This window comes from Diadema setosum, chromosome 7, assembly GCF_964275005.1.
Source record: "Diadema setosum chromosome 7, eeDiaSeto1, whole genome shotgun sequence".
NCBI classification, from domain to species: Eukaryota; Metazoa; Echinodermata; class Echinoidea; order Diadematoida; family Diadematidae; genus Diadema; species Diadema setosum.
This window is the reverse complement of record NC_092691.1, coordinates 20719599-21007956: the sequence shown is the minus strand read 5'-3', so window position 1 is coordinate 21007956 and position 288358 is coordinate 20719599. Positions and strand designations below refer to the sequence as shown.

Here is a 288358-nt window from a genome sequence, read left to right as displayed (position 1 = left end):
TGTACATGTCATTTCATGGGATGGCGATGCTGAAGAAATGATTAAAAGATATCACATTTCTTGATAAAATAAAGAGAGTTAATTCTCAAAATGACGTCATCAAATTTCAAGGTCACTCGAGCGTATTTCACTAGTCCTTTGCCAATTTTGACTCAAATTTCAGTATGTTGTAGCTTATTAAATGCTCTTTCCAAATTATATTTACAAAATTTTGATTAGATGATGGCATCACATTGTAAAAATGAATTCAGTGTAACGTTGTCAAATCTGGCCAGTTTACGTGTTATCTCTATGGGAGTGCAGTTTTTCTGGAAATGAAAATTGACATGACTATCTTTATCGAGCACTAGCTCACTTACCCTTTGGTGAATTTCTCCCAGATTTTAACATGTTGTAGCTGAGACTTTGCGCTATCGTAAGTATGCCCTTTGTTTCTTCATACGGTTTCGGGATCACGTCAAAAAACTTGGTTGAAATTAAAGCTTATCTTCGATGTATTGAGATATTTCTTTCTTTCTGCAACTTTCTTTGCAATAACTCAAGAAAAACAGACCCAATCACCCACATATTTTGCACATGTTTAGATCATGTCACATACATTATTTCATAAAATAACAACTACTTGATTAGACGCCATCTTGGGTATATAAATTAGGGTCAAAGCTCATAAATGTTTTATCCTGTATCTTGGTGAATACATGTCCTATCTTTCCCATATTTTGCACACGTAAAGACCATATTACAGGGATCATTTCACAAAATAACCACGTTTTGCTCAGATGCCATCTTGTCTGTGCAAAGTGGGGTCAAAGATCAAATATACTTCATTCTGTATCTTAGTGTATACGGAATTGTGTACCATAGATGGCAGGTCTGACTCCCTTTTCTAAATGAGAATCTAAACATCACACGGTCAATGTCCTTATTAACACAGATGAAACCTGTTTGATCATACCTATTGGGATCGGGACTAAAATTATTGATTTCCGAAGAGATCGGATCACCTAATTTGTCAGTCTTGACAAATTCCAAGTCTAGTTGTTATTGCTATTGTTATTATTATTATTACCTCCGCCAAGGGGGGAGGTTATGTTTTCGTTACCATTGGTTTGTTTGTTAGTTAGTTAGTTCGTTTGTTAGTTTGTCTGTGTGTAAAATAACTCAAAAAGTAGTTAACGGATTGGGATGAAACTTGCAGGAAAGGTTGAGAATGACACAAGTAACAAACGATTAACTTTTGGTAGTGATCCGAGAATTTTGGGGGAATTAATGAAGGATTTTTGATAGTTTGGCAGGTAGGGTCAATGAACTTGGGAGTTCAGGCTGCGCGTATTTGAGGTTTGCATGCGCGCACTAAAGTGCGTGCTCTAGTTTCTGCTAGGGCGAGGCGCGCCGTGCAGCTGAGGGTTTATGACGTAACAAAGGCTTCTACTGTATACGCTATATATTTCGCGTGGGTTTTATTTTCGCGAATTTCGCGAGTCGGGAGCTATTCGCGAAATTAACAACACGTGAAAATATTACCTTCCAAAATGAATCCCTTGCCTTGACGATACAAACATTTTACGGCTTACCGAACAGACCATACTGGCTAACGCTAAGCTTGTTTACATACATAATAGCATATCCACGTTTAACTACTAGTATACACAGCCCAGTCGCTGTGGTAGCATTCGATGCTAGTAAGTTGAAAATTCACACTTTCTTTGCCACTTCATATTTTCTCTGGTCCCCCAATCGCGAATTTAACCACTCGCGAAAATGTGTGACATCGGCAATTCGCGAAAATTTATGTACGCGAAAATTATAGCGTATACAGTATATTGGGAAATCGGCGACTTTCAGCACACAATGCTATACGTATGGGTGGAAATCACTGATATCTCTATGGAAGAACAAGATCAGTGGTGGAAATGAGCTGCATGCTTGGCAGAGGTCTGCGCTCTCAGAGTGCTTCTCTAGGTATTATCATTATTATTATTATTATTATTATTATTATTATTATTATTATTATTATTATTATTATTATTATTATTATTATGAATATTAATGATAGTAATAATGAACTTAGAATGAATGCTCAATAAGCTCTAAATTCTGATATTGTTATTTTAGATAGTCCAAGACGGACATGCTTATGTAACTCCTGTGTATGACATTTTTCAGGTCAGTTAGCCGACAATCGGAGACACTCGGAGGCGGCTGTAGTCCTGATGGAGTATGCAGATGACCTAGAAGAGGCCATCACCACACTGGTAGCTGGTGGACAGTGGGACGAAGCTCTGCGATTGGTGAGAATTTACCATTATCGTCACAATCAGTGTGCTTGCAACAGTATTTTGACCTTGTTAGAGTGTGCTACCAAACTTACGTTAAGTATTCAGTAGTCTATAGTGGCAACCTGCTTTACAGTTTGTAGCAAAACAAATTACAGAGGGCAAGACGAAAAAACTCTGTTGTTTTTTTTATTCATTTTTTTATAAGGCAGTTAAGTATTGAAACCTTTTGCAGTGTGTGCTGTGATATAGGTGTTGTGATAAAGTCATGTCGGCTCTCAGCCTATGATGACCATGTGTCTGAAAGGTCCTCTTGTTACTGTATGCTTCCATTGATTGACTGTTACATGCAGATTTGACTGTAGTAGATTTTATTTCAGCCAACCATGGCAGAAACCTACAAGACTTGCCCATTTCCATTAACTCCTTGAGCAATTGCTAAATGCAGCAGTCAATAGAACATCTGCAGAGACCCGAATTTGATACTTTGTGTTTGAGATTTTTGCATGATATTGTGTTTGAAAAGGAAGTTAATTCACCCAGTGCTAAAGAGCATGTTTATTTAAGTTTGACCTGTTGGTGTGGATATCGTGCTGATTTTTATTCACAGTGAATAGCATTAATTTCTCAGTGACCATTTTCCACCGCGGTCATAATGAAAACAAACAAATCCTATGCATGAAATAAGTAGGTAAACCATAGTGTGACCAACATCTGGTACATGTACTTAAATTGAGCACTTCTGTTGTGATTTTGTTGTTTTGGTAGCAGTGCTAATAAGCTCTTGACTGTGAGTTCGGTTTGATATGATGGTGAAGAAGAGAAAAAACATTCTCCTTTTCAATCTGATGTGTTGATTTTGTCGGCAGATGTACAAGCACAACAGAACTGACTTCATTGAGACAACTTTGAAACCTGCACTTGCTGATGGTGAGGGTTTTTCCATTATCTTTATCACCAATCTTGTGGCCATAAAGATCTGTAGAGGGATGCTCCATAACAACATTAAAGGGACTGTACAGTACTGGTTGAGGTGGGGATTCGTGTTGTGAACATTTCTAAGTGAGATAATGGGAACCTTCTTATGAAATATGAAAGAGCATGTAATTTTAAGAAGGATTCAACGTTTATTTGATGAAAATTGGTTTTCAAATGGCTGAGATATCAACAAAAAAAAAAGTGATAATAAAAGGCGACAGGCCACGCCTTTTATTAGGAACTCTATGTTTCACCTTGTTTTCGGATATCTCGGCCATTTCAAAACCGATTTTCATCAAATAAACTTTTGATACCCCTTAGAATTGCATGCTCTTTGACATATCATAGAGTGGTTTCTGAATATCTCACAAAACGTTAAAAGCTAAATCCTCACCTCACCCAGAACTGTACACACCCTTTAAAAGGGAAATCCCATCCCATGTTTAAATTGATGGTATGGAATAGGAATAGAGTCAAACAAACTAGACTGTGAAATGTTTCAGTATTATTGAGCACAAATATTGAGTCACAGAATGTAGCCGTCTCTCATGTTTTCGTGACACAGTGATAGTGGTGACATTCACGTATATGTGCTGTGGGTTACAGTAATGTAGACTTGAGTGATGATATTCTCATTAATAACTACTGACCATCAGCCTGTATTAACCCGTCGAAGACTAGTTCCGAGTATACTCGGGCAGGTGTCTTTTATGGGAAATATGTGTTATAGATGATCAGTCCATCCTCAACAGGTTCATATCAGGAGTCTGCATGCAAATTAATGATCATTCATTGAATTAGTATTTTGATTATGGACCGTAAACCAACAATGTGATGATCGTGCAATAGGAAGAAATCATGAAGTAATACAGGGGAAACTCGGTATGACGAACACTGCTATAACAAGATATCGGTTATTACGAGGAAACTTTCCCGGTCCCGAATTTCCTTTCTCACAAGTCTATGTAAAATGCTACTCTTATAGCGAGATCGGCTGTAACGAAATAACTGCTATAACGAGATAAATTTTGTGATTTCCAAACAAAGAAAAACATAGCTAATCAAACCTGTTATAGCGAGGTAAAGCAAAATGTCTTCTGGTAAAGCTTTACTTCGCCTGTGCTATCATGTTCCGAGATTGTAAAGCTCGATGCGCCAAAAACTGTGTCTTGTACACACATATTTTCTTCAGTGCACTCCAGCTAGCACCGCATGTTGTATGTGTATGTGTGTGTGTGCGTGCACTGATACATGCAGAAAATGTGGTGGGACGGCCGTATGCATACATGACATCATCATGACGTTTAGCAGGTGTAAGACAATCTGATGCTGTGATTGGCTTTTTACGTAGGGAATTTCCCATCTTCACACATGCAGTCATAATGTACATAAATACAGAATGTGTCACATACACACACAGCATTGTGCAGACCATATTCAAGCTTTCCACTCACAACACACGCTTGTCATAACCGCATACCAATCCGCAGACGATCTTTACACAATTGCAAGCTATATGAATTTACAAATTCAAACATCTACAATTAATAAGAAACACATTCTTGATATTGGATTTCATTGGCAAAAAACATCTTCTTACCCACAAAGGTGAGTAATTCCCTCACACACTTTACCAAGTTATCAGTATTGATTGAAAGATGATGGGTAGTCCCACATGTGCAAATTAAGGTCTTTATGGTATGCTTTCTTTTATGCCTACTGATATAACGAGATATCGGCTATAACGAGGAAAACGACTCGGTCCCGACCATCTCGTTATATCGAGTTTCCCCTGTAGTAACAATTATATATTCAAATACAGTTCGACCTCGATTATCCGGCCTCCTTTTATCCGGAAATCTCTATCATCCGGACACGTTCACGCAGTGAAGGACTTTTTTTCATCCAAAAATTGAGAAAAAAACAATGACTTGAAACTCAATTAAAATTTCTACAAAACTCACACGATTTACCTACAATATTCCCGACAGAACTAACATAAATTCACACCACATTATCATCGTGAAAGTAAGCAGTTTTGTGAAGAAGGGACTACAATTTTGCGCAGGCTAGCATAACGCCACCGTTGCGGGGTACGCTATACCTGCATACAGCTGCCAGTGCACTGGGACAGCAGCTTGGACGGCAGCTATATACATTAACATTGTGTCTCCCATATCCGGCCAATTCGCTTATCCGGATGAGCGCCGGTCCCGACATGGCCGGATAATCGAGGTCGAACTGTAGGCAGTTTGGTTGTTTATACACATCGTTGTCAAATATGATATATGATTCCTTTGTTTTGTATGTTTGTTTTTGTGTTTTTTTCCTTCAGACTTTGAGAACAAGATAGCTAGTCTTGGCACATTCCGATCAAACTTCCAGCGCTACAAGTCTCGCCTGGCTGTCGTGCGGGAAACCAAACTCAAGCAGCTGCAGGAATTGGCCGAGGGAGATGGAGACTTTGGCCACGACCCCGATGCTGACCTCTACTCGGACACCAGCAGCATGACAGGCAGTGTCGCCGGCCGTAGCACCTCGGGCAGTGTCCAGAGTGCGGGATCCTCCCTTAGTGCCTACACAGCATACTCTGAAGGGAGGCCCAAGAGACAGGGGTGAGTGATGAGAGTCTTCTTTGTGTTGGCACAAATGTGCCTTGTTGATATAATTTGCTGACTTACTAGTCATCTTGGACAAACCATCAGGGGTTGGCGTCATTCGCCCCTTTTCTGGTGTGGGTATTGTATGTAGGCGGACCAATTCACCAGCTTAGCACCCCACTCTTTGTGATGAAAGAATGAAGTGGGATCTTTTACATCTGTGAGTTGTGACTCCCTCTCACACAAGACCTTCATGTAATGTCCAGTCTGAGAGACAGAGTGTTTCTGCCACTTACTGGAGAGGACATTACGACTACACACACAAGAGTGCTCATCTAGACTCGATTGGAATAGAATGCAAACCATTTAATTTGCGAGGAATTCATGCTACCTATTGAGCCACATCACTGCTCTTGTGATGATGGCAATAATGAGGATGATGATGGTGATGATGATGATGATGATGATAATAATTGTAATGCTGACAGAGATGATAATTATGATAAATATAATTGTCATCAATTACACTGCCAGTAGTTATCAATATTATAACCATATTTCAAGGGACCGGTAATAATACTGGAAACAAGAGTTGAAATCAAAATGTTTCTTGTGTCTTGCGCCGCCAATACTTTTGAGCACTCATCATATTTACTCCATAATCATCCCCAGGTGTACTTCTTGTCTTGTTGTGTGTTTGATCTTCTATACCAGTTCCTAATTCAGTTTAGTATGCCGAGTAAGTATTGGCCGTGTTGTTTTTGAAATGTTGTGGTTAGACCAGATTGTGAAATTCATGGTGACTTAACTTCAACAGTGACTGCCAATGATTTGTGATATGATTTCCATGCTGCACTTGATGGAAGCATCATTTTCTTAATTCAACTTTGTATAAAGTGAAGCAAATATGACAGTGTTGTTTTTGAAAAACTGTGATCAGGGCCCCGTTTCATAAAACTTGTTATCAATAACAAGTTACGACAGTTGTTCTAAGCTACAGAAATCCTTGCATCTGATTTTCTGAGAGCAAATTTGTCATAGAAATGTAGCAGTTGTTCCTGATAACAAGATTTGTGAAATGGGACCCAGGTGGTGAAATTTTTAGCGAATAAACTTCACTGGTGATTGCTAACAACTTGTGAGGTAGTATGTGCTCTATGCTTGATGGGGGCATCATTTTGTTTCTTACACAGTCGTTCTGGCAAGAACAGGAGGAAAGGTGAGAGGAAGAAGAACAGTCTGAGAGAAGGGAGTCGTAACGAGGACCTGGCCTTGATGGAAGCCCTGGCACTGATCGTTAAAAATGTGGACAGCTTGAGAGGTAGGACATCACTCACTTCAAAATCAAAATGGAAGTTAGATACATGGATTGACAGCATGCAGTGTGACCATTATTTTTCTATTCACATACTCTTCAAGGAAATGGATAAAAGACTATCTAGTGTCAAAGGTGGACATCTGAAATTTGTGTATGTGTGTGCATCTGCAGTCATGTGGTCACAATGTATTCCAAACACTAAAATAAGAGTCATCTATGCCATTTATTTATGCGTCCCATTATGTTTGTGCCACCTCTTAATGTGTTTTACTAAGAAGAGAAAATTCACAATGTTACTTGTCAGAAATCCTTTCAATTCCCTCCCCCCACCCCCCATCCTCCAAAAATGAATAATTTCAGCATTTCATTTATTTGCTCCTGCACCTGCCATAAGTTTCTCCCATATATGTACTGTAAATGCTGGTTGTATATTTTTCTCGATGGAAAGAGGGAAGATAGACGTTGAAATTAATGAACTGTGGTTATCATAGTAAAAGCATGTTTCCCAAGGTATCTAGGGGTGCGTTTGAGCGCTCTCCTAAAGCGATCTGTACCGTACTGTACTGAACCGAGCCAAAAGTGGATCACTTCCCGATGTGCTCCAAAAGGGTACCAAAAGTGTGCCCAAACTGGAATTGACATGAGAGTTCAAACGCGTGTTGCGGATAACACACTATATTATGCATTGGTTTCATGCCACCGATGGATATGTTGGATGCAACAGCAGTGAGGCACCAACATGTAAGTATAAAATTGAAATGTATGACCAAAATGCCACAGATATAACTATCGTAATAATTTACACAAAACGGCTTTGTGAAGTTGACATTATTTCACTCACAATGTTTTACGAAAGAAACTGATGTACACTGCCCTGACGACAGTGGAATGCATTGCGTCAATGCCCCACATGTTGCTAGATCAACTTCTGTTTTTTTCTTGGCTAGCTATACCCCCCCCCCCCCCCCACTAGAAGAAGTTCTTTCTTGTTGATTGTGTGTAGTGTCATGATTTTAAGCAAAGTGTCCGTTTAGACGTTGCATCCCCTCAATGAGTTCTACGATAGATTGTAGTTTGCTTCGTGTAGCAAATGACAGTGGCAGCCCTGATCAGTACGTGATGGGCGAATTGGGAATTGTAAAGTTTGTTGAGCCGAGCCACAAAGTGTTACTGTTAGTGTTATCGTCGCGTTGTATGACCTATCCTGATACAGAAACTTTAAGCAAATCTGTAGTGTAGCCATAGAGGTACAGTCTAAATTTACTAAATCTACTGCTAGCTCACAATTTCATGGGTTGTGCTATTACTTAGACCTATTACAGCCTAGAGAATCTAGATAGTCTAGACTTACATCTGAATTTCCTGAGCCTTGATGCATGAATTAGACAATTTGTACAGTATGTCCCAAAAAAAAATTACAACGGAATCCTCCGCAATGATATCTTTAAAAATAGTGAATCAATCTAAATACAAATGTAGGGTATGAAACTATAACTCATTGCCCACATCTTACAGAAAACCTCATTCGATTTTCTTCAGTGGTCAAAGAGAAATGAGGAATTTTGTAGTGGATGTCGCGAATCTCTTCCCTCCAAGTTCTGTCTATTGTATTCACACACAAGAGCATTAAATTGCTAAAATTGGAAGAATCAGACTCATGACATGCTTTACAACAGTCTACTTTTCTCTGTGACCGCTTAACCAAATTGAATGGGGTTTTCTGCAAAATAGAGCTAAGATGTTGTATTTTAAGACCCTGAAGTAGCATTCAAAAAATGTAATCATATTGGGTGTTGTTCAGCGGGCACTGGAGAATGTGCTAACAAAATATACTTTCACTGAAAACACAAGTATTGAGTTCTTTTTGTTTGTCTCGGGCATCTATTACAAAATGCTCTACGAACTGTCGAACAGTAGAGGAACAAAAGAGTGCTTGGTGTTACAAGAAATACTGGAGAAATTAGAATATAATCACGATCATTTTATTCCATAATCACCCACACTTTCATCTCAGCCCATATAAAGGTAAAGTATGAGATATGATATAGTAATAAGCTACAATACTATAAGATATAAAGATACAATGGCAATGAATACATAGTGAATATTATATGACATAACAGAGTTGAAGTTAAAAAAATGCAATGTCAAATAAATGTTTGTAAATGTACAGTGAAGCCTTCATTTCAAACCAAAAGGACATCTAACAATCTGTTATATACCTCCAATCAAACAGCACTTGTAATGTCTGAAATGCTTTATAATACTTCTATCAAATGTACTATATACACATAGATGACTTTCTGGAATATTATTTATTTGTATTTTAATTAGTTATATTTCCCTCAAAATTATATTGCGTATGTATACATAATTATATATACTTATTTATTCATATGGCTGCGTTTACAAGCATAGCAAATATAATAAAAGAAATGAAGTATATAGATTCACATAAAGATTGTGTTTTTCATCATTATTTTGTTGTCTGTCATCCAGTCATCAACTCTCCTTTACTTTCATCCGCAACATCGAACTACCATGCAACCTGGATAACGTGTTCGGTACACCAGAATAGCTACTTTGTCTACGTCGGGTTCGTAGAAGAAGAAATTTTCATGTTTTCAGAATAGAGCCAGAGAATATATTTCCTTAACAAGAATTAAAAGCATTTACCAGAAATTAATTATAAACCTTACTTTAAAAAATGAAAGATTGATATTAACGGTTAATTTGAGTGAAGAAAGAAAACAAAATATCATTAAATAAATAAATTTATCAAATATTTTTCTACAGCTTCACAGAACAAAATGCCGTGGACAAAGGAGAACCTGCAGGCCGCTCTGCGTAGGGTAAGACTGGGAGAACTGTCTTGTGGCATCAAAGGCATATGGTGTACCGAACACAACCCTTCGCGATAAATTTCACGGCCAATGCAAGCTTGATGCAAGACATGGTCCGAAGCCCTTCCTGACTCCTGCTGAAGAAGCCAAATTTGTAAATGATGCTAAGGATATGGCAAGGATTGATTTTGGCAAGACCCAAACAAGATTTACAAGATGTAGGTTACAGAAAATTAAGTTCTCATTATTCCATATTCATGATAGTTTCATAATTATGAGTGATATACTTTCTATTTGAATGAAGAAAATAATCAAATCTTACAGCGTAGAAACATGATATAATACTCAACAAGATAACTGATATGTGCAGATGATAATATGGACACAGAGGGCACATGTAAGTGGTCGTATCCGGACAGTTACCCCCTGCCAACTACCACCCGGACAACTACCACCTGGATAACCACCCTCTCGGACTACTACCCCCAAGCTAATTACCCTCTAGGATGACTACCCCCAGCTAACTACCCCCCAGTCAACTACCCCAAACCAACTACCCCCAATCAATTAACCCCCAACCAGCCAATATGGTTATCTCATGAAATGATGTACATGTATGTGACATGGACAGTGTAAAAGCCATGCCGCAGGTTGAAACTGGATGGTGTGTAGGTCTACATTTCAGAGACCATGAACAAAGACTGCACATTTCCCCATGTACATGTATTTGGCATGGACAATCAGGGTCATCTCACAAGACCGATACCCATGAGTCATACAGCCCACTAGTCCCACAGCCCACAAGTTTGACACTAGGCAAATAAAGCTTGTGAGACTGAAACTAGCTAAAAACAGCCCATGAGTTCGACAGATACAATACAGGGTTTAATGTGTCGGTCTCATGGGCCTTGTTTGCTTAGTTTCAAACTCATGGGCTGTATGACTTGTGGGCTGTATAACTTGTAGGCTGTATATGACTCGTGGGTGTCGGTCTTGTGACATGCACCTGGACAATCTTGACTGGAAGAAAAAGACTTTAGAGGGTGGGAGTTTCAATGCCACTACTGCTATTGTCACTGAATGTCCATGACAATGCTGATGATTTTATATATAAATAAGATGTTGAATAGAATTGGGCTGATTGAAAGAAAAGAATGTATTCTAATGTTGACACTTTAATACATTTTTAGTATCAGTGTCAATATGTTGATAGATTGTGGGTTGAAGTAAGAGAAGGGATTAATATCAGTGCTGGTCAGAAGTAATATTTACGACGGAAAATCAGTTATTTGTTGTTTTTTTTTGGTATTAACAATTTGGCATTGCATTGTATTACTATGCTTGTGAAATTTGAAATCTATATAAAAGGAGTAATTCCTCATTTTAATTTATGTAAATAAAGCGTAAGGGAATATTATAAGGAAAAATTTATTGCAAGAAATAATCATAAGCTGCAAGTTTTCAGGAAAAAAAGAGTGCCTGCTTAGACACCTGTTTTCTTGATATGTATGATACAGTGCACTCCCATTGTAACGAACACAGTTATAATGAAATTCCGGTTACAAGTAAAAATTCAGGCTGCAATATTATCCACTTTATGTATATTTATTGTTTATTTCAGATATTGATTTTTTTTTAACATGCATGGTCATAATTGTTTTAGTTTGTTAAGTTTGATTCATTCATAAGTATAAGTCTTGTTACATTTATGTTGAAAGTGAGTGCTACACTTAATGAAATAGAACAAATGGGAGAAGGTAATGATTATATTCTATTCAAGTGTAATGTCCTGAAATAAGCAATTTTGTGTTCATAATTGGCTAGTTTTTTTCAGCAACAAATTTATTCTTTAATGTTAATTACATGTATATGCAAGTGAGATAATCAGCATTGAGTAAAAGGCAGTAAGTAAAGTGTCTACAGTTAGCTTGTCTTTTTCTCTCATGTTTCATTTACAGTACAGGGAAAAATTGAAGAAATGGAAGAAAACATGCTTTGAAATGTCTATTAGTGCAATCTCAGCTGAGCTGAGAGAGAGTGAACAAAGGCTTATGGCAGAATTTCATGAAGAGGAAGAAAAAAACAGGGAATGGGCCAAGACTCTCCTGGAGCTGTCTGAAGACAAGGAATGTAAACAAAGGGAAGAACTTGCTACCAGAGAAGAGAGACAAAGAAGAGGAGCTGATGAAAGCGAGGCAAAGAGAGAGGACAATAATTTCCAAGAAATAAAAGTTATTGATAGTATAATGTTTGGTCTGAGCAACAATGCAAAGGAGCTAAAGCAAAGTGCTCCCCAACCTGAGGACTGAAGGGTTAATTCCCCATCCTCCTCTTACCATAAGTACCTATGATTTCTAACAAACAGGGAGCATGTTTGAAAGAAAATAGAAACATTGCTTCTTTTCTAGAGTCATTCCAGAGGATATATTGCCTTCAATATTCATGGACAGTGATTTTGTAATGTCTTATTGACATCTGCATTGCTGTACAGCATTAAAACAAAGGTACTGTCATCCCACAATCTATGCTAGGTAGTTATATGGTGAGGAAGCTAAGTTGAAATCGTACTTGGAATTAATTCATACATTGTACCTGCAGTGGTAAAGTGCATGTACATAATTATGCATTTACTTCATACTTAGTAATGGTTAGTGAGAAAGTCAGGTGAGGTGGGTATTGAAAACATTACAAATTCATTTAATTACCCGGTAAGAAGTTGTATACATTTTCAACAATGCAACATACTACATGTATAGGATTGAACAAATACTGATCATCTTTCATAGTTGTGCAAAATTATATATGAGTGTCCCTGGTGTGACATTACTGTGGGGGAAAGAACATTTTTATTGCAGTAAGTGAAATCATTTAAAAGAAATAATCTCTTTTCATGATTTCTTTAAATCATTTGTGAAATCACTTCGAGAAAGAATATTATGTCACAACATTGCCATACTTTTAGATCTTCTGAGAAATTTTGAACTGTATTTATATGTTCTTATTATCTGTAGTGTATTCCTAAGGTGATTTAAGCATGCATGTTTTCCCTACCTTCATTAATTTCATTAATGATCTGAAGCTATAGTGTGCTCATCTTAGTTATGTAAGCATGCATGTTATACCACAAATGAGAACAGGTAGGAAAAGTGGGAAAAGGTAATGATTGTATTCTAGTTAAGTGTAATGCCTTGAAATAGGCTTTTTCATGCTCATAATTGGTTTCATTTAGAAAACAATTTATTCTTTAATGTTTTTTATGTAGTATATTGGATTGTGACATAATGCGCCTGTTTTATATTGTGACGTATTAAAGCTTTGTGAAAGTTACCATGAGTTGCTATGTTGCGCGAAATTGTTATGTGTTATGTTGCGTTGTTAGCAAGACGCAACAACAATAAAAGATAATATAAGCTTGGTTTGAACAGAAAGAGAAGAGAGTTCAAGTGAGAACCACCTAGGTGACAAGACTGTAGTAACCTGTCTGAAATACATCTGGATTTAGCTGCAATTAAACAACCGCATCCATCAAAGAAGCTGTGTGCATGTGTAATATGTGTAGCATGACCCTCCCATCATCGGTTTACAACAAATGGTGTCGGGAGTGGGATGAAGCGTCAGCTACACTATTTCTTATGGGATGTGGACGGCAGTGGACAGAACTCTAATCCCAGATCCAGAGCAACCAGTGAATTCAGAGAGTTACTCGATATGTTGCGCCTGAACATTTGGTGACTGGAACATTTTTAAGACTTTGCACGTTATATTGCGATAACCTGGTGCGAAACATGGAGGGTAACATGCTACCTGATGTGTGGATACATTAGCGAGAGCATTTCAGAAAGCGATGGGATTCGGCAGTGTAATTCCACCCAGACGTCTGTCGAAATTTAGGGGTAACCCAAAGAGAAGCAGTGATCTATCTCTCAGTGAATGGTTGGAGGAATTTGATGATGCAATAAGTCGTCTGGATTTAAGTGAGTCTGAGAAATCAAAGGTATTCATCGATCACTTGACGGGAGCAGCAAAAGCAGAAATCGCATGTCTGCCAGAAAGGACCAAAAAAAATCAAAGAGATGAAAGAGGCTCTGCAGTTGTGTTTTGGCCATCAGGAAAGTTTGCACTCCCTCAGTACCATCTTTCATAGTCGCACCCAACAAGAAGCTGAGACGTTGGCAGAGTTCAGTCGCGCTCTCAAGAAACTGTACTCAAGGATGGAGAACGCAGCGGTAACACAAGAGGAATCATTGGTGTTCAAACAGTTAAGAGATAAATCCCTCTGTGAACAATTTTGTCCAAGGAGCAAAGGAAGTATGGGTCAGGTGAGAACTCCGACGAATCTATCTTTCGAACGAGAGAGCGATCTTTGATGAAATGAGGAGAGAAGCACTACTCCTCTTCCAAGAAAGACTGGAACGGGAAGCCAGACAAGTTTGTGTTAGACAGTCTGAGAATGTGCCGTTTCGTCACTTCCAAAGTTGCCTGACGTGCTTGAACAGCAGCGTCATCTAATCCAGGAGATTGCACTGATGCGTGACGATCGAGTTATTGTGTCTTTGTTTGGAGGTGCAAGAGCTGAAATCGTCACAGAGACACCGAAAACCGCTGTCTGAAGTCATGTGTCACAATTGCAAACAAACAGGATACTTTAAGAGTCCATGCACACAAATGTTGACCTCGTCACTGACATCGAGTGGTGACTCGTGTCAGACGTCAACCACCACTCCGGAAAACTAGCTTGCTCTATTGTTGAAGGCGAAACAGTAGAGAATGCGAGTGAAATGCCCATGGCAGAGAAGCAGATACAAGTCGAAGTGGGGAACACAGAAATAGGGTGTCGAGAAAGTAAGCCAGAATCTTTATGAGATGTGTTGATATCGCCGAGCCTGAAAGTGGTGGCCGATGTGGAGAATGTAAAGATTGGCTGTGTGCTTGACACTGGAGCTGAGGCTTCCCTGATTCCTGAACACGTAAACTATATCATTCCTAGTTAGAAGCACGTAATCCCATGAGTGAACTGGAAACGTCAATCAAAATTTTGGGCATCGATGGATGGTGAGTTCCAGTTCAAGGATGTGTCAAGGCTTCTGTTCAGATTGGAAAACACAAAGCCACGGTTGGGTTCCTTATCGTAGAACAGTCTATTATTCCCGGATCGAGAAGAGAGACAAAGAAGAGATGCTGAGGAATGGGAGGCAAAGAGGGAGGACAATAATTTCCAAAGAAACATAGTTATTGTTAATAGTATTATGCTGGGTCTGAGCAACATTGCAAAGAAGCTTAGGCAAAGCGCTCCACAAGCTGAGGACTGAAGGGCTAGTTCCCCATCCTCTTCTTATCACAATAACCTATGATTGTGGACATTTAGCTATCTTTTTTTTTAATCATCTCTCATTTATGTCTTGAAATACTATCCAAAGAGGAAGAAAAAGACAGGGAATGGGCCAAGACTCTCCTTGAGCTGTCAGAAGACAAGGAACGTAAACAAAGGGAAGAACTTGCTACCAGAGAAGAGAGACGAAGAAGAGAAGCTGAAGAACGCGAGGCAAAGAGAGAGGACAATAATTTCCAAAGAAATGTAGTTATTGTTAGTACAGTAGTATTATGTTGGGTCTGAGCAACATTGCAAAGGAACTAAAGCAAAGCACTCCAAAATCTGAGGACTGAAGGGCTAGTTCCCCAACCTCTTCTTACCGTAATTACCTATGATTGTGGACATTAAGCTGTCTTAGTTTCATATTTTAATTATCTCTCATTTATATCTTGAAATACCACACCAATTACAAGAGACCGATGAGAGTATTCCTAGCAAACAAGAAGCACGTTTAAAAGCAAATGGAAACTTCTTTCTCTTCTATAGTCATCATTCCAGAGAATATATATTGCTTGCACATACATACTGCTGTATAGCATTGAAACAAACTAAGGTACTGTCATCCCATAATCTATGCTAGGTAGTTATACGATGAGGAAGCTAAGTTGCAATTGTACTTGGATTTATATATGTATGTATATATATATATATATATATATACCTGGTAAAGTGCATGTACATATGTTATGCATTTACTTCTTTGTAATGGTTAATGAGAACGTCTGATGAGGAGGGTATTGAAAATATCATGAAATTCATTCAATTTAGAAGTATACATTTTTAACAATACAATATACTGTAGGATCACACAAATACTGTTTAATCATCTTTCATAGTTGTGCAAAATTAATTTGAGTGTCCTTGGTGTGACATTACTGTAGGAGAAAGAACATTTAATATTTTAGTACGTGAATCTTTGAAAAAAAGAAATATGTCACAACATTGCCACATTTTCAGATATTTTTTTAATAGAGATTTTGAATTGCATTTTTCTGTTTTATTGTAGCATCTGGTAGTATATTCCTAAGCTGATACAAGCATGTATATACCAGAAAATAATTTTATGATGGCAGATCTATCAGTGTTCTTAATATTCATTGTAATACACATTGTACAATATGAAATGTAACATAGGTATAGCAAAGTAATTGTGATCCCAGAAATGTGTTTGAATTAGCAGATACTGTATCTTGTTATATGTTTATCACCAGCAAAAACAAACAATACAAAATAGATAAATTGCTTCCAATTGGACTTCAGGTGATAATGTCAGATTTCTTTACATTTTTGAATGATTTTTGAATGATTTCCACACATAACATAGTTATTTTAAAAAGCAAATCAAAAGCTTCTTGCTTCTGAAATGTATATAGGAATAAATTCAACATCAGATGTGACAGGTGTAATGGTATTTCTTCTGAAAATGGTATAAGAAATCAAAAAGTTAATTATTTTCAGAAATAGTATAACATACTGTTATACACGTTTTTATCTCTTCTTTTTATTGGAGAGCATTGATAAGTGCACAGACTCAATATGAGACAGTGTATATTAAATACATCAGTGCTTTTTCCTTAAATGATAACAGGTGTTTTAATATGTGTTTATCTTTACTGTTATTTGCATTCAGGAGCCTGTACAGAAAATGAGCATTTAACATGATAAATCAGATGTAGTGTTGAAATTTTTCTCATTGACAACATAAAGAAAGTTGCACAGCATTTTAGCAGTAAAAGTTAGCCAAGAGATCTTACCACAGGCATTTAAGATTACATTCTAATTATTTTGTTTGTTCATACATGTGTTGTTCCAAGCTATGTTCATACATGTATTCTAACTTTTGTCATGTAGACAAGCAAACATCCATTGTTCATATGGGCCATTGTTATTGTGGTCAGAGTGCTTTTGTTCAATTAAAACTTAATCTGAAATAAAAAAAAAAATGGTGCATTCTCTGCTGCTATTGTGGATAGATGTGTACTAGTACGGTATGCTCAAATGTTACATGTTGAGTGGGGTTACAAAAGCATCACAGATATCATGCAGTTGTCACATCCTGCTGCTCATGGCCATTCTTTGGTAGATGTTCTCATGTCAAACTAGGTCAATCCATTCTCCCAGTGGCGCATCTTGCATGGTCTCACAAATGTTACGCGAAATGCAACATGTGAGGACAATGTTCGAAAGCTTTGGCAGACTTGTGTCTTTCCTCTTCAGCAGGCACCTCCAGCTTCCCTTTAGCCGACTGAAAGCGCCTTCGATGACCATTTGTGCGCTGCTTAGTGGCATGTTGAACCTTGTTTGCTGCTACTGTGTTAGTTGCCCATTGTTTGGGTACCCCTTCAGTTGCCATGACAGGAGTGGGTAAGCTGGATCTCCCAGAATCATGATTGATACATCCATCCCAGCCAGCATCCTTGTAGTCTACACATAAATAAGATGGGGAAAAAAAAAAATCTTTTAAGAGTGTACTCCCACTCTTAAAAGTTTGTTTTCCGTGGATGCGTATTTGAACAATGACAACAAATTTTAAGAATTATTACAAATTGTTCCTGAGCAGTCTGTAAGTATGGGTCTACTAAAGTCAACATTGAATTTCTAATTATGATCACTGATAGTTTAAGTCAGTGTACTGATGTAAACACAACATTAAAAAAATATCAGTTTCATTTTGATATACAAGTATTCAGTAAAAAAAAAAAAAAGACATCTAAAAAAAGAAATAAGTTATGATTGCCAAATGAAGCACATTGTGTATTTACACAAACTCACATGGGGAAAAAGCCTCCCTCTTTGTCCAAGATGAAAGATGGCAGAATCCACCAAAATCCTGGCATCATGTACCTTCCCAGGCCATCTGAATTTCAGGTCTGTAAATCTGAAGAATGCACAAATTTTCATGTAAGAAAATAATAAGTCTGTATTTCATTCCAGTATAAAGTGCTCAGTACAGAATCAGATAGGAAGATAAGAGTGTTTTTTGGGGTAGGCAGTGAAAACGTATACCCAGAGAAATACATCTACTACAGTACACGTACTACTAGCACACATATACAGTATGTCTATAGAGAGGGGAAGAGGAAAGAGTATATGGAGAGGAAGGGAAAGATTGAACATTACCGATTATGGGATTAGTAGAGACAGATAAATCGAGAGAAATATAAGCATTCTACTACCTACCAGACATATACATGTAGGTCTAGAGAGGGAGAGTGGAAACAAGTATATGGAGAGGAAAAGTGAGATTGAACATTTATAGTAGAAATGGTAGTCATTCATTGGATGATTGGGAAATTGAAAATAAAAAATGTTAACGTAAAATTGTATGCAAGAACAGACACACCTGTAAAGAATCGTCGCAAATGGCCTGTAGCATAACACTGCATGTGCCACCCTTTCCTGTAGCATAACACTGCATGTGCCAACCTTTCCTATTGTGATAGTCGGATGGATATTCCAGCGGGGCGAATATTAGGATGTGTGTCCCATTGATGGCACCTCCACATTGGGAGAAACCTGTGCTTTCGCTCAAAATCATTGACAACTTCACGCAGATGCTTGTTTTTTGGAAATGTCAACCATAATGTTGCACATTTTGTGAGTGACTTCAAACACAGATGTATCAAATCCAAAAAGATGCCTACTCATGCGGAACTCAGTATTTGCAGTAAGCCCCCACAACGTTATTGCTAGCCATTTTTCAACAGAATGCGTTCTCCCGATTTCTGCTGGCTCTTTTTTCTTCCGCGAGAGCCTGCCGCAGTTGATTACTAATGTATGTGAAGGTACCTGTGTCCATTCAGAAATTAATTTTCCAGTTTTCATCAGAAAATGAATGGTGGACAATGTCCCAGAAACCCCCTATCCACAGTGTTGGACACAATGTCCGCTCTCGAAATGTAAGTCCACACCAAAGGCAAAGAAGTCGTCGAAGCTGCATCAATTTTCGTAGAAATTTGTGCCATCTTCAAGCTTGCAGCTTGATGAACTTATTGAGATGGTGATGGAGAGAGCTTTGATCCATCTCTGTCTGAAAGCTATGAAATGACTTCAGAACTTGTAATGAAATTAATTGGTTGTAAATCTATTTTGATGTTTCCCTGTAATTGTTTGATGTTCAGTGAAAGTGATGACGCGTTTGTATAGTTCACACTTGTTTACACTGTTTTCATAATACAGTGCGCAGATCATTGACCCTGTTGCTACACAGCTTGTGGCCCCCTCTGGCTTGAGGCTAAAAATAACTCATGAGGTACACTTTCTCCACAGAGCGCTTGAAAGCTCCAAATCTGGCACGGTTCAATATGGTACACTTTGGCTCAGTTCACTTTGGTTCGCTTTAGAGGGCTCAAATGCACCCTAGTATTCATCTCACCCATCGTTAAACACAAAGGGCTTACAATGATCCAAGTCAAAATTAGAAAGCAGGCCAGCAGACCAGAGCCCCAATTCATATTAGATGTTAGGATGACAGCTGTTGCTGGAATGGCAACTTCCCATAGCAACAGCCCATCAGGAAGCTGGATTTTTGTCATTACCATGACAATTGTCATTCCACCAAGAGTTGCCAGATTAATGTCATCATCCAGATCAGCTCCTGAAGAAGTCAGTTCTTTGTGACTCAATGTATGTCTTCCTCATTTCCAGTTGATAACTTTTCTGGATGTTGATCATGTAATTTCTCTGTTCTGGCAGATGAAATAAGCCTCCTCTTGAAGATGTTGGTACGCTTCGACTCCGAGGCTGAGGCGAGGGTTCTACAGGATGACTTCCAGAGTCTGCTCGGTCTGTTCATGTCCTCCCTGGAAGAGATCTGGCCAACCAAGCCGCTGAATGACCAAGCCTCATCACAGGTGGGCAGAAGGAACCATACGTGACCACCCAGCTCAAAACCCACAAAAAGTCGCAGATTAGAATTCAGAGCTATTTTAAACAATGTAAAAAGTGGAAATTCATTTTGGCCTACTTTTTGTGGGCTTTGAGCTGGGCGGTCACATTTGTGAAACAAAAAACGTAGTGCAGATATTGTTGCAGCCTGAATTTTTCAAACTCTGCATATAATAAAAAAAAAACTAGCCATTTAGAACCCCCCCCCCCTCTAAAAAAAGTCTGATTTCAATGAAACTTTCTTAGTTTTGGCAACTCTATTCATTAAAGTGAGAAGATATGTGGAGCTGAGTTCCCCCTTTAATTCTAAATGTTTAAAACCCAAGTTGTCACCAGTTGTAATCACTGATCATTCATCACTCTACAGATGTTTGGGCCCCATGCCACTACCAACAGCATTGTGGCGAGTATGGCAAACCTAGGCGGTCCACAGAGAACCTTCAGCAAGGAAGAGCTGGCTGTCTTGGTACCACCTAAGCTGACAGAAGACCAAAAGTGGAAGCTGCATCATTTGGAGTCTAGGTGATGATAGAGCATGGAGCCCACCCGATAGAAAGTTCTCATCCAGATATTTTTTTTTTTTAACTTTGACATTATGACTGATAAACAAACTCATGGTATCACCGTAGTTATGGGTAAACTCGGCCCCTTAAGATAAAATATGTAGCTATGCTACTGATTTACAAAATTGTTGATCGTTATACCTCTCGTGAACTAGGGAAAACTGTGGCAATTGTGATAGGCCAGGTGTGTACTGTGGCGAAGCGATCATCCCGCTGCTATACGCGTTGTGCCGAAAGCGTGCCGTAGAAAGGAATAAGAAGCTCATACGGCTAAACTCGGCCACAAGCTGGCGCTATGCAATTTGTATGTTGTGATCATGGTTTGTTCTTTGTGTTTGGGCATACAACATGAGATTAAAGCGAAGCGTGCATCAATGTGAGATTTTTGTCTGCTTGTTCTACTGTAATATATATTTTTGTTATCATTATTACTATGGTCATTATTATCAACAATATCGATTTTTTCATGAATAGAAAGGTTACTATTGCTAATGCTGTTGTTTATTCTGATTTTCATCAATTTTTAGCACTATTTTGAGGTTTACCTATGTATGAAAATGGTTGTGTCACTTGACCGTTTCTCAACATTTTCCCCAACATATATTTCAAAATGTTCTCTTGATCCTTATTCTGGTGCTAGTTGAGTAAAATAATGGGCCTGTGTTTCATTCCAGTATAATGAAGTGTTCTGTACAAACAGATAGGTATATTTCCATAGGCAATCAGATAGGAAGATAAGAGTGTTTCTTCGGGTAGGCAGTGAAAACGTATACCCAGAGAAATATAAGAATTCTACTACAGTACAGAAGTACAGTATGTGTACTACTAGCACACATATATGTCTAGAGAGAGAAATAGATGGGGAGAGGAAAGAGTATATGGAGAGGAAGGGAAAGATTGAACATTACTGACCATGGGATTACAGTGTGCTCCCATTATAACAGACACGGTTATAACGAAATTCCGGTTACAATGAAGTAAAAATTCAGGCTGCAACATTGTCCACTCTATGTATTTTTATTGTTTATTTGTTCGGTTATAACTAAATTTCAATATAACGAAAGAAAACTGCGGGTTCCAAGGACTTTGTTATAACGGGAGTCCACTGTAGTAGAGAGAATTAAATCGAGAAAAATACAATCATTCTAATACCACACATATAGCTCTACAGAGGGAGAGAGAGGGAGGATACAGTACATGGAAAGTAAAAGAGAGATTAAACATTTATAGTATAAATGGTAGAATACATTTAACACAATATAATGAAGACACTGATGATGGATGTAAATGATAGTCCTTCATTTATGATTGGGTAATTGAAAATAAAAAATGTTTACGCAAAATTGTATGCAAGAACAAACACACCTGTAAGAATTGTTGCAAATGGCCTGTAGCACAACACTGTGCCAACCTTTCCTGTTGTAATAGTTGGATGGAATTCCGGCGGGGCGATTATTGGGATGTGTGTCCCATTGATGGCACCTCCACACTGGGGGAACCTGTACTTTTGCTCAAAACCATCGACAACCTCACGAAGATGCTCGTTTTTCGGAAACATCAATGATAATGCTACTCATTTTGTGAGTGACTTCACACGCAGATTTACTGAATCCAAAAAGATGCCTAATCATGCAGAATTCGGTATTTATAGTAAGCCCCCACAACGTTATTGCTAGCTGTTTTTCAACAGAATGCGTTCTCCCGATTTCTGCTGGCTCTTTTTTCTTCCTCCGCGAAAGCCTGCCGCAGTTGATTACTAATGTATGTGAAGGTACCTGTGTCCATTCAGAAATTAATTTTCCAGTTTTCATCAGAAACTGAATGTTGGACATGTTGCTCATTTTTTTTATATTAAACCTTGTTTTTAAAATGATCATTCAATACTGTGTATGCAAAGTCTCACATGAAAACAACATGTTGATTTTCATGCCTCATAATGCAGCCCAAGTTCAATATTCATCAACAAACATGCACTCCTCCAGGAGTACATTCATGCACTCCTCACCTGTATATGTATTTCAAAGCAAAACAAATTACACATATAATTTACTTGACATGTATTCATATCTCTGAGTGCTTTGAATGCACTTTTATTATATTCATCTTCTTTTTAGCAATATCTTGACATAACATTTCAGATTTAAATGTTACACTTGAATCTACATCATGATTATTACGTTAAGCTGTCTGACTTGTTGCATGTAAAACATGAGCTAGTATTTCAAATTCATTTTATAATCATACATTCAGTACATCACTGATGAGGCATTAAGTGTCGGCTTTAATGCTTTGCAGAAGGTAGCTAGATAATGAATAATCCTAAATATTCATGGATAATTCGGTGGATTCCATATACGGTGCGCCACCTATCAGTTGTAGCGGACAGGCCGAGATCCGCAATGCCTTATGGGAAAAAGTCGACATCAAAATTACTCGCATTATATGCACATGCAGCAGCGCAGCTCAGCTCAGCCGGCCGCGTTGGGCGGGCGGGCGCCCGGGCTGGGCCGGCCGGATATCGATTGCAAGATCGAGAGATAGATAGTTAGGCCCTAACATGAGTAACAGATGACAAAATCAACAAATCACAGAAAAAGCAAACTTACGCTGCAACACATCCACAGCCAGCAGAATGGACTAAAGCGTCTGTTGCGAGTAGTACCCATGTAGCGTACCGTTCTGCCATTTGACGCTGCTCAGGCTTCACAGTTGCCTTGATGTAAATGTGGTCTGGGTGGTTCTGGATGTGTCCCATATGGACATCTTCAACGTGATTGTCCTTAAACATAAGGTAGCCATCATCTTTTTTGAAGCTTGCTAGCCTTTCTGGGGTCCAATCACACTGTTTGATAAGGTAGGCAAACACATATCCAAGCGACAGATCAGGCATAGTACTCAGATCCCTAGTCCATCTTACTGGCCTATCGTACAAGTTCACTTCAGTCCCATCCGCTGATGGTACACACCTTCGTTTCTTTTCCAATTCTGCGTGGTCCACACGGTTCAAGAACATATTTATCCCCACATTTCTCCGACAGCTGAACAAGTTTGTCCTTTGTTTTTCCTCGGGTTGGTATGCCACGATCATTCAGGTATTTCTTCAGTTCGTCGACTGGCATTTGCCCGAAGACAGCTAGGTCTTCGGGGGTCTGCCATTTTCGCCTTGGGCCTTGGGTTTGGAGGGTCTGCCATTTTTTTGTCCGCTGTGCTTTGTGGCGACGCAACCGTAACGCCGTAGACGTCTACCTCTAGTTACCGCGTATACCGATCGCCAGGCGCTAGGCCAGTACAGTTATTGTACAGTAAACAGTGCATTGCGCATGCAGCTACTGTCTGCTGCGCTGCAGCGTAGCTTTAGCTGCATAGCGCGATGTCGACCCCAAAGTTGAAAATCGGCCTGTCCGCTACAACCGATAGGTGGCGCACCGTATTTGGAATCCACCGAATTATATGCAATCATGATTCTCATTTTACCTCATTTGAGATGCATGGAGAACATCACGTCTGTTTTTTTCTTTCAACAATATTCAAATGTACATGTAGTTCAAGACTGGCTTCCACGCATGTAACCTATTAGAGCTAAAACGCATGTCGTCTAACTAAAAGGCATAATTTACCATTTGCAGATGAAACAAAAACCCAGCATTAGTGCTTCCAAATAGTCCTAAAATGTGAGTTAGCGCAGACCAAAATATTCACTTATGGCTGTTTCAACATGTGAACGGCATGTCCTTCACCTGGTCTAGAGAGAAATTACACAAGTACGTGCAAGCTTGATGCCACCACCTTTCATATTCATCACACCTTACCCAGTCTACATGGTCAAGGGGGTCAGAGGTGCAATTGGGGCACTCAGAGTCGGCGTCCTTTCTACTCTTGGATTTTTCTCTTTCCTCCGATACTGTCCTTCCTCTTCCCTTCCTCCTTATTTCACTTGTTCTTTCAGTCTTCTCTTTTCCTCCCTGTCTTCTTTCCTCTTGTTTTCTCCTGGTTTCCTCTTCTTTTTTTTGTTTCTTTTCTGTCACAAATCGAAGGAACTCCTCTCCAGAAATTACCTCTGGAAGCTGTTCACTTTTGTGCTTCCTTCTTACCTCAACCCTGGGAAAAGAGATGTACTCGTCAATGGAGGATGGAATGAAGGGAATCTCTAGGGGAGTCTCCATCGACGGTCCATCACTGTGCTGTCCAGAAGAATGAGGAGAAGGTGGACGAAGATGAGATGAAGTATACGTCGCAGATACGGAAGGGCCATCTTCACAAGTTTGGGTTGTCGGGGCCCAAAGTGATAGATAGAAGACGGCTAGACATGGGCTGTGTTGAAGGTCTTAGAGAAGGGATAGATGCCGTCTGCCCTAAACCTGTTTCTCGGAATCGCCGTCTTCTTCACCGACGCAAACGTCTTTGTGACGGAGTACTGGATGTTCGAACCTGTATTGCCGCTCGGCATCACACCACACACACTTCAGGGCACGGAAGACTGACACGTCGCATGGCTGCAAGATTTGTGTGGCATGCGGAGGGAGATGGGCAGTGGCACTCTTCTTTGTACCACGAATGGGTGGAAGACGGCAATGTAGCTGAAAAAGGCAGCAGAGTCGATCCATCCACTCTTGGTACGGGCAAAGAATGCTCCTTCTGGTGCTCCTGCCATTGGATTTCCATCTCTCCCTGCTCGCTGGCCTGGCAAGACAATCATCAGAGGTGATGATGATGTTCGTCCTTCGCTGGCGAAGACGACCACAACTTCTAGTAACACTACATTCCATGAGTGAAATGAGGGAAGTTGTGACCTGCACGTGAATTGGATTAAAGTGAGGAAGAGTTGCGCAGGGTCATCAGCCTCACTCTCTCGTCCTGGCCCATCTATATCCAGTGGCAAGACTTAATCAAGACGGCTGGAGATAAGTCAGGATGCAGTGGATGGCCATCGGTGTCTTACGTGTCTTACTATGCCCTCCACAACGCTTTGCTGTATCCACCTTCCCGCCCGTTGAACCAATGTGGTGGTTTCCTCCACGTGGTTCGCCGGATCCAGTCTTTGCATGCTTAGGTAGACAAACCCTATTTCATGCAAGAGTTTGAGACTCATCGGTATCTCTCACATGGTTACTCTTGCATGCAAACAGCTATTCGTAGGGACCACATGTGAGAGTCGGGTGTAGGTGCCATGTATAGAGCTTCAACCTGCATGTGATGATGAATTGCTTGATGACGTCATAAAGACAGTGCGTAGATCATATGAGTAAGTTCCGCTAGCGTGTTATACTGAAAGCTGCATTGACTGTAAGTGGTGACGTCACAATGAATTTTGTTGACTGGTTATGCACTGGTTGCGAGTGTTTCTAACATATACGCCTGTTACTATCGTAAGGTTATAAAAAGCAGCGTCATGGTGTTGTCCTTTCCAAAGTTCAAAGTTCTTTAACCCAGATGACGTCACAATGGTGGTTTGCGTTGCAGCTGGATGGATAAGTGCGCGTTGTGCAAGTTTCCAGAGCGCAGTCGCCTGTTGCCAGGACTTGATAAAAACAAGTTGCTATGGCATGAAAGGAATCTTTCCAGAGTCCAACGATCACAACCCAAACAAAAGTATGATAAAAGTGATAACTTACTCAATGTTGTTCTGAAATGAAAAGTGACACCTCCAGAGGATTCCAAGCTCCAAACTCTTGTAGGTTGTGTATTTTCTTTATCAGCTGATTCCAGGAAAGTTGTTTGTTGACCAGATTAACAAGAGCGCTACCAGCACACGTCCTGCACCACTGACTAGCTCCACATGTTAATCGGGGGTAGGAACTCGCCAGTGGCGGATACTGTTGCCATTACAGTTATCCGAGTCTTGTCAGAATTTTTTCAGTTCATGCACCACCTTCTGCCCCTTCCCAGCCAGAACTCTGTAACCCACTCTTCCTCGCAAACCCTCAGCACTGACACGGAGACCCAAGTACACTACTTCCGGGCACATAAATGAGCATTTCGTATGTTTCAGCTTGATGTTATGCTCATCCAGTCTCTTCAGCACCACACTAAGCACCTCCTTGTGCTCCTCTGGTGTCGCCGTGGCAATCAAGACGTCATCCTGATTGCACAAACAATGAGAAATGCCCTGCAGTATCTTGTCCATTGTTGCTTGGAAAATCTTAGGCGATGACTTTACACCATACGGGAGCTTGGTGTACGAGTATAGCCCCATATGCGTGTTAATCATGAGATATTTCTGACTTTCACGACTGACATTTAGCTGAGCGTACGCGTGTGACAAAACCAATTTTGAAAAGACTGTACATCCCGCTAGCTGAGCATACAAGTCTTGTGACGTGGGAAGTGGATTTTGCTCATCGTCCACCGCTTGATTGATTGTCACTTTATAGTCACCACACAGTCGCACAGAACCATCTGCTTTGGGCACAACAACTGGAGTCGCCCAGTCACTGTGATCAGTTTTCACAAGAACACCGTTTTCCTCCAGTTTCTTGATTTCTGCTTCAACCTTGCTTCTAAGTGCATACGGAACTGGTCTGGCCTTGCAGTACACAGGTTGCGCATCTTGGCGGACACGAATATGTGCCTCCTCACCGACGATGCCCTCATAGCTGTCCTCAAATAAAGCACTGAATCGCTGCAGCACATCGTTTGATGGAGATGTGGTGTGAAACACGCTGTTCCAATCCAGCTGTAGCTCAGCAAGCCAATCACGACCCATCAGTGTCGGCATGTTTGTGTAGTTCACGATAATTGGCAGATTGATGGATGACCCCTTGTACTGAACATGACATTTCATTTGCCCACAAATCTCGAGGAGTTCACCAGAGTATGTCCATAACTCAGTTACACACGTTGTGAGAGGAACATGACTGAACTGCGCTTGGTACAGTTCTACACTCATAATGGACCGGTCAGCGGCAGTGTCGATCTGCATTTCAATCGGTTTACCATTCAACGACATGGTAGTATGAAATCGAGGTGTTTCAGTCGCAGCATAAACACAGTACATACCCGACTCGGCACTTAGGCTGGCATTGCTGGCTTCAAGACCATGCACAGCACCTTTACGCTGTTGCTTACCAGGCTTTTGCTGTTTCGGCTGTCGACACGCTGATGCAATGTGTCCAACTTTCTGGCAGTTGTAACACTTAGCAGTCTTAAAAGAACACATACTCGCTGGATGATTTCCCTTACACCTGTAACAACTCTGTTCAGTCTTGACGCTTCCCTTGTTGCTAGCTTTCTTCAGTTTGAAACTGGAATGTGAAGATTGAGCATGATGTACAGCTGCAACTGGATGCAGCTCCTTTGTCTGGATCGATTCCATCTCCATCGATAAAGCTACCTTACACGCCTCCCCAAACGATAGCTTAGGCGTGCTGAGAAGCCTTGACTGAATACATTCATCCAAGAGTCCACAAACAAAACGATCCCGAAGCGCTCGCTCGAGAAACTCTCCGAAGTTACAGTGCAGTGACAAATTCTTCAATGCAACTATGAAATCTGACACAGTCTCACCTTGTTTTTGTTTGCGGGTGCCAAACTTGAAACTTCCTGCAATTTCCAGTGGCTTGGGGTTAAAATGTTCTTGGAGTCGGGAGATGATCGTCTCAAATGGCGCATCTTTAGGCTTAACTGGCGCCAAAAGATTGGTGAGGGTACCATAATGCTCCGGTCCAATTTCTGTTAGCAGGATCGCCTTTTTCCTGTTTGAAACTGCCGGATCTGTAGTAGGACTACCGGTTTCTACTCTGTTGTTGGCGATGAAGAACATGTCCATCCGCTCAATGTAGGATGTGAACGGCTTCTTGCCCTGTCAAACTGGCCTAGTCTGCCGATAATGGGGGGTCACCATTTTGCTACTCAATGCTGGTGCGTGGTGCGGTAAGCAGGATCAGGATTCAGTCACACACAGCACATGCAACCATGCTGAATCAGCTGAATGGGATCGATGTTGCACAGGTAACTACACACATTGTTACTGCAAAGCTGTATGCCACCAGTTCTAAAAGATCCCCTTCTGCAGGCACTTTTGTTCCATTGTTTCCAGTTTTCAGCTTATCTGGAACTTCTAAAGTCCCCTGAAGTTCTGGCACTTTTCTCAACAGACGGCGATCCCATCCTCGTCGCCAATTTGTAATGTCTATAGGGTAGACATTAAAGAAGACATGACACATGTTGTCTGCAGTTCACATGTGTGTGTCTGGTTTATTTGCACACTAGTCTTGTAACCAGTCGTTTTGACATGACATGAATATACACCATTGTGTTACATGTAATTGTGATGTATACACAACATGCGTGTAAAAAGTTATGCAACAATTTCATTTAAAATTTGTACAGTCTGATAACTATAATAATTAGAGGTGTCAGATAATTAGATTTAGGCATTCCAAGAATCTTTTGCTTTCTTTATGTGGTGAATGATTAAAACTTATATGGAATTAGAGGTACTGTAATATTTCATTTACGTTTTGAAACAGCAACCATCACTATTTATAATCTGCTTATTGTGAACTGACTTTTCTTGGTAGACTTATATGTTTCCAAACTTACACATTGTATATGGCATCAAAAGGCAGGTATTTCACATATCATATACGTTACGAAGTTCATAAGGGATCAGGTGTGGTTACAGGCAAACACCTGATATCGAGATAGTGTTGCTTTTGCGAGCGAGTGGGAAAAATATGATTTTTTTCATAAATTGTGTTGGTTTATTTTGTCGGTACTTTTGACCACTTGACGATGCTTAAGTGTACCGACAAAAGTTTCGGGAAAAAAAAAATCATGTCCCCACCCCCTTTGAATACACTAAAATTGATAACTATGTATGGATTTCTTGATTATTATTCGTTACTCCTTACTCAGGCTTGCTTATTGAGTTATACCACAGAGATTATTAGAAAAGGAAAATGTCCAGTTTGAAACGGGATTTGTGATTCAAATTAGTAGGCCTATGCATGTTTTCATTTTCATTTTTCATTTATTTCCACTTTCATAATTGATTTACAAACATTGCATTAAAAACAAACAGACAAACAAACAAACAAAAATACATGGTGTCAAATAATGATAGTGGCGGAATCATCGAGAAGCGGCATATTGAAAATGATCCCTTAAGAAATATCATGATGTAAATATGTGTAATCATTTGTAATCATGTATAATTGAGTTGAAACAAACATAAATACAAAATGCGATAAGATTCACAATTTGAAATCAATAAGAAAAAAACCCGGATGCATGTACGTGTAGATATGATAGAAAAGAAGAAAACTCCATATTTAACTATTCATTAACTTGTAGCTTGATTGCATCAAAAAGATGTTGTTTATATAATCTTTTAAATTGTCTTACAGTCTTACTGATCCTGAAAACTATATTCAAATTATTCCATAAAATAGTACCTTTATAAAATATTGATGACTGCGTACATGATGTGCGATGTAATGGGAGATGGATATTCTGAGCATTTCTGGTATTATAATCATGAATTGAACTATTCAGGGTAAAATAATCATGGAATACATCAGGAAGAAGGCTATTATTAAGTTTATACATGAATATTGCAGACTCTAATGAAATCAAATCTCGAATAGGTAATATCTGTGTTTCTAAAAACAGAGGTAAACTGGGAAAAGCATAAGTTAATTTGGTTATTAAACATATTCCCCGTTTTTGTAATTTATGTATGCGATCAATATTCTTATTAAAAGTGAAACCCCATACAATATTGCAGTAATTAATATGTGGTGAAATCAAAGCATGATATAACATTTTAAGGCCATTCCTAGGAAGATACTGTAATTTATACAAAACCCCTATGTTTCTTGATATAATACTAGCTATATAATCAATATGATAATTCCAAGATAATCTTTCATCTATAATTACTCCTAAAAACTTTATACTTACAACTCTATCTATTTTCATATTCTTAAAATACAATTGCAAATTGTGGTCTGTTATAATTCGCATACCAAATAAAATATAATGTGTTTTAGCTATATTCAAAATCAACTTATTGGCTTCCATCCAATCACTAATATTATGCAATTGTCTATTAACAATATCAACAGTTTACTTAGATCTGAGCCTTTACAAAATACACTGGTATCATCAGCAAATAAAACATAACTTAAATGTTGAGTTGACAAAGGTAAATCATTTATATATATTAGAAAAAGAAGAGGGCCTAAAAGCGATCCTTGTGGCACACCACAATTAATTGTTCTGATATCAGATTCATTTCCATTAAGCACAGTTAACTGTTGACGATCTTTAAGATAACTACTTAAAAATTTTAGTGGGGGGGGGGGGCCACGTATACCATAATATAATTTTTGTAATAAAATAAAATGATCTATGTTTTAATGTATGTCCTTTGTTTGTTTGCTTTATTTGCTTTTTAATAAAAACAAATACAACAAACCTCGGTCTATCTTACATCCAAGACATTCTTCTTGTCCTGACATAGCCCTACTCTTGCCATCTTGATAATCCACTTTACTAGGTTATATTCTCCTCTTCTGTAGTGAGTATTGGGCTCGGTCCTGTTTGCTGTAGACAGGAGTCTGTCCATGGTATTTATCCTGCAAGGTGGATTGGGGGAGGTCATAATCCTTGCTGCAACTCTCAGACTTAGTTCCCCCAGTCGAATCCTGCAGAGCACTGCATCTGCATCCGTGGATTCCCGACTCCAGGATTTGAAGTTCCGCCTCGACCTTGCAGCAAAACTATGAAAGTAATTCAAATAATAACAGTAATAATAGTAATGATATAATAATAGTAAAGCAAAAATAACATTAGGCCTGCTACTACTACTACTGCAACTGCTACTATTAACAGATGATAAACCTCTCTTTAAAAAATTTCAAAAAAGAAGTCTAATGAAGTTAGTACCGGTAAGTCTGCATACAAGTTAAACAAAGGAACTGGCATGTAATTTTAAACAAAGGAATTACTCAAATGGTTTTGCGCCACGTTAGAACCTGAAATCATGAAAAAGGGATGTATTTGACTTCTCACTGGGATAGTTTGTTTTTTATAATGTGGCGTATGCATTTTCTCTCTTTGGGCTCCTGGGATAGTTCATAATGTAAGATTTCTCTCAGTACTTCATACATAATGAATTAAAATGAAATGACAGGATTTTTTTTTTTTTTTTTTTTTTTTTTGGGGGGGGGGAGGAATTCCTGTTCGTCCTGAAAGCTCATTCAGGATTAGAATTGTGCTATTCTTACGGCTTATCATCAAGAAGCATTATAATGTCTAGAGAACTTTTCCTTTTCGCTTCCTATTTCATGATGTACTGCATTAACTGATTTCTGAGATTTCATGCTAAACACACACACCCACACACAGACACACACACAAATCTCTCATTTAAAGTACATTGTATTGTAATTCAGATTAGGAGGCGGGTTGTGTCTGTGCTGAGATCACATGAGAAGGGATATAATTATAGTCTTGACATCCGGGTGGGGAAAGGGGTGCTTTAAAGGGAAAGAGCAGGCATAAACACCCACTTACACACACACACCCTATACTGATTCGGGGGTTCAACGTTAGCCAGTTTTCACATAACGTTCTTTTAGTCAAGTATTGTATGGCTGATGTGATAGACGTGGTAGGAGTGTAGAAAGAGGTTCACAATGTTGTTTGCTATCATGGAAGAAATAAGGCGCCTGCATGTTTGAGTGTGTGTCGGGGGGGGGGGGGGTCTGAAATATATTTAGACAGGAAAAGACAATACACAAACTCAGTGGAGAATAAAAACTTTGATAATTAAAAATTAGGCCTAGGCCTAATCCCGGTGGCATCTAGATTCAAATGCAAGTCACAAAATAAGACAGTAATTTCTAAATGCCTGATTCCGATTGGTTTGTAATTAAGTTGTGATTGAATTTTTAAAGAAATGCGTTCAAACTTAACTTTAATGTAATGGGGCCATAGTCCAACCCTACCCTAATTAACTAATGAGCTAGTTGATCTAATGTATCATCGGTTATTCCATTCGAAATTATAAAAACACAGTTAGAAAGTACTGACCATTAATAACAAAAAATTGCACTCATGAAAATGGAAGGGGCACCTACCCCCAGTAGAGATACAGTGCACTCCCGTTACAACGAACACGGTTATAACGAAATTTCGTTATAACGAAGTAAATCTTCTGGTCCCAAAATTATCACCATTAAAGTCTATGGTACAAAATTCGCTTATAACGAACACGGTTATAGCGAAATTTCCATTATAATGAAGTCTTTTCCGAGCGCCACAGACAAAGAAAAGCAAAACTAGAGATGTGCTCCGTTATAACGAAATGCGGATCGCTTTCGAAAATACGTAGCGGAACAAGCATTTATAGCGTCTCTGCATGGGTGAACGCTTCACAACACTGTGTGTTCACTCCTTGTGTCACGCACAGTTTCTGAGGGGAACTTGCGTTTATTATTGTAATACAGTTATCCCATCACATTTCACATAGCTTTGCAGTGTATGACGAGTATTCAGCAAACATAATACGATATATATACTTGGTTCCTTGTTTTCGTTATATATTGTATTTGTTCGGTTATAACGAAATTTCATTATAACGAAAAAAACTGCCGGTCCCAAGCATTTCGTTATAACGGGAGTGCACTGTAGTATTAAAGTCTCTCATTATGATACATGACGAAGATTGGAAACTTCTTATTATTTTATCTGTCTTTCTCTCCATATTACTATGTGTCCTGTATTATACTGTAAACACAGCAACAGCTGATCTATTAACACTCTTCAATATTTTGCTTTACTACACCATGAGCACCATTTGTACAAATCAACTCATTGCATGCACAGCATTCACGCATACATTGAAAGTCACACTCGCACACTCAACCTCTGGGGGGCTGAGTTTACCAACAGCGCCATCTCATAGGCGAGCATCAGCAAATGCGCAGTGAAATCGCCCAAAACTCGCCATTTTGAAGCAAGCTTCTGTCGAGGATGGACGGAAGGGCTGTGCGGTCCCACTCATATACAAATTGCATGGTTTCAGAAACGTTTAACGGAATACCAGCAAGATTAAAAGAAGTTAGTGAGTTAACTTACCATCAACGAAGGCAATGTACAGGCAACTGCGGAAAATGGCGTCAGTGACAATGACATAGATACCATGACAACAAGCAGGATACCAGCGATCATGAGCGCGCAGCTGACAAGCTTATGTGGTAATGAATTATCGAAGTTGGTTACGACGTTTAAGCATGATGCATTTGAACATCAATTCCAGCTCCATTTCAATGGGTCCTATAGGGGCCGAGTTTACTGGCTAGGCCGAGTTTACCTGTAACTACGGTACTCCTGTTCAGTTATATGTATTATGAAAAGGCTGTGCTTTGGATCGCACAACTAGGAAAGAATTAGGTGGGAAGATGAAGACATCTGTTGTGTATTTAGTGGTAGAAGCAATTATTTGTCAAACCACTCCATTAATAACCTATATTTATATACATAATGTATTTTGCCTCAGCCAGTGGACTCGATCTGGACATGTCATTTCCCTGTTATATGCATGAATTGGGCTTTACAGAGGGGAATTTCATCAAATCCAAATCTGGTTGGTCATGTATGTTTGTGCCTGAATCAATGCATCTAGTCTAATCCCAGTCCAGTTTCAAGAGGGACATTTTTCTGAAAGAACAATAATTTCATATTGTGATACAAACGAAGCTGAGGTATGACTATACGGTTTTGCCACATGTGAAATTTTACTGAATTTTGAGGGCCAATAGAAGAGTATCATACCTTATCATGGAAATCATGAGTGGTTACGAGGCATGAGAACAATAATCAATCAGGCAGCAGGAAACTAAAACGTTTTATTTACCGGTTGATTTAGAGGCCCTCTTGTTTTCTCTGTTTAAATATATTAATTTAATGTTTCTATAAAGCACGAGTAAGAAAATGACAAAGTATGACAAAGAATAAAGATGAAATATAAAGTATCATAGGTTTGTGAATAACAGAATAGGAATCAGTTGGGAAAGATTGATGGTGGCAATTTTATTGAATGGGTGATTACATGTAATTTTATTGAATTATGTGACATATTATACTTGAGAGAAATTTGAAAAATGCATCCTTGCTCACTCTTGTAAAATGTTCTTGCATGTAAGTAATCAAGAGTACCAGCTTAATACAGGTATTTTGATATCACATCATCTGATTAAATGCTTATTGTGTAAAACTTTATCAAAGGCACTAAGTCTTCTTTTTAGATTGCTGTAATCTGGGGGAAAAAAATGTTACTATTGCGACTGGTATGCCCCCGCCATATCGCATAATTCTCCCAATAGGTCTGTAGTACATCTTGACAGAGTTAGACAACAGTTTCAGATGAAACTCTTAAAAAAAAAAAACCCCCAAAAAACCCTGAAATGACTTGTTCGAAAGTTTGATGGTGCAACCGAAAATGTGTTGAGTATTTATACATTCCTTGAACTGGATTTTACTTGGATGGCTAAATAGTTTCAGAGAGCAAGGATTTACGAATTTCAGCATTTTCCCTTAACCTCTGACCCTTGCCCTTTGACCCCATGGCCCCACAACTGTCTTCAAATAATTACTAACTGGTAATAGCTAATTTTTATGACAGTACTTTGAGCTATTTTCAAATATGGGGAAAATAGTGACAATTTTAACATTATCGCTAAACCTTTGACCCCATGGCCCAAATCTTTCCATACAGAATCAGTGTGCACGATTAATGCATGTAAATACCTATTTTAAGTGTATACATGCATTGAGTAATTTTCAAGGTATTGAGAAAATAGTGTTATTCAGCATTAGCAAAATGTTAGCATTTTTACCTGACCTTTGACCAGTGACCTTTGACCTCCAGACTCTCTAGAGAATCCATGTCAAACTGTACATGCATATATACTAAGTTTCAAGAAATAACTTGAGCCTTCTCTGAGATATGAAGAAAATAATGAAATTTTAGCATTTTCATTCGATGTTTGACCCCGAAGTCCAAAACTTTCTTTCCAGAATTTTTACCTGGTAATTCATGTATACACCAGTTCTTTAAGAATACTTCTGCAGTTGCAGAGATTTGAGGAGAATAGTGACATTTTATGAATTTGACCTTGACCTTTCACCTTGAACGCGTGCACCCAAAAGCTGATAGGCACAGCTTCATCTACTCATACATACATATGCCAAGTTTCATTTGGATACCTCAAACAGTTCTTAAATTGCACTGTACACAAAATCAATTGCCGATTGAAGGATGGTACGACGGACAGGCGGATGGATGGACAACCTAAAAACATACAATGTAATGCCTCTGGTGACTCTTTGTGGCAGAGGTATAAAAAAAAGAAAGAAAAAAAAATCAATGTTGAACATAAATCTGTGGAATTACTTTCATATGTAATTGTAAGGGAATCATTATGGGAGTTGGCTGCAAGCTTTCTACTTAAAGAAAAATATGAGTAACATGAATACTTTCGTACCAGAGATACAGTATAAGGTTGCAGTTACAAGCTTCCTCTTTTTATTATCCAAACTTAGGAAGCATGTGATACGATTAATACAGAACTTAAATTAACTGCCAAATTTGGATGTCATTTGTTGTTTTACTGTAGTAGCATATGTTAAGATGGATTCTTGTTACTTGTGCAGACCTAAACATGTGTTACAGCTTTCTTTCTTTAGAAACTGAAGTAACAAACATGTATTATTCCAATTTATTAATGCTTTAACATGACAAGATGGGTTCTTTCTCTCTTATGAACTGAGCAGCAAGTCTTAAGTAAATAAATTTATGACTAAAATGCATTATGAAGCATTATGTGCTCTAGACTTGTGTCATTTATCATGTTGATATTATCATACCATTGTCATGATATGAAATGTTGCCCACTTTGATGTTTATGTCATTAAATATGGATTTACTGAAATCAAGTGCCCATTCATTTTCAAGGATAAATTTTGTACTTTCCCTTTAAAATGAAACACACAGTCATATTCACACATGATCACACATTATGAAACAATGAAAGAACATCACATGTAACATAAAGAATAGTTGTATTTAAGTAATGGAAAATCATTGGAGAGCAAAATTGATTGAAGCAGTGTTCACTGAACATACTGATACTGCCATCTCTTGTTACAACTGTGCGGACAGTGTTTACATTATCAGCACCAAACCATACCAATATTATTATACTTGTGTCTCAAGTCAAGGAGACGATCTATCACTCAAACTTATGTTATTGTCACAAGTTGCAGCAGTATTGAATTCAAGTAAATGTATAAGTTCAAGATTAAGATATAATTTCTGTTGGATAGTAATCTGCAGTCATGTGGCATTAAAGGACCACTCTGTTAAAAAAAAAAAAATGATTATTTGAAAACTTCAGCTCATTGGTATTAAGTCACAGTAACAGTGTAACATGTAATTATTTTATCTGAATTGAAGTGAATTGAATGAAATTGAATTGGATTATTGTGCATTACATTAATAACAGCAAATTTTCAAACACCATTTCACATTACCATTCATATACATTGGACATAGGGAAAGACCTATGCTCAGCTGAGTTGAACAAACAACATTTAGATAACTACACTACATGTATACAAATAAGTTAGAAACAGATGGAGATGAGAATGTGAGAGAACCAACAAATAATCACCTTGTGACCTGATATGACATTGGAGTGCAGAGCCATCCTACAAGACTGCTACATTTTTGCTGCTTGCTGGGTCTGTGTATTGGAGATCGTTTGCGTGGTAATGTGCACACACATTATGACTCATTGGGCAACCATCATATGTGCTAATGTGTGGCACACTGTTCATGGTATTTGATGGATCTACATCAATTTCACCATTCTGTCCTTGGAATTTGTAAAGCTAGAGATTCACCATGAACACATTCTAAAGCTGTAGTACTGGCAGTGGAAATGAGATCCAAGATTTCAGGCTCCATGAAAGGCAGTGGTGCCTTAGAATGTCAATTCTATACACAGATTTATTGGTGATAAGCATACTTGTTTAATTAAAGATAAACATTAATGACCACCGAGGCACACATAACTTTTTGCATGCCGAGGTCAGAATGCAGAGGATATAAAAGAAAATACTAAGTAGTTTGCAATGGTTAATTTAGAAGAAAAATGTAATATCAGTGGAATGATTAAGAGTAGGTTGTGAAAATTAGTACAATGTATGACAAATGAATTACATGTATATGCACGGCCACAGTCATAACATTACCTCTGTAATGTGCCTTTGATACTGAAGTGTCTACAGGACACTAAAACCTTATTTCTGCCATGGGTAGGCCTCACCTCCAGCCCCTGATTGGAGTCCCTTGGCAGGAATGTAAATTGGTCATTTATCTGGCATGACTTGAAGTGGGGCTAAGCCTTCAGGGACACAGAAAAGCCATTGACTCCTGGGATGAAATCACAAATTTCACCTTTGCATTTTGGCAAGGAGTCGACATGTGGTATGCTGTCGAAGTCATCTATGGTGAAATTGATATCTGTCAGTGCAAGAACACAGAGATATAAAAAAAAAAAAAGATATATTATATGCCTGAACACAAAGATCCCTGATGTAATACATTCTTTTTGATAGAAAATCCCTGTGTTGGTGTAAAGTGGTCTGTTGGAGTTAGAAATTGGGTTCATTCCAGCAGAAGGCATTGAACTTATTCACATATAATTTACATACATTGTGTATTAGATGACAGTACATAAACGAATGTGCAATAATATCCCAATACAAACTAGAGAAGCACTCTGAGAGCACAGACCTCCGCCAAGCATGCAGCTCATTTCCACTGCTGATCTTGGTGTCCCATAGAGATATCAGTGATTTCCACCCATACATACTTGTAGCATGCGTGCTGAAAGTCGCCCGATTTTCAAATATAGAAGCCTTTTGTTACGTCATAAACTTCCAGCTGCACAGCGCACCTCACCTTGGCAGAAACTAGAACACGTTCTTTAGTGCGCGCATGCAAACCTCAAATACGTGCAGCCTTAACTCCCAAGTTCATTGACCCTATCTGCCAAAATATCTCAAATCCTTCATAAATTCCCCCAAAATTCTCGCATCACTACCAAAATTTAATCATCTGTTACTTGTGTCATTCTCAACCTTTCCTGTAAGTTTCATCCAAACCCATTAACAACTTTCTGAGTTATTTTGCACACAGACAAACAAACAAACCAACAAACCAACGGTAATGAAAACATAATCTCCTCCCTTGGCGGAGGTAACAAACTTAGGTGTACAACATTCTTGCATCATCTCAGGAATTTCAAGGCAGAAGAACAGGAGTGCTGTATGCTGCATTTTGCACCTTACCAAAATTACTATCAGTACTCATAAGTTTGTATGGAAGGTCAAACATTTTCTGCCATTCTTTCAATATTGTAATGAAGAGAGCACGTAGAGAAAATAGTAACCGTTTTCCAGTAAAATCATTTCAAAATTAAGTCATGTTATGTTTTGGACAGTAGCTGGCTAAATGTACATTGAGAGATATGTATTATAGACATGTGTTCAAAAATTCATTCCAAAAAATCTATGGCGAGATCTCATTTTATCCTTGGTTGCTTCCTGGGGTATGCCTGCCTAATTCTGACGCTGTAACTCACAGATAACTTAAAAATCCACAAAGGTGCAATATATCCTATTCAGCCTCTGACACGTTCAACCAGCACTCTTGCAATCATCTTACACTGACAACTAAATTGAAGTTTGAGGAAGCTGAATGAATGCTGATGATGATCAGACCTGACTGCCGCACTTCCAGTCCACCGACAAAAGCTTCACTGTGACCGCAAGAATGATCTTTATCTGTGGCTGACCTAGTGATGAAAAAATATTATCATATATTTGGCATTTAAAATGTACATGGAGTATACATTTTCACATTTCTATGTCATCTTCAATCATCACAGCAAAGCTTTGCAATGGACTCTGCTTTAGATGCATCAGCACTTACTTCGCAAAACTCAGTGTGGACCCTATTTACCCTATCTATTAACTGTTCAAGGATATTTTTGTTATTACATAATCAGGGTTCCCACAGAAATTTGAAAACAGAATTCCATGACTTTTCCATGACATTTCCATGACTAAATTGCTGCTTTCCATGACTTCCTTTCTGGCATGGTTTCCAAAATCAGACACGTTATGATGGCCTCCACCTCCCCCCACAGCCATCCGTTCCACCTATTATCTTACTCCTGACATGTACATCTATTATCATTAGTATATGTCCCGGGAGTTATGTAGAATTTGGGATGTCACAAAACTGGGAAAAATGGAAATCATGAAAACCAATTATAATAGCAGAGTATGATCACAGAGTATGAGAGTTGCGAGACACGACAAACTGGAAAGCTGCCATAGCCAAGAGGTAAATGCAATTCCATGACTTTTCCATGACTTTTCACAAATTTTCCAAATTCCCTGACTTTTCCCCGACTTTCCATGACCACAAATTTTTCCAGGATTTTCCAGGATTTTCCATGACTGTGGGAACCCTGGTAATAATCCTATACTGACCAGTTTTCAAATGCCTGTAAATGCCTGACCTATTTTCTCATCATACATACTGCACAACAGAAGGTGAATGAATGGATATCATTTCACAGTCAATTTCAGTGATAGGCCCCCTTTCTCTTTAATCTGTCAATTTAAATGCAAGTTAATGTGTTACACAAGACTGAGTTGAATGCACTGTAAAGCTGTCAGTTGTTACATCACTATTTGATGATTTGTTGCAATACCTAATATAAAATGAACCGGAAAACAAATAAGCATTTATGAGAAAAATTATGCTTTATCAGATTGGAAATGGAAAAGGTAAAAATGTATTGTTGTTTTTGTTTTGTTGTTGGTCGGTTCTTTTTTCTATCAGAGGGTGATTCTAACATAAATTCCCATATGGATACAGATCACATGGATACAGATGTGTTATACTAGCCACTAGTTGTGTGCAAATATGGGCATTAACCACAAGTTACCTCAAGGGATAATAAAAGCTTGAGGTAATACCATTTAACATTTCAGACTGAAGGAACATGTTTTGGCCACTGACAAAAAGACGGCAATATGCCTTTCCTTTAAAGTACAGTGTATGATCTGACAACTGACCTTGTACTTGCCATCAGTTGCATTTGTTCAGAGATAACAAACTCTAATCATGCTGAATGTTCACATATGATGACGTAAATGGTATCCCAGGATACCAAATAGAAATCAGCCATTTTGTTGAATAATTTTTTTTTTTTTTTTTAAGGATGTACCCTGGGTCCCAAAAAGTGGGAAATTATTTTGGTGGTGGAGCTAGCACGTGCTAGCCACTGCACTGCACTGCACTGAAGCACACGCTATATTGCTAGCACAGCATACCATGCATGCATAGTATCACATGCAGTGGCATGGGAATGACTGTAGACGTACATACAGTGCATGCATTTCTCTGCGGCTGTCCTCAAGTGGACGTGAGGTGGCGCTACGCGTGATGCATCATATATAGGTATATGAATAGAATGTGGCAGTCACATTCTAGAGGAAATAGGATATGATACCTTTTTCCCAGCTGACAGCCCTGTACTGCATTGTCAGTAGTTCTCATTTGATCTTTGCATGTTGGTAGCCCTGAATTGACAGACTGTGTCTTTGACTCCACAAATGCAAGTCTTTGTATGTCTAAAGTAAGCAAAATGGAACATGAAACAAAGTGTGATCTCTATCATGTGCATAGTGCTCATAAAGACTTGGATAAAGGGGATTGTATCATTCCTGATACAGCATGGTAATCACACATCAAAATACACACATGCACACACACACACACACACACACACACACACAAACAAACACAAGAATTTGCAAAATGATAGAGGAAAAATGTTCTGACATCAAAATCCGCTGCTCATTACCACAGGGAAGGGGTGTAGGATTGCAGATTTCAAGTACACACTTTTTGTACATACATGGGGTGAACATTCACATCTGCAGTAGATAACAGCATCGCACAGAATCACCTAAATGCTTTATTACAGTGTATGTGGAGGGTCCAGAACAATAACACTCTAGCTATAGATCATCAGACAGTCATGAATATGAGAGCAATTGAAGGGGGTGGGTTAATTGTGCTGTGACATTATAATTGAGACATGGCAATCACTGCTTTTTATATTGCAGTGCACTCTGCTGTTCAGTAGGGAACATAATTATTTACAAATTCTGGTTACAAAGAAGTAAAGATTCAGGCTGCAACATTGTCCACTCTGTTTTTATTGTTTATTTGTTTGTTGACTTGGCTATAATGGGAGTCCACTGTACCAGCAGCAGCTATCATTCCAAACTCCTTCCCCTCAGGGGAAAAAAAGAAAGAAAAAGAAAAATATGTGTCCACAGAAATCACAGAAACCTGTGAACACACTTTTTTTTCATATTTACAGTCCTAAATTTAGAGTCTCTATTGTGTTGCCACAGCCTTCCTGTTGGACTGAGGCATATTGCTACACTTGAGTGGGTTTGCTACATACCAGTACATTTACTGCTAGGTCAAGTTTGGAGGGATTACTGAATATTGATGAAAAAAGTTTTGCAGTCAATTACGCTACACATTGTAAGTGCCCGGGCATACTGTATAAAGCCTAAAAGGTTAAATCAGAAAGTTGATGTCACATCTCACCCGCAGACATATCAGGAGGCAGCACTATGAATTTCGCTGCAGCTACTTCATGGGCAGTTTGCATTTCCAGGCAAGCATCAATGTAGCTCACATGGAAGATGCTCAAAAACCCAAGCAGAAAGTCCTCACTTTCAAATATCCTGTAAATTGCGCAGTGGAAAGAAAAAAAAAAATTACTGTCAGCATTATGGAGATAATTCTCACATATCACTCTGAAATATTTATTACTTTCTCTTAAATCTTGATATCTTCACAGAAGACCTATTTTTTGTTTTGGTAAAATGCAAAATTTTGTCTTTGGTTCAAATGGGATAACTAGACTGTATCAATGGATACAGAAAAACAAAAATTCTCCAACCTTGGCACTTGCGTTTGACTGTTAATTTTTATTTTACATAAAGCAACCCACATACAAACTGTAACTTGTCATGCATAATTTGAACTCCCTTTAAAAAAAGGGAAAAAAAATGGATGCTCAATGATACAGCCTTTTTTTTTTTTTCATTCAGACACAGAGAGCGAGAGAGAGAGAGAAAAGAAGCAATTATGTTTACCCTCATCAACTGGGTACAGATATAATGTCAATAAGGGAAAAAAACAGTACTGGTTAAAAACAGTCACTTGGCAGCTTGAATGTAAATTGGCATATGAGGAGAAATTCTGATGCAATTTACTTTATACCTCAAAGTATCATGGCAGTTGGCATTGGCTGTGAAAACAAAGTTTGCATCTTTGATAGTAGACACCTCTCTGCCTCCATGTTTAACTGTAATATTGGGAGAGAGAAAACCAAATTGGAAGTGTGTAACAGAGAAAATGAGTATTGGAAGTTGAAAAAAGTCTGTAGACAATCTAGTTACTATACATATCACATTCTTTTTTGCAACATCCTTGCATGCACAAAAAAAAGTGTAGGTTGCCTACCCACCCATGAAGAAACCCTCCATATTAGCACATCATGTCTACCATATTTATGGAAATCTCGATACATAAAAATTATGTGAAATACACATGTAGGCCCTGTGGTATGTGTGCACCCCTCTATATTCATAGCATTGCGCATAAAGAACAAAAATGCACGCATGAGACTATGCACAGTGTTCAGTGGGGATTTAAATATCCAATTACTGGGGGAAAAAACATGATAATAAACAATAGCAACAGCAAAACAATGATACCATATGGATCTAGAACCTAGGCCTACACATTACGTAATAAAATCATAATGCAATTCTTTTGTATTGGCAATGGAGGGTAGGGGTGTCGATTTCACAAAGTACAGCGCCATCGAGTGCAGAGAAAACAACATCCCACGTGTTTGAAGCAGTTAATCTAAAAAGCGTGTAGATCTATTTCAAATCACATTTTTCCAATAGATAGACAGATCTATAAGTTTGTGTGACTGTGAGTACAACTACAATTTCAGGCAAATTGTGTGATATTTTAATTTATAGAAAAATGTTAGGGTGTCGATCTAGACACTCAACCTGTATGAACCATAGACACTGTACTCCCCTGTAGATCTGTTCTATGTTAGTGATATAAGTCTATAAACATTAGAATATAGAGTCTAATCCTAAATTGTCAAGTTACCTGCAGTGTTAGGGCCCTCTGTGTATTTTACACATTTACAGATATTACAGGGAAAGTAACAATGCGGAAACTTCACCTTTTGCTTTGAAGTTGTATGTAAGCAAAAGCCATTTTTATTCATAAATTTACAATTTTTGATGAGAACTTCATCTGCACAAATGGGCATTCCACAACCATATAAATAGATCCTTCTATTCCTAGAACCTAGTCCAGATTGGCATTATATTATAACAAAATAAAATGTGCAAAATTATAGGATTCCAATTCTGGCTTGTAAACTCACTCCATGATATCTTTGTGTCTTGTGAGACGCTGCTTGAGAACCACGCTTTCAAATGTTGGAACACCTGCTCAACATCTGCTGATGTCATGTTGTCTTCTGTTTTGCGAACAAAACGTTAGGTAGACTATATTTCAGTCCTAGAAGTAAAATCATATTGAAAATATTGAAACCCGAAATATGCCGTTAGTATTGTTGTGTAACGAACATTATGGGCTTATTATTTGTTTCACTGTTAAGAACTAACCGTTACATGCCTATCTGGGTTCGCAATAACAAAACTTTAGTCTAACAACGTCAACGGTTAGGTCTGTCAACTGTCGACATGCATAATGTATAGAAAAGGTCTTAATACGACATCACAAAGGAATTCAATTTCAAGAATTAGCCTAACGTTTAGGGGAAGTATCCAATGAAGATTTTTCTTTCAAAGTTCAGTCTCCTGCTCGTCGAAAAACTAACCTCAAATCCAAAGCCTTTGGAAAGAATATGTTCTAGCACTAACCTCAACAGGTTTCATACTTGATGCTTACAATTTCCTTTCCTCTAAAATATCGATACGCTGCAGCTGCTCTCGCCCTGTTGGTGATGCCATACAGCAGCTCCGGCATACAGCCGACACAAAGTACAAAATCAAATGGGCAGTACTTCCACTGCACTTTTTGCATGCATATTTCACTCGGTGGTTATGGTGTATCTGACTACTAGTACGTGCGTGCGCGCGCCAGACTACTACACCATACCATACCACGACACACGGCTCCTACATACAATTGTACAACACACTAAACTGTTACTACTACTACTAGTATTGACCGATTCTGTGACGCGCTATGTGTATTTTTGGCATGGGCAGCGGGAGCGCCATTAATACTGCGGTGTCTCAGCCGACCCCCCCTTCCCACTCCCCACCCCTCTCACGCGCGCTTAATGAGAAACTGATACATGGTTGTTTTAGCCAATGGGCGTCTCGTACTGAGTGCGCGAATGCTTGCTTGGTGCGCGAACCTTTGTTACAAGTGCGCGATAAACATGTTGCCCTTGGGGTGGGGGAGAGCAGGGGGGGGGGGGGTCGGCTGAGACACCGCAATTTGAGCTACCGGCTGGCTGCGCCCAGTGCCATAAAATGTCTGCTGCCCTCAACGAACCCGAATCGGTCAATAGTAGGTGTACGATAGTTCGCGAACGTGGTTCGCTTTTTACATAACTTCCTGACGAACCGATCAATTCAAGTGCTGATCCAAAACACAAATTCTAGTCCCCAAACCATCAGTAATGGCCTTCCACAAGGAAGTATACTCAGTCCCCTTCTTTTCAACCTCATGATGTATGATATACCCACTGATCCCGCTGTAAATATGTCAATGTACGCTGATGACTGCGTACTCTGGAAATCAGGGAAAAATGTAAAGTTCATTGGCAAAAAAATCAATGAATATCTTGGAAAATTGAACTCCTGGTTCAACGAATGGGGCTTCAGATTATCCGACAGAAAGACAACCCCAGTAATTTTCACAAACTCTATTAAACTTGAAAAACCGGAGATAAAAATAAATGATAATGTAGTGAAATATCAACAAAGTCAGAAATTTTTAGGTCTCACTTTTGATCAAAAATTAACATGGAATACACACATAAATGATGTTGTTGATCGTTGTAAACCCAAAATAAATATTTTAAAGAGTCTGGCGGGTACCACATGGGGTAACTTTTCTAAAACCCTTCTTATGGTGTACAGAGCACTGATCAGGTCTCTTCTCGACTATGGATGTGAAGCTTATGAGTCCGCCTCAGAAAGCTCAAAAAAACCACTGGATTCCATCCAATATCAGGCTCTTCGAGTATGTGCTGGTGCAGCTCCCGCCACATCTCTAGAATCCCTTCAAGTAGAAATGGGAGAACTCCCCTTAGGCATCAGAAGAAAGATGCTGACTACAAAATACCATGCGTCTTTGACGAGAATCGCAAACCATCCGGTATCACAAAGCACAAAAAACTGCTGGCAATACGAGTATATGAAAGAGAAAAAATCACGTAAACCTTTCGGACTTAGAATTCAAAGCGCAAATATCACAACAAAACTCGAACCTCTCACTCCCCCAGAAATTCCCTTCTGGCACTTAAGCGAAATCAAAATCTCCTTAGAGCTAACTGAGTGGCTCAATAAAGACGACAACCCCTTAATTCAAAAACAATGGGGCCTAGAACTGATCAATTCCAAATGGAAACATCAACTTCACATATTTACTGATGGATCCAAATTGCCAAATGAAGGCAATTCAGCTGCCGCCTTTTACGTGCCATCACTTCGTTATTCCCAATGCAAAAGATTACGTGATCACACATCTTCATATCGAGCAGAACTATCTGCAATCATCCTCGCCCTAAACTGGCTTGAGCAATTAGACCTCCACACAGGAGCTGTCATATTCAGCGATTCGCTGAGCTCACTTAAAGCCATCAAATCACAACCGTACGACGACAACTTCATCACTGAAATCAGGACAATTGTCACTCATCTAGAATATAAAGGCACGGATATCTCACTCGAATGGATTCCGTCACACTGTGGAATTCACGGCAATGAAGCCGCTGATTCCCGAGCTAAAGAAGCCTTGACGAAACCTATCGAAATCTACAATGACCTTAGTTTTTCAGAGATAAAGTCAGTCCTCGTAACTAAGTATAAAACAGAATGGCAAAGTAAGTGGAACAACTCAACCTCCTTTCTAAAAACCATCCAATCATCTGTAAATTTTCAGCCGTTCACATGTCATCTTTCCAGACAACATGAAATGATTATACACAGGTTGAGAATGGGCTGTCTCGGCCTTAACTATGATTTAGCAAAAATAGCAAAACACCCCACAGGAAACTGCCCCTATTGCCCCACTCCTGAAACAGTTAAACATTTTCTAATAGAATGCCCGAAATATACAATAGAAAGAGCCATGTTAATGGCAGAAACCAACACAAATCGTGACTCTGATATCATTAAACTTTTAGCGTCTCAAAATCGAAATATTCAAAATTCCATAATCACATTTGTGTACAGGACAAATCGTTTGAGTCAAGGATAAGTTTGACGAACCTTAAAGATTATAATGTAGTATTTTTATAACGAAGTGTAAAGTAGAAAATTTATTTTGTAAAATTTGTAAAACAGTGAATTATTGATATTATGTGAATGTGTATTTGTATGATCTCAGATGTATACATGAGTAGGTACGTATGTGTATATAGGCATATACACACGTGCATATTATATTATATGCCGCAGTATGTTAAGTATTACTGTATCAGTATTTGGAAGATTAGTGTAGATGTTTTATTATATACATTAAAATATGTTGAAGGTATAGGCCTACCACCAGTGCACCTATCTTCATCATTTGCACCCTTGATTCTGCCCACAAATGTTCGCTACATATTTACTTTAAAAAAAAAAGATAAATAAAATGAATATATTTGGATTTGGATTATATCGGAATATTGCTCTCCACACGCTCAGGCATGACGGTCGCCACCATCTTTCTCGAGTTACCTAGGGCGCACGCCTGAGAAGCCTGCGAAACGCACTTCGCCGGGTTGGTAAGACAGAACCGAGGGTGGCAACGTGGCCGTCTTGACTGAGCGAGGATAACAATAAAATTTTTATAATTAAAACAAAAATATGGTTGGAAATAAAACAAATATATTATGAAAGAATTTGAATTTGTTAAGAAATATTGATAATTAATCTATAGGGAAATATATATATTATATAGTCTGGCAAAAATAGTCAAAATTATGACTGATTGCCATTAAACCTAAAACAACAACAACAACAACAACGCGATCAACACACGTACCTGTCGTCTGCTCAACAACCAATTCTCACAAATGTCTCACGAAAAACGTTTAACCATAAGAGTTCCGTAAGATCTGTAATATTAGTTTTCACCAAATAGAACTCTGACGATCAATTTCTAAAGATTGAAACCGGAAATAGCAATCTAGGTTAAGCATTTCGCGGATATATCGAAGCACCATTTCGGCTGTTAGCTTTTATCCAAAGAGATTTTACAAGTCCTACATTTTGAAGAGAGCGCGCGCTCGACACACAAGTGCGTTCATTGGTGGACGGAACTTCTTGCTAGTGAGTTCCAGTGGCACTGCCACTGGTGAGTTCGAGTGAGAAGGAATCCCTCGTCTGGCTTGCAGTGCCTCGATCTTCTTCGGCGCGGCCCGGCCCCACACATTCAAATACGTGTATGCCCGAGGCTGGCCGTTTCACAGTAAGTTGACAGCTCTGCGGTAGTGTCTTAAATATCATTATTAGCAAAAAGAACTAGAATAACGAGCCCATCGGGCCATGGTTGGTACAGCCTAGTATTCTTTGATACACTGAAACTGATAAATGATTCATAACCTTGTAGACTCTATGTTTCTATCATGTTTACGTTTGAAAGATAATTTACTGTGAACGTTTATACTGTGTTAAAAATAAGATAAATTTAGGGTGCATAAGTGTTAAATTTACCTCTTCTTAAAATTCACAGTAAACAGGGCGCTAAGACCAGTAAAGATTCACAAAAAGTTTCTGATCTTCATGACCTCTTGCCAAACTAGATTTCAAGCTGGAAATTAGCAGGCGAGTTATAAGACGCGGTCCTTATTTTGGACCACTGTTTACCAGTTGTTGCACACTGAATCATTCATAGTGAATGGTGAACATGGCATGGTGAATAGCCAAGGCTGAGGGTCTGTAGGACTCTAGACTCAGTGAGTCAGTCTAACAAGGACTGCTAGATCTAGTCATTTTTTTTTTGTGCAAGTGAAGTTGATCGTGATGTTCGATCAGTCAACAGCAGCCAGATTAGTAGTGATGAGCTCACAGAGATATTTACATACCGGTAATAAATACTGTCAGCCTTGCTGCCAGACAGCGCTAGCCTAACTATACACAGCCCAGTCGCCGCTGTACATACGTAGCGCGACAGGGCTGTACCAACGAAGCTCCAAACACGAAGAGGGTCCAACGATAGCATGCGATCGGATTGAATTTTGATACTTTAGATCATTTTTTTGTCACTTCAAACTCATCTGACGAACAAAATGATAATGAGACTTCATATCTATGCTATGAATATTGAAATTTAGATTTGATAACTTACCTAAAATGATGGTTATATGCAGCATGTGTGAACGGTTCACGAACGGTACATCGTCTTTCACGCCAGGCCATTTCCAATATCCGGGAGGTCACATGATCTGAATGCCCTTTCAAAAGGTCGCGCTGTCGACCGTGCTGCTACACCAACACTCAAGCAGCGCATCGCACGCACGCAAAAGATTTCCGCCGCAGAGATCAAGGCGCCATTTTGAATTCTGCAACGATGAACCCGGACGGTGTTAGGGAATCCGCCAGAAAGTATCATTTTTTTGGTTCCACGGACTTATCACGAGGGCTCTCAATGGACTTACGAACCTTCTGTAATACAAGCATGCACTTAAGGTGAGTAACGTTTGGTAACATGTACATTGTTTATAAAGAACGTATAAATTTTCATAAGTTTTGTAGTTGTGTTGTGGTTCCCCACTTTGTAGGTGCCCGCTCGTTGGTCAGACGCTGTATTCGCGTAGCGTATTAACAGCGTCTGGTCGGGCTAGCGCTAGCCATGATTGGTACAGCTATGAATGATTTTTATGCATGATAATGTTGATGCGTGCAAATGAATGGAGTATTAATACAGCGCATACAAATCGTGTGTGTACCGATCAAGGACATGCTGTACCAAACATGGCACCAAAGAAGGTGACATAAAAACCCATTGTTTTTTTGCAAAATGTTTATATAATTTTTATATCTTAGAGGGATATCTGTGCATTTAGAATGTCATTATATTGATACACAGTGTTCAAAAAGATACACTCTTAAAAGTCTTCTATTTTGGAACTATAGCACGAAAACCGTTAAGTGTACCAAACTTGGGCACGTTACTCTAATTTATTTTATGTACAATAGTCTCTGTTGGTTGGTATGGTTGGGGCACCACCTATCGACAGGGCACCTGCCCATCGGCACCCTGCGTATCATGGCTGTTTGCGTATAGAACGAAAAAGTACGTGCGGGATTAAGTGTCATTAGCTATAAAAACAATAAAAACGAAGAAACGAAAATCAAACTCAAACAAACCAAGCTAAAAATTACACATCCGCTCAGTAACGACGCATGGCTGTGAAATTCACGTGTATTACCTATGGCCTGTGAAATTCACGTGTATTACCTATGCTGTGAAATTCACGTGTTTACCTATGGAGGGGAGGGGGTGCCGATCGCAAGGTTCCCTTTTTAGCTGCGCGAAGAAAACGGAACGCACGCACTAAAATTGCGCTATTTTAAAACGGAGATTCATAATCAACGAGACGGTCACGATATTCAAAACTGCAGTATTTATGGCATATTTGAGGTAAGAATTAGGCGGATTTGTATCATATTTTTCGAATAAACAAGCTACAGATCCTTAGGGTGACGATACGTGGTACCCCCAACCCTACAATGTACAGGGCTGCCAACCTTGAGTGAGAGTTTGGCGTGAGACACTGCGAGGGAGCGGAGCGACCTCCTGGCTAGCGCCTGGCGGCCTGCTGTGCGGCCGTACATACTACGTACACAGTCAGTTTATGTAAAGCGATGTAAAGCACACGTCATAGCCATACATGTACTGTAATTTGCCAAAAGTACAAGCTACGCTCACGTGGTATAGGTAGAAACCAATCGTAATCCAATAGCTCGTCTTAGCGAACCGAAAACGATTATTATTGGTTAAGCTTTACACCCGCGCAGGAAAGTCTCGAAATTTTGGGCTTGGGCATATCGATATTCGGAATATCAGAGAATTTAGAGATATATTTATTTTTGTAGTCATGTACATTACATTTTGGGGGTTTAGCGTGAGATTTCGTTTATCAGAGTGAGACAGTCAAAATTGGTTGAATTGCGCGAGTCTCATGCTCAATGCGTGAGAGTTGGCAGCCCTGCAATGTAACATGTACATTGTACATGACATCGAAAAGTTGGTCAGCGACTTGAAAGAAGGTTGTTGTTACCGGTAATTCGTGCTGTAGGCCTTGATATAAAACGAGCATTGAATTAAGTTTGTTTGCTACCTACAAGGTAAGTCCTAAGAAACCAAGCATTGTAGACTGTAATTTGTATTTGTTAAATCAAGACAAGTTATGAACAGACAATTCTTAATTTTTCTAAATTGACTCATTTCTTCCACATCTGCCCATGAACCAATACTGTGTAATTGTATCATTTAAATATCATTATGTATCACTACTATTCTATATTGATAGAGACTATCTAGGTCTAGAAAAAAAAATTTACTGAAAAAGATCGGTCTGTATCTGGTCGTCGGCGATATGTTCCACGGAGACTGCATCTGGCTTCACGGATCCCCTCCTATATCTCTGGAGGAGAGTGATAAAATTTTTTTTAAAAAGATAAAAGACTCCTCCAGACAGACGGGTCTTTCTGTCTAGAAAAGAAAAAGATTTTAAAAAAATGATTTCCTGGCATAGTTGTCTACTTCTCACACACACACACACACTGTTGATTTCAAAGGCTAAGTTACAGTGTACATTCTAAGAAATCTGCTTGGAATGGGTACAATATAAATCTTACATACTGGAGCTAGCAAGGTAAATTGAGAAATATAGCCGTAATGTGTGATGATGTGTAATTCATCCCCGTCCTTTATTTAACATAATGGATCTAGTGAGTGAGGTACATGTAATGAGAATTGTAGTGTGCTTGCATGGGAATTTTTGTATCGGCCTTCTTTCCCTGTGCTTGTATTACTTGTCTGTCTAACTTTGTTCTGTTTCATCATTGTCTCTTTCTATCTTAGGTAACAATAACATGGCAGACAGAGGAAGAAATAAGTCAAGGAGAGTCAAGAAGGAAATATGTGTAGGAGAGGAATTCAAAATTTCTGTGGACATTGCCATACAGGAATTTAGGTATAATGAGGCCGAAACAGGTATGCTCTTATCAGATTTTTCTGTGATGTTTCATGTCTTGGGAGAATAATGTCCATGTTGCCATTCAGAATTGTTTATGTACCGGGTATTTACAGTGATATGCGAATTGTACAGTTTTATGTGTTCGTGGGCTCTTGATTTTGTGTAGTGATGAGATCCGTCAGACTTTGCACTTTGCAGAATTAATACTGTACCTTTAGTTATCATATCAAATGATATCTGTGTGAATGTGTTCAACAAAACAGGTGCAGTCAGAGTTTATCTATTTGAAACATGACAGGAAACATGTTAAAAATGTTAATTTGCAGTAATTTCATCATATTACCCTGCTTGCATTGGCATTAAGTACCATCTCATCCTTGTATATTATCATATATTGTTTGTTGCTTTTGCACAAGGAGGAAACATAGCTTATCAGTAATGAGACACAAGTATTCAAAGTTTACCTTGCATTGTGGTGGACAGGATATCCTGAGTAGTGGATGTGTTTGCTTTTGTGTAGTATTGGAATTTCCAGCATCGTTCAGCAACACAGAGAGAGCGTACATACACCGTTTGGCAACCACAGCTGGGCTGAAGTCGAAAAGCAAGGGGTGAGTGTTATCATCCTGTGCAGTAAGTACAAAACTCATTTGTCAGCAGTTTACTAATTCAAGGTAAAGTTCTTCACCTTTGTGGATCGTATCTGAAGTAGCAGAATATTATCGTGTTAACAGCAGTAGAAATTGTCTTCAAACGTTCTTCTTGATATCTTCATGGAACACATTTTAACTTGGGACACACACTGAGTCGCAGTTTACTTTTCAACAAATCAAAGAAAAAGTCTTGTTATATTTCTTTTTATCTAAACAAGGTATATGAATAAAGAAGTCTCTCATCACTTTTATGATATCTGCGGTTTCCAAACCTAGTGCGTCTACTTGATTCTGGTTTGACATTTGGCAGTTTCCTTCAGAGACAATAAAAATTTTTTAGTTGATGTCAGCCTTTCTGTTCACATGCGCTTTATGTGAGTGAAAATTTTCTGTTTATACCAAGATAACATACCCTTACAGTTACAATATATGTTTGATTCACTATCATGTGGTATTTCAGACATGTATGTGCTTGAGCAATAACTCGCAATCCCCTTTCCCAGTCTGCTGTGCAAACATACAGCCTGCAGGAACTCACTAGTAGGACATGGAAATGACTTGCTGGCTTTCATGGCACTGTGAGATCCACATAACCAACAGCTACAGGAAGTGTTTGATGTCATGTAAACCCAACCTTACAAGATTTCATGCTGTCAAATTCATGCATTGAATGCTTTCAATAAGTAACATATCCACAAGGAATGAAAAGTCAAATGATATTTAAGGAGTTTTCAGCTGTAGTATTGTGTGTATGTTTTAGTGTCCACAGTGGAAATAATACATCTTCAAAACAACTGGAGATTGAAATCTCTCAGAATTTCATGTAGGTTTGAACAGCCTGTCTTTCTTAATTTACCTTCATGTGCTGCAGCAAGGGATCAAATCGCTACTTGACCCTCACCAAGAAAGCAATCAACAAGATTGATGGGGATGGGGATGATGATGGCTCTTCCACGTTCCAGATGGCTCCCACAACCTGCAATGAGTTGCAGGGATTGCTGCAACAATTTCCAGTCACTGCCAAGGAACGGCAGGAGTTGCAACCCAAGACAGAACGTAGGAGGTTTGGGCCAAGTGATGGTGAGTAAGCTACAATTAGTGTAAAAGCTGGCTAAGTGTTTGCAAGAATAACACAGACCTCTCTAGTTTTGTGCACAAGTAACGCAAATGGCTAAATCTTATGGTTTGTGAATGAATACATTACAGTGGCTGTACACATCATTATTGGCTACACCAGCACTTATGAATGAGCAATGAAATATCATCTCCCCTCCCTTAAAGTTACATGAAATTTGATTAAGTTCTTTTGCCACTTTACTTTTTGCCACAAGGAACTTTCTCTGACCATGATTTCTTTATTGTTGTCTGTCCTCATGATCTCTAAAATGTAAAGTTAAAATGATTAAGTCTATTATATTCTGGTGAATAGGTAATAGGGGTAAAGGAGAGATAACTAATACATACTAAAGTTGCAATTTTTACTATTTACTATTTACCTGAATGTTCCACCCCATTGAAAAATTTCTCCCTCTGTTATATGTGTTATTGTTATTAAACGTAAGTGAAATCTGGATATTCCCAATCCCATATTGAAATTCTCCTCTCTCAGTCGAAGCCATCACTTCACTAAAATTGATTTTGTAAATGACAACCAGTTCTTTGTCTTGAAAAGAAAATGTTGACAGAATTGTTAAAAATGCATAGGTTTTATGACATGTAAATGCAAATTAATTGCAGCATAGAGATAAAATTGCACTTTGATGTCATCATTAACTTTGAAGTCAATCCAGCCCGTGAGATGAACAAGGCAACCGGGCGACTAAACAGCAGTCTTCCTCAAGTCCCGGGGAGAAGGAATCGTTCGGACCTGGACAGTTTCCGCCAGACACTGCCAGTCTCTGCGATGCGAAATGAGGTGTTGACTGCAGTGAATAACAACCGTGTGGTGCTGATTGCTGGGGACACTGGCTCTGGGAAAACTACCCAGGTAAATTTAGCATAGCATCAGTAAACAGTGAACCAATGAGAAACTATGGTGGTGTGTTTCATTGCCTGCCCAACGAGAAAGAAGGAATTATAAAAGGACAGAATATCTTGCAAAGGATATAGAATATTTTGACATGCACAAATATGGCAGCATCATTTGTTTAGAACCCTATTTCCTAGCATACAGTTGAGATGATGAACATGCTTGAAATTAAGCTTCAAGAGAGTGAAGTCATGAACTTCTTACATTCAGGTGACTCATGAAATCTAGCACAAGGAACCATTGTCTATTCAGATATGCAATATAGTGATTTTCCCTTTAGGCTAGGGGCAATCCTTCAATGTAGGACAATCAGACATTTTCATGTTTCAGAGTAAAATTTGATTTCTGTTCGTCCACAATCCCAAACAAGTCAAGTAAAGTAAGAATCTTTTTACTACAAAATACCAGCATTCCATATGAAGGGTATCAGCTACTGAATAGCAATGGTTCATCAATTCGTACAGTGAATACTTTTAGATCCAGATAGAAGCATCATGAATTTTTCTCTATTGTGCACACAACATCATTGTCATCACTCAACTGTGCCATGTTGTCCACTCTGCTGTATGACAGTGTTGTAAAATGGCCGATATTGCCTACTCACCTATGGTATGGGCCGGTCTGGTGTCAGCCTGGAGGTGAGTTGGCGGTCAGTAGTTAGCTGGGGGTTGTCTCTCTATCTTGCGGTTGTCCGTCGGTCTGCTCGGGAATACCGTCCGGGCGTCCCTTGACACCTCGGCGGGGTCATTCATCCGTGGCCAATAGTCTGCTAATACTCAGTATACGGGCACGTACGCGCGCCCGCGCGTGGGGGTACATTAACTTGTATATCTCCCTACTACATTATTATATCTCACTTCACACCCCCCGGCCAACAAAGCTACAACCCACTTTTTCCAGCTCTAAAAAAAAGATCCCTCCAATGTATTTGATATAATCTCCCGAATTTTCGGAAAGATCCTTCCATTCTAACCTCCAATATCTCAACATTACAGCATTTTATATCCTTTACTCAAAAACCTTTCGATATATAACTGCAGTATCGTCCGATTTCTTTATAAAGAGACCCATATAAACATACATGTATATCCACCTGAGTTCAATAATACTCGTTACAAATTGCAATTTCCGCATTGGTATATTTAAACTATACCCCAACCTAACCTGCATTTACATGCAGTATAATTCTCAAATTCAAATTGCCGGGGTTATATAATATATATTCCCCGCGGCGTTCATCCGGAGCCCATAACTTATCAACAGTTATGGCAACATCCCAAACTGTCACCAGTGACTTTCACTAATACTGTAACCAAATTTGTAATTCAATATCCCCACCGTAAAGGCTGACAATTTCCATATCTGCCCTTAGTCGTCTAGGGGGGCGTCCGCAGGACCGACCGTGAAGTGACCTTCCACTTTGGAATGTATTCTCTGGACAATCCGGCTCAGTACGTCGAGCAGACTTCTCAGCCTGAAAACAGACCTAGTCCCCTCAAATACATGAAAGGGCTTCCGGCTAAGCCCACACGAAGCCCACAACCCAGAGACCCTTGGGAGATATGTTCCGAAAATGATATATGGTGTCAGCCTACGCCTCCAACCGACCATGACGGGTGCCCGTGAAAATATGCATCCCACTCCCAACAAAAATCTATAATTTACTTATTATTATCCCTTCGCTGCAACAACACAGCAGATGATTATCATTGTTTCTAAAACTAACCCTTCCCTTTCTTAACCTTAACATAAAAAAGGGTAACTTTCCCTTTCTCTTATAACATTATAATTTCATTTTACAATTTTCACGGGTGACTTTCCCTTAAAATACATTACAGATCATTAAACTAATACTACTAGTACCCATACAAACGCTGGGCATTGGCAGTTGTCACTGCCATCAGCCGGGCCAGAGGGAGACCCCGGATGTCGGCCACCAGCCTGCCCACATCACCCAGGAAGCGTGGCATATTGTAACGCATACCTGGGTGAGGGGCGAGGTGGGGCGCATCAGTTTCCAGAAGGAGACGATCTAGGGGGATCTCCCTCACTGCCGTCCGCTGGGGATCTGCCAGGGACCGGACAAGCGCCGACACCCCAAAATAGCAGTGGGGGAATCGGGCCGTCCAGGCCCTGACCTGGAGGCTATCTCCACTAAAAGAGTGGAGGTGGATCCGTTGATCCCCAGGGCAGCTCCGCTGGATAAGGCGCCGGCTGATGGCATGGACGCCCGTCTGGTCACCTACACCCCGGAGGTGGAGGATCAGAATCCTGCCCCTCGTACCTAGATCAAGGAGGGCCCTAAGCAGGTTCTCCTGCTCTGGCCACTGCCGGGGGGGCACGGTGAAGTCTAGCCCGACTTCACTAAGCCCGATTACCTGGGGGTGACTTAGATGGTGCAGGAGTGCCCGCCAATGTTGGTCGGTGAATGTGGAGGCCTTTTTGGGGTGGATCCCCAAGGCGAGCTTCCAGGCATTGCCCCCGTCCTGGGCCGCCACCACCCGGTCCACGAAGTCGGGGTCGAGGTAAGTCTCGGGGTCGCAGTAATTGAGTACCCCCCCGACCAAGTGCACCGGGTGGACGGGGTCCCTGCCGGGGTTCGGTTGACTCCACATGTGGTTGCATAACCTATCCGGATGGAAATGAGAGTCGAAACCCGGCAGGGGCTCAGGAGCGGGGACCAGCCTCAGCAGGCCCCGGCCCCGACCCATGGCTGGAGCTGGCGTCATCCTGATGACTGCTTCCAGCCCTTGGGCGGAGCCTCTACCCCGGGCCATCCCCGCCCATGCCCGAGCCACAGCTTGGGAGGGCTGGGGGGCCGGGGCTTGGGGCCCACTGGACCTCGCCTTGAGGCGTCGTGCTCTCCTCCTGTGTGTTCGCCTCCTCGCCCCCGTGGGAGGTACCGCCAGGGGTGGAGGTGAAGGAGGAAGGGGTGGAGGGGGTGGAGGAGGTGGAGGAGGTGGAGGAGGTCCTGCCTCTACGAGTCCCCCTGTGTCCTGCGGCTCCCCTCCCGGCTCTTCCGCGTCAAACACACGTAAGTCTTCCATGACTTCAAGTAGATCGTCCATGGTGATGACCTGCAAGATGAAATGGTACATAAGCATAGCCTACATTCGTATAAAAGCGCTATTTCTTCTGCTTACAGAAGGGGCAAAAATACTTGTCTATGTTCATGCTGTCTGCCTCCGTGATACGGACGCAGGCACCATGGAACCATTCATCGCAGCCGTCACACTGGATCATAAGGGAACCATCATCCGGCTTCCTGCAGAAGCAGTACAGGTCTTTCCCAAAGTTACTTTTGGGGATCTCACTGAGATCTGTACACCCCTTGAGTCTATCGTGGTTCACAGTAAACACCTTGTTCCTGTATATGACTCGATATAAATAGGGAGTGTACCTTTTGTGGATTACGGCAGGACCCTTCCATGGGGATAGTAACTTCTTGCACTTTCCCTTGGGGGTACCTGAATCCAACAAGTAGACCCTGTCTCCCTCCCGAAACTGGCGTAGATGTGTTTTTACATCATAGTCCCTCTTCATCCGTCTCTGTGTCGACTGGAGTGTAGTTCGGGCAGTGTCATGTGCCCGACGAATATTCTCCGCCAGTGTAGATGAATATTCGTCCAGTGATCCGACTGGGACGGATGGGGGAAGGGGGAAGACTAGTTCTGCGGGCTGGTTGGTTTCCCGACCTAGCATCAGCTGGTTTGGTGTGAATCCGGTGCTGCGATTCACAGTGGAACGGATGGCCCCTGCTATTTGAGCAAGATACTGGTCCCACTGGCGTTGGGACTTATCAATATAGCAGCGTACTGCATCCATCAAGGTTCGGTTGAATCTTTCAACCTGCCCGTTGGCTGATGGCCTGTAGGGAGTTGTCCTTGCCTTGTGGATGTGTAACAGCTTGCACATATTGGTGAACAGCTTGCTCTCGAAGTTTCTGCCCTGGTCAGTGAAGATCTGGAAGGGGTACTCAAACCGACAGAAAAATTCATTGACTGCGGCCTGGGCTGTGACTTCAGCTGTCTGCGAGGGCAGGGGGACGCATTCTACCCATTTGGTGAACTGGTCCACCATCATGAGAATGTACTCATTGCCCTGTGTGGTTTTGGGCAGTGGGCCAATAAAGTCCAGGTGTACTAGCTCCATGGGGGCTCCCGCATGATAGTTTATCAAGGGGTGCCTCCCATACCTGACCGTTTTCTTGTTCCGGTTACAGGTGGTACACCTCTTGATATACTCCTGAATGTCACGTGACATGCCATACCAGAAGTATTTGGACTTTAGTTTGCTTTTTGTTCGAGTCACGCCTGCATGTGCTGCGGAGGGCAGGTCGTGATTTACTTTCATCACCTCCTGCTGCAATGATTTTGGCACCACTAGCACAGACTCGTCATCGTCCTGTTTTTGAATGATGCCGTCCTTTAAGAAAAACATGTCTCGGTTGATCCAAAGGAATTTGCTGGCGGGCTCCAACAAGAGAATTGTGCCCTCGTCCGGCTCTTCCTTACTGACTAACCACCTACGTAGAAGGGACAGTTGGGCGTCTGCCTCCTGCTCTTTTTGTAGGGAGTCTGTTGAGTCTAAGTCGACTGGGCGACTGGGGGTGGTTTCGTCAGCTGCCACTCCATTAATGGACAGAGAGGGGGAACCTTCCTGACAATCTATGTCTAAATGGGTGATTAAGAGGTTCCCTTCTACACTCTGATCCACTGTGATCTCCGAGATGTTATTTCTTTGTGCTAGTGGAACAGCGTCATCTATGACATCGGCAAAAAGGGACCAGTTGTTATGTGCCTTTCTGCAATATGAACATCCACCACAGGGTAGATCATCGGGCTCCATGCCTAGGCGATAATTCTCACAGAGAAAATCACCCTGGGGCATGCGCGATAATGCGTCTGCATTCTGATGCTTCGTACCGGGTCGATGTTCAACCTTCATGTCATATTGGCTAAGTTCTTCAAGCCAACGGGCCAATTGACCTTGTGGCTCCTTGAAGTTCATCAACCATGTCAAGCTCCCATGGTCAGTGCGGATTGTGAAGTGTTTACCCAACAAGTAGTGTCTGTACTGACGTGTAAACCTCACGACCGCGAGCAGTTCACGCCTAGTGACGCAGTAGCGTCGCTGCTCCGGGGACAGGGAGCAACTGCCATAAGCAATCACTCTCTCTTGTCCCTCCTGGACCTGAATGAGTTCAGCACCTATAGCTGTACCAGATGCATCGGTATCCAGGATGAAGGGGTCTACAGAGTTGGGCAGTGCAAGGACAGGGGCAGTGGTCAGTAGTTCTTTTACCTGATCAAAGGCGGCGTGGTGGTCAGCTTCCCAGCGAAACTCCCGTTTGCCGGTGAGGCCATACAGCGGCCCTACTACCTCGGCATAGTTTTTCAGGAAGACGCGGTGATAGTTGACCAAACCGAGGAACTGTTCCACCTCTTTACTGCATTTAGGTGTTGGCCAGTCCAAGACGGTCTTGATATGCTCGTCTTTTAGGTACAGGCCGTTAGCGTCCACCTCCCTGCCAAGAAACTCCACACGACGTTGGAAAAAGGAACACTTCTTGGGCTTTAGTTTGAGCTTAAAGTCCCTGAATCGTTCAAGGACCAATCGGAGATTGTTGACATGGTTCTCCAAAGAGTTACCGAGCACCACTACGTCGTCCAGAAATGCCAAAGCAATGTCCCAATTCAGCCCTCTGAGGACGAGGTTCATTGCCCTGGAGAAGGTCGCGGGAGCATTGCATAGGCCAAAGCCCATGCGCACAAACTCGTATAGCCCATGCTTTGTGAGAAAGGCTGTTTTCTCCTGGTCTTGTTTTCGGACATTTACCTGCCAATACGCAGAGTTGGCGTCGAGTTTGGAGAACCAAGAGTTTTCAGCCAGAGTGTCCAAACACTCATCAATGCAAGGAAGGGGGTATACGTCCTTTTTTGTGACTTTGTTTAGTCTACGGTAGTCGATACACCATCGGACGCCACCATCTCGCTTCCTTATCAGCACTGGGGGGGATGCCCATTCGGACACTGAGGGCTTGATCACTCCGGCCGACAACATCTTGTTTAGAAGTGCTCGTTCCTCTTGAATGAAATTCATGGGTGTGCGCCTCATCTTATGCTTGATGGGGGTTGCACTACCCGTATCAATGGAGTGGGTAACCTCAGTGAAGTTCCCTAGGTCAAATTCGTCTTTGGCGAAGACGCATTCAAATTCAATAAGTAAGTCCCTAAGTACCTTTTGTTCTTCAGGTTCAAGTTGTACCGAGGATCTTTCCCACAAACCTTGTAAATGAGGGGGGATTTTGTCCTCGGTAACGTTAACTTGATGGACCTGCATATTGTCTGACATATCACTATTGGGGGGCTGGATAACTAAGGCTTCCTGCGCTTGCCCAATTACCTGGTCCCTTCGCCAACGTATGTGACTGTCTGTTGGATTCAGAGAATAGATCTCTATATGATCTCTTTCCTCATGCAGCGTCCTAGGGATTAAACCGACTAAGCTCCGCTCCGGTTCCACCACAAACTGTTTCCAGGGTACGCAAGTTTTAATCTTGCATTTCACCCTTTTCACAGATCGAGGGGGGATTGTGACTGGGTCGGAAATGAACACTTGTGCTACTGCACCTCCTTCGCCAAAGGTCATAGGTAAAGCTTCTCCCTGAAAGCAAAGTATGGAACTTGGTATATCAATGCATGCATGATGTTTACGGAGCAGATCTGCTCCCAAAAGCATGTCATCTTCGATTGGAGCCACATATATATGCTCATTCAGAACATGTGTCCCCAATGTCATTTGCACCGGTCCCACTACCAGGCCTTTCATTTTCATGTCCCTCCCAGCTGCATTCAAAGTTACTTCTCTGATGAGGGGAGGGGTGGGTTGAAGCATCTGGTATGTCTTATCCGAAAGGATGGTCACTTCGGCTGCTGTATCTACCACCGCACGAACAGGCCTCTGTCCAACGGTGATATCAATTCTGAAAAGTGATGACGATTTGACTCGGCACACCACTATTTCATCCGTGTCTTTCAGGGTGTTCACAATACTATTACAAGGTGGGGGCCATGGGGGTGTTACCCAGGGACTCGGTGGAATAGGAGGATGCCCGGCACTAGTAGCGTAGGAAGTTTTCACTTCCTCTTGCTCCCTGGGGGCATCCTTTCTTGCTCCTCTTGATGAGGTGTCCCTGTCAGCGTTGCCCTGGCCGCCTCCCTTGGAGAGTTCCTTCCTCCCCGGAGAGGCTGATGTTTGAGGGCGCTGGTCTACTCGGATCGGGTTGGGCCCTCCTCCCTTCCCGATCCCCAGTCGTTTCCCTCTTCTTCACCCATGAAGGACACGGACTTGTCACTATTCACTTCGGGGCATTCCCTAGCAAAATGGCCAGGCTTCCCACACCGGTAACACAAATTGCTCCTACCGGGAGAGGGCCTTGGTCTTGCCGGAGAGCCCCTTGGTCTGGCTGGTGAGGCTCGAGTCTTTGCCATCATCTCACTCAGGCCCTGGATGGATCCTTTTAATCCCTGCATGTTGGTTTGTAGGGACTCCATCTTGGCGCAAGTTGCTGTCAGCCCTTGAACTGTGGCTCTTAGAGAGTCAAGTTGATCGAGGACTAGATTCATCTTGCCCTCGAGGGCTGACACCCTTTTTTCAAGTGGCCCTTGCTCCTTTCCCTGTTTGGGCAGGGGCGCACTTACCATCTGAACAGTGGGCTCTCGGGTGTCCTCCTCAGAGAAGGCGACCTGCCTCACCTCTTTCCGGAGCTTCCCAAAGATGGCCCGATGCGTGTGTTGATACCATTTGAGGACATCAACTGCTTCATCAAGATTTCGTGGGCGGGAGTTGAGGGCATGTTGCCCCGCCTCTTTGTCTGAAGAACCCTGACAGAAACGCATAACAATCTGCCTCTGCACGTAGCCCTCCGGCAATCCGGGGAAAGCCTGCGAGGCCAAGGTCAGGAGGCGATCCGCCCACTGCGTGGTAGTTTCCTCGGGGGCTTGCCGTGCATATGTGAAGTGCATTTGCGACACTTCTGGTAGCTCCCGCCGTGTGAAACGGTTCTCGAGCTTCTTGACCAGAACACGATAATATATGTCTGGTTCTCGCTCTAAGATTGTCGCAATGTAGTTGCTGGCCTCACCCTCCAACGTCCAGCATAACTGGTTCTTTCTCTGTGTTGAGTCCCACTGACTTTCATCAGCGAATAACTGGAATTTGGCAAAGAAGGCCTTCCAACTCCCAGTACCGTCGAATGTAATCGTCCTGGGAAGGGTGACTGGCCTGTAGTTTGACCCTCCACTCCGTGTTGATGAATAGGAGGGGGGTGCTGTTTGTGTAGGCCTGGCCCTATAGTCTACCGAGTACCGGGGGGCTTCCACCTCGGAGGCCGCGGCATGCCTTATTGGCGGCGAGGTTCTCCTTACTGGTGGGGGCGATGCAAACGCGACTGATCGTGAAAACTCACGGCCGTCTCGTGCATATGACGCACAGCCCCACCTGTAACCCCCGTGACGCCCCGGTGAAGGGGCTCTTGCCTCGCGCCTCTGATATCCATTGTCTAACCGCGGAGGTGGAGACCCGCGACGCTGGTATTCCACATTTTCGTGACGAGGGGGGGACTCGTAGTAGGGGTCTCTCGGTCGTGGGGGAGAGGACGGCTCCCATTCACTCTCGTGGTAGCGTCGAGGGGGAGTTTCATATCGTCTCTCTTGCCTCGACCGAGGCGGTGACTCGTAAAGTCTGTCCTCCCTCTGCCGTCTTACCTCGTATTGGGGTCCCCATGCCTCATAATCGTGGCTACGCGCGGTCCGAGATGAACTTCGTTCGCGCCGCCGCGACCCACGCGAGGGGGAGTCCGGATATCGTTCTCTCACCTGGCGCTGGTAATACCTATACCGCCCTCCCCCTTCCGTCCTGCGTGGTGAACCTGTGTTATAGCACTGGTCGTACCCAGCATGTCGGGAAGGGGGGCGGTCATTTACGGGGGGAGAGCTTAATTTCTTACCCTGTAAGGATCGCTGGGGAGACTGGTCCGGCCTTACCTGTGCATTGCTTCCGTTGCTAAGGTTATTTTGGCGTTTCCCTTCCGAGTTATCACCGGTGGGTTTGGTCTGAGTTTTTTCCCTCGCGCCCGTCTTGCTAGCCGGAGGGGGGTATTTTTCGTACGGATACGGCACGATCTTTTCCGAGCTAGAGCTTTCCTCGGATTTCATGCCACCGTTCGTTATACCCTCAGCCTCCTCGGCCGATGCGGACTTTGACTCATTCCCTGTGGCCCGAGGTGGGGTACCCTCCGACTTAGATCCTGCCGAGGCTTTCGCGTCAGAAAAAGTTACTTCAGACGTGAATGGGGTGAAGTCAAAGTACTTGACCAACTCCGGGACGTTTCTGATACCAGAAATGGTAGCCAGCCTCTCCGGAGTCAAGTCTTCCCCATCACGAATATAAACTATACGCTCAGCCAGGGTTGATCCAATGCCTGGTACCCGTCTAAGTTCCTCAATATCACAGAAGTTGATTGCCACTTTCTCCATTATAAATTAAGACAATCAGCCTATTAAATTCACAATTTGGATACTCGAATTTATTCCTAGGTATACCTATGTCCCTTGAAAAATCACGGAATATAGATGTTCTTAAATCACGTTAACCGAATAGAACAAAACTATCCAATAACTTCCATGGACTCTGGTAAATTGCCACTACGGCCACTCTACTAATCGCCTGATATGATATACCCAAAACCATATACAACACAAGTATAGTTTTAACTGTAAGCTAACTTAAGAGGGGTTGTTTGCACTCTCTGCTAGCTCATATACTAATACCCCGACGTCAATTCGCTGTCGTTGGTCCAGCGTAAATAGTCAAGTCCGACCGAGAAACGCCAAAAAACTCAACGACAACAACAACTACGCTGTCGGATGGGTCTGTATATATACGCGCATCGGTATCAATCACGAACTATATCTAATGTGATCAGCAATCATAAGGTAATACTTATTTCAATATACACATCTCAACTCATTCAAAATTAATCGAAACGCTCCAGATTCATAACAGGAAACAAGGGAACAGCAACAAGTAAGGGAATGACAAATAATCGAATATATTCAAACACTTCCCTTGTCACCGAAAAAACGAGAGATTAATATATACTCACTGTGAATTGCAAAGTGTGCAGTCCTATATGCACTGATGGCAATTCCTCGGCTGTCCTTGGAATACGAATATACGAACGTCACTCTCAATTTGCACTTCACGTAAGATGTCACATAAATATGCATATGTTTTCATCACAGTGAGTGTGCATATGTGGTATATTTATATGCGTATTCCGCGGTGATGACAAAGCACGATACAACACGAACCAAAATCGTAAAATGATATATTACTTACTGTGTTCTGCAGCTGTATCCAAAGTGCTTAACTTGAAACACGACAGTGCCCGTGCAGTTATATAAATAAGTATATCTATATCCTATATATACACTACAAATATGACTTACCTAAACACTCCCGTCACCACTAACTTTGATGTAGCGGCTTAGCGTGCGTAAAAATACTACAGATATAATTCCTATTGCAGCTGTGCACCACAATTTACAGTATACTTACCACGTATAAATCGCCAGTAATGCCGCAATAAATCACGGAAACCGCAAAATACGCACTGTATATAGCATACCCAATAAACTTTCATATGTTTGAAACAACCATATGAGTATGCCTATTGGTCTAGTGACCGAGTCGTATACTTACCCGCTTTGTAGCGAACGCGTGCGAACCGAACTAAGTCCGGTCAGCAGTGCTTATCTGCACGGCCTATATATATCTATACGGCAGCCTATTTAAAAACAGGTGCCGAACCGATCACGCGAGTATAATTCGTAATACGGAATTTTTATTTAACCCCGCAATAATTAATCGAAGAACAAAGTAAAATAAAACTCAATGTTTTTCGTTCACCACCAGGTGCGAAAACAGATGAGCTCATATGAAAAGGAACGATGCGAAAACTGCGCGATTTTCCCGACAAAGGGCTAACTTACGCAAAAGATGCGGAGAATAATTTCCCAGCGTAAGCCAGCATGTAATATAATAGGCCTACAATGGGAAAAGACCGCACATCGATGGAATTAAGGGCAAAAGCAAGAAGACAAAAAAGAGAAATACGAATATGATCTACTGAAATTGTCCTGTCTCCTCCAATATTCGGATCATTCCTTTCTGTGAAGTTTTCTTCACTTCAAGAACGTCCAAATTGTGGAGAGAACTGACTGATTTACGTGCGAACACACCCAATAAGAATTGCGCATTCAAAATACAAACATTAATAATCACAAGATAGCGTGAACAAAATAGCATAGCAATCAAAATAGAAATTGCGTTAACAAGAAACAAGCGTACACAATTATGAACATCAAAAGTAAAAACAGATGAATGGACCGTATCACCAGCACTAACATGCATCCAATCATCAATCATCAAACAAACTCATTGAATAGCAATGCAATATGCAACTGCAATTCTTATTATGACATACCCTAATGAAAAATAAATGCAATTATTTTCGGGGATGCTGCGATTATCTGTTCCGCAACGCGATCTGTTTCACGCGAAGTTATATGAAGACGCCGACCACCACGAAAATCCAAGTTGGGTATTCGTAAAGTCGTCGAAAATAAAGAGGCGAAGAAAAAAAAATACAAGTATCAACTTGAAAAAGAGGAAGAAAAGACAAGCATGTAAACAAGTGTGGGCAGCAATCCAATATATATGCTGCTAATTCTCAAGTGAAGCCGTATCGATCGTCTTCAAACCCGAGAGAAAAGAAAGAGCAAAGAAAAATATTACGTATCAATAGACTTATACTTCAAATAGACACAATATGATTCGAAATACTCTGCCAAACGCGTCAGAACTACAAGAATTGATACTAAAAATCGTCTCTAATATATACGAGTTGATACTAGGCCTAATTCCGCAAAGAGGGAATGGAAGAAGAAACCGAGAACAAAAACGCAAGGTATTCTACCTAAGGCATATACGGTACCAGATAATCTAGTCACGCCTGTTAGCCCTGATGAAACAGAAGCAACTACCCGAAAAAGAAAAAAAAATCTAAGTTTGTACATACACCCTTTCTCATATGCACGTGTACAGTGTAGCGAGGAAGAAAGAAAATAGTGCGAATCAACGAGAGAAGGGGCAAAAGAGTATAACCTTTTCAAATCTCACAAGTTGTTTCGTCACGTATAGAGCCACACACATCACTTTACAATCATGTATACAAGTACAAAATATATGCGGAACTTTTTAGAACGAACCAAGTGCGGAGAAAGTACAAGTAGCAAAAAGAAAGAAAGCCGTGACAAAATACCAAAAAGGAATTCTACTTACGTGCATGCGGTATCCACCACCCTGGTGCGACGGGAGATGGGGTTTTGTTCTATCCCCAAGGAAACAGGTGGATGCTCACAAGTCGCGAAAAATAATGAAGCTTAAGGAAAACGCGCGAATCGGTGATCACGAGATGCAACAGGCGCGCTTCCCGACAATGGCAGCATCCGCACGTGTAACCGATTTAATGTATAGTTTAGACAAAATTCCAAAAATGCGAATTTTAGACTTATTGTTCGCCTGATCTAGCCCTTCTCTATCTCTGACAGGGGGCAATGATAACAGAAAAATCACAAGAATGTCGCTCAAAATAAAATATTCGAAAGAGACTATGAACCAGCACACCCAAACAACACACAAATCGATTGAAAACGTGCACTTACCGAGCTCCCGTTCCTCTCGAATCCGGTTAAGGTTCTCGGCGGAAAGGTTCACAGAATCCTCCTCGGAAAATGCCGTTGTTATATAAGGTTCCCAAAATTCGGGACACTTAAATAACTTACAAAATAAGGAAAACGAGCTAATCCTAACCTAATGCTCTAACGGAACAATATTAAACTAATTCCCGTATCCACGTAATATCTTCAAAAAAAAAAAATCCGGTTATATACCACATTTATACGCAGAAAAGAAGAAAAAATCTATATATAAATATCTACTAAATAGCTATTAAATCCAAATCTATTGTCACAGTAATCGAAAATCGACTCGGAAACTCCGTACTAGAAAAGGGTAGGTGGCAGGAGTCCTAAACTCCCGCCAAAACGCAACCCTGGAATTCTCGGCACGCCGTGAGACAATGAAATGGTAAACGGACGAAAACTCCTACTTTGCTTATAAATAGCCTGCGCGGGAACCGATTCTATGCCTTAGTGTCCCACTCAAATACCCAGATATCCCCTTAATTGTTTAAATCTGCTATATTTCTACGGAAAAATCTTCCCCAAGAATGATATCAAGTGCCCGGGGACCTAAGAAATCCTAAAATATTCACACTAGTCGTAAGCGGTACTTACAAAAAACGCGTAAACTTTATAAAACGAATATATAGAGAGAGAGACCGAAAAGAAACTCTTGCCGGTATCTTTTACCGAAAAGACACACAAAAACGCAGTTTCTTTTTGCTCGCAGCGCCACTGTTGTAAAATGGCCGATATTGCCTACTCACCTATGGTATGGGCCGGTCTGGTGTCAGCCTGGAGGTGAGTTGGCGGTCAGTAGTTAGCTGGGGGTTGTCTCTCTATCTTGCGGTTGTCCGTCGGTCTGCTCGGGAATACCGTCCGGGCGTCCCTTGACACCTCGGCGGGGTCATTCATCCGTGGCCAATGGTCTGCTAATACTCAGTATACGGGCACGTACGCGCGCCCGCGCGTGGGGGTACATTAACTTGTATATCTCCCTACTACATTATTATATCTCACTTCAACAGCATTTGTACTCTGATTTTAGAGTGCAGCATCAGGGATCATTGTCAAGTGCCTCTTTCAGTTCACTACCATTGCATATTGCATGTCTTTATTCGACCAATCTAGATCCCGCAGTTCATTTTGGATCATTGCTGTGAGTCCAGACAGCCTTGCCGCATCATCTGCACCCAGCCGCGGCGGATCTCAGCCCTGTCCGTGTCGGAGAGGGTGGCGGCAGAGAGAGGGGAGGCCATAGGGCAGACAGTGGGCTATCAGATCAGGCTGGAAAGCAGGTATACTCTCTAAGACAGATTTGTTTTCTGATGGAAAATGTCATCCTGATTTTGTGTTGCTTTGTATGAGTGAACAGAAAAATCAGAGAAGTAATTTAGTGATTTTTTTTTTTTTTGGGGGGGGGGATTGGACACATAAAAAGTTGTAACAGTATAGAGTAAGACAAATTGCCAACTCTGTGTAATCTAGGTTTTCTGCAACTCAGTATAAGTTTCATACATAAATTTCACCAATTTTGATTTTGAACAAATATTTGGGCACTGACAAAACTTACCTGCTGCGGAGAACATGCAAAAACATATTTCTCTTAGTACATACCAAAAATCATTTACAAATATGACATGTTCATTTTAGCAGCAGATAGAATATTACATTTCAGTAGAATTTTAGTATTCTACTATATGGTAAAATGCTTTCTGCTTATATATTTCTTCCAACAAATGACTTGCAACCTATACATTTGTAAACACATTGTAAGTTTTGTTTCTTCCATTCAATTCATGTATCAGGGTATCTCCCAAGACCCTTCTCACATTCTGCACAAATGGTGTCTTGCTGCGGACACTGATGACGGGCGACACTGCTCTGGACGTTATCACACATGTCATTGTGGTAAGTCACATACGCAAATGTTTAAGAGCGGTAATTGACTTGATCAATGTACAGTTTCACAAAAATTTATATTCCATTGATATTGAGGTTTGGAAAAATTTTCCAGTGAATGGGTTCACAAAAGAGGGGTCTAGGGCAATTACTCCCTGGGCAATTACCCCGGTCTCTTCCCCTGGCCCTAATCCTAATCCTAATCTTGAAGCTAATCCTAACCCTTACCCAAGCTCTAAACCCTAAACCTAACCCTAATCTTTACTCTACTTTACTCTTATTGCAAAAATTTTAGATGATAAAGGATGTTTTGTGGTACAACAGACCTACACATATGCATTAGATGTCATATCTTGACAATCCTTAAATTCACTGTTCCCAAAAGTAAACAGGACCTTTAATGTAGTATAAAAATGAAAAGAAGCAGTATTGTGATGCTATCTAGTGCTGTATGCTTTTCATTGACCATATCATTTATGCCATGTGTACTGGTACTCTGTAGTTGTGTTTGTGTATGTGTGTATGTGTCTTTTCCATTGCCCATTTCTGAACACATGGACATGAAAACTATGTTTTTCAGCAAAATAGGGACACAGCACAAATTGTATTCAATTCCCTGTCTTTGTTCTTGGTCTTTGTTTGTCAGATTGTGTCCCGAGTCCCGAGTATACTCGGGCAGGTGATTATACGATATGCATGTTACAGCAAAATCAGCCCCTCTAACCATAAATTTGACTTGAATCCAAATCTTTGAATGTCCCAATGCCCTTTTCCCAGTTTCTATATAGTTCTGAAAAGAAATAGAAGTAGACAACCCGTTTTGTTTGTTATTTTTGCTCATTCTTCATTCAGGTATGAAGGCTTTTGTTTCAATAAGCCACCCACATTCTTTTTGTACTTAAGAAATTACCAAATGGATACTGGCCAGAGGAAATCCCATCCACTTTGCTTCTCTTTGTCCCTGCAGGATGAGATCCATGAAAGAGATAGGTTTAGTGACTTCCTTCTCACACAGCTGAGGGACTTGATGTCAAAGAAGAGGCACATTAAGCTGGTCCTCATGAGCGCTGCCCTCGATGTTCAGCTCTTTGTGCGCTATTTTGGCAATTGTCCGCTTGTGTCAGGTAGGTAGTCATTGCTTTTAGTCCAGAGATTTTATAGGTTTTAATAGGGAATACTAATTTTCTATGCAAAGTAGTTACATACATGTGCCAGCCATACCATGCCCTGAGAATGCATCTATTTACCAAAGGACATCAAATGAAAATTGATGTTCAGATTAAATTGATGGAACATTATGTTTACAGTTGCTATATCACACCAGTTTGAAGCACTGTTCAAAAGATAGTATTATAGTCTTTGTTAATGAATAAAAGCAAATAAAGAATAATTATATACAAGATCAACGAGGAAGCAAACTTATCATGAAGAGAATGCATATGGGTAATATTCATTCAGTTTGTGAATTCTATTAAACTTCAAGATAATACTTGACAGCTTCTTTGAAATGAGGTATAAATTAATGAACACCACTTTAATTGATGTCAAATCAGTTGGATTGTTCATTTTATAACAGTAGTTAAAATTCTACTGTTTTACATTGATCATGCATTTTAAATAGTTGGTTTAAACGACACACTCATCCAAAAACTTTGATCGTGCATTGTTTATCCATACTTTTGCAGTTCCTGGTAACATGTATGATGTTGATGAGTTGTTCCTGGAGGATGCATTAAAGTGGTAAGCTTTTTGTTTTGAGATGCTAATACATTCTTCTAATGGGATGCTGATGTATTCTTCTATCTAAAGAGCAAAAGGTGTTTATCTTGGTACAGTTGCGAGAAATGTGTTTACTGTTGCAAAACCAGTGATAAGTGATGTCCTGTGGTGACCATACCTTCCAATGTGTGACTGAAGTTAGTGAAGCACTTGATACAATCTCTGTAGTCATGGCATTGAAACATGTTGAACTTATGCCTCTAGAGCTTTGATGTTACAATTCATTTTCTGAACAAATTATATAATTTGCAGAAAATAGATCTGTGTATTTGTACTTTTGTAGTATTCTGTATTGTGTCCAATGAATAGACCATGTCAGCAGCAACGTGAGAGGCTCAAATGCTCTGTTTTCTTGTCATTTACAATGAACAGACATGGTTAAACTTGTATTGTTTACTTTGAGCAGATAGAGTGACAAAATATCTGTAACTACAATTTGCAACATGGCAGCAATAGATGTAAGTGTATCAAGTTCTCAAGCTCATTCCCCTTTTTATCTCCAATTTGTGCACAGTACTGGCTACACAAATGCAAAGATGCTGGAATATCAGAAAGAGAAATCAAAGGGTATGTATGCAAAAACTTGTAGTCAGTGTAAAGATACAAGCCCATGGATTGCTTGTTCAATTTTCCCAATTTCAGCTGAAACAAGTAACTGGTTACCTGTGCAAAATAAATTTGCCATAGGTTTTCTTGTATGCTCTTCAAATTCTTCCGGCATCCTCCTGCCACTGAATTTGCAAGAAACCATCTAACCTTTATGATTAATTGCAACAATCTAACCTTTAGTATAATGTTGTAAGGTGTCAATTATGCAAGTCTTTTTTTTTTTTAAGTTCAAGATCCTTCAGAATGCCTAGTCCTTTAAGACTTCACCTCAAACAGAATGAAAATAAGTTTCTTAGCTGATATATGTTCTTTTGTTTTTGGTCAGAATTGAGTATTGTTATACACCCTTTATTTATCATTATCAGTTTCATTTTTGTCAAGCCTCAATTACTCTGCTTTTCAAACTGTCATAGTGGTGATCCACTACACACCAAGGAGTGACATGTTAAAGTCAAGAACAGGCTTGATCTTAAGAGCTCTGAAAATTGGTAGATGATATAAAGTACGGCTTCTAACAAAATTTGTAGATGATATAAAGAATGGCTTCTATTAAATCTTGAAGAGAATATTTCCATTGTGATATTCCTTTTAAAAAGATATTCTTTGATTTCTCACACATCACTGGATGATTCAGTTGCTAAGCAACAAGTACAACTCAACAAGTGGTATAAGGACGAAGCTGCAGCCTCTGGAGGAGCTGCTACAAACCAACCTGTACCAGTCAATCCTGCCACTGCCACACTCACACAGAATTTCCAGGCAGTCACCTTGGGACCATCTGCTGATGTAAGCAAAAAGCTGAACAGAAGTTGCTTCAGAGATAAAACATTTATTTACTGTATTGCACTGAAATCTGTATTGAACATTAAACAAAGTTTTCAAATGTTTCTAGATTGGTTACCCATGAAGATGGGTATTGTAATCTTGTTTTTCTTTCTTTTTTTCATCTTCTCTTTCTTCTTCATCCTCCTCTCTTAAAGGAAACCAAAACCCAAAGAGAAATGTGGATTGAGTAAAATCAGCAACATTAGTAGAACACATCAGTGAAAGTTTGAGGAAAATCAGATAGTCAATGCAAAAGTTATGAGTTCTTATTAAAGTATTGGTGTTGGAACTGCTGGATGAGGCGACTACTAGAGGTTATGATGTCATGTGTGGACAACAATATAAAGAAAATGTAAAGGGAATTCCACAAAAATTCATTTTTCATGAAAATTACACATTCCATCAATTTGATACTGACATATGTTAAGGGTAGCAATTATTACCCCTACTTTCTGAAAGCGGTTAATCAAGTGCTCTATCATTATGCTAGAAAAGTGAATTTTTGTGGAATTCCCTTTATATTTTCTTTATATTGTTGTCCACACAGACGTCATAACCTCCAGTAGTCTCCTCACCCAGCGGTTCCAATACCAAAATCTTAAAAATTCATAACTTTTTGCATCGATTGTCCAATTTTCCTCAAACTTTCACTGATGTGTTCTACTAATGTTGCTGCTTTCACGCAATCCACATTTCTCTTGGGGTTTTGGTTTCCTTTAACCTTCCTTTGTCTTTCTCAATTCTTGCTTTCTTTCTCTGTGTTTAGTCCTGTATTCATCTAACAGTCTAGCTTTCTGTCTATGTATCCAACTATCCATCTATATATCTAAATATATATATATATATACCTAACTATATATTCATCTGCATTATCTATCTATAGACTTTTATAAGTATCCATTAAATCTGTTCGTCTATTTATCTATATATCTACCTATCTATGTCTACATGTGTATATCAATCTTCATATCTATATAGATTTGTGTATCCTTCTATCCATATATATTTTTTCACATATCTATCTTTACGTTTAGTAATCTATCTACATTATGTCTGTAAATTTTGTTAAGGTGTGTGCTCTCTCATATTACATTCTGTCACCTGGAGGGGATTTCTGTCACATGTGTCTTTTATATCTCACAAATCTCAATTCACCCCCTTAGAACTGAACCCAAGCCTTTTGATTGCACGGCAAATGCATTACTGACTTAGCCACATCACTGTCCTTGTAAAGTTAGTCAAGATTTAAATATGGGGGGAAAAACCTCTGGGTGCTGATCAAAAGGTTAATACGTCTCCCTGATCTCCCATTAATCTAGACCTCCATTGATGCTGATGACATGCCAGAGTGGTTGGTCCATGACATGGACAATGCCCTCGCCGACTGCTGGAAGACGGGCAGTGAAAATGCCTTTGCGCAACTCATGTACATCATTCTCAATGAGAATGTCAGTGGTAAGTGGCAATCTGGTCTGTATCTATCAGCTTTCAAGTTATGTCATTTATCATAGAGAGAAAATGGTAGATACTGTGTATGCCATATATTCAGCAAGTCTAATTTTTTGCGAATTGAGACTTCACAACAATTTTGCAAGTAGTTAAATGCAAGTGGTTAAATTCACAATTCTGGAGAACAGTAGTGAATGGAGAAACATACATGTACACGTTGAATTCGTGTCAGGATCAGAGTTGATATTTTGCCTGTTGTTCAGTTTGTGCAAAGCACCTGATTCACAAAATGTTTTAGTATACCATCCCCGCAAAATGAATGGGGTCTGCAGTAATATTGTCGGTGTAAGGTAGCAGTATTTGCATGCATATCAATGTACCTTTCAAATACTCGTGCCTAATCTGATTATGAAAGTAGTATTTTTTTTAAATTAATTGAACTTAAATATTAGACAAGACTTCAGTTGCATGTCTTCAGGTGCATAATTTTCTTAGCTGATTAATTGGTAATGTTAGCCTACACGCTATCAGCATTACCTTTGAAAAAAGACTTAATAGATAAGTTCTTACAGATTTAATGTGTTGTTTGCTAGATTAGAATTACTTTTCATTTCTGCAACCCAAATACAACAGTAATTTATCCTGGCTCTTATTTGGTGAATGATCTTTACTTTCTTTCATGCATGATCCTTTACATAGTTGACTATGCCAACTCTGAGTCCAGTGTGACAGCGCTGATGGTTGCAGCTGGCAGGGGAAATGGAGAGATGGTGGAACAGCTGTTGAGCCTCGGAGCAAATCCCTCTCTGAAAGCCTCAGATGGAAAGTGAGTCAGTGGTTTCTTTTGCTAATTTTATTTGTGTTATTGTTTGTTTTGCTAATGGAATTGCTTTTCTTTCTCCATTGATCTCAAAATATGCAGTGAGATGCTCTTAGTAAATCTTGCAGTGTTAAAGATTCATTTTATGCTGGCTTGTATTTAGAAGAAATATTTCCTTCCGCAGTAGGAGTCCAGGGCCCCTTCTCATAAAAAACTGGTATGATAGCAACTCTTGCTGGAATGACAATTGTCATGGTAATGACAAGAATCCGGCTTCCGGATTGGCTGTTGCTATGGGAAGTTGCCATTCCAGCAAGAGTTGCTATCCTAACATCTTTTATGAAATGTGGCCCAGAAGTAACCTATGCTTTTGCATGTACTTCTTTTCTGTATGCATAACTGTACTGGAGCATTTTAACATACCAATCACTTTTGCTTACGTTGTCATACACTTGCCAGAGAGATTTGTACAAGGAGCTATTATTTGCCTTTTCTTTCTTTCTCTCTCATCCTCCCAGGACAGCATCAGACTTCGCACAGATGTTCAACCAGACTCAGATCATGGAATTACTCGCAGCATTTGTGTGAGTTGGGATAACTGTAGCAAAAATATCATATTGATATGCATTTATGCAGTGGCAGAGTACCTTTTTTTTTTTGCAATAATTTGTGCTGTTTTGGATTTTTGGATTTTTTTTTTTTTTTTTTTTGGGGGGGGGGGGAAACAAATATAGAGCAGGTTTCATGAAAATTTGTTTTGTGGTTCTGTGACACTTTTGTCATGACATGTTGGCACTCTAACATCAAGACGGACTTGCTTCACCAATCTAGCTTTTTTACGAATCATATCAAATCATGGCTAAATATGGTGAGTTGTTTGTATAATGTAAATTGGACTTTTTATTCACCCTTCATGCAACTATAAAGAGATAATGTGCCTCTCATGTTTTTCTGTGACAAATGTCTTTCATAAACCTCATCAAAAGTTTGCTGAAAACAATCAGTGGATAGCTTTCCTGTAACTCGTCATGCAGTATTTGCAATATTTCGACACTGAACCATTTCAGTGTTTCCAGAATGGGGAAAAAAAAAACTAATCATACAAAAGGCAGCAAGTATCCATTATTTGTTTTATGAAAATTACTTTGTTGTTTAACTTGTTAATGTGTGCCTATGTTGTAGTGAGACTGCACAGACAGGGATTAAAGATGAGGAAGAGCTACTCAAGAGCCACAGTGAGATCAGTGCAGAGGACCGGGAACTCCTCCAGGCCTACCACCACAGCTTTGATGATGAGAAGGTAGACCTGAACCTGATTCTAGCTCTGCTCAACTACATCTGTAGCCATTCTCAGGAAGGTGAGCTCACTATCCCACAAACACACACACATTGACATGAAACAGAACTTACTGAAGTACTCCTTGATACATAAAGATAGTAGTAAAGATATATTAACCAGTTGAGGATGGGCTAATGTTGCTACAACATGCATTTCCCATTGACCCTTTCCCGAGTATACTCGGGACTCATCCTCAACGGGTTAAGTATGGTCTAGGGAATGTCATTATCTTTGTACTCGTACTTGTATGTGTTGTGTGCTTTTGTGGTCAATTAAAGATCAGATGCTGATTTTCTTGTGTGGATCAACCCATCACTGCGCTGTATGATTACACATAGCTTGAAGGGGGCATTTATCATTCCCAGTGAAAAGGAAAATTTCTATTTATGCATTACTGTAAAAGTGGAAATTTTGTGCAGTGTGCACAACCAGAAAGTAGCACAAAAATAAAAGCACACAAATATTTTTGCTTGCCATATGTTCCAGTAGTTGATGTCTTGATTCCACGGAATCAAAAACGTGCAAAACTCTTTGTACCCTGTCAACCACAAAAAATTAGTTGCGCAAAAATATCCACTTTTACAGTAAGTAATCCTTGAGTACACATGAAAAAGGGCACCATCATTTCAACTTGAATAATCTTGCGGATAGCTCACTTTCCATACCACTTCATCCCATCAGGTGCTATTCTTGTGTTCCTGCCTGGTTACGATGACATTGTCACCCTGCGTGACATGCTCCTCAGTGACGAAGCGTTCAATGACTGCAATTCCTTCCAGGTCTACATGCTTCACTCCAACCTGCAGAGCCATGATCAGAAGAAAGTCTTCCGCACCACGGGGCCAGGAATAAGGAAGATAGTCAGTATTTTGATACCTCATATCTCAAATCTCCTATGCCTCAGCTGGCTAAGCTCTGACTATTGCCTCATGATGCCACAGATGTTTAACTGTTTCATAAGCTTAATCTGCAGAGCTAAAGATGATTCAAATAATTTGATATGCATATTAAATGTAAGCATTATTTATGTTTGTATGGTGAGAAGAAATGTTTTGGCTATCTATAAACAATAAGCACATCACTCATTAGTCCTTGAGATGATGCTTAAAATGGAATAATGGAAGATTGTACGAGATTCAATATCACAAAGCCATGGAAGTTGGTCAGGACCATATATAAGTCATAATGACATGGCTATTGCATAAGGTACACATGTAGAGGAAGCTTTTAAAGTGTATTCCAGCTGTCAACTCCAGTTTGCCTGTCACTGATAAGCTTGTCATTACAGTAAAATCATGCCAGGAAACATTTAAGCACAAGATACTTTTTGTCCCCGCCGAACAAGTTCAAGCAGGGGACTATGAAATGGGTTCCGTACGTGTGTGTGTCCGTGTGTGTGTCCGTCCGTGTGTGCGTCCGTGTGTGATCAAAATGTTCAATTTGCTACTTCTCTGTCATTTATGAGCCAATTTTGATTCTGTTTGCTTTATATGATAGCACTACATGGGAGCTTTGAAACTTCTACACAGAATTTCAGTTGTGACCTTTGACCTTGACCTTTGACCTATTTTGTACATTTTGCTACAAAATGCTACTCCTTCGCCATTTCTAACCCGATTTCGATTCCGTTTGCTTTATGTGATGGCACTAGGTGAGGGCTTCAAAACTTCTACACAGAATTTTGACCTTTGACTTCTTTGACCTTTGACCTTGATTTTTGACCTGTATTGTACATTTTGCTGCAAAATGCTACTCCTTCGCCATTTCTAACCCGATTTCGATTCCGTTTGCTTTATGTGATGGCACTAGGTGAGGGCTTCAAAACTAGTACACAGAATTTTGACCTTTGACTTCTTTGACCTTTGACCTATATTGTGCATTGGCTACAAAATGCTACTCCTTCCCCATTTCTAACCCGATTTCAATTTCGTTTGCTTTATGTGATGGCACTAGGTGAGGGCTTCAAAACTTCTACACAGAATGTTGACCTTTGACCTTGATTTTTTACCTGTATTGTACATTTTGCTACAAAATGCTACTCCGCCATTTCTAACCCGATTTCGATTCCGTTTGCTTTATGTGATGGCACTAGGTGAGGGCTTCAAAACTAGTACACAGAATTTTGACCTTTGACCTTGATTTTTGACCTATATTGTACATTTTGCTACAAAATGCTACTTCCGGTGGAGACATATATTACGCACCGCGTAATTTCTACTTTTCCTTGTTCTGAGAATTCATCTGTTCTAAAATAGACTGGTTTAGATTCTCTGTGACTGTGAAGAAAAAGAGAAGACATAGCAAATCTCATTTTTATTTGGTTTTTGAAGGCAAAAGATATTTTCAGTAATTAAGACTGTAATTTCATCCTCTCCACAGGTTTTGTCCACAAATATTGCTGAAACAAGTGTCACCATCAATGATGTTGTGTTTGTTGTGGATTCAGGCAAAGTAAAGGAGGTGAGTTGGTTTTGTTTTGCTTTCTTTATTTCTGTAAAAACTAGTGATGTATTCATATCTCATGAAGAGATAGAGCTGAATGTGTCTTATACTACAAACATCCTTGCAAACTATGAAGATATGCATATTTGCATTCATGTGCATGGTTATGACTAATTTCATTTACAAGTTCGCCATCTGTTATTGGTTGGCTGTGCGGTATTGAAAAATGTACTCAGTCAGGATGAGTTTAATGTCTTGTATCTTTGAGAGAAATCATAAACAATATCTCCATATTAGCCACTTTCATTAGATACTCAGAGTTCCATGTGGAAAAAAAAGAATTAGCCTGATAATTTCAAAAATTTTTGTTTGATTTATCAAGGTTATATTTTCATTAATTGCTCTGGGATTGTGGATGTTGAGAAGAGCTGTAGGAAACAAATATTAAACTCATCTGATGTATTTATTCAATATATTCTCTTTCTATCAGAAATCTTTTGATGCAATAGCCAACGTTTCCTCACTGAAGTCCAACTGGATCTCAAAGGCTAGTGCCAAACAGAGGAGAGGAAGGTCAGTATAAGTGCAGTTTTCTTTTCCACACACGTGTACTTTGCTTACCTCAGAGCGTACATATTCATTTATGTATGTAAGTATGTGAGTACATACATCTTTTCAAATTTCTTGTTCTGTCTTTCCCATATGAGATCTTCATGCCTATATTGTCTTTCTTCTCATCCACCAAGTTTTCTGATTGTTCTTGAGCATATTGCTGTCCATCAAGGGATAGGAGCAGGTAGATGGTGGGACAGAATGCACATGCCATGACAATCCTTGCAAGCACAAAATAGGTCAACATATTTGAAATATTTTGATTTTTCTAACATAATGAAAGAGCACCTGACTATTGCCTGTTTCAGAAAACAGGGGGAATAATATTACCCTGTACTTATGTCAGTAACATGTTTAGAGAATGTGCACTATTCATAAACATTAAATTTTGTGGAATTCTCTTTGTATTTTCCTAGTGTATAGTTGTACTGCAGTGACATCATGTAGTCTTCTCATCCAGCAGTGGCAGCACAGAAATTGTAAAAATTCATAACTTTTGAACTGATTGTCTGATTTTCCTCAAACTCCACTAATGTGTTCAACTAATATTGCTGCTTTCACTCAGTCCACATTATGTATTTGAGTGTCATTACCCTTTAAGTTTTCTTTATTGTATTTTTCCCCCTGTTCCTACATCATGAATCACCATGATTACTTATCCTCACTCTTAAGGATGTTTGTTCTCCCCTGCCTGCTGCAGAGCCGGTAGATGTCGCCCTGGAATGTGCTTCCATCTCATCAGCAGAGTACGGTTCCAGGCCCTGCCAGAGTTCCAGACCCCAGAGATCCTCAGGACTCAGCTTCATGTGAGTAGACCCAGTCTTTCAAGGGGCTTTCATGAGAAAGTGTTCCACCAGTAATATCCACCTTATGTTGGGCCATGCAGTGCTGTATACACCATATATTTTGTGAGTCTAATTTCCGCAAATTGGGACTTCCAAATGATTTCACGAGTGGTTAAATTTGCAATCGTGGAGTACAGTGCTGAGTGGAGGAATGTATGCATGCACGTCACATTCATGTCAGGATGAGAGTCAATATTTTTTTATTGTTGTTAAATTTGAGAATAGCATGTAACTTGCAGTATTATAAAAACCTCACAAAATATTTGGCATAAACAATATTTATCATCAGGTGGAAATGAATGTAATATAATTTAACTGTTACATAATTTTAACAAGTGTGTCACCCCATTCATTGAGGTTTTGATGGATAGTTGTATCCCACAATGCACTGCAATAGTTCAGCCTGTTTTGATATCGCTGCTTGCATTGTTCAGAATTGTTAAACTCACCAAACTTGCCTGACTTTATCACATTGTAGGAGTTGTGTCTACACACCAAGCTGCTGGCCCCCAACGAGACATCGGTGGCTGACTTCTTGAGGAGAGCCCCAGAGCCTCCAGCTGCTCCAGCCATTAGGAATGCCATCCAGCTCCTAAAGGTGAGTTAATCCTACGTCACAGTTTGACCCTCTGGGTTTTATTATCACTCAAAAATGCCATCCATACCTTGTTTAATTCAGTTGCCAGTGATAACATCAGAGTTGAAGTGTTGAAATGTTGAGAATTACCAGCAACTTTTGGAGTCAGATACAAGGATTACATAATTATAGTGATTGGTATGTATAACAGGGTACAGGAAAGACTGCTGATAGTTTGCTATCTCGAATAGAGAATATTGATTGTTTTTATGTATGAATGGCAGAGAATAAAGCACAGCATCATTGGCAACATGTTTACTTAAACAATGATTATTCAAATCTTGGTGGAGATATTATGTATCCCTCTTTTCCAATTTTTGTTTAAAAACAAAAAACAAAATAAGTCCCAAATATCTTAGCAATCTTAGGTCAAAGACTTGCAAGTTTTGATAATTATGATGTATGACATATGTTCTTATGAAACAATTAATTGGTGCAAACGTTTTTTTTTTTTTTCTGCACAAAATTTGAGTTGGGTATTGATGGGGGGTTGGGGGGAGCAAGGAGGTGGGGAGGAGTTGGGTTACCAGAGTAGCAGTACATTCAGTACATACCACAAGATATAGTCCAGCATCACTGTGTGTTGATGAGCTAGTGATTTCTCTGTTGATTACTGTCACCACAACCTTTGTGTCCACTGCGTCTTAGTCCATTGATGCCATGGACAAGTGGGAGGACCTAACTGAGCTGGGCTGCCACCTTGCTGACCTCCCAGTTGACCCCCGGCTAGGGAAGATGGTCCTCTATGCCATTGTCCTAAAGTGCCTTGACCCCGTCCTGACCATCGTGTGTGCCCTCGCCTACAAGGACCCATGTAAGCTTGACGTTTGTATTCCCAGAATTACAATGGACTTCTGTTATAACAAAGTCCTTCGGACCGGCAGTTTTCTTTCATTATATCGAATTTCATTCTATTCATTCTAACCGATCAAATAACCAATAGAAATGCATAGAGTGGAGAATGTTGCTGCCTGAATTTTTACTTTGTTGTAACCGGAATTTCGTTATAACCATGTTTGTTATAACGGGAGTGCACTGTACTATATTAACTTTTTGTTTCATTGAAAATTTTGATGCATCAGATTTGTTATTATAAACATCTTTACTGGGTGCTAGGGAGTGGCACATGAGGGCTCACATGCCTGCGGGTAGTAGTAAAGAGTTTTATTTTTGGTAACCCTGGCCCATGTGTCTCTCCCTTACATTTTATACATGAACTTTTGTATGTATGTGATACTGCAATTATAAAGCCACATAATAAATGAATAAATAAATTAATAAATAAAGAGATAAATAAATAAATCAATTAAATAATTAATTAATTAATTGATTAATAAAAGAATGAATGAATGAATGAATAGATAGATAAATGAGTAAATAAATGAATAGATAAACAGATAAGTAAGTAAATAAATAAATAAATACATAAATACATAAATAAATGTGCATACATACAGGGTTCCCATCCCATCAAATCAGGGAAAATATTTTACTTCCCAAAATTATTTTACAGTGACAGTGTAGCTGGGTGATCAAATCACGATCCGCATGTACAATACATATATAGTAGGCCCTGTGAAATTTGACGGCAAACACACTTCGCCATTCACCATACATATCATCTACAACATTAACAACACGAAGTCCATGAACTGCAGAGGAGAGCAGCAAACACATTCTTTTCCACGGTTACTGGCACCTTCATTACACACACCAGGCATCCGGATGAATTGCATTATGCTAAACAACAACAACATCCCCCCCCCCCCCACATGCTTTTCACCTCATCAATCAATACGCAATGAGTTTGCAGTGAGTATGTATCACCTTCTGTTACGCTATCTTTTATGACATTTTTTGTAACACAAACATACGGCCGCCTGGAGACTCAATGAAAAAAGAAAAAAAGAAAGAGTTTTATAGATGTACAAAATATGAATCAAATGTACACTGAATAAATTTTTTCGTTAACCAATGCAGGTTGTATCACAAGGATATGCATTCACAATAAAGAGTGCGATTCTACTTTGAATCAATTTCTAAACTTTAAAGCCCAAACAAAGTTCTGGTACGCCTGCAAAAGTTGTCAAATTTTGCTCCAAAATGTGAACGTATGCCTAGGAAATGTGCGGAATAACGCTGTAATAACAATATATTCGATGGGTAACGACGAAAATGGGAAATATTAACCAAAAACGTTCAGTCTCAGAACTTACCCAAACGGGGTCAGGCTAGACTCGGACTCGGGGATAACTCGGCCTCGCTTTGCTTGACGGCGGGATGAGTTGTATTGGTTGTCCCTCTGGATTGTACAGTGTTGTACTATGCATATGGGAGCGGCCTGTATAAACTACATTGTAGCACTTGGCGTTCTGGCTACTCGCAGTAATGGTCTGAGTTGTTACAACGCGCGCATCAAAAACCTCTTTGGCGCGCATGCAAAATTAGTGTGCGCCTCTCAAGCACCTCTAAAAACAATCACAGACACTTGATAAACAACAACAAAAACTTCAAAGACAGCGCGTCTCAGAACTGAGGTGATGTGCGTATACTAGTAGGCTTGGAGGACCGCGCGCTGTCCATTTGTTTTGTACAGGATTAGCACGCACTTTCCTGTCTGCTCAGTAAGGCCTCGTTTGGTACCCGTAGTATTATAGAGTACTGATGAACATGGCGATCACGAACTGTGTGTAAATTGTCTGAAATAGGGTTGAGTTTTCCCTGAGACCGAGTTAGTCTGGAGCCTTCTGGAATAAAGTCGGTCTACCGACTTTTATTATTTTTCTCAAAATACTCCAAAACGACTCATCATTCCGGCAAACCGCGTCAGCCAGGTAAGTTTCTTTGTAGACTCTTTCGATATATTGCAAGCAAATATGAAATGGTGCCAAACGGATTCTCAAGCCCTTACCAGAACTTTGTTTTCACTTTAAATTATCCAAAGGTTTACTGGATATGTACGGCCTATGTGACAACTAAATCAGTTTTCATTTCTCTTTAACTAACTTTCTGTTTCTCTGACATGCATCATCATATATGTGTAGTGATCATAATTATGACTTTAACAGTAAATCTGAAAATCCAAGGACACCGTCTCATTACTGTGCAGATACATGTGCACAAAACATGATGTTACAGTTTCTCTGTATCATAAAGAAGATTAAAGAGCACAGACAATGATATGAAAAGAGGAAAGGTAGAGAAAATGATGAAAGAAATAGATAAGTATGACATTGTGTGTTTATGGTGTAGAAAAGAATGAGTCAATCGTGGTCTGCTCTTTGGTAGATACTACTTGAATGTAGACCAGTGCTTCAATCTGATGAACAAGCGGCAAGGCACTATGAATGCCGTTTTCCTGAACAAAACTGACAAAGATCATCCAACATCTGCATCTTCCGTAAGCTGAATAGCGGTGGTCGAAGAGGCTCAACGTCAGCATCAGAGTTGTCGCTGCGTTCCTCATCCGCGTTTGAGCTCCTTGCACTATCCATCAGCTCCTCGTTTGTCAGCTCACCTGCGACTTCACGATCGTCGCCTGTGCTGACATAGTTGTCAAACTCCTCTTTCATCATGTTGGTGGGAGCAGCCATGTCTGCAGGGGCATCGTCATGTGCTTCCTCCTCCACATGCACGTCATCATCACCATCATTCTTGAAGTGTGCCTTCTTGTAGCAGTTTCCGGTGGTCTGCGGTTTCACCCCATTCCATGATTCTTTCGCTAGGTAGACAGCATCTAGGATGGTGATGGTTGCTGCTACGTCGAGGGCTTGCTTACTCTCATTGCTGTCGAGAGCCGCAATGATCCTGCTGTTCAGGCAGTTTAAGTAATGGCCCTTCCAGTTACGAATAACGCCCTTATCCATGGGCTACATGATTGAGGTCGTGTTTGGCGGCAGGAACTTGACCTCGATGTTGGTGAGCGTGATGTCACTCAGATGAGGAGAGCAGTTGTCTACTAGGAGACAGATCTTCCCATCTTGGGCGCATAATTGGGCATCCCACTCCGTCAGCCACTCTTGGAAGATGCTCCCTGCCATCCAGGCATTTTTTGAAGCGTGATATTTCACGGGGAGCTTCTTATGATCTTGTGGGAATACCCCCCTGGCAGATTGTTACCTCTAGTGCAGTACCCCTTGCAAGGAATAGATCATATGTCTGCAGAAGCAGCTATTGCGTAATATACAGCCAAGCCCAACATAATTTTTTTTTCTTGGTAGTCTTTTAATGAAACATGGAATATGACATTTGTCACCTGAAAAAAAAAAAAAAAAGTAGAAAGACATCAAAAATAAGATAACATGTAATAAAATCTTAGATAATTACTACAAATCGTCATGATTACGTGAAATTTGGCAGGCAAAGGGCTTCAAATACAACATACTGTGATGAGGAAATAAAGAATAACATTTCAAAATAAAAAAATGTAATAAAGTGTTAAAACGATGATCAACTGTGATTATCATGTTAAAATTGACAGGCATCATAAAGGGTTCCAAATGCCATGTACCCTCAACTAGTTTAATGAGTCCAACATATCAAATAATGATTAATGCATAAACATCATAAACTTTTTTTTTTCCATCACACCACAAATTCATGAAATTATGATATTCAATGTAGGAGAATACCTACTTCCATTTTCAGATTGATAAAATTTGGTTGTGAGAAAAAAAAAATAATGTGGTCAAATTGGCCATAACATAGACTGAGCCATAGAAACAGCGGTGATCTTGCAATCCTTGGCGCTTCATCTGGCTGAAATGCATGCAGTTGCTGAACCACAAGTTAGTCATCCCTTTTGTGGAGGAGAAAAAAACATGAAAATAATGTAACCACTCACAATTTTTTATTGGACCACCAAAAATAAAATTTCTTAAAAAGTGATTGCTCGACATTCATTTCTGATGGCTCGGAGTCACTCAGAAGAATACAGTGGTTGTATTCATGTCTTTCCGATGTCTTTGGTCATTTGGGATAATGTCATATCTTTGAAAGAATTAATCTTCTATCTGAAGAAGCAGCTATTGCTTGATATCTTTTGTGCTACTAATATCATGAAATGTCATTTTCTGGTGACCTGACAATGAAATTTAGAGGCCACGTGGTGCTTGGACCACCGGACCACCACTCATTTTGAGCCAGGATAAACTTAATGTGAGCTGAAGAGAGATCACATATGCTGGTTTCCCTTATCTTAAGGGCTCATCCTTACAACATATAATTTTTGCAGTGAACTTTACTTCCTGGTATCTCATATACCTCCAATGTTTCACTTGATGTGTCCTTGTAGTTGTACTTCCAAGCCATCCATCTGAGAAGAGGGGAGCCATGCAGATCAGGAAGAAGTATGCAGCAAACACTTTCAGCGATCACATGGTGCTGCTCAGAGCATTCCAGGTAAATGTTCAGTACAAAAAGACAAGCTTATTTTCAGTTACATTCTTTCTTAACCCTTTGCTCATGTGCCATGTAACAAGAATATCTGCATCTGAAAGTTAACAAAATATGATACTTGATATACAGTACTGTATGTAAGTATCTATATTGTGAGAGAGTTCTAGGAGCTGTGATTGTTTGAATCTAATTCTGAATTTATATCCCTCCTTATTATAGAATTAAGGAAGAACACTAGTTCAGACTTCAATAATGTTGATAAATCTTTTTTACATGTGTTCATGCCGGTACATGCTCCAGAGACTTGTAACAAAGTTTGGATTAGTTGCGTTAAATTTGATGGCTTGAATGATGAAGCATTTTGCTGAAAAAGAACGGGATAGTCACTTTACTTTCTTCATAGCAGTGATCATTTTCTTTTTTTACCTGTATAAGAAAAGTCCCGTAAGCATGTTTTGCTCATGAGAGTGACAATATTAATTGTTGTGCAGATTGTTAGGCATGATGATATAGTTCCTTCTTTATTTATAACATAATGACATCGTCTACAGATAAGACTAGGGGATCATTATCCCTGTGCGTCATTCTACCATGTCAGAGCCTCCCAGTCTACTTGATTCTGCAGGAGTCTCCCCCCAAATAAAATCTTCTCTGCACTTTTTGGCAAAGGAATATCAGAACTTGCCTGTTTGGGGAAATAGTTTTTCCCAGGTATTGAGATCCATGTAGCATACCTGTATCTCCCTCAAATTCTGGTATCTCCCTGATTCTGAAGTATGACTATTGGTAGCCCTAGCATGGTAATACCTCTCCACAGAGGATGTGGTCATCAGAAGGAGTAGCACTTCTACTCCTCATTCTGTGAAGCTGGATATGCTTAATTTTGCCACTTTTGCTTTTGCGTAAAACTGTAGTAACTTAAGAATTAACTGTAACTCTGCACTCAATGGTTGCTACCATAGCAACACTATTTCCAAGGCCAGTCAAAGCCAAGGAACGCCGTTATGGTTATCATTGACTGTAAATTGATGTTGACATAGTTTCATGCAATAAATCCCTGATTTGAAAGGAGTGTGCCTTCTGATCATTGCCACGCCCTTTTTTTGCTCCCCATCTGAAACCCAGTCCTGGCAGCGGGCCCGCAGCGACGGGTGGGAGAGCACCTTCTGCAAGCGAAACTACCTGTCCAGAGCCACACTGGAGATGATTGTTGGAATGAGGTGAGCTGCAGAGAAGTGAGGTTTCCATAGGATCTGTCAATGAAATGCTACAGGATATATTTCATTCTGCAGTCTGTAAGGGCTCATTAGGCGGAACAGTGAACCCACACAAATTGCAAAGCAAGATACACATGTATGTTGGTAAATAAGACCATTCTTGATTTTTTGTCAACATCATAACTCTTCAAGAATGTTTCCTTTTGCAATATGTGACACTTATCATAAATAACACTTAATTGTTGGATATACATTAAACTTGAGTCAAAGTATACATAGAACATATGACATTGTTCTTAAATTATTTTGAGATTCAAGCAAGCATATGCCAGCTTCATTATCTTAGGTCTTTGAATTTCTCTGATCCTCAGAAAAGTTGTCTGCAGGTAAATGACCATAATAGCAATGTTAAACATACCATACAAGTAGGTATTACTGTCAGCTGTGTGATGTAGAGAGTCATGCTTGCACACAAAATTTTGAGTTTATGCCCTTGATAATCATGTGGATGGAATGGTCCTATCAACTCAGCAAGATGTGAAGATAACACACACAAAAAAAGATGTGGATGTGAAACATTGTTTTACACCTATGTGCAGAACCCAGCTGTTGGGTCAGCTGAGAGCATCTGGCTTCGTCAGGGCCAGGGGTCCTGGAGACATCCGGGATCTGAACACCAACTCCGAGAACTGGGCTGTGGTCAAGGCTTGTCTCTGTGCTGGCATGTATCCCAGCATTCTCAAGGTGGACCGGGAACGCAGGCAACTGACCACTCAGTGAGTTGTGTCCTAATCGCTATTGGCCGGACAGCCACAGAAATCCTGTCTCAATCCACAATGTTAATTCTATTGCTGATTCAGCATTTAGTACTGAAAGAAAGTTGAGTAATTTTATTGTACTGTCAGGAGAATATATCAAGTATGTTAACTTTATGGCCATTGGAAATCATTGATGCTCTTCTTTTTTGTCCCCGCCGAACGAGTTCGAGCAGGGGACTATGAAACGGGCTCCGTACGTGTGTGTGTCCGTGTGTGTGTCCGTCCGTGTGTCCGTGCGTCCGTGTGTGATCAAAATGTTCAATTTGCTACTTCTCTGTCATTTATGAGCCAATTTTGATTCTGTTTGCTTTATATGATAGCACTACATGAGAGCTTTGAAATTTGTACACAGAATTTCAGTTGTGACCTTTGACCTTGACCTTTGACCTATATTGTACATTTTGCTTCAAAATGCTACTCCTTCGCCATTTCTAACCCGATTTCGATTCCGTTTGCTTTATGTGATGGCACTAGGTGAGGGTTTCAAAACTTCTACACAGAATTTTGACCTTTGACTTCTTTGACCTTTGACCTTGATTTTTTACCTATATTGTACATTGGGTACAAAATGCTACTCCTTCGCCATTTCTAACCTGATTTCGATTCCGTTTGCTTTATGTGATGGCACTAGGTGAGGGCTTCAAAACTTCTACACAGAATTTTGACCTTTGACTTCTTTGACCTTTGACCTTGATTTTTGACCTATATTGTACATTTTGCTACAAAATGCTACTCCTTCGCCATTTCTAACCCGATTTCGATTCCGTTTGCTTTATGTGATGGCACTAGGTGAGGGCTTCAAAACTTCTGCACAGAATTTTGACCTTTGACTTCTTTGACCTTTGACCTTGATTTTTGACCTATATTGAACATTTTGCTACAAAATGCTACTCCTTTGCCATTTCTAACCCAGTTTCACTTCCGTTTGCTTTATGTGATGGCACTAGGTGAGGGCTTCAAAACTTCTACACAGAATTTTGACCCTTGACTTCTTTGACCTTTGACCTTGATTTTTGACCTATATTGTACATTGGCTACAAAATGCTACTCCTTTGCCATTTCTAACCCGATTTCGATTCCGTTTTCTTTATGTGATGGCACTAGGTGAGGGCTTCAAAGCTTCTACACAGAATTTTGACCTTTGACTTCTTTGACCTTTGACCTTGATTTTTGACCTATATTGTACATTGGGTACAAAATGCTACTCTTTCGCCATTTCTAACCCGATTTTGATTCCGTTTGCTTTTTGTGATGGCACTAGGTGAGGGCTTCAAACTTCTACACAGAATTTGACCTTTGACTTCTTTGACCTTTGACCTTGATTTTTTACCGATATTGTACATTTTGCTACTAAATGCTACTTCCGGCGGGGACATATTTTACGCACCGCGTAATTTCTACTTTTCCTTGTTTCTTCTTCTTCTTCTTCTTTTTTTTTTTTTTTGGGGGGGGGGGGGGGCGTCAAATAGCATTCTATTCAATGTATGTCCCAAACATGCAGTCATAATAAAATATAATATGATACCTTGACTTGTGATCTGTCAAAATTCAGCATGAGGCTCGTAACTAATGTTCAGTATAATATGTACATGTATCTTGATTGAAAATATGTTTTTGGTTTTTTTTAACTTCATTAAGCAGGCTTATCATGTGGAAGTTTCCCGCATTGGGACCAAATTGTGATTTTTGTCTTCAAAATATATTTGTACTCTGCTACATTTTGGGGGTTTGTGTGCTTATTTACATCTGCAGAGGTTGACAAACTGGCCTCTGTGTAAAAAATGTGTGTTTTGCTTCAAACTTTTTCATTAAAAAACTGAGCTTTTGACTCTTTGCATTTACCACAATGTAAAGTCACCCCATGTGTTTCCCATGCTAGGATGGAGACAAAGGTGCGCTTCCATCCCAACTCTGTCCTGCATGAGGTGGCCAGAGGAAAGACAACGCTGAGTGAGGAACACATGAAGACTGTGGACAGCCTGCCTTCTGACTGGATGATATATGATGAACTCACAAGGTCAGAATAAATGGTGGTGCAACAGAGGCATCATTTTGATGAAAGTTTGCGTGTAATGGATGGTTGGGAAAAAAAACAGACAAGCAAACCCCAAATCATTCAGTGAATTTGCAATTCAATTCGCGTGTACAAAGGGAGAGATGAGTAATAGATCAAAAGATATTTGAACAAATTGAAGTAAACATCAATTTTTTCATAGTCTGTGTTACCATTCACTGCTACTTTTAGTTTTGTTTGATGTCCATGTAAGTAATTTAGAAAAAAAAAAAACCAGAAGATTCCTGAGGAATGAGACAAAAGGCTGTGATTCCATATTTCCAAAAGAAGCAAAGAAAAAGATATTCTGGTAATAAAAAGTCTTTGAACAACATGAGCCATAAACATAATATCTTAAATTGAAAAACAGTATCATGCTGTTCTTGATATTTGTTGGTCAGTTCATTTTAATGGTATTACTTTATTCTGATAACAGATAATTAGAGTTTGTCCATTTAGATGTTAAATGAAATATAGGGTGAAGAAAATGATGAAGGTGGTAAAGTGTCAAAAATCCACATTCAAACTCACTTCAGATGTATCATGAAATGTGTCAGGAATCAAATTTCTATGTGCCTTAGACATAAAAACCAGGTGAACAAATCATGAAGAGCCACAAAATTTGTGACAAGATTAAAAAACTTTTTTTTTCACAATTCATCTTGAAAAAGACATGTGAATGTGTTCTGAGATTTGATTTCCTCAATTTCACTCACTTCCTCTGCATTCTTGTTTCTAGCTCTCACTTCCGCACCAGCGTACGCTGCGTAACTCTCATCTCACCCGTTACGGTGGGGCTCTTCTGTGGACCTGCCCGGCTTCCCTTTGATGCCCTGGTCCTACCAGAGGGCACAGCTGCCTCCCTGGCAATGCGCATGGGGCCCAGTGGGGACGGGGCAGCAGAGGACTCCAGTGAGGGAGAGGATGAGGATGGGGCAGTTGCCAAGGCAACGCTGAAGCTGGATGAATGGCTAGTCATCAAGGCTGACCCTCTGGTATGCAGTTATAAATTGTTGTCTTTGTGTGCAGCAAGGTCACCTCAATGTAGCTGTCCCCTTTAGTGTCCACCAGAGAACCTGCAATTCTTGCATGATATCTGTGATGTCAGGGTGGGTTTCAATCCATTACTGTCAAGTGCACTCGTAAATTATATGATGTCAATGCTGTTTTATCATATTTGTTCCTACTACCACTGTTAATTTTACTCCTGTCATTGTCATCATCATCATAACCACAAATAATTGTAACTATGGCTGATGTCATTAAATTCTCATTATACTGATTAGTCAGTATTTGCGAATGCTTGAAGATTAGAGGTCATAGAGATATCGTGTAAAGGTTATGAAAGCATGATATAAACCTCGTTATATTATGCTCATAGTCATAGATATCAGAGATGTACGTATTCTATGGTAGCTACTCTTGACCAATTGAAGGATGAGAGGATGAGAGTGTCAGACTAACTACATCTACCAGAATATTTGCACTCCAGCAGCTTCTATTTAAATTGTGTACTGTGTGATTGGAACAAGTCAATTAAACCAATTTAAGCTCTCTCACAAATCTGCTCTGTTGAATTCCTCCAGGCTGCCAGTTTGACCCTGCAGCTGAGGACTAAGTGGCACACATTGTTCCTGAGAAGAATGAGAACCCCAGCCAAGCCCTGGTCCCAGGCAGATGAGGTACTCTATGCTGTAGATTGTGTACCATGCTATATTTGTGCTTCTGTATAGGTGTGTAGGTGTGTGTGCTTGTTTGTTCATGCTGGGGGAGCAGACTGGGGGAAGAGGGACCCAACATCTGGACCAATTTTACATTTTCATCTTCTCTTTGAAAATGGATGGTCAAATTTGCTACAAATTTGGCATTTCTTATCGCCAGTTTTATAGAATATTCAAATGAACACCATGCCCCTGGGGGTCCCCAAAGCCCACAAGTTTGCTATTTATTTCTTAGATAATAGTCTGCAAGAATGCATGAATGGTGAAGTTGCGATTCTCAGGTGAGTACTAGACCCACTGGGTTCCTTGTTTTGTTTGTTTGTTTTTTTTTTTGTTTTGGGTTGTTGTTGTTGTTGTGTTTGTTTGGTTTTTGTTTTTTTTGTTTGTTTGTTTGTTGGTGTTTTTAATCTTCAGTCTTTTTAGGTAGTTATGTGACATGTACAGTGGGCAATGCGGTGGTTGATATACAGTATGTACATGAATCTCGTAGTTGTTGCAATGAGATCCACCACCCTCAGTAAATTTGTGTTGATGAATCCATGAAAAGATGTATGAAGGAATAATAGAAAGATTAAATGAGAACTTACCTGTTTGAAATTTGATCTTTATTTTACGAGGGAGTTGTAGGAAGAGAATACATTGAGAGACCCGCTTTGCGCACGCGCAGTCATTTTTCGAAGCATCAAATGTGGCTGCTGGATATTTGAAAGATTATGGAGAACTTAGCTTCACGTTTGAAAACTTTGGGAGGGAGAGGAGGGAATGTATTCTCTTCCTACAACTCCCTCGTAAAATAAAGATCAAATTTCAAACAGGTAAGTTCTCATTTAATCTTTCTATTTTACTTCTGGAGTCTCCGAAAGAGACTACATTGAGATTTTGAAGCTCAGTAGCCATATTTGTAAGAAATATAACAGAAATGACTATGAATTGTCATTTACCAAAACGGTAAATTGTTTACCTTGTCTGGTCATTTCTTTAGCAGAGCAGTTGTGAGACACTTGCTCCCATCATCGAGCAAGGGTTTTCTGTAGAACTTTCTGAAAGTCTTTTCATTCGTCCAGCCTGCCTTCTCAAGGATAAACGAAACTGGCAAGTCTGCTCTGTGTGCAGCTGACGTCGCAGCTGCTCTTGTTGAGTGAGCCTTATATTTTGAAGTGTCGATTCCTGCCGCTGTCATAACATCTTTGATCCACCTGGAGATGGTTTGTGACGTAACTTTCGCATGGGGTCTGCGAAAACTAATAAAGAGCTGACGCTCTTGGCCTCGAATTTCCTCAGTCCTCCGTATGTAGGCTTTGATGTAGTTGACAACGCACAATCGACGATCTGGAGGGTAGGCTCTCATGCTCAGTGTGTAGCCAGCGTTTCCCGGCCTATTTTGTTTCAGTAGCTCGCTGAAATGAAATGTAACTGATGATCCCTTGAGTATCATGTTGTCCAAATTCAGGAGCTGCAACGACTGTGCTCTCTGTGTTGAGGTGAGAGCCATGAGCATGCATAGTTTTTTGGTGAGATCTCGTAGGCTCAGTGCATTTGCCGGTGACAGCTTTCTGAGATAGCAAAACACAATATTTACATCCCAAGTATCTACATAGCGAGGTCTTGGGGTTCGGAGATGGAAAACTCCCTTCATAAATCTTGATATCAAAATGTTGTTCCCAACTGTAGAGGCACCATCCTCAAGAACTAGGAATGATGCGAGCGCACTTCTTGCTGTGTTGAGTGCATTGTATCCAAGACCTCCTACATGAAAAAGCTCACTAAGAAATTCTAAAACAAACTGAACACTAGAGTGAAGATGGCTTTTCTTCTTACTCTTGCAAAAGTCTTTCCACTTCTTTATGTACACACAATATTGCTTCTGGGTAGAGGCTCTCCAAGAAGCGGCCAAAATGTCCACAATTTCCTTCTTTAGTCCTGTCCTTTCGAAGGGCTGCCGCATAACCTGCAACAGAGAAGATCAATTCGATCATACAAGGGATGTGGTTCATGCGTTACAGGTTGCGTTAATAGGTTCCTACTCCTTGTAATTAGCACTGCTTCACCCTTTAACATCCTTTTCAGCTTAGGAAACCATGCCTGTGTGGGCCAATTTGGCACTACCATTATGCCTTCAGCTCTATCTGTCCTAATTTTTTGAAGACATCTTGGGATGAGACAGAATGGGGGAAAGGCATAGAATTTGTATTCTCCCCAATCCAACATAAATGCATCTACGGCTTCTGCATTTGGATCTGGCAACCAAGTGACATATCTCTCTAGTTGGTTGTTTAGTCTGGACGCAAAGAGATCAATGTCTGGAAGCCCAAAAACTGAAACTAGTTTGTTAAAGGCTTGCTTGTTAAGCATCCATTCATTTCGGTCACTGAACTTTCTAGACCTGCTGTCTGCCTCAGTGTTCTCACTCCCTGGAAGGTGTGCTGCAGTAACCCAAATATTACGTTCCATGCACCACCTCCAGATGTCTCTAGCTGCACTGTCACAGTCCTTGGACTTAATACCCCCCATGTTATTCAAATAAGCAACTGCTGTTGTGTTGTCTGACCTAAGGAGGACATGAACATCATGTAACGAAGAGCAAAAGGACTTCAGTCCAAAACCGGCTGCCAATGTTTCCAGGTAATTGATATCATTCTTTCTAGCTCTTTCCATTTCGAGATCATTCCATCTGCCTCCTGTTTCAATGTACAGATTTGTGGCTCCCCAACCAAGCCCACTAGCGTCTGTACGCAGCTCAAGTGTAGGTCTGTTACGCTTAATTGGTGCACACTCCTCAAAGACATGATTAATCCACCATTTGAGCTCTTCTTTCCCTTCTAATGACAGCTTCATAGGTCTGTCAAAATGGCCTTTGTTAGCTTTAAGGGCAGCAATTTTGTCACGTTCTAGGCATCTGTAGAAAAGAGGGCCATGTTGGACTCCAGGGAAAGTAGCTATTATCTTCCCGATAACATGAGACACCTGCCTGATTGTGGGTCTAGTATTGTCAAGCAAGTCTGAACAGACTGGGATAATGTCCTGCATTTTCTCTTCTGGCAAGGAGATAGTCATATCACCAGTGTGCAGCTTAAACCCTAGGAATGTGAGCTCTTGTTGGGGTTCTAGCATAGATTTCTCCTCGTGGACTACGAAACCTAGCTCAGACAGGAGATTTGTGGTTGCACGTACAGCCTCCTTTGTTTGTTCTATTGACTCTCCGATAATGAGAGTATCATCGAGGTAGCCTAATACTATATGCCCCATTTCTCTCAGTGTAGCGAAAACAGGTTTCAAGAGCTTGGTGAAAAGTCTGGGCGCTGTGCTGAGCCCATTTGGTAGGACTTTGAACCTGTAAAATTTCCCTTGCCATGGAAATTTCAAGAATTTTCTGTGTTCAGTGTCAATTGGAATGGAGTAGTAAGCATCTCGGAGGTCGACTGAGGCTAGGAAATCTCCTGGGGAGATTAAAAGGGCAGCTGTATGAATGTTATCCATTTTGAAGTGTTGTACGCTCACACACTTGTTCAAATCTGTCAAATCAAGTATTAGTCGAACACCCCCATTTTTCTTGGGTCGTGTGAAAATGTTTGAGAGAAATTCTCCTTCTTCATGACCACATTCTTCGATAACATTCTTAGTCAGTAAGCTTGCGATCTCTCTGTCAATACAAGCTGAATTGTGCTGGTTTGGTTTGTATTGAATGAAGGGCTTATCCCTCCTAGGGGGCATACATGCTTCTTCAAACTCAATTTTGTAACCCCTGATTGCTGCCAAAATAAATGGATCAGCTGTGATTTGGCACCATCACCTGTAAAAAAGCCTCACTCGACCTCCGACTGCCACTGGAGTTTTCTTTGGAATACATTGCACACACGTACAAATACATTGGGGAATGCAGGTATGATCATGATGTGAATCGAAACTACCTACCTCTTTGGGTATGCTGGTAGTTATTTCTTGCGCTGCATTGGAGGCCTGTGCTGTGGAGCCTGTTGTGGGGGGCGGCTCGCTGTGCGGGGTGGTGGCTGCTTGCTGTGACCCCACTGTTGGCGCTGACCTAAAAAAGGCCTGCTACTACCGCCGGCTGTTGGTCTGTGTGTTGAGGCAGCTGAACTTGCAGTCCACCCAGCACTTCTGTATTGTCGCTTGGAGAAAGCTGCTCCCCTGTACGGGTGGTACGTGCTAGACTGTGGCCGCGAAATTGGGTTTCTCATCACCCCTGATGCAGCTTTCTGCTCCTCTTTGAGATCTTTCATTCTCTTTCCCAATTCATCCCCGAATAGGAATTTAGTGACGGGAGTGGAAGGTTTGCAAAGATGAGAGTAAGTGGCTGCCATGTCCGGCTTGATAAGTTCTTTCCTCAACGAATTGAGTTCAAAATTGGCATTGCACAGCAACGCCAATGCGTCCTGCTGTGTGTCGGTCAGCTGAGGTGATGGGAAAGACTGTATTAGCGCGCTCAGGCCCTTCGTCAGCGACTTCTGCACACGCTGTAACTTGGCATCTCTACTGCGTGTGTGTTGCGGTAGGTTATCCCAGATCGGGCCGTTCACCTTTGGTGTAGCGAGGTAAACACAGTTGCTCGGGGCTGGATACTTAGATGCCGTCTCTTCCAACACTTTTTCTTCTAGAGGGTGGCTTATGAGGTAAGTAGTAGAGCTGGCTAAGTCCTCGTCTACCGGTAGCCCTGTATCACCCGGCTTGGCAAATTTTGCTGCGAGAGCGGGAATTTCTTGCACGTCTGCCGCGTCTGACGCAAATTCACCTTCTTCTCTGTTGGCTTCGCCCGTGTCACGCACGTGCGGCTCCCCGCACTGTTGAAAATCAGTTTCCATAGGAATTGCACACTGTCCTGCGCTGTGCGCCTCATCGTACGCCACAAAATGGCGCGATGCCGGTTTCGGCGGCGTGGAGTTTACACTGGGCAGCGCGCCGACTACTTTACTCAGAAGACTTTCCAGTCTCGATAGTCTGTCCTCGACATCCGAGGATTTTTCGGCCGTCTTTGGGCCCTGCTTCGCTTGTGGCACTTTACCCGCCATGTTAGTACCGGAAACCGTGACCGACTTAACTAGTTTCTTTTTCGGCTTGACTTGTTTGTCTGTCGGAGGGGAACGTTCTTCGCAAACAACGTTGATGTTTCCCACTGCGCCGGGCTTAGCCGGATGATGCAGCTGTTCTTGGGGCTGTTGTGCCTCCATCACCGTAGCCACCTCGTGACTTTCGTGGAATGAGGCCGCTAGAAAAGGCTGTGCTTGCCGCCTTGCTAAGCACCGAAAATCGTTGTACGATATAGGAAGATTGCGGAATCTAAATTCCACTAACTGCTGGTTTCTAGAACCGTTAGTACCGCGAAATGCAATAAAAGATCAGAATTTTCGACTGCGATAAGGGAACTACGTTCGAATACTCGTGCGTAGAAAAGCGATATGACTGCGCGTGCGCAAAGCGGGTCTCTCAATGTAGTCTCTTTCGGAGACTCCAGAAGTAAAATTTATATCTCCAAGATATATTGCTCAGTGAAACCAGCAATTATATTTGGCTGAACAAGTGAAAGAGTGGGTGAACATATCAGTTGGTTATTGATGTATGTATGGATCTGTGAGCAAATGAAAGAAAGAATGAGTGAATGAATGACAAATGAGAAGAGGATTAAGGTTAATTTAATAATCAAAATATAAGTGAATCAGTAGTGGTACTTGTGTGTGTATGTTTGAATGTATTGGAAAGATTAGAACACAATGATGAGTGAACTGGTGAGTTTCTGATTGGTGTTGTATCTTTGGTTCTACCCCCCCCCCCCCCCACAACTGTATAAGCAGTCCTGAAGACCATTATCCAGTAAGATGCATCGATGAGTGAGTTAGTGAAGTTTCTAGCCGGTGTATCTTTGGTTCTTATCCCACCTGTAGGCAGTCCTGAAGACCATTATCTGATAAGACACATCAATGAGTGAGTTAGTGAAGTTTCTAACTGGTGTATCTGTGGTTCTTATCCCACCTGTAGGTAGTCCTAAAGACCATCATCCACGTACTGACCAGTGAAGAGCAAGCCTTGGGTCTTCAGCAACCTGTAGGAGTTGGACAGAGACCCAAACCAATGGGTAAAGCAGCCCTTTCTCCACTTGATATCTACCTTTTTTTTTATTATCATTGATTTTTCTTTTTTATGTAACTAGTTGAGTGGATGTTGCTCACTGTATATCATTGTATATGCTTGTTATTTCGCTGTGTATATCCTCAGTTATACTCAATGTAATAAATGGTCTTGCTGGAATACAGCTGTCCAGCTGTAAGCAGGCTTTTTATCCATGTATGAATGAAATAAACTCAAAAACTCAGACTAGCTGTGACTTCATGAGAAATTTCTTCAATATTCCACCTCATACTAATGATGTGCTTGAAGTGTCTAAACACGATGTTTGTCTTGTATCATAAGCATCACAAGTGTCAAGCTAACATCATACTGAAGATGTGGGTAATTGGTGCAAATGAGAATATTGCACACCAGAGTATCCAGGGATTTAAAAAAAAAAAAAAAAAGAAGAAGGAAATAATTCTACAAGCTTCATTGATCTCAGAATATCATTCGCTCATGAAGATATATATATATATATTTTTTTTTTTTTTTCCTGAATACCATACAGTTGAATGTTCAGTTCATGTTAAAATGTATACCTGTCAGAGTTTGGCTTGCTTCTGGTCTTAATAACCGACAATTAAATTACATCACTTTTCTTCCCCTTTTTTAGCAATTGAGCAGTTCAACAGCCCTCCACATGGCAGCATCTCAGGGAGATTTTCTGGCCAGCAGGTAAGATTTGACAATCCTCTGGAATTCTGATCATAGATGGGAATTGGTATCCCCAGGAATGTATTTTTGATGACCAAGGAGAGCATCTACAACAGAAATTTCAGAGTTTGAATGAACTACTCCTGAAAGCTTAGTCTAAAGGTAAAAGGAGACTAGCATATGTTTGAATGACTAGGGCCTGTTTCATAAAGAGTTGTAATTGATCTTAAGCTTGATTTGTCGAGCGTAACTCGTTGAATTGAGCGTAAGTTCAATATTGAGCATAAGTCCTGTTTCATAAAGACACTTACACTTGATTTCGAGAAAAATCAAGCATAACTTTCAGTAGATTGAGCGTTACTTGCAATCAATCGCAAAGTTGTTTATGAAACGCAATTTGTGATTGATCGCGACTTATGCTCAATCTTTTTGAAACAGGCCCCTACTAGAGATTATACATTATGAGGTCAGAGTAGTATTCTCTATTTTTAGTGACAGTACTAGAGAGTGTTTTTTATCTTTTCAGAAATTGCTAACGTCTGTGTTTTGCATGTTTTTGTGATCCAGCAGCAAGGCCATGGCAGGGGAGGCATGAGAAACAATGATCAGCGTCAGGGAGGTGAGTGATTCAATTCAAGCTATCACTTGTAATACCTTCATTAATCATTAGATGGTTTATCCCTAGCAATAAAGGATTATTTCTTAAAGAGCTTACAGTGGCATTGTGCTGTTAACAAAGAACAAGAAAAATAAGATGTTTCTGGTCAAGCTGGTTGCACCTAGTTCTGCGCCTTGAGTATGTTAACTATGTGGAACTGGCGCATTATAAGTACCCTGTATTATTGTTATTATTCTTACATAGATAGGATAAAAATGCAAAAAAAAAAAAAATGAATAAACAAATAAATAAATAATAATAATAATAATAATATGTTTTCAAGAGACAGATAATTCATGCACTTACAAGGACATGTGATAGATATCTCAAGAACACAAATACATTTCGAAGTGGCATCGTTGATCATGGTCTCTCTTGGGCAATTTGTGTTGACAGGTCAGAACTTTGGTAGAGGTGGGCGAGCTCAACCTCCTTCCAGTCCCTCCTACCAGGGTGGAGGGGGTTTCAGGGGCCCCCAGGGACACAATCAAACAAACTGGAGACACTCCCCCAAATCTGGGAGTGGTGGTCGTTGGAACAACTCACAGAGGTAAGTACATGGTGAAAATCCACCTACCTGTATGCATTGCTAAACCCTGCTTCTTTTTTTTTATACATGTATGTAGCGTATGTTCTAAGTTGTGTGCCACACTGTATTCTGTATGTTATGCTGTAAAAGCACAAATGTGGTTCCACACACATCCATAAATGTTGAAAATCATATCAGGTGGCACTGAGCATTACCATAGATGCTGAAGGTAGTTCCTTTCTTACACATGGTGTGTACATGTTACTGCCAATTCAAGCTATTGTATATTCATTTTTTTATTTTGAAAAAAAAAAAAAAGGACAGGAACAATGAAATTGTGCGTATCTGCAAAAATGTCAAACAACAATATTCATTTTATTTCTACACAGAATGCATTTAAACAGTGGAAAACTAATCACTACACATTTTCAATGAGCTTGCTTCTCATAAATTGAAAGGGGGGAAAAAAAAGCAACCAAAGCAACGTTAACCATAAATAAAAGCTTTCCCTCTGATTAAAGGAACACACCGCCAGCTGGCTCCATGGTCCAGCCCCAGGATCTCCGACAAGCTGGCTCTGGCAATTCCCAAGTCGCATGGTCCACTCAGGATGGGAACCAGTTCTCCCCGATTGCCCACTCCTCTCCAGCCTTCCAGATGGGGCCTCCGCACTCCTTCAGGCCCTCTGGCTCCGCCTCCGGAGGGGAGCGCATGTCACCCATCCCACATGGCAACAGGGAGTCCTCGTCATCGTCTCGTGGTGGTGGTGGGAAGAGGAACTCACCAGGAGGAGGAGGTGGTAACTACCGCTCCTCCCGTGGGCTCAACGTCCATGCCAAGGAGTTCCATGGGTCAGGCTTCAAGCCCAAAGGAGCAGTGCGTCCTCCACCTGGCTTTCAACAGTTCTAAGCTTGAGAGGATTTTCCCAATTGGTGCTGCCTAAAAACAGTGAATAGCAAATTTCTTCTTGTACTGTGTCCATGACAAAATGCAGATCAATGATGCATTTTCATCTGTTCCTCATCAAAATTGACAGTTTGATCCAACTCCTTTTTTTGTTTTAATGCTTTTAAAATCATTTTATTTTCCCCACCGAACTTTATATCTCTTCTTATGTTTCCAGTAGTTAACCTTTGTTGCATTGTTTTATCAGAGGTGACAATATGTGGTTTACAGTATCAGGAAAAAACAAAACAAAAACAACAAACACACGTACAGAGTAATGTGCCAAAGAGTCACCTTGCACCTATACTTTTTGTATAAAGTTTTCATTTATATTTTCAATTATTGCCATGATTTCATGTTTGTCATGGTATTTGTAGTAAGCATGCTGAGTTTTGTCTTGTTTTTTTCCTTTGTTCTTTCTTGCTGATTTATCATTAACTTTTATTCCATTATGTCTTTTAAATCTCATATACCTTAGTTCCAGTATGTCTCACAGAGAAATTGCTTGCTTTTGTTAAGAACAAGCTCACTGAAGTATCCAACATTTTATGTCAAAGATGAGATGGAGTCACTGTTACACATCAGTCCAGTGGCCATGTAAAATATGAATATTTGTATAATATGCTGACACCGCCTTAATTGGTATCTTGTGCATTGATTGAAAATTACGATGTCATCACCATAGACAACTATCTTGGTGCAACACAGCCACTAAAATATAAGCATCCTGCATATTCTTGCCAGTACTGGGGTGAGTTCAGCGATATATATTGTTGAGATTGCAGATGATTTTAAGCAGTAACTCCTCATTGGCACATCTTCTAGTGGTGTGTCTGCTCTAGTATTGCCAAAGTGCCCAAAGTTTGTGCATTCCTTGGGCACCAAGTATTGTTTGCAAGGCAGCTTGTATTGGGAATATTTATGACCAGCCTCTGATGCGAGGTCTGAATGCATCAATATTACTGTACAGAGTTTATGGTGGATATGCAAGTTTAAAATCAGATTGTGATGACTTTATGCAGTATTTTCACATGACATAAGAATGTTTTGACATAAGAATGTTTTAGGTATCCTCTGTGATACAAGATACATGGTAATGTCACCTTGGAACCAGAAAGGCTTAATTTTTGCAGACTGTGTGAAGTCTTAATGCCCGTATGGCTCTTGACAGCTCACTGAGCTCACAAATAGTGGATGTTCTGAAATGAGTAGGCATGCCGTTTCTCAATTGATGAATCAATGAGCTGAATTTAGCACACGATTCTCCTAGATTGCATTTGTACGTGTATTGGATTGCTAGCAAAGGTGTGAATGCATTGTCAACATCAGTGGATGAACTGGGAAATGTCTAGAGATATTTTGATTCTGATTTGGGGGAATGTTTCACTGTGCATGTGTGAGTTGTGTGTGTGTGTGTGTGTGTGTGTGTGCATGTTTATGTCACCTCACAAAATTTTCCTAAACACAATGCATTTTTCATGGGAAGAATTATTGTTCATATGACATTTATGCTGAAAACAGGGTCCAAACACCAATAATTTCTGAAGTATAAAGCAACTGCTTTATGGAAGCCATCAAAGATATTAATGAAATATGTATAGTATAGAGTATTAAAGTGTCAACAGTATCATTTTGAATAATAGTAAATGTGTTTAACCCTATTCTAACTGGGCTATTTGAGACCAAGTTTTTATTGGGGGGGGGGGTCAATTTGACCCCCCCTTCAGATCTCGGCCGCCGATCGCGCGATCGCCGCAAAATTTTGCCTGAACATAGAGCCAGATGTCAACTACAAGATTACATGGTCATACAGTAGAAAAATGTTGATTTCATATTTTTTAATAAATTAATTATGCAAATTAATGCATGAAATCATATTTTCACCTATAACTCCATCAAAAAGACTGAAGGATTATTAAATTTTTGTGTCAGAGTTCCTCAAGACACATCAAACAATTTTCTTGTAAAAAAATAGCGCAATCAAAATCATTTTCTTTTGTTTTTTATTGTTTTGTTAATTTCGTATGTATTTTATTGTTTTTTTCGATCTTTTGTTTTCTATTGGTTTTTGCCAAAATTTGTTGGAGGCACTTTTTCAAGCTTATCTACATTAGAATTGATTTATTTCAATGGTTAAAAGTTGAAATAATCTAATTTATATCAATTAAACAGAATAACACAGTTTGCATTGGATTTGCACACGAAATCATGAATTTGAGCGGTTTTTGGGTTGACATGCATATGCAAAACATTGCATAACTTCAGAATGGTGTACCCGGACGTCGCAAATTTGGTCTCAAAATATGCGGGAGACTTCAATGAAAAAAGTCGTGAAAAGACACGGCAAAATCTTTGCCAGTACTGGGGTGAGTTCAGCGATATATATTGTTGAGATTGCAGATGATTTTAAGCAGTAACTCCTCATTGGCACATCTTCTAGTGGTGTGTCTGCTCTAGTATTGCCAAAGTGCCCAAAGTTTGTGCATTCCTTGGGCACCAAGTATTGTTTGCAAGGCAGCTTGTATTGGGAATATTTATGACCAGCCTCTGATGCGAGGTCTGAATGCATCAATATTACTGTACAGAGTTTATGGTGGATATGCAAGTTTAAAATCAGATTGTGATGACTTTATGCAGTATTTTCACATGACATAAGAATGTTTTGACATAAGAATGTTTTAGGTATCCTCTGTGATACAAGATACATGGTAATGTCACCTTGGAACCAGAAAGGCTTAATTTTTGCAGACTGTGTGAAGTCTTAATGCCCGTATGGCTCTTGACAGCTCACTGAGCTCACAAATAGTGGATGTTCTGAAATGAGTAGGCATGCCGTTTCTCAATTGATGAATCAATGAGCTGAATTTAGCACACGATTCTCCTAGATTGCATTTGTACGTGTATTGGATTGCTAGCAAAGGTGTGAATGCATTGTCAACATCAGTGGATGAACTGGGAAATGTCTAGAGATATTTTGATTCTGATTTGGGGGAATGTTTCACTGTGCATGTGTGAGTTGTGTGTGTGTGTGTGTGTGTGTGTGTGCATGTTTATGTCACCTCACAAAATTTTCCTAAACACAATGCATTTTTCATGGGAAGAATTATTGTTCATATGACATTTATGCTGAAAACAGGGTCCAAACACCAATAATTTCTGAAGTATAAAGCAACTGCTTTATGGAAGCCATCAAAGATATTAATGAAATATGTATAGTATAGAGTATTAAAGTGTCAACAGTATCATTTTGAATAATAGTAAATGTGTTTAACCCTATTCTAACTGGGCTATTTGAGACCAAGTTTTTATTGGGGGGGGGGGGTCAATTTGACCCCCCCTTCAGATCTCGGCCGCCGATCGCGCGATCGCCGCAAAATTTTGCCTGAACATAGAGCCAGATGTCAACTACAAGATTACATGGTCATACAGTAGAAAAATGTTGATTTCATATTTTTTAATAAATTAATTATGCAAATTAATGCATGAAATCATATTTTCACCTATAACTCCATCAAAAAGACTGAAGGATTATTAAATTTTTGTGTCAGAGTTCCTCAAGACACATCAAACAATTTTCTTGTAAAAAAATAGCGCAATCAAAATCATTTTCTTTTGTTTTTTATTGTTTTGTTAATTTCGTATGTATTTTATTGTTTTTTTCGATCTTTTGTTTTCTATTGGTTTTTGCCAAAATTTGTTGGAGGCACTTTTTCAAGCTTATCTACATTAGAATTGATTTATTTCAATGGTTAAAAGTTGAAATAATCTAATTTATATCAATTAAACAGAATAACACAGTTTGCATTGGATTTGCACACGAAATCATGAATTTGAGCGGTTTTTGGGTTGACATGCATATGCAAAACATTGCATAACTTCAGAATGGTGTACCCGGACGTCGCAAATTTGGTCTCAAAATATGCGGGAGACTTCAATGAAAAAAGTCGTGAAAAGACACGGCAAAATCTTTGCGCGTTGCGGAATGATGGCGCGAAACGTCGAGGGGGGGTCAATTTGACCCCCCCAGTTAGAATAGGCTTAAGAGTCCTTTTTTTTTCTGCACTAAATCTGTGGCCATGAAAACATAGAATTTAGTCAATCTATTTATGTGTTCAAAGGACAATTCATAAAATCTTCAAATTCTGTACAAAGTGGTGAAGACAATATGCAAATTATGGTTGTTTTGAAATGTGATTAAATGTATGTCTGCTCCTCCTTTTCTGTAATCAGTAATCAGTGATCTTGCCAGTTAAGTGATGTATCTGTTATTTTTGCCTGTGACCTAAAAATTAGCATAATATTCCAAAGCATCAAAGAGTTTGAATCCAGGGTTTAATCTACAAGATTGTATCTGTGTCCAGGCTTTTAGCTGTAACTTGCCAGGCTATTTCAGTGGAATATGATTACTTCCAATTCAACTGACCTTAGGTACAAATTGTAAGTTGGACAACCTGCTCAGATATAGCAAAGTTACAGATGAGTTTAGTATGATAAAGGAGGATTACATAATCCTTATCTGCTGGTAAGATTCAAGATATCTGTGCAGATCTATGAAGACAACAGACCAGCAGATTTGCTGGTATTAGACAAGGCACTCCAAAGATATTACTTACCGATCACCTCTAACCCTGATGGGGGAAGAAGAAGTTGGGGGGGGGGGGATCAATCTAGATACATTATACGCAAGAGCAAGCTACACTGGAATATTTGCATTGCAATCTAGAGTCATCTCATAAGCAAAGTTGTGAGTCTTTTGAAGGAATGCAGTTCAGGTGACTTCATGAGACAGCACACAAAATAGCCAATAAGTTACATTGAATGAATCAAAAAATTAAGACAGCTTGGGAGAGGCATCTCTGTAAACAGATTCTCACGATGAATTTTCTCTTTTATGATGTACATGTGTTGCAGTCGTATTGAGATACAAAACATGCACAATAGTCATGTTGGTAAAACTCCAGTCTTGAATCTTCCATAGCCATCAAATGTGCATCCATGTCAAATCAACTATAGGGGATGTTTGATTTTATATTATTGTAATAATAGTAGGATAATGTCGTCTGACTCACAAGACAGATTGTAGAAATTCTTTGAATTTCAAATGTGGACATAGCTACCAGTTTTCATTATCTCCATGATTAATTTTTAATGTGATATATAGGGCAATAGTGTACATTTTTCATTATTCTTGTGACATTCATATGTAAAAAGTTGATTTATCAAAGAATTCAGGACAAATGTTTATTGTGCAGTGTACAAATGTTCATATTGTATGGTTTTTGTCAGATTTTTATTTATTGTTCTTAAAATGAATTTGAAGTCTTTCAATATGCAGAGACAAACATGTTCAGTTCAAATTAAAACCTTCCAACATGTTGAACAAAAAAGTTCTGTGTGTCAATTTTAATTTCATGTTTTAGTTATACTTAAATTTGTTTTCATTAATTTAATATCATGGCACATGTGTGTTCTTGCGGCCTTGCACAAGTTTCAGTGGCATTTATGTACATTTTGTATGTGTGTGGATGTTTGAATTGCCAATCTGTCTTTGAATGTATCATGTATGAATTTGTATCATACATGAAATGTTTCACTATTACGCCAAGTTTTCCTGAGCAAGCTTTGCCCTACTTTTGTGTTTGTTTGGAGGTTTCTGAGTCATATAAATCAATCACCTCTTCTCTTAAAGCATTTCTTCAGTAGGAGTACCAGAGAAAGAGTATGGTTCGTGTAGAAATGCTGACGATAGCTCTCACAGCATTGCACTTTTGAGTCATGTACAAAGTGTGTGTTACTGTAACTGCTGTCATTATGGTACTTCCTGAAGCAATAACTTGTCGTGTTTGAAGATGGCTTTGAGCTAGGGTGCATGTGAACACTACTCTGTTACACTTCACTGCAGACAAACAGTGTAAAAATACATGTACATGTACTTTAAAAATGTAGGCCAGCTAGTTTGCTCTGAGCATGGTCATAATTTTTGCATTGTACAGATTATCCCCACTGGCTCATAACCTGCAGTAAATGTATTACATAAAATTCATGACATTCTGCACTGCAACGCAACATTCCTCCAAACAGAGAGGGTGTCAAAATGTATACACTCATGCAAAAAGGCAGCAAATATGTACATTCAGGTTGCTACTTGGTATACTTTATTATTTACATATAGTACAATGTAGAACAATCACACTTCCTTAGAAAGTTCATATCACAATACAGGGTAGTGTAATAATCACAATATACATCAAGGCACCCATTCAAGCGGTTTGCACTCCACCTTTTAGTAATGCTACAGGCACAATGTTTACATAAATTATAGATGGCAATCAGAGACTCCTAAGGGGTGTGTCCCTCCAGTGAACAAGGAAAAGTAGAAATTACGCGGTGCGTAACATATGTCCCCGCCGGAAGTAGCATTTTGTAACAAAATGTGCAATATAGGTCAAAAAATCAAGGTCAAAGGTCAAAGAAGTCAAAGGTCAAAATTCTGTGTAGAAGTTTTGAAGCCCTCACCTAGTGCCATCACATAAAGCAAAAAGGAATCGAAATCGGGTTAGAAATGGCGAAGGAGTAGCATTTTGTAGCCAATGTACAATATAGGTCAAAAATCAAGGTCAAAGGTCAAAGAAGACAAAGGTCAAAATTCTGTGTAGAAGTTTTGAAGCCCTCACCTAGTGCTATCACATAAAGCAAACGGAATCGAAATCGGGTTAGAAATGGCGAAGGAGTAGCATTCTGTAGCAAAATGCACAATATAGGTCAAAAATCAAGGTCAAAGGTCATAGAAGTCAAAGGTCAAAATTCTGTGTAGAAGTTTTGAAGCCCTCAACTAGTGCCATCATATAAAGCAAACGGAATTGAAATCGGGTTAAAAATGGCGAAGGAGTAGCATTTCGTAGCAAAATGTACAATATAGGTCAAAAATCAAGGTCAAAGGTCAAAGAAGTCAAAGGTCAAAATTCTGTGTAGAAGTTTTGAAGCCCTCACCTAGTGCCATCACATAAAGCAAACGGAATCGAAATCGGGTTAGAAGTGGCGAAGGAGTAGCATTTTGTAGCAAAATGTACAATATAGGTCAAAAAATCAAGGTCAAAGGTCAAAGAAGTCAAAGGTCAAAATTCTGTGTAGAAGTTTTGAAGCCCTCACCTAGTGCCATCACATAAAGCAAACGGAATCGAAATCGGGTTAGCAATGGCGAAGGAGTAGCATTTTGTAGCAAAATGTACAATATAGGTCAAAGGTCAAGGTCAAAGGTCACGACTGAAATTCTGTGTAGAAGTTTCAAAGCTCCCATGTAGTGCTATCATATAAAGTAAACAGAATCAAAATTGGCTCATAAATGACAGAGAAGTAGCAAATTGAAGATTTTGATCACACACGGACGCACACACGGACACACGGACGGACGGACGGACGGACACACGGACGGACGGACGGACGGACGGACACACGGACACACACACGTACGGAGCCCGTTTCATAGTCCCCTGCTCGAACTCGTTCGGCGGGGACAAAAATGCTTAGTGTGTGTGTGTGGGGGGGGGGGTGTTGAATTGCAAGAATATGGTCATACATCATGAAAATTTTGAACAAAATAAAAGGGGGCACAATGGGCATGTTGGGATCATTTCAATGGCTCTAAATCAGCCCTGTAAATCTTGTCCTTGGTTCAATTCTACCTTGATTTTTGTTGTATATATCTTTGTAAGAATATGATGAATGGTGACTTACACAATATTGAGGGACATCAGAGAAAGTTACATTACTTGGGTGCATATGTGATTCAAGTGGCATTTTATTTGCAAGCAAGGGAGTCCAACTCAAGAGATAGAGACATATAACCAAGACAGCTATAGAAGAGTCTACAGGGATTTAAAGACATTCAGATAGTCAGTGCTTGCTTGTCAGGCTGAAGTGTGGGGTGACCTAGTCTGCTGGTCCTTTTCCATTAATTTCATTAGGAACCAGCTCTCTTTTCAGGGTAACACTTCCACAGAAGTGAGCAATGGTCCTTCCCTACAGCACCATTCATAAGGACATATACTGTGAAGTATGAAGTCGGTGGGTAAAGACCTTGGCAAACGTGCAGCGCAACTTTCATACTCATTGTTTTAAGTAGCAATGCTGAATGTTGCTCAACCTGTAATGAGTTTTTTTTTTTTTTCTTTTACAAAATGAAGGTGTTTAACATTGGTATGATTCTCTATGCAATAAGGCAAGATGGATAAAACTGTTGAAGTAAAACACCTTCAAATCTGAGAATTACTATGTGGCAAATACACAGATTAAATCTGCAATTGCTCATGGGAATTTTTCTGTTGGATAGAAAAATGGGGCATATTCATTAGCATCGGGAGGACTGCAAACAAAACTGCAGTGACCAACCTTTCATCATCTCCGTCCTGAAAAGTACAATCAATAATTCTCACAATGAAAACACAGGGAAACCCTGTTATAGCAAACTCACTGACAATGATGTACTGCTTTTAATCAGGTGAATATGACGGTCTAATTTACCACAGCTGTACACAGTTGGTCTTCTTTTTTCTTTTTAGGAATGTTTACAACAAGGTATCAGTTTTAAATGAGGTATATCGGTGGTCCCGGCAGCCTCGTTATTACAGGGCTTTCTTGTATTACATGGTAGAAGGTATTGATATTCAAGTTGAACAATCAAACCATGTATTGGAAATTTCAGGATGTAAAACGATCCAGATACAACTCAATTGGTTTGGAATGTTTTCACTTTGCACAGCATATTACTAGTATACCGAGTACACAGAGTTCATAACAGCAAATACAACTCATAAGGTGTAAGTGAACTGGATTGTGACCTGCATGTATGGAGAATAACTGAATTTATACTCCACTCAGCACTGAGGCAAAGCTAGAAGTGATTCTTGCTTCTCGTCTAAAATGGACAGACTGACATCAAGACCAACCATCAGTCTCATATCTCACTTGGCCTTTTATCATACTTTAAATAAAAAGATTGGCATATTCTGAGTTTATGGTATAGAAATCACACACTTTCATGTATAATCTGTCCTGGTAAATATTGAAAAATATTTGCCCAGAAATGCTGTACCGTATGTCCCAAAAAAGTTACAACGGTAACCTCCACAATGATAGCTTTAAGAATAGTTAATCAATCCAAATACAATTTCAGGGTATGAAACTATAACTCATTGCCAACATCTTACAGAAAACCCAATTCGATTTGCTTCCGTGGTCAAAGAGTGTCGAGGATGTCAGGAATCTCTTCCCCCCAAGTTCTGTCTATTGTATTCACACACAAGATTATCGAAGTGCTAAACTTGGAAGAATCAGACTCATGACATGCTTTACAACAATCCACATTTCTCTATGACCGCTTAACCAAATCGGATGGGGGTTTCTGCAAAATAGAGCTAAGATGTTATATTTTAAGACCCTGAAGTAGCATTTAGACAGTTTAATCATATTGGTTGTTATCAATGCAAAAATCTGATTGTAATTTTTTGGGGGACATACTGTATAGTAAAAATCAGTGAGTTTGCTCACTGAGACCAAGACACTTTGCCAACACATTTTAATAGATGCCAGTTGAGGCCATACTATAAGAATATGAAAATATACATTTATATATAATTTTCCAATCAAGGATTCAAGGTGACAAATACTGTATACGCCATATACTTTGCGAATCTAACAACTTCCAAACAATTACGCGAGTAGTTAAATTCGCGATCTTGGAGTACAGCAATGAACGGAGAAATGTATGCATGCACTTCACATTCATATCGGGATCAGAGTTGATATTTTCACATCTTTTTGAATGCAAGAATAACCCTGACTAGTGAAATTCATGAAAATAAAAGACCCACGAAATATGCAACATATACAGTAAACAGGACTTTTACATACAATTCACATGAGTTTAGTAAGCTGCAAGTATCCTTTAGATTATAAACATATGAGTCTCATTGCTGCCAGCATTTTCCATGTAGAAATACAGACAAGCCATGCGTAAAATCTAAATACTGTAAAACGAGGAATGTTTGCATGCATTTTAATTTTGCGAATTTCACGAGCGCCAAGATTCGCGAAATTAGAATGCTCATGAATTTTTTTGTCTACACTATATGCATTGAACGCCAGTGGCAATTCGCATAAATTTCATGCCACGAAAAAGGCCGTCGGCTCCAATTCGCGAAAATTTCGTTCTGCGAATATATCATGTTTTACAGTAAATCATATATGCCTTCCATCACATTTCATTGATCTCTCTGCCGTCACATACAGTCCTCCATCCCTTGATGAGAAAACCAGAGATTGATGTCTTCCCGTCGTCACGACGCCTTCTGCGCTATGGCCTGCCTGATCTGCCTGTCTAGCTCACTGATAATGCGGTCCTGATGGGTGTAGACCCCCGTCCTAAGCAGCGTGTCCCTCTCCTCAATCAACCTCGCCACGTGCTCTTCCATCCCCGCATCCTCGATGCGCTCTTCTGTCTCCCCAGTACCGACGTCAGTCCCTGGGTGCGAGGTTGGCCGGTCGGGGGATTGGCTCTTGGTTTTATCCCCTTCTTTCAGTCTTTCAGGAAAGAGGCGAGTGAGAGAAAGAGTTACCCTCTTCCAACTGTTTCAAACCAGCATAACGCAGAGGAATTATCTACATCACATACAAGTGTATATCTTGGAACATGACCAAACACTTAAAAAGCTTGGGTAAGCTTTAGCTTGGGCAAACAACAAAGCTAGTAGATCCATAAAAGATTACCTGCCACTGACATATGTTTTGAGTTTTGTGCTATCAAGAAAAATACCAGTCTGTGACAAAATGTCTCTCCAGTGTCTCTTTCTCTAGGACATCAAGTAAATCTATAAATTACTTGTAATGGAGTCCAGTTGCTAAATACAAATTATCACAACTTTCTTTGTATGACTAGCTTTCATTAAAATTTGACTATTTTGTTTGCTATATTTGCTTAGACAATCATTGTCCTCGTCAAGCGTTGGCTTATGATGATGGTCTCCTGAATTTCTGTACATCAAGAGTTGCCTAATTTGTCTTTGAACAATAGATATACTGTAACTTATGTTTGCATAAATGTATGCACAAAATAATTTGTTTATTTTCATTTTGCATTGTGTCAGAAGAAAAAAATTGAATATTTGAATTAATCATTTGTTTTAACTGTCAGATTCAAATTATACTGTGCTCAATTAGTTTGTTCGATTGACTTCGTATTTCATTTATGTATGAAAAAGAAATTCAGAAATAAAATCAAAATCAAAATCAAAATCAAATCAAATATTCTACTCTATTCAGTGAAGTCAACATGTCACAGAGTGTAGCTTTTGACTCTAGAAAGGGGGGAGGGGGAGGGGGCAAGGGGCGCGCGAATGTCCAAGCTCACCTGTCCAGCTCGCCCTTAATCTCCTCCAACTCCCTCTGTTCCACCTTGGCCACTTCCTTCTCCTCCGCTGCCAGGTAGCGCAGCCTCATGTGTTCCAGCTCCTGCTGCTGACGTTTGAGCCGCTGCCGGGCCTCACTGGCCTCCCGCTGCTTGAGGCGGGCCAGCTCCTTCAGGGCCCGACCCCACTGCTGCTTGTAGTGCACTTTGGACTTGGTGGCCGATTCCAGCTTCCGCTCAACCTCCACCTGGGATGAGGAATGTCGAAGTGGATGATCGATTTGAAGTTGCATTTCTGTGACACATTTTCCTATTTTTTAACCCTGTTGTATGTATGTTTGTTTTTTGATAAGATTGCACAAATTACTGTAGAAAAAAAAAATCAACAACAGGAGTGGTTGTTTTTTTGTTTTACATAGGTATGTAACATTCTCATAAAGTTCTCCTGAAGTATGAAACATAGGAAAGATTATTACACACATAACGAAGCAAGAATGATGTTTATTAAACAGTCAAGGTTTTTAAAGCTTCAATTTCAACCATGAATATGTTTTATCTTCTTCTGTGAAGGTACATTCAGTCTCAATATTGTGCACATTCTATGCCTTTTTGTCTGGTTTCAAGACAGAGAATTATTCTATCGGCTCTCTCAAAAAACAGCACCCATTTTGCCTAAACCTGACATAGATTAACACAAGTTTGTGTATTCATTCCTGTAGGATTGTGAGTGCATGAACATTCATCATGAAACCATCAATACTTACTGCAGGGGTTTGAAGGAACTTCAAACTATCATTATCTTACAGCATGCACCAACACTAAACACTGCAATAAAGTATATCAATATCATTCTGGAAACTAACATCTTCATGAATATGCTGTCATCCATGGAGTAGGCCATACAACTTCAAGTGACACTGTCTGGCAACTTCTTACATTCCCATAAAATTATCCAGACATTAGTTTACTGTAAAATTAGGAATGTTTGCGTGCATTTTAATTTTGCGAGAGCCAAGATTCGCAAAAGTAAAATGCACGAAAAAAGTTCTTGCCTACACTATATGCATTGAATGCCAGTGGCAATTCGTGAAAATGTCATGCTGCAAAAAAGGCCGTCGGCTCCAATTCGTGAAAATGTCATGCTGCAAATATATCATATTTTACAGTATCTGTTTGATTAAGGGCACTAACAGTACATTGGGGCATCAAGTGATATGTCATTCCTTAAGTATCAATCTGTTCCTAGACTGTGTATGCACACATCTGATGATGGGAGGAATAGAACATGATACCTTCTCCAGTGTCAGAAGATTGATCTGGGCCTGGAGTTGGATCTCGGGCTTGCCGCTGGACTCCTGCCGGAAATGCTCAAACTCCTGGTCCTTCTTGGCCAGCCTCTGGTCAGCCTCGGTCAGCTGGTTGACCAGACGCTGCTTCTCCTCCTCCAATATCTGAACTCTTGACCTACAGGAAACAAACAAATACACAAGGAAAACAAAGAAAAACAATGATCACTCATTACATTTACACTCTATAGTGGTCTTTCATTCACAAATAAATGTGGTGGTATTGAATCAGACAGATAAAAAACGACAAAAAATAAAAACATCTGTTAACTTGTTGTCCTATACACTAACTCTAGAAGTAAGAGACCTCAATAGCACATAACTGTTATATACATGGACAGCAAATAGATTGCTTCATTGTCGCTCGCAGTGCACAAATGGTATGGTAAGTATTATCTAATATTAACATTATGTATATTACAAAACAAGTGAATTATACATTTTACTCTTTTATCTTCATGAATCTGGCAGACTTAGAATATAGCATACAGTCCCATTATGCTTTAAAAAAAAAAGTCAACATAACTATCAAAGCCTGTTTGAGTTAGGATTCCATTAGATGCAATTATCGGACACCATGTGCCACGTATAACCATTCTGCTTAACTAGCCAAGCCTTTTCAACAGCACACATTCAAGTTGATTCATCAATTCCTCCATTCTTGACCTAGTTGTACAGTTGGCAAGCCCAGTCAAGTGCAGTAATGTGCTTTAGTCCAACAGGGAGGTCATGGGGATGCAAGAGGGATTGGGGGGGGGGGGGAAAGGTAATCGCTATTCGATAACAATTTGTAGCACTCTAGCACGTATGCCAATTGGCAGAGAAGGGGTTTAGAAGAAAGAAAAATACAGGCTTTGTACAAAAAGGCGATTACCTGCAATATGGACAGGATAAACTCTCTCATTACTGTTACCATAATATTTCTATAAAACATCAATTGCTTTTTGAGATTAATCATCTTGAGGGGTTAACTCTGTAAAAATATCCCCAACACCGAATCACATACCATCATTCTGCAAGATTTCGTCACATTGAAGCATTTTAGATGCGTGTTATCTAATCATCAAAGATTGCAGAATTCTCTGAACTGTGATGACTCTGGTCTCTTGCAACCACTATGGTAAGACACCAGTGATACTTGATGCTGAGAGAGCTATGCACAAATTAGCGGCTCTGACTCACTTTTCGAGCTCAATCTGGTGGAGGCAGTCCTCCTTGAGTCTCCTGGACGCCTCCTGCATCTCCACCATCTTCAGCTGGTGCTCCCTCTGGAGGTCGGCTCTCAGCCGCATCACCTCGGCCTCGTTGGCTGCCAGCTGCCGCTCCCGCTTCTCCACGTCGGCCAGAGCTAGCTGCAGCTGCTCCTCCAGGGAGCTGTACTCCTCCGTCTGTTGGCATTGGTCAAATTCAGCATCCCGTTTTACTGATGTGTTCATATCAACAGATTCCCCCGTCCCCTCTCACGTTGCATGTTATGAGTTATTAATTAACCTGTTTCTATACAGTTTCAATATTTACAACCAAGCTTGCTAACATTAGTTCCTGCCATGTTGGGCAAGCCTCAGACAAACTTTTTGTTTGTTAGGAGCAGCTTTTGTTTGAATGGTACTCAGAAAAATTGGATATACACATAAAAAGCTGGTCAACGGAATGGGCCAGCTTACTGGTGTATCAAACTCTCTGGACACTGTCCTCTTAAAGATAATAACAACCATGAAGACATTTTCCCCATGATGAGGTGAGATGACTCATATTTTATTCATAAATGACATAGGCTGTCTTATGGAAGCAACAGTCATAAAATCAAGGCAATAGAGTTTACAGTCATATGTACAAGATGCCCATTATGGTGTCATGAAATGACACAACATCATATGTGTTATTGACATCTAAATGTCATAGTCCTGTATTTTCTTTTATCTCCCCAAATTGGCAATGATATTGTGTTTTCACTTCATTTTAGTCATCCTGAATGACTTTGTCTTAAGCCTGTGCTTTCCCCATTTTTCCCTTTATGTGCTCAAGCACTGAACTTAACTTGCCACACTTTTTCACCAGCATTCAGAAATCCCTCCAAACCTATTAACCTAGTTGTAAAGTTATCAAGCCCACTCAGGTGTAACCAATGGCTCTCAGTCCAACAAGAAGGCTAATGGGGATTAGATGGATCAGGTAATCTCCATTCAATGACAATTAGTTCCAAGACATCAGTTCTACAAGGTAATTGATAAACAAAGCAATCCCAATATGCACACTTAGCACAGTTGTGGTGAACAGATTCCACATTTCTGGAAACAAAGGAGTTGATGATCTCATCTCAAACTGTATCTCCACCATCATTACCTTCTTTTTAAGAAGTAAAGTCCTCTCTCTGTCCCTCCGCTTGAACTCTTCTGCCAGAGATTGAAGCTGTCGTAGCTCTTTCTCCTTCAGCTGTGTGCGAAAGAGAAATCAAGTAGGGGAAAGTATGGTGAGATGTACAGTGAAACCGTGGTATAACAAGGTTGGATAAATCAAGGTACCTGATATAACAAAATGATTTTGAAGGTCTAATTCTTTTCATATTCTTTTATAGATTTCAGTGGTCCCAAATAGCATCTAATAGTGAGGTTTTCCAGTATATACCATGCACTTAATGCATTTCATGAAGAGTTGTTTTACCTTTTTTTTTTCATGATTAATGCACTCCATCACAGGCTAGTGCACACAAGTTTGGGCACTCTGGTGTCAGTACTGACATAAAAAGACACTACCAAGTTAATACAAATAATGTCCCTGTGGTAACCTTCGGAATGATCCTTTTCTTCAAGCTCTATTACCTGACTTTCAAAGGCCCCAGCTTGTTGCTCCTTCCACAGCTCTAGCTCCATGGCAGCCTTGTATTCGGCCGTCTCTCTTGGGTCCACTGGAGCGGGAGGAGGGGGCGGGGCTTGTTTGGCAGGTGGTGGTTGAGGTGGCTGAAGCGAGCTACTGGTGGTTGTCGTCTGGATTAAAAGAGGGAAAAAATGACAGGAATGGATATGATCCATATAAGTGATGATTGGTGATAATAAGTAATGATTGGAAATAAATACATTTGAGCGTACTACTGGTATAATAATCATCATCATGATAGCTTTTGTATCAACTTTACATCACCCCTTCTAGAAAGGAAAAGGATTTCCATTCATACTCACTGTGAAAGAGAATTATCTGCCTAACTCCTGGGGGGGGGGGGGGCATTTGTTCAAGAGTTTTGTCAGATATTTTTTTCAAATTGCTCTCAGCCAATCAGATGCAAGGATTTCAGTAGCTTATAACAGTTTATCAGAAGAAAAAAATATTTGACAAAATGCTTGATAAAATGCCCCCCCCCCCCCCCTATCTCTCTGAACCATTGTATATTCATTGCATTCACTGGAAAAATGATGGAAAACTCTACATGCTTGGTAAGGAGTCAGGGTTACACTGTTCTTCCCCACTCACCTGTGACACGTCATCACCAGGGCCCATGTAAACCTCCTGCATTCTGATTGAGCCGTAGTCATCCAGGCCCAGGACTACCTGGAGCTCCGCCAGTCTGGTTAGCTTGCCCTCTGTCGTCTCCACGGCAACACGCTCTGTGAAGATCTGACGCCACCCTTCATTCCCTTCTGCTGTATTTGCCTGGATTGTGGTTCAAATAGGTCATTACAAAGGAAAAATTATAAATCATTTACTAGTGCACTAACATGCACTCTACAATCATCTCACAACATATTTTTAGTGACCAATCATAAAATGTCAAATTACCTGCATGAAACATGGGATGTAAAACAATTTTCTAGCTTTTTATCATTCTCTTATTTCTAAGATGTTAAAATGAGACATAATTCCTTCAAATTCTGTGAACTCATCTCTTCAAATCAAAACATAACAAAGATGAAAATATCACAGCTATTCCTTCTATCAGAATGGGTCTTGTTGATATACTTAGATGGGAATGTCACAAAGCTGTGGCATGTCCTTTAATTCATTTCCACTTGAAAATAAAATAAAAAATCATTACAAAGATATGGTCGCCATCCAAAACTCAAACAGACAATACAAATAGTAGAATTATGAAAGGCAGAGGGAAAGCTTGTCGGAAATGATCCTATCATAAACACATTCATCTCAAGATGGAAAAACTCACGGCTATCCGAGCACGGTCTGCATTGAGGATGCCAGCAAGGGGCACCCTGGCCACACCCAGTAGCTGGTCCTTGGTCATCTTGTCTCTGTGCCATACCTCAACCAGAAGAGGTACCCTGGGGGATGGGGGTGGGGGAGGGCAGGGGCAGGGCAAGCAGACAAGATAGAGCAACACATTTATTCCAGTTCAATTAAACTTGACGCCTACTACATAAGCGATGAACAAGTGTGAGTACGTTGATACAATGCAGCAGACATATAAAGGTAGTGGATTCTCATTGGTGAGAATGAGTTGGGCCTCATGCATTTTGCACTGAAGTAAATACCCTTGAAGCCAAAACATAGTTCTGGTACACCTGCAAAAGTTGTCAAATTTCACTCCCAAATGTACACGTATGCCTAAGAAATGTTTGGAATAACGCTGTAATAACAAGATATTCGATGATTAACGACAAAAAAGCGAAATAATAACCAAAACGGTTCGCCGGAGTCGCAGTCTCAGAACTTACCCGATCAAGGTCAGGTTAAACTCGGACTCGGGGACAACTCGGCCTTGCTTTGATGGCGGGACGAGTTGTCCCTCTGGATTGTACAGTGCTGTACTATGGGAGCGGCCTGTAGCGCATCGCGTTCTGGCTGGTCACAGTTAATGGTCCAAGATGATACCAAAGACGCTTAACTGAAAAAGACAGGAAAATGCGCGCTAATCCTGTACAAAACAAATGGACAGCGCGCTGTCCTCAAGCGTATCACGCACATCACCTGAGACGTGCTGTCTTTGAAGTTGTTGTTGTTTATCAAGTGTCTTTGATTGTTTTTTCAGTATGGCGATCATGAACTGCATGTAAATTGTCTGAAATAGGGGCGAGTTTTCCCTGACACCAAGTTAGTCTGGATCCTTCTGGAATAAAAGTCAGTATACCGACTCTTATTTTTTATCTCGAATTACTCCAAAACAACTCATCATCCCAGTAAATCACGTCAGCCAGGTGAGTTTCTTGGCAGACTCTTTCAATATATTGCAAGCAAATATGAAATGGTGCCAGACGGGTTCTCACACCCTTACCAAAACTATGTTTTCACTTTAAATAGTGTGCTGCATCACCTCAAAACTGCAAATTTATAACTGTGCACTACTTAATTTATAAGACAGGTCACTCATATACAAACTTTGCTTACCCTGGTAGCTACAAACTGTAATCCACATCTTCGGTCAATGCAGTCAATTAAATTTTACACTACAACCAATACATCAATATTTGGTTCTGTACTATGTGTATTCTAACTCAAAGTCGACCCACTACAGCTCCTTCAGTGTTCAAGTTGCACACAAAGTGCATGTACGTATTTACAGCTGGCCAACTTTATGAGGACATAAATGATGACAGTCACTATATCAACGAGTGCATGAATGCACACTCTCTCAAGCTTGCCTAAGATTGGCCTGTGAACAGTACTACACAACCACTACACTGAGTGCATTTGCACAAATTTAACATACAGTCACTCGACATAAACATGCATTTGCCACTGGATGTACCTATCATTGAACCCATTTCATAATAGCACTGTCCATTTCAGTATCACATATGAATTAACAGGTCATTCCCTCAACAGAATCTGTACACTCCCTATAACTCTTCTGGCAAGTGCCAATTTTCAAATTCTAGTCAAAATAACGCCATAACAGTAGCTGATTTGCATAAGAAACTTCTTCTTCTTTTTTTTTTTTATAGTTATGACATTTCCAGCAATCAATAATCTGACGAAATTTGTATTAAGTCACTGTAATTGTCTGGTTAGTCTTAGGATATGCCATGATTCCACAGCATTACTATTTTATCAAAATTGCAGTGGGTTCCCAGAGATATCGCCATCAAAACACAGGTACTCTACTGTAGTATATCTTTGCTACTTCATCGTCATTGACTTCATTCATTATACTGTGTCCCGCTAAATTTTCAAGTGACTAGCATGAGCCCAATATACCTAAGGATTCTGAGCTGGTCTTCCACATGAAATATAGCAAATCTGTTCAATGGAAATTAAAAGAGACATGCTGCTTCACATTTCAGATTCTTAAAGACAAAGGGACAAAAAGTTAGATTTAAAATTTGTTACAATGACAAAGTAATGATATCGTAAATGCACAAATCCACACCATTACACACAAAACATATGACAAAAGATCACTATCACAAAGTACACAAATTTCCCAGGTGTTACCTGAGTAATGTTTCCCTCAGTTGCTGCGGCGTTGTGGCAAAGTCAAAGGCACAGAAGGAGTGTGGTAGCAACACTTCTGTGTGGCGGCGTACCTCCACTGGGGGGTGAGTCATAATGGGGGCTGAGCTGCCAAAGAAGGGGTATGTGTACCTGCAGGTCATAGATTCAAAATCATGGTATGGATACCCAGTGAAGTGGTTTGTGCAAACCTCATTGACAGCGTAGTAAGTCTTGAGGCAAAGTATACTTCACAGTAATAATTTTACTCATCATAATGCCATGTACATAAAATTAACATCTATGAAAATGCATAATCCATGTTTATAATGCTAAATCTACTTACAAATCAATCTGAGCGCCTAGATCTTTTAGGTCACTATTGACATTCACAGACTTGCTTTCCAAGCAAAGAGAAATGATCCTAAGTTCAAATCTACACTTTTCATGTATGCAAGATCTGATATTCAGACATGTGTACGATTGGCATTCATGCAAGATTTCATAAACGTGACTTCTCATGCAACACTGCGTGGTAAAGTCACAGCAGTCTTGAATAGCATGTTCTTCAGTTGACGTAATGAAGGGAGGCAATGAAGGCTGACCTCAAGAAGATGCTGAGGTTGGTTGATGTGAGGACATCCTTGATGCTCCTGAGATCAATGGAGAAGCAGAAGTGGTGGACAGACACGTCGGCAAAGTCCAGCTGCTTGACGACGGGAGCAGCTTTTGACTTTTTTGACTTTGGAGATGGTTTGGCAGCTTTGGCATCTGGGAAGAACAAAATAAGATGGACACGTTTTGGTATGATGGACAAAGAGGGAGATTGGAGCTCTTGGCACATGGGTGTCCATTCATCTCAGGAAACTTTTCACATTTTTTCATCACTTGAGTAGACACATCACACTGTAAATTGTTACATATGTGTTTTCAGGTAGTTCTTAGGAGATTTATGCATTCATGAAGAGGCAGAAATATTAGCTAAGTGAATTCAAAAATTCATGCATGACACATTTAGTAACCTCGGAGTGCTACACAGATTTGCCAAATGGTCCACACAATTGCGTGATCATGGTATTGACAGTTTAACTTATCAAATTTTGCATGCCAGTGTGTGATTTTAAGAATTTGCTGAGTGTTGTTAATCCATCAGTTGAGATTAAAAACAAAGAAATAATTTCTAATCACAAGCAATATTAACTGTTCAATCAAACTAATACTACTGCAATGGACATGGATTTGGATTCCATCACCTAAGCAACTGGGTATGTCACATCTGTGGGACAGCTAAGAACTCCGCAACTTGATTGTCCACCCCCACACAAGGAAATGATTAGAAATAAGGGCATGAGCAGCTGTGATCAAAACATACACATACACACACACACACCAAAAAAAAAAAAAAAAAAGATGAAACAAACACAAACCAAAACACACACACACACACACAAAAAGCATTTTGGGACAAAAAGAAAAAACTTCTTCAAATCATTTCACTCTCACCTTCAACTTTTTTCCTTGGCTCCGCCTCCACGTCTTCCACATCATGCAACGTGTCTGCATCAGTGTCGGCTTTTGACTCTTCCTGCGGTGGTGTGTATCCACCATAGCTGTCACTTGAGCCGTGGGGAGATCCACAGGGGGACCCTGGGGCAGGGTCCTTGGGGATAGAGGTGACCTGCCTGCTTTTTTCAGTGCGCTTCTTCTTGGAGGGAGTTTCCTCGTGGGGCACGGCAAGGGGAGACTCGGGTGGGGATTTCGGGGGAGCCTTGGTGGGAGTCGATGGCTTTTCTGCCGCCACCTGTCCTTGCTCTTTTTGACCAGTGTCAGCAGCCTAAGTAAACATCATCGGATATTGAGAATACTTTATATCAGTTGGCAAACAGGCTGTCTAGCAAACTTATGCCAATGCAATTTCATTCACAGTAACCTCTTACTCTGCCTATGTGAAAGCCTGAGAGAAAAGAGGCCACATTACGGCATACATAAAAGCAAGAAAGACAGAAAAAAAAAACATCACTATTCTTCAAGAGCTACTTCATCATTAGATACACACACAGTTGAAGAATGCAAGTAAATATCTGCTTTTATTGTGGGGTTGTTCAGAAACATCCTCATTACAAATATCACATTTCACAGCTTACTACTGACATACGATGTAGGTATATAGATGTGCTTAAAATAAAATAGGATTCACTTCACCTTAAGACACATATTAACAGTATTTTGGACATCATTTCATCAATTCCTCACAAGGTAGCCCCACAGTAATAGAGCAAGTACCATCTCAAATATGCGCTGCTTTACATCTCTACTTCCAATTCTCGCTATCGCCAATGACGTAAAAAGTACCCGGATGTTGATTTAAGCGTCATTTACGGTGCATTATGGGGTAGTCCGGTAGCAAAGTCACTTCCGTTCGTACGCGCGTGATACGTCACTAATGCTATTTACACACACAACTGACTGTATTCTACGTGTACTTCCGGTTTTCTCAACTTGAATTACAGCTTTAATATGGTTTGAAATTTCTCCATTCTTAAGAAATTGCTGTTAATACGACTATTGGTTGTTGTTGCGAAGCTGCCATGTGTTGTTCGCACGACAATAAATGAAAAAAATCTGCAAAAATAGGACCCTTACTGGCATGCGAGAGACGTGGCCGCGTGGGTGAAGTTTGCGGGTGACTCCACAGCGCATTACGTGCACGCGCGACTTACTAGTAGTGGTAGTAGCACTAGGTAGTAACTGTTAGGCCTAGTGCCCAGGTACATTGTACGTACTTACTTGGAAGAAATTGCTTCGGAGACACGATAAGTTCGAGATCACTGTTCGTTCCCGATTGTGTTCGCAACATTTCGACAGAGAACAAATAAAAATAAAAGATGGGCATTCCATGACGATATACTGTATATCCAGGTGGGTGAATATTTTCCAGCATATTTTCAGCGTATGCAGAGATGACTGATCTGTGATGTGCACATCGATCGCATGATCAAGCAGTACGCTGTACCGGTATGTGTTAGCTTATACGCTGCGTGCAGTGAAAATGCAAGGCTGGCCGCCGGCGGCGGGGACTACACTAGTGTACCAGTATGACAGGCCTGGCCACTCGCTGGCTCGGGCGGTACAGCGGCCTTCTGTACAAGTATCCGTGGTCGGCGCTGCGCTATAGGTAAGGTACACGTACGCGCACGCTAGCGTTGTGCAAATTATGCCCCGCGCCGGAAGTGCCCTTGCTACCAAGTGCACTAAATCTTGACGAAAAAGCCACATCCGGGTACTTTTTACGTCATTGGCGATAGCGAGAATTAAATACAAGTAAATGAGTAAGTAAGTAAGTGAAAAATTCATTGTGCGATAGGTATTCATGACATGCCTGGCTCGGCTGGGGTTGTAGCGGTATCTCCTCTCTCCGCAGAGCCACCGAGGCCCCGACGCATGGGGAGGAGCTGCTGGCCACAGGGGGCTCTTGCTGCTGGCGCTGGGCGGTGCTGAGGATCTGGAAAGCGCCCTCAGTGACCAGCGCCTGCCGGTCGATGGCATCGTCGCCCGGATGGAGGAGTGTACTCAGTCTCACATCAGCTGTCCCCAATGTCTTCTCGCCACAGCAGAGATGAATCTGCGAGGAATCAATGTTTTCATACTTGTATACATTCATCACTACACAAAAGGCCCGTTTGAGGCGGCACAATGGCTGACATAGTATAGTATACAAATGATGCACAGGTCTGAGTACGTCAGCAGGAATTGTGTGCTTGAGGTAAACTATGGAGCTGTTTAACCCACGAGGCAAAACCGTGTTGGTTTAGACTAGATTCCATAATTTCTGTACGCACACTATTCCTACTGATGAATGAAAAGACATGTATATCATCTGCTTTATAGAATGATGAGCAATTTTTTGCCAGATACTGTAAAAGTGGAAATTTTTGCGGTGTTGAAATTTTCGCGCATTTAGCGCAACCAGAAACTAGCGCGAAAATAAAAACGCGCGAATATTTTTGCTTGCCATACGTTCCTGTGCGTGATGTCTTGATTCCGCGGAATTAAAAACATGCGAAACTCTTCTGACCAGGCCTAGCGCGAAAAATTAGTCGCGCGAAAATATCCACTTTTACAGTATCCCTTTTCAGTCATGTAATCTGATGGGGAATTTACAGAAGGAATTTCCTTCTGGCTAGCCATAAATGCGTGGCTAGCCGTACTGTGCATCCCGTAATTCCAGCCATGCATCCAATAAGTTCTGGATGTACGGTAAATTTACTGGATGCACAGTTAGCTAGCCAATAGGCATCTCTTACTGAGTTGTGCGAACTCTTGCTACAAGTGTGCGATAGCATGCTTACAGTAACTATTGTCATTGAGGCAATATGCGGCCAGTAAAATTCAACACACAGCTCTTGCCCTGTGAAATGTGAGAATTTTCTTGACTTGTTGTATACTTTGGCTTTTCATTTGTCTCACAGTCACTCATACTCTCACACTGCTGGCTCTGACATGCTGGATGCTAGAATCTCTCATTACAGACAATCACAAAATGTCCCTTTTCAGTCTTGTTTTGTCAAAAATATCATTGGGAATGTGCATCACATTTGCTAATGCCATGAATGGGCAGTCTAGTCTCTGAAATATGCAAAATATAAATTAGCATTTTAACATTACAGAATATATCCTCACTTACATGCCTTACATGAAACCACAAGCTTGATAGTTCCTGTATCTAAAATATTTGAGGAAATTGCCTATCATATGTTCTGGAACTATATCACATTATTTTCAACATGTCCTTACCTGAAGCAAAGGCTCTCGCTGAAAGAACACCCGTAACGTGTCTACGCTACTCTTGATTCTGACGGACGCTCTCTCCGCAGGAAACACTGGGTTCAGGATGTCCCGAAAGCTGTCGTTGGTCACGTGGTTGCCAAGCAACGAGTAAAAGAAGAAGAAACCCTCGTGGTGTGCTGGTAATGGTGTGTCTGTAGGAACCAACTGAAAACATTTGGAAATAGAAGAAACAAAACAGCACTGTAAAACAAGATGGTTTTGCCTGCATGATATCTTCAAGATTTATGAAAATAAAATGCACATGAAAGCTTTTGTCTACACAATGCATTAAATGTTGATACAATGCTGCAAACCGTACAAGCACTCATACTGATATGCTTACTAGTAGTGCGCATTCTTTTTGTTGTTCTTGTTTATCAACCATGCATATTTTTGTGTGCATTCAGTTTTGTTGTGTGTTTTCCATCAACCAGCAGCATGTGTTCCACAAATTTTTGTATTACTAGTACATGTAGTTTACTCACAATTTTTACATAGTTGGCGCAATTTACCTATTTGCAAAAGTTTCAAGCCACAAATGCTTGTGGCTTCCCAGTATCATCTTTCTCTCATGTATCCAATGTCAGTCATTTTGTTGCATTTTGTTTCATTTTTTTACTTCATGTTCCATGGCTTTTTTTAATATACTATGATTATTAACCCCTTGAGAATGAGTCCCGAGTATACTCGGGCAAGTGTCTATAGGAAATGCGTGTTGTAGCAAAATCAGCCAGTCCTAAACGGGTTAAAAGTACTTTAAAGGGTGTGTACAGTTCTGGTCGAGGTGAGGATTTAGCATTTAACGTTTTGTGAGATATTCAGAAACCACTCTATGAGATGTCAAAGAGCATGCAATTCTAAGGGGTATCAAAAGTTTATTTGATGAAAATCGATTTTGAAATGGCGGACATATCCAAAAACAAGGTGAAACAAAGAGATCCTAATAAAGTTGTGGCCTGTCGCCTTTTATTATTATCACTTTTTTGGATATCTCAGCCATTTGAAAACCAATTTTCATAAAATAAACATTGAATCCTTCTTAAAATTACATGCTCATTCATATTTCATAAGAGGTTTCTCATTATCTCACTTAAGAATGCTCAAAACATGAATCCCCACCTCAACCACTACTGCACAGTCCCTTTAAAGCCATTACTGGGCTGGACCTTTTGCCTAAGTATCTCATGAAATGAATCAGACCAATGTCATTACTACATAACACATGACAACAAGAACCAAATTGAAAAAAAAAAGATAAAAGAATGTGCAAGTCAATTGTCACTATCAAAGTTTAGATGTAATTGTTCTCTTGATATTCTACTCTGCAAAGCGATACTGAGCAGAAGTCTCAACTACCATCAGTGTCTACTTGAATCTAAAGTGATGATATTAACCAGACATCAAATGATCAATCCAAATGTCTCCCCATGACGCGATTTTTAGTCCACACATTTTAACGATGAAAAAATTCTTTGCTTTAATGACAACAATGAGGATCTATACAATAAATTCTGAGTACATATCATCACTGAAAAACAACTTTCAATAAATACATACAAACACACACAAACACACAAACAAGCATACTTTTGACAGGTTTGCAGCAAAGGCTATGGTGACCGAGAGGACAAAGCTTTCCCTACAGGTGTCGGCTGGTCCAATCTGGTAGAATCCTTCCTCGTTGTTCAGCCGTGGAGAGAGGGATTCTGGCTCTATCTTGGGCACTTGAGCTGTCTCCCCTGGCTTCAAAGGAACTGCCGAAGACATAGAAATCAATAGGATGACACATGCAGCAATGTATAATACTGCAGCAGGGGGGGATTTCATCAACGAATGAATAGGTGGGCATGCAACATTGTACAAATAATCACAGAGCATCAAAAAACTTCATACATGGCTGTTCCCGATTAAATAAGCAGTATGCTGATACAGCAAAATAACATAAAACCAGAATCGCTAATTTCGCAAACCAAGATTTGCAAAAGTAAAATGCATGTGAAAGTTGTTTGTGTTTTTTTTTTTACAAAATGCATTGAATGCCACTGGCAATACTGGTTTATAGTAGATAGGGAAGAGAGTTAAAGCAGCACTACTAAACAATGTGACAACTTAGAATACACAGTCAGATCAAAATTTTATACAATCAGAAATCTGATGTCATTCAACTTTGATTGCAAGCTCCTCTCTTAGGGGCATTTCTGACATCATCATGACTTCACAACTTGCAAATAACTCAGAGAGAATGGCCGTCATCTCAAAGCAGGTTCTGATTTGATTATACACAGGTCTCCTGCATCAGGGATCTCAACACAGATTCACTAATTCGGAGACTATAAATGAAATCAAAGTCCTGTCAAAGACTTTAATTTCACACAATTAATGCAAAAAATGAGATAGAGAACGATTTACCTTGTCCGCGCCGTGGTGGAGCTGCCCTGGCTCTGAAACTCTCATCCTTGCTGGCATGGGCATCCACTTCTAACGAAATGCCCACGTGTATTTCTGGCTTGTGACGGTGATACTTGGTGTTGAGGAGGGTATACCACTTGCCAGACTACAAAGCAAAGCAAGGAGACAATGCACGCAGGGACAAAAGGGCAGAGTGAATCATGTCTTGTCATATCTCAATGATGGTACGTTGGTTTTATAGTGAAGTTGCCAACATCCTCTTTTGGCACCACCGTGCCTCTTTACACTTCTTGGCATGATGACAGCATTGAGCAGAGAGATGTCTTGAATTTTTGAAATTTACTTCAAGCTTATACCGTGTACTGAAATTAGTGCATATGCTAGCAAGAGCCAAAGCGGTGACAAGAGTCCACATACTGGCTATGCAATGCCACATAGTAGTAACATTTACACATATTACAATGTTAAAGCCATTTATTACACACTCCTTGTCACTTGACTTGGGTGGGAAGTGGGGTGGTGAAGGAAAGCACATGAGCAAGAGATTAAAATCATTGTACTGTTGCCACCCGCAAATAGTATCCATCACTTGTTTGCAGCATGATGCTTCGGAGCATAAATGTTTTCTCGGTGGACACATTTCTGAACTTACTCTGCTTGTGGTATATCAAGTGCAGTACTATTTACACCGTCCGGGATGTCACACTCGGCATCACGTGAGCACTACTAACTGTTACTGTTAACAACTTTATCAAATCCTGTCTGATTTTCATCACCTTTTGATTGACTTTATCTCAACTGCTTTCCCTGAAAAACAACTTTCTCTGGTGATTATTGGCCCATCACCCTTCAGTATTTCTGTCCCCAAGATTTAAGTGCTAGCTGTCTGTTTAACAATGCAATCAATTTCTTCTTCTTTTTTTCTGTTAATATTCTTAATCTTACTGAGAATATGATAATCCTGTGGTTGCTGTGTGTATCCCCACAAAGAGTAGCATACAGGTGGAATAACAAAGTGCAGAGATGAGGAATAAACACGAAGTAATACAAAGGAAAAGGGAGAGAAGAAGAGATCTCACTGTCGGTAACTTGGCTGGCGATGCTTCCTTCATAGCCGCAGATCTCAGGTCCAGCAGAACGTAGCCTATGCTCTCCCTCGACTTGGTCTGCACACTCACAGCGTAGCAGAGGAGTTTGACAGGGGTGCGCTGCAGTCGGTGCTGGTGTAGGGCTTTCCTGCTCAGCTCCCATGCCAGCTCGGTGTGGAACTCCGGAGACTCACTGTGCTGCACCGGGTCTGTGGCCAGAAGCTCGCCATCGAATTTGGACTCCACCACAAGCTCCTGACTGGGCCGTTTGGGAAATTTTCTCCCTGCACAATGTGATAATCATTGAAAAGGTTAGGGTGCTTCATTTAATGTGACTGCTTTAGCTGGGTGGGGAAACATACAACAATTATACATTAATAATTTAATTATGGTGGCTGAGTATGGTGGTATGGTATGGTGACTGGGATACTCGAAGCCTCATGAAATCCTTAGTAAGTTGTTGAAGGACAAGTTCACCTTCATTAACATAAGGATTGAGAGAATGTAGCAATATTAGTAGAACACATCATTGAAAGTTTGAGGAAAATCGGACAATCTGTTCAAAAGTTATGAATTTTTGAAGTTTTTGTGCAGTCACCGCTGGATGAGAAGACTACTGCAGTGTATGATGTCACATGCGTACAACAATATAAGGAAAATATAAAGAGAATTTCACAAAATTTCATCTTTTGAAAAAAGTACACATTCCCTTGACTCGTTACTGACATATGTTATGGGTAATATTATTCCCATTGCCTTTAGAAAGAGGCAAGTCAAGTGCTCTTTTATTATGCGAAAAAAGTGAAAATATGTTGAATTTTCTTTACATTTTCTTTATACTGTTGTACTCATATGACATCACGAGCCTTAGTAGTCTCCTCATCCAGCGGTTCCAACACAAAAGTTTTAAAAATTCATAACTTTTGCATCGATTGTCCAATTTTCCTCAAACTTTCACTGATGTGTTCTACTAATATTGCTGCATTCTTTTAATCCTTATGTTAATGAAGGTGAACTTGTCCTTTAACCTTGGGCCTGGCAATCAGAAGGCAAAAAGCTCAGCTCATCTTCATTTTAAAAATATGCAAGGGATTTGATAATACTGACAGCGCTCCAACAGTTTGGGTTTTTTTGTCTGCCAAGTCAGCCCCCTCCCCCGAAAAAAAAAAAATATTTTAGCTAAATTGAAGAAAGAGTCCATATAGTTTTTTCCAGGACAAAGTTCCTGACAAACCTGTTAATGCAACCTCTACTGACAAATTCAAACAAAACTAGAAATTAATCAAAGCAAGTAAAACAAAAACAAAAACAAACAAACAAACAAAAATGGTAAAATGGACAGGGTGGACCCATTCCTAAATCAGGTCACGAAAAAACTGTTTTGAATTTTTTTTCTTTACAGTCTTCACACATGAGGACTTATTCAGCATGCCTTTGTTTAAAGACAAATCTTTTGAGACAACTCTAGACAATACCACATTTCATCCAGAAATGGTTAAGGAGTGCCTTTCCAAATTAGACTGCTCTAAGCCGCCACGTCAAAATTGAGTACACAATCATGTACCTGGTAACCAAGGACTTGGCGGAAATCACTGCTACAGGGCATCTATTCAACATACTGTAATTTCAGAAAGGGAAGATCCTGTATTGATCACTCATTAACTGGTGGTATCACAAGACTGGGCACAAGCTTTGGATAATAACAACTCCATAGATTGTTATTACCTATGAGTCTAGACATCCCAGAAGCTTTAGATAGTGTCCAACACAAAAGACTCTAAACTGAGATCCATGCCTTTGGTATTCAAGGAAAACTACAGAATTGGATCAAGTCCTCAATGCAAAATTGCAGACAACAAGTTGTATTTAATGGTACTTCATCTACACCAACAAAAGTAACAAATGGCATAACACAGGGATGTATCCTTGATCCAGAGTTATTACTCATTTACATCAACGACATGTTGGATACCACCGGTACGCCAATGAGAACAGTCCAGCTGATGACACTAAACTCTACCCATTAGTAAACAACACCAGAGACCACGCAGCTCTGGAAGGCAAGCTAAAGAATCTGAATGAATGGGCAGATACATGGCAGCTTCCCTCCCCTTCAACAAAGATAGACCTGTGCAAGTTGTCCACTGCGGGAAGAATAACCCAGGCTTAGACTACATTCTTACATCTAAAAGATCCCCAATCTCATACTCTACCACTGAACAGAATCTGGAAGTCACACATGACAGCCAGTTCATATTTTCAGCTCACTGGACAAAGTAGTGGCAAACTCAAATTGCAAGACTGAAATCATCAAGCCTTTAAATTGTTTTCTTCCCTTAATTCATAAAACTTTATCCAACTCTACAAATCTATAGTACGTCCATCATTGGACTATTGCTCCCAAATATGGCACCCTTGCTTGAAGAGGGATTCGCAGAGGATTAAGAAAGTGCAAAGATAAGCAACATACCATACCTAGTACTCCATACCTAGCTTCAGAAATCACAGATATTCAGAGAGGTTAGCCGAACTTAGATTACAGTCTCTAAGTTACCATAGACACTGAGCAGATCAGATTCAAATATTCAGGATTATAATTAGACAAGAACACATTCGCCCAAGCAAGTTCTTTAACTACAGAACAAGAAATAGAAATCTTGGACATACTGTAAATAAAGCAAGGTGACAAAGAACAGATGCAAAACCCATAAGTGTTAATTTACAGGCAAATGTCTTCTCACAGTGTATTGGCACTGTTATCAGTTATGGAACAGGGTCAATCTCCCAGACTATGTGGTAAATAGCACATCTGTCACTCAATTCATTTATATCTAACTTGGAGAAAGCATGTATGACCAAAAAAAAGAAAAAGAAAGAAGGACAAGTACTAAACCCTGAGCAGCAATTTACAGTACATGCCCAAGTTCTCAGTAAACCGCACCACACACACACACAAAAAGGAAAATTTATTCAAATGTTTATTTATTACCATACCCAGACAAAATATATCTAGATGGAGAAACAAAGGGGCACATACGTTTTGTAAATCAAATTAGCCAACAGCCAGGCCTTTATGAACTTATGTCAACACTAACACTGGCTACATACAGTAAATCTGAGCCTGGGAGCAAAATTTAGATCCTTGTGTGTTTTGGAGAAGGAATGAAATTTTTGGCATTTTAATCCATATTCCTCAGTATGAGTCTTAGTAAAATTAAACAGTGACTACTACATCTTTTAATATAACGACTTTAACCAGGCGTCATCACTTGTTTCGTCACCATAAACTTTGAGGTAGTTTGCTGGTGGCAGCACCTGACCTGTCCTAGGCAGCTCGTTTTGTTACAAACATGTGTGTTAGGGAAGCAAGTGTCACCCACAATGTACCTCCTTAGTTCGCTAAAATGGAACTCACTCCAACACAGACAGGGGGGAAAAAATTTTTATCCCGTTTTCACAAGATGCTCCACAGGGATACAGATCACATTCATCCTAAACCAGATAGAAGTAGACAGGGGCATTCAAATCAGTTTGAGGTACCAGTTAGCAACACAGTATATACACTTTGTAGGAACTCTTTCTTCCCTCGAACCACAAGGACATGGAATAGCCTTCCTCTCGAGTTAACTCAGCCACGTGTTTTCTCAGATTGAGCCCACCCTCTGCTGCCAGCTCCAGTTTAAACTCCACTTGGGGTCTTTTGGAGGATAACTTCCAAGTACAAAGTACCAAGTAGGGCTTTTTTGGGATCAATAATTTTGATCTGTATCGCTTGCATCAATCTGACTGTTGGTGCAGTGGAGGAGCACGATCTAGGGCAGTTGTTTGGGAGATAGAATTAGCACTAGTTAATGATGTTAGGTCTAGCATAATTCACATGTGGCGCTCCTCCACACAGGTGGGAGTGCCCTGAGTCAACAGAGTGGTGTCTCTGTACGATGAAAAAAGAAACACAAATTTAAGCGCCTCTAAGTGTCTTATTTTACCAGCAAATGGCTAATTTTTAAACTATATACGTTCCATATTTAATTCATACCCATTGTGCACTTGCTCATTTCCAGATTGATCCCATGGTCGTGAAATATGTTTTTCTACAAGATCATTTCCATACCCCCATTCTTCCTTTGTTTTTCGAAACAACCTTTGCGTGGTACATAGAGTAAAACCACCAATTTTCGGACACTATATTTAATATTTGTTCAACTCAAATAATACAAACAAAATTATATCTATAACATTACACAATGTATATTAAATATATCAAACTACTTTTTCCCAATATTGATTTTGTTAAATGCATCATAAAATTTCACAAAATCCACAAATATTATCACCATGATAATTCCTCAAAATTCAGACAGCGTCTCCAAAATTCAGACACACACTACGCGCGTTCAATGTCAATACGCATACAAGGCCGGTGAAAAATGAGTGCGCGCCATACCTTGTTGGCACAAAGTTGCATCGGGGACGTTGCAGCACCCGTTCCTGTCCAAATTTTGATGGCTCGGCACTTGCATTCAGCCCCTGTAAATTTGTTCACTGCAGCTGCATCGGCACGTACGGATATTTTGTTTTTCTTTTACATTTTTCTCGCAACAGAACGTAATAATTTTTCAATTTTTAGCGGTTTAGCGACCCTAATTCTTAACACGGGACCTAATTCGCGCATGCTTTGGAAAAGGTTGTGCCGATTCTGCATATTTGGTGGCGAAAAATTGTGAGTTTAGATGTATCTTTGGAAGTGACTTAGGCACTATCCTGTGGTGAACGAGTGTGCCAGTATGTGAAACGATGTGATATGCGTTTGTTGAGACAGTAGAAGTTGCTGGCTTGAGATAAGTGACAAGTACTGTCCGGATTTTGGAAGGCCAGCCGAATATTGGGGCTTTTAGGATATATTACAGGTATGGTATTACAGGACACGCACATTTCTCCGTACTGATGACATTCAATACACGCAGGGCTTGCTTCGTAGACTAGCTTCACAGAGCGTTGTATGGACCGAAATCGTGAAAAATGCGACACAAAAATGTGAAAAACGCTAGAATCTAGTTTAGAAGCAGACGTCAATTTTTCACATGATTTCATCGCATGAACTGTTCGAAATGTTCATGTCAGACATTTTTACCGTAAAATACAAAATTTGAGCGTCATTTCATTTGCCGAATTTTTCTTTGGACTTTGTCGTACCCTCGGTAGGCATGTCTACGGTGAATCGTGGGTATGAATTGCGATTCTGGTGCAAGGACAAGGTGCAAAAGACGTTGATTATTCCGTTACGAACAACGTGTCCGGTATTAATTACAATGCGATTTTGCATAGCGCAAAAAGACAACTTTTTTACAGAGGGGTATGTTTGAAGCATATTTTCTGAAAACTGGAGCAAAAAATTGACAAAAGTTGGCTGAATTCGTAATTTCCAGGAGTCTGTGTCACTGTGAATAAGTGGTGTTATTCTTAGCCAAAGTTTCATCCTCTGAGTACGGAATTCAAAGCCACGAAAAAAAAAAAAAAACGTCCGGTGCAGTGATACGATCTAAATTAAATTTACTCTACTAGTACTAGGCTGTGAGTCTAGATCTAGAATCTAGCTCTAACAGTTAGATTTTCTACTATTCTAGAGTCTAGAGTAGACTAGGTCTAGTTGACTAGGTAGACCGTCGTAGACGCGTAGAACTTTCTACGTTCTAGAATCTAGATCTATTTGATAAGGAAAAGATTCACGAACGTGGCGAACAGCCTTCTAGTTCTACAACGCTATCTTTATATGCAATCATGGGGGATCAGGACCATGAATACTATTGTTAGAATTAAATTAGGCCTAGGGTAAAGGAAAGAAACAATCTCCATTCTCAGAAGCAGGTCTCGTCATTCACCAGCACAAAACTGAACATCTGGGACTGTCGTGTTGATGAATTGTGATCTTGCCGAGTAAACGCCACCGGAATAGTTCAAATGATACACTATCCATTCAATTATCTACATCTTACCATTAATGATAGATACGACAAGGAGATACTGGTCCCCTGCGGCCATCGTGATGTCTGTTGCTGGATATCAGCTTCTACAATGAGACATTTGTTAGGGTCGTCGTCGATGTGTAAACAAGAACTTCAAAATTAGCGGCCATTTTTATCAGCCTTCGCGCACGCGCAGTACCATGAAAATAAGGCTCGTATGCCGGAAGTGACGTAATTATGAACTAGACGAACAACGGGTCGATGAATCGTACGTGATTTTCAATGGAGGAATTATACTTTCAGGTAACGTACTATCGTTTATAATGTTCAGAATTTGAAAGCATTGATATTTTAGGTTTCTTGAATTCAAGTAGTAGAGACATGATGTCGGATTTCAACAATTTACGCCATGATCTGATGTATTTGTACGCATAAAGCAGGTATATTTGATCAGTCTACCGCCCATGGCAACAGGAAGTGGCCAACACAAGCAACATGCATGCACACTCTCGGGCCTCGGCACTTGCGCTGCGATAATACAGCAAGCGCAAGTTGAGCAGCAGCAACCCGCTCAGCTGGTCATACTCAGAGACCATCCAACAGCGTGTATTCTCGCTGGAGAAAGGAGAGCTCGCCCACTGCGGGCCGTCCGCTTTTGTACACTACGCGCAACTCCAAAATGAGTGTAAAATTTTCACTCTTTTCATTTCAGTTTGAATTTCTGTAACTTGTTAGAGTGGAAGCTGCCGTCTTATGTCTAAATTATGTATGACTATGGGTAATAATTTGCACTGAGGTGTCTCTCTCCCATTCTTGAATTCTAAACTAGTTTTCTGAATTTTAACATGAAACCACCTGATGCAAGAGACTGACGTAGAAATTTACAAAGGCCAATTAGCAATTACAAATGTCAAATGCACTTCAAAATTTAGTTAGAAATCTAGAACCTAGGCATGTTACTGTACCTTTGCATGGTAAGACAAAAACATTTTGAATCTTAATAAAGATTGAAGTGGCTGGATTGATCGCCTAAAGTTTTACAGCTGCAGTTGTACGTTTGTGGAATCTAGGGTAAAACCCTCGGCCCCTGTATTCGGTCATTTCTGCAGTATTTTTAAAACTATAGTATAATGATACGATACATATAAAATTATATCTACAAAAATGTATCCTAAGTATATCAAATTTCTTTTATCTCAATTCTTATTTTGTTAAATACATCGTAGAATTTCACAAAATCCCAAAATACATATCACCTTGATAATCCCCCAGAATATGATCAACTCGATCAGAATTCGGTCAGGCGATATTCCTGTTTAATGTCAATGCGCATACAAGGCCGCTGAAAAATGTGACGCACCATACAATGTACCTTATTGGCACAAAATTGCATCGGGGATGTTGCGGCGCCCGTTGATGACTGAATTCTTGCAAGTCGGCACTTGCATTCAACCCCTGAACGAACATTTAGTCACTACACAGGCACGTACAGAGATTTTTTTTTTTTTCTTTTGCGTTTTTGCAGATACCACCACACTCTAGTCTGAGCTTATAAATGATAAGTTGAAATCTCGCAAGGAAATGGCGTATTTCTTTTTTCGCATAAATTTTTTATTTTTAGCGTCTTTTTGGCGACCCTGACTTTTAAAACCGGATTTAATTCGTGTGCGCTTTGGAAAAGTTTTGCAGATTCTGCATTTTTGACGGCAGAATTGGGAATTTTGGTTGGATTTTTGAAGGGGACTAAGGAACTTTCCAGCTGTGAACAACAGTGCCAGTATGTGAAATGATGTGATTTGTGTGTATTGTGACAGTATAACTTGCTGGCTTTTGATTAGTGATAAGTGACTGAATTCCGGTAGGTGACCGAATACTGGTGCACAGTAGGCTCACCCTACTATTAAAACTTGTATGAATGCGCTTGCACATACGAAGAGTAGTGAGTGAAAGAATAACCAGTAGATTCCTATTTGTCATTTCTTTATTTATTTTTTTTTATGTGGGGCTGTACTCAGCAGTTGTTAATGGTATTGCAATAAGTCCATTTTAAGTGTAGAACTCTAGCATTCACTGGTACCTTTAATAGGTTCTTTGTTGTTTGTGTATTGTAGACCATTTGAATACTGTCTGTACATGTTTGTAAGTAAGGATGCATGACATTTGGAATGCTAACGAGTCTGTCCTTTTGCTGCTGCATTTGAACTTATAACATACTTTAAAATATAATGAAGAATGTTTAATATAATGCTTATTGCACTTTAAGTGTTGTGACAAGATTTTTTGATTAAGCAGGAGCAGCCTAGCATAAATGCAGACAACAAACTACTGCTCACAGAAATGCGGTTGGAAGCTACAAAGTAAGACTGCTTCCCTGATACTTGGGTTTTTCTTGTGCTCTGATACTTGGGTTTTTCTTGTGCTACAACAAGTGTACATATATATGCAATAAATCAGGCAGCATATGAAACAAAACCAAGTATAGACAGTGGAGCTGAACAGAGCTAAAATGTGCTAATCTGGAAAAATTATAAAATGCAAATTAGATTGTGTATTTAGACTGTCCCATTTGTCATGATAGAAATGTTCATGTGATACTGCTTCCACATCAAGTGACATTAGTATAAAAATAATAATCAGATCTACAGGTATTTCCATCATGTAAGTTTTAATGATTGGTTGGTGTATTTCCATTTGTAAGTTAAGATTGCTTCTGGGATTAATAGGGTTAAAGGTACAGTAAACAGAGTACACTGTACATGTACAATGGTGCATGTGAAATAAGTCAAAGACAAAGGTCGAGGCAGGTACACTTCAATAATTAGGCACATTGTGTGCCAGCTTTGCCTGATTCTCAATAAAATTTTCAGTGACTTTACATCAGCATGATAATGAAGTAGAATGACAACATGCAGTGCTCCATGTACAGTAGTGCTGTAGGAATTTTAGTTAAAAGGAATGATCAGTGTGTCCATTGTGCAGATTATTTGACCTTCTAAAGATTTTGTGTTCCCCCATCAAGATATTCTTTTGTTTGCTAGTGTTGGTGTCTTAATTCTAATTTCCAAATATACAATTTAATGTATTAAAAGTAGATGAATTTGCTGCATAGCATTGCTTCTCAAGTCAGCCATATTTTTGAAGCACTGTGATTGCTTTACACACATACCTAGTAGTTCATTATTAGTGTGTCTCATGTGGAATCATGCCCCCTTTCAAAATAATTGCCAGTGTACAATTGTAACATTGTTTCACATTTTGGTATTCAGTGCATTTAGAGATGGATTTAAATCATTTTGACAAATTTGGGATCACCCTCCTCGTAGTTTTGTAAAATGTGAAAAGGGAAAATATCATTTACAGCACTCAACAACAGCTTACATGAAAAACCATGACTTACATCTAGATGAATCAACACACAGGTTGTACACACACACACACACACACACAAACACAAAATAATTATAACTTTGCTTCGTCTTCCTAGGCATATACACGCAAGTCATCACATTTCACATTGTTGTTGCCCAGAAATGAAAGTACAGAAAATAATTTGTACAAGACTGCTTTTAGACATTCATGTCGAGCCACTATTACTGCATACTGTTATACATGGTGCTTAAAATTCTGTGTCTGGACGGATCACAGGAGGATGGGAGGGGGATACAGTACACATGTAATATGCTCTGTGATGTACGTACATACTCCATACATTGTACTCTTCTATGAAGGACAAACCAGACACCTCTCTGATGTTCAAAGGTAGTGAAGGCACAATTCTGTTCTCGTTTCCCTTGGTACAACTGTACAGGGATATCACATGATTGACCCACATATTGTACATAAAGGTATGTAATTGTGAGGGAGGATGTTCTCAAATCTCAGTTATGTGATACAGTACATGCTTTCCTATCCTGATTTTTTTTTTCATGCTAATGCATTCTGAAATTCCCCTAAACCATTACAGATGCCCTAATGATCACGTTTGCAATTGCAAACAGAAACTGTAAACACAGGGCTTGTCATGCAAAACAGCAGCATCATTGAATAGCAAATTTATTGTGTGTCACATGCCGTGAAATCATATTCTGTGCTTTGTTGTTTTGTTATGTTTTGCTAAGAGACTACTGAGTTTTGGTTTTGCAGTACATTGTACTACTTTGTCAGGTTGTTTGTACGTGTGGTTGTTAGTTTGTAAGAGTATGTACTAGAAAAGTTCAACATACATGTGATCCAGACTTGGGGGAGTGGTATGGTCATGCTGTGGTCATGGTTAAAATTACTGCAATAGACTAGTAGGAAATTAAGATCAAAATAATGGTAAAACTGCTGGGATGAAAGGTGTAAGTCATAGTCTCAACTCTTGGTATTTATGCTATGACTGAAATGTTGAAACATTATAGCGTATTGTAATTGAAATTGTAATGCTCTACATAAATACATGTATTAGCATTCTGTGAGCACAAGTACAATGTATGTGAGTGCTGTATTGTAGGAACATCCATGTGTTAAGGTCAGTATGGTACTGTATAAACTGATATTTTTTTGCATTTTAAGATATTTTTGCGAATAAGGAGGTCACGGACATTTTGTGCAAAATGTTGTTTTCGCAAGTTGACCCCGAGGCTATCATACATGCATTATTATCCTCTGAACGTATGGTGCCATTTTTACGTGTTAAATTTGTTGTCCAATAGTGATTCACAAAATTCATGAAATTTAAAGGCATAATTTACCATTTGCAGATGAAACAAAAACCCAGCATTAGTGCTTTAAAATAGTTCTAAAATGTGAGTTAGGGATAGAAACGACCACTGTCAAAATTTGAATCCGTATAATCGATGTTAAGTGTTGTTTAATACACAAAATGTGAACAATAGTTATGATGAAGATGTTTCCAGACTAAACCGTATCCAGTTACGATTTATGAAGAAAAACCCTGATATCTCCTTATATTTTAGGTTTCATTGCAAATATTTCATATGGTAGGATGTTTTATGATACAGCAGACCTACTTATATGCATCAAATGTGATATCTTGAACATTTTTGAAATCACTGCTCCCAAAGGTAAACTGGACCTTTAAACCCACGCAAAAACAACAGCATACGTACATGTATAGTACACTGTACCGTTGCCGACAAGGTATCCATAACAGTGGCTGAAGGCATTGCTACATGTACCGGTACAGTATCTGTATTAGCCATAATGTCTTGTAAACTGATGTTGTATGTATACATGTGGGCAGTTTGCTAATCATGTTAGAGCTACATTTTGTTGACATCAGTGGGATAAGCATTTCAAACTGTATTTAATATCCATATCATTATCAATCCATTTTATGATACCGAATGCTGCACTGCCTGTACATGTATTTAGTTGATTATCATTCATGACAATGACAGAAAACATTGTTTATGTATTCAGAAACCAAATTCAGAATTTTCAGTGTAGAGATGTGGGAGATACAATGTACATGTATCACTGCATATCTTTACCTGAACTTACTGTTTTTTGCAAATTGCTGCAGCTGACAAGCTAATTTGTGTAACAAATTAGGAATTGATTTAATTTGTTATTAGCATTTCTCTTGCAAAATAAGGAACTACAGTACATACCAGGTACTTGCACGTACAGTGTACATTTCTATTAATTGGCTACCCAAAAATAAATACAATGTATCATGTGTCATTAGGAAGAATTAGTATTTTCATCTAAAAACAAGCAGCTTGTGGTTGTTTCATTCTATTCCGTTCACATGTTGCTCATGGCTGTGTCAAGAGACTAAGCACTACTTGAAAGATGTGTCATGTAAGGAAATTCAAGCTTGACCAATAGCATGTGACTAGTAAAACATGTAAAGTGGCCTTAACTGGCACACTCACTATGCATTAGGGAACTCTTTTACCCTAAGGAGATACATAGTTTCAGTGTATGGAGTCACCAATAGATAGGGAGAAAAAGACAATGGACAATGCACATCTCTAATGCCCTCAAGCCTTGAGCAGCCCATACATCCACAGTATACATATTAGTACCCAGCACTTAGTAAGGAAGCTGTACAAAATTAAGTATCTCCTATTAAAAAAACAAGCAAACAAACAAACTCTTTTGTCATGGGTGTGTTGACCGGCGTGGCCCACAATTTCTGGCGGGGCATTAGTCATCATGTGCTCCGATTGGGAGGTTTGGTAACCAGTTACATGTAAACCTGAATTGAATTTGATCCAGAAGAGAGAATGTTTATGAATCACCAATCTATTTATGTCAGTGGGACATGATCTCTCTGTCTCTTCCATGCAAAGCTTGGTGGCCTGTAATCGCCACACTCTTGTTCTGGATAAGGAGTAGAATATATAACAGGAAAAGAGCGATTTTTGCCCACTCACTAGTTCCAGTTGTGTACTCATTGTATTCATAACCGTGGGGGCACTAAGCTTTTCCTGTCTGTGTGTTTCCATCTTTGTGTGTCTAGAGTACACAAAAGGTTATTATGAGAGCCCACATACATTACACTGTTAACTGCACATTACCCACCAGGTTTGGTCCAGACATCATAGCCATTGTACATGTAGTCTGTAACTTAGCTAAGGACTACATGTACAACATGTAGTTGTACTTCTGCCATGTAATCTCAGATTGACACATTACGCTGTCAACTGTAGGAGAGACAAAAACACCATTTTTTTTTTTTTTATCCCCGATTGTACCGAGCTGCAGGGGTCATACAGTAGTTGCCACCAGGGTAGCACAGATGCGGATGTTGCCATGTTATACCACAAAAGAATCACAATGTAGTCTGTGTGTGAGAGACTGTCACACTAGTGTGAATTTTTTGGATGTGTTCAAATACGCATGTAGGCCTGCAATATGTATTTGTTCTTAGTGTATCTTGGGGAATATGGTCTTGTGGTATGAAGTACACACATACATTGTACATGTACATTGTACATTGTGTCCAACTGGAAACAGAAATTCTGGCATGGAAAGTTATTTGTTTTCTTTGTTCAACAGATTTGTAAGGTGATTGAACACTGTTGAGAGAGACTGTCAAAATAGTACTTATGAACACTATGTAGACATGTGCATGTGATGCAGGCAAGATGCTCAAAGTCACTGAGCCAATTGGAAGACAAGAAGGGATGCTGTTTAGTATGTCTCCCATCAGGTAACATGTATTCCTGGGTCAGAAGCAATTGTAGTGTCGTATAGCATAGAACAGGTGATTTACCCCAAAGAGAAATATGTAGTAATACATGCAGTGATACAATCTTTTCTTCTTCTTTTTTTTTTTAAGATGGGGGGGGGGGGGGGATAGATAGTATTGTACATTGTATGCAAAGGAAGTGGTTTCTGTTTCATTGTCTGTAGGTCATGCAGTATAATGTTCAGTATTAAACGTCCATGTTGTTGTCCTTGTCATTTCACTAACATATCTTTCATATTGGTTTCCCTCTTCTTGTTTACAGAAGGACACACCCTCTGGGGTTTTGTTTCATTTTGTTGTTGTTTTTCACTTAATTATTTTTATGCAGAAATTAATGTCCTCTGCTGTGGACACTGTGCAAGAAAACATTGTCTTGGTACAACATCTTGAGTACAGCCATGGGAAAAAAAAATGCCTCTTGTGAAAATGAGTTTAGTCAATTACTTGTGACTATATAATGTTTTAAATATATTGAATGCATTCTTCATTATGAAGAGTCTCTAATTAGGCAAGTGATGCTACTGTTACATGACCCATGCAGTTCTTGTTCAGTTGACTTTGGATTTGTTTTAATACACAGGTATTAAAATAATCATGACTCTGTTGACATGGATTCAAGTTTGTCGAATTTTCATCAATCTGTTTACTTTATTTCTTTGCTGTTTTAAGAATTACATTGCACTTTCCATTCTTAGCTGATTAATATGCTAGTGTTACATGTAGTACTGGCACATTTAATTGGCAACTACAAATGTACAATGTGTAGCTTTGTAATTAGAGCAGCAGGTACAATGTGGTTACAAGTGTCAACCCACTCGTCCAATCGGGTGATTGGGAAAACTGATTTCTGTATCCAAATGCACTGAAAGGGCATTTTAACTGTTAATTTTGCATAATTTTTGTAGATTGCTTCCTGGAGTGCATACAGTTACACACACACACACACACACACACACATACACACACACACTGATCCATATCATGCATGCATGTCTGTCAATACAGGTACAGTTGAACCTCTTGTATCCGGACAAGTCGGGACCGGGGCTCATCCGGTTAAGGGATTTGGCCGGATACGGGAGACTCAATGCTTTATACATGTACATATACATACACATGTACTGATGTAGCCCATTGTAGCACCACATGTAGTAATGTGTATACTGCAACCTTTTCATTGTTACACTCAGTAACAGACCCCAAAATAGTGGGTCGTGTTTGCAAGAATGAAATCATTTTCTTTTATAAATTCTTGGGATGATTTACCTAAATAATTATTAAGAAATGTATCAAGTATATGTAATTCATTTGTGTTTGTGTAGGAGTTCTCAAGGAGTTGGGAATCCCCCTTTCCTCCCGTAATTCTTAAAAAAAGATAAAAAAATCACGGCGAGATTGCGTCCGGATAATAGAGAGATCCGGATAAAGGGAGGCCGGATAATAGAGGTTCAACTGTATTATGCCTCAGCCTTCTCCTTATGGTCTCCTTTATTTTAGACGATGACTGATGTACACATTGTACATGTATACTTGTCTGTCCACGAATTGGTGACCCATGATTAATCACAGGGCATTACGTTATCTACTGTATAAAGGGACAGTCCAGACGATTTTCATAATTTCATATCATGTAGTACCTAAATTGAAAGCTCCATGGGATTTATAGATATGGATAGATACATATAGAATTTATTGTGGTCTTTGAGCAGAGAAACCAATACTCTGAAAAATCTTAAACAAATGGCACTGAACAGTTTTGATGACATAGGAGCCAACATATTTCAGAAATGTAGCAGTGTAATTCATTACCATACCACCTGCTCAACAAGTTCACCTGTGTAAAATCTATGCATGCCTTCTTCTTTTGTTCTGCTTCCTTGAGCCCCGACTCGTGCATTCTTATGATGAGGCTGTCATGTCATCATCCGTGTTCATTGCAGTTTGCATAAAATTTTGAAAACATTCTTATTCCTCATCCCAATCACCTATAAATTCTGAAACTCTACTCAGTATAACTGATTTATAGTTGTTCAAATGTAAAATTCTGAAAATCATCCAGAGGTCTCCTTTAAACTTATTTCCGAGAGCAGGCCCGTGGAAGTGATGTGACTTTTTTTTTTTATGTTAGTCTACATAAGATTGAATAAAATTTAGTGTCACAGAGTTTTTGCATTATATTGCCTAGTTATAGTACCTATAGCAAGTTTTGATTCAAAACATATTTATTCCATACTGGTCAAAACCTATTGGTATGTAATAGCTTAAGGGTTACGGATGCATTTTTTATTGTCGAGCCCACCGGAAGTGTGGGGAGACTAAGGGATTGCCTGCGGCATCTGTCCGTCCGTCCGTCGTCCGTCCGTAACGCTACAAAAGAACTCTCTTGAAGAACTCTCTATTGAGGACTTCAATTTCAATCAAACTTGGAGGGAAGAGTGGTTATACGAAGTTACACATTTTACCAAACATGAAGGTTACCACAAGGTCAAAGGCCATAGGTGGGTCAATGAACTTTCGGGAGTTAGAAAAACATTAATTTCTTCTACGCGAAGGGCCGAGACACAATTTGGCACTTGCCTTGTTTAATAACTTTATATTTTAAAATCGGGCCAGTAGTACATCTGTAACAATTTGGGGGACCTACCAAGTCTCACACCTTGGGAGTGAGACTCACATCTCAAGGGCCTTTCTCATGCTCACCTCCTGTCAAACTTTTTTTTTTCCACCCCTCACCAAAAAAGGAAAAAAACTAGATTTCCAACCACCAAAAAGTCACATTTTGTCACAATATTCTTTATCAAAATAAGCCAAAGTAGTGGTATTATAATTAGTGTGCACCAGAATGCATGATTTAAATCACCGTACCTTTGGTTCTATGGAAGGGAGCATCTCAGATTTTGTGGTGTGCAAGATATCTAGTGGCATTTAATTCTTAAAAAGGATAACAAATTATAAACTGAAAAAAAAAGACCACATATAATCCATATAATGCCATGGAGTGTGTGTGTGTGTCCATGATCAACCATAACACTCTGTCATGTGAGGTGATAGCATGCAGTGTCTCATATCTGTTTGTATGCTTGTGCTTGCTACACAGATGCTGTTGACCTGACTACAAAACCCGGTGCTAGATGGTGGCGCAACAAATGGACGGACCCTTCAGGTGATAAGTGGATCACACACGCCGGCGTGAAGATCAGGCAGGTGTCCAGCCGTCCCGTAGCGAAGGAATCAACCCATCTTGCCTCGTAACTGATCCACAAGTGGAAAGTAAAAAAAAAAAAAAAGAGAAAGAAACCTGAAGAACAACAAGGAAATAACAAACATGCATTCCAGCAAACGGTGAAAGCATTTGTGGAATACAACATAAAAATAAGTGATACAGCTTCTGCGTACCTTTAGGAGTATAACCTTGGAGTAACACTGAATCAGTTGGAATTTTACATTGTATTTTACCCATGTTTCCCTGCCTCTACTGCTTATATTAGTTGCAGGGCGAAAAAGGTGCTAGTTTGATGTGTGTGTTCGCATGTACAGATAGGAAGTGAAGAAAACTGGAAGTACGCACAGGGAGTCTCTGGGAACAAGCGCAGCAAGATGAGTGGGACACATAGATATGACGATAATCGCCACCGGAACAAGAAGGGCAGTGCGAGGACTGTCTCAAGCTCGAGAACTGGCACTAACCCATCCAATTCAGGAGTACTTATGGTGGGACCCAATTTCAGGGTGGGCAAGAAAATCGGATGCGGCAACTTTGGTGAACTTAGACTGGGTAAGTACAGATATCAGGGTTTGTGACTGTGGTTCATTTGTGTACGACAACACACAGACAGACATGCGCACATTCACACACCCGCAATCATACACCCAGTTTTATCATGTTATTGAAATTGTTTAAAGGGAACGCAAACCCAAAGAGCAAAGTGGATTGAGTGAAAGCAGCAACATTAGTAGAACATATTAGTGAAAGTTTGAGGAAAATCAGACAATCGATGCAAAAGTTATAAATTTTTTAAGTTTTCATGTTAGAACCGCTGAATGAGGAGACTACTAGAGGTTATGACGTATGAGTGGACAACGATACAAAGAAAATATAAATAAAATTCCACAAAAATTCATTTTTCATGAAAGTTACAAATTCCATCAACTTGATACTGACATATGTCAAAGGGTAGCAATTATTCCCCCTGCTTTTTGAAAGCGGTTAGTCAAGCGCTCTTTCATACTGCTAGAAAAGTGAATTTTTGTTGAATTTTTGTTATACTTTCTTTGTATTGTTGTCCACTCATACGTCATAACATCTAGTAGTCTCCTCATCCAGTGGTTCCAACACCAAAGTTATAAATATTCATAACTTTTGCATTGATTGTCCGATTTTCCTCAAACTTTCACTGATGTGTTCTTCTAATGTTGCTGCTTTCACTCAATCCACTTTGCTCTTTGGGTTTGCATTCCCTTTAATATGTTTGTTGTGTATATCAGGTAAGTGATGTATCAACATACATGTATGAGTTTTGACTGCTATTATCTGCCTAGAAGAATGCGTAGAAATAAAAGAAAATCCTGCAGACATCTTCGTTCATTTGATCCACAAAATAACCCTTTTTATAGTTCACAATACATACATTGTATAGTCATGATGCCTATGACCCTATCAATAAAGAGAAAGGCAGCACTGCTAATTTTTTCATGTTAACAACATGTATATCACGACAACACTGATTGCGAGAAACAAATTTTTCTCATATTTATGCCTCCTTGTACTGTCTGTCGCACACTAACACACACACTATGTACAATATAGTACTACGTGTATGCACAGACAGGGAGAGTATGGGCCACACATGGGGAAGGTGACTGTGTGGCACTGAAGGTGCATGTGGAGAAGCTGATGACACTCCTACTATGTAACGGCAAATGTTTAGACTGCAATCGGCATAATCTATCTGGAATTGGTTTTGGTGAGGAAATGAAATCCCTTTGATTATTTCTAGGGATTTACTTATTGTTTTTAGACATTGACGACGGATAATGGAAGTCTGTCAGCCAAATTTGTCCCAATAAAGCGGTTTATCGTTCGGATTTAATGGTGGAATAACATGTGAAAAATTTGTTACATCAAGTTTTGTTGCACTTAAAGGGGAAATCCAGTCCAAATATAAGTTAGTCTGAGTGATAAGAAAGAGTTCAACAGTAGAATTTTGATCGAAATCGGGTGAAAAATAAGGAAGTTATGACATTTTGAAGTTTCGCTAATTTTTCAGGAAACAGTTCTTGAACGGTCAATATGAATATATTATGCAAATTGCAATGTGAGCATGTCATACCCTCACAACTTGCCATATAGTTTGTACATAAAATTTTTGAATTTCCAGTTTTTCATTCAAATGCAATTATGCCCAAAGCTCAAATCCTGATATCTAACTGATCACTATTCTGAAGTTATTCATCCAAGAATAACATCATGTTTTAGACTTCAATTACAGAAACATTGAATTTTCGTCATTTTTTGTACACCATCAATGGAAAATTGTGAGGTTATGACATTGTCAGCGCACCCATTATTCATATCCACTGTTCAAGAACTGTTTTGCAGAAACAGGGAATAATTTTCCTTCTCGAAATTGAATAGCAATTTTTGTTGATGGACATACATTTTCAACAAAATGGTATAAGTCTATGTAATGAAACTGCAATGCAAATTACATTTTGTATAGCAGTCATACCAAAATGCATAGCAAATTGCTATGAGATACCAGGAAAATTATTTCCTGAGAAATAAGCACAACTTCAAAGTTTAATAACTTCCTTTTTTCATCCGATTTCAGTCAAATTTTTAACGTTGAATTTGGAAGATTTTACTTATTTTAAAGTACGTTGCCATGGTAACGGCATATTAATGGCAGAAGATCAAGGAAAGATCTTGCAGATTTAACTATTTCCTCAGTTTTTTGACCAAAGCTTATGAAATGTTGTTTTGACCAAAGCTTATGAAATGTTGTTTGGCGGGGGTATAACCAGTCGCTGTAGCGGCATTTCTAGTTTTTATTAGACTAACTTATTTTTTGGACTTCAAGCGGGGCTACCGCTACAGCGATTCGCAATTAACTGGTGAGCACTGTACTGTTTATGGCAAATTGTTAAAAGTTTTGTTTTTTTAAATTCTGTTGATTATGTGACATGCTGTCATGTACAAATTGTTGATACAAATTGTAGTTGTAATGTGCAGTTGTCCATATCAAGACAATACCTTTTCAAAACAGTACTTGCTGAAAGTTTTTTTTTTTCTTTTTTTTACCAAATACTGCCATACAACAGAAGGCAAAACTTTTCAAAGGAACTCACAGTCACACACAGTAGTATGATACAATGTTAGACATGTCCAAATTACTGAGTAATGCGGGCAGCATAGGATCTTAGTATCTACAATTTAAAGGACAAGTTCACCTTCAGTAACATAAGGATTGAGAGAATGCAGCAATATTAGTGGAACACATCAGTGAAAGTTTGAGGAAAATTGGACAATTGATGCAAAAGTTATGAATTTTTAAAATGTTTGTGTTGGAACTGCTGGATGAGGAGACTACTAAGGCTTGTGATGTCATATGAGTACAACAGTATCAAGAAAATGTAAAGAAAATTCAGCATATTTTCACTTTTTTTTTGCATAATAAAAGAGCGCTTGTCTTGTCTCTTTCTAAAGGCAATGGAAATAATATTACCCACAACATATGTCAGTAACGAGTCAAGGGAACGTGTACTTTTTTTCAAAAGATGAAATTTTGTGAAATTCTCTTTATATTTTCCTTATATTGTTGTACGCATGTGACATCACACACTGCAGTAGTCATCTCATCCAGGGGGTGACTGCACAAAAACTTCAAAAATTCATAACTTTTGAACGGATTGTCCGATTTTCCTCAAACTTTCAATGATGTGTTCTACTAATATTGCTACATTCTGTCAATCCTTATGTTAATGAAGGTGAACTTGTCCTTTAATGACTCATTGAGAAAAAAAAAAGTCTGTACATGTACCTGCTCAATTTTCTTTGATGTATTCTCCTGTATAATCCTTTACATTCACTTTAAAGATGGATTTATTTTTTTTTAAAGTGATAATAGTAACTATTCTCCATGGAAAGGAAATGCTGTTGAACATGTACCTAATGTTCTGACGTGGTTTTGTAATGCCAGGCAGATGATGATTCGTGTAGTTACCCTCTGGTCAACGAAGTTGACAGTTGAGGTCTCGGAACCATTGGCGGTATCCCATGGGCCAGCATGTATGGTAGCTGCACTTTTCTCACACAATACCTCCAGTGAAATGCTATGAATGCCAGATGAGCTGTGGGTACTGTTGAGTGCGACTGTGTTACTGTACATTATAAAACTGTGTGTGTGTTTGTTACTATTTGGGCTGAGCAGGGGTACCCAGTTTCACAGATGCGTACTGTACTGTACAGTGTATGCTAACATACATGTACAGTTTACATTTGAAGATGTTCTACATTGTAAACTTATCATGCACTGACTTGAAAGGTATATTGCATAGTAGGTAATATTCATTCCAGCATAAATGTGTCAGTACAGTAATACACACTGCATTATGTGCAACATGGGTCTCAAAATGTGGTTGTAGTGGGCAATATACAAAGTGTACACGCAGCAAAGGGAATTTGTGTCTTAACTGCTTGAAAAACCTGAGAAACTGATCTGTTGAATGGTCCTTGCAAAACATTGAGTGACACTTCACAAGCAAAGTTGTCAAAAAACAACCAACTACACGTGTATCTATTGCCAATTGATAATTGATCTCAATCTCTCTCTCACTCTCTTTTTAATGATATTCATCAGCAGTCTTATGAAATTTTTATTGAATATTAAGTAAATTGTTTATCAGTACCATAGAAAAATGCACAAATGAGGATAAAAGTACATGTATGATTTAGATGTGGTACGGGTAGTGACATTTTCTTGTTGGGTCACATATCATTTTTAATAGAGATGTATCCTACAGAATACTGTGAATGCATCAATTTTTCAGATCTATGTGTTTTATGTGTGTGTGTGTGCCTTATTCAGGTTGGTTGTACAATGTGCATGTATCTATAATGGAGACAACTGTAGAACATAATGACTGTGTGCATACACACGCTTTCTGCTCTTTGCAATGCGTTGAAAACTGAAACTGTGCAGTGTGTGAGTGATTGTGCTGTACACTACAGAAAGGTATACAGTAACCTGGCTGCATAAGATGCGTGGGCATACATGTTTGTGTATGGTGTATAAAATGGGGCATGCATCCATTCTGCGCACTGTGCAGTATTCACACAGAAGTCCCCTTCATTTCCATGGAGATGTTGGCTTGGAGAGAGAACCGAAGAATGAGTCGGCATTGTGAAGAGACCATCTGAATACATAAATAGCTGATACATATTGTATATGTATCTTCTTTGCAAGACATCTATACTTTCCAGCATACTTCTGTGTATCTGCTGAAGGGGGATTTCTATTCACTAGTTAGTGGGAAGAGCTGTGTCCAGTTCATATTAAGATTTTAAGAAGTACAGTGTAAATGTGACTCTGTTATGCACCACAATGAATTTTCATTAACCCTTTCAGGAGCACAACACTGCAGTGCCAGTGATAGCTAGTGCAAATTAGTCAAATACACCTGTAGGAAATATTCTGATTTTGTGTATAAAATAACATAACATACACATGCACATGTATGTATTATGTGTTTGAACTGTGTCTGTATGATTCTGAGTCTTTGTTTTATGATTTATAACACCAAGGCATAAGCATTTACGATGATGAAAGATCTGCATTGTATGTCTCACTCCTTTTACAAGGTACATAGTGTACATCTACAATGTAGCAGTATCCCCCTATAAAAAACAGAACCTATCCAACATAAAAAGTTCTGAAGAAAAAAATATGGCTACTGTGCTAATAACAACAACAACAGAATGGCCCATAGTGTATTAAACTGTTAAGTGCCTTAAGCATTGTACACCTACATTGATTTGTACAGGTTAACTCAACATGACAAGCTGTCCATTGGAACTCAATTACCTTCCCTGATCCATAAATGTTTTATTAGCAATTTTTGGAACCCAGTGGGATGTTCAGGCTTTGGTAGGAACAGGAGGTTTAAAGTAATACACAATATCAGGCACCTATTGTAAAATGTTCTTGTACTATGAATAGAAAGTTACATATTGTATTTGTCTTGGTCATAGGGTGTTTAAATTAATGCAAACTGATAGGCTGTATGTATGCCTTCAATACTACATGTACATTATAGGTGCAATTGTAGGTTATCAATTCAGTGATTTTACAAATGTTTTTCTCGTACAGGTGCAAATCACAAGAAGAATGACATGCATTTCAAGATTGTCAAAAATTTGAAGAACCTGTGCCAATTCTTTGAACTGCACTTGCACTTGCCTGCCATGATCTGCATTTTCAAGTGAAAATTATTTTCTGAAGAGAAAATTAGAATTTAGAGCAGCTCAACCCTAATAAAAATATCTGCGATTAAAAAAAAAAAAAGTACAATGTGTATGCAATTTTACTTTGCCATGTGTAACAAAGTATGGTGGATGCAGATTTTAAGACCTCAGTAGTCTTTTTTAAAGGTTTTATTGGCCGTCAAATTATAAATCTTAAATTTTGGAATTGCTTTGTTGCAATGAGCGCCTGAGCCTAGGAACACCCTGTTATCGATAGCAGGTATAAGCAATGTCCAGTGACTGTCATGTTCCCTTTTTCCCCTGGCTGGGAAGGGCTCTATGTTTGTGCAACTATCAGTTTTTTGTTTGCACCCGTTTGCAGCATGCAAAAATGGAGGACAAAGTCCAGTCCTGACTAGCGTTCATCCTGTATGAAATACATACAAACAGCCTGTTGACTCAGTCTAGAACCCGCAGACATTATCATGCATCAAGGCTTGGAAGCTGTATTTTCTTTATTCTTTTTCTTTCTTTTTTCCATGTCCTTTCTCAAAAGGCTCTGTGATACCTCACATGTGAGCTCAGCTGTTATAAGTCATGCAAGGTCAGGAACAATACTGTTGGGCTGCGGTGATTTAGGAAGACATCAAACCCTGTGGTACAGTTTTGTACCAATTCCAAGTGAAAATCACATGTGTGCAGATCAGATAACTACTGAGAAAATACAATTTCAGAGCAAAGCAAACAAAAGCTCACTGTCCTGAACTTGATAAATTTTTACCTCTGTACATTACAAGGTGCAAGGGTGATACCAATCTACATGTTTCAGCTAGTATTTTTACTATTTTTTTTCCATCCAAGACTAGAAGAGATCAAAATATTTTTTGAAATGAATAAAAAGGTTTTTTTTTTAGTTTATTTTGTATTCTTTGTATGCATCAGTTGTCAGTCTTAAAGTAAAATATGTATTCTTTTTTTTTTTGGGGGGGGGTGGTTTTAGCATTCTCAATATCTTTACAGCGTGTGGCATTATGTATATTTTGTATAATTATCTTATTTCATTTTATTGTCATATTATTACCGTAAGCTCTAGGTATTACAATACGATTACATTTAGAATAGATGCACAATGTCTTCAAACATTTAAATGTAGAAATATAACAAAATATCGGTACTGTATTTCCTGTTATTGATACTGTATCAAGCTATAGTATCAGAAATTTCTAAGTTATATGTATAGTAGGTCCCATCTCTAGACTACAATAAAGCAGACCCATTGTTGTTTGTACAATCTACATGTACTATGTATAGCAGCATGTAGTTGTGCATCAGAACTACCGGTAGTCTTTTCATGAATCTGTGCTTCCCTCAGTTTTCTGTTCATCATGCGCACACAGCTGAAAAGCCAACAATTGAGCAAAGAAGTACTCTCATTGATTATTCAAGGGTCATGACTTCCAACACAAAAGGTATCATTTGTGTAGCTTTGGTAATGTACAATGCACATGTTACTCTCGTAGTGTCATAATAGTACCTGTACACAGGGCGTGTGATTGACGTTGCAGTGATTCATGAATTAGGGATATTTCCTTGTTTGCCTCTGACGAATTTAGAGTTACATACGTGTAGGGACATGTGTGTTACAATATAATGTTTTGGTGTTGACAGTTTGTTTTTTTCCCCATTCACACATAATGTGTGGGTCATCTTACTTTGCTGCCCTAGTGTTTGAATACATTGTAGGAAGGTGTGTGTATATGGGGGGGGGGGGGGGGGTAGGGATAGCTAGAAGATGACACCATGTTTTACAACTGTAGATTAAGATATGTCATGAGGGTTCTGTGTTACAAGATGATACATTGTATGTACTCTGACAATCGCACATGAACAAAGCAGCGTGCCCCGTGTGTTTCCCTCTGTGTTTGTGTCTCTCAGTCTTTTTGTCTCTTTGTCTATGTCTGTTGGATTGAAAAATAGAGTAGAATCGAACAAAACATTGTAGATTAGGAGAATTTCAGCAAAACCGGACGTAACAATTCAGGATGGTAACATGGAAATATCACAAGTTTCACATGTCATGTAATCACAGCCATATCTACTTGCAATATATACAAAAAATGTATCATGCGAGTTACAGTAGATGAGATGATAATGCTATTGCATGAAAAGAAAATGTCCAATGGACTTGTGCACAAACACTTTTTTATGCCTCCGCCACGAAGTGGTGCCGGAGGCATTATGTTTTCGGGTTGTCCGTCCGTCCGTCCGTCCGTCCGTCCTTCCGTCCGTCCGTAATGAATTTTGTGGACAAGGTAACTATCGAAACTTGTTGAGGTATCCTAATGAAACTTGGCATGTATGTGTATTAGGGGGTGAAGTTGTGCCTATCAACTTTTGGGTGCACATGCTCAAGGTCAAAGGTCAAAAGGTCAAGGTCAAATACATAAAATTTCACTATTTCCACCATATCTAATTGAATGCCTGAAGATATTTTCTTGAAACTTAGTGTATACATGTATTACCCAATTAAGATTCTCTGGTGAAAGTTTGGGTCAAAGGTCAAAGGTCAAAAGGTCAGGGTCAAATACATAAAATTTCACTATTTCCACCATATCTATTGAATGCCTGAAGAGATTTTCTTGAAACTTAGTGTATACATGTATTACCCAATTACAATTCTCTGGTGAAAGTTTGGGTCATGAGGTCAAAGGTCAAAGGTCAAAAGGTCAAGTAAAAAACTTTTTTTCTGTGTACCTTGGAAAATTGTTCAAGGTATCTTCATGGAACATAGTATATACATGTACTGACTGGAAGTGAATGTAGGGTTCATGGGGTCAAAGGTCAGGGGTCAAAGGTCAAGTGCAAGACTTCAAAATTTTACTATTACCCTCATATTTATGCAATGCCAGCAGGGTTATTTTTTTACATTTGTTGTATGCGTGTGTAACCTATTAGAAATTCTCTGGAAGGTTTTTTTCTTTTCTTTTTTTGCCTCAAAGGTCAAAAGGTCAAAGATCAAGTGAAAGTGCTGAACTAACTTTTTCCTCCATATCTCGGAAGTGGCTCAAGTTACCTTGAAACTTTGAGTACATATTATGCATGTTCTACCTGAAAGTAATTATCTTATGAATTTTAGGGTCAAGGGCCAGATAAAAATGGTAACAATTTACTATTCAATTCAGAAATTGCACTTTTTCTCCACACCTGTACCTTGAACATTACTCAATGCCTAAATGTATGAATGGGTCAAAGTCAAGTTAAAGTCCTTAAATCCCTAGATACATGCTCTCCTATTCATCTAATTAAACCTAGGTCAAGGAAGGTGAACATTCAACACATTTGTGACAAACTTGTCATTTCAATATTTTGCCAATTTTGTGAAAATATAATCACACAGTGTCCACATGTACTATCTAGACCTATTGGGAAAATCATGCATTATGGCGGAGGCATACCAGTCGCCAAAGCGACATTTCTAGTTTTTTTTTTTTTATAACACAAAACATTTGCATATATTACATTCAGGAGAAGGGGTTATGGTGACTACATGTAAAATGTGTATTGTACAGTAGTTGCAACATGCACATAATAGCGTATATCCAACAAACTTGTGGTCATTAGATTGCGTACATGTGTGTATGTGTATGTGTGCACAAATCCCGGAAGAGTCGTAAGAGAACAGTGCTGCTAGGCTGCAGTGCCTAATCCTTGTTACTACTAGTTGATTTGCAGACTACATTTCTTGTATGTTTCATACCCAACGTCAATGGATACCGGTAGTGATACAGAAAATTGTAGATAGGGATGTTTGCCCAAGTACAGAACGTGGCCCAACCTTTGATATTTAAATTGGCGGGGACTTGTTTGTTCCATGGTAACTTCTGCATGGTACAAGGATGTGCATTACACATTGCAAATATTGTTTGTGCTGATGTTGCTATGAAACCAAGTGTGTTAAATATCAATAATTTCTATAAACTGCACGTGGTACATCCTTGTTAAAAGAGATACAATTACAAACTTTTGTGATGGTGGCTGTATCAATTTTGTGCTTTGAGTGTTCACAGCCTTGAGTTTACATATAAAATATATGACAGTATTTAGTCTTTTCCACCTTCTCTGATGAATACCTAGAGGATTTTGAAATACCATACAATCAGCAGTTGTGGTCAATTGATTAGCAAACTGACCTGTAACTCCTGAAAAATAATGGTTGCCAATTAGTTAAGTGCTGATTGCCCATTCAGAGTAATTGATTACGCTGTATCAAATACTTGGTGAAATGTCTATACTCTGCAGGGCAGGGCGGTACCAATACAGCCAACCGTGTTTTCTCAAGTGTTACTGTATGTGGATGTGGACAGTAGCCAGCCGAAGACAATCTCTGTTGCCAGGCTTTTTTATAGACGACCCAGCAGAAGGCAAATGATAGCGCTGATATTTTCTTGTGAAGATGTTTTCGCTAATGGCATTTAATTGGACATTTTTGCAAATATTTAATTTTGTGCTTTTATTGTATGTCTGTTCATTTTCGTGATAATTGCAACATTAGAATAACACAAACATTCAGAAAAAAAGTATCCTGTTCTCAAACTACACAGTATTAAATTGCTTGAAAGGAGATGAAATCTCAGAAAAAATACTACACCATACCTGTGCAATACTGTATACGCCAAATATTTCGTGAGGTTTTTGTTTTCTTGAATTTTGCGAGTCGGGTGCTATTCCGAAATTAAAGACACGCAAAAATAGTGACTCTGATCCCGATGTGAATGTGACGGCGTGTACACTAAATTCTTCCTTCAGTACAGGACTCCACAATCGCGAATTTAACCACTTGCGAAATCGTCGGGAATTCCTGATTCGCAAAAATTTGGACTCGCGAAATGTATGGCGTATATTGTCGCTGGGGTGACAAGACCTCGTATCTCAAAAATGCCAAAAATTTTTTTTTTAGCTTAATGGTCAAATAATGGGTCAAGTGATGTCTTGGCCAAATCCCAACTGTCTTACTCCAAAAATGAAGCCACCATGACATGTCAAAGGAAAGGCTTTGCCATTCACTATAGTGCTTTCGCCGCCATGTTTTTTTGCTCTCCTGAACATTTGACATTTTTGAGATATGAGGTCTTGTCACCCCAGCGACGATGTAGTATTCCAAGGAAAAGAGTACCGACGTGATGATGTCACAGTCATTTGTTTTACAGTTTTGTAGCTTGGTAGGAACCAGGTGTGAACATGGTTAGCAACAATAGCATTCACAGATATTTGTGCCAGGTTAAGCTGTTTAGAACCAGTTTCCATGGCAATGCACTATTTGTATCGGCATAAGGTCATCTAGCAAAGACTCTGCACTTTCGGTATAATCATCGAGTGGGCTTTGCTCGTACGTTGTATCTCAAAGTTAAGGTGTGCGTGTGGACCCGCTTTGTGAATTCATGAGTGGAGCTAATCATCGACAGGTTTTCGATCTAAACTTCAAGTTTGGCAACTAATTTGGTGACTGCATGTGAACGTAATTAGTGTGTTGGTCTTAAGCGTTTTGGGCCTCTTGCTTAAAACATCTGCATCTGTAGCAACAACCTTGGTATACTTGGCGCTTTTTTGTTTTGTTTTGTTTTTTCCTTACTGAACACAGTTTTTTGTTTTTTTTTTTGGTAATATGGCAATCATACTTGCAAGTTTCAGTAATGGCAAATCTCTTTATGAAGTAGGACCCAGGTAGAACTTACTGCATTTTGTTTCAGTCACCCACTCTCCCCCCCCCCCCACCACCACCACCTGCAGTGTATACCACCTCCCCCCCCCCCCCAAAAAAAAAAAAAAAAAAAAAAAGTGCTACTTATGATACATGTATAATCATAATTGTTTCATTTGGCACTACCATTTCAGCTAAAAGTTGTAGCCAGCGTTGTGTGTATGTTACTCGCTCTGTACAATTTAGGTACCAGTGCATCTCCTACAATGTTTTATGATTTGGATACGGTGGCTCCATGGCTTGCAGGCTTGTACACTGACTGACATTCATGGAAAAAAAGAAAAATGTAGGGCTTTATCATACCTTCTGTATTTCAAATTTACCACATCCTTGTACATGGAACAAAAGTAAGGAATTGATTCTGTCTGCCTAGTGTTCTTGCAAATTAAGTTTTATCACTGAAGCATGCAGACCAGTACAATGTACATTGTAGAGGCATGTTAGACTTGTATTAAAAGAGCTGCTGCTAAGATTTTTTTTTTTTAAATATCTCTTGTTGTACAATACATGGATCAAACAACTTGATCAAAAGAAGCTAATAATGATATCACTGGTTATTACTGGTATCCACGTCACAAGCATATGTTATTGTCACTATCAGGCAAGGACCCATAACACTTTATTGACTTTGAACAGTGCAGGTAAGACACCTTTCAGTTAAGCACATGTGCGCCAGAGTACCTCTTTGGTTTGATACGTGATATGTCTATATCATTTTATTGTCATAACATTTGGCTTTTTACATTAGTACTGTAGTGGGTAGCATCTGGTGTACATGTGTATGTAGCATTAGGTGAAGAATGAAGATGAAAATCATGACCCATAATACAATAATCATACGTGTAGAGACTATGCTTTGACTACACTTTATCACCAGTACTAACTACCATCAATGCTCAAGGACATAAGGCGGATTTACACAAAGTAGTGGGATTTCAATCAAGATCCAAACATCAATCTTTTTGTGCTTGTTCAGATGGACAGAAATATCTTGCTATTTGCCGATACCTTGTAGAGCAAATTGTGCATACAATGTACATGATACATATACCTGAAATATACCAAAACGATGACCCTTGCCCTTGTGTTCTATGCATATTTTGAATGATGGGATAGAAAATACATATATAGATTATTTGCTCTATCATTCAGACACCCACTGTAGGGCAAATCATCGCTCTATTTCTCAAAATAATTGTGGTAGTTCCAAAATTTTTGCAAGATTTGTTGTAATTTGGAGCATGATTCTGATGATGCTACATAGTATTAAGAAAGATACAATGTATACATTGCATGGATAGCAATGCAAAATTCAGTGTGGATCCAGCTAATTAGCGAAAGTGTGAATGGCACTAATGCTCTGTTAAAGGGTGTGTACAGCTCTGGTTGAGGTGAGGATTTAGCTTTTAATGTTTTGAGAGATATTCAGAAACCACTCTGTGAGATATCAAAGAGCATGCAATTCTAAGGGGTATCAAAAGTTTATTTGATAAAAATCGGTTTTGAAATGGCTGAGATATCCAAAAACAAGGTGAGACAAAGAGATCCTAATAAAAGGTGTGGCCTGTCGCATTTTATCATCACTTTTTTCTATATTTCAGCCATTTGAAAACCAATTTTCATCAAATAAACATTGAATCCTTCTTAAAAGTACATGCTCTTTCATATTTCATAAAAGGTTTCTCATTATCTCACGTACATGTAGGAATGTTATAAACCTGAATCCCCACCTCAACCAGTACTGTACAGTCCCTTTAACCATGAGCTTCTTCTTAGTTGCTTATTGAAAATAGGATAAAATTTGTAGTTTTTATCAATGTGCAACACTAGTCTAGCCTTGTGTCAGCCATGTTTTTGATATATGTTACACATCATTCTCAGGGAAGGACATTCTTCATACACTACACTGTACTATGATGTTATAACTGTTTCTTGTGTAATAAAAACAAACAAACAAACTTTTATGTGATCACATTTATGTAATCCTGGCTTGCAGAGGGGCTAAGAGGGTTGAGTCAACTTGAGGATGACTTGAATTTGTACAAGATTGATCACTTAGACTTCCCTGTTTCAATCAAATGTAACAAATCAGTAGGGGTTCGAACATCATTGAAGGTAGCCTTACTTCAAGGCAACATGAAGTTGAAGTCAGCACAGTAGGGATCCTGTTTTATTTGTAATTGTATGAGAGTGCCTTGCCAACCACATGAGTCAGAGAACTTTTGTCAGCATTTATCATGACATTTGTCAGTTGAAAAATGACAGCACTTTAAGTAGCATGGACACTTGAATGCAAACCTGTTCTGCATGGTCAATACAGCTGGGCAGAGACAACTGTAGGTCCATATGCTGTAAGCCCTCCCATTGTTTTTTGCACTATGTACAGGAAAGTGCGTAGAGGACAAAATAGAAAGAGATAGGGAGGGGAAAAGAGATTGCCCAGGCCAAAAAGCTTCATTATGATCTACTTTAGCTAGCTAGGAAGTATAGAGATATTGCCAGTGACCTTCCCCGCCTGTGGCTGTCATTTTCTCTTCCATTTTGTCCGTGTACGCTCCTAGTAAGTTTAATCCCTTTTGCCACCGTCGCACAGCAGCAGCACATGTGTATATGGCCAGCTCCTAGCTCGATGTGCCTCGCATGTTCAAGAAAAAAAGGGAGGGAGAAAGGGGGAGGGGGGATTGAGTATATATAAAGAAGACAGCTTGTGACAGAGCCATGGCCTGAGCTGTGTGATTCTGTGTTCAATGCCTGTGTACAGTTGTATATTCCTCGCTGTGGATGCCACAGTGCAGTGGTACTTCAATCCCATGCCTTTTATCCAGGGGTTCTGATGTTTTTCCTGTGTCCACGTTGATGAAAAATAAACTCCATGGTTTTCTTTCATCGCTTCTTCTCCCCTTTCACTTTCAATTTCTTCCCCTACCTTGTCTCCGCTGGTAGTCGGTGTGAACATGAAGATATCAAAATCAGGCTCATGTGTTATTACATATTAAAGGTCCTGTTTACCTTTTGGAACGGCGATTTGAAAAATTTCAAGATATGACATTTAATGCATATCTATAGGTCTGTTGTACTACAAAACCTACTCAAGTAGAGTCTGTTTTTGTGTGTGTGGGGGGGGGGGACTTGTATTGATTACAACCATCAGTGTTGTGGGGTTGAAATTGCACCACAATGATGTACTACAAGGACAGTAATCATAAAGAAAGAATTCCATAAAATAGTGTCAAAGGGGAAGAAATCTCACAAGAAAGCATTTTTTTTTTAGTTAATTACTCAGAATTAGAGACATTGCCAAACAAAATACATTTTGTTCAATCCCAGTGATACCAGCACAAGGCTGAAAAGTTGCCGCAAGTATGAAAAGTGTACACATCACATGTGACTTGAGTGGAGTTCTGAATATCATCTGATAGTACATGTGGGAGATAAAGTTGTCCATATTACTCATCGTCAAGCCACACATACGTGTGTACATGTAGTATGAGCTATTTCTCATTCAAACTATCTGCAATATTACAAGGGTATATAAAATATTGAGGACCACTATTAATAACTTACAGCTCTAAATTTATGATGTTTAAGAACATCATCATCAACGTCAGTAGACAGCAATTGGTGAATGAGCAATTCTGAGCAACAACTGGATGTGAACGCAGCCTTGAAGCCGTGCTCTGGGATGGGAAGTCAGGGACAGCATCATGCACATGATGTGTTGTGACTGTAATTCATGATACTGTTAATGCATGTCTGCACATCGGCTCATTTATAGTCAGTGCAAAATACATGGCTCTCTCATCATAGTCACGGACGACGTGAAAGGTTACGAGGCAATGCTGAACATATTGCGCGTTTCATAAATTTTCTCCTCTTTTTTTTTTTCTTGTCATTGGATCAATACCATTAGCTAATTGTGGGTTTCACTATGTATTTCAAGCACTGTACACTTCAGTATGATTAATATGTTAATTACAGTGTATGTGCAGAATTTCTGTGATGCAAACGTGTGCAGCCTTCTTTTTATCAATATTTTCTACTCTCATAAAAGATGTGAAATACTTGTGATGACCCATGTCTTATGCTAATGATTAATGGCTGTATTTTCTTTTTCTTTCTGACTTTGCAGGTAAAAATTTATACAACAATGAACACGTTGCAATCAAATTGGTGAGTACCACAGAATCTTCCTTTATAAAAAGAGAGTGAGAGAAAAAGAGAAGAAAAAAAAAAGATGGTGGAGGGAAGTGAAAGATTGGAGAGGAAAATAAACAAGATATGCTGAATGAACATGTCAATTGATGCATTGGCTTCATTAGTTCTGACAGGTGAAAAGATTATGGTACACGACAGTCGCACATCACGCGTGCTCTGTAATATTAGCAGGGAGACTCGTGTCTAAAACTGTCACAGATCGAAGAAGATGCGCCACAGGAGCTGTTGGTACAGTAACTAACTGCAGCAACCACGGCAACGACTGGGGAACCCCATCAGTTGTTGCTATGGTAATCACAATCATTGGATGTTACTTTGATGGTAGACGGGAGCCCTGCTTGTGAAGTCTTCCAGTTGTGCTCGTTCCAGCGAACCAGATCAACCTTTTTTTTTTTGCATTAAGTGTGTTTGAGTAGGATTTATTCCTTGGCAAGGCGAGATCATGCTCGTTAATTAGGTACAGTGTATGATATTGTTGTATGTCGAGTTGATGTGATGCAATAGATGTTGACACTTATTAACATTCAACCTAATCAAGTGAAATTAAAATGTGCAGTGTTTGCATCCCAGATTTACCAGTCAGTCTAGATCAAAAATTTAAATGCTGAATTGAATGAAAGCCGCTGGCAAACAATGCCATTGTCAGAAGCAACTTTGATAATGACCATATGCTGTCATTTTTCATGATTCTACAGGGGTTGTTAAAAGGTTAACAGCGAAGAAGAGCTATTATAGAAGCCTTCTCAAAATAGTCTTGCATATTTACATTGTCATCTTACGGCTGAGTTTCTGTCACCCTAAACATTTAGATAGGACATCATTAGATCTTAATTCCAAACCTTTTGAATTGTAATGGTCACAATTCTTTTAGCTGACATTGAAAGGTACATCTGTATAGATCTGTCCATTAAAGAAGGTCAAAATTTTCATGGATCTGCCATGGCCAGGCTATGAGGCCAACACACACAAAAATGTGTTTTTCAACTAAAACTTCATGTGTGTGATATCTTAGTTGCCCAGCCAACAAAGGAAGAACAGATTTTTTACCAAGCTCAGCTTAGCAAAATGAAAGGAATGATATGTGTAGATGATGTATTCTGAATTATATTCCCATAATGTACTTCAGCACAATTGTCCAAGAGAATGCTGTGCAAAAATGTTTTACTCTATACATGGACAAAGGATCCATCTTCTATCTATGAATAACAGAACATGGGCCGAAGGACACGATGAATAGTTTTTTGAAGGGTCGTGTTCAAAATCCACATACACCTAGCCTCCAGAAAATCCTCGTGCTATTTCATCAGTTTAAAATCCACAATGAGATTGTTTTAATCCATTTACATGATTGTGGCAAAAAGTTTGTGCATCCCTGCGTTTCTTCATGGTCTTGGTCTGCCGAGTAAAGATGGCATGAACGAAGAGAGACGTGAAGGTCTCTATGATACAATTCATCCATTATGAACCCAGTCACGGTAGCTGTCCACCAATCATGCCCAATTTGCATTGGCCAGTTGATTGGGTAATAAACGAATCCTCCGCTGAATTCAGGTGTAACCGTAGTAACCCAGCTATAGGGAAATGCCCATCAAACATGATCCCGAGAGCCGGGTAGGGTTACAAGCTCTGGGACAATGCACACACACACACACACATACACAAAATCTGTATAGGGCAACCTGCAAAGGGTGCATGCACTCCCAGTCTGTAATAACATAAGGAGGGACCCCAATGCAGGGCTAGCCTGATTTCCATGCTGTTAGATTATGTATGCACTGTGCTCCTGTACCCAACGGCCAAAATGTCAGTGATCAGTTGACTAGACCTGTCTCCTGTTTGTACATTGGCTTCCTTGTCCTACCTCTTCTGTACATGAATGATATGCATAGAGAGCTGATGTGAAACCTTGACCCGATGGATGCAAAGAGTCATTCAGAGTGAATAGCACTGAAAAAAAAAAAGCCTGTGATTGAGACTATGACTAGGCATGAAATACTGTAAAAGCTCTTATTTTCAATTACAGATATTTTTTTGACTAAGGAGGTCACAGACATTTTTCCAAAATGTTGTTTTTGCGATTTGATACAGAATCTATGGTAAGTGCACTAATGCCTGTCCGTTCACATCACTACTTTATGTGATCAAGATCAGGTGGCGATATTTTTGTGTGTTGTTAAATTTGCGGCCTATAAGTGCTTCACGAAATTCGTGAAAAATCAAACCCATGCGAAAATAACCACTTTTGCAGTAGTAGTAGATTTGCAGGTATGAAGAAAAATATGGTATCATTTCAGAAGTATGTTTATAAAAATGCATTGTGTCAAAGGGTTCACTATTAAAAGCAGAAGATGTTATAAGGTGTGGCAAGCCTTTGTCATATAATGCCCATGTTTAGATTGTAATTGTTTCTTGCACTTTGCAGTATGTGAATGTGTGGGGGGGGGGGGACCTTTTTTTTTGTGATCGATGTACAAGTGATGTAAGGCTGTCATTGACCTTTAGTGAAAAATGTATCCCAGACCAACAGTACTTTAATCTAAAGTATTCATGAAGCAAGATATGAAATCACTTCAACTTAAGCTATTGCTTCCTATTTACTTTCAGAAAGTAGCAAGAAAATATTACAACACTTTACCTCTACTTTCATGATCCACTCAAAAATGAAAAAGAATGATATACCCCGGTATGATACAAATGTAAAAGGCATCACCACCTGACCCAACTTTTGAGCGGAGGAATATCATACGTACACATTTAAAAGTTTGGTGAAGATTATGTAGTCCCACATGCTGATATTCATGTTGGTCCTTTCTAGCATATGTTAATGTGATAAATTTGATTTACCTTAATGGTTTTGATGGCACATAGTCCACACAGTCAAGAGTATGTAAGACTTTGAATGAATGACCATGAAGAGCACAAGTTACCATTTTTTAAAAACAGGATAATCCTAATCCATGTCATTTCAACCCATGCAATGACTGTAAGTGTTCTGCACTTGTCTGCCAAGATGTGAGCTTCTGCTTCCTAGCAAGCAGCAATTGTAGCTGAAAAATAACACAAGTAACATTTCAACAGAGAATACACCAAGGGAATTTTCCAGATGTTAACCATCAACAAGCAATGTACAAGGTGAAAACTTTGCCAAATTTAAAGAGAATTTACTTTCATAAGCTATCCATAGATTGTCTTATATCCTGTTAACAGGCTAAGGAAAAATCCACACTAATCCTCAATTACCCTCAATCTCATTTCTTTCTTCTTCTTCATTTTTCAAACTTGAATTCATTTCCTTTCCATTGGAGATGTAGTGATTGTATTACATAACAAGTAAGAACTAAATGTGCAGTTAGAAAGATGCATTTAATTGTTTGGAATTAATGTTCCAATGTTAGAAGCTGAAACAACTCAAGGAAATCATGTGACAGGCTAATTATTGATGAATAGATGTGGTTTCTAAATTTTCACTGGGACACAGTTACCCTGGCTTTCTCGTAATCTGCCTGAAGGTGCTTTGTCACCCAAATTGTGAGAGAGAATGACAACAGGCATTACACAAATATTTGTCAATTATTGTCAAGTGCCATATTAAAAATTTAAAAAGAAGAATGCAGGTTCCTGTGAAAAGTTTGAGGAATATATATTGTTAAAGGGAAGGTAAACCCAAAGAGCAATGTGGATTGAGTGAAAGCAGCAACATTAGTAGAACACATCAGTGAAAGTTTGAGGAAAATCGAACAATCGATGCAAAAGTTATGAATTTTTAAAGTTTTGGTGTTGGAACCGCTGGATGAGGAGACTACTAGAGGATATGACGTATGAGTGGACAACAATACAAAGAAAATATAAAGGAAATTCAACAAAAATTCACTTTTCTAGAATTATGAAAGAGCAATGGACCAACCTCTTTCAGAAAGCAGGGGGAATAATTGCTACCCTTTACATATGTCAATATCAAGCTGATGGAATTTGTAATTTTCATGAAAAATGGATTTTTGTAGAATTTTCTTTATGTTTTCTTGGTATTGTTGTCCACTCATACGTCATAACCTCTAGTAGTCTCCTCATCCAGCGGTTCCATCACCAAAACTTTAAAAATTCATAACTTTTGCATCGATTGTCCGATTTTCTTCAAACTTTCACTGATGTGTTCTACTAAGGCCAAAAAAAAAAAATTGTTGCATTGGCGTAACATGAGATTTTCAAATAGGGTCGGTCGGGCGGATTTTTTTTTTTTTTTTTTTTTTTTTTTTTTTTGCTACCTGCATTTTACGTGTAAAACTCGTGCTCAGCTCAGTAAACAGTTACAACTGCTGAACCGGATGTGCTGTGTTCATCTATTCTACAAATCATTTATGAGGCCGATATTACTGGAATTATACCCCTTCACAGAATTTAAAGATGTTGAAATCCCTATCCTGAATGTTTTCACTTCATATTTTACTATTTTGACTTAGATAAGATAGATGCAAATTGACCCATATGTACGATCTTTTCATCGCACACGGCGATCTCTATTACAGTCCCACATATACAGATTCGTGTAAGTTCTCCACACAAGAAACCTATGGCAAAACTGTGCACAATACATCGCAGTCTGAATGCTAGATCTCTCCCTCGTACATCCGATATCCCCAGAGCCGTTTCCACTTCCGGGTTTGTGCGATCGCGATCGCAATCAACAAGATATTTGATATCGATAGCAAAAAAAATAATAAAAAAACATGGGGTCGGCGGAATTTTTAGGGTCGGGCGGGTTACGCCAATGCAACAATTTTTTTTTTTTTGGCCTAATATTGCTGCTTTCACTCAATCCACATTGCTTTTGGGGTTTATCTTCCCTTTAAGAGTATTTCTTTGTGTGTATTGATGTCAATATGTGTCTGTCTGTCTTCTGTGTGTGTGTGGATCATGTGAAAAATTGACAAACATTGATACTGCAAAGAAAATAATTGAAACTAGAAAAGCACTCCGAGAGCGCAGACCTCCGCCAAGCAGTCACATTCCACCAGATCTTGCTCTTCTGTAGAGATCAGTGATTTCCACCCACTAAAAAATCGCCCGATTTCCCAGTATAGAAGCCTTTGTTACGTCATAAACCCTCAGATGCGCGGTGCGCCTCGCCCCAGCAGAAACTAGAGCACGCACTTTAGTGCTCGCATGAAAACTTCAAAAATGCGCAGCTTGAACTCCTAAGTTCATTGACCCTGCTTGGCAAAATATCGAAAATCCTTCATAAATTCCCCAAAACTTCTCGGATCGCTACCAAGAGTTAATCGTTTGTTACTTGTGTCATTCTCAACCTTTCCTGCAAGTTTCATCCAAATCTGTTAACTACTTTTTGAGTCATTTTGCACACAGACAAACAAACAAACGAACAAACAAACCAACGGTAACGAAAACATAACCTCCTCCCTTGGCGGAGGTAATTATGTACTAGTTGTAATAATATTTTCAGAAATATTTCTTATTATGTGAGCAGTAGGTATCTTTGGAAAGATTTTATTTTTCTCTTTTTGATGATGACCTACCTTTAAAAAAGTTGAAAATCTCATTTTTTATCTGTTTTTGCAGTCAAACTCTACATATGATTAAATGTATATGTGTATGTGTAGGCCTACACATTATGTTGTTATTGACATCATGGCATGTTTACTAATATACCAGAAGGCAAGAAATTTACACAAATTTTCTGTTGCATTCAATGCATGTAAGGTAGACAAGAATTTTCATGTGCATTTTAATTTCACAAATCTTGGCTCTCGCGAAATTCACGAAATTTCAAGTGCTCATGAACGTTCCTCGTTTTGCGGTTACTAATACGATACATTCTCTCCTCTCTGCCATCTTTCTCTCCTGTGTGTTTGACTTCCTGGATACTGAAAATGTGATGTCTGTAGTCCACTATTAGGGAGTGGCCTCTTCACATGTGGGGTGTTAATTCCAGTGCCGGCACCTGTCAAATCACTTGAATCCTCTTACTGGCTGGTCTCGGCCAGATGCTCGTTAGATCGATGGGGCAAATTGTACGGTTTTTTGCCATGTGCCAAGAGAGTTCTAGGCGGCACCCATCTGAACAGGGCACCACATCTCGTCGTCGTATGACAGTGATATGTACATGTATGTAGCAAAGATGCATGCACTGTGAACTGAAGACATACTTCCCCACATTTCACATACGTTATGCATGCGTGGATGTATGCATCAGCTTCTTTGTGGCCAGTAATGAGTAAATTAGCTTGGTGCTCTGCTTGGTTAGCCATGTTCTAAGACAAGACAGTCTTTCTGTTATCTAGGGATGTTGTTTTTATTTTTCATGTTTGAGGGATGCCGTGTGAGAGGAAAAAGTCATCTTGTTTTGCCATTTTGCTTTATCAGTCTCTGTGTACACTGGCATGTGAGTGTTCCTTGATATAGCCCTGCATGGATCACCCATTGAATTATGGAGTGCATTCTGGTGTGCGGTCGGCTCACGTGCAGATGCGCAATATGCCATTAGGGAGGATATTGCAACGGACGCATCATGCCATATTCATGAGGAGAATAAGGAGTGGAAAGCAAATTGACATGATTTGAACTAGCTTTCCGTAAGCTGGAATGTGTGTATTAGTGTATGTACAGTGTGTGTGTGTGTGTGTGTGTGTATGTAAAAGAGACAGGAGAGAGACAGAGAGAAGAAATGAAGACAGGGAGGGGGGAGAAAGAGGGAGAGATAGAGAAAAGGGGTATTGAGGGAGAGAGAAAGAGAGAAATGAGAGATGGAGAGAGGGCTATTGGTACACAGTGTACATTATGCTGAGGCTCTGATGTGATCTGATTTTACACAGTATCAAAGTCATATTTCACCCCGTGCCTTGGCAGAGAGTCAGACAGATAGCGTATATACACGACATTTGAAGCCATCCTTCATGTGTTTCGGCATATTTGCTCACCGTGTGTGCACATCACATGTTAGTTTAGATAGAGAGGCTGTGATGCCTCTCAGATGCAAGGTAACTTGAACGATGACTACAGTGTATATGAACAGTAGTTTGCGTTCATCTTTGGCACTTCCCAAGTGCACTAGTCAAACGGCTACTTACAGCAAGTACCACAATTTGTGGCAACAATGTGAATGTGTGATTCCTAGTCATACCAGACTAGGATAACATTATTTACCAGATTCTGAGACATATTGTAATAGATAGCAATGAATCAGAACACTTTGACCGTACCATGCATGCATGCAGAGGTTTAGAAATAGAGTGAAGAGGATGCACCATGTCAGATTGTCAGCAGTGGTTCACAAATTTTCCTTCGTAGTGGGTTAAGCCATGTTGCAACACATCCCTATGGACAATTCAACCTTTTGTCTTGTTGGACACATACTTCTGTTTCACTTTCAAGTGTGACCGTAGTCAAAGTGTGGGTGGACATGATTTACACATACTGCAGTGAGACGTGTATCAGACATTTGCTAATGTACAATGTCCATTTCCTTAAACCATGGCTTTAGTTTTAATACAAAAAAGTCCTATTATATGCATATCATGCAGGATTCATGACACCTTAAAATGTCCCAAAAAGGTCAATATTTGGTGGCCTAAGGCATATTCAACTCGGCAACCTGAACTAACTGCGGGTAGAAAGATGAGCAGTAGATTGGATAACATGTAGGGCCTACAGTGTACATCAGAAAATGGAAGTGATCATTTTACCTACAACGTACTGTACGAGCTGAAATTTTCGCAGTGGTTTTATTTTCGCGAATTTCGCGAATCGCCTTTGAACCGCGAAAATAACAATGCGCAAATAGTTACGTTCAGTTAGACCGTCCCAACCGCGAAATTAACAACACACGCAAATGTCCTCCAAGTAGCAATTCACGAAAATATCTGTACGCGAAAATTTCAGCTCGTACAGTAGTTGCCTTCAAAACTTTGGACAGATTCATTTGAAAACTCTTTTGTGTGCAGTGAATGTAATTATTTTGTTTTCAGTATTAATGTTAAAAGTTTTCAGGACTTGTACTTTGGTGAGGTCTTATAGATGAAAATGCACATAATATACCCCAAAAAAAAAAAAATTATTATAGATCAGCTCATGCCCAATAAGTGAATGTGTATCAGGACTTTATACAGCCTCATAAGCAACAACAACCCACTGCATTATTCATCTTGTTACACAACAATCATTAAGGCCTAATCTATTATTTGAGGTATGAGGATTTTTAATGTAGATGTATTGCTCTAAGTACAGCTCATTTGCACATGTATGCCAACCAGAGAACAAAAACTGACAAAAATATTAAACAGTGTCACTTGCATTTCAATCACTTACACTACAAACACACAGATGTGTAGCTATAGATGGATGGATTGGTAGATTGATAGATACATGTACATACATAGATAAAATGATAAAGTAATAAGATAATAGATAGATTGATATGATAGTACACTGTATGTGTGTGCACATTGAGACAGAGAGTTAACTTGGGGCTATATACAGTATATACTGCACAACAAGTGTGTTTTGTTCCACACATCAAACCGAATGTGCGTGGGTCCTGAATTCAACAAAATGAAGGTATTACCATATTATTTACAATCATGTGCGTATTCTTTTCTTGGAGGTGTCTTTTAGGATTCTAGGGTTAAGAAGCTTTCACTTCAGGCAGATGATGTGACACCACATAGTACGTCCAATCCTTTGTTTATAGAATGCTTTCACCAGTGGTGTACCTATCCAATGGAGTAATATGATCTATGAAGCATACTAAGCAGACAAAGAGGTTTGTGAAACCACAACACTCCAGTCCTAGTTTGTATAATGAACATTTACAGGAGGCACATGTAATTAACACTGAGCTTGCCTGTAGACACATGTTCACTGAATATAAGGTGCCAATATTTTGCTGGCTTGAATTCACACAACATACTGTAAAACGAGGAATGTTCGCGTGCTTTTCAATTTCGCGAATTTCACGAGAGCCAAGATTCACAAAATTAAAATGCATGCGAAAGTTCTTGTCTACACTATATGCATTGAATGTTAAAGGCAACTCGCGAAAATTTGATGCCGCGAAAAAGGCTGTCGGCTCCAATTTGCGAAAATTTCATGCCACGAAAATATTGTGTTTTACAGTAGTCATTTCATGTTATTTATTCAAGTATGTGTGGTCCAGAATTAATGGAACATACAATACCATTAGCAGTCATTGATTTCAACCACATACAAAAGAAATCAAAACTGTTTTTGCCAGATGTTGTGAAGCTGATACAATGAAAGGATGTGGTATTCTTTTTTTCAACAATCTACTGTATATCTCTGTTTAGTTATTTGATGAACACTCATACCCCATACTAGGTCAGTCTTTTCCTTTCTACTTCCTGTCTTGTCTCCCATTTTCCTTAGTTTTAACAAATACTGGTAATACAAACATGCATCCACACACATGCACACACTCATAAGCAAACATGTGGAAAACTACAGAATGATTTGTGTGTATATCACATTGAGGTTGCCTCTGTGTGTTTGTACAAAAACATTCTCGTTTGGCACAAATGGTAATTGGGTGATTTCCACTATTTAAAATTAGACCATAGTAACTTTTGTTTTGTTCTATTTCCTATGTGTGTATTTGTATTGTATGTGTATTGTGTGTTGCAGAGTACATGTACCTGGAGTATTAGTGAATAAAAAAAGTGTTTTGTACTCTTCCATGTAGTAGTATACAAGGCACAAGGGTGAAATAAATTGGGGGGGGGGGAACCATTCTCTTTCAGAGGGGTTTGACCACGCCCCTGCCCTTGGAAACAGGTAGTTTGTTCTCTCAGGCCTTGATTGTAATGAGCCAGAATATAATTGCAAGGCAGTTCTGTTTCTCTGCATGGAAGGATTGGGTTGAGTGTCTTCTCAACCTTTTTTTCAGCCTCAGGCCCACTTTGGCTCCTACAATTGTTTTTGAGGCCCAGTTAGATAAAAGATTAATTTCTTTTTTCCAGTTTTGGTCAACGTCATGGCCCAGTGGTAGAGAAGCACGTTCTTAGAGGAAATCTATAGATGCTGATGTAAAGTCTGTCTCACGGTGCAGCACATCTTGCATCATACATGTCACTGAAGCAGGCTGAAATGTACAGTCCTGAGCGATCATTTAAATGCTTTTAAGCACATGAAGTTGATATACAACTGATAATGTTACTGATTAGATCTCTGTTTCGTCATCCATGACATTGATATTCATGCTGCATGCAAGCTTCAAAACTGAGCTCTGACACAAATCTGAGTTTAAAGACTGGCATAGAATGTGCTCACGTACAACCGCTGGTTTTCATTTCAAGAACATGGATGTCTCAGTGACATTTTTCTTTCTTTTTTTTAATGATGAGAATTCTTGTCTTTGGGGAAACTATCTTATTCTAAGTGGGCAGCAACACAACTTCCTAAATGAAAACTAGATAATGTTATGCAAACTGATATCACAGAGAAAGTGAGAAAGTTTATTTACATGATAATGTGTGAATACAGATATGGGCATATCTCTATCAATGAGATTAGGACAACATTTTGTGTTCTATTTTGTGTTCGTGCAAGATGACACAATATAACTTGACTGTACACATTTTGGTCTTTAACTCCTTTTTTTTTTACATCACTCGTAGGTATATTAAGTGATGATTTATAAGCGATCATCCAAGAATCACAACAAAAGTTTTGCAATATCCTCTATTTTGTGTGTTTTGGTGTATGTTTGTTGGTGTGTTTTGTTTTGGGGTGTTTTTTTTTTTTTTGGGGGGGGGGTAGTGAAGCTGGATGTTGATGATTCCCAGTGATAACAGGTTGGCTAGTGGGTCAATATGTATTACTATAACATCACAGTGCACTATAATCTCTAAGATAAATTTGTTTTTTGTTCGTTTTTTTTTTTAGTGGAATAATGGAAAGCGTTCTTATTTTGGTATCTTATGGCCCTGTGCTCTGTCAGCTCTGTACATAAACTTTTATCAATCTGACATGATATAGGCCTATTTGGATATATTGTTGCCCCTTCCTCATCACAAAGTATCCTAGTTATCGAGACTAGCCCTGTGTTATGTTGTAGGGTACAACAGTGAGGACCACTTATTGATTTCTCACCAACCCGTTCATCAATTATTTACATGTCAGCATCAAAGAGTTATTTGTAGGGGCCCCTTGAATGTATGAACATGTGCCTACAGTGTGGCCTAGCTACGATGCTTCAATATCTGTATTTCTGTGGCTTAGTGCCCAGGAACCCAGGCTACTCTCTTTTTCCTCAAGGATACGTTTTACGTGGGTCTTTTGTGGTTTTTTTTTTGTTTTGTTTTGTTATTTTGTTGATCATTTGTGCAGCTTAGTATCAGGATATATTTAGCTTGGCATGTAAGTCAGCAGTAGATCATTGCCAATGATGTTGAGCAGATATTGTCAGATTTACATAGTTACTAGTTTCGGGATGCTGCATAATGTGTGGCAAACAAGTAGCCTATGATGAGGTCAAGAGTTTCACAGACTCGTCTCTACAGTATCGGTCTCATAATGGAATTGCATATCAGGAGAAACCAGCTTTTAAATTTGTCTTGAATGATCGACCATGCAGTCCCCCTCCTCTTAATTTTACTTTCGCTGCTTTAGTATCATCACTATTTTTTTTCCACTGAACAAAAGGGAGAATGTTGAAGTACTAGGAGGTACCAGGTACAACTTGCAGATTGCCTTTTTGGTACTGAGGTTGTTGTTTGTTTTTTTTATAAGTATATTATAAAAGAAATTGTCAATTGTGTGAGGTGATGCTGGTGAGGTTCGACTCAGATATTTAAGTGTATGGAGCTCTCTTCGAAACGATAGGGAGGAGAATATGTTTATGAGATTACAATCACAAACATACATAAAGGTTGGACTGGTATGTTAAACATCAGTCACTTTGTATGGCCGCATGTTACTGCAATGTTGTGGATGTCAATACCCACCGTACAATTAAGGGTAGTAGTAGGCACACAGCTTTGTGTCAAGTCAATGACACAGACTACATGCATGTTCTGACTGATGTTCACATACATTCATACAGCTGTTCCACTGCTAGTCAAGGTCAAATTTGTAGGTCGGTGTGATGCCTCAAGGGTTGATATGACTAAGGAGGTACTGTATGCGCCATATGTTTAGCGAGTCTAAATTTTCATGACAATTTCACGAGTGGTTAAATTCGCAATTGTGGAGTACTGTACTAAATGGAGAACTGTATGTACGTGTGCTTCACATTCATATCGGGATCATAGTCATCATTTTTGTGTGTCTCTAATTTCGCGAATAGCACCTGACTCGTGAAATTCGCGAAAATAAAGACCTTGTTAACTATTTTCCGTATACAGTGTATGCATAATCCACATACATGTAGGATCACACTGTCTTGTGACGACTTGTGTAGTGATGAAGGGAAGGAAATACAGTATGTGGAAGTAGGAAGTACTCCTCTGCTGTAGTACTTATATACACTAGTATTCTGTCGTATGCCAAGTGCGCTGTGAGGCTAGACAGGAGATCAGCTCTACAGCAACCAGCGCTACCTAAGGGGGGGGGGGGGAGGGGTATAGGGGAGTAGAGTGGAAAGGGACCGAGAGTTTGGGAATTCAGGTGTGAGACGGAAACGTTGACAGTGTATTCAGCCAATTGACAGGTAGCAGCGGCATGATTAACCCTGAGTCGAATCAGAAGAAAGGGCGGGCAGCTGTGCTGATTTAGTGAAAGAGTGCCTCTCTCCTGTGTTAATGGTATCTCTCCCATAGTCCTTCCATAATGGGTCAAAACCAAGTGTACTGGTGTATTTTAACATATTTTTTGCTTTCCTCCCCTCCTTCCCTTCTTGTCAGAACCCTTCTTGTCAGAATCCATTTCCTGTAGGCCTATCTAGTTTACTGTGATAATCTTATTGGAAGTAACTTATATTTGGTGTTTTGGTGATAATATCTTCTCTTTAATTGTGATGCACATATTTCAGAGATGCAGTAGCTTCAGTATTATACAAGTGTCAACAGTCACTAATGCTTACACAGTTATATGTCAGTATAATTTGATCCTTTTTGGTGCTCTTCAGGATTAAGTTACTATACTGGAATAATCTGATATGCTACAATTATGCAATATTCTAATGTAAGCACAGTACAAATTATATTCAAGTACTGTACATGATGCATTTTCTTTGGCATTCAAAGATTATGGATCATTGCATTGGACATATGCCTGTAAATGTGGTTAGTAATTATAATTGCTTCACTCTAAATTCTTGTGTACAGAAAGATCGTAACAGACCATGTGTATTCTAAATTGTACAAATTGCACAAACTTTGAAGTATTTTTGATAATAGGGAATCACAAAATTCAACAAAAGTTTCGTATTTTTTTTAAAGAAACATACAATGCCAAACATTATTATATACATGTTATAGTGTGATGCTATTTTTCGTCACAGTAAGCATAAAATATTTTCTGCATCATGCTGTTCCAACTTTGTTCAGAAGCAGGTTCTTTGTCAAATTTCTTTGTGGACACATACCAGATTTATAATCTCTCATGTTGAGCATGAAAGCATTTATAAGCTTTTGCTGTTCTCAGCTTTTCTGGGACGTTTCCAGAGGACTATAAAAATATATTTACAATGGAGACATGCAAACTTGTTTGTGAAGAGTTTGAAAGGAAATTGTTATGTTAGCTATTCCTCCTAAAAGAGCTTGTAATGTCACCAGTTTTTTTCTGGGTCTAGCCCTCTGAGGATAGTTTTCCAAATAAAGAGAGAAGGGTAAATATTGTTTCAGTCATGTGCATTCTAGCTTTGCTATATTTTATCTATAGATGCTGATTGTACTGGCTGTGAGCATCAGTTTTTGCCCACTGAGTGTTTCAGGCCAGTCCCACTTGCATGAAATACCAAAAAGTTTCTCTTAGGCGAGTTAATTGGAAGGGTCTGTGGCAGTCAATTTATGTGTTGTAGCTCATCCTCCTGTGCACAGATGGGGAGGAATATTTATCATGCATAAAGTCCTCAGTGCTCTCACAAATCTACCTCTAGTTCTGGTTTATGACTGGTAACCCTTTCATGACTACTACCTTAAAGTGCCCTTGCTATCTAACACCACAGTCTTGCCCTTGAGTGTGGAAGGGTTTAATGAATAGATAAAAGGCTAACATGACAGGGCTAGTGGTGTACATTGTGAGAGATCTATCTGCAGTTAAAAAAAAAAAAAAAAAAAAAAAAAACGCAAGATGTCGTAACCATCAACTAAGGAAATGTGCAGTTTCTGGCGCGTGGAAATGCACCGTGGGATTGGCTTTGAAATCACCAGTCATTATTTGCTCTGCCTCTTTGATATTTATTTGCGTCTGTGGCCTCCGTACCCGTGGCACCTGCTGGAGGTAGACACACCCATTGGTTGGCAGAACCAGATTACCACACATGCAATTAAAGTCTGTGCCATCATCTTTCAGAGACAAGATCTTACCCGGGAGCAATTGACCAAAGTCCAAGTACACCCAGGCTTTTTTTTTTTTTTTCCTTGCCGAGGACAATGAGAGGCCGGATGGTTACAGATTTGCAACTGTTCATCAGTCTGCAGTAAAGATGATAGCGTGGCTTTAGTCTGCCAGTTCCGTCTTTTCCATTCAGATTCAAGGCATTTATGATGACAAGCATCAACGTATGGAGTGGCAAGGTGTTAAACGTGCCATGCCTACATGTAGATTTGTGTCATTTGGAGTTATAAACACTTTTGATGCCGACTGAACATAAAAGTACCACAATTTTATTTCAGATAGGGTCCAAATGAGTAGTGGTTTCAAAATAAAGAGAAAAACAAAGACTAAACACCATCAAATTTCAGGATATCTCATGTGTTTGCAATTCAGTGATGTTTTTGCTCTGATAGAAATTTATGTAAAAATGTTACTCTTGCCACCAAGGTTCGTGTAATATATTGTATAATGAATTTTTGATTTATAGCTACTAGCCTGATAACACATTACCTCAGTGCACACTATTTCTTTCATGCCCTTGTTATCCATCTTGTGGAGTGTTTAACTACATCTCTATCATACCTGTATTTATAAAGCAGTATCATTGATCAGATACTGTTTTATTTATTTTGACTTGAACAGTGCGATACAGTATAGCAAAAAAGTACTCAACATATTGTTTAAGTGTGGAGCCAGGATATCCCCATTTTGTTGTTCTCTCGATTGGTAGGTTTCAGATAAAGTGTGATAATAGGACTTCATAAAAGTTTAGGGGCAGTTAGGATGGTTGAAGGTAAACACATCCTTTAGCACATTTTTAGTGTTCCTTAGATGAAGACATTTGATATTCTGTAGCAGTGACGTACTGTGGTGAAAAGTCAAATGTATTGCTATTCATGAGGCATGCAGCTGCCACAAAGTCTGTCTGTTCCAAACCTGTATCTACAGTAGTAGTTTTCAAAGAATACAACAATTTACGAGACAAGATGATTCATTGTTGATATTAAATAGAGTGTGAAATTTAAGATGGATGCCTCATTTCAAGAAGAAAATAGACGGAAAGGAGCTTGATCATAAAACAAGAAAAAAAATATTTTCATGTTTCTGGTTTTGATGACATAGAAGATGTCAAGCAAGTAATATGTTGTTCACTCTTGTAACTACATGTACATTAGTGCCATATATATTTGTGTGCATTCAGGCTCACAAACATTTAAATGTTTTAAAAGAAATGATGTAGATTGATTTATATGTCTCATTTTTTATCTGTTTACATATAGAAGATTCTGGGCAGATATTTCTTATTGCAAGGTGAATAATCTTATGTCTGGGGTCAAATTCAGCCATGGCACAGTGGACAGTTGTATTCCTTTTGATTATTTTGATGATCTGGAGGGATGGTTTCAGCTGACATTGAGGGTTTTCGTACTTAAACTCAATCCAGAATCTAGCAAATTAAATTTGGAAACATCCCCAGGCCAGAGCTAGCCAAATGCAACATCAGGAACGTGATTCAGAAATGTGTTTCGAGTTCGCATTCACACTAATGAAATATTAATAAGTTGGCACAAAACTTGTGTAGAAGCCTGATAGCAAACATATTCTTGTGTGAGTGTAAAAGCTTCACTGTGTTAATTCATCAAGATTTTTAAGAAATCTGTGTCTTCATACACATCATCCAAGGCAGAATGTCTGGTGTACTTGAGTAATAGTGTTGTCATGGTTGTGAGGGTTATGGTTTTACTGAACATAAAACGGCAATGCAGTGCCTTGAACAAATGAGGAAGATGCCATGTGCCTCTGCACACATACAATTTGTATGTAGGTTAATCATGCAATGTACCTATCTATTACACAAGCTGCTAGATCTGTCGCAGTGCAATTCTTTGTACCGTACTGGAAAGAACTGCAAGGTAATGTTGCTTGAGAATGGGTACATGTATTACAATTCAAGCAGCTGGCTTGTGTCCTGTGCACGATGCAATTTGCAGTGGCATGACTCTACAAGGTTACTTCATTTTTTTTTGTCAACTCTTACGGGTCAGTTTCAAATGCTTGTTTTTCATGCTGTCACGACAGATTGTGTACTCAGTTATCTGACTTCGTGGTCATGAATGAGCTGGCATATGCAATACTTGTTAGTAATTGTCCAGCAGAATTACAAAACAGTGTCATGGATTCTTCGGTGACTGATTGTATTTCCTGATGACGACTCGCGAGTTCCTCAAGAATTGCACGGGTTCTTATGATGGATTGAAATAGGACTCAATTGAAATAGGCCTCAATTTCCATACTTTGTTTACAAGTGAGACAAAGTCAGATTTTGTTTCCTCATTTTTATTTGTCAGTTTTTTGGGGGGTTTTGCATTTTTTTTTTTTTTACATGAGGGAGCTTCTACTTCAGCTTTCAATGAACAAACTTGGAATTCAGTCAAACAATTTATCATACTGACCTTTAGCCATATCTTGTATCCAGCTTGCGTTTCTTTCTGAAGTCCCCTGTGAGCCACTGATATATTTTTTCATGATCTGTAGACCGATTTGACCTGGCAGAAAATCCGCCATTACAGTGCACTCCCGTTATAACGAACTCGGTTATAACAAAATTCCTGTTACAACGTAGGAAAAATTAATGCCGTAACATTATCCAGTCTATGTATTTTCTTGTTTATTTGGTCAGTTATAACAACATTTCGATATAACGAAAGAAAACTGCCGGTCCCAAAGACTTTAAAGGGAGTCCACTGTACTGCAGTGTCCTAAGTGCGCACACATATGTTGAATGCATGATGTACAGGTGTATATCGCGCTGGGTGCGAGCTGATCACAATATATTATCATGCATACTGCGCATGGGATACCACAGTCCTGGCAGATCGGTCTATACTGTACGAGCTGAAATTATCGCGGTGGTTTTATTTTCGCGAATTTCGTGAATCGCCTTTCAACCGCGAAAATAATAATGTGCAAATAGATAGTACAGTTAGACCTCGCAACCGTGAAATTAACACGTGAAAATGTCCTCCTCGTAGCAATTCGCGAAAATATCTGTACGCGAAAATTTCAGCTCATACAGTACTTCATACCAAAAGCAGTCAACAACCCTAGAGCTGCATACTCTCACAGATGTACAATATTGCCCCAGCTCTGTTGTGCAATATAACAAACATACACAGACACAGACATATGAATGTGCTACTAGTATGCCCTTGAATATGACCAAAGTACTGTGCATATTTTCATCAGAAAAGGTCTTTCAAAGGATATAAAATCACCTATCCAATGCGTACCAGCCCTTATGTGAAGGGGAGATCGCTGGGTTGCACTGCAATTTCATTTACTATTTGTGCAACATAATAAACAGTGACGTGATTACTTAAGGCCATTTCAATGTTAGTCAAACCATTGGTCCACTTGATGGATTCCTGACCAAATCTCTGTGCCATGGTGATGATACTAGGCCCGTTCACAAACAACGAAAATCGAAATTTCAATCGCGATCCAAATTTCGATTTTTTTTTTTTCGACCGTTCATACACAGGGAAAAATCGCACTTCGCAGCAAGGAAAGAACGATCAGTGGCCAAACTGCGCATGCGCGAAACGTGCATGACCGAAGACTGACCCCGCAGTCCCAATAGAGTTTCGCACGCGCTACGAACGATGGGATTAAAAATACCGATTTCCGAATCTCGATCGCGCTCACACACACGACGCTTGGCAAAATAATCTCGATTATTCTGAAAAAATCGCACTAATAGTGCGAGTTGGATCGCGATAAGGATCGCGGTAATTAGTGTGATTTTTCTGTCCACACTGGAAAAAATTTCGAAATTTTGATCGCGATAAGAAAATCGATTTTTAAATCGCACTTTTTCCCTTGTGTGTGAACGGGCCTAATGATAATACTTTACCAAGTCACTTCCTTCACTGATTTTTTTTTTCTATTTCATATACAACTTTACTGCAAGTGAAGGATTTTGGTACAGTCACTCTTTTTGCATCATGCCAATTTCATTTAACTGCACTTAACTTTTCCTTTTTCTTTTCAGAAGAGAGCTATTTCTGTAAATATGATATCTGCCAAAATACATTGTATGTTTATGTGGGGTTTTTGTTGTTATTGAGGCATCAAAGCAGAAATTTTATTGAAATTTCCACACCACAAAATATCCTGAGCATACAGTATTTGTTAGAATAACAATATTCAACTTAGACTATTGATATCTGTTTTAGATTTCATGGATACCTGCAAACTGGCAGATACATTTAAACGTACCCACTGTTTATGTGTCAAATGTGTAGGTTGTGAATGGAACTAAGCTTGGCATTTCTTTTGGATTTCCAATGAACAATGTGCCTTACTACATGTATTTGGATCCTTTCAGTCCTTATGAGATGAAACCTTGTAGTCTAGACCCCTTTTATATACATTCATACCCTATCATTTTCCCCTTTATGACATTACGACCAAAAAAAAAAAAAAACACAAACAAAAATGTATTGTTATAGAACTTCTCTCGGGCACTGAACCTTATGAACTTTTGTTGCAGGTATTAAAATCTTCATGTACATTGTATGTGCAAAAAAAAAAAAAAGAACAAAAATATACACAAATGAAGATAGAAACAATATATTGTTTTGAATCACTGTATGGTTGGTACATTGCGATGCTGTATTATATAAATCCCATGGTGAGAAGGTTGGATGATTGCCTATCAATTTATAAAACTGCCCACACTTTCTGAAAACAATGTACTCTGTGATCTGACATTATATAGATTGCTAAGAGCAGAGTTACTGCAGTATGCTTGTTTCATTATTCTTGTGAGAGCAAATGTTTTGAATTTGGTGATGGTTATGTAAACATCGTCTTTGTGGACTGATCATTTACTGATCATCCGAGCCATACATAATGTACAACAGGATTTTCACCATCACATGGAATTGATATAGAAATTGAAACTTGGAAGTATGTGGTGGGATGGCTTTCCATTAATGCACTGGCTTTGCCCAGCAGCCATACTCACAATGATACTTGTTTGCATTTTCAATGTATGTTTTCTCTCTTTTGTGCTACCTACAATTCATCATCTTGATCGAGCACACCCTATTTATTTTCCTGTACCTGTTTGCAACAAGTAGTATGTGACAACAGGAGCGGCACTAAATCATGTGCATGCAAGAATATTTGCTGGAGGAAGGTGCGCCATGCAAATCATGTGATATATTTGGTATCCTGGGGTACCAACTAAAAATCAGCCATTTTGTTGATTTTGTCTCCTCAGTTCTGTATCATGGGTTTAAAAAAAAAATGGTAGAAGCAATTACAAGTGCTTTATGCAAGATGATTGTTGTGTTAGTGATCTTGACACAACAGTGTATGAATGCTTATACGTGTACATCAAATCCCATAAAATCTTATAATTTCATATTCTTTTTCTCTCTCAGAATGATGCCAAACAGTATTTAACGCTAAATGCCTTACCGCTATAGTGGCGGCATAGGCAGTGCATGTTTAGTAAGTGCAGCTCATCAGCAGTGCTCAGTAGCATCAGTGGCACCAGTACCACTGCACTCTGCACTATCGGTCTGCAGAGGGGCTGAGTTTGTGGATTAAAATTATCTCTGTCTGAATAATTGTCTGAAGTGATAATAACAGTTCTTGAAAGCATGATGAAAACATTTATTGTTATAATTGTTTTAATTACTATAAACACATTATAACAGCAATGAATTGGCATTGGGCTCACCATCGGTGATCGCTTGAATTTGGCCACCATGATAGCAGTGTGCAACTCTTGTGAACATGAGATGCCGCTACACAACCATCATAACCTGTGATATGATGGTACATCACTTATGACATGTCTAATCAAATACAAAAATATGTGTGACTTTGATATCAATTTAATTTGAGATACGTGATCACAGGTCTGTATGTGAACAGCTTTTGCGTACAGCCTGTAGTTGTGCTTTAAAAAATAAAGCTGTCTTGTTTATTATTGCCTTTTTCAGTGTATTTGTAGTGAGGATCAAGCTTTGATCTAAGGCACACAATCAAATATCATTCAGGTGCTTAACTTCTTTCTTCAATTAAAAAAAAAAAAAAAAAAAAAAAAAAAAAAAAAAAACTCATGATTTGATTTTGCTCATGAGGATATATCATTTACACATAGACTGATTGAATATGACCTTTTCTTTTTGTATGGGATATGAAATGAAAACTATTTTAGATGCTTAATCCTGCCTACAGATAGTAAATGTTTCTTACTGTACTGATCAACAAGATTCTATATATTGCTATGTTGCTTCAACAACGACTGGTAAACATGGGTAACCTCTCACTGCTTTGTTGCAATATACGTCTCTTACACACGCACACAATCTCAGTATTTCAAATAAGGTTAGCTAGGTAATTGCTTGTATTCGTAAGTTGCGACTGCAAGGCCATAAATGATTCCAGCATGGCAGCTGTATTGTGAGAGACAGGCGCAAGCTTCCTAGCTTCTGAACCTCTCTTCACACAGCTAAAAATAGAGTGCCTTTTTTTTATAAAGTATTAGTGTTTATAACATCAGCCTTTCTTCTGACATGAAGCCAATGTCAGTCACCCCTTAGCAACACCACACGAAGCATTGAACCCCACTGTGGTAGCCCAGTCTCAAGCTAATTTGCATCAGGTGTGAGCTCAGGCACCGAGGGGTCAGTAAAGCAAGCCACAGTCAGACAGTGAACTGCGGGTGTGTATCAGTGCTTTGCCTGCCTATTAACTAGCAGCCAAGAGACGGATCATACCACTGGGTAGCATGCCAGTTTGCTAGCTAGTTTATAAGATGAAAGTAAAGTTTGTTCCTAGCTTCTCATGCGCTGTAATTAGACCCTTATAAACTTTTAGTGATTGAACTTCATTCGATTGGAAATTGCCAAATGTTCATTTTATGCCTGGTTCAGAGAGCGAAAGTCCCTGTAAAATACTAATGGGTATTAAAAGATCTATTGTGTATGAACAAACCTAAGCTTTTCCATAGCTCTAAAATTCTACGAGTGTAAACATATCCACACGAGGCCCATAATCTTCTTGAAGATTTTATAGTGCATTATTAAAACATCATAACTAAGATATGAACTTGTAATTGCGATCACACATACTAGGAAGCTAATCACATAATTGACTGAAGAATTGTGAGGAAATGTATCCATCAAAAAGCAAGCTGGAACTGAAAGAATACTGGAGAGTTACGCAGGTATTGCCCTCCAAGCATGAATTTAGTTGTTTCGAAATCTGTTTCCCTACCGAAAGGTCTCCTTACCTTTGAATTTGTGGATAACCCATTCCCTCCCCCCCCCCCCCCCCTCAATAATCACCCAGAGTGGAATCATCTAGTTAAATGTTAAAACAGAGATCAAGTCAAATCATGGAGAAGGGGTGGGACTTTCCCTTCCATATCAGGGAACTGGCATGAACAGAATCCATCCAGGCTCATTCTCTGAAGAAAACAGCTTGACAAAGTTTTGTCGTCACATTGCAGCATGTGCTGCACTTCACATCAAGTATTTGTGGTTGTAGTTTAACCCAGTTGTGCCTTTTATTCTTTCCTCTCTCTCTCTCATTTTTTTTTTTTTTTTTTTTTTTGGGGGGGGGGAGTACCGTTTTGAGTTAGGCTTCACGAATGTCACCAGATAGCACTATTGAACTCTGGATGACATGCTCACAAGTTAATGCATGCTTTCGCAATAATTTATCACTGATTACGTGCAGGCTTTGTAGTGGGTATTTGTGTTGATCAGTCAATCAATATTTTAATTACAGGGATGAAGAGACCATGTGTTGAACAATTTAAGTACATTGTGTGTTATTCATTGACAGAACACTTTGCTGCACATTCCTTGCATCGCTAATAAGTCTAGAGTTGGTAATGAGAGGAAAAAGAAGAGGGGAAAAAATCCTTCAATAAGTGTTGGGTTAGGCAAAGAAAAACTTGAACTGTACATAGTTACTTAGATATGTGGAAGCTACATAAAATGTAAACACCTCCTCTCAGATGCACTGTTATGAAATCTTATCTTTAAAAAAAAAAAGTTATTAGAAATGCACAAATTATATAAAAATGTATATGTGTCAGTGCAAAGAGCAAATTAAATCCTTGTAGATTTTTTGTGCCTTGCTGTTTTAATACAAAGATGAAGATCCTCAAAGCCACTTTCTTGAGAGTATATTATTCCATTTTTGTGTTAGCTCTGTTTTGAGTTTATGAATTTTATCAGTAATATTGCAGTTGGCAGTCCTCATAACTGAGAGTGCATTGAAATTGGCTTAGTTTTTTTTTTTTTAATCGATGAATAGGTTTTTGTCACAAGAAAAATAATGAGAACCTTTAGTTGTGAGGCTTTCTTCACCAATGAAATGCTAGATACCACTTATTTCATGTGTCTGGTGTGGTATCTTTTTCCTATAAATCTTTATATTCATAGTCGGTGATTCTCAAGGTTAATTCAAAAAGAACACTACCAAATAAAGTGTCTTCTAATAGAATGCGGTGAGAATTATGGAAAACTGCCAAAGAACACATTTACTTTGACAGTTAAGATAAACAAACAGATTATTATAAAATGAAAAACAAAACTTGGTGGCATCGACAAGAACCAAAATGACGTATAACATTTCAGAGAATAGAAAAAAGTGAATACAAGGAAACAGATGGGATTGACTAAAACCACTTTGTCACGCATCATGGGAAGTAGTTGTCAGGTTATTCATTGTAGGAAGCAATTAAATGCAGCTAACTGCAGAGGTACATCATTGCATGTCATATGTATGGCTTGTTTGCAGTCAGCACTTGCACAGACGTGAGAGAAACAAGAGACAAAATGCTGCTCAGCATTGTCAGCTGCCTATGGCCAATGATGCTTTAAAACAAGGAATATCCACGTGCATTTTAATTTAGTGAATTTCGGGAGAGCCAAGATTCACGAAAGTAAAGTGCAAGTGAAAGTGTTTGTCTGTCTGCACTATATGCATTGAATGCCAGTGACACTTAGTGAAAATTTTATGCTGCAAAAAAAGGCCATGGGCTCCAATTTGTGAAAATCTAATGACGCATATATACTGTATAAGCTGTTATTTTCGCGAGGGTTTAATTTTCGCGAATTTCACGAATTGCAGTTGGATCGCGAATTTAACAACACGCGAAATTGTCTCCATGCGCTTTGTTAATAGAGCATTAACGTAAGCATCGGCGTCGATTCGCGAAAACAACATCTCGCGAAAATGTCTATGACCTCGTCATTCGCGAGAATATCTGTACGCGAAAATAACAGCGTATACAGTATATCACGTTTTACGGTAGTCATCATTATGGTTTACCTTGATTTGGACCATTTTGAAAAATGCACTCATTTCATATCTCTTTCCTCTGCTCTGGTGTCACAGAGGAAAGTTTAAGCTGAAAATTAAAAAAAAAAAAAAGGATTAAGCTGAAAATTATGAACAAATACAGTCTGAAATGGAAATGTAACCCTTGTGTGTCTGTCAATGCCCAATACTACAAGGTTAATGAAACTACTTTTCTACCTTGAATGTTTGACCAAAACAAACAACTACTATTTTGTGGTAGAAAAATTACATTAAAGGATTTTATTCTAGCAATTGCCGAGAATGCTAAGAAGCTTTGATATGCCACCTGTGGATAAATTCCCCCATACATTGAGGGAAAAGAGAATGATGATATCTGGAAGCATGAGTGTGTATGTGTTTGTGTACACTTTTTGTGTGAATGATACATTGTACAGTTGAACCTCTATTGTCCGGCCTCCCTTTATCCGGATCTCTCTATTATCCGGATGCAATCTCGCCGTGATTTTGCCCAACTCCTTGAGAACTCATACACAAACACACATGAATTACATATTACTTCCAACATGATTAACATACATTACATCAAATTTCCTTCCAAATTGCTTACCCTCAGACATTTTAACATCCCCAAACATCCCCAAATGTAACAATGAAAAGGTTGCAATATACACATTACTACATGTGGTACTACAATGGGCTACATCAGTACATGTGTATGTATGTACATGTATAAAGCATTGAGTCTCCCGTATCCGGCCAAATCCCTTATCCGGATGAGCCCCGGTCCCGACTTGTCCGGATACGAGAGGTTCAACTGTATGTATGTACACACGTACCGGAAGAGCAGAAATTCATGTGACATAAAACTAGCACAAAAATGAAAGCATTAATGAATATTTTTGCTTCTCATTTATGTGTATTATATGTAATTGTTCATCTCTTTGATTCCACTGAACTTGAAATTGCTGATCTCCAAAAAAATATATATATATATTCTCACAAAACTGTCCACTTGTACAGTATTGTAGAAGTGTTATGTGCTTGTGTTTGTGTAGTGTGTGTATGTGTTTGTGTAATGTGTGTATGTAATACTATTAGTGTTATGTGTGTGTGCATTATCCACTTGTGGTATTTGTGTGTGTGAGAGCATCATGTTTATTTTTTATTTTTTTGTTGTTTAGTACTGTAATATGTCCATGAGTATTTTGTATGTGTATATAGTTTATTTGTCAGTATTATGCATGTATGTACAATGTATGTGTTATTATGTTTCTGTATGTGTGTTATGTATGTGCATGTGTGAGTGTTACATAACTCTGTGAGCAGGGAGGTGTGAGTAAAGAGTAAGTGTGTATAATGAGTATTGTGTGTGTCTATGTGTGAGTATTTCTCTGTGTGTATATTTACAATATATGAATGTACATGTAAAGGGTTATCCCAAGGATAATTAGGTGATTACCTCCCCAACTACTGTGTATCTACCTCCCCAGCTACTGTGTATCTACCAGGGCTACAAAGTATTGTGTGCTTGCTGGGCAATTTGACCTATATGTGGTCTTCGTGCATCACCTATGATGCGTTACCACCACTGATGGATTTTCCTCTGCCAAGGGGATGGATTTGGGCCTCCAAGGATACTTTCTCTGCACTGATGATGCATAGCTGAAACTCATGCAAGCTGTCAGTGTTTTGAACACATTGTTCACAGCAGACTGTATTTTGTGTTTTTTGTTTGGGGGGGGGGGGGTATTTGAGTGCTGAACAGGCTCATCCAGTTACACTGTTCTTCAGCTCTTTGTTTCATTTTTTTGTTTGTTTGGTTTTTTTTTTTGTTTTTTTTTTACAGTAAACTATTTCCTTATGTTAAAACAAAACAAATATGATGCTATCCAGTATTTAAGGAAAATAAATACAGTTCATTGGGTTGTGTGTGTGGTATGGCATTGATTTCCATGCAGGACCTACACATATTGTGCAAGGGAAATACGAGTGACTACTTACTGCTGAATATTTCAATTGGACTTCATACTAATGCACATGTCAAAAAAGCTGAACAAAGCTGGTATTTAGTTCTCTGCACTACACTGTCGAATTTACAACATTCTTGTAATTTTCTTCCATTGGAACATAACAATTTAACTTGTTTTTAAAGATTACAGTATAGTTGGGGTTTTTTTTTTCCAAAATAATTTCCACAGTTGTGGAAATGTCATATTGTACACTATATTTCAAAAAAAAAAAAATCAATCAAGAAATCAATTCACAATAAATCCAAGAGTGGTATTAATGTTCAAGGTAAATTGCTGATAGTGTCACCACCAAATATTTACAAATGTCAGGAAAAGTAATTCTGCTTGATTCACCATTTCACCTCCAGCATTTATATGGCACAATGGAATCAGAAACTAATCTTTCTAATTGGTAAAAACTCATCAAATCTATCCTTCCAGTATTTCATCTCTCCGTTGTATGCTAAACAATATCTCAGCATCAAGGGATGGTCTTGTGTCGTCTCACAGAAAACTCATTTGGCTTCATGTTGAGGATGGAATACTATTCTTTGCATGCGCGTCTTTAATGAGTTTCTCTCTGGGCAAATGTCATCATAATGTAGCAGTCACTAGAGGACATTATTACAAGACATTCATGGCTGCAATACACAAAAATGAACAGAATGACTCTGCTGAGCCATGTGAGACGGGGGGGGGGGGGAGGTGTTGACATATTTTGTTTGTATGTGAAGTGTCATAAACACTTAAAAGGATCGTATAGTTTTGGTTGAGACCTAATTTCAGGTTTCTAACTTTTTTTGGTCAGATAATGAGAAATCTCTTATGAAATATGAAAGAGCAAGTAATTCCATGAGGAATTCAACATTTGTTTGATGAAAATTGGTTTTGAAATGGCTGAGATATCAAAAAATAGAGCGATTCTAATAAGTGTGGGACCCAAGCTGTATTACGATCGCTTTGTTTTACTTTGTTTTTGGATGTTTCAGTCATTCCAAACCCGATTTTCATCAAATAAACTTTCAATTCCTCATAAAATGGTATGCTCTGTACTATTTCATAAGTGTTTTCTTGGTGTCTCGCAAAAAGTTAAAAGCCCAATTCTCATCTCCACCAATATTATACCATCCCTTTAACATAGGTGTCATTCAGTTCTTTTGTTGAAATACCAAGTATACTCAGTAAATGTTTCATTTAAGATTCATCTTCCGCACTGATTACCCTGTAAAATGGGCTACATGAATACTGTAGTCATACAGAGATGTGATCTCAGCAATGCTTTTCATATAATCATATGACCTCCTCCAAATGCATGGTTACAATACCATTATCTATTTGCATTATTTAGCATATGTGTGTATTCACACACCCGGGTAGATCAATCTATCCACACATAGTAATGTTCTGTAGACATGACATGGTATTTCAACAAAACTTTGGAATTCAACAAAATAACTGAATGAAACCGACATCATATCATTGTATGCCAGTCAGGAGTGCTGGTTTGTCCACAGTACCTTTGCTATCCTTTGAAAAACAATAATGTTATGTCCAGGGGACTTGTTTCAAAAATTGGGAGAGTCAAGCAGCCATGAATAATGCACAGCTTACTCACCTAATGAATTCACATTGCCATCTCAGCCTCATGAATTAATCATGAGCAGTCAAATGGCCTCATACTCAAATAACTGTCCAGGTTTGTGCTACCTACTGATAGAACATCTCTCTTTATGCACGTGTAATGAGGGCATGTCAGACTATGTAAACGATGACTGTCATTAATTTCACACAAATTTTTACATAGCAGTCTTTCAGAATGAAATCTTTACTTCTCTCCCTCTCTTCCTACATTTGAAATCTGGGATATATGTGTACAGTAGTGTTTAATGAGGTAAACACACTTGATTGTTTAGTCCTAGGGTCAAAGGTTGTAATATTCAAGGTTATGTTAGAATTTTGACATGCGACATGGTGCACGGAAGAATTTAGATAAAACTGGTACTAAAACAAACTTTCACAGAGAACTTAACTGATGGTTCAGCGGAATTTGTTGAAGGCACATCTTAACATCAGCATCTAAAGATGTACGACTTCAGTTTAGTAGATAAAATGAAGTAAAAAATCAGTGAGAAAGATGAACATTGGTGTGTGACTGAATATGACAATACTTCAGGGACCAACAGTAGTCTTAAACGTCTCCAGGTCAAATGTTATGAGTCAGATTCTAATACCATATCCCTTGTGAAATTATTCAAAAAATGAGTCAAGATATCAAGTGCCAGGATCAGTGATACCATCCCTCCCAACAAAATCAAGAGAGTTAAGGCTGGCTATCCCCCCCACCCCCAGGTCAGAGATCAAAGGTCAAAGCGAAGCACATGCCTGGAAGTCACTTGTTAAATGAATGAAGTATAGCACAGACTGAAACAATGCACCAAATTAAAAAGAAAGGAAATGACAATAAGCAGGAAGATGCATATCTGCTAATTATATGTTGAATTTGCCAGATTTTGTGTTGGAATATGGAAAAGGATACCCCTGTGACTGCTGTCATTTTTGTATAGATATCTGTAAGGTCTGACAGTGAGTTCAGTGTACTAATTGGGAATGTTGTCAAGGAAGAAAAATGTATCATTTCATAATGCAAGTACTTGAAATTTTCAGTGCTTTCCAGCTTGGTGCACTGGAGGCATCCTTTTTGTTTTCATCACAAGTGGTGCTGTGACCACCCAGTAATGAGACTTATGAGATAATGGATGTCGCTGATTTGGTCATTGAGTTGAAACCACCTTATGCATCATTATGACATGTACCTGGGAGAATAACATTGTCTGTCCGTGCGTGGGGGAACCTAGAAGCCATACGTCCAGTGTGATTTGAGCTTCAGTCTTCCGTCTGTTTCTTCTGCCACTGTCTGGCACGGCAACCGTGGCTGCCGCAGCTGATTAATTCAGTCTGCTGCATAACATCAATCAAAGATGTTCAAGGAGTTCACTGGTCCTTGGCATTTTCAGGATACGACACATATGACACTACCCTAGGGGACAGGCGCCATATACCTATCTCAGAATATTTCAGCATTACGTAATTAGAACAATTATATGCATTCAGTACAAAGAAAAAAATGTAAAGCATACCAGACAATACCTTCAAAAGAATCAAACCTTCCTGTCTGTAAGATGATTGTTATAAATCATAATCTTGTGCTACATGTTTTTCCCCCCTAGTATGAGTGCATTTCCCCCGTGAGAGAGCAATTTTATACTTTTCACCAGTCTTCTGCAGCATGGTATTATTTTCTTTTCCTTTGAGTTTCTGATGGAGGCCTTCTTCTCGTTCCCTGGTCAAAAGAGTTACATAAGGTTGTACAATTGTGTAAAGTTGTATCACAGCTGAAGAAGTGCTTTATTATCTTTTCCTCTTTTGTTTTCTTTTCATCATTTGCACAGGAACCAATGAGGTCCAGGGCACCACAGCTCCATCTTGAGTACAGGTTTTACAAGATGCTGGGTCAAGCAGGTAAGGACCATTGCCCAATTTTTTTTTTCTCTGTCTCACCATATTTTTTTTCTTCTGTAGCTGGTAAGCAAGAAGCATCCTTGAAAAGATATCGTTAAAGGTACATGGACCTGGGATTCAAGAACGAACTGAGATTGACATTATTTTGATTATTTTCGATATAGAGTTGAATTGCATTTATTGGGATGTTTGAAACATGACAGATACTTAAAGGACAAGTCCACCTTCTTATACATGTGGATTGGGTGAATGCAGCAATATTAGTAGAACACATCAGTGAAAGTTTGGGGAAAATCAGACCATCCGTTCAAAAGTTATGAAATTTCAAAATATCTGCACAGTCACTGCTGGATGAGAAGACTACTAGAGTGTATGATGTCAGATGCGTACAAGATGTTATAAGGAAAATATAAAGAGAATTGCACAAAATTTTGCTTTTTGAAAAAAAGTGCACATTTCCTCGACTCGTCACTGACGTATGTTAAGGGTAGTATTATTCCCCTTGCCCTCTGAAAAAGGGAAGTCACGTGTTCTTTTATTATGCGAGAAAAGTGAAAATATCTTGAATTTTCCTTATACTTTCTTTATATAGTTGTACACATGTGACATCACAAGCTGTAGTAGTCTTCTCATCCAGCAGTGACTAAGCAGAAATTTCAAAAATTCATAACTTTTAAATGGGTTGTCCAATTTTCCTCAAACCCTTGCTGATGTGTTCTATTAATATTGCTGCATTCACTCAATCCACATGTCTATGAAGGTGAACTTGTCCTTGAAGAATGGGTCCATTCAACAGCGCCCTCTCTAATCCCTGGTCCACGTTTCTTTAAACTTATGGGCTCGGCCATGTAGCATAACTTGTCAAACTTTGACATCAGCATTCAGTAATCCATCTACTAAATTTGACGTAAAGTTAGTTGTAGAGTTAGCAAGCCCTCTCAGATTTAGCAATGTGCCTTGGGGTGTGTTAATGCTCAATTTGCGAAGGCAGAATGAGCGTTTTGAAACGCTGATTTAAAACGCTGAATCAAAACGCAGTTCACGGGAGCACTGTTTATGCTCACTTTCTTCGAGTCTTGGAAAGAGCGTTTGCGATTGTTTCGCTGACCTCAGCAGAGGCAGGTCAAATTGGGGGGCGTGCTGCGATTGGTGGCCTGGCGTGGGAGAGCAGCTGGGAAAGACATGCATATGCACAGTACATGGGAAAACTGCACAGGCAAGGGTAGCTGGCTGGCCGGGCGCGCGCTTTTTCATGTGAACCGGAAAGGCGTTTAGATGACGTCACTCTAAACGCGTTTAGAAACGCTGTTGCATTTATGCTTCCCCGTCAAACGTGATTAGTCAGAAACGCCGATCGTAAACGCACCTTTTTGTGCGTTTTGGATCGGCGTTTTGAATCAGCGTTTCTATCGAAGTGAGCATGAACGCAACAGCGTTTTGCACTAATCACGTTTCAAAACGCTGATTCTGGCCCGAAAAGGGGAAGCATAAACACGGCCTCAGTCCGACAGGAAGGCCATGGCGACTCAATACGGATTAGGGGGATTAGGTAATCTCTGTTCATTAACAAGTGGTTTCCAGACCATTTGTACCAGTTGGCAAATGAAGTACAGTCAGGGTTAATGACCAATTGTTTACACATTGCTATTTCCTAGTCCGTGGGCCATTTATCATAATGGCTTTTGCAGCAGTTGTAACTAACGGCTACAGTTACTGCAGCCATGTGACAAACCTATCAGATGTGTGGTGTGGGTTATTTTGCCATTGCCATAGTAACTTCAGCTTTTTAACTGATAGGATACAGTGCAAGAATTGCACACTTTGCATCTCTTTGTAAAACAATACACTAGATTCAGGTAGGTACATTGTATTGTCATTGGGGTCCTAAAAGTAATGAGCATTATAGAGTGTGCAAATTAACTGTGAACATGAGAACTCCAAAAGCAAGTGATAACTTGCCTATTTTCTATGGCAATTAGAGCATATTTATGACTCTGTGAGAAGGAAGGTGAATGGCGCCATAGACCTGGTTTCTGTTTTTGTTGGCACTGTTATTATTTTGTCTTATATTGCATCATCATGTTTTGATTTTGGAGGCCGTAAAGCTTGTGGCCCAGTCCAAATTGAATTGCAGATTTGTGTGTGTGTGTGTGTGTGTGGTGTGTGTTTGTGTATTTGATAAATAAAGAGATAGATCAAGAAAGATGAAGATGCCAGGAGTTAATGTCTGTTTTTCCTGTGATTATGAGGAGGAACTTGCCCGTTGAATGAATCGATGGTTCTTCCAGCCAGAGATCATGCACACGTAGGGAGGAAGACCTCACCCAGCCTGCCTGAGTTTGCATTTTCCTCTTCTGGCTACCAGCTGCACTTGAATTTTTTTAAAGTGCAACTGCACACTACTGTAAAACATGATATTTTTTGCGGCATGAAATTTTCAGGAATGGGAGCCGATGGCCTTATTTATAGCATGAAATATTCACTAGTAGCCTCTTAACATTCAATGCATACAGTGTAGACAAGATCTTGAGCGTGCATTTGAATTTTGCGGAACTCGGCTCTCGCGAAATTCGCAAAATTAAAATGCACGCGAAGATTCCTCATTTTACAGTATGTTCAAGCTGACTTTGATGTATGGAATACAATCAGACCAACAGAATTGTGGTTTGTGAGTTTCACCAAAATTAGACGTAAAGACCCAAATTCATGAAAGTGGTTTGAATTTAAAACATGGTTTATGCAAATATCTCTTGCATAAGTACGATTGACAGATTGCATGCCAACAGACATCCAGTAACAAATACACATTGGTATGCACGCATGTCAAAGGTAATTTCATGCTTATTTTAGACCATGGTCTAATATTTATACCATGATCTAAGATTAAACCACCTTTGTAAATTAGGGCCAAAGTGGTGAAGTGGTGGTCATGGAATTCCCATTTCTCATGTGTTTTTACAAAACAGTTATAGTAGCAGAAAAGAATATTCCACATGCATCAGAATACATGTCATCTCAGAATGTATAGGCATCTATAAGAATCTGTTAAAGGAGAGTGATACTCAAATATATATGTGGATTGAGTGAATTCAGAAGTATTAGTAGAATACATCAGTAAAGTTTGAGGAAACAGAACAATATGCTCAAAAGTGATGTTTGTTTGTTTGTTTGTTTTTGTTTTTTTTCAGTTTTGTTACCACAGTTGCTGATAAAGAAGAAAATGGCAATTTATGATGTCACAGTTGGACAACTGTATGAATGAGATATAAAGAGAAATCAACCTATTTTCTTTTTTCTTTTAGCATAATGAAAAGGCACTTGGCTTACCTCTTTTAGAAGGCAGGGGGAATTGTATTACCCCAAACATTTGCAATTGACAAGTGGAAGGAATGTGTACTTTTCATTTTTTGGGTCATTTGCCTCTGATGAAAATTCTGGTGGGATCAAAAGCGCAGGCCCCTTTTGACTCCATTTCATTTTTATTTATTTTTTTTTTTGGTGAAAATTTATGGGATTCTCTTTATATTGTCAAACTGTAACATTACAATTTGCTGCACATTTTCTTCTTACCCAGTTTCTGTGGTATCGAAAACTTCAAAAATTCCCAACTTTTGAACAGATTGTCCAAAAAAAACAAACAAACAAACAAATCAAAATATTCTGATTTCAAAAAGGGAGTTCCCCAACAAAACAAGAAAATATTATTTAAATATAAAAGCTCAGTTTTTCAAGATTAGGCAAAGTGTTGGGTGACAGTACTTCCTTTGAGGAAATGAGCTGAACTCTGTTCTGAACTGATGATGGTATTTCAGGATTGTTTGAATCAGATATTTTGAAACAAAAATCTGCAGATTTTGTTTACCAAGAAGGGCCAAAAGAGACATAGATGCAATGTATCTTTGGGATTTGCAGGATTTTAGTATTCAATAATGAAAGTATTCCGATTGCTGAAACTTTGGTCTTTATGTAATTTTCCTGTCCTTCCTTTTCTTGTCTGTACATGAATTTTCTTTACGGGTGGGGTCTGTTATTTTTTTTTTTTCTTTGGGGTTGTTTTTCAACAGTTAGTTGATAACCTTTTTTTATTCCAATAGCATGTCAGAGTCATGCTTCTGTTGGAGAACAGGACCCCATGAATCATCAGTTTTTGAGGTGTACTCAAGTAAACTACATTTTCACAGAATATTAATCCATCTAATGTACTATCCCCTCATGTCCACGTAATATTCATGTCTATGTAATCTACACAGCTCTTTTGTTATAAGGAGATTGTATGCAGCAATTGTTTGGTGCATATTGCTGTCAGTACATTCCCAAACGTGAAGTGTTTTCAATACTATAAGTGGTATGGTAATGTCCTCCAGACATTTTCACTGGAATAATTCACTGTTGTACAATAATACTTGGGCAACATGGTCAACAAGCCATGCATAATATCAGTGGTGGTGGTTGGGGGGGGGGGGGTGCGAGGCCAGTCCCACCAATAGTACTTTGTGTTGGTAATACTTCAGAGCATCATTGAGCATTGCTACAAGGTTGTCATTTCAGACAAAAGCTGGGAAGGGAGTAGTCCCATGGATTCAAAGGGTGTGAGGCTGTCCCGTGATTACTCTGAAGTTGAGCATGATGCACATGAATGATTGCTGTGTGTGGAACACATAGAACCTACAGAATACACTCTTCATCAGATTAAGTGTCTGGACATGATCATCATAGATCGTTGCTATGCAACCTGATGAGTATCTTTAGATATTTACAGTCACTTCCTCGACATGTAGACTTGCACAAAGGAAACTGAAAAGCTATGGTGGGATAGTGGGGAGGGTGTTATTAGCTAAGGTTATAACAATATTTGTTTTTTTTAACAAAGAGAATTGTTCTGACTGGATGCTTATGCTATTCCCATTACTCTTTGTCATTGCTGATTTGCAAAATTTAACCAAATTCTTGGAAACTTGCCACAGACCGTGTACATAACAACAAAGAGTATAGACCGTTTGCCTGCCACATAATCATTTTCTGATATTCTAACCGGTAGACACCCAGTAGTTTTGTTGTCTCAATATGTACGTCGTATGATTTTGATGCCTCTTCTGAAATATTCTCAGTTGCTGTGCCAGATAGGTGCTACACAATAACCACAGATATGTTTTTTGGTGATTTGAATATGTGCATGATATATGTGAAATTATTGACTGCTTCTGTGTATGAAGATATGAAAAGAGCTTGTCTTAAAAAATACTTGGACTCTTTGTAAAAATGAATAAATGAATAAATGAAATTTAAAAAAATAATATAATTTCTTTTGTTGGAAAGAGAGTAAAATGTTCAGACATTTCCTGCACTATGAGTGATAAGTATCAATTGATGTGTAACGAGGACGGCAACTATATGAATTTCCCTACATTTTCTTTAAACATACGGGGGTTTCCCAATTGACTTTCAAATGAAAAAATAATGCCAAATTGTTTAGTGTTTGTTCAGTGTTGTCATACTTTCACAACAAAAGTTATCACTCATGCTACTGTCAATGTACTATTTCTGTTTGAGACTCTCCACTGGCTAACCAAACATAGATTTTCAAAGTGTTCCTTCTGATGATATTCTTAATGATCTCCATCCTTTTTTTTTTTTTATTAGTGAGAATCAAAAGTACTTTGTCATTCATACTTTGTCATTCACTTTCTTTATGAGAGTATTGCATGGATTTTTGAAGTGTTCCTTCTTATGATATTCTCTATGATTCCAGCTTTTTTTGTATTATTATTCGTGAGAAACAAAATTTGGCAGTCACTTTGAATACCTAGAGATTTTACCAACCATCTTGTGATAATGGAGTAAAAAATGTAATGTTAGATGTTGCAGCAAGAATAGTAACTAATATTTCTTTTTACACATTACTATTTATTCTACAGTGAACCACTGTCTTTTGAGTTGACAATCCCCCCCCCCCAAAAAAAAAAAAGTAAAAAAAGCATTAGCAATACCTCAACTGCATTGAGAAATAAACTCTAGTCTGAAACTCGGTTCATATACATCTGGGTTGCTAGGCTTTTGTGCAGCATGAATACTTAGAGCACCCCCAGTGTGGTGTGTGGCAGGTGCTGGATGGCGGCCTGGAAGGAGCTCTTGTTTTGGGTGGCGGATCGTGGCGCGCGTCTTCGCAGTCAGAATTATGCATCTTCACCTGAGGATACGCATATTGTTAATCATACCATTAATTCCCACGATGCGCTCCCTGGCAACAAGGCTTTGCCTCCAGCGATTGGGATCGATGTGCATTTCCTCAACTCTTCCTCACATATCTTTAGTGGTAATGATTTCTTCCAGAACAGGGTTGAGGGAGAGAAGAAGGGGAAAAAAATAATGATGATCATGTAGTGTCTTGTCCTGGTGTTTGCTATTGTCACAGTACACCCCAACATATTTCATGTCGTACACATACAGTGTGTGTATGTAGTTTGTACAATACAATGAAGCTCTATGCAGCTTATTTTAAGTCGGCGCATTCACGGGTAGTAATGTGACAGCAATGGTGTGGGATTGCCAAAAGAGCTGATGAGGTCATGACGAAACAGACAGCATTGGAGGGGTAATTTTGAGAAGTGAGGGGTTTCGTAGGGGAAATCGGAGCAGGGTATTGTCATTGGGTTTTCTCCTCATGAATTATCGGCATTATTGTTGAAGTAATCATGATGGTCTGCATTATGTGTGAGATGCCTTTGTGAGCGAGACAAATGAATATCGTGGGGAAAAACGAGCAGGACTCACTCCTTTGACTACTTTAGATGTATGGCTCTTGACAGGTGATTGGTTTATTTATTGTCATTGTTGTCATTATTATCATTATCATTGTCAACCTCTTCACCATCATCATTGTCATCATCATCTTCAGTATTAGGGTGATATCATGTTCAGGCTAGAAGTGGTTTTACGTAAATGTCTTATAAAACCTGATCCATATTCAGGATTAAGTGTTTCTTCACCAGTTTGTGTATCTGGCTCACATTTCCAGTCATACTGATAGTCATTTACAATCAAGAAATCTGAAATGTTAAAGATATTGTTTACCATTGGGAGCAGTGATTTAAAAAAAAAAAAAAAAAAAAATGCTCGAGTTATCACGCTTGATGCATATGTGTAGGTCAGTTGTACCACACAACATCCAACTATATGAAAACTTTGCAATAAAGCCTGAAATATAGTGAGATAGTGTTTTTCTCAATAAACCATAACTGTAGTCGGTTTCTTCTAGAAGCAGTTTTATTATAACTATTGTTCACATTTTGTATTTACTGAACAAAGATCACACTGATTAAAAATTCTATATTGGTTGTTTCTATCCTTAACTCACATTTTAGAAGTATTTTGAAGCACTAGAGCTGGGTTTTTGTTTCATCTGCAAATGGTAAATAATGTCTTTAATAATAATGAACATGTTTACGTGTATCAATCTGATAAGACATTTACGCTTTCTTTGACGGCATGCTATAAAGTCATCAGTGTCATGCCGCCATTTGATAAAAGCTTGAGTGTAATGTTACTATTATTCTCTCATCCAGTCAAGCTGTTTGTGGATTGTGATGCATTTGACCAAGATGAAAACACGGAACGGCAATGTTTAAATTGCTTATGGTAATAGGTGCAACAGTTGCATTCTTGAGTAGGTGAGGAAATGACAAGTGTCTGTAAATCATGTTGCATTATTCATTGACCCCGTTTTCCTCTCTTGTTTTCTTTGCCTTAGCAGTTTAAAAAAAAAAAGAGAGGAAAAAAAAACTCTGAAATAGCATCAGCTTGGAACAACCGATGATTGCTAATTTTAAATTCAACTAGGGCAGGAAGTATTTATTTGGTGCTAAAGTACCCCCTGTATACCTCTGTCCTCATTGGTTTTATATTATCACAGAAGGATAGCAAAGGAGGGAAAAACGGAGACAAATTAGAGGCAAATTAGCAGCAGGTACAAGGGCACCTGCTTTTCCTTTCTTTATTTTTCTCTTTCTCTGTCATATGTGCTATGTGCAAAGTCAAGACTTTTTTTTATAAAAGTAAGAAACCATTTCCTGTGTGTGTGTGTGTGTGTGTGTGTGTGTATTACGGGAGAGATGCCAAGTTGATGTCTGCAGTATTAACTGACTCTATTGCCGATCGGCCATCATTAGACAGAAACCTGTCATGGAAACGAGGTGGTAAAAGAATCGAAAGAGAAAGAGAAGAGACTGCATATCTTTCTGTGTTGTTATCATATGCTGTAATCATCTTCACGTATTTTTTTTTTGGTTTTTTGTTTTGTTTTTTGTAATAATGTTGTAGAATCCTGTCTTCTCCCACCACAATCAGAATTTTTGGCTTGGTGTGCTATCTTGAAAATGTGTGCATTGTGACTGTGAAAATCGTGTTAGGGAATTGTCACGTGAAGCATGATGCTATGCGTTTATTCCTTCATAAACTCGACGTACTGAATTTAAAGAGGACAGTCCCCCTGTCGAGGAGTTGATTCATGAAATGTCCATTTGTATGCTTCACGGCACAAGCGGGTGAGCGGTAATTGATTTTGTGATCAAGAATCGCAACATAAAATCCTCGGCTGCTTACAGTTCTTTACTCGCGCAGCATTGCACCGATGGAACGTCTACATGATTTGTCTCACTTGATAGAGGAGAAATCTATTCCAGCTGGCGGCACTTTGTGTATGTTCGTATTACGCGAGTGATTCTTCTGCAAAGTTTTTTGGTCCTCATAACGGAGCGCCAGTTAACCGTGACTATGGTTGACTTGAATGGTGCTTTCCTCCTCCCGTTGTGGAGCTACCACAAAGTGCATCAGCCAGTGCGCTTCTGTGTTTGAGTTATTGATCTCCAGAGTGCAATGATTGCACGAGACTGGTTTTCGTCTCCTTCCTCCCTCCCCCTGACGACCGAGCAGAGGGCTTGGGTCGCTCGTTATGCGGTGCGATACATTCATGTGCTCTGTCACATTCATGCGGAATGGAACTATCTATCTTTCTTGGGGTCTTTGGTTTTTTTTTTCCTCAGGCTTGCGCAGAATGAGTCATATGATGTAAGCATCGGTTGAAGAAGGCCCCAAACACATATATTTGTCTTGCTCAAGTAAAATGTCCCCCACCCTCCCATTCCATTTCTAGTTTGCAGATTGTATTGACTTCTCTCATTCGTAGAGACTGGCTTGGAATTTCCATTGGCTAGCTGCTTTTAACAGTGAAATCTCATCGAATCAGTATCACATGTTAACTCTCATGATGTGAGAAGTTGAGTATGTGTATCTGTACGAGGGGGAAATCCCATGGGGTCTGCAGTTGTCCTTTTTGTGTGTGTGTGCTGCTTTTGCCTGAGCACTGTCACTTTGACATTTTAGTCAGAAATGTATGTAGACTATGTACCGTGGATGAAATTAACCATGTGTTGACTAAATATTGTCTAACCATGTGTTGACTAAATATTATCGAACCATGTGATGTGTATGTGATGGGAGGGGGGAGTTACTTGCTCTGGACAGTTGCACAAACTGTTTTTCTTTAGAGAGGGGGGGGGGGATGGTCATGAGTGTCCTCATTCTGCAAGTCTCATTGTGTTTGACCACGGACAATCAGTGTTTGTCAGCCGGCCCATCACCTCATTCGTGCAGTGAGTCATCACAGTTGGGCTATTGCGGAGTTCATCGGGGCCTGGTGTGCGTATGAAGTCTGTCTCCAAGACCATATGCGCTGTACTTTGAGGGCTGTTTGAGGAGACAGAAAAGATCTCACTATTATCCCATGGAGGATGAGCTGATTTTCCTATAACACACATTTTCCATAGACACTTGCCTAAGTATACTCGGGACTAGTCTTCAGTGGGTCAAATACCCCATTTAGAGTTCTCCTGCCTAGGAGGACCTCAGGAGGACACCCAGATAACATGCCAGATGAAAACAAGCATTTTTAAAAAATACTAACTCAACTGGGGTGAGGGAGACACACGTTAAAGAGTCCCCAAGTTATCTTGCGCGACGTTGGCATACGTTTCTGTGGAAACCAGCGGGCGGGCGTTTCTCCCTGAGAGAGGTGGCAGTTTCTCACGCGCACATACATTTATGTGCACTCTGACATAAACAGCGCGGTTCACCAGAAGAGTGTGCAGTGTTCACCCCAAGACCATTTAAAGTCTCCTCATCTAGCGCAAGTCTTCATAACTCGTGGAGGTTGTGCTAGACTCGAGCTAGGCTATTTAGCACAATCTTTACCCCAAAGTCACCCCAGACGCTTAGACCGTAATAGAATCCCCATCGTCTGGGGTGAACGCAGAACGTCTCTCAGAGGTTGTGCCGTGTTTTGGGGGACTCATATACAGGTATAATATACTGCCTGATGTGTTTTACATCATAGTATTAATCTCAAACATACTTTGCCATCACAGACAGTATAATATTGTTCTTTCTTTGCACCCTTCTTTCATTTTTTTTCTGCGTTTGGTATCTTTTTCGTTCAGGTTATGTATTTTTTAAATACTAACAATAATTTTCTTAGCTCCTTCATCAAATTGCCCATTGCTTTATCCCTTGAATACATTTTCCATCATGCTGCTAGTCAATCTCTGGTTACCCTCTGCTGCTGTCATTCTTTTTGTTGTACAGATCATAATAAACATGTACAGTAGTCCTGATTTTTTTCTAAGGTAGTTTAGCTTTATTTTCCCTCCTGTTACATTTTAAATACTTTCAAGCATTAGAGCATCACATTTTGATAAGGTACATTCATATTGGAATACCAAGGTATTAAATACCACAGTAATAGATACCGCTGTATTTCAGTTGGTATCGTTCTCATTTCTGAAATATTGTGATATTTCTGGCCCAAGAGTACACCTCTCTGAGGTAAGCATTGTTCGCACGCATATCTCCTACAGGGAGAAGACAGGGAATGTATCAGATCATGTTGAGAAATACACTGCTGTACGACTGGTGATCTTTTGTGACAGGATCCACACTCAAATGTTGCATGTGTAATTTATTCAAAGTTTGAACAGCCACCCTAATATTGTGCAATTTCACCATAAGTGTGAATGGCTCTATTATTGATATTACACTCCCTTATACCGGGTAGTTAAGAAAACAAACAAATGGGTGTGGCACAAAGACTATTTTAGATCATCTGAACGATAGGAATGAAGAAATCACACATGGTATGCCATTACTACAGTGACTTGCAATGCAGCTGAGTTTACAAAAAGGAAACATTTTAGGCCAAATTTCACCTTTGCACAAGAAATGCAGGTCACACCTGCTGAGTTTGAACATGGATCACAAGTCAAGCATTAATCATTATTTTACAGTGAGCAACTCTGAACAGAACCAGGAATAATACTTTCACTTTCAAAAACTTAAACACAATAAAATACATGGAGAGGTACTGCACTTTTTTGCCCAATACATTTCAAGGAACTCGAGTATGTATTTGAGCTTGAATGCTCATGGTTCAAGGAGTCTATCAGAAAATGTTGCGAAACTCCATTGTTCTTTTACTGCTTGTAGCTGTTATTATTATGAAGACATTCATTTCCAAAGGTATATGAGCAAGAATCTGATGGAAAAAAAAGACACATTAAAACTCATAAAAGACAGATTGTGTTAAAAATCATGTGAAGAACAGAGTATAAATTTGTTTATACAGTCAACTTCGGATACCTCGACGTCGGATAAGCCGAATATCACTTACCTCGGGGGCAAAATGAAAGTCCCGATTGTTCCTATGGAGTTTCCGTGTATTAAAATTCGCGTAGCTCGAAGAAATAACTCGAAGTTCGGTTACCTCGAAGTGAAATCTACTGTCCCGATCTTAATCAACTTATTGTTTTTCCCAGCATGTAGCTCGAATCGAATTGCAACATCACTCAGCATCTCCGATTAAGCGCGCGTGGACAGCGAAGAAGACGTCACAAATCTTTTCACACTCGACTGTAAATATTCCCGACCAGAACAATCGCGCGCCCAAAGAAATACCCGGTACACAGCTGACAAGAAAAATCCCCAACACCTACCTACATACGTACACGGTATGCACATAGCACCCTTGCCAATGGAGTGCTTACGATAGCACTACGCTCTGCCCATCATCTTCTTTTCTTTAACCACTGTGTTTTAATTCTTGATCATGATAGTCATACCGCGCGCGTAGATTTCTAAACCGTCGTGGCGCACCTGCGTAGGTGTTGGGTGTTGACAGTTATAATATCTTGGCATTAATCACAGTCTACTGTCCAAACATCGATCTCCTGCGTAGTGCCCTTTTTTAACTTTTTTTTTTTTTGCCTTTCACGAAGTATGTTTAATTTATTCTTCCCCGAGAACGCAAGCACTGATTTTTTTTTTTTTCCAGCAATGCGATTATGAAAATATTGTGGAATATGATGTGGAAGTATAGGCCGAGCATAATAAAGAATAGAATAGACAGGGCTCCACACTAACTTTTATCGGGCCACCAGTATCACTGATTTTTATTTTTTGGTGGTCGAATTTACTCGAAATTAAAATCAGAAAATCCAATCATCTTATTTTGTGTTTTAAGATTTAGCAAATAGGCGTATAGATTATTATAAAAGTTGATACCTAAAAATTTAGGAGGTCAAAACTTACGTTTGAAATGAAAAAGTGGGAGCATTTGCCGACATCTGTTAGCATCCGACATTTGTTTTAGCATTGTAAAGAGCCGAAAGTTACCGTTATTCATTTCTTATTGTAAAAGCAATCATCCAACATTTATTAGTCTGTTAGCACCTTACGGAGCCGAATATTATACTGTTAATCATTTTTAAATGTAAAAGCAAACAACCGACATTCATTTTAGCATCTTACGGAGCTGAATGCTATCCTTATCCATTTCCAAACGTGAAAGCAAACATCCGCTATTTGTTTCAGCATCTTATAACTGAGCGGATTAATACCGTTAATCATTTCCAAATGTAAAAGCAACAATCTGTCATTTATTTTTGCATCGTACGAAGCAGAATATTACCGTTATTCATTTCAAACATACGACATTTATTTTATCATCGTACGGAGCCGAATTTTACGGCTGTCCACTTCCGAAAGTTAAATGAATCATTCTGACAATATTATTTTATCATCGAACGGAGCCGAATGTTACTGTTTTTCATTTTTGAACGTCGAAGCTGACATCAGACGTTTATTTTACCATCAAACGTAGCTGAATATTACCGTTATTCATTTCGAAATGTAATAGCAAATATCCAATACTTTTTTTAGTATCATATGGGGCAGAATATTACTGCTATTCACTTTCAAACATGCCAAACGTAAAAGCAATATGTATTTTAGCATCTTCCGGAGCTGAATGTTATTGCCATTTACTTTCGATCGTAAAAGCAAACATCCAGCATTTATTTTATCATCGTAAGGAGTTGAATGTTATTGTTACTCATTTCCGAACGTCAAAGCAAACATCAAACATTAATTTTACCACTGAACGCAGCTGAATGTTACTGTTATTCATTTCGACATTTAAAAGCAAACATCAGACAGCTATTTTAGCATCGTATGGAGCAGAATATTACTGGAACTTCCGAACATAAAAGCGATCATCAGACATTTATCTCAGCATCTTCCGGAGCCGAATGTTATTGTTATTTCCTTTCGAAAGTATCGAAACATCCGACACTTATCTAACCATCGTACGGAGTTGAATATTGATTTTCATTTCCGAACGTCAAAGCAAATATTCGACATTTATTTCAGCGTCTTCCGGAGCCGAATGTTGTCCTTAATCATTTCCGAACGCAAAATCAAATATCTGACGTTAGTTTTAGCACCATACGGAGCTGAGTCTTATCGTTTTTCATTTCCAAAAGTATGAGCAAACATCCGACATTTATTTTAGTATCTTACGGAGCCGATTGTTACCGCTGTTCATTTTCAAAAGTAAAGGCAAACATATGACTTTTTTTGGTGGCGCGACAGGGCCACCAAAATCTTCATTTCTGACATTTTGATTTCAATTCCGATTTTCATTCAATTCATTGACATAAAAGTTGATTCAATTCCAATTGACAAGCATGCAAACAATCGGTAGGCACTATAACAGATACCATGTTGAACATCGATAAACGTCGGATAAGTCGAAGAAAATTCGACGTACGTACGCGTACCTCGAATTTCGCGTACCTCGAATTTCACGTACCTCGAACCATTTTCTTCGGTCCCAACGAATTCGAGGTATCCGAAGTTGACTGTATGTTTTTCCTTAGAGTACACTATTGAGAGAGAGAGAGAGAAAAAAAAAATTTGCGTGAGCTCCTGTTTTGAACAAACTGTGGCCAGTTTTTCTCAAAATAAATCTTCTGTACTAGAACTCTGCAGGAACTGGACAATCTATACTGCAAGTGTTTACCTGTGGTGTAAAAAAAAAAAAAGAAAAAGTGTGAGCACCATTGAGCCCGAAGAACCAGGGAGCGATGCTAAATGGGTCACCCTACCCATTTCCCCAGTTGCAAAGCTGCCCCTGTCCCTTCCAACAATCCCTTCTTACTGAGAGGTCACGTCAAAAAAGGCTTACCGATATAATGCATCATGAGGAGCGCTGAATGTGTGTGTGTCTTTTTGTGCATATACATGTATGTGTGTGTGTTTGGGAGATGGTGATTCATGGCTGAGTTACAGTAATATTAATACCCCAAGACAGCAGAGTGTAATCAAGATTTCAATGTAAATGATATTCACTGGATGAATTAGAGAGGAGGTAGCGTTGCTCTGATGGAGGACCTTACTATTGTAGGAGGGGCCTGTGTGACAAGCAATAGTGGGTGAATTCCACCAATGATGCTTTTCCGAGAAATTGTGATGGCCATGATGGCAGAATTGATGCACCATACGAGTCGTTATGGTAGAGGACTTGTTTGGAAATGTCAGTTGATGAATATTTTCACACAAATTGGAAGTATTTAGTCATATTTCTGGCAGATAAATGTTGAAGAGGAGGAGGAAACACAATGGAATCGCTGTGAGTTAAACATGTCAGAATATTAGTTTCTTGCATTCAGCTTGTTGGGATTTAATTTGTGTATGTGTGTGCAAATATCTTTCACCCCAGATTCGATCCACTTAGCATGCCAACTGATGTCAAAGGAAGAATATGTAATATGATGTAGCAGGTAGAGGAAATATTAATTGTGTGCGTAGTAAATAGATATACCATGCACAGAGGGGCTCTTGTTGAAATTATAGATTCTGACGGGGCAAGAGGGGTGCAGCCCCAAAGAAAAAAATTCATTTTCTGACACCAAGGAATCCATAGTTTCACTCATGGCTCCAAGACAGTGCGTGATATAAATTGTATGTTTTATGTTCCTCCTACTGATCATAAAAAAGGTAGTAAATTTGTTGAAATGAAGATGTTTTTATACTCTAGTCCTTACATTCTGTGTATGGCGATGGATGTGATTTACACGGGTGGTCTGGGAGATAGATGCCCATAGCATTTAACACACGCTATCAATGAAAAAAACACATCGATCTATCATTTTATCAATATGACGTAATGTTCATGGTATAGTGCAATATACAATGAATGTTACATCATGATATAGCATGTTTTTCTCCTTCGGCGTTTTGTTTTCAACATTGCTCATCAGCATCACGCAGTATTATGTTTGGTCACATGATGCTGTGTAGACCAATCACAGTATAGGATATAATAGTTATTAGTCAAATTTATTGATAATGGTAGTAAGTATTACATTTGTGATACCTGTAGAGTACATGCGAAAGCTGTGTGTGTGTGTCGCTCTTTAACAAGGAATTTGGCATTAGAGAGGTAAAGGAAAATAGTGGGTCATTTGCTTTTTTGATTAAGATATCATGCTGTAGTCCTTGTAGAAATCACTTCTATTTTTTATCCAGTAAAACATCTGTAAGAATAACAGAAGTGATGAGATAACTATCATTAGGTCTTAGTGGTATGAATCTGATCCCCCCCCCCCCTTTTGAACACAATTTGATTATTTGTGACATATTATTGATTCCACTAGTCAGATCATCACAACTAAGAGATGTTGAATTGAATATTGGTACTTAGATATGGGGTAGTAACCTTGTGTGAGCATCATTGAAAATTGACACTAGCTGGCCAGAACCTGTGATGGAAACCAGTACATGTGCATGACAAATTTTTCATGATGCGTTAATTAGAATTCACAGTTTAAACACATAGAAAGTAAAAATATTATGTTGATATCAATTTCATATGTTGTTGTTGTCATCGCCTTTATTCATATTTCAGTTCATTTTGGTTTCTGTTGTCATTAGATTTTGTGGTTTGTTTATATCATATCTGTCAACTTTTCTGTACAATAAACTATTGAACTAGTCATGGACAGGAAGGAGAATATTATCATAGGGTGAATGCACTAGTTCATGAGAAAAGATAAAAAAGAAGAAAAATATATAGGGCAGATAGAAAGAAAGATAAATTGTATAGAGTTTCTTTCAAGAGGATATAATCAATTTTAGCAGTCCAATACAGTAAACTCTCTGAAGTACTAAATTTCTTGTTAGAAAATAGAGATATCGGGCAATGAAAACTTAGTTTTGCTCGAAAAGGTACCAAATCCAACAGGATCCAATGAGAAAGCCTTGTGCTTGGGTGACCGCACTTTGACCCCAGAGTATAGGCCAGGCTGGCTGGCTTTCCTGCCTGTATAGCTTTCCAGATGACCCACATATTACTTGATTATTAGTTGTGAATGTTTCATTTCTATACATATGAATTCTTTGAGAGATTGAGAAAACAGGAGGAGAATGTGTAGCAATAATAAATCATCCCAGAAAAATAGACAAAGTCACAAAAACTTGTCACTAAGACAAAACAACATTTACACATTGTTCATCACTGTTAAAATTTCTGTTCCCAAAGGTGCTAAATCCACAACCTCCCCCCCCCCCCAAAAAAAAAAATATATATATATCAACTACGGCAGTATGCGGCCGTGCAGCCGTTCGCGGCAGGTACAGCATACACTGTAATATACCGTCAAACACAGCACTGCACTGTTACATGCACACTACACATATACTAACACACTAGCAATCAACAAAAACCAACCGATAAAATGGGCACGATCTCTGACGAAAGTGAAATTTTTTCACCTAAATGACAACATATCGCATCCAAAATAAAATTTTCGGTACTTCTTAACATAACAGTTAAGAAACAATGGTCCAAGAAACTGGATTTTTTGTTGTTTTCTCGATGTTCATGGATTTTGAAAACATATCCTCACGGAAAGTGGATGTTACCATCAAAAAAAAATGAGAAAAACACGAGAAAGACATCAACAACTCCGCCAGAATTGCGATCTTGTTTGCGGCCAATGCATGTGCGCGCGCTATTTTCACGTGCTTTCGCAATGGGAATTGGCGCTTACGCAATGTTCGCGAGACATGTGAAGGCGTTCAACTAAAGATCGCGGAGCACGCGCGTATTGCATAGGGATTGTACATCGTGCCGCAAGCAGAAATACTACATCGCATATCGCCCTTATCGGCGAAAATTGTGCCGGGTTTTGCCCTGGTAAATCATGAAAACTGCGTTGGTCAATGGTAAATTTCTTTTATGAAAACAATTGCGTTAATGAATAATCTTGTCTATGATATATGAAATGGTTGAAAATAATTTGCCTGATTTGTTTACAAGTTAGAAAAACCCTTAACAATGCTTAAACTGCCGCAAACGGGATATTTTATTCTATATTCTTTGAAATCTGTGTAGACACATACATTTTTCCAAGACACATTTTCTTTGTCCTATTATTGGGTACTATTGTGGGACGTAAAGTTATTGCACGAAAGCACTTACAAGCATGTGAAATAACAATCCAGGTTTTTGTTTTTTTCTTTCCTTTTATACCGTCAGAAGTAGATTTAGCACCTTCTGGAAAGGAACTCTTCATATATAAATAAAATGATAAAAAGTGGATCGTAGATTCATCTCTTCGCCATATCCTTTTCTTCCCATCTGCAGAAGGTGTCCCCCAAGTGCATTACTTTGGCCCCTGTGGGAAGTACAACGCCATGGTCATGGAACTCCTCGGACCAAGCCTGGAAGATCTCTTTGATCTCTGTAACAGACAATTCTCCCTCAAAACAGTCCTACTCTTGTCGATACAACTGGTAAGTGCCAGCCGATTGGATGAACAATTCATCTCTTCCCGATTCTGGGATATGCCATCTTGAAATGGGCTGTTAGAATAGTATATTTTATTAACTTACCCACAAATATCTTCATACACATGTGAGTGAACTTATGTCCTGTGTGTCATATTTGTGTGTGCTGTCTATGTTCCTTTATTTTTCCCCTCTCTTTTACTCAATCACTGAAATGCAAATTGAAGAAGTACAGCTGCTAAGTTCTCATAATACTTCTCCCCACTGTGAGGTACTTAATCTTTCTGGTCAATTATTTATGTTTACAAAGTCAAACTTCACATCAGAGATGGACTCTGTAAAACAGTTTTGTCAATTCAAAAAATTAAATGTAAATTGACAAATTCATCCACCTCAGTGAAAGCCTTTGATATTTCACTAGTAGCTGTTTATGTAACTGGGAGCTTCAGAAGGGATTTCTCTCTTTGCTCTTTTCTATTGTGTTTTACAAGGGGAAAATTACAAAAATAAGTGCCTTCATAATCCATGTGTTTTCTTCATGTTGTATTCCTCCAGTCATGATTCTGGTCATTTTCTACTCCATAAACTTTTTTCCATTTCATGTTTTGTGATTTTATACCAAATGAATGATCATTCCCAATTATATGTATTTTTGACCACACCCAGTTTGACGTACGCAAGTAGCCATAATGGCTACCCTCCCACATCCAGCTTCAAAAACACAATGTGAGCGCACACCTCCCATCTCTAAATTGCAGCAGTTTTCCTGTTTGCAAGACTCTCGCTTCACCGCATACTCATGAGTCTTATTAACCCATTGAAGACTAGTCGCGAGTATACTTGGGCAGGTGTCTGTGGGAATTGTGTGATAAAGCAAAATCAGTTCATCCTCAATGGGTTAATACTCACCAGTCCTGAGAAATGATTCCCCAGTGATTGGCAAGTTTTTGTCCACCTTTCCAAATCTATGAAGAGTGTCCCTCTGATTAAAGGGAAAGTAAACCCAAAGAGCAATGTGGATTGAGTGAAAGCAGTAATATTAATAGAGCACATCAGTGAAAATTTGAGGAAAATCGGGCAATCGATGCAAAAGTTATGAATTTTTAAAGTTTTGGTGTTGCAACTGCTGGGCAAGGAGACTACTAGAGGTTATGACGTATGAGTGGACTACAATATAAAGAAAATAAAAAGGGAATTCAATGAAAATTCAATTTTCATGAAAATTACATATTCCATCAACTTGATACTGACATATGTTAGGGGTAGCACTTATTTCCCCTGCTTTCTGAAAGCGGTTAGTCAAGAAGTCTTTCATTTTGCTAGAAAAGTGAATTTTTGTGGAATTCCTTTTATATTTCCCTTATATTGTGGTCCTCTCATACGTCATAACCTCTAGTAGTCTCCTCATCCAGCGGTTCCAACACCAAAACTTTAAAAATTCATAACTTTTGCATCGATTGTCCGATTTTCTTCAAACTTTCACTGATGTCTTCTACTAATGTTACTGCTTTTATTCAATCCACATTGCTCTTTGGGTTTGTCTTCCCTTTAAAAGCAGCCCACTGTATTTGCTGTAAATCAGTGCATTTTTGTATTTTGAGAATTCAGGTGGCATATTTCCTGTAGTTGCTGTGTTTGACAAAAATTGTAGAGATAAAGCTTTTTGGGGGATTATCATGGCATCTTGAATGCAAGACGAGTATAGCATGCACAAAATTTGAATACAAACCTATACATGGTTTACATTGCCTAGTTGAATTGATTTATCATACATGTCTATTCAAACACAATTTATATTTTGTAGTATGAACTGAAGCTGAGAATTTGTGTATATTTCATGCAATCAGTATATTGGTTTATGTGTATTATCTATTTTTTTATGGAGGGAGGCTGGTGATGTGAATCAAGTTATTACAATTTGTTAGGTGATTATCTGCAGCACTTCTGCAGATAATTTATTTCTTTTTCTCTTTTTGTCTTTATGTTAAATTGTATTGCAATGTATCAGACTGTGTAGTTATTGCACATTAATCATATCTGTCTCTCTCTCTCTCTCTCTCTTGCTCAATTGTCTCCACAGCTACACAGAATAGAATATGTACATACAAAACACCTCATCTATCGCGACGTCAAGCCGGAGAACTTCCTGATTGGTCGGAGCTCCAGCAAGACACAGGGCGTCATCCATATCATCGACTTTGGCCTGGCCAAGGAGTACATTGACCCCGAGACCAACAAGCATATACCCTACCGGGAGCACAAGAGCCTGACGGGCACGGCCAGATATATGAGTATCAACACGCATTTAGGCAAAGGTAATAATAAGGACCGGCATTCGGAGAGGGTTTTCCACAGACCAATTTATGAGGAGCAACAGGCATGTAGGCACAGGTTGAAAGATTTGGCATTTAGACAGGGTCAGATCAATTTATGAGCTCATATTTAGGTAAGGGTATTAAGAAATGCCATGGTATGTCAAAGGGTTGGATGGACAGTTGAACATTAGCTTGCTTTATACTAGAAAAGGTTATGAAAACTGGCATGGGGGGGGGGGGAGGAATAGACTGACTGTATGGGTATCTACATGTTATGAGGCAAAGGTAGAAAGAACTAGGATTCCGAAGGGGCTCCTCCAGTGTGTGAGAATCAATACACAGTGTTAGCCACAGATTTAATGCGTATCATATCAGCATCTACTCGTTCAGTAAAAGGTAACGTGAGATGTTATTCATGTACATGTCAGGCTGGTACGTCAACAACAGGCATTTTTGGAGACAGTAACATTAGCTATCATTTTACATAGCCAGGGAAGACACTACGTGGCAGTTAGTCATAGGTATACATTACAGGAGAGATAATCAGCAATGTTGTGGGCTTGAGCTGTTTTTAATATGTCAGTGTTGTATCTTTGATAGATTAGATTATAGCCTATTCACTGTGCTTACAAAATGATGAATATTTAGTGTAGTGTGTTAAACAGCATTATTTGTTATCTTTCTGTGAAGTCATGTTCTTTTCATGTTTTCAAGGTTCACTGACAAATGTGAATTTTACTGAAAGTCAATCAGGAATGACAGTGCCCTTTCTGCTGTTATTGTATACAATTTTGAAGTGTTAAAGGTCCAGTTTACCTTTGGGAGCAGTGATTTCAAAAATGTTCAAGATATCACATTTGATGCATATGTGTAGGTCTGTTGTATCATAAAACATCCTACCATATGAAATATTTGCAATAAAACCTAAAATATAAGGAGATATCAGGGTTTTTCTCAGTAAACCGTAACTGTATACGGTTTAGTCTGGAAACATTTTTATTATAACTATTGTTCACATTTTGTGTATTTAACAACACTTGACATCGATTATACGGATTCAAATTTTGACAGTGGTTGTTTCTATCCCTAACTCACATTTTAGAACTATTTTAAAGCACTAATGCTTTCATCTGCAAATGGTAAATTATGCCTTTAAGGGGGGAACTGATTAGTCTCCTGTGAAGAGGAGACATGTAGACATGTGGGATGGGAGGGATGTTTGAGACCAAGGCAGGTCTCTTCCCCCACCATACTCATTTTTGAAGCTCATCATGTTTATAATCTTCCCGCAGCCTTTGTTTACACCGAGTGCTACCTTGTGTGTCCAGCGAGTCTCTAAAGTGGATATTCTTTTTCTCTTGCCTCCATCTTTTTCTGTCTGTCTGTCTGTCTGTCTGTGTCTGTGTCTCTTTCTTCCTGCAGAGCAAAGTCGGCGGGATGACTTAGAAGCCTTAGGTCACATGTTCATGTACTTTCTACGGGGCAGCTTACCATGGCAGGGATTAAAGGTAACAGCATCTCGCTTTCAAGCCAGTAAAAAGATAAAGAAAGCATAATGATTCCTTGAATTTACCTCTCAGGGTAAGACAAATAGTTTCGGTTCCTAACTTAATGACAACATCCTTAGACTGTCACTACTTTCACTGAAGACCGCTCTTTACCTGCAAAATCATATTTATGCCGGATTTTCCGTCTCTGTCATGTGCCTTCCCCGGTTTCAAGTCCATTCATTTTCTTCGGTATAAAAACACAGCCTGAAGAGCTATCACAACAGCGAATGTTACAAATGTCAAATACACAACTTCTCAAATGTCAAACACGAGCCGGAAAATGTAGCAAACTGTTTCCCTCCACTTTTCAAATGAAGGTGGCATTTTGGTGGTAACGGGAGAACGTGAGGTTGAATTTCAAGGTAAACAAGTCATTGGATTGGATGTTGAGAAGTGGAAGTGTATCCCGTTATTCTTCCCTGTATCATTCTGTATTTTTTAGAGGCATTTAAAGGTGAGTTATTGTCTTCCTATATGGATTAAATTGAAAAACTCAGATTTACAGTTTAATGGTACTTAGTGATCGCTCCATCAAAGTCATGACAAGAGATACCACACAAGTTTAAATCTGGCCATTGTAGACCTACCCACCACCAAGAAATGTTTTCTGAAAAAATGTGAAATTTCAAAATGTCACATTTTCCTTATTTCTTTCCTGATTTTTGTCATTTTTGGAATTTTCTGTTGGGATTTTTTTCTTTCTCTCTTTTTGAGGTTATTTATTTTTTGGGGGTGGATTCCCTCTTTAATGGTACCACCCATTTCTTCAGATTGTTGAGTTTGTAGATGCAGTTGTTCATTTTTTTTTCAAATATATTTATTCAGTTGTGTGCAACATGGTTTATCATTCTAGTCCACCAAAGGATATGTCTGTGTAAGGGGTCTGGTTCCCCCCCCCCCCAAAAAAAAAAAAAAAAAATACCTCTCATATGACTGTGGGTATAAGATTATGCAGTATATTTAGGAAAAACATATTTTTGTAGAGGAAAAATGATCACTTACCATGCAGCTCATGCCTTCATCACACGGCCTTCATGGAAGGACTGGACAATACTTTTGCAAATTTCCTTACAACTTCAAGCACATACTGTCAGTCGGCAGTTAAGAAACAAGTTATGGCTTGACTGATAGTAGCATGGGGTTTGTTATACTTCAGATAGTGCAATGAATACAAAAGCATATTAAAAACTTTTCTGCCTGTTCTGTCAATAGCAATTATTGTGCCCTTTTGTTGAATAATATGATATACCTGATATATACTTTTCAGGCCTCGCTATTTGGGAAACATTTAAACTAACTTGAGCTCTGACATCTTTTGTTGATACATATGTAAAAATGGGGAGGAAACCCAGAATGGGGCATTCAATTAAGATTTGAATCAACTTCCGGTGTGAATTATCATTGGTATATATCATTTTTAACCCAAGTGGTCTTCCATAACTTTTACCGTCGTGTTACAGAGGTTACAGTCTTTAATCTTGTGTAATACAAAGCTGCCCACCTGAATGCATTTAAAAACTAGAGAAGCACTCTGAGAGCACAAACCTCCACCAAGCAGCTCATTTCCACTGCTGATCTTGTTCTTCCATAGATATATCGGTGGTTTCCGCCCATGTATGCATGCTGAGTATTGCCCGATTTCCCAGTATGGAAGCCTTTTCTAAAAACATCATCAACTTCAGCTGCGAAGCACGCCTTGCCCTAGCAGAAATAGAGCACGCGCTTGAGTGCGCATATGCAAACCTCAAAAAAATGTTCAGCTTGAACTCCAAATTCATTGACCCTACCTGCCATAATATGGAAAATCCTTCACAAAATCCATTAAAAATTCCCAGATCACTACCAAAAATTAATCATCTGTTCCTTGTGTCATTCTCAACCTTTCTTGTAAATTTTATCCAAATCCGTTCACAACTTTTTGACCTATATTGCACGCAGACAAACAAACAAACAAACAATCACCAGTGAAAACATAACCTCCTCCCTTGGCAGAGGTAACAAAATTGCAAAATGTGAGGTTGCCGTATTCAGGTAAACTGTAATGCAGAGCAAGAGCTGTACCATGCTGACTTGATATCTGCCAGTTCCTTGGAATGCTGAACCAGTGATGTAGTTTTGGATTTGTCTGCATTCCTGTGGGTGTTCATTACAGTAAACTCCACATAAGTCACCTGCACTTATGTGGAATAATCAGCTAAATCAATGATAATGGTGAAGTCCCAATTTTCGTTCATAGGCTTACGTGTATTATTCCTCCATACAAGTCCATTTTTCTTGATAATCAACTTATCGCCTAAATTAGTCAATTTCTGATAACAATTTCAAAGAAAAATCAGTAGATTTGCAACACCTATTAAAGTCTTATTATGTCGTAAAGTGTAGTGAATCACTGTTAAAGTGCACCATGCATTCATTTTGTTTTACACAAAACTTAGTCTCCAGACTTGCTACAGGCTTGCCCAAGTTTACACAAGCCAGCAGAAGCATAGAAGCAAATCCTGAATGTATGCAGCTTCATACATACCTGTACACACAAAGACTACTGCTACGCAAACATTGTTGATACACTCATGATAGTTTTCTTGGAAAGCGATAATCAGCCAAGAGTGAGTAAAGCTACAAGACAAGACAATGCCGATTCCATTATTTTCAGGCGGCTTTAGATGTGTGTTTAGGGGATGTACATTAATAGCTGGAAAAACGCATTTGCCTAATTATATTGAGTTCTATTGCGTCCTGTGGGCTAAAGTTTTATTGTGCTTCATAGCAAGATGATTAAATTGAGATGCAATAAAGATGGCGTGATCCATGGTTCAAATATTTAATCTGTTGCAGTTGGGCATGATTTAGTCTTTGAAATAGACATTGAAAAGGTAAAATGCGATGAAAACTTTCACCATAGTTACATGATAAGTATCAGCAATTTATCAACCAAAAAATTTGTCAACCAACAATTTGTCACATAATGAAAGGTAATTACAGACACTTTTTCATTTCTCATTGATGCAAGTAAGCTAAATGCAGCGTTGAAGGCACCATGCTGCAAATGATGTTCGTTATTCCGAAGGTTCGCTATTCCGAAACACACACATTCCCTATACCTGTGTAAATGTTAATCAGAAAATGAAATAGGGTTCGTTAAGCCGAACATGAAATTTTGTAGCATTATAGCAAAGGTTCATTATTCCGAAAGTTTGCTAATCCAAATATGAAATATGGTTTCTTATTCCAAGGGTTGGTTTGAAAATGAAATAGGGTTAGTTATTCCAAAGGTTCGTTTGTCCAAATATAGATACGGTTCGTTAATCCGAAAATGAAAAGACGGTGCATACTAATGAACCTGCGGGATAACAACTGTAAGCGATGCTGCACCAATTTCATTTTTCTTCCTGTTCTTTTTCCTTCTAAATAGGTCCCCAGAAGTCGGGGTGCAACTAATAAATATACGCAGGTGCGTATATCGCTCACACTGCCATGCACTTCCGAGACTCATTAGCACTAACAGATGTGTATCTTTCTTTTTTTTTCGCGTCCATTTAACTTGCTTTTCTTCACATCATGTAGATGATGTGAAGTTTCATTAACATGCGACATGATCACATGTATTTTCATACCTTAAACACCCAAAATGCGAAGGTTCATTCATCCGAAAATGAAATAGGGCTCGTTATTCTGAAGGTTTGTTGGTTCAAAAATGAAAAGAAGATGTGTACTAACGAACGCTCGGAATTACAAACCTTTGTTTTCGGATTAACAAACCTTCGGCATAATCAAACTTTTTCTTTATAATTTTTGGATAAACAAAACTTTGGAACAATGGACCTTATTTCAATTATGGATTAACGAACCTTTGGAATAATCTTCACATCATGAGAAGATCGTTGAGAAGATAAGATTGATTAACGTGCGAAATGATTACATGCACTGTATTGTCATATTTGAAACATCCAACAAGCGTTGAGAATAATATTTGTCACTATTTTTAATCACAAGAATACTCTAGCACTTTCTGTTCTGTTCATCAATACAGTGTCATCGTACAATGCATGCTGTACTGCACAGCATACGGTGTAGATCATTTTTACCGTAAAAAGGCTGGTCTTGCCTTAAAGGATACCCCCCCCCAACATAAATTGCGATTATGTTGTAAAGCTTCAAGATTTCACGCTTTTATTTCATGACTTTTTTCTAGAGTTTTGTGCAGCTCTCGATACCAAATATGCATGCCCCGCTTATATGATTACAGAGTTATGTCAAATTTTCACATGGCATGTCCAGAAAAATTCGATATTTTGCATTTGTTTGTGTGTAAAGTCAATTGGGACTGGAATATACACTGTTTTTAGCAGATACTGTTATCAAACTGTATTTTCATTGGATTCTTTTCAGTCTATATTATTGTCATTTGTTAATACAAATAACTCTGCTAGATCATAAAACAATGACATACATTAGATTAAAAAAACAAAGAAATACATGTAACATAAGAAATGAAAAACAAAGAAATACACAAGAAACTAGTGCAAACTATGGAAACACTGCACATATTCTTAATTATGCTATGTGTAGATTAGTAGAGCTTGTTTATGATTTCTGTCATTCAAGTTTGCTTTAAATCCCTCCATGACAAGATATATACAATAAAAAGTACCAAAACATTCCATTTGCCTACATAACGTGAACTAAATTAGTATTAAATATGCCTATACCATTAATTACTAATTTGCACAAGTGTATCACATATTTCAAACATGAAATAAAACAATTGGACAATGAACACCTTCTTTTTTGCGTATAATAACCTTGATCAGGGATTTCTAGACACTTGAATATCTAAAAAATTGAAAAGTGTCCATATATGATTAATTAAGAATATCTGTAAAGATAAGAGGAATCATATTAATTTGACTATACATGTAAAAAACATAATGAACTATGTGTATACTAGATTTGGTTGCAATCGGACAATCGACAGCTTGGGGGGGGGGGGGCTTTAGGCCCCTCCCCCAGTTTTTCCAGCCTCCAAAATACCCCAGTCTTGTTAGGATTAAGAGTATATTTGAGGTAAAGGCCTACCGATAGCACAACGATGCTCGGAGGTAAAACAGCTTGAACTGATGATTTCAATTTTATGGGGTTCCGAGTATGTTGGGTTTTTTTTTAATGAACATCTTAATGAAAGTAAATTGAGAAATAATAATCTTCATGCATTTGCAACGCGAACTTCTAAGCATTAACCCTAACCAGGCCGGGCTTTTTGACCTATTCTGTGGCCAGGGGAGGGTTGATTCACACATTCATCACATTCGAGATCTTGGCCATCGATCGCACAATCGCCCTGAAAATTGGCACATGTATTACTTGTCGCGTAATCTCCCAAAATGTAAAAGAAAAAAAATTGATTTTTTTTTTTTTTTTTTTTTTTTTTTTTTTTTATTGATTAATATGCATGAAATCATGAATTTTGCTCTTATTCAGAAAATAAAGCTAATGGCATCCTAATTTTTGGTGACATTATTCCTTGTAGCATTCCTAACAATGTACTTGAAAAAAAAAATCTGGTATCAAGCTTGTACAGTTTTGTATGTATTCTATTGTTTTATGAATTTCTTATGTATTTCTCTGTTTTTCAACCTTTTTTCTTTTTTTTTCCACAAACTTTATGACAGAACCTATTTCAAGCATATTTATGCTAAAATTAATTTATTTCAGCCATTGAAAGTGAAAATAAACATATCTTTTTGAATAAGGTGAAAACACTTGTTGCATAGACTTTGTACACAAAATCATGTTTTTAGCCATTTTTGGTCTGACAAGCATGTATAAAAGGTTGTGCAGCGTCGTAACGGTACGTCCGATTTTCGCGAAAATGGTGTCATAGGATGTGCAAGACTTGAAAGTAAAAAGTCAGCAAGCGGCGCAGTCAAAGAAATTGTGCGGCAGAATGGTCGCAGAAAATGTGGGGGCTTGATTCAACCCCCCCCCCGGGCCCTTTTTAATGTTACCGGTAATAGGGATGGTCATGTCTGTAGTGCAATCTGTAATCCTGCCAAGCTGAATCAAATTGAGCTGCATGGCGCTCCCGTTCTATGATATGACAATGCTGCTCATAGGTTGATTTTACTTTGACTTACGCAGAAGTTGAATGTCACCAAAGTCGATGTGTTTCCCCCAGTCCTGTAGAGATCGACTTACGTGGAGTTGACTGTAATTTGTTTTTGGCTTGTCTGTAGTGAATTGATCCCATTCTGTAATGTGATAATTAGTGCGGGAATGGAGGGGGGGGGGGAGAGGGCTCAAACTTGGGGCTTATGGAGCTCTGGCATGATTTTTACCACTCATTTGCTGCCAGTGGTATTGAAATGAATAAACTCTAAGTATATTACCCGGTATTTTTCATTCGCCTCCACCATCATGACTGTTTCCCCCGACTTCCCCCAGCCCTTCTCTATCATTGGCATTCTCAGCCCCACCTCCCACGACCCCTTGACCTTTTGATCGAGAAACGAATGATACATTAGATGAGTGACAAAAATTAAGCAAAGAATTGGCCAGGTATTGATGTTCAAGAGCTATGGAAGAGATGAAGCATTACGTGCAGGGATTTTTGCTACTCCGTGCACCCTAGTCAACTACAGCACGCTATTGGTGCATGATATCACCGGCTGCACTGACGTGTTGACTTATCAGATATGCCCCTCTATCATGTACACTTAATGTTTTTGAACTGTCTGGCCTATCTTCGAAAGGAAGCAACAAATCTGGCCGGTCTGTTTACAGAGTGTAGCGGTACTTCATTGTGAAAATTTGTATGGCTGAAGAGATAATCATGTTTTGTTTGTGTCATTGTTTTATCATTTAACCTGCGTGTGAATCAGAAGGGCTGTTTACACTGTACAATTTCTTTCCTAGTTAAGTGGCCCTACCTTGTCAAATCAGTAGCAGACAGGGTGTGTATTAAAATAAAATGTTACTGCATAAAGCAGTAGTCAAGTGCATTATAGATTGATGTAATTCTTATAAATGTAGATGTGTACATAGGAAAAGATGTAGACAAAAGACATTGGACATGTACAACAATAGTGCATGCTGAGTTGCACAGAGTTAACCCGTTGAGGACAAGCCCCGAGCAAGTGTCTGTGGGAAATGTGTGTTGTAGCAAAATCAGCCCGTCCTCAATGGGTTAATCAAGTATTAACATGTATGCCTGCATAGAGACATCATGCTTCTGTGAAAAACACACAGGAATGGCTCAGCAGTACATGTATTGCATGATACAATGCCTCTTGATACTGTAGGCCCTGTACAGTATGTCCCCCCCCCCCCACCCAAAAAAAAAAAAAAAAAAAATACAATTGGATTTTCTGCATAATTGATAACACCCAATATGATTAAACCATCTAAATGCTACTTCAGGGTCTTAAAAAATAACATCTTAGCTCTATTTTGCAGAAGACCCCATTCAATTTGATGAAGCAGTCACAGAGAAAGGTGGATTGTTGCAAAGCATGTCATGAGTCTTACTTTTCCAAGTTTAGCACTTGGATGCTCTTGGAACTGCATATTAATGTGTGAACACAATAGACAAAACTTGGAGGGAAGAGATTCCTGACATGCTCTACAAAATTCCTAATTTCTCTGTAACAACTGAAGCATATCAAATGGGGTTTTCTGTAAGATGTGGGCAATGAGTTATAGTTTCATACTCTGAAATTGTATTTTGATTGATTTATTATTTTTAAAGTTATCGTTACGGAGGGGACCGTTGTAATTTTTTTGGGGGACATACGGTATATTTGACAGGTACTAATGTACAAGTTTCGCCCTGTTTCTGCATCCCCAGGCTGACACGTTGAAGGAGAGATACCAGAAGATTGGGGACACAAAGAGGGCCACGCCCATTGAAGTTCTGTGCGAGAATTATCCAGGTTTGTTGACCCATTTGGGCGGGACCACCAGGGGTGCGGTCAGACTTATTAATGTCATCCATAATGATAGTCAAAATTTATGTCATGCTTTCTTTTCCTGTTGTAAAGGGGAATCAAGTAAATCAAGATGAATTTGATATCTGAACCTGCATTATCCTCCTTCAGTAATTGACCTGAAAACATTGTGAGATATGCATGAGCATATAATGGCTCACCCGCAAACCTAACCACTCTGACTGTAACAAATGGAAAAAATGTAAATAACGTTTATGTAATCGTGCATACTTGGGTGCTATGAAGAATACATATGAAGGAGAGAAATTAGATATCATTTTGATGAAAATCTTGGCTTTGCATGTGTAATGCCAGATCCTACCATTGCACCTGCAGAAACTACGTCTTCGTCAGAAATTGATTTTTTTCCCCCCAGTTTCAGTGTTTGAATTTCGTAAATCATTGCACAAAATATAGTGAGAAGCATTAGATGTTTTTGTTCTCTTGAGATTTTTAGTGTCAGATGTAGTGGTGAGGATATTACTAAAATGATCTGGGATTGTTTGGCCTCCAGCAAAATAATTTGCCTTGACAAGATGTGGATCTGGATCTTTACAATGCAGGGCCCTACTTGGCATAAATGCATTGGTACTTGTGTGGGATCTAAGTGGGATCTATTTCATGCGTGGGTTGTGACTCTCTCACACACAGGATCTCTATTCATAGGCATAATTTGCCATTTGCAGATGACACAAAAACCCAGCATTAGTGCTTCAAAATAGTTCTAAAATGTGAGTCAGAGATAGAAACAACCAATGTAAAAATTTGAACCAGTATAATTGATGTTAAATATTGCTAACTATACAAAATGTGAACTATAGTTATAATAAAAATGCTTCCAGACTATTGAAACCGTCTACAGTTATGGATTAATGAGAAAAATAGTGATATCTCCTTATATTTTAGACTTTATTGAAAAATTTTATATGGTAGGATGTTTTGTGATACAACTGACCTACACATAAGCATCAAAAGTGATATCTTGAACGTTTTTTTAAATCACTGCTCCCAAAGGTAAACAGAACCTTTAAGAAATCTTGTGCTTTCCGTGCCATGCCTTTGAGCGTCATTTCATGCACTGCTTAATTTGATGGCATGATTTTCCATTCTCAGATGAGTACATTCCTTGATCATCCTTATTCTGTCTCCCTCTCAAACTTTCTACAGAGGAAATGGCTACATATCTCAGGTACGTCAGAAGACTAGACTTCTTTGAGACGCCAGACTACAGCTACTTGCGCAAACTCTTCGCCGACCTCTACGAGAAGAAGGGATACACGAATTCACACGAGTTTGATTGGACCGGGAAAGAGACGGTAGGCCCATGATCTGTCTTTTGAGATTTTATGTCAATTCATTCTAATGAGGGAGTTTTGCTTATAAATATGAAAGTAGTAGAACAGAGAAGAGTTAAGTTTAGATTTGATTAACATCAGCAGAAATTATTCATGAAATTATGGCTATGTAAATATAGGTACACCACTCAACCAAATTGTGTCCCATATTTTATCTCAAAATAGATGCTGTAGTCACATAAATGACATCTCTTACACATCACTTACCTTTTGTCTTTGAATTGAGGTGTCTTCAGTGTTACCTTTTCATCTTTCTTTAATGAAAAGGTTCCATTTATGTTCATGTTTGATTGCAAACATTATCTTTGTCATACATGTCTACCACTCTACCATAATGGCCAATGAACCTGATTTGAGAAGATTTGTGTAAAGTTTTAGGTTATCTTGTTGGTCTTGTAGAATTGATGTGCACCAATATTTGCAAGTAAGATGAGAGAATCCAGACAGAGAATACATCGCAATCCATCAATTTCAGTGACATCAAGTTATGTCGCTGGAAGTTTGCTCTGGTTAGGTAGTCCGATTGTGATGCACTCTTTGACTCTGATCATTTCATTTGACCTCATGATAGATATCTCATGTGCCAAGCTCCACGACAGAAGGTGGACCCACTTCGCCGCCCAAAGACAACCGAAGAGACGACAAGGACAACAAACATGGCGTCCGAGGGGTAAGTTGGGATTTAAAGTCTCTGTCTTTCCGCATAATGATGGGTATTGCATGATGATGGGTATGATGATGGGTATTGTGGTGGTAGTGGTGGTGGTGGTAATGGTGATGATGGTGATGATAATGTTGATGGTGATGATAATGTTGATGATGGTGTTGGTGGTCATGGTGGTTGTTGTAGTGGTAGTGATGATGTTGGTTGTGGTGGTGATGATGATGGTAGCTGTGGTGGTAATGGTGATGATGGTGATAATAATGTTGATGGGTACTCTTGTGTTGATGGGTACTCTTGTGTTGATTGTGGTAAATGCTTCCTTCACTGATCAGAGATTACAAGTGAAGAAGAAGAAGAAAAAAAAAACTGTATTTCTTGATGGGTTAAGACCTAAATAGATGGGATAGATGTTATGTCATTGATGATGTTATGATCATGGTGGTGATGGTGGTGGTAGTAGTGATGATGATGATGATGATGATGATGTTGGTATTTATGGTGTTGATGCTTACTGTTGTTTTGATTGTCACTACTTCCTTTTTCACTGATCAGAGATTACCATTGAAAAAAAAATATATATATATATATTTCTTGATGGGTTAAGACTTAAATATGTGGGGTAGATATTGTGTCATCACATTTAAAAGAAATGCTGTAAAAACATGTACAGCATTAATTGTCAGTCTTAGCAACAAACACTCCATTTTTCTCTACAGCTATGGTATATTTTGCTGCTGAATGCATGTTTCAGTTTGTCCTCTGGCTGCTTTCGTTTCAGTTGGGAACAAAAGGCTGGGTGGAGAGCCAGCGGCAGGGAGGATTGGAGCCCCCAGGGACAGGCAACCAACCAGGCTCCATCCAGGTCATCAGCTCCACCAACGGGGAGGTGGCAGCCGACGAGTTCAACAAGGGTTCACAGGCACCCATCACTGCGCCCACGGGCGAGGTGGAGGTGGTAGAAGACACAAAGTGAGTACTGGGTGGCTGTCGTCTGTAGCTATGACCCATCCAAGAGGGGATGGGCTTATAATTAATCTGAATCTGACTTATCCACAACTGCGCTTCCAATTATGGAGAAATTATAGACATAATTTTCCGATCTTTTATTATCACCATTGCATTGTCACTGTGCTTGCCATACCATGAGAATGTAATGCTGCCTGTAGCAATGACACATATGTTGACTGTCAAGGTTAATGTGAAATAATATGTGTTCAATATCAATGAGCAGGTGTGTATAGAGCTGTATAGAGGGGATGTGAGGTTTTGAGAGTTGTATCGAAGGGAATTAGGAGTTGTTCGTCGGCTGCACTGCATCAATTCACTTCAGTTAAAGAATGAGAGGCCCAAGCTCCAGTTTAACTCTTGATGGGGAAAAAAAAAAAAAAGATCTTGAATCATGTCCATTATAACTTATGTGTATAGGGTATGAGAAAAGGGTTCTCTCCAGAAGACTGATTATTCAGCTAGCCTTTGCAGATTTTACCCAACTGTCTGGCAAGGGTGTTTTTCACTTGTTTTATTTTTTTTCATTAAGGACTCTCGAATGCATTTGACGATTTGTGCAAGAGATGGTCTCATGTAATTACTCTTGGAACCAAATGGAAGCTTTACACTTGTCGGAAAATAGCATTCAACACAGACATACTAGAGCTTTTTGACATGCACTCATCAGAGTAAAATCGCATGAATGAACAGAAAGCCAGAAACGAAACAATATAAAGGAAGCGAAGGAAACCATACGGGCGAAATGGCAAGCTGTACGAAGTGTTATGCCTCAACAAAGCCCTCTGTGAGAGAGTAAAGAGCATTATATGAATTGTACATTTTGTAAAACTTCTTCACAGTATACTTTCGATTTCATCCAGAAGACGGGCGAAATGTTTTTGAATGCCCAGTCCTGTGAGCCAATGAGTGGACTGGTCAGGTAGTTTGTGACGGGGCGCTGCAGTCTGGTTCAGAGACTATCAATTCTAGTACCTGATGCTGTTACCTGCAAGTAGCAGTGTAGAGTAACAGTAAAACATGTTGCCAGGTTGTGAATCCACTTGATCATGGTTAATCATGAGATATGAATAGGCCTCTGTCATTACAATTTTAGGTCATGTTCTAATTGGACTTCTCCAACACGTGCTTCTTCCCCCGTTCAGGTGCTGTTGCTTCTTCAAGCGAAAAAAGAAGAAGGGCCTCGGAAGGCGTAAGTAGCCGACCACCCGATGCCCCCTCGATGTCCTGGAACAACCATCCACGTCCTCTGTATCACGACCCCATCCCCCCCTTCTCTCCAGGCTCTTTGACTGTTTCTGCGAGCCAGCCAGACACTTTGGCAGAACAGGATGCTTTCGCCGTCCCCCGTTTGTTTTTCGAGTTTGTCGTCGCTCATCGCGATCCGTGCGACGTCGGATGTCTCACAACGTGTTCTTAGCCCACCGGGGGAGGTGAGGGAGAAGGAGAGAAAAAAAAACAAACACACTGTTCACTGTTCATTGATGAGAGGCAGAAACCCATGCATAGAGAAGGAGGAGGAGGAGGAGGAGGAGAATCATATAGCATGGGAAGAGAGGCCACGAGTGCAAGCAGTCACTATTTTCCTGTTGCATACTCCACACGTGATCTGTCCTCTCTCATCTGTTTGAGTGTTTGTCTGCCCGTCTTTACCACATGTAAACACACAAGGGTCTCCCTATTGCTACCCAAGTTTATATGCCTGCATTTGAAGGAGAATTGAAGAAGACGACGACGAGGAAGAAGAAAAAAAAAAAAAAGAGGACAAAAAGTGCGTCAATGATGGGCTTTGTGAACGGAGTTTTTTTTTTTCACTATATTTCAGTGTGTATGATAACAAACGTTGTGTGTACTACCAAGATGACTGTTCAATGGTGTTTTCTACATGAAGTTTTTCCCGTGAAGTGGTGATGATATTCTTGAGTGAACATTTATGTCGTTCAGCTGATTATGCGTTACTTTAATCTGACTTCTTTAGAGCTTATCTTCTTGTTTTTGCACCTTAAATGGTGAAAACAGATAAGATTTCATATGACTGAGGTGTCTTATCTCATTCTTTGTGTCCCTTTTTTTAAGTAGTCGTAGTTTGCATACTTTCATGCTCTTCTAAAAATGTTGTTGGTGATTTCAAAATCAGAAATCCTCCTGTATCGTTACCTCATGTTTAGATTAAATACAGAGTCCATTGTAGAGCTTTACAACGTCTCCAAGAGTTATACAGAATGTGAACACTTCTCAGAGTACACATAGGCACCTGTGTAGCACTATTTCACATCCCATCCCCCTGTCTGCCTCACATGGTGGGCAAACTTAAACTGCGCGTTGCAGTCAGATCACCAACACAGTGTGAAATTAAGATGATGAACTTGCATGATCCATATCCATATCCGTTTCGACATACATATTTCTCCGATACAATGCATTGCAAGGCTTCTTTTTGGTTTGTTTTGTACCCTCGAGAGGCCGTGTAAAGTCCATGTTTGTAAGATAAAAGAATCCCTTCTTCACAAGAGTCTTAGGAATGTTTACAAATGGAGCCAGTCTGTGTAATATAGCTCCATATGGCACTGTTGTGACCAAGTTGCATATGTTGATGTCAGTATATTTAAAGCTCTAATTCTCTCTGTCTCTCGGCATATTTCACAATTACCCTTCACACCAAAGGAAGCAGAGATTTGTGTGTGTCTGTATGTCTGTGTGTAATCTTCTTGCTGTAATTGTTTTTTTTTTTATGCATGTTCCCCCTTATGCCTTCTTTCAAAAAATGCCATTCCCTCTGAGGACATTAGCTCTCATAGTATGGCATTGTGTTTCAACACCTATAAGTATGTGCAATGTTGTTTAAATCTATTTAATCCTCTTCTGTAATTTCTGTCCATCAAGGCACAGACAAAAATAAAGGAAAGTTAATAGGAACTGGCTTTCTTCCGTAGAGTAATTTCCACCATGCAGTCGACGTAAAGATATGTTCACCGGACAAATGATGAGAGAGATTTCTGTTGATATGATGCATCTTGCAATCATAGCCACCTGTCTGGATTCAGTGGAAGGCCACTGTGTCATCACAGTGATAAGAAAAATATGCATTGCTAGGCTGGGGGCCTGGCCTTGGGTGACGGCTGCTGTTCAAGGCACGCGGCGCTGTCCCTTGGCAGGTAGTGTCAGTGTGCCTCTGGCAGTGACGTGGATGGGAGGGGGGGGGGAGACAGAACGGGCTGTAGTGTGGATGGTGTAACCATGGAAGATTTCTCACCTACCGGTTTTCCTTTCGCACATAATTTGAGCTTCAGCGACGGAAGTGATCACATGTCAAGCACATACGTGTATGATATAATAAGTCACACTCAACACCACGGTGAGGCCATTTCTGTTCCTAATGTTGTCGAGTGATGAACTACGTTCATGAGAGTATTATTCACTGTGGCACAATATCAGCAGCAACAGCTCTCGTGTTCCAAGTTTGACCCTAACTGTTCTTGTACTCGCACATTGGTCTATACCTTCTCTTTCATTATGCACACATCTATGACTGCATGTTTGATCAATGTTTTGTCAAAACAGTGGCTTTTCTTCTCCCCACCCCCTCCTCCCAGCAAAAAGAGATGATCATCTATGTTGACTGGGCTTTATATACCATCTCACATTTGCCTGTGTTTGATTGTGTGAAGCTGGTGGAATATTGTTACTATATTTCCTTTATCATTTTCTCTCTTTTTTTTTCTTTTTTTTTTTGCAAGAAAAAAGCAATTTCATATTTGAATAAAATGTAAAAAGAGTCGTGTAAGTTCATATGTTTGATTTTTTTTTTAAATACCAGTGCAAAATGTATTATAGTTATTTTGTATACCACACACATAATTTGATAAAATCAGAGAGGGATATAGCACAGGGGTGTTATTTTGTAAGGGTGATTGGATGGAGCCATTCCTTACATTGCAACTTGTTTGGCAAGCTGGGATGACCCACGACTTTGAGCTTGGAACATCTTTTTTCTTTTTGGGGGGAGGGGGAGGGGCTCTTTTGTTTGTTTTTTGTTTTTTTACTTTTTTTTTTCCTGGGGAGGACTTTGCTTGAATCTTAAATGCATTGTATTTATAACATATGTTGTCACCCACAATTGCCTTATATAAGTGTACATTTTTCATCGAGAGCAGAGAGTGATTGTTTTATGAGTGACAACATATTACGATCCTCAGATTCAAATTCATGGCAATGCTGTATGTATAGTTTACTTGGTACCACACTCACAAGTAATTCTAGGTATTGCGACTGGACTTCACACAGTTGACAGTCACCAGGCAACATGCAGAAACTAGGTGAAGCAAGGTTGTAGCATGGTAGTGGTTCATGCAACATGTGTACATTTCCATTTTGTTTTGTTTTTTGTCTTTTGTTTTCTTGCAAACAACAAAGCAATTTTTCTTGCACCTTGCAAACACAGCACACCATTTCAACAATAATGTCAGAATAAAAAAAAAAAAGACAAAATACTGTTGAAAGTGTATGCATCGTGAATGTTGATATCCCAATTTGTGGAAACACAATGCATGTACAGAATAATCATTTAAAAAGAGAGAGAATTATGCCATGGAAGAAATATTGTTTTGTATCATCAATTTGTTCTGATGCATCTGTAGAGAGTTGTTATATTTCCATTCTTTTCTTTGGCTGTCTCACTAGCTTTCTCTCTCTCTCTCTCTATCTCTCTCTCTCTCTCTCCCTCATGTATTTATTTAGTTTATTTGATTCTTCTTTTTTTTTTCTTTTTGCTGTTATATCCTTCTTCCTTGCAAATCTTCATTATTCTTGCCTCGTGTTGTAGTTGTGTGATATACAGATCATCATTCCACTGAAAGAAGAGAAGCAAGCTGGGAAGGATGCTTACCTATCAATTACTGGTACTGACGTATGTAAGATAAACCATGACTTGTGGCATACGAAGTGTTTTGCCTCAACAAAGCCCTCTGTGAGAGAGTTAAGAGCATTATATGAATTGTACATTTTGTAAAACTTCTTCACAGTATACTTTTGATTTCATCCAGGAGAACGGACTCAACTTGTCCAGCGAGAATTCTCATTCTTTTCTCCTCTTGTTTTTATTTCAATTTTGGTTTTGCGTTGTAGACCAGCTTCTTTTCTTTTGTGCAGTTGTAGAGAAATGAGAAAGGGAAATCTGTATTCTTTCTCGGAACTTCCTAGCTCGCGCAAACTAAAGAGAAAAGAGGAAAAAGTAAAGTGTGACAATTGCCCTGTGTAGCTGTACTCGAGATGTAGATAATAATTGAAAGTTGCATTCTAATGAGAAGTACACGTCTGTGATACAAATTAAAAACAACAACAACAAAGAAAGTATGAAAGAGCATGTGAATTGAAATCTCTGTGATCTGTTTTTAAGCAGATCACCTTGGAATGAAATTTGCATTATCTCTGTAATTCAATGCATTTTTGTATTTAAAAGAAAAAAAAGAAAGGAAGGAAGAAGAAGATGAATGCGTATGGTGAAATCATTATATCCGTTGACATTGTTTGTTTTCTATATCAAAGGTGGAAGAGGGACACAGTGTGAGATTTGGTGTGAGAGAAAAAAAACATACCCATACACTTACACACATACACATGCATACACACTCTTTCAAACATAACATACACATATATATACAACTGTATGTTTGTGGTTTGATAGGAGTTATGTCAAAATTCTGTCTATCACAGTTGTATATTTAAATATGGAGAATAGATGGATGTGATCTTCAAGCATCTGCTTTTTTTTATATGAATGTGTTGGGGTTTTTTTAACTATAGTTAATATGATGGAGAAAAAAAAAAAGGAATGAAAATTAGTTTGTTCTTTGCAGAGTTGTTAAATGTGATCGGCTGAGAGGGAAAATGGACGCTTTTGTTCTGTTTACAGTGAAACACTCCAGCTATACCTTTGAGTTAGCCATAGGCTGGGCCATGCCCTTCTCTCAAGTACTTGTTGAAAAAGTGATGAATCAGATAAAGGACTGGATATGGGGGAAGTATCCCCAAAAATGTATTACCTTCAGAAGCACCACATTTTCACAACCATTTGTCAAGAGTAATCGACTGTTACCCAGATGAGTTAAACAATAACTGCATTTTATTTTCTTTCTTTTATTGATTTTTCTTTGTCTCCTTTCAGAATAGGTCAGTGGACAGTTGGCTTATTTTCACGCAAAGCAAAACTGAAGAGAGGCAGTCTTTCTCAGCAAACTGGACAAATGAGTTGGCTATCTCTTGTTTTAGATTGATGTACTTAATATTGTAGTGTTGTTAGCATACAGTGTGATCTATACGTGGACATAAAGCTTCACCATTTTTTTGCTTCATCTTTCATGGAGGTAAAACAGTTTGACAAACGTGTACCGAAGGTCTCATAGTTTTGTGACATTCACTTTCTACAGTTTTTGTTAGTACTTTTATTTGTAAGGTACGAATGCCTAAGCCACACAGTGAAAAATATGGCCAAAAACTGGGTTTTTCATTGTTGTTTTTTATTATTCCCTCTGAGCCGATCAAATTTTCCACTCACTCTCTCAATCTCTCAATCTCTCCACCCACACCTAGATAATCTAGTCATGTAAACCTGGGCAAGTTAAATGCTAGATATATGAGATGTACGTGATGAACATATGTTTGAGTCTATAAGAATTCCCCGTGTGTAAACAATCAAAATGATGTCCCCATGACTGTGATAATGTATCCATACGTTCTCTGCCTCTCTTCCTGTACCCTCTTCACACACGACACGATCTGTTTCACTCTCCGTTCAAAGATTATTTCGTAATTACTGCTTGAGTGAAATGATGGAGTCAAAAGAAAAAAATGTGAATAAAATATGTAGAAATTATACAAATCAGTGGAAAGTGTGGTTTCCGTCATTTGTTGTGTGAAGGCTGCTCTATACCACCTCTCTCAGTGTGTGTGAATGATGTGTTTAGATGACTGGGTTGATATAGAGATGACTTGGAGGAGACCTCCAAATGATTTTCAGACTTTTACTTATTAGCAACTAATTGTCCCCGCCGAATGAGTTCGAGCAGGGGACTATGAAACGGGCTCTGTAGTGTGTGTGTCCGTGTGTGTGTGTGTGTGTCCGTGTGATCAAAATGTTCAATTTATGAGCCAATTTTGATTCTGTTTGCTTTATATGATAGCACTACATGACCTATATTGTACATTTTGCTACAAAATGCTACTCCTTCACCATTTCTAACCCGATTTTGATTCCGTTTGCTTTATGTTATGGCACTAGGTGAGGGCTTCAAAACTTCTACACAGAATTTTGACATTTGACTTCTTTGACCTTTGACCTTGATTTTTGACCTATATTGTACATTTTGCTACAAAATGCTACTTCCGGCGGGGACATAATTACGCACCGCGTAATTTCTACTTTTCCTTGTGATTGGTTATACTGAGTACAGAGTTTTAGAATTTATAGTGATTGGGATGAGGAATAAGAATGTTTTCAAAATTTATAACAAATCACAATGAACAAGGATGATGACATGGCGGTCTCACAATATGAATGCAAGAGTAGGAGCTCAAGGAAGCAGAACAAAAGAAAGCATGCATAAATTCTACACAGGTGAATTTGTTAAGCACATGGTATAGTAATGGTATTACATTGCTACATTTCTGAAATATGTGAGGCTCCTATGTCATCATCCCTGTTCAGTGTAATTTGTTTTGGGTTTTTCAAAGTATCGATTTCTCTGCTCAAGGACCACAATAATATTCCACAAATCTATACATGGAGCTGTTGATTTATGTACTCCATGATGTGAAATTATGAAAATCTGGAATGCTCCTATAAAAGTAAAACATACATGTAGTTTCCGTACACGTGCAGAAACTGTCCATTTTTGCTCTAAAATGGACACAGCATCGCCTGCCCGCGTATTTTTTATTTACACCACTGCTCCGCCAAAATTCCCAGAAATACGAAAGAAACAGCTCGCGGGCAAGTCTAATCTGTGCCTTGGTGACTTGAATAGAGAATAACTATCAAGTCTTTGACTTTATTACTCTCTCTAGCCTTGAGCCTGACGGAATAAACCGTTACAAACTTAATATACTTTAGAAATTAAGAACAAAAATGAAAACAAGATGTTGAGCAAGACCCCGAATGGGAGTCGAACCACTGGACCTTCTGATTATCAGTCCAAGCCCTAACACACCGTGCCAAAGGGAGGCGATGCCGAGATCGGTGGTCATTGTGCTTAAGAAGTAGGCCCTATGCAAACACAATTTGTCTTAGGTAGAGTCCCTATAGTCCTAGGGCGCGAGCCGTTTCTGTGGGTTTTTTTAATAATAGTGGCGGAGCAGTGGTGTAAATAAAAAATGCGCGGCCCAGCAGAACAGCCCTAAGGCAAGCAGGCTTGAAAAATCACTCACACACACACACACACACACACACACACACACACACTTTTTTTTTATATTCTTTATTTGAGTTTCATTCATTATCAAATCCATATTAACAATAAAATTAATATGTCCACCAAAACAAAAACAAAAAAAAAAGCAGCTGTATTCTTCTTTCTTGTGCTGCTAAATCATTTTTCAAACATACAGTACGATATATTTGGGTCTTTTTACCAAATCATACCCTGTTTTTATAAAAGAAATGACATGAAATTCGGCATAATTCTCAGAAAAAGTTATTTTGATCAGCCTAATCAAGCCAATCCGAATGTGCCTTATCACTCACACACCCAATAAGAAATTTGTGTTTTCTTTTTCTTTTCTTTTCTTTTTTTTTTTTTTTGGCAGAGCACACGCTATATACATAAATATATCAGATAAAGTATAACTCTTAAAAGGGAAAAAAAATTCTTGATCAACTTGATCAGATTGCTCAATATCCACTTCATTCAGATTGCTCAATATCCACTTCATAAATTCTCTTACACTCTCTTGAGAATACAGCATTTCCTGAAACGTATCATAAAAGAAAGCATTCTTTACTTAACCGAACAAAACTCATTTTTTATCTAACCTATCAACCTACCCCTTTCAACCCCCCCCCCCCCCGTACAAAACAAAATAACCATATGTGTACAGTGTATATCATCAAAACAAACCATATTCCTGCCTAGCCCATTAACCATTACTCTACTATTTACCTAACTACATCTACCTAGCCCTAACCATCCCCACCTATTTCCCCACTACATCTATACCTAACCCTAACCATCCCCACCTATTTCCCCACTAACACACACACACACACACACACACACACAAATGATGGTACATGGTAGCATCATATGAAAGAGCTTTCAAAATTCTGTCAAATTATGACACAAACAAAAATTCAATTTCGGGGTGAAATTTCATGCCAAGCAGACCCTTCTGCCAGACAGCAGGCGACGACATATGCATAAAAAAATGTTTAAAATAACACTTTAACACAATTTCAGTTGGATGAGGATGAAATGTGAAAATGTTAGATAGTATTGCAATCTCAGAGCAGATCTGATTTTGGCTGCTACGTAATGTTGTATAATTGATTACAAATCGGGTCCATAGCGGCATCCATAGATCTTAGTAAGAGTTAAAGATCACAACCGGCACATGCCCCCTTTTTTTCATTAAAAACAAAAGAAATAAAAAGAAAAAATGAAATGAAACCCCGAAGTGGCACCAGAAATATTTGCTGCCCCCCCCCCCCTTACAGAATTCCTGGATCCGCCCCTGCAACTCCCCCCCCCCCCCATCTCTGCTGAGCTCTCATTCCAACCCCCAATCTCTGCTCATAAGTTATGTCATAATATGACATAACTTATGAGCAGAGATTGGGGGTTGGAATGAGAGCTCAGCTTATACTGTAATATAGCATAATACAGTAGGCCCTATCATGAAAAGTATGTAAAGAGATTTTTTTAAGTGTCTTACGTCATGCACTATATCCAACTATTGAGTTGGGAGGGGGAAACAGGGGGCCAGCATTTCTACTTCTCAAAATAAAATGATCCTGAATGGGGAATCAGCTTTCAAACCTAGCAGGAATTTCAAGAAAATTTAAAGTGACTACAACCCCTTCCCAGTTATTGTTAGATTATCAAAACACAACCATTCATTGATGCAAAGGATTCCTGTTTTTCCTTGTTTATTTCGATCCAAAAAAAAGGGGAGCTGTAATCTAGACTTGTTTGTGAGTTAATGGGAGATTTCACAGGTGATTATATCATGACTTTGCATATATTTTTACATTTTGTGAAAATGCATTAATTTTTCAACATCTCATAACTTTCTTTTTTAATTCAATATGAAGCTTTAATGAAACATACATCATTTCATCTGTGTAAGATTTCACCATTTATCAAAAATTGTACATTAGTTCTCCTTTGCACCAGACAAAATTAAAATCTACCTGTCTTTTTTTTTTATTTACCTCTGCGAAAAAAGGTACATTTCTCCATTTTTCTTTTTTTTTAAAATATACAATAACCAAGCAAATGTCATCACACCAAGACAGATCTTTTGGGGTCAGTTCACATACGACATACGACTCACAGGTGTTGTTTAATACTCATAATCTCTTAGTCTTTACTTTAATTTCACTTAGTTTTGAACTAAGTTGACTGTAAAAGCTAGAGTTTACTCATGAAACAGAACAATGAAAGATTCATCAAAATCAGGCAGAAGACGGGTTGCTTAGTTTCAATGTATGTTTCTCTTTGCCTGGTTCACGTTGACTATCCATTACCCTACTCAGCAAAGAAAACTCCAATAACAGGATAGTGTGAAATGGATTGCCTCCTGCATTAACCCTTAAATGTCTATCTGTGTCAGGGACTTTGGGCAGTGTGTAAAACACTATGAGGTTTTACTGTGTCAATGGGGACTCACAACACAGGAAGGGTTAATGTGTCCAGGCACTTGGCATTACTTGCCAAGCTTCTTTTTTTTTTTTTTCATTAGCATTCAGTGATCCGTCCAAACTTGACAGAGTAGTAAAGTTCCCCAAGCACACTCTGGTGTGTTCAGTCCAAGAGAGAGGCTAACTAAAGTGATAAAATAGGGATTAGATGGTGTAAATAATTTCTATTCACTGACAATAATTAGTTTCCAGACATCTGCACTGATCGGTGAATAAAGCAAAAGCAGAAGTTGACAATGGCAGGAAGCTTTCAGTGTAAACAGATTTTTAAGTGTACATCCACTCAACATCAAGTTGTGGACTGTGGATTTGTAGAGCTGACTAGAGGGTGTGTATTATTTAATCTATATCAACTTATCAAAACTTTTACTAGGCCTTCATCAAGAAAGCACTGGAATGAATGTAACTTAAGAAAAAATATATTAACTCACAATTTAGTTCCAATGTATAATTTCCAAATCTTAACATCAATGTCAAGACATACAGTTAGCCAAAACTTTCCACATAACATCATTTTGGTGAGCATGTAGTAAGCATGAAATCCAGTGAGCCAAATGTTCCAACAATCAATCCCTATTATATTATCTCTGTAACTATCTTCTTCATTTTCCATAAGAGTTAGCCACACAATTGTGATCATACATGGCTGATCGCAGTAACCAGACTTGTATGTTTACTGGACTGTGGGCAATATGGGTTTACCAAACTGGAGCTATCTTGGAAAATTAATCATGATGTTGCAATATTCATTCAGGTCGCTGCTGCATTTGATGGGGGAGCTCTCTGCTGTCTTGTGAGCCGCGCAATCCATGGGCAGGAATTTATGATGATGGATTTGAAAACATGTAATTAGAAATATAGATAGATAGATAGATAGATAGATAGATAGACATATAGATAGACATATAAATAGATAGAGAGAGATAATGGTATGTAGATGGATAGATAGATTGATAAATAGATAGATAGATAGATAGAAAGATAGACAGATAGAGATAAAGAAATAGATCAATAGATAAATAAACATATAGATTGATAGATAAATAGATGGATGGATGAATTATAGTAAGATAGATATAGATAGATGTAGATAGATATCAATAGATGGATACAAAGATTGATAAACATCCAGAAAAACAGACTGATATAAGTATGTATGTATATGGATATATTATGTATATACACACATACATACATACTTACATACATGGATTCATGCTTTCTTCCATATAGAGTGATGAATAGAGAGAAGACGTATCGTTTAGGTGGTGAAAGACAAGATAGACTGACCGTTTAGATGTGATTTAAACAGAATAATCAATGCAAGAACATGAATCAACTGATGATTGTCAAAACATAATCTAGATATGCATCTCTGTTGATGACCAAATTTTGATTGATTGATGGATTGATAATTGATTGATTGATTGATTGATTGATTGATTGATTGATTGATTGATTGATTGATTGATTGATTGATGGATGGATGGATGGATGGATGGATGGATGGATGAATGGAAGGATGGGTGGGTGGGTGGATTGTTAAGGCATGGATCTTATGATGGTATTTGTATAGATTTAGATCAGAATGATATTGACCAAGACAGGGAATGATTTAATGAGTGAGTCTAAGTAAGGAGAATTATGTGGACTTTGGTTGGTTTTTCTTTGAGTAATTGAGTAGGTAATTTATGTATATGGATATAAGATGATTGAATAGAGAAATAGACAATAATGCATTATTGGCATTATACTGTATCCTGAGGTTGCTTTCAGGTTTTCAGTAATATATGTATATTTTTTTTTTCGTCATGGCAATTTTGCTCCCTCAGTGAATTTGGATGTATACGTTTTTCTAGACAGACGACTAAGATATGAAAATGATACCAAATCTAGGGGTGTAGAGGTATCAAATAGTGAAAAATAAAACCAACAAGGATGAACAAAGTGAATGCAGTCAACATTAAAATCCTCAGATTATCTATCCATCCATCATTGTTTCATCATTCAAATTCATTCCGTTGTAGTTTTGATTTTGTTTGCCTGTTTGGTGCTGCCACTTTTTTGTGTCTCATTGATATTATTATTGTTATTATTTTTTATTGAACGCAGTTCAATTAATCGCCATGATTGAGACCTTATGTATACAATAACGTAACGATCGGTAAATCTATCTCACTACGATAATCTCTATTCCATCGCTCAGCGTCCGCGATCGGCACTACGTTTCGTAGAATAGCGCCAGCTTGTGTTGACAGTCTCCACAAGCATGTAGCATACATAGAGCTCTCACAGCCCTATGGCCAATGGTAGCATACAATCAAATCCAGATCCATGACTTATCGGATCCGTTGTGTGCGCGCGGTATGCAGTGTCCGCATGCGAACGATGGACGAACAAGAAGCCGCGCGAAATACAGCTTCTATGCAATCTCCGTACCTTGTTCGTGTGTGTGTGGCGGACGTACATTGTATGTATAACAAGAAGCTCTACCGTGCGTGCTACAGAGTGGGGGTCGCGTAGAGAGGTAAAAGGTGAGCCGAAGCCAAAATGGATGAATCTGAAGAAGGCGAAGGCGCGGGAAAAGAGACAAGTTTGGAGGTACGTTGAGGCATACACATATAAAATCTATGCACAACAGTTTGAATGAAGGAATGTGAATAAGGTATAGGTTATCATGTTTGATGGAGTATGCTAGTTTCTGATCAATACATGTGTTGTAAATTCTATCGTTTATCAAGGAGTTCACTAGCACCAAAGTTAATAGGTGGGACTGGCTTGTTTGATTGCTGGTGTCTGATGTCGTGACTGTATCATGCTGGGATTCTTTCAGTTCAGCATGGACTAGGCTAAGAGTAAGACTAAGAGCATGTTTGTCTTACTCTTCAGTGAACATTGCAATAAAGAAATACAGTTCAGTGATTTAGGGGCCATGCACTGATATGACCTTTCCAATGACACTTGTTGATGTTTTGTGAGACGACGAATGCAGTGCAGTGACTGATGTGATAATGCCCATGGGTGATTTCAAGTTCGGTGCTAGTGCTAGTGCTAGTGCTAGCCCCCAAATAACAGCACTAAATCGAGCTCCAACACCGATGGTCAGATTAACGAGGCGATACCGATCAAAATTATCGATCACCAGCACTAGGTGTTGGAATCACAGCACCGCAAGCTCCGCGGGTATTGCGCGACGAAAGAAGTGATGGCGCGTGATTACAGTCAAATATTAAAAGATGTAGCCAAAACTGCTTAGTTTAAGACACATAGTGAGGAAGACAGATTAAAACGCCACAAATTTCATCCATTCCCCAAAATACAACTATCTTAATTTTGCTCTCAGGCGCAGATTTATATAGCCATGTCTGGAGTGTTCGTGTATGTTATATGGGCAACCACTGCATTAGCATAGACTTTGCATGTAAAACGTGCATCCAGTGAATACGAGTCTCGCACGGCAACGCTAACACCAGCACCGAACTTGAAATGAAGAAAATGATAATCCCTAGGGGCTAGTGTTGGTCAATGGGGAAAAAGCACGTAAATCGCTAACACAAACGGCGAAGCTTGGTTCAGCAGACGACATTCAACACCGAGCCCAGCACCAACTACCGGAAATACGTCATAATTTTTGAGGTCAACTCCCAACACCGACGTGATTTCAAGTTCGGTTTTATCGCCGGTGCTAGTGCTGAGATAGCACTAGCCCTAGCACTAGCACCGAACTTGAAATCACCCATTGATATCTTTAAGACTTTATCCCACATCCCTGGGGCCCTGTGTGATGAGTTGTTACGTGTTCTCTCCAGAGCTCCTGCTGGAAGTTGGAGTTTGTTACTTTTTTTTTACTGGCATCCATACCTCTGCTTTTTACTATTCCACACTTTGATTCTAACAGATGAACTAAATTTAAGTATGAACGTACCTTATCATGTTTTTGTTTTGTTTTGTTTTTGTTTTTTGCTGAATGACTGATGAATTTATGTCTCATATTATGATAATTTTCAGTGAATCATTAACTCACGATTTTTTTGTGTGTGTCATGCTCAGTGTAAAGATGTAACAGACGAGGAGGAAGAAAGAGGCAGAGGAGGGGAGAATGATCCACCAATTATTGGTGATGAATGTGTTGAACTGGACAAGGCTAATGATGGGCAAGCCAGTACCCCTGCTGACCAGAATAAAGCTGGTGACAATGTCGACAATGAATGTGATGTTGCTCCAGAACAGTGCTCAAAGACAGGGAATGATGAAAAGGATTCTGGTGGAAGGGAAGTAAATGATACTAATGGGAGTGCCAAAGGATGGAGGGAAGAACAGAGTGGGTTTGCATCGGCAGCAGACGTTGAGTCTCATCAAGAGGTGGGTGAGGAGAAGATGGAACAGGAGGGAAAAGATGCTGATGTGCCACCAGAGCAGTCACGCGGTAGATGCGGAATAGTGCCGGAGGAGGAGATCAGGGATACAGAGCCAGCCCCTGAGGAAGCACAAGCTAGAGAGAGTGGAGAGCCAGAAAGGATGGAGGATGCCCCGGCACAAAGCCCACCGCAAGACGAGCCCAGCGTCGACCAGATAGCCCTCCCTGACGTGACAACACTGGATGGTGCAAGGCAGAAGATTAGTGAGCTGAAAGAGCAGCTGGAGGGAGAGAAGACCTTACGGCGAGATCTGGAGAAGGCAAACTCTGCCCTCACACAGCAGGTAGGCAATCTTGCCATTCTAATGACAGCTTGAGGGGAAATTTTCACTTTTGTAACTAGAAAAGCACTCCGAGAGCGCAGACCTCCGCCAAGCAGTTACTTTCCACTAATGATCTTGCTCTTCCACAGAGATAAGTGATTTTCACCCACTGAAAAATCGCCCGATTTCCCAATATAGAAGCCTTTGTTACGTCATAAACCCTCAGATGCGCGGCGCGCCTCTCCCCATCAGAAACTAAAGCACACATTTTAGTGCGCGCATGCAAACCTCAAATACGCGCAGCCTGAACTCCCAAGTTCATTGACCCTACCTGCCAAAATATCGAAATCCTTCATAAATTCTCCAAAAATTCTCGGATCACTACCAAAAGTTAATCGTTTGTTACTCGTGTCATTCTCAACCTTTCCTGCAAGTTTCATCTCAATCCGTTAACTACTTTTGCACACGGACAAACGAACGAACAAACAAACCAACGGTAATGAAAACATAACCTCCTCCCTTGGCGGAGGTAATGAAAGCAAGGCCATCTAGAACTTTATTATTTTTGTTTTTGTAATTGTCGTTGTTTTGTAGTAGTTGTAGTAGTGGTGGTGGTGGTGGTAGTAGTGGTGGTCTTGGAAGTGGTAGTAGTAGTAGTAGTAGTGGATGTGGTTGTAGTTGTACTTAGTTGTATCATCATCATCACCATGATTATCATAATTATAGTTATTGTAACTTCTGTCATCATCATTACTATTTTTGGTGTCAGTTGTTTCTGAACTATATTTGGTATCCTTATGAAAATTATGTTATATTGGATGGCAATGAATCATCATGGGATACCAGGAATATTGTATGACTGCGTGAATTGGAGATACTGTATACGCCGAATATTTCGCGAGGTTTTTATTTTCGCGAATTTCGCGAGTCAGTTGCTACTCGCAAAATTAAAAACACGCGAAAATATTGACTCTAATGCCGATATGAATGCGACGTACGCGTATACATTTCTCCGTTCAGTACAGGACTCCACGATCGCGAATTTAACCACTCGCGAAATTGTCAGGAAGTCCCGATTCGCGAAAATTTAGACTTGCGAAATATATGGTGTATACAGTAAGTGCAATGTTGGCCCTAACAAGTGCAATATTCCTTGATATTCTATGAATTAAAGCCAGCCAATATGACTATTATTATCTGTAATCATTATCTAGAAAAGGCAAAAACTTAAGAAAAAAAAACACACAAAAACCCCCCAAAAGTACTGTACTTCTACTAGACTTTGAAGTCGACTCTGCACTGAAAAAGGAGTGATGTGTGTAGCAAGGTGTTTGTGCGCTTGTGGTATGTAACAGAGTTTGCTCACTTAGAAGGCCCTACAGTAGCAAGCGTTCGCGTGCTGGGCAAGTGCTCGACCTACAGATGAGACAGAATATGGTGTATCATTGCATGGACACTGACAATGGTAGCCTATGGGAATTAATATATTTGCCTATGCATTTCATTCAATACGCTCTCGTTTTGCTCATGAATACATGTTTTTAATGCGCCACTGAAACATCACGGATAGATAATATTATTTGATATTGTGATATTCACTTCAGGTGGACAAACTGCACCAGGAAGTGCACAACCTCCGGCGAGCAGGTATGGTTGCCATAGAAACGCAAGAGATTGGCATCCAGACAGAACCAGAGTGCATCCACATCCAGGATGAGCAAGCTTCCAATCAGGCGGAGGTCTACCAGGTTGGAGAGAGTTCAAATGCTACCAATCAACCATCATCATCGTCAGGCACAAGGGACTGGGCAACCAGAGGTAGTGCACAGGTAAAGGCTATGACTTTGAACAAGCTTCAAGTGTGAGACAGTGCTTGGGAAAAATTGTGCCATGCAAAATTGTCCATTGTAGGATGAACGAGAAAAGTTGGAGGTGTAGGTTTGTTTCATGTTATCAGTAGGTATGCAATTGAGGGTATCGCCAATGTGTAGGTGCCGTGTGCAGAGCAGCATTTTAGATGCATTATGGGATAGCTCATGGGACAAACTTGCCCCGGTTTTGGCTGCACATGCACTTTCATCACGCTCTGTCTTTAAAGAGGTACTTTTTGTTGAAGATTTCTTTGCTTTCCATCATGTGACCAGCACATTGAAGCCTTGCAGTAGTGAACCATGACTCTAGTGACCGCAAATCAGTAAAGCTTAGACACTTTCAACTCTTTTAAGCTGAATTATAGCCAAGAAAACAAGGGCTAACAACGGAAAAGCAGATAAAGAACTCCACTGAATCGTATGGGAACTGTGACTCGCGTGAGACAACCGGAAGTGAACAAGGGACTGAGGAATCCCACAGTGCACTGTGACAGAACTCTTCAGCGTGCGCAGGAGTTTTTCACATCATTGGCGATAGCGAGAATTAAATTCTTATGAGCAAGCAAGCATGTGGCGGACAGCTTTCAAGTCCCCTCACTGGACTAGGCAGTGATGATAATGTGGCGTGCCTAGGGCCAGCTGCTACCACTGCTGTCTGGTGGATTCAAACAGGTATCTCAAGATGTGAAGTCTCTGGTGTTTTCTTCTGAGCCTCTACAGAGATTGCTGCTGTCATTGGCATTAGAAATAATGGGGCTCCTGTAAAGCAAAAATGTGTATACTGCTGTTTTAACAACAAATGTCATTCACTAGTGTTCAGTGTTTAGCATACCCAAGGTACAACAAGAACTTGTATTTTTGTGTTGAGTAATTGAATGCAACCTTCATGCATTGTAGACCCTTTTGTATTCTTCATTTTTGTGTACTTTTCTCACCTACAGGGGCATTCATCATCTTCATCATCTAGGTCAATAGCAGACAGTGTGCGTGCCACAGCGGAGGCTGCCCTTGCTCACTCTGGAGTAGTTTTAGATGAAGCCAGTGGAATGTACTACGACTACAACTCTGGCTACTACTATGACCCTGTAGGTTGCAGCGTGCTGTTCTTTGCATTTTTAAAAAAAAAAAGATCTTGAACTATACACCCAGTCATTACTGTGATTCTTCAGTAGGTCTATAGTCATAATCATAGTATATGGCAGATGTGTATCACCTGGTTGTGATCTGTACCATAAGTGTGATACAGGCTATTCCTGTTATTACAACGTCCTCAAGACTGGCAGTTTTATTTCGTTGTATCAAATTTTCGTTATAGCCAAACAATAATGTATACAAAGATATGTAGATGATCATTTTGGAACTTGAATTTTTACTTCGTTGCAATAAAATTTTCGTTGTAACTGTGAACGTTATGACAGGAATAGACTGTATAAGATATATTTCACCTCTAGTTTCCTTCATGATTGAGCCAGTTGGTAGCTTTGTTTGACAGTAAGGTCATGTAGAGTAGCGCAGTGGAAAATAGTTTTTGTGAGATCAGCTGGAGCCCTACAGTTGTCAAAGAACATTTATGTGACCGTTCAGTACGCGTGATTACCTAATGAATAAGGTAGTAGTAGAAAAAAAAAAGATTAGGCAATGAAATCAGTGATTTGCTCAGTCTACCCAGTTCTTGCTCTTCCTTCCATTGGTAAACTCGTAGATTTTATCAGGTTTTCCAAAATGTTGTCTTCTATCTTAAGAATTTGTATCTTGTCAGGATTCATACTTTTCCACAGGATCATCTGTTGTAGTTGAGAATATTGCGTATGAATGTTCTCAGTTTCAAACCCTCTCTATCTCTCTGTGCTGTTTCCGCAGAACAATCATCTCTACTATGACCCTGCCCGAGGGATCTACTACTACTATGACGAGCAGTCCCAGTCTTACCAGTTTCACTCCAGGGTCGAGATGCCTGAAGTCGTTGTGGGCCGGTCGGGGACCCAGAGGAACCACGTGGGCGGCGGCCGGAGGGACAGGGACAGACATAGAGGGGAACGGTCAAGGAGAAAAAACCGTGACCAGAACAGAGAGGATGTGAGTTATGCAGCAAGATTTGTTATTTTGTTGTAGTTGGTGGTGGTGATTTCGTATCGAAATGCTTTGCTAGGTGTTTGAATAGACAGTGCCTTTAATGTTGCTGGGGCGACAAGACCTCATATCTACAAAATGTCAAATAATCAGGAGAGCAAAAAGACATGGCATCCAAAGCACTGCATTGAATAGGATAGTCTTTCTTTTCACATGCTGTGATGGCTTCATTTTGGGAGTAAGACAGTAGGATTTGGACAGGGCATCACTTAACTGATTACCTGACCAGTAATCTGAAAAAGTGATTTTCACCAAAATACACGGTCTTGTCACCCCAGTGATGTTATGTATTAGGACCACTGCGATGTGTGTCTCCTAGTTTGAAGATTTGAGCACACTGTTTGCGTCATATACATCAGATGTGAAATCTTTCAACTAAATTCATCAAATAGTGCAATACTAAATATCAAGTATTGCAAGAGACAACTTTTTCTGTGGTAATTTGATGTGTATGTGTGTCTCTCTGTCTTTTTGCATCATTAATTTCTACACTTGTTAACTTAAGTTATTTCAACCCCACGAAGACAAAGGAAATAAATTGTTGCAGATCTGTAGTCAATTTTTTATTTGCTGTTGCTTGGGCTTCCAAACACAGTATGGGATAGTCAGGATTCCAGACTTGCTATGCCACAGTAGTTGTTGTGCCAAAAAGTAACTCATCAATATGCATTTGTTTAGGATCTTCTCTGGTTTCACTTGGCCTGCAAGATCATAACCATGAATTGCCATGAAGTATGAAATTGTATCTTTGCATTTTGGACTTCAGGAAGTGAATAGAAAAAACTTCAGAAAGGAAAGCTAGTTTGAAAGAATAAATGGAAACAAGTTCTCTGCTTTTGCTACAATTCTACGACATATGTATCTACTACCGTTAAACACTCTTCTTTTAAAAAAAAAAAAAAGGAAGAAGACGAAGAAAGAAAGAAATTACAAAGCAAACCAAAACATCAGAAAATGAGCAGAGAGCTAAAGGTATCTGGCATCTTACAACTGTGTGGTCTCTTGCATTCTCATTCTGCAGGAGGGGCAACTTATTGCTGGCATAACAAGTCTGTCTCTAAATGAGTCTTCGGGGTGGGGCACACAGTCAAACATTTTACCAGGAGTCTACTCCTACCATCCAAGCCCCCAGATTACAGGTACTTTCAGTTATTTGATGCGCAAAGTAATGGGCCAGTCTTTGCATGTGCAGAAGATGTAATGTGAACTTTTGCAATTGTGAGTGTCAACATTGAGCAGAAGTACAGCAAAATATGTGATGTGTCTGTAAGGTGTTCAGACTTTGAATTCTACCCCCCCCCCCCCATGGCATTATACCTGTAGCATGTGACAGATTGGTCCATTACTTGCAAGTCATGTGACCTTACATTTTAAATTGTTTCTCATCCTTTGAATTATCTTCACCATTTCTCCCCTTCCCCCATCCTCCTGTCTGATCCTGAAATCCATGTGTCTTTCTTTATTCTTGAACTCTATCTGAGGTATCCTTCCCCTAATTTCTTCTTTGCCTGCATCCTCCTGTTCTCTGTTGCTCTCCCTTTCTCTTATTTCCCAATTTCAATTTCCACCGTGCCATATTTCTGTGGATATTCTATGGCAATCATCTGCTTAATGCATCCAAACAACCGCCTGCAAATTACCTGTACCTGTGTTGGCACTGCATTGGAACCATGTGGACATATCAAAGCAGCACTCTGCAACCAATGAAAGGCAGTCAACTTCGGCAGATGCAACCTGCGAGGTCATCGACATAACCAGCCCCACAGAGGACTATCCTGAGAACGGAAATGACGTTGGCAGCCAGCCCCAGGAAGGTGAAGAGAGGGGGGACGGGCACGATGTCGTGGAGATCGTCGACGAGGATGACCCGGCCAGGCACCACCGCCGCCGACGAAGGAGGAAGTCCTCATCGAGCAGGAAGCGGAAGAAGGTGGCAGGGGAGGAGGAGAGGAGAGCCGATGGGGAAGAACTGCCCGACGTCATTGTCCTTGACTCTGACGAGTCCGAGATGGAGGAGGGGGAACTTTCAGAGAGCTCCTCCGAGAGTCGGTCGTCAAGTCGAATGGACTCTGGCGAAGATGGGGAGGAGGGGTGGTCAGACGATAGTGAGGAATCCATGGTCATTGGTGACGATGAGGATGATGTCCAGAGCGTTGAAGGTTTGTCTGATGAAGTGCAACCAGCTGGGAATAGAAGAGTTTTGTTGTTGTTGTTGTTTGTTCGTTTTTTCCCGGGTTACAGGGTTGATGCCTCAACTTACATTACTTGCTAAATTCTGCTTACCAACTGCTCTGAAGGTCTAATTAGTATAGTAGTAAGACAAGTTTTGTTGCTATTTCTTTGAGGAGGATGTAATATTTGTTGCCTTTTGTACATTCTTTCTGTGATAGAGGTGTCAAAATGTAAGTGTGCATTTATGTGTGTGCGTGCGTGTGTGTGTGTGTGTGTGTGTGTGTGTGTGTTTGTGTGTATGTATCACAGTAGTTATTTGTTGTAGGGCATTGGGTACTCATGTACCTGTGCTGGATAAGTTTTAGCATCTAGCTTGTGTAGATTTCTTATGTTTGTTTATAATATCTAGCAACAAATTTGTTAAATGCAGTTCAAATGTGTGTCAAAACGACTTTCTTCTTATGCAGAGGAAGAGAGAGAAAGAGGATTATAATTTGTCTATGTCTGCAATGTCTTTGGTGTGTTAACATTTTGGTCGTCATCCTGTGTTCACTATCATCAGCATGACTTCCTGTTGTTTGTTTCATTACACAGCAACGAAGGTCGATTATCCCCCCTGCATTAGGATGATAGTGGTTCGATCCGAGTCTATGAAGCTTGGATCATTGGCTGTGGTCACATGCACCGGAGGTTCCATTGGCAGGTAAGGGGAACATATTACTTCACACGAATGAGAACTCTGAAAATGTGTGTGCTGTGCAGCTACTAATGAAGTTTTTATAGATCTGTCCAACTCTTTACCTGAATAGCACATGTTAACTATTACACTTAAATAAGTCATTATGCCTCTGCCAACGTAGTGGCCGGAGGCATTATGTTTTCGGGTCGTCCGTCCGTCCCGTTTTGTTTTTGTCGATATCTCAAGAACCGTGTGGTGGTTTTACATCAAACTTGGTATGAGGGTATATCCTGGGGGGATAATACTTTATTTGGATTTTAGGGTCACGGGGTCAAAGGTCAAAGGTCACAGGTTATTTTGTGAAAAAAAAGTTGAAAATTCATGTTTTTCTCCATATCTCGCAAATGGTTCAAGGTATCTTCATGGAACTTAGTATATATGCTTGTTCCAATGGGCAGTGATTATCTAGGGAAGTTGGGGGGTCATGGTTCAAAGGTCAGGGGGTCAAAGGTCAAGGTCACTTCCTCAAAATATCACTACTTTCCTTATATTTATGCAGTGCCTGAAGTTTGTTTTTTTTTTAAACTTGATGTATACATGGATTACCCAATATATATTCTGTCGGAAGTTTCTTGCCAAAAGGTCAAAGGTCAAGTGAAAGTGCTGAATTTCACTTTCACCTCCATATCTCAAAAGTAACTCAAGGTATCATCATGAAACTTACATATTTATGCATGTTCAAGCTAACAGTGATTCTCTTTGGAACTGTGAGGTCAAAGGTCAAAGGCCAGGTTTAGATAATGCTATTTTCCCATTTGATGCTGAAATTATACCTTTTCTCAATACCTTGAAAATTACTCAATGCATAAACTTATAAATGGGTCAAAAGTCAAGTAAAAATAATTAGTTCCCCAAATACCTGCACTCTGACATTTTAATCATTCATCCAGTTGAACCTAGTTCTAGGAAAGTGAACATTCAGCACATTTGTGTCAAACCTGTCATTTTAATATTTTGCCAATTGTGTGAAACTGTCATCACACATTGTCAAGACATTGTACTATAGACCTATTAGGAGAACCATGCATTATGGCGGAGGCATATCAGTCGCCGTAGCGATATATCTAGTTAAACTATGAATTAGGATTATTAAATATGTTAATAGCAGGGCTGCACACTAACCCATTTTTTCTGCCGGTCCGACATGTCTCTGTCGGACCGGAAGATGCCCCATTTTACCATTTTTTACCGGTCCGAACAGAAAACTTACCGGTCAACAACGGCAACCTAAAAAAAACATTAAATTACTTGCAAACTTATTTTCTTGTTTTTATGGACGTACCCCCCCCCCCATGTACATTTTACTGATTAATGTCTTTTTAAACTTGAATTATTTATTGCACAAGAAATAAAAAAAAATGAGAAAAAAAATAGAATGTTTGTTCGTGAATTACAGTGTAAAATGATAATGAAAAAAAAAATCAGATTGTATCATGCGTTTGTGACTTTTTCTAAACATCGGCGCACGAACTTGCTGCATAATCGTGATTTAATGAATTATTTTAGCTGTGATATTTTCTGATGCACGAGCTACAAGGGGTTCTTTATTTTTCTTTCGACACTCTCTTCGCATTTGTGCATGCGTTCTGAAAGGTACACGACATGCAGGGCCGAATTCGCAATCCTCTTTGCGCCCATTTCTACTTCAAATATCAGCGGGATTGTGACGATTTCATGAATTACTTCGGCTGTAACATTTTATGATGCACGCGCCAAAAGGGGTGAAAATGTGTCCTTTATTTTTTTTTTGCCGATATAAACTCTTCGAATTTCGTAAGTGCGTTCTTAAAAGATGTACCACACGGCCGAATTCATGATACTTTTTGCGCCTATTTTTACCTCAAATATCAGCGGGATTGTGACGATTTCATGAATTACTTCGGCTGTAATCTTTTATGATTCATGCGCCAAAAGGGGTTGAAAATGTGTCCTTTATTTTTTCCCGATAAACTCTTCGAATTTCGTAAGTGCGTTCTTAACAGATGTTCCACACCGCCGAATTCATGATACTTTTTGCGCCTATATTTCTACCTCATATATCAGCGGGATTGTGACGATTTCATGAATTACTTCGGCTGTAATCTTTTATGATTCACGCGCCAAAAGGGGTTGAAAATGTGTCCTTTTATTTTTTCCCGATAAACTCTTCGAATTTCGTAAGTGCGTTCTTAAAAGATGTTCAACACCGCCGAATTCATGATACTTTTTGCGCCTATTTCTACCTCAAACAAATTATCAGCGGAATTGTGGCAATTTCATGAATTATTTCGGGTGTAACTTTTTGTGATCTCATGCACGCACCAGCTAAAATGGTTGAAAATGCGTTCTTTATTTTTCTCCCCACAATCTCTTCGCATTCCGTACATAAAGATATACGACACGGCCGAATTCACGATCCTTTTTGCGCTTATTTCTACCTCAAATATCAGCGGGATTGCGATGATTTCATGAATAACTTCGGCTGTATTCTTTCATGATGAACGCGCCAAAAGGGGTTGAAAATGTGTCCTTTATTTTTTCCCGATAAACTCTTCGAATTTCGTAAGTGCGTTCTTAAAAGATGTATGTGTACCACACAGCCGAATTCATGATACTTTTTGCGCCTATTTCTACCTCAAATATCAGCGGGATTGTGACGATTTCATGAATTATTTCGGCTGTAATCTTTTATGATTCACGCGCCAAAAGGGGTTGAAAATGTGTCCTTTTATCTTCTCCCGATAAACTCTTCGAATTCGTAAGTGCGTTCTTAAAAGATGTTCCACACCGCCGAATTCATGATACTTTTTGCGCCTATTTCTACCTCAAATATCAGCGGAATTGTGACGATTTCATGAATTACTTCGGGTGTAATCTTTTGTGATCCACGCACCAGCTAGAATGGTTGAAAATGCGTTCTTTATTTTTCTCCCCATAATCTCTTCGCGTTTCGTATGCATAAAGGTATACGACACGGCCGAATTCACGATCCTTTTTGCGTCTATTTCTACCTCAGATATCAGCGGGATTGCGATGATTTCATGAATTACTTCGGCTGTAATCTTTTATGATGAACGCGCCAATATGGGTTGAAAATGTGTCCTTTATTTTTTTCTCTTCGCATTTCGTAAATGCGTTCTTAAAAGATATACGCCACGACCAAAAATCATAATTCTTTTTGCGCCTATTGTCTCCTCAAACTTCAACGGGATTGCGATGATTTTATGAATTATTATTCGGCTATAATCTTTATGATGCACGCGCCAAAACGGGTTGAAAATGTGTCCTGTATTTTTCTCCCAATAATCTCTTCACATATTATCGTATACATGCGTTCTTAAAAGGTAGGCCTATACGACACGGCCGAATTCACGGTCCTTTTAGCGCCTATTTCTACATCAAATATCAGCGGGATTGCGATATTTCATTAATTATTTCGGCTGTAATCTTTTGTGATACACGCGACAGAAGGGTTGAAAATAAGTTCTTTATTTTTCTCCCGATAATCTCTTCACATTTGTGAATGCGTTTTCAAAATTATACACTGCACGCAGGGCCGAATTCGAGATTCTTTTGCGCCTATTATTGTTTACTCAAATTTCAACGGGATTGCGATAATTTCATGAATTACTCTTTGGCTGTAATCTATATGATGCAAGCGCCAAAAGGGGTTGAAAATGTGTACATTATCTTTATCCCGCTAATCTCCTACCATTTAGTACATGCGTTGTTAAAAGGTATACGACACGGCCGAATTCACGATCCTTTTTGCGTCTATTTCTACCTCAAATATCAGCGGGATTGTGGCGAATTCATGAATTACTTCGGATGTAATCTTTTGTAATGCACGCACCAGAAGGGGTGTGTCCTTTATTTTTCTCCCGATAATCTCGTTGCATTTGTGCATGCGTTTTTGATAACTGACACGGCATGCAGGACTGGATTCAAGATCTTTTTTGCGCCTATTTATTTCCTCAAATTTCAACGGGTTTGCGTTGATTTCATGAATTGTTATTCGGCTGTAATCTTTTATGATGCACGCACCAAATTAATATGTCCTTATTTTTTTTTCTCCTCTATAATCTCTTCGCATTTCGTACTTGTATGAGCTTTTGAAAGGTGTACGACGCGGCCGAATTCATGATCCTTTTTGGGACGATTTCTACCTGAAATATGTAAGCGGGACTGCGATGATTTCATGATTTTTTTTTCTCCCTTGTATTATCTCTTTACATTTTTTTTAAGGGCCGATTTCGTGATCCTTTTCGCGCCTATCTTCATTATGAGACCATTCTAAACGAATGAAAATATTCATTTACTGTATCGCTGAATATAGAATATGTTTTTACTTTTTCTAAAAATCGGCACAAGTAAAATAGTTCTAACATGTCAACTGCCACGCAGCTGCGAAGCCGGGATCGGATCGATCTTGCGTTAAAAAAAAAAAAAAAAAAAAAAAAAAATCATGAGTAAAATGACCCAGAAATGCGTGCGCTTCTATCAATGCTTCTTGTCTGGCATGACCGCCGATCGCAAGCAAACGAACAAACAAAACGGGATCGGGGAAACAATCCATGCATTTCAACAGTTACATTGTACCGTACATCCTTTGCATGTATTGCATAGCATGGCAGTGCGTGAGCAGCGCCAATGCGCAAGCGAGCGCGAATAAACTGGTCGACTGCTAGTGCTGAAAACTAATATACAATTGTATGTTTACTTTACAATTGCACCGGTAGACATATTCGAAAACTTTCGTAAAACGTGTTGAACAATGCGATATTTTGCATTCTGTTTCTCCCTGATCGGGGCTGATCTTTTTCTTTCTACTGACCCCGCCAATGCTTTTTTTTTTACTGGTCATGTCGGACCGGTAACTTGTGGATTTCCTGAAAAGTTACCGGTCCGACAGTGACTTTTGCCGGTCTTGACCGTCGGACCGGCGCCAGTGTGCAGCCCTGTAATAGTATTCATTCAAAAGAAATTGTGTGTATGATATTATTCTGTGTTTGAAAGCTAGTGAATGGGGCCATCTGTATTTAACCATTGAATTGTCAAATTTAAATCAAATCCAATACTCTCTGCAGAAGGTGACTACTGGCATCAAGTTATGGAAACATAATAGCAATCTATTTTCATTGTGATAAAAACAGCTGAAAGAAATAAAGCACTTGCAATTGTATAACACTTGTCTTCACATTAACCTCTCTGTAAATATGTGGGGTTTTTTTTTTGTGTATGTGTGTGTGTGTCGAATGGATCATTGTAAAGCATGTAGGAAACATCAATTTGTTTGTAACATGCTATTCTTATTCGTGTTCCTGTTCCTGTTCCCGTTCTGGTTCCTCTATCAGGGAAGGATCAAATCACATCCTGCTCGTGCCGGAGCTTGGGGTGAGCAAGACACACGCACAGATCGCCTACGACAAGGAGAAAGGGTTCTACACCATCACCGACCTGGGCAGTCAGAATGGCACAGTGCTGAATGGAGTGCCTCTCACTCAAAAGGTATCGTAGATGACCAATGGTCCATCTGGAAAATGTCAGCACTGAACAAACAAACAAACAAACAGACAAACAAACAAACAAAAGTTTCACAGTGATTACAGTTGTAGATTGAGCTTCTTGAAAAAAAAGAAAGAAAAAAAGATGTCCTGAGTAAATAGACATTGGTACAGGTTTTTTTTTAAGTCATGTGGGATATTTTTGGTGCAGTGAGCAAAGTGAAACTGAGAATGAACACAACAGTGATACAACTATTTACCAACCAGGTCATTGCAGAATGATTGTGAAGAACTGATATATTCATATTGCATTGTGTCATTTACTCTTGGAGAAAAAAAAAAGAAAGAAAAAGAAGAGTAATAGCCTTGTGAAATATTTTTTTTTCTTTGTGAGTATTTTTTTGAAGGTTGTGTCATTCTTCAACTTGGGTACCTTCCTTATACAGATCTTTGTGCGTGTACGGGGTAGGAAACTGTTCCACTAAATCTCTCAACTTTCAAAATGTGAGAGTCATCATTAAACCTCTGTGGAAATGCCTCGCTCCGCATTAAATTTTTTTCTCCCGTTTTGACATTTGAATTAGAAATGCAGTGTGCATGTGTGTTTGTCACTCACCGATGCTATGATTCTATGAAAGTAGTAATGACAAGGGAATGTGATGTGGTATGCTTGCAGATAGAAGTATATTTGATCAAACTGCATTTGTATGGACAATGATATGGCTAGGGTCGTGATCTTCTTCTTTCCGGTTAGCTTCTTTGTCATGGACTCATGAAGTGTTAGGCAGGTGGTGAATATGCATTTGTGTGTGTGTGTGTGTGTACTGAGTGCAAGATAGTGGAGTAGAACAACTTTTATGAATCTCACATGAACAAAAAAAAAAAAATGTCATGGGAATAGAACCTTCATAAATATGAAATGGCTCACAGTTTTTGTTGGTCATAGTCTGAATTTGTGAAACTTTGATGTAGGCATTGCCAGTTTGCTGATGTGTGTACATTTTTTATTACTGGCACAAATATACTTGCATCATACATTTCTGCAGCATAAAGAAGCATTTGTTGAGAAAGTCATGAGCAAATGTTTGTCTTTTTGCACTCTTCTCTACCTGACAAACCTTTGCCTTTAGTCGCGTGTGAAGAGTGACCCCCAGCCCCTTTCCCACAAAGACTACCTGACCTTTGGCACTACCACCCTTCGGATCCACATTCACCGCGGCAGTGAGACATGTGATGAGTGTGAACCGGGCCAGGTGCAAGCCATGATTAGACAACAGCAGTCATTGGAAGGTAAACACCCCTGTTCACATGTGAAACTTTAAAGTTGGCAAATGTAATGGACATTTTTCACTGCCAAATGCTTACTTCTTGAAGTCATATGGCGTTAAGAAATATTTCTTTCAACAACTTCTAAAGAGATGGTGTTGTGTGACCCTGAAATTTGGAAGATGTGTCGGTATATCACTGAGACATTTTAATTTGTTTTTCTTTCTGTGATAAAGGCGAAGGCATAAAAGATTACGTACCAGTAAAGCAAAGTGTAAAATTAGCACAGATTCTTTTGCAGTTGCTTTACTCATCCATATTATGTGATCACATTTCAGCTACTTCCGCGGGACTGGGAGACAAAGAACAGCAGCGGCGGCGTGAGCTGCGCAAGCTGAAGAAAAAGTACATGCTGGCTGGCGGTGGAGGAACGAGGGACCTCCACCGAACTAACGCAGAGTACAAGGACCGGGCAGAGGAGAGGCGCGTCACCGTCGGCAGCGACAACCCATACCAACCTGACGACCTGCCAGCATCGGTTAACAGGTGTGGAAGGAGAGATAATCATTACATTTGAATAACCAGACTTCATCATCTACTTGTACTATCGTTGTCCTAAATGTTGGGCTTGTATCATTTCATGAGGACACAAAGCATAAGGGGAGAAAGAACATTTTGAGTACTGATATTTTGTGCTGAGATGCACACAATGTTAGTTGACTTACAGGCTGCTTGTGTGGCAGCATCTGGCTGAAAAGGATGGTGATGATGGTTTGGAAGAGAAGTATGATGATGAACATTAGAGTGACAATGAAGATGTTAGCAAGCTTGAAACATTAGCATCACAGATCTAACGCGCAATAATGATGTTGACCATGAAAACAGTGATTACAGTGTTTAGTAGTGAAGATGTGTGATGGTGATTTCTATGGCTATCTTGATTTGATTTTTGGTTATTTTGTTTGCATGTTTCTTCACACAGAGCTATATCTGACACCAATATGGGCCACAAGATGCTGAAAAAGATGGGATGGAAAGAAGGGGATTCTCTAGGCACTGGTGACTCAGGGATCAAGGAACCGGTATGTCTAGAATACAAAGATTATTCCCATTGGTTATTCACTTTATTTTGCTGCCTTGTTTTTTGCCTTTGGGCAGAAGAAAAACATGGCCTTGAAGATCCGGTAAAAGGGGTGGGGGGGAGATGGGACACATGGGCAGCCCCATGGGATTGATCTTCATTCGCAGCCCATCAGGGTACATTCGAAAACCATGAATAGCACCCATAAGCAAATGTGCATCAAGTGTACATTCATTGGTAACGGTCATTTCCAGTTGAGATTCTGTGTGTGTACTAATGAAGAGATCAGTGAGAAAGCTGTGTACAATTCATTACAAGGATTCTTGAATATATCTGAGCCAGGCTGCCCTTCTCACTCCACAGTATCCCCATGCTACTGGGCCTTTAAGATCAGTGCCTGATCCTTTCTTTGATTCTGAGCAAGAAATCAGAAGGCATGAGGCACTTGTTTATTTGTTGATCGGCAAAGAATTCACAGTTGGCTGTGTAGACATTTGGTAATGATAAGATACAAGATATGATGATGGACATATGCTCGTCTCATAACTGCTCACACCCCGATGTATAACTTCCAAAGCTGTAATGTTTTCTATCATTTGGTTTATCCTTCCATAAACTTCTGTAAACTTTGCTTTCATGTAAACTGGCACAGGTTTTACATTGTAGTGATCTTACATGAGGCTTATTGTGTTGCAATGGAGAAACATGGGCTTAAGAAAGCACTACTGATATGCAGTCAGTCTGTCTGATAACACTTGCTCTTTCTAAACAAGCAATGTTTGATAATGTTTGATATGACAGACTTAATCCATTTATACCTCAATAAACTCTTCAAGTGAAATGGAAATGCAGTGTAAGAGGCATCTTGCAGGCTTACACTGAGTGCCAGAGACTTAGATTAACACTCAGGAACGAAGGTTGATTTTAGCAATGTTTGTTCTGTAGGGGAATTATCTGAAAATTAGCGGGATGCATAGACCATAGTAATTGCTTCAAGGCTAAAAGACTCTTTTTGCGTTTTTGTTCATCCAGATACAAGTATTCCTGCATGGCAAGAAGGCTGGCCTTGGTGCCGGTGGACTCAAATCCATGGACAGTATGGAGGTGCTGGGAAGGAGGAACAGTGAAAACTGGGACTTTGCTAGAGACCGCTTCCGACAGCTGGACCAAGGGACCAGCCGTCAGGTTGGCCGACCCCAGCCCATGAGGTGGGTCAAAGGTCGAATTCAGAGTGCTGACGATCAGCAGAAGAATGAAGATGGTTCCAGAAAGGATGGGGGAATGCCAGTTGAGGTGGTGGGCACGGATGGTGCTGGAGCTCATCCTCAGAGGAACGCAAGAGAAAACTCTGATGGCACAGCTGGTGAAAAGGATGATGAAATCCTTGAGAAGGATAGAAGCTGCACAGCGGAAAGTAGTGTGAAGCAAGGGTCTGCCAGTGACAAGAGTGAAACTTTGCAGGGACCCATCCTTGTGGTGCCATCAGTGGCATGCGTCTCAAAGGATGGGGTGTCATCCGCTCAAGATAGGGTTGCTAATATGGAGGGAGGGGATGTTGCAAGCACCGCTGGGCAGGTGGCAGGGGACGAACAGATGCAGGCATCTCAGAGGAAAGACCATGATGTCTCCAAGCCAGCTTGCGGACAGGGTCCAGCGTTGGCTGGAGATGGTCAGAGTTCTTCCGATCACCAGGGCAAAGTGCAGAATCTTGTGGAGGCTCCTGTGGAGCGCGAAGCGGCCAAGAAGCCCATCAAGTTTGTCATTCCGCCCAGACTGAGCCCCAAGCCCGGCGGTGGCAAGACCCCACTTACCGCCTCAGCCCCGCCCGCCCCTCGCCCCGCCCCCTCCCCAGAGAGTAACGGGGAGGGGTCATCCACGAGGCGAACCCGGCAATCAAGGAGGAGGACCAAAGATAGAACTGAGAAGATTGACATGTTCGAAAATGGCTGATTGATACTACAGAGGGAATGATATGACAAGTTCAATCATCTCATAATCATTCTCAGTAAGGAAATGATGAAGTGACATTTTGGAAAAGATAACATATCATTTCTTAAGAGGGTCAAATCCCAAAATTTACTCACTTATTTCAATCAAACTTTATCATGAAAATTTTGGGAAATATGTGTCTCCAGAAAAGTTTGATGGACGTTTTGCTCTGTACGCAACAACAACTAATGGAGAAAGGCTTATTGTAACAGTCAATGCTGCAGTTACATCAACTTGTGAGAGCCCCTTGTAGGGCCACTGTTTACAACAAGAGGAAATTTTAGCCACCCCAGGGCCTTTGCTGCATCTTAAGCCATCAAGCTTTGGGAGAATTTGCTACAGATAAATGTCATATTGGCATCAAATCTGGGCCAGTTGACTTCACCCCATAGAAAGTGAAACTATTGAAATATGCGCAATCAAACAGAAATTTACAAAAATGTGCCATTTGAAAAAGAGATAGAAATTGTGATCTTCAGTTTAGCAGTGAGAAGGATTTTGGTAATTCTGCAATAAAAACAAACAACTATACATGAACAACAAAGGACTTGTATGAAAGAGAGTTTACTCCACCTTATCAAACACTAGCAAGGAATATTTGTAATTTTAAGCAAAAGACTGAAATAGCACCAAACCCGAGGCAAGTTGTTCCTGGGATTTGATTGGTCAAATTAGTTTGTGGGTAGTAGTGTGGTAGCAGTAAAAGTATGTACACGAGTCTTTACGTACAGATTATAACTTACAGATCGGTTACCTCAGATCATGTACATATTGTATTCAAAAGAGTTGCAGAAAACAATCGGGTACAATTCACAAGATTTTAACATAGAAATGTCAGTCACAAGTCCTGTGGAATGAGTTCATGCTTCTGTATGAGGCATGAATAATATTGATCATTGACATTTTAAGATCATCCTGTAGTGGCAATGTAAAGTCAGAGCGTAGTTTATTAAAGTAAAGCCAGAATATATTTTGATAGACACTGTCCTAATTTCCTGCTGAATTATACCTGATGCAATGAATGTGAATTCTTGTAGAGATTAAGCTGGATATGGTGTTGGACCAAACTAAAGAAATTTGTGGAATTCTTATATTTGTTAATATAAGTATGAGCGTGTTGGACAACTCATCACGAGTCAGCTTTGTGAGTACAGCATTACTATACTGACTTGGATGCAAAACTTGGGTGTGTAGGCAACTTGTGTACATTAAATACTATTGACATGCACATGTTATACATCTGCTTTAACTCTTTATGTGCCATGGTGGAAACTCCTTGTGTACCACATTATTCTAAGACATTAACATAGTCATGCTTTGAGAAAACATTCTGTTTCTATGATTTATGTAACTTCTGTAGATTTCTGTAGTAAAACTGGACATGTAGTGAGCAAAGTTGTAGAGAAAATGCCAAGCTTTGCTTTGATGTAAATTGTATGACAAATCTATGATTGCTTTTCTTTCAAATGACCCATAGCTACATTACTGTAAAGGCATGACTTTTGCACACAAAACAGTGACAGAACTTTGAATTTACACTCAAATCCAGTAGGGAATACCGCTTGATAGGCAATCACCACATAAAATGCGAGCTATATGTGAGAGGAACGGAATCACAAGAAACGCTTTCTTTGAACTATGGCATTTAGTGATTTATTAATCGGTTTGAGCGGGTTCGTGTGTTTGAGCAGAATATGCGAAGTTGGCACACCATCGACTGTGTCGGACGTGCGAACGTGGCACATAAAGAGTTAAGGTAATTGTATTAGGGGACAAGGCAACTGATATTTTTGCATGATCTCTCTGGACAAATCAGTCTTTAAGATTGCTTAAAATGACAAGAAGACCCAGACCAAAAGAAGGAGGAAAAAGAGGAAGAGAAAATTGTTTGAGAGACTTTGCACCTTTAACCCTAACTTGGAGGCCTTGGAGGCCCCCCCCCCCCCCCCGACATTCCGCGCCATGTTGTATCGGCATCGCTAAAAGCTATCGCCGCAATGCTTTACAACTTTTTCTTTCGAGTCTCCCACAACTTTTGACACCAAATTTGTGACACCCGGGCATGCGGTTCCAAAGTTACACATAAATATGTACGTGCATGTCAGACCAAAAATTGCTCAAAAATGTGAATTCTTGTACAATTTCAACGCAAACTGTGCTTACAGTCAAATGTCATAAAAGCATGATTATTTTGGGTTTTAATCGATTAAAATCAATTGATAGCACGTTTTCATGTTTGGAACAATGAGGGATACAAATTTCACCGAAAAAACTATGAAAAACAAAAAAGTCGAAAAAACAAAGAAATACATAAGAAATTCAAAAAGCAATAAAATACTTCCACGAAGTTTTTCTGATGGCACAATATTTTTCATTCACATTTACTGAGGACACTAAAAAGAATAAATTACACAAAGAATTTGCCTGTTTTGAGCTTTATTTAATGATTTATAGCAAAAAGTCTGATATTCATGCATTATTATGCATAATGCATGAATTAACATAATTTAGCATAAATGGTAATTTTTTGTAAAGTCCACTTTATAGTTTTTTAGATTACATCACAGGCAGTGTGCGTGCTAATTAACGTAGCGATCGCGCGGTCGACGGCTAAGATCTGGAGGGGGGACCTCTATCATCTACCGAAAAAAGCTCGGCGTTGTAGCATGGGGATTCATGGTTGGTCCCATTGAATCAATCATCATTTGCTGCCCACTAGGGGCATATTTGAGAACCACAATAGCACCCAGCAGTGAATATGTGCATCAAAGTGTATGCTCATTGGTAACAGTCAACTCCAGTCGAGAGTCTGTGGCTGTGTGTGTACATAGTAGAGATCAGTAATAAAGCTGTACACGATTTGTTACGGGGATTCTTGAATATATCCGAGTTGAGCCACCCATCACACTCTATAGTATCCCGTCGGTACTGAGTCTTTTTACACAAAAAGTGCCCAATTCTACTTGATATGACCGTGAAATTTGAACGTAGTATACAGTAGAGTTTACCAAGAGAAATGCCAAGCTAGCCAGTTTCTAATTAATTGCAATGAGTGTAACATTCCGTAATGTCCCCCTGATCCATTCTCAGAGTCAACACATTTTTTGTGTGATGGTAATTGAATACTTTTTAGCGTGCAAGATTGTGTACCCAGGAGACACTTTACATGACATTGATAGAAAGAATCGTTGATAATGTGCAGTGCATTGTTACTTGGTGGATTTTCAATGGGGTTTGTATATACTGTGCTGTTGAATGTAGCAACTGGATGGAATTTCCTAATTTGTGCGCAATGATTGTGAATGTAATAATTTTGTAAGAGTTCTGCTTTGAATGTGAAGATACGACAGAAATATTTGTAATAAAGTTGTCAGTTTTTCCATGACCTTTGATGAAGGTGCGTGATGCTTTTGATAATGCATAGATGACCCCTGTGCCATGGATATGACTGTGTTACTGTATAATCCTAGAAGTCAATGGCCCAAGGGCACCTCCAACACAATTCAAACCAGAGAAAAGATGAAATGCATGTGTGAACATAGATTTTCTCTTTAACCACAAGATGCAACCACTAAGACAGTACTTTTACCAGTCATCATACACACACAAGCCAACACATAACAGCAAGTAGAGACTGACACGATCAACTTGATGAAACATTTGAACACATATGAATGAAATTTATTACTTCCTCCATCGTAAAATCACTACCGCAATGTTATACACAACTTCCAGAAAACAAAAATCTTTTGAAGCAAACAAAATATACATTATGCAGACTCTGTGTCTGACTCTCAATTCATTTCTAGTAACCAAAATATTGATTAATACATTCATGTTCCCCACATGTAATTTCTTGCCCAATGAACAGAAATTATGAGCATTACAGGCAGTAGTCCCCCTTTGCCACTTTGTTCACAGGTATCACTTGGAAACATGACCTTTGTACTTGGCTTTCACAAAAGAGCTCATCTGGTAGCCACTTGATGGACAGTATGTAATGATTGTTGCATGCAATGCTGTTTACAGAAGGTGAGTTTTGCAGTCAAAAGACTCGAGCATTGTAACCATCAAAGACATCAGGGCCCCATTTCACACAATAGGATAACAACTCTTGCTGGAATGGCAACTTCCCATAGGAACAACCAATCAGGAAGCTGGATTCTTGTCATTACCATGACAATTGTGATTCCGGCAGAAGTTGCAGCTATCATATCCACTTTTCTTTTTCTTTTCTTTTTTTTTATGAAATGGGGCCCAGCTCTGCTTCTGACTGCCATGCCATACTGTATTCTCTTTGAGCAAACTTAGTACATGTATTTTGGAAGAAGAAAGTGTGTGTGTGTGTGTGTATGTGTGTGTGTGTGTGTGTGCATGTGTGTGTATGTGTGTGTGTCTGTGATTAAGATTAGTGTGTAGTTGTCTGTTGGCTTAATTAAGTGAGGACATAACTGCTGTCTACACTATCCACAGCAGCCAAGGGGTTACCATTATTACAAATATGTACCAAGCAATAACAGGATGTGATCGTAAGTTGCTTTCACACAATATGTGCTGGGAAAATGCGCCTGGTCGAGGGCTCAAATTCATGGACTACTGCCTATAATGTTTACAATAGCATCATATTTGTGATGTTTTTCTTTTCTGCATAAGGACTAGCAGATAACCTGGCATCAGTTGATTTTTAAACTGAGAGAAGGAGTCATCTTCAAGGGACAACCTACATAATAATGAAAACCTTGCCAGGTTCACTTGTTGATGAGAAAATTCGGCTTCAGTATTACCAAACAACATGCAAGCCCTACCTTATCAGCAGGGCAAAATAAGTAGACCTGATAATGCTAGCACACTATATATTTGGTAAAGCATCAAAACAGACCCTAAGGGGGTATCCTTTTCATGAAACATTATTTCAACTAAACTGGATGCAGTTTTGCGGTAAAACTTATGATTTCCCCGAATAATTACAAAGAATGAGAACCAAAAAAATTCATCCTTTCAAAAGAATTCAATCTATTGCTTCTCTGCTACCAATATTTCTATATTACATACATTTCATTCTTCACATCTTTCACATGGAACATGTGAAATTGTGGCTCACTGTACAATCAGAATATATTCCAATCTGTTTACATTTATTATAAACATCCTGTTAATGCCAAAACAAAGCACTAGATACAAACTACGACGATCCCCAGCAAGAGATCTTGGCAATGACATAAATCACGATACACAAAGACTTCCACCTACGGCATGGAGCCATAAAGATCAAAAAGTTGGTATCCATAGCAATGGACTCAAACATAATGAACTCAACTTTACTACATCATACCCAGTGACATTCTTTGGTGATATATCCATGCTTGAATCCCCAAAACCTATGAAGTGATTCTTATGACGGACAAGCAAATATGTACTAAGAGACAAGTGCTATGTATTCAATTTGCCATATTGATAAATACAGATTACTGTAAATTCATTGTAGAAAGTATTTCAACAGCAATTCAACTATTCTCCGTCTGACAACTATACCATTTCCTTGACATTTTCTACTTCGGTATCCATACACTGAAAAAGTGGAAATTTTTGCACAAATAATTTTTTTCGCATTTGGCCTGGTAAGATGAATTTTGCTTGTTTTTAATTTTGAGGAATCAAAACAAGAAGTAGCATTACATACAAGCAAAAAAAAAGTGCTTTATTTTCGCGCAAGTTTTATCTCCCGCAAAATGTTCAAAAGTTTCCGTATTGCAAAACTTTCCAACTTTGCAGTATATTCAAACACATTTCTTCATACCGAAGCAAAGCAATTGGCCACATATCTTCTTCACAATGTTTTCCAGGTTTATCTTTTTTTGTCCTCTCGATTCTTTTACAATATGAACATGAAGTTATTTATAATGTGTACTACTGTAAAAGTGGAAATTTTTGCGCAATTAACTTTTTCATGCTGAGTAAGATGAAATTTGTGGACGGTCACAGCAATTGAGTGGGTACCTGGTACTTCAAACAGATCATTGCTGCCACGGCAGTTAAAGGATTTGGCAGCACATACTACAGTAAAAAGGTAACTGGTCCACATTACAATAGCAAATTCACTCACCCTACAGGACCAGCAATCTGAAGAAAACTACAGATGAAAAAAAAAAAAAAAATTAGCAGAAAAATGTGCCCATCTTTATCTTCTGCACTAGTTTCATATGCCACGACACATGCTAAAACTTTCACACCACGAAAATTTCCACTTTTATAGTATCACGTGGCATATAACTCATTAATGAGAGGTTGTGTACACACCACTTGTCTCCTTATTTAGGAGCTTTAGATTTTTATGACGGGCAGACATTCAGAGGAAATGCAATGATCCTATGGGGGCCACCATACTTTACTTTGCATAAGCTGCATCCTTGCTCTAAAGCTACTCTGCAACGTGACGCAGGGAGAGAGGAGAACAGCCAATGCAGTCATGGAGTTAAACGTCTGTGTCACAAATCTAAAGCTGCCCACTGTATCCAGTAAAAGACAAAACAACACCTTGCATTCACTTTATTTCCATCTGACATACATGTAAAGTCAGTGTATATTAAAATCCTCTTTCACTAAAATTGCAGTGTCCTCCTTATTTCTTTCGTCATTTTTTTACCACACTCTCTTTTCTAAACATCCAAAGTCCACTGAGTTTGACTGAATCTCACCCATGCATACACACCTAAGGTAAAGGTAGTATTTTTCTTCCATGTATAACAGAAGATTTAATTCTAATGGCAATTGATGACTACATATTCAATGAAATCATTTAGAATTGTAACATATGATGGCTGTATGAACAGTGGCAGACATTTCTTAAAGACAACAACAAATATACATCTTGCCAGACACTCTGAAACATGGAACACCAAATGTCCAAAAATAGAGATCCAATTTGCACATTACTTCTCATTGGTATATTCCATTCATTCAGTTGGGACATACAAACATATGACATATAATTGCTTTTTTTTTTCTAAGTCCATTTCTTTTCATAATGTTTGTTTTCGTTTTGTTTTTGACCAGAAAATAACTCTTTTCCTGGTTACAGATTTGTTCTTCTGTAAAATTTTCAGTAATAAATACTATGTACAGAGAGTCAAATGAAAACACAAAATAAAGCAACAACAAAAAAAAAAAAGGAAAACAAAACTCAGTATTCATCATTTTTCACTACAGCTGACAATGGGTCTGGTGTATGAGTAATATGAGGTATGTATTTACAGATACTTATTGCAGCTATGAGTCCTTAAAAAAATAAATAACACCAACTCCTCCGATCCTACCTCACAAGCTACTTTACACACAGTGGTATATATGACATTTATTCATCTCTCAATGGCTTCCGATTAATTGACAGTCAAAAGAACTGCCTATTTATACCTCAATATGTATGCATTATGTCACAGAATTTGTCTCCTTTTTATTTTTTAAATTTCAAAATGGTCCTTTGTCTCACCAGGACACATAAAATACCAATATAAGAGCTCTCAGAGTAGAACTTTACCCAAAAAAAGCACAGAGGGCGACACTGTACTACATTAGATACCAATAAGAAGAGAGCTCTTGGAGTAAAAACACAGAAATCTCACGCTAAAAGAAATGAGGGCTACAGCAGATCATTTCTTTTATTATAAAATTGCTACACATCAATGCACACTCTACCTCTCATCTTATCTTTTGATTGTTTAGATAGGAATCAGCAGTCATACAAATTGCTTACATACATACTCTGTGCAAAATGATTAAAAAATGAAAGATGCAAAATAGTGCAACACGTAACACATTCTCACAAGACAGAAAAATTCATTTTGTGGATAGCAAGAATCAAGTGCACACATCATTTTTTTTTATATGACAGGTAGGATACACTTTGGGAGCACAATGTACATGTTATAATGCATGTCAAGGACACACACACGTTTAACCTTGTCTCATGCAGCTACATCATTCTAAGATGAGAAAATGCTACAGCATGATTTTTTTTTTCTCCTGCACCTACACAATGCAACAGAAATGCTAACAAAATCCTTGACACATTTTTACAAGATGGCGCCTTTTTTTTCTTCCTTCGTCTGGAACAAAGACACACCCTACACACTTCGCAATCGTAAACATAAAACATTACCATCAATGACAACGAAAACATTGACATTAAAAGTGAACGATGGGATATTACAGAGAAAGGAATAACACTTCTGTAATCAACTGTGAGTTAGACTCTCTGAGCCTGATGGAAGGCCATAGTGGTGGCAGCAATATACTGTAAAACGAGGAATGTTCGCGTGCATTTTAATTTATATATGCACTGAATGCCAGTGGCAGTTCGCGAAAATTTCATGCCGCAAAAAAAGCCGTCAGCTCCAATTCGCGAGAAATTCATGCCGCGAATATATCATGTTTTACAGTAGGTCTACGGATGATAAACAGCCTTTAATCAGTTTTGTTTCTTGGAGACTGATCAATGCCATCCACACACTATTACAATACATGGTCCTAATTTCAATGATGATGATAATGATGATGGTAACAGTAAAAACAGCAAAAACAACAACAATAATTATGATGATGATAATCATCATCGTCATTGTCATCATCGTCGTTATCATCATCATAGTCGTAATAATGCAATCTCTTTCGTCCTTTGTTGCATCTTTGTATTAGCACTACTCTTCGTGAAGACGTTGCCACGTTTATCACAACAGTTTTTCAGGTACTTACTTTCACAGACTTGGGTTAAGGGATACTGTATATGCCATATATTTCGCGAGTCTAAATTTTCGCGAATCGGGAATTCCGACGAATTTGCGAGTGGTTAAATTCGCGATCGTGGAGTCCTGTAATGTACGGAGAAGAGTACAAGCGTACGTCACATTCACATCGGGATCAGAGTCAATATTTTCGCGTGCCTTTAATTTCGCCAACAGCACCTGACTCGCGAAATTCGCGAAAATAAAAACCTGGCAAAATATTCGGCGTATACAGTAGATAGTATGAAAAACATCCAGTAAAAGTACAGGCACAACTCAAACTCAGAGGTTCATAAACTACATAATGGCGCGTAATCATAACTTTCTTCTGAAAGATAACAAAGACACATCACTTTCATTGATAGAAGACTAGAGCATTTAAAGAGAACTGCCGAACCAGAATAATAACAATTTCCCCTTATGAAGTAACAACAGCATTACACTTAACTTTGTGGGACTGAATGTGAGTATGTACAGTAATGGACGAAATGGTACACATTCTTTCTGGTCTCTGTACCAGCACACCTTGCTACTTCATGTCTACAGACTGAAAACATTTATAACCCGTTTTGAATTGTTCCACAAAATCGTTCCCAATTACTCAAAATGCTCATTATGTCTAAATCACCTCTCAGCAGGACTGCTGAATGTGAAAGAGGTCTTTGTGAAAAATCAAGCAAATACAAAATCAAAAATAAGAATGAAAACATTGCAATATTTACTCTGTAGGATTGTGATTGTGTGCTAATCACTGCAACAATGTCTTGTTAACCAACAAATTCATTGTAATATGTTTTTTTTTTCTATGAAAAACAACAGTGATTAAACAAACAGAAAGTACCGGTAAGATGCATTGACACATTGCAGTATCACTTATTTCATTGTCCAATAGTGGGCATGGAAAGTGTAAGGAAAATAATGGTAAAATGATTTTCTACTTTCTCACTTGCTCTGATACACACACACACATACACACACATACACACAAACACACACACACACATACACACACACACACACACACACACACACAAACACACATACACACAAACACACACATCATTGCAGACTTTAATTCTTGGGAAATGATGTGTAAACTAAGGCAATAGAGTTCTACTCCTAATCTCCGAGTCCAATGCCCAACATTCAAACAAGAAGGTCCCATACCATGTACACAAAACCAGTACGAAGTGATTGCCACTGCTGTAATACATAAAATAGTGTGCTAAAACCATGTGCCCGTCCTGAAGGCTAACCGCCACACGCAAGGGAGCATTAAAAAGTGATCTCAGCCCAATAGAGCCAAGAAGTTTCTGCTTCAGTTATGGCTGGTTTCAGCATACAAGACTACATGTATACTGCGTAAGGGACACTTGTAATACAAACAAATGAAGAGGCGGAGTTTGGGCAAGCGTCACATCACACATTTCAAAGACCTCTTGCTCTGTCCCGTTTCAGCAGTGAGCTGTTGCTCTGACGTCTACAATCTTGTACCCTTCCTAGAAGGCATCCATGCCCTTGTTTAATGGACTGCAAGATCATACACAAAGTACACAAACTGTGACGATTAAAAGTGTCTGCGGAATACATACTTTTCAGTAGGTCAAAACTGACAAAATCTTGCAACATGACACATGGCACTTGGTACAGAATCTCGCCACATATTAATGTTTGCATGAAACTGCAGCAATAACAGCAGCAAAGGGAACACTCTTGCTCCAACAAACATGGTCCTGGGCGAGGTCCTAAAACATTTCCAAACAATGGAGTTCCGTGAGAGGGAGGTCTCTGAGCTATGGGGGGTGGGGGCAAAAGTACCCTATGCCTCCAATGCCTATAGGCCTATTTTGACTGTCACCTGCACCTTTCTTATTTTCTCCCATTAAATGACATACTCTGAAAATCATGCTAATACCATCTCCTCCCTCCCCCCCCCCCCCCTTCTGCTACATACAACCCCAGCTCGGATGGACTCTTCTTACCTCTAGGTCTGGCCTTATAATATATTAGGCCTTACTATAGGTCAGACCTGTACAGTCATGACTGAGTAAGTGCTATTTCATCAAAAAGTGGCAGTTTATGTAAAGGAAAAAAAAAGGAGAAAGATAAATGAATAGATTAGATAATAGAATTTAAAAAGAAAAAAAAGATTACTCCATTATCTCACAGAACTGGCTTGGACTCATTCCCTGGAGCCTCCAGGAAAGGCAGGTAAAGGCTAGAAGTCTTGTCCCCTGCTATATATGACACATAATAAAACAATGATAAAACAGCAGAAAGCTGGGCAGTCGCAGGGTTCTACGCTGCTAAGGAAAATGGCTCTTTTCGCAGTCTTTAGTGGCACGTCGATCATCTCGTTTTAATCGAGGGGGATGACATCGGGGGGCCCTATGCCGTGTCCGCTGCCTGTGCTACCGGCCCGGCTGGTGGTGGAGCTGGTGGCAACGCTGCTGCTTCGGCTGGCCCCTTGGTCCATGTAGTATGGTGGTGGCGGGTACTAGAATGGAACAAGTGATTAGAAAATCTGTTGGTGAAAATTTAGATTTAGCAGAGAGAGAACGATAGAGAGAGAGAGAGAGGAGGGATAGAGGAGAGAGGGAAGGAAAGGATTGTGAGAAAGGAAGAATTAAGAGTGAAGGAGATGAAGAAAGAAAAAAGATATCAAAAAAAATCATATACGCTATTCTTTTTTTAAAACAAAATTACACGTGACTCCAGTTACAACGAAGTCCTTGGGACTGGCAGCTTTCTTTTGTTACATTGAAAGTTCATTATTGCCCATAAGAGTAAAGTTATATAAAGATACATATATGATAACTTTGGGACCTGAATTTTTACTTTATTATAGCAAGAGTGTTGGGACCTGAATTTTTACTTTATTATAACAAGAGTGCACCGTCCAGGTTTAAACAAATGATCTTGAGAGAAGATAATGCAATGTGTAAAACATAGGTAATTTGGGGAAATTTGGTCAGCCCAAGTCAAGAAAATACACAAATTTATCCATAGAAAAGTACGTGAATAGCAAATATTCATGGAGGAAATATTATCAGAATATTTTGAGAAGGGAATTATATTTCATTATTACGAATATTTTGTACTGACCAAAAACTCATTTGTATATGTTTCAAAATGCAGTTCATGTCAACTGAATGATTTTTGTTGTTGTTGCTGTTTGTTTGTCTGAATGCATATCTCATTTCTAGCCAGACAAGTTCCTCAAGTCAAATAAGGCAAATCATAGTCCAGAGGAGTTTTCAAATCAGGTTCTGTTCGATTCTGGGTGCAGGCTTAGAGTATTAGCAGGCAAGAGTATTGATGGATTGCAACTTAGTATGACCTTGTGGTCATTTTTGCCATGGTGCCTGCATACACATATGGGTGTAATCTTTCAGGTCAGCCTGTAGAGGGTTGCATGTTTCATTGACAGACTGCTGTGTTTTTTTGACAGATGCATCATTATGGAATTTCATCTGGAGGTACTGGTCGCTGAGGAGACTGATTTCTGTTTGTCGATACTCAGCAATTTCTGCAACGTGTTACAGAGTACCAATACCCTGGAGCTGAATTTGTGTACAGCTCGAATACACAAAAAATAGCCAAAATTCACCTGTGATAGCCCCAAAAGGTATAAATCTTTAGATAAATCAGATCATATCTCCATCAAAATTTAGCACTTGTGGTCAGCGCATTTAAGTTCTGCTTTGTAGCTAGTACTGATGCGTGCACGTTCTAGCTATACGCGTATGTTTTTACGAATAACATTGAGATGCCATGTTGATCGGTTAGCTGATTGTGCACACTCATTGCATATCACTGTTGTTCAAGACGTATTTTGAAAAAAAAAAATATCAATAGCATGATCGTTTCATTGAAAGAATCTGGTAATCGACTAGTCTATTTCAAGGCATTTTTGGTTTTTGTATACTCTTTAAAACTTACATTTAAACCCAAATATATAAAAATCAGAAAGACAAAAAATTCTAATATTTTGCAGACAGTATGTCTCAAGTATATTCTAGAAATATAGCAAACATAATACATAGTGTACTCAGGGTATTGTACACTTTAAGAATCATGTTTCAGAGACATGATTTACAAACAAATTTTTTGTAATTGTACAAACTCCTCGAAAACATTTAGACATTCATGGCTTCAAGAGTGGGGATGTAGTTTTAAAAAAAAAAAAAAAAAAAAGGTCTTTGTAAAACAATAGCAGAATGCCATAACCTGTTGGTAGGTGAACCCCATGTTATCTACAAATGTCCTTCACAAACAAAAAAGATTGTACAAATAGTCATCTTATATAACTCACTTTGACACTTTTCATTTGGGTTTCAATTAGTTTACCTATTATATCTTTTCTTCCCTTACAAGAGAGCTGCCTCGTGATTGTTAATGTGCGTCCTTGTGTGTGCATGTATGTGTGTACTATTCTGTTTTTTTCTATCTCTTAGGCAAATTGTCCTGTCTTTTTTTTTGTGCAATTTGACTTTTTTTCCCTTTTTTTATGAGGGGACTGCATACTTCAATCTCTGTTTTTTAGCAGTTCCCTCCATTTCCAACAGTTTTGTTTCTAAGTTTACCATAATGGTATAGCATTTATTTGTATCTCTGTCAATAATTTACCTGTGTCTCTATTACATGTTATTATGTTCATCGCATTGTTGTACTGATTTCGTGACATTATTTGCATATGCGAACATTTCATCGTATCCCTTATTTGTTGAAAATGAAATAAATCAACTCAAATAATAATTTCTGCCTTATTTTTTGTCTCTACAGATGTAAAAACATACACACAAACAAACAAACAAACTCTGTTGCTGCATCTTACCTGAACTCGGTCACTTTGAAGCAGGGAGTAGAGGTCAATGTCTGTCGATCAAAAAAACAAGAGTACAAAAAGGGATGACTTGTAAAGCCCCTCAAACACAAACAACATGGAAACAAAACCAAGAGAACTGAAATTATTGCCTGCTGGCCACTTGTGTCATCACGTCACATCGCAGTCAGAAAAATGATTAGTAATAAAAGTGTGGATTTGTTCATGATAAACTCTTTCCTCGTGAGCTGATTGGTTGCTATGCTCTGTGCCCAAGTTACACATCATCAACTTGGACTGGGTATTGATACTTTAAATTCACTTATAGTGCACTTGTATTCCTCAAGGCATGCACTCTTGTGCAACAAGGCCTGTCTTCATTCATTAATTATACTCCCATTTTTATTTTCATTAATTACTCAATTAATTAATTAATTCTTCTTCTTTTTTTTTGATGGTGGTGGTGGTTTGGTGCAGTGTCTTTTTTAAATTCTTTTGCTCATACATGTAAGGTAAAGTGAAAAAAAATTTTGAAATTGAGCATTTTGTTGTTCATTCATAATTATTTTTAATAATTGCACAATTTTCTAAAGTCTCCTGAATGTGTTACTTTTTCTTAAACTGGCAAAATATACTTTTGAAGATTCTAGTTCTTATTTCTCTCTTAAATGGGAAAATTTTATTAAATTAACTTTGCAATTTTGTGCAGATTTCATGACTTTGATCCATTTTCATTGTATCGTTCTCTAACATAAAATATGCAGCAAAAATCAGAGGTACCACTTTAATAATTACAAGATGATGATTTCCGCAACAAAATTTCCGAGACTCATAGGTTAACTGGACATTGAGGAGACAAGCCCCATGTAAAACATACAGAAGTTTTGGGGCCTGATACATAGAATGCTGAAGAACATACAAAGAAGGCAATGTGAGCTATTGTCGCTAGAGTGACAAGACCTTGTATTTCAAATTTTGGTGAAAATGACATTAAAAAAAAAAAAAAAATTAATGGTCAGATAATCAGTTGAGTAATGTCTTGTCCAAATCCTAGCTGTCTTACCCCAAAAATGAAGCCACCATGCCACGTCAAAGTAAAGGCAATCCCATTTGTCGTAGTGCTTGACTGCCATGTTTTGTTTTTGTTTTTTTGCTCTCCTGAACATTTGACATTTTTTGTGATACAAGGTCTTGTCACTCAAGTGACGCTATGCTTCACTGCCTGAAGCTAGATTCTACTGGCATCAGGATTGGACCGTCCATCTTACCGTGGTAGTCGGCCGAACTGGCTGACAAGGGGTGGAGACCCAGCAGGGTGTTGAACTCCGGGTACATGGAGAGCGAGGAGGGGGCGATATCCATGGAGGGCACGATGCGGTGTCCCACCGATGACACCGGGGGGATGAGGGAGTGAGGGCCACTCTCAATGAAGGATGGACTGTAGGGCGTGGTCGAAAAGAAGACATTGTGAAGAAGTGTGAAAGCACTTTGGTGGTATTTAGGTGTAGTGACTTTTGCATAACTTAAATATCAAATTTCAATTCCCTGCAATACTGTGAACATGATAACGATATTGGTATTGCAACAAGGAAAGTATTGCAGTTGTCTTCAGATGATCGTCTGTAGTATGTTGAATTACATTTGTGGTGGTTTTGTTGGACTGCTCAAGAATCAGAGAAAGTCTACGGCATCACATTTAAAGCACTGCAGGGTAGTACACATCTTTGTTGTGTTCAAATGTATTACAATATACAGGTATTGGTAGTCTCCTGTGTATAAATCAAGTCCATCATCTCGTATTTACATAATTTTTATCATTTGCACCATCAACTGATGTACAGAAACAAAGTTGTGAAGTGATTTATGAGGTGCACCTAGAATATACTTTTAAAACAAGACAAACATATTTCAGCATATATTTTTGGTCAGCTTTCATTTGCTGAAGCCAGGGCCTCATTTCACATAAAGTTGCTGTGACAGCAACTCTCGCTGCAGTGATAAGCTTCATGGTATCAATGACAAGAAATCTCCTTCCTGATAGGCTACAAGAAGGTGATATTCTGGCAAGAGTTGCTATCCTCGCATCTCTTATGAAATGGGACCCAGAAGTGTATCCTACTGTGTCACTATGTTGTAGATGAAAATCATTGCATGATCCCATTAATATGTTACCATTAACAGACTGTCACTGCTACAACACATTCAAATCTATTCAGACAGAAGCCCTATTGATCATTGTCACACCTACTACATTGTAATCTATGGACAATAATGTAAGTGTACATGAATGCAGTCAAATTAAGGTCATAGTCACTGGTGTCTAGTTGTTAGTGCAGTAATTGTGTTAAAATTAGATCAGAATTGTTATACAACACAGAAGTCAGGTTAATCAAAGATTGGTTGACTAATCTAGACAAATATAGCAGTGAGAAGAGTGAAGAGTCTGTGAAAAAAAAAGCAAAAAAAAAAAAAGCAAACGAAACCCCACAACAAAAAACAGCATGTTGATTAGTAATTCTACATTTAACTATGTCTGATGGGATGGATACACAATTTCTATGACAGGCTGCACTGTAGTTTAATTCTTCTCACTAAGTCTTTGAAGTGAAATCCATTTTATGTGTAATACTGACTTTTGAATTAGAGAAGATCAAACAGACACAGCATCATAAGTTTCAATAAAGAAAGTTGAAAGAAAGACAGAACGTTAATATGAAATATCAAAACGTAGCATGACCTCACAAAAGAGCGATATTGGTCATTGTTAAGCATGCAAAATGGATGACATGATGATGTCGTCACCTCACAAGACTTCCATTTGCTTGAACTTCCACGAAACATTGCTTTTGTGACTCAAATTTGGGAGTACAAAAATGTATATTTTGGATCAAAAATTTATGCTCGAGTGATTGGTTGAAAGAACTTCATGTGATTATAGGTATTTTCAGCTATGTCAGAATGCTGGCATGTTTGACACTCCATATTTGAAAAATGATGTCATAAAGCAATTCTGACATCGCGCACTCTTTCCAACCATCACTCTGTGAAATATAATAATTTCTAACAAAACAATTGTTACATCACAAAGCAATTCTGAAACTGCTTCCTACGGTCGCATCCACCACACAATTTCTCGCCCAACACTTTTTGCCCTTGTTTTGTTTACATTTTTTTATACAAAATATTACATTTATTCTCCCCCTAATGTTGAGTTTCTGGTTAAAACTATAGGCCTCAGTGTCTCAAATTTTTGAGTTTCAGGATTCATCAGTGATAACTTAATTAGAGATCATAGTTGCTTAATTATTGAGAAAAGAGAATGGCTTCTAACCAATGGGTTCAAATCAACTTGGAGATTGGTGAGGTGATTCACATCAGTGATTGTCTTTGATGTTGCTGCTTCAGGGAAAGTGCATCATCTCCAAAATGTCAAACTTTCTTACAAATCTTAAAAGAAACTTTCGTCTGAACTATTTAACATAATTTTTCTCATCAGAGTCAATTTGAATGTGGAGTAGAGTTTCCCATCTTTGATCCTGAATTACTTGTATGTGTTATCATGTCAATTCGGAATGTATGGAGGAAACCAGCATTACTGAAATTCATCAGAGAATCAAAGACAATATCACATGGCATGGTGAACGGGATGCACACTCGAGGCCCTACTTTATAATGTGCCAGTTTCTGGTCATATTTTGCACATGAGCAGAAAAAGGTGATTTTCACTGACAGGCACACTGGTCTTTAAATTCACTGAGATACGCATCCGTGATGCAAAGAATATTCATGTGATCCTTGTAATATTCCCCAAATGCTGCTTGCCATTAATCTATTTGACAGCAACAAAGCATTCCTTCAAGCCTAGTATTTGGCAATATTAATAGAAAAAGTTTGTTCTCGCACTGAATGCAAAACAACTGAACAGAAACTTCTCAAATTGTCAATTGGCAGACCATTCTGGTCACTTGGTCTACACAAGTTCAGGCTTTATTTGAACATGAATGCCATAAATACTGTTACGTCGGGTAAGCTTCTAAAATGCATTATGCCGCTTTGAAAACAAGTGATGTGCCTAACCAAGTGAAAAAAAAAAAGCAAGTTATTTGTTCAGATGCGCACATAAGCTAATTGCAAACTGGCTTATTACATGGTGCTGTACATATAGGCTGAGTTTATGCATGGAACAAACATCACAACAAGTGTTAGTTTCTTGCAGAGACTGACCACATCAAGATAAACACATGTGTACTGTGAGATCGTCATGACTGTACAATTTTCCATTGATCATGTATAAAGAACTGACGCTTTTTCTGCTGTAATTGTGTAAAATATAATGGTATTCCGGGCTGAGTAACTTAAAAAACAACAACAAAAAACAAACAAACAAAAAACAGAAAGAAAGAAAATGAATTGTCATGGTTGTGTGTATAAACTATATGGCAAGTTGTGAGACAATGACATCATCAACTCACGCATTTGCATATCTATATCAGGGGCCGCTGAACGTTTTTCATTCTCGGTTTCCATTTTCAAAAGAGGGAAGTAAAATTCTAATAGCCCCCCCCCCCTCCAAATGAATCTATAATCTACTTTCCAAATATCTGATAATCACATGTGCAATGATTGAATCTTCATCAAATCCTGTTCTGATGCCCTTCCTATTCTTAATTGTCCTTTCCGGAGCTCAATTTCCTTTAAAAATTGTTTGCACTTGTCTTGACCACAATTATTTCAGACTTAGGTCAGTCAGAACTTCTAACCTGCTTATATAATATTCAGGACTTCTGATGTGAAGCTTTATATATATATATATATATATATATGGGATGAGTGGTATTATCTACAGCATCTGTCATATGGTAAAATCTATCAACTGCTGGAATGAATGTTGAAGGAATTACAGTTATTTTGAATAATGAGCAAGATAAAAATCTTCCATTGGCACAATTTTTATGTGCAGAACACGGACAACCAAATATCTTTTAATGGAGAAAAAGATATATCTCTGACAATCATGGTTTAACAAGATGGAACATCTGATGGATGAAAACACAGCAGAGTAGAAGAAAGGACAAATGTAAACACAAACATGCACACACACACACGCAAACACCTGATTACTAAGGCCTTCAAACCCTAACCTTTCCAACAAGTGTGTTTATCATAGGCTAATGACAGACCAAGAAGAGGTTAGGGAGTCCTCAAGAAACAAAAGAACCGTATCATATATTCTCCCGTCCAAATTTGTGCGGCAACATAATAATGCTCATGCTCCATCCGACATGCTCCAACTCACTTCACATGCATTTTCACATGATTCTGTGCCTTGTGCACCATGTATAGAAAGTGTGCGTCAATATGTGCCTGTGTGCATTCCTGTAACGGCCATTTTTGAAGGCACTTATACATGCCTAAAACAGATATGCACATGCAAGTTACATTGTACACACGCAATTATCGAAAACCACTCCCACAAGCAGAATGAAAGAGAACTGCTACTAGCATGTCTACGGTGAGAGACTTGAGTGCACCAATTAAAGGTAAAAAAGACTTTTGGAAAGGAATCACGATTCATCTTCCACCATACTGGAATTTGCTTGCAATATACAGAAAAAAAAAAATCTACCGAGAAACATTGCCAGGATAATGAGTTGATTTTGAGTATTTTGAGCTCAAAAGTGAAAAAGTTTTGATCGTAGTATACAATTTCTATCCCCTAAGCGCTCTCTCCATTCAAAAGTGGGCAGGTAAAACGTTACCTGATGATTGATAGTACCCTACCAATCATATTTTCCTACAAGTTGTATGGGATTCACTCTCACACAGAAGATCAATGGATACTGCTACTGCCCAATTTGTAATCAATTATAAAACATTGCATAACAACTATGATCAGATATGTTCTCAGATTGCACTACTCTTGGGGTATCTTTTTGGCTAATATTTCACACTTTTCATTGTCACCCAAAGGAAATTGTGTTATCATAGCATTATTTCACATATTCATTATGCATGTGTGGTCATTTTGGAGCAAAATGTTGAGTTTCTGAAGGCATACAGAAACTATGTTTTACCTAAATCAATGTCATCTAGATACTCTATTGTCAAAGTTACAATAGAAACAGAGATGTGATATGTTTGCTTCTCTGTGGGCCACCACACCCATACAGCTTTTGCCAGTAGGTGATTATATTGTGGTCTGGGAAACAGGCCATCCAAGGTTCAAAAACTTTGGGGAGATATATGCTGGAAAGATAATGTTACCAATCTTTGATGCTTCTTTGAACAACCACCATATTTTCCCCCTCCTATCACATTTTGCAAAGCATGGAATAAACAAAAAATCACAATTAAAAGAAAATGATACATAATATCTTTTGGGGTAATTACATGGACTCACTGAATGGCAAAAAAAAGAAGAAAAAAAAAAAGACCTACATGTGCATGAGGGCTTTGCAATGATGTCACTGTTGCTTTTTCGTTTCCAAAAATTTTACACATTTCAACCTCCACATTTCATATATATATATGTATGTATGTATGTATGTATGTATGTATATATATATATATATATATGTATGTATGTATGTATGTATGTATGTATGTATATATATATATATATATATATATATATATATATATATATATATATATATATATATATATATATATAGATAGATATAGATATATATAGATATAATATATAGATATATATAGATATATACATATATCAGGCTCAACACTAACTTTTTTTGTCTGGTGGCCTATTTGGGCCAAAAAAAAGAGATCTTGTAGTTGCCCGAAAGCAAGTAACAATTCAATTTGAATCTTAGTGGCTACCAAAAGATAAATTTGGTGGCCTGACACAAACTTTTAGTGGTCCTGGGCCAACTGGGACACAAGTAGTGTTGAGCCTTGTATGTACACATGAATGTATATGTTGATGTGGAGGGTAAAATGCTATATAGGCCATACCATGTTGATTGTCAGATGGTGTTAGGATATGTTAGTTGGTAACAATGACGATCACTCATGCTCTCTACATTCTACTGTCTACAACACACAATGCCGTGATGGGTGAATAGTTTTGGTACAAAATTACTTTCATGGAATATAAGCTTCACACAAGTCATTCCAGGCTCACTATCTCTATTTGCACCACATTACTGGTATTAGGTTCACAGTTTGTTTGTTTTTTTCTTTTCTTTTCTTTTTTTTTTCACTGAGAAAATATAATTTTTACACACTTAGAAATTGTGGTGTTTAGGTTCAGACATTGTTGAACTTTGCCGATTGAGTTCTATGAAGATTTTCAAATGCATGAAAAAGCTCTCCAGCAAACAAAAATTTTGGAGAATTACGCTGTCATTATCACAAAATTTATGAACGATATCACCATGTGCATAAAACATCTAAGAAATGGTATATTTTAACACTGTTCTCCATGGAAAATGTACATTGTCACTTCTGTCTTTTTTTATTTGATTTGATTTGATTTGATTTTTTTTTTTTTTTTTACCGCGACAGCAAAATTTGACGACAGTTAAACTGAAATACCCATAACCAGTTTTTACTAATACAGCATCTTTGAATTACGTTCGTGCATGCTATCAAGAGTAAACGGCCCATGACCAATTCATGCAAAAACTATCAACAGCAACACAATCGCAGTCTAAAATGCCGTTCTGTAACATATGAGCACCCGATACCTTAAGAAAAATAAGTGTGACATATGCTGATACTCGGGACATTTCCATGAAAGTTATTTTGTACCATTGCATGACAGGATGCTTATAAACAAGACAACAAAAAACACAGCAAAGCTACGTGAGTTACATTCCATGCACGCAGAGGATGCTTCTCCTGTTTTAATTCTGTTCTTACCGAAATCTGATGTCCAAAAGCAGTCACAGCAAAGGGGATACAAATTTATATACATTGTAAATCACAGTCATGTCTACAATTCATCAAAAGTCACAAGAAGTAAAATTCTATGAACCATGAGGAAAAAAACAATAAACAAACAAACAAACAAACAAAAGCACACGCAATATCTGCACCCAAAAATGATAAGAGTGGCCATGCAAGCCACTTCTGTAAATGCTGATTTTTTTAATTTTTTTTTTTTTTTTTTTTGCGTACAGATATTTTCTCAAATGGCAGTACATCACACGTTTGTGTGAGCTGTTAATTTCGAGCTTTGTCATGTTCTCATTATCATAACTGCTAAAAAAATGAACACATGCGCTCAGAACAAAGTGTGACTTCTCAATGAAACCGATTTCTTAACACATAGTCTTTGATTGAAATGAGATTAAATCTCTAAGAAAAAGGTACGAACATTATTAAGGATTTGAGCACGGGAACCATTAGCGAGTACAGTAGTGTTCAGCTTCAGCGTGCACATAATTTTGAGTGTGCCAGTGCCGGACAAGACTTGCCATAGCTAGTGTTACTCAAGTGTGGGAAAATTTTTTGTTTTCATTTTTGTCAAAATTTTTGCAAGTTGCTCTTTTTGCGATTTAGAACCTATTTGCAAAAGTTTGCAAGGATAAAACCACTGCAATAATTTCAGCATTTACAGTATTCGCTATCTGAAAGTCTATTTTGATTTTTGATACCAAATCAGACCAAAGCATGCATGATTAAGACTTGGAAATTTCAGATGAAATGAATGTTGGCCTTTGGTTGCGCTAATACTGCCAAACGAGGAATGTTCGCGTGCATTTTAATTTCGCGAATTTCGCAAGCACCAAGATTCGCAAAATTAAAATGCATACGACAGTTTTTGTCTACACTATTATGCATTGAACACCAGTGGCAATTCGCGAAAATTTCGTACCACGAAAAAAGCCGTTGGCTTCAGTTCGCGAAAATTTCATGCTCCGAATATAAAATGTATTATGTTTTACACTAATATCCCTCATCATGAATTTGGTCTAGACGCAATGTTCCACCACGACCTTCAGCATCAATGACCCAACCCCCAATCTCTGAATTTCACCTGGTATTTCCCTGGCCAAAATGTCTGCTTCTAAATTCATATTATCAATATTGACTGTCTTTTCATTTCCTTTTGTAATATTTACACTGATCATAAATTTCTTTTCAACAGTACATGATTTTAGACTCAATGCACACAATGGAGGGAAAATGGCACCCATTAAAGGTGCTAACAAAAGTGAATGTTTAAACTCTCAATGCAAGTGTCTGAAGTGTCTCCTCCAGGATAAAATATAGTGTACACAGTCAAGTGATTACAGATTGATCTGTTGCCTCCAACTTATAGTAACTTCACACAGATTTGGCTCACAGAACGAGTGAGCAAATAGGTCAAAGCCCAATCCAAACAGTCTGCCCATGATCTCATAATAAAAAAAAAAATCCAAGAAAATGCCCCACAAGGTGTGTTTTAAAAAACAAACAGGAAGCTGTATTCTTCCAATGAGAAAAGCAACATTCAAGCTATTAAAGCAATATTTACAGGCTTCTTTAAACTATGAAGGGCAAATACGATATTTCTTTTCATCTTTTCTAATAAATTTTGCAAATTAAAATGACAGGTGCCTGTATCATCTATCTGCACTTGAACTCCTGACATTAAAAATTTGAAACTCTGTACATATTCTAGGTACTCTCACAAAAATCAAATTGATGCCTCTTTCAGAAATATACACACTATCTGTCAAATGTTTTCCAAGCACAAATTAATCTTTTCCTGGGGCACGCACGCAATTTGAAAAATGATGACCACAGATCATTGCTCAGCTGTTGCGACCAATAACTCATTTCTAAAAATGGACTTTTTAAAATGTTGGGAAATCTTCACTCAAAATTTGAAAATTTTACATTCACTGAAATTCTGTGCTTGAAGATAATGATCATACAAATCTGCTACATCTCCATTAGATATTTACAGACACATTATTCAGCACTTGGACCACACTGATAAGTTTTCAAAACGCACCTCTTGGCCGAGAATATTGCTTTCATCTACTTTTGAGATTCACTCGCTCTATTGGGTGAATATTTGTTAATGGTACCCTAACTGAAAAACCCTTTAAATGGGTTACATCACAGAAACAATTTATCAAACATTTAGACAAACAACACACAGACACACACCTTGATTTCTTTTCTCAAATTCTTGGTTTGAATCTAGTCTCAAAATGCATTCTACTTTATTCTCCCACAGAACAATGTGTCTACTTCTAGCTGAGGTGAGTGAAATTTGGGGGCAAGTTCACATGCAGTTGCGTCAATGAGTTTGATAAGGACCAATCAGTGGGGATGACAAATAAGAATGCTTAAAAATGGGAGATGTTTCAAGATGACGATTTGTAGCTGGGCTGGTTTACTCAAGGATCTTTGAGAACTGTAGTTCCAACTGGCCATATTTATTCAAACATCTGTCAATTTTCTAGGGGATGCACAAAAGAATTCCAAGGAGAACCTTTGTGCCTTTGGTCCTGGCATTTGATACCACAATCTTTTTGAGCAATCTGAAGATTTATTTTGAACTCTCGCATAATTTTGGGTATATTTTGCTTGTTTCTTCATTTAATGAAGTGAACTTTCACCAAATGGTAGCACATATTATCAAAAGTCACTCCCATCCAGAAATGTGTGCAAACATGTAAATCTGAGCTGTATGTTGTAAAATTGTACTTTCCTGGGGTCCGTTCACATTTCTATGACAAATTTGCTCTCAGCCAATCAGATGCTAGGATTTTAGTAGCTTGTCACATCTATGACAACTTGTCACTGATGACAAGTTTTATGAAACAGGCCCCTGATGATACGATTTTATCACATTTGCAACTCCATATTTAACACCTTCCTGTGTAAACACCACAACAAACCCAACACCAGAAACTTCTGTGATCCAGTGAAATAACACTTCAAAGTTGAGGGGGATTTTTTTTTTTTTTTGGTGATTTTTGTCATTTTTTTTTTGGTGTGATTTTGTAGAAAGCAACTTTTTTGTTGTTGTTTTTTTAACCAAGACAATGTATCTGCATGAAATTGGTGAGATTTGGAGAGAGGTTAGGTCTTTTTTTTTTTCATTTTACTCATCTATTTATTCACTCTTTTTTTTTTTTCATTTTACTCATCTATTTATTCACACCAAGCCATGAGCTGTGTGTGTGTTTTTGAGAGCTCTCACATAGCAAAAACTTCTCATACCACCGTTACGTCGCAGAATGCATTAAGCCTATTGCTCTGCAACCCAACTCGACACCAAAGAAAGACCAATAAAACTCACAGGTTGTGGCGTATTCTCACTTAAAAGTGCACAGAACTGGGAGTCCGAAAGTATGTCAGGCTTATATGAATGAAACCAGGACAACTGGTGAAAATTCCAAGTTTGGGTGGTATCCGATTTTTGTCTAGATTCAAATTGAGCCGTCTGGTGACAAGCAACAGAATATGGACTCTAGGTGTCAATGTTATGTAATCACACACTCAATTTAGCATGTTGCATACCTTTCTGTTAAAAGAACATGTGATTTTGCTAGATGTAAAAGTCCCATTTCCCCTTTAACCCTATTCTAACTGGGGGGGGGGTCAAATTGACCCCCCCCTCGACATTTCGCGCCACCATTCCGCAACGCGCAAAGATTTTGCCGCGGCGTTTTGTGACTTTTTTCATTGAAGTCTCCCGCATATTTTGAGACCAAATTTGCGACGTCCGGGTACACCGTTCTGAAGTTACGCAATGTTTTGCATATGCATGTCAACCCAAAAACAGCTGAAATTCATGATTTTGTGTGCAAATCCAATGCAAATTGTGTTTTTTTGTTTAATTGATATGAATTGGATTATTTCAACTTTTAACCATTGAAATTAATCAATTCTATTGTAGATCAGCTTTGAAAAGTGCCTGCAACAAATTTTGGCAAAAAAACAATAGAAAACAAAAGGTCGAAAAAACAATAAAATACATAAGAAATTAACAAAACAATACAAAACAAAAGAAACTGACTTTGATTGCGCTATTTTTTTATAAGAAAATTGTTTGATATGTCTTGAGGAACTCTGACACAAAAATTTAGCAATCCTTCAATCTTTTTAATGGAGTTATAGGTGAAAATATGATTTCATGCGTTAATTTGCATAATTAATTCATTAAAAAATATAAAATCAAACTTTTTCTATTGTATGACCATATAATCTTGTAGTTGACATCCGGCTCTATGTACAGGCAAAATTTTGCGGCGATCGCGCGATCGGCGGCCGAGATCTGAAGGGGGGGTCAAATTGACCCCCCCCCAGTAAAAACTTGGTCTCAAATAGCCCAGTTAGAATAGGGTTAATATCAAACTCAAACAGCCACATCATCCGAAACCAAACCAACCCTTTGAAAAACATGTCCTCAAGAATAGACTGGCAACACAGAGGAATAAGGCAAGATGACTATACAAAGAAAGAAAGACAGAATACAATGTGCAAGGTGGCAAAAAGCATATCACATGACAATATATGAATAAACTAGGGGGGAAAAACAAGTACTGCAAGTGGAATCAAAGAAACAATAACATGAGAAAAAAAGCTATTAAATCAAGATGCATTCATAAACAAATAACACAGGAAGGATAAACGGAAGTGTTAGTGCAAGCTATAACTAATGAAGGTTGCATGGAAACTAATATCACACATGAATAACACTGAATATGATCACATTAACATAACAAAAGCATGTAACATAAATATTTATGAAGCTCACAAAGAGACTTTGAGAGAAAGAAGATGAAGATGAGTGAAGATGAGACTCATCACAAGAGCACATTAACACACAAACACTCATAAATCCAATATTTTATGCATAATGAATGGACTGTAATATCATTATCTATGAAAAAAAAAAACCACCCCACATATTTTGAGACTGCTGTTGATAAACTTCTTGAAAGATGCTTCATCTACCTCTATACAATCAGCCTCTTTTACCCACTTTATTTCCTTTCTCTTTCGATACGTGCAGAACCAACACCCTTTGTCATTCCATATGGGTGCACGACCAACAATGCAATGTGAAACTCATGTAAAAACTGGGACCCACTGACAAGGCAGGCATAAACACTATGCTACTATTATAATAATGACCAATTAGCTTCTAGAAAAAGTACTTGGTACAGTAGCTGTTACACTGCTTGTGTGAAATTGCAGGCTGTAAGTCTTCCACGCCAGAGGATAAGGACCAGACAGTATGTATATTAATTACTCTGTCTGTACCTAACCTAGTGAGGAAAGGTATGATTTTAAGTTTACATGGCATTAACCCTAAAAAGACTGGGGGGGGGGGGGGAGGGCCTAAAAGGCCCCCCCCCCCTCGACATTTTGTGTGATTACTCGGCAACGCGCATTGCTTTCACCGCGACGCTCTATGACTTTTTTCTTTTGAGTTTCCCGCACATTTTGACACCAAATTTGTGACACCCGGGGTATGGTTCTGATGTTATGTAACTTTTTGTACGTGCACATCGAACTGAAAATGGCTCCAAAATGTGATTTTGTGTACAAAGTGAATGCAAATTGATATTTTTCACATGGTTCATTTAAATATGCTTATTTTTACTCTCAATGGCTGAAATCAATTTGTTTTAGCAGTATTGTTCTTCAAAAACATCTGACGTAAAATTTTGCTGAAAAAAAAAGACAAAAACAAAAGGTCAAAAAACAAAGAAATTCATAAAACAATAAAACACATAAGAAATAAAGTTTGATACAGAATTTTTTTTTTCAAGTACATTTGCTAAGAATGCCATAAAGAGTATTTGGACCAAAAATTTGCACTTTTAGAACTTTAATCAATGATTTATAGCAAAAAGTCTGATTTTTGCATAAATTAGCATAATTAATTGATATAAAACAAAAGAACACTATTTTGAAAAATCTAATTATATGTGATCTTGTAGATTACATCGCACACTATCATTGTGCAAATTTTCGCGGTGATCGCGCGATCCACGGCCGAGATCACAAGGGGGGGGGGCCCTTTAGCCCCCCCCCAGGTCTTTCCAGCTACCAAATACCCCAGTCATTTTAGGGTTAAAAAACAAATAAACAAAAAACAAAAAAACTCCTATTGAGCCCACTGCACAGAGATTATGTTGGTACTTGATCAATGCCAGCAGATGAATAGAGAAGTAGTTTAGAGGATTTTAATGCCACACTATGGACTTCTCATATGGGGGTGGACAAGGTTATTTGTTATACATTAAAGGGTGTGTACAGTTCTGGTCAAGGTGAGGATTTAGCTTTTAACGTTTTGCGAGATATTCAGAAACCACTCTATGAGATGTCAAAGAGCATGCAGTTCTAAGGGGTATCAAAAGTTTATTTGATGAAAATTGGTTTTGAAATGGCCGAGATATCCAAAAACAAGGTAAAACAAAGAGATCCTAATAAAGTTGTGGCATCTCGCCTTTTATTATAAGCACTTTTTTGGATATCTCAGCCATTTGAAAACCAATTTTCATCAAATATACGTTGAATACTTCTTAAAATTACATGCTCTTTTATATTTCATAAGAGGCTTTTCATTATCTCACTTAGGAATGTTCAAAACAAGTATCCCCACCTCAACCAGTACTGTACAGTCCCTTTAACAGATATACACTACATCACCAGATGGCCAATGAAATTACAGCAAGACAACAGTGCTGATCATCTTACATTTATAGAATCTAAACAGAAAATGCGTTTATAGTCTGGACAGACAATGCACTGCAAACCAAAACTGATGTTAAGTTGGACTTTATGCAGTAGCTTAGTAGCACTGATGGTGATGAGGGTAAACATGGATGGAAAAGGCACACGCACAAGCAATGGTGACATGGAAGATACAAATTTATTACGCAGTACATCCACTAACACAAATGGTCAAATGTCAAAAAAACAAAAAAACACAAACAACAAAAAACAAACAGACAGACAAACAAAAGGCAAGGACATGCAGGACATGTTCAACTACCATTGGCACGCATCATTCTGCACTTAAACAAAATGCATCAAACGCCACATGCGTTTGTAGAGATGAAACCTCTGAGGAGCAATTAAAGTTTATTGCTGCATTTCCTGGGTGTGTTTAGAAGCTGCACTAGGCATCAATTTCTAAACTTCACAGCTCAACTATTCTCTACTCTTGGCCATACGCAAGCATTTACAGCATGTTGCTTTGAAGTCTAAACTGAGATTCTGGCATGAGCAACATCCACTGTATGAAATGGAAACAGCACATGGTGACATTGTGGAAAGGCATAAATATGTTTTTGTTATATCAAAGGTTATTACCTTTTGGCTCTCAAATGAAACAAATCAGCTACAAGCTTTGAGGTGCTAATGACACTAAAAGCTGCACTAATGTTCTCGTATTCAACTGATGTAATGCAGATAAAAAAACCAATAAAAACGTGCTCCACCCTACACAAAACACACGCATGCAGTGCTTCCATGTTAGATGGTCTACTTCAGATCTGAGACAGCATCTCACCGTACACTATTGAAATGGCACCAACTTTCTGGCTTGCCTTTGAATGCAGAAAGCTACATGTGCCTCTTCTATCAAAAGGAAAAGGAACAATCATTCCATCAGCTACATCTCGTTTCGCAGCTCTAGTGCTGGTGACAAGAATGATGTCAATGCTATTTTGTGGATTAGCAACTCTCATCAGTGTGAATAGGGACTGTATCTGTTATTGTTGTAAGGCCCGTGCCGCATTGGCGAGAAATTGAGTGGGACCTGATGGCCCATGTCCCCTAGGTCAATGAAGTCTTCATGGATGCTACTGGTCCCCTGTGGCGTGTCAGACCCGTTAGTCTCATACGTGTAGTGCCAGTTTCTACTGAGTGTCTGATCTGGTCTATAGGAAAGATTGAATGGAAAGTCAACGCACCCTTTCGATGTTGGTGTAGGGAGTATGGGCAAGGGCGGCATGTGGGGCGTCTCCCGGCCCCGCTCAACGCGATTGCTCCCGTGGTCGGCGCTGGTCGTCATGGTTGGCATGGCCTCGCTGATGTCGTCATCGTCGTCGTCATCGTCGTTGATGCGCTGCTCCACCCTGGAGGCATAATTCTGTACCGCCGTGTCGTCATCCAGGTCGGCATCCTCCAAGTCCTCCTCCACCTCGGCATCCTTGTCGCTGTCGATCTTCTGGGGTTCTTGCTGCTGCTGGGCAGGAGCTGGCTGGATTGGCTGGACTGGGGTGTCATCGTCATCGTCGTCATCATCATCATCTTCCTCCTCTGAGCTGCTTAATGTCAGGTCGATGACCACTTCTTTTGATTTCTTGCTGGGTGTTGATTGTGAGGATGCTATGAAAGTAAATAAAAAGATATACAAAAGTATATTGCACAATGGCAGCAGAAAGAAACATGCCAAACACAAGCTTCCACATACATTTCACTTCAACATCTAGTTCTAAACAGAGCCTTTTGATGTTTCAGACATGAAAACCAGAATCAATTACGTTAATTTGAACACAATCTTGCAGTGAAGTATGTGATCATGCAAATGGGCTTCATCTCTAGGCAGTGCATTTAACAATGCATGTGACATTAGCACACACGCCTATGTACTTCTGGAACTACTATACATCATATTTTTCATGTAACAAGGCTTGTATGACCATTTCACAAAGGTTAAGTCTGCGATCTACAACTACAGGACAGAACAAGAAAGAGATATTTTTCCTTTTAACGAAGTAGAGTACGAGGTTTCACACCTTGAAATTGATATACATTGAACTCTGTTGCAGGAGGTAATATTTTGGCATGCTGTCAATTTTGTCAATACCAGTTTACTAGCAAAATTTGCTAATACAGAACAACTAACTGCAAGAAATAAGCTTTATCGTCGCTGGGCCAACAAGACCTCATATCTACAAAATGTCGAATGTTCAAGAGAGCCCAAAAACATAGCCGCCAAAGCACTATAGCAAATTGGATAGCCTTTCCTTTGACATGTTGTGGTGGCTTCATTTTTAGGGTAAGAGGGTTAGGATTTGGCAGGGCACCACATAACCACTTATTTGACCATTAATAATTAAAAAAAAAAAGTCATTTTCACCAAAATTTGAGATGCAAACCCAGCGACGTTATGCAGCATAAAAATATCAAATGATGCAAATCCATGCTGACAAGGACTCCCCTCCCCCCCCCCACCCCCCCCCCCCCCCAAGAGAAAAAATGAGGAAAAAATTGGAGATATTTCACTCACAGTGGCCACCCTTTGAAGAGTTTGAAGGTGAGGAGAGGATGTGAGATGGCTTCTCCTGCTTGGGTCCCAGAGGTGTCCAGGAGCCATCTTCTACAAAGATGATCTCATTGCTCTCTGGTGGATTACGCAAGATCTCCAGGAAGAGTCTGTTGATGAACAAGCGAGCTCATTAGTGTCCTCACCTTGAAGCAAGTCTGAAGGATCCATGTCATCATTACATGTATCTTTTTTTCTTTTCTTTTGTCTTATCAGTGTCCTTACATGGAGTGACAGTAACATCAGTCCTGGGCAAAATGAATCCTACCCACTGTGATCAATTACAATGTATACATAATCTGTTTGAATTGTCAACCTCAATAGTGTAATGAACATAGAGGGGGAATAATTCCACTTATTCATGTAAGTAGTATTTTTTACCCAAGGTAGACTTGTAAGTGGTGTATACACTGTTATTCTTGGACGCCCTGTAACATGGGAACAATTAATTCAGCATACTGGTATACAAAAATAACAAATCAAGAACTTCCAGGTTTACATAACAATATACATATCATGGTAAAATTGTTTCTTAGTAATGCAAAGTACTGTATACAGCGAATATTTCGCGAGATTTTTATTTTCGCGGGTCAGGTGCTATTCGCAAATTTAAAAACACACTAAATTATTGACTCTGATCCCGATATGAATGAGACGTACACTTATACATTTCTCCGTTCAGACAAGTACTCCACGATCGCAAATTTAACCACTCATGAAATCATCGGGAAGTCCCAATTCGCGAAAATTTAGACTCGCGGTATATATGGCGTATACAGGAAGTCATTGAAAACATAAATGCATTATCATGACTATACAGGTAAAACTGACTTTAAAGGGCGCAATCCATACCAAGAAAGATGGGCTCTTTCAGCATGCAATGAGTTAGAACTTTGACACTGCTACATGATACTCTTTACAACCTACTCTTACAAATGGATCTAACCAGCTGAAACATCTCATTATAACAGAAATGCAAATACAGAATCAAGTGGCCCGACGTGGCAACTACTGGTCATCCCAAGAGTATAATACTGCATTACATTTGCCTTAGCTTCTCACTGAAGTCATGAATTCAGTGACGGCGACCAATTCATTGATAACATGTAACCGACAATGAGAGTCTTCATACCCGTCAATTACTAATGAGTCAAACGGAGCTTTCTTGTCGCATACAGGACATATCCACGTTGGCTTCCTGCAATACAAATGAAAATGTGCAAACAGACAATAGCATGGCAATTTCATTTCATAAGTTAGGGCACAGTTAATCACTAAACAACGAATGTCTTTAGGCTGTACAACACAAAGGTGTTAACAATAATCCAATACTGTTAAGGGCAGAAATTTACAGAGACAGAATGCAGAGACATTTTTTTTTCTTTTACTT

The 288358-nt window shown here is 39.0% G+C and overlaps 8 protein-coding genes across 10 annotated transcripts in view; 4 read left to right on the top strand and 4 right to left on the bottom strand.

Annotated features, from left to right (window-relative positions):
• Nucleotides 1-22784, top strand: part of LOC140230992 (putative elongator complex protein 1) — a 56464-nt gene extending 33680 nt beyond the window's left edge. Inside the window, exons 20-25 of the mRNA XM_072311140.1 lie at nucleotides 2167-2291; nucleotides 3146-3206; nucleotides 5590-5869; nucleotides 7048-7175; nucleotides 20082-20239; nucleotides 20641-22784. Coding sequence (XP_072167241.1) covers nucleotides 2167-2291; nucleotides 3146-3206; nucleotides 5590-5869; nucleotides 7048-7175; nucleotides 20082-20239; nucleotides 20641-20799 — 911 coding nt within the window. The 3' untranslated portion in view covers nucleotides 20800-22784. The remainder of the gene's footprint in view (nucleotides 1-2166; nucleotides 2292-3145; nucleotides 3207-5589; nucleotides 5870-7047; nucleotides 7176-20081; nucleotides 20240-20640) is intronic.
• A 14106-nt stretch (nucleotides 22785-36890) lies between these two features.
• LOC140230990 (telomere repeats-binding bouquet formation protein 2-like) lies at nucleotides 36891-45076 on the bottom strand. Of its 3 annotated transcripts, none has more exons than XM_072311136.1 (7): nucleotides 44933-45076; nucleotides 44431-44567; nucleotides 43236-43320; nucleotides 42555-42694; nucleotides 41440-41560; nucleotides 39635-39708; nucleotides 36891-38372 (listed from the first exon to the last, which is right to left on the bottom strand). In XM_072311136.1, the coding sequence occupies exons 2-7, from the start codon at nucleotides 44516-44518 to the stop codon at nucleotides 38248-38250; spliced, it is 633 nt and encodes a 210-aa protein (XP_072167237.1). In that variant the 5' UTR covers nucleotides 44519-44567; nucleotides 44933-45076; the 3' UTR covers nucleotides 36891-38247. The 3 variants fall into 3 exon arrangements, with proteins under 3 accessions (XP_072167237.1, XP_072167239.1, XP_072167238.1); XM_072311138.1 differs by having other exon boundaries at nucleotides 44431-44526; nucleotides 44933-45060; XM_072311137.1 differs by having other exon boundaries at nucleotides 44961-45045.
• A 3521-nt stretch (nucleotides 45077-48597) lies between these two features.
• On the top strand, nucleotides 48598-102969 carry LOC140230434 (3'-5' RNA helicase YTHDC2-like). The gene is made up of 32 exons (XM_072310588.1): nucleotides 48598-48704; nucleotides 52326-52457; nucleotides 52961-53051; nucleotides 53965-54173; nucleotides 54875-55080; nucleotides 69063-69229; nucleotides 69740-69842; nucleotides 70801-70957; nucleotides 71519-71573; nucleotides 72127-72179; nucleotides 72856-73007; nucleotides 74366-74501; nucleotides 75195-75321; nucleotides 75834-75899; nucleotides 76498-76673; nucleotides 77336-77514; nucleotides 79034-79114; nucleotides 79587-79669; nucleotides 80409-80514; nucleotides 81032-81151; nucleotides 81839-82004; nucleotides 86484-86590; nucleotides 87713-87807; nucleotides 88404-88580; nucleotides 90502-90639; nucleotides 91415-91670; nucleotides 92262-92357; nucleotides 98385-98481; nucleotides 99130-99191; nucleotides 99741-99789; nucleotides 100225-100378; nucleotides 100879-102969. Exons 2-32 carry the CDS (start codon nucleotides 52337-52339, stop codon nucleotides 101264-101266), a joined length of 4173 nt encoding a protein of 1390 aa, XP_072166689.1. The 5' UTR covers nucleotides 48598-48704; nucleotides 52326-52336; the 3' UTR covers nucleotides 101267-102969.
• LOC140230588 (uncharacterized) lies at nucleotides 94218-97579 on the bottom strand. Its single transcript, XM_072310731.1, has 2 exons — nucleotides 96309-97579; nucleotides 94218-94344 (listed from the first exon to the last, which is right to left on the bottom strand). Exon 1 carries the CDS (start codon nucleotides 97577-97579, stop codon nucleotides 96329-96331), a length of 1251 nt encoding a protein of 416 aa, XP_072166832.1. The 3' UTR covers nucleotides 94218-94344; nucleotides 96309-96328.
• An 8667-nt stretch (nucleotides 102970-111636) lies between the features above and the next one.
• Nucleotides 111637-134871, bottom strand: LOC140231105 (centrosomal protein of 120 kDa-like). The gene is made up of 17 exons (XM_072311258.1): nucleotides 134742-134871; nucleotides 128740-129032; nucleotides 127661-127805; nucleotides 126839-127005; nucleotides 125219-125416; nucleotides 123804-124046; nucleotides 121928-122258; nucleotides 121030-121195; nucleotides 120428-120577; nucleotides 118203-118317; nucleotides 117515-117694; nucleotides 116869-117033; nucleotides 116393-116482; nucleotides 115232-115437; nucleotides 113996-114167; nucleotides 112707-112951; nucleotides 111637-111880 (listed from the first exon to the last, which is right to left on the bottom strand). Exons 1-17 carry the CDS (start codon nucleotides 134785-134787, stop codon nucleotides 111637-111639), a joined length of 3156 nt encoding a protein of 1051 aa, XP_072167359.1. The 5' UTR covers nucleotides 134788-134871.
• Nucleotides 134872-134958: 87 nt separating this feature from the next.
• Nucleotides 134959-226157, top strand: LOC140230985 (casein kinase I-like). The gene is made up of 12 exons (XM_072311131.1): nucleotides 134959-135014; nucleotides 145013-145690; nucleotides 161266-161306; nucleotides 190672-190741; nucleotides 208773-208921; nucleotides 210996-211230; nucleotides 212653-212738; nucleotides 220624-220708; nucleotides 221930-222078; nucleotides 222689-222787; nucleotides 223560-223750; nucleotides 224932-226157. The coding sequence occupies exons 2-12, from the start codon at nucleotides 145513-145515 to the stop codon at nucleotides 224984-224986; spliced, it is 1338 nt and encodes a 445-aa protein (XP_072167232.1). The 5' UTR covers nucleotides 134959-135014; nucleotides 145013-145512; the 3' UTR covers nucleotides 224987-226157.
• Nucleotides 226158-237244: 11087 nt separating this feature from the next.
• Nucleotides 237245-259491, top strand: LOC140230983 (uncharacterized). The gene is made up of 12 exons (XM_072311129.1): nucleotides 237245-237299; nucleotides 238749-239399; nucleotides 240983-241207; nucleotides 242191-242334; nucleotides 243110-243325; nucleotides 245070-245538; nucleotides 246146-246254; nucleotides 251624-251777; nucleotides 252904-253063; nucleotides 253378-253585; nucleotides 254022-254121; nucleotides 255153-259491. The coding sequence occupies exons 1-12, from the start codon at nucleotides 237249-237251 to the stop codon at nucleotides 256068-256070; spliced, it is 3405 nt and encodes a 1134-aa protein (XP_072167230.1). The 5' UTR covers nucleotides 237245-237248; the 3' UTR covers nucleotides 256071-259491.
• Nucleotides 259492-267154: 7663 nt separating this feature from the next.
• Nucleotides 267155-288358, bottom strand: part of LOC140230433 (E3 SUMO-protein ligase PIAS2-like) — a 52768-nt gene continuing 31564 nt past the window's right edge. The window contains exons 8-13 of the mRNA XM_072310586.1: nucleotides 288101-288166; nucleotides 286933-287078; nucleotides 285611-286028; nucleotides 270980-271149; nucleotides 269724-269764; nucleotides 267155-267383 (exon numbers count right to left, since the gene is read on the bottom strand). Of these exons, the coding sequence (XP_072166687.1) occupies nucleotides 267246-267383; nucleotides 269724-269764; nucleotides 270980-271149; nucleotides 285611-286028; nucleotides 286933-287078; nucleotides 288101-288166 (979 nt within the window). The 3' untranslated portion in view covers nucleotides 267155-267245. The remainder of the gene's footprint in view (nucleotides 267384-269723; nucleotides 269765-270979; nucleotides 271150-285610; nucleotides 286029-286932; nucleotides 287079-288100; nucleotides 288167-288358) is intronic.

Excerpts from the sequence above, each read along its gene's own strand:
- LOC140230434 (XM_072310588.1), top strand. The coding sequence starts at position 52,337 with ATGGCAGACAGAGGAAGAAATAAGTCAAGGAGAGTCAAGAAGGAAATA. Across the intron at positions 54,174-54,874 it reads GAGGTTTGGGCCAAGTGATG|TCAATCCAGCCCGTGAGATG; the intron begins GTGAGTAAGCTA and ends TTAACTTTGAAG. Across the intron at positions 74,502-75,194 it reads TCTCAATGAGAATGTCAGTG|TTGACTATGCCAACTCTGAG; the intron begins GTAAGTGGCAAT and ends TCCTTTACATAG.
- LOC140231105 (XM_072311258.1), bottom strand. The coding sequence starts at position 134,787 with ATGGCCGCAGGGGACCAGTATCTCCTTGTCGTATCTATCATTAATG. Across the intron at positions 120,578-121,029 it reads AACCTCAGCATCTTCTTGAG|GTACACATACCCCTTCTTTG; the intron begins GTCAGCCTTCAT and ends TATGACCTGCAG. Across the intron at positions 114,168-115,231 it reads CACCAGATTGAGCTCGAAAA|GTCAAGAGTTCAGATATTGG; the intron begins GTGAGTCAGAGC and ends TGTTTCCTGTAG.
- LOC140230588 (XM_072310731.1), bottom strand. The coding sequence starts at position 97,579 with ATGGAGGCACAACAGCCCCAAGAACAGCTGCATCATCCGGCTAAGCCC.
- LOC140230985 (XM_072311131.1), top strand. The coding sequence starts at position 145,513 with ATGAGTGGGACACATAGATATGACGATAATCGCCACCGGAACAAGAAG. Across the intron at positions 220,709-221,929 it reads TCTGTGCGAGAATTATCCAG|AGGAAATGGCTACATATCTC; the intron begins GTTTGTTGACCC and ends AACTTTCTACAG. Across the intron at positions 222,788-223,559 it reads ACAAACATGGCGTCCGAGGG|TTGGGAACAAAAGGCTGGGT; the intron begins GTAAGTTGGGAT and ends CTTTCGTTTCAG.
- LOC140230990 (XM_072311136.1), bottom strand. The coding sequence starts at position 44,518 with ATGACATCAGCAGATGTTGAGCAGGTGTTCCAACATTTGAAAGCGTGG. Across the intron at positions 42,695-43,235 it reads AACTGCCATGATACTTTGAG|GATATTTGAAAGTGAGGACT; the intron begins GTATAAAGTAAA and ends CGCAATTTACAG. Across the intron at positions 41,561-42,554 it reads GCCTCCTGATATGTCTGCGG|ACATACAAAGACTTGCATTT; the intron begins GTGAGATGTGAC and ends TGCTTACTTTAG.
- LOC140230983 (XM_072311129.1), top strand. The coding sequence starts at position 237,249 with ATGGATGAATCTGAAGAAGGCGAAGGCGCGGGAAAAGAGACAAGTTTG. Across the intron at positions 242,335-243,109 it reads CTGGCTACTACTATGACCCT|AACAATCATCTCTACTATGA; the intron begins GTAGGTTGCAGC and ends CTGTTTCCGCAG. Across the intron at positions 253,586-254,021 it reads CTGCCAGCATCGGTTAACAG|AGCTATATCTGACACCAATA; the intron begins GTGTGGAAGGAG and ends TTCTTCACACAG.